Source organism: Columba livia, chromosome 2 (assembly GCF_036013475.1).
Source record: "Columba livia isolate bColLiv1 breed racing homer chromosome 2, bColLiv1.pat.W.v2, whole genome shotgun sequence".
NCBI classification, from domain to species: Eukaryota; Metazoa; Chordata; class Aves; order Columbiformes; family Columbidae; genus Columba; species Columba livia.
The window spans coordinates 89,926,596-90,142,539 of NC_088603.1; the positions used below are offsets into that span (position 1 = coordinate 89,926,596).

At 40.3% G+C, this 215,944-nt stretch overlaps 1 protein-coding gene and 1 long non-coding RNA gene across 16 annotated transcripts; one reads left to right on the forward strand and one right to left on the reverse strand.

Moving 5' to 3' along the window:
• Positions 1 to 6,407: 6,407 nt before the first annotated feature.
• On the reverse strand, positions 6,408 to 182,697 carry COBL (cordon-bleu WH2 repeat protein). Of its 15 annotated transcripts, none has more exons than XM_065052779.1 (17): positions 175,273 to 175,414; positions 174,415 to 174,480; positions 127,710 to 127,916; positions 115,179 to 115,389; positions 114,187 to 114,415; positions 112,079 to 112,123; positions 109,614 to 109,708; positions 105,907 to 105,990; positions 81,680 to 81,877; positions 59,069 to 59,207; positions 55,797 to 55,961; positions 32,447 to 32,723; positions 19,471 to 19,568; positions 16,215 to 18,217; positions 15,498 to 15,617; positions 13,112 to 13,366; positions 6,408 to 7,717 (listed from the first exon to the last, which is right to left on the reverse strand). In XM_065052779.1, the coding sequence occupies exons 2-17, from the start codon at positions 174,456 to 174,458 to the stop codon at positions 7,700 to 7,702; spliced, it is 4,188 nt and encodes a 1,395-aa protein (XP_064908851.1). In that variant the 5' UTR covers positions 174,459 to 174,480; positions 175,273 to 175,414; the 3' UTR covers positions 6,408 to 7,699. The 15 variants fall into 15 exon arrangements, with proteins under 15 accessions (XP_064908851.1, XP_064908865.1, XP_064908854.1 ...); XM_065052793.1 differs by lacking the exon at positions 175,273 to 175,414 and adding an exon at positions 174,760 to 175,088; XM_065052782.1 differs by lacking the exon at positions 175,273 to 175,414 and adding an exon at positions 174,760 to 174,949 and having other exon boundaries at positions 16,215 to 18,214; positions 19,471 to 19,565.
• LOC135578572 (uncharacterized) lies at positions 175,711 to 182,741 on the forward strand. Its single transcript, XR_010470358.1, has 3 exons — positions 175,711 to 179,680; positions 182,194 to 182,312; positions 182,603 to 182,741. It is a non-coding gene; the product is annotated as an uncharacterized LOC135578572 (long non-coding RNA).
• The last annotated feature ends 33,203 nt before the right edge of the window (positions 182,742 to 215,944 follow it).

Genomic DNA, 215,944 nt, shown 5'->3' on the forward strand with positions numbered 1-215,944 from the left:
AGCTTGAACTATGCCATTAAAGGTTCAGCTTGTTTCCTATTTCATCCATACCTACTGTATGTAGTCTACAGAACAGGAAGCTGCATTACTTGGAGAACAGGGCCAAAATATGACACAGGAGTCCCAAGCTCCAGTTCTGCCTCCATCACTAACATCTTGGGTGATCTCAAGCAAGTCGCCCGACTGCTTTGCTCCCATCCTCTTCTTCTTCCGACTTTTCTAGTTTGTAAAGGTCTTCGGGGCAGGGGTGGTCACTTGTATTGTGTTTGCACGGTGTCACATGCAGTAGGGCTCAGGAGCTCAATTAAGGCTTGTAAGTAAATAGTAATATAAATAGAAGACGTTCTGCCTGCTCAGCATACCGTTCCAGAAGTCCAATGTCTTCTTGACCGCTTTGATGCCAGGACAAGATGAATAAAACATGCTACTCATTACTTTTAAAAAGCATTTGCATAAAATATATTGCTATATTTTACTACATTTTCCTGTTATGCAAGCCCACCTTTATGTGGTAAGATTTATTGCAAGCTAAGATTTATTGACTTATTTCAGCATGGAAATGACTATTAAGATTGACCTGTCAGCAGTTTTTAATTTAATTGCTCTTTGATCCTTCAGCCTTGAACATATTTGCATTTTCAACTAAGCATCTCTTGGCAATACTTGGAGAATATGGCAGAAGCAATAGCTGAGATGCAGAGTCCTAAGGAAACCCATGAGCTTCTCCATTTCTGGACGTGTCCTGGTGTTGAATTGCTGCAGCTTTTCAATCTCACTTCAATCCTTACAAGCGTGCTTTTGGGTGGCAATAATATTGCTCTTTGTTTTCATTCTCTAATCTTTTAATCCCCCGCTGAGCACAGAAGAGGTAGAATCTCAAAGGAACAATTTCCAACACGAAACCAAAACAAGAGAGGTCCAAATCTGTCCATATTCTGTGCTCCCTGACCATGTAAGTGCACAGGCTTCAGCCACAGGGTAGGGGGATGCGACCTAGGGTTGTTCTGCATGGAAATGGTGTCATAGTTTGCTCCTTAATATAAAGCAAAGGTCTACGGGGATGGATGATTTCCATGGTGTTTATATCAAAAAATATTACACAGCATCCTTCTCTGTGGAAAAAAACAGCACTGATACATGCAACCTAGTGCAAAACTGACTATTTGGAAAATAAGTGGGATGATCAGGACTATAAATGTGAATGAGGAAGGGGAACAGCCCTCTCCTGGAATGAAAGACCTGCTCTGATTTCCAGTTTAAACCTGGAAAAATTCTCTCTAATGACAGATGCATAGGATAAAACTAGCAAGCTTTAACTTGTATAACTGGGCTTAGAAGAACACTTTGTACGAACACTGGCCCCAGCAGCAGTAAAGCAGTAATTTTACATAACACAGAATTGTTGCTAAATTATTCATCAACACGTAAAAATATAACTCTTTGCACTTCTGCAGCACTAGCTATCTGCAAATTGCCTCTGACAGCTCCTTCCATGAGCTGGAAAGTTTGGAACATTAGCAGCGAGGCTAATGAATGAGGGGACAAGCACTGCACAGGCAGCCAAACCACAGCTCTGTGCTCCATGTGGGCTGGTGAGGGAACGTGTCGGGTACACCCACCACCACGCCTGACTGCGGGACCCAGGGCTGGATTTTATCAGAGAAGTGTCTGTGGTGGGGATGGCTGAGTCTGGTCTTGAGCATGTTAACCAACCGTGTAGCTGTTATTAGCAGAGGTACTTGCAGTCTCAGGATCTCTTTGGCGATTTCTAAAATCCAGATAGAATCATAGAATCATTTCAGTTGGAAGAGACCCTCGGGATCATTGAGTCCAACCATAACCTAACTCTAGCACTAAACCATGGCCCTGAGAACCTCGTCTAAACACGTTTTAAACACCTCCAGGGATGGTGACTCGGCCACTTCCCTGGGCAGCCTGTTCCAATGCCTGACAACACTTTCCCTGAAGAATTTTTTCCTAATATCCACTCTAAACCTTCCCTGGCGCAACTTGAGGCCGTTTCCTCTTGTCCTATCACTTGCTACTTTGGAGAAGAGACCAACACCCTCCATGCTACACCCTCCTTTCACGTAGTTGTAGACAGCGATAAGGTCTCCCCTCATGTATCAGTAGTTTCAGTGTATGTCCTGTACGCCGTTTGCACGGGTGTTGTGGCGGAGGGGAGGGTTGCAGGTCTTTGGGTTACATGTGCCTCACTCCTATGTTTTGTCAGAGGGCAGGCGCACTCATTTCCCTCTCCCTTCACCATTACCTCTGGGTTAAGAAGGAGATGAAGCTGCACGAGCTGTCGGCTACTGGGACCTGGGTACTATAGGTGTGCAAAGGCTGAATCACAAATTGCTTTTCAGCTCAGCTGGCGTTCACCTGCGGAGCCTTTGCTCATCGTTGTAGAGAAAGCACTAGGCTTGATGTCCTGAGTGCTGGCTAAATCAAACCACATTTTGGCTTATTGCAAGGCAAAAAAAAGAGCCAATCAGTGGTGCCACCCAACCCGTACCCTCAAGTTGTGACCCGCTTCCCTGTACCAAGCACCACAGGGACATATCCCAGCGCCTCGGACAGAACCTCCTCTGTTGAATGCATCGAATAAGACAAAGGAAACCCACGTGTATCTGCACTGTGTTTGCCTTGTTCCTCTTGCAGTAAACACAGGTTACAATGTACAAGACAATGATGTTCCACAGCCTTGTTTTTTCAATAAGGTTTCCTATTTCGACTCCTGAATTGTGAACCGCACAGTGGTGTTTGTGTAGGAATAATGTCCCCTTTCAGCCTGATGTTCAACTGCAACACTACGATGCTTTGTTCAGAGGGGAAACCTTCAGGGCTTCGAGCACAATAATGACCTCAGAAAAGAGACACGGCACGTACATTTTTATCAGTCTATAGACAAAAAAAGAAGAAAAAAAAGCAAACGGAAAAGAAATTGTCTGAAGGCAGCGTTATCTGGAGCTGGATTTGACGTTGCTTCCAGCAGTGACTGCGTACAGCTGTTTTGACTATGGCAAAACTTAGTTCTCGACTTTCTGAAAGTTCCTATTTTACAGAACAAAAAAAGCTACTGTTAAAAATGGAAAAGGATCCCATGGTAAAGATCCTTTTTTAACTGTTCCTGACTTCCTGAAATGGTGAAAGAGACTCATGGGTGCATGTTCCCATATATACGGAGTGAGTGACGGGAGAGAACAGACAATCGGAGTGAGCTTGTTCTTGAACTCCTTAACTGTGAAAAACGCAATAGTCCTGCTAAGTATTTCTATTTTATCTCTCTTTTTAGAGTCTTTGCTATTTCAACAAATCAGAAAACTGTTTAAACAAGAACAAAAACATCCTCAAATTAGTAAACAAGCACAAGGGAGCGTGACTTTTATTTTCTCACGCAGTGTCTTGCAGCCTGTTAGGACTTAACCAAATGATATTCGTTTAACAAATACTTAAATAGTATTTAGCAACAGTAACAATAAAAACAAGAGTACCCTTTAGCTCTTAGGAGCTTCCATCTTAGCAGAACAACCCTGGGAATTCAACTACATGGAAACTTTCTGCAGCCAAATGAAGACATCAGCAATGAATCAAACTCCACACCCTCCTCAGACAAAAAAAAAAAAAGAAGAAAGAAAAGAAAGCAGATTGGAACAATGTTGCACCCAATCCAGGTGAATATTACTGAAAAATCAGGATTTAGTTTTTTTTTTCATTTTGTCTTTAACAAAGGAACTCTGCCATTGCAAAAGTAATTCTCTGCAAGGGGGGAAATTCAACCATTATGGTAGTTATGGCAGGACTATAGCATATTTTATTGTGTGTGCTCAACAGCAACAAATGGAGTAGGAACAGGAATAGTCTCATAAATCTTAACATAAGTCTCAGCAGCAAAGCACGTTCGTACACATATTGCACACGTAACTCAACAGAGGATTAGATGAGTAGAGAAAGAGTGCACACAAATAAATACTCCAAATATGTAAAAGTTGCTAATTAGTGGTTGTAGAAGACAGCTATTTTTCATATTGCACCAACAAAGAACTAATTTATGAACACCTCAGACAAACCGACTCAAATCAGGATTTGTGCAGAGTTTTGCATTGAAATTAAACCACCTGTTTAATGCTAAGCAGCACCGAACAACAGAACTGCTTCTTTCTTTTCTGGAGAAGGAAAACATCACAAACTATCTGCAATTTCCATTGTTTCATAAATGTATCTCTCATTCCCTTCCTTTTTCCCGTACACTGATGAAATGCCAATTTTGGCTGTGGTAAATGTAGCATTAATTGCACAAATCACTTGTATGAGCTGGGGAAGTTGAATCCTGCCATGTTCACAACTGTGTGGATTGATGTGCCCGTCAAAAGGTCATCTGGTCCAATAGTTTGCATGACCAGCGCTAGCAGGCTGTCTGTACAAGAAAAAAAGCATCTATAATGAAGTCCTGTAAGTCAAATAGCTCATGCAGACAGCCAATATTATTTAAAATTAAATATCTAATCAGGGCGATTTAATGCTGGCTTTATGGTTTAGTAACACTCTGAGCTCAGTAGAAAAAATAAAGTTACTAAGAACTTGGAAAAAAGGAGAAGGGAGATCTACAAATTTTATTTGAGACATAAGAGTAGATTTCTCTAAGGCCTGAACATTGATTTGTAAGTGTGCAAGGAATAAAGACACCTAACCCAAGCTCTCCACGCAGTTTAGCTGGTGATGCCATTTTTGACCTCATTTGAATATCTTACTTGGACCAGATGAACAGGGCATGTTTCGGACTCCTTCCTCTGGCTGACCTGAGGTAAGAGTACACAGGGAAGATCTAGGCTGGGAGATACGCTGGGGAAAATGGGAGCTCACTGGCCTTCTTTCAGTCCTCCAAAAAAGAAAGCAGCCTGCAAATTGTCCACCCACAAGAATCACGAAAGGTCATGTCAGGGCAGCACGTCTACCTCTAGACACAGGCTGTGTGCGCTAGCAAACAGTCTGGACCAGTAGAAGCAGATGTACAGATGCAAATACTTGGTGCTAAGGACATGATATCTTTACCAGACACATTTCAGGGTTTTTTGTTTTAACTTAGGACGAGCTCCAGTGTGGCTTCACAGACAGAATGCTGATTTGTGCTGGAGCACATCACCCAAATTCTTTTCATCCAGTAGGAATCCAGTTCCCTAGTCCTGAGGTGTGGGAGAAAAGGGGATGATGGGGTGAAGAGCTTTGACAGTGCTTGCCTGATGTGCACTAAACACTGATACATGTTTACTTCCCAAATGAAGACGGCAAAAAGCTTTAATAGGAAGTTATTATATGGATGGTCATAACTATAACTAGACTTCATTAAAAACAGGTTTATATTAAACGTTACCTTAATTCAAGGTTAAATTAAGCTGCTACCAGGAATTCAGCAGCACCTGGATGACAATGTGACAGCACACACGTCTGCCATCAACAAGAGAAGGGAAGGGAATGAACACCCAGTCTCGCTTCCTACTGTAGACAGCTGAACTCCCTCTTCTCCATTTTTAGCTTGAGCTGTGACTGAGCCAGCAGGATTTTTCGTAATATTTTTGCTGTCACAGTGAAGGTGACATCTCATCTTGCAGCTGTTCTTAGTTTTACAGTTTTTCACCCATGGGAATTCGATACTCAGAAGTTTGTCCGCGAATAACTCTTTTATAAACTTTAGTCCTATGCAGTGCCAGCACCCAGACCCAGAACCTTTGCATCGCAAAGCCTGGAGGATCTTATTATCTCAAAATTCAGTTCTGGATCCCTTACATTAAAAAGTATGTACCCATAAAACTTATTACACTAAAGAGGTGTTAGTAAGGAGGGGCCGCAGACCCAGTGCCTTCAGGCAACACGACGAACAAGAAGGAAGAGACCTGCACCGAATACTGTCTTACAGCACCTAATCAAGGAAACCGTATTTGCTGCTGGTGGGACTATCTACAAGCATTGCAGCTTATAAGTGACTGAATCCTTTCCTGAGACTGCATTTTTAAAATGCTATTTTTTAATGCTATTTTTTTCTGATCTAAAGCATACTGAGAAAACTTTTAAGGCAAAAGAAGGCTAACCAGCCAACAAAGGTGATCTTATTTTCTCTACAGTGTGACAGAACACCTTATTTCTGAATATATTAGCTTCCCTATAGAGGAAATGGATCATTAGCAGTACTGCATTATTATCAAAATGTATGTAACTCTGACATTTTGACTCTATTTGGTGATTTCTACTGTGTTCCAGATTATTAGTTGTGACCCCTTTCCTGGCTTGAGACATTTTGGACTAGGCATGAGATAACAAACACAGCATACTGGTTTGTTTAAGTCCACCTCTTGTAACTTCCTTCTGTAAATGGAAAACATTTAGCAAAAAGAGTTTTGCAAGCCGAGTCAGGTTTGGTTTTGTTTTTATTTGTGGCACTAAGAGACATCAATATTTTACAATATATAATATATAGTCACATTAAATGCAGATGGCTAAATATTCTTGTACTTTCAACATTACATAGCTATACATTTTAAGTTTCAGCTCAAAAAAGAATCTGCCACCACTCTGGTCTGTGATTATAAAAATGTAAATGTACAAACTACTTCTTCAATTTCATTACAATATAGGAAATGTGAAAAAGCATTTTCATTTGTCCTTTTTAAGTTAATCAACTGAGCGAAATATTTTCAAAATATGTACAACAACAACTACCGAAGTAGTTAACATTTGAAAAAGTTGCTGCTATAAATACGCATGACACAACATTCGACAGCCACATGGATTGGAAAGAAAGGCCCAACTTATGCATGACCTGAACAAGACGACAAGAGTCCTGGTCACTGATACAAACCAGCTTCACTTCATTCTGCAGTGCGGGAATGAATTCTAAATCCCAGACCTCTATGCACTACTCTGGATCTCATTTATGACCTTCACAGTCTGCTGCAAATAGAGATCCTTTGAGGTGTCTCAATATTTTTAAAGTGCCGTGAATGTTACTAGGGTTCAGTATATCTCTGTGCATTAGCATTCTATACATCATGTCCCATAAGTAACTTTTCAATAGACACTGTCTCACATTCATTATTGATTGCCTGATTTCTCAGAGCTCCACCAGAGATATAAAGTTCATATGATTTTAAAAACCAATGAACCAGCATATGACAATTTAGGTCCTTCATAATGTACCGTAACTTTTTTCTTGTAATAAGATTTTTGCACATCTTTATTCTGGTTTTCACCCTAATCACTTACAGCCCATTTCCAAATCAGATAAGAAGCAAGTAAATAGTTTGAAGTAGTTAAATATTTTTAACAACTTGAAATGGGTATTACTTTTCAGATAGCTAGCAAAGTTTCTTAATTTTGCCCATAAACACAATTAAGTATTAACACAGTACTGCAGTGTTTATATTCTTATTAACCTGCCAACAAGAGTAGTTTATTGGCAACCTTAAATATTCAGAGGCAAAACACAATTCCTTGGCACAGAAGCTTTACAGCAGAGCAACATATTTTCCCCTTACAACCATTATGCAGGAACACACAGAAGATTAACTACAACTTATTTTGGCTTGTAGACAAAAGAATAAACTAAACTTCTTGATGTTTTTTTTGCCACTTCAGACCTTGAATGATGATTATGGGTGCATACAGGGTTAGATTTTCCAATTACCTGTTCTTTATAAATGATTCAAACGAGCAGAGGGACCTAGAGAAAAGAAAAGCACATGATCATTCAAGGTATTTTTAAACCTCCAACTGTTGATATTGTTAACCAAATGTTCTCCTATGGGGCTGTTTTCAAGCTTGGTCTCTTCTTCAGCTCCTAGAGACTACTTACAGGTTATCTGCTTTTTTTCTGGCTGTATCAGTTGGTCTAATGAAAGGTGTTCTCCTTCCCTAAAAAATCCACTCTTCACACTTCTTAGGTATTACAGTTGCAATTACAGGAATACTTGAATATAGGTGAAGTATTTTTCTGTGAACTACCTTCATTTTGTGGAACAAACAGAAACCCTGGCTGTGAGTATGCAACACCTGACAGTCAAAATCTCTTCAGTATCGGTGGTTAGCTGTCACTGGTCATAAAAAAATCAATTGATGCGTACTTTGCTGCTTGATTGAATGAAGGAAACTCCCAAAGGCTTTGATTCAGAAAAGACTTAAACAAATGCACATCTTCCTTCCTAGTCCTCAGGTCATCTAACCATATCCTCAATTTTAAATACATATGCTAGGGTGCTCTTCCAAAATCAAAGTTAATGAGTTTGATTCTATCAGGGAGATATACATTAAGGTCACCACAAAAGCTAAACAGGAATAATGTATTTGATCAAGTCTAATCCTTCTATTTTGGCCTTAGTATCCACGGCAGAAGCTTTATTCTTAGGGAGAAAAATAGGTCACAGTACAAATGATTAACAAGGTGAAGAGTTCAAATTAAATTTTATCTTTCAATTCAAATAGAGTAACAGCATGCAAATGACTGCCTCTCAATGCGCATGGGAACTAGAATCAGTCTATAGGCTCATTTGACTACCTGCATGTCAAGCTCAGCCAAGCTTTCAGTGGGCCTCCTGCCCCAATTCCAGCAGACCGATGCCAACATCAACTGTGGCTTTGAGCCTGTAATCTTTGTCATTGCATCCACAGACACTGATGATCATTCACAATTATGTATCTCTGATTACATGGGAAGAATAGTCCACTGCTTGACATAAAGGTATGGAACTAGGCCATGCTTCCTAGAAGACACTCAGTGTACCATAATCCAGATCGATCCATTACTTGTTGGCAACCGACTTCAAATTAGTCCAGCTTATACCAGGGACTCATTGTAAGGGGTGCAGTAATTGCCTTACCTGGCTCCTTTGATTGCCAACTGAATGATATACTGCACGTAGCAAGAGTTCATGTGACTAAATGTCGATGCTGAACACTGGCACAAACGCTTGTGGATACTGTGATGGAGCCAAATTAATTTTTAAAATCCCAGCAAGTAAACAGAAAAGGCTGTTCTAGGTACAGCTCCAATCTTTATTGGAAAACATGTGAAATCTGTAGAACCTCTCTTGCACGTACCATTAGAAAGCGGTCTGAAGAAATCATTCTATCATGAGCAAAAGCCTGTTCTTCAAATATACAATTTGCCTTCCCCACCTTGTGCAGGCACATTTCCCTGCAATATTTCTAACACATCCCTGAGTATAGCTCTACCTAAAACGAGTAGATGGCATATAAGCTAATGCAACTTTCACAGCTGCTTCTCGTTGTGTAAGATTTTCAATCCTGCATGGGCTTGTGCTGCAACTATACCTACAGCTAGATATCTAATGGGTTATTTGCATGCGTAGTTATGTTTTTTTTCTGCAGATAATCATGGTAAATCCCAAGGCAAGTTACACAGACACAAAAATATACATGCAATGATGTACAGAATTTCAGATATCTAGCTAGCTTAGTTTGCATTTGCTAAGACAGAAAGTTTAAAAACTAAACATAAAGATCTTAAGTATGTGGAATTGTGACAAAACTTACTTGATTCAATTTAAGGAAAGCACTAGTTCACTTTTAACACCAGAAGTTCAAATGGTATAGCTCCTGAGTTTTGCTCACTGGAATTAGCCAAAATTTGGTCTCAGATCAGCTGTTTATTTCCTAGGTTCTCCTTTGCACAGGAGGCAGACTGCAGGGCTGAGTAGAAGGCTCGTCGCTAGTGAGACACGTTCGTTTCTCAAGACAATGAACCACCAAAGGTACTAGGTCAAGCATCCTGGTTGGTGGCCTTGCTTGACGCCATCTCTCTGACTTGCTGTTATACTTTGGTTCTTGAGCAGACCGTTTTGAAAACTGAACAAAAAGGTTACTTCCTGCACATTGTCAGGTCCTTTCTGGTTTGGTAAGTTCATCCCTTTCCAATAACACGTCTGCATCTCTGTTCTCTTTGGGTAGGATCTGTAGTCTAACCACTTTCTGGCAGGTCTCTCAACTGCACTGCACTGGGGATGAACCATTTTAATGAGCAGGCTCAACTGGGCTTGGCACCCACAAGAAATTTCCTTTGGGAGTCTGTGGACAGCAACAGTGTGCAATAAAACAGGAGCCGTTTCTTCAAAACAAAGTATGATTTATTTGCCAAAGCAGGCACAGTACTACAAGAAATGGATTAAAGAACAGCCAGGAGACCTATGTGCATCCTGTCTTCCCTATACTTGGCATTTCCCTCAGGTAACTATTTTTGCTCCGGTTTGTTTTGGGTGACCCAATTACAGCCTGCATGGTGCAGACCCTGACTCTCAGCAAGGCAGGGTCAGCCTGCGGCAATCTCTCTCCTCCCTTCCTGCACAGTGGGTCTTTTAACCTTAAGGTTCGTGACTTTAGCAAACAGCTGTGCAATCAGGGGAGGAGTGGAGGAGTTCCTTTTTCACAGATATTACTAGAGCTCAAATGTTTGTTGGGATGCTCCTTATCTAGGCAATTGGTTGCTTTTCATGTTTGGTTCCCCTGACAGCCCTGTTTGATCTACTTCCATTGCAAATAACCCCTCATAAATAAGCACAAACTGAGTCACACGTAACCAAGCAATGCAGATTCTTCCCAGTTCTCTACAGTATTAGCTAAATAAATGACTTTAGTATCAGAAGCCCTTGTTCCAGCAAACTTCGGGAAGACAATGGAAGAGAAACAGACACAGTTACAGAACTGAACTACCTACTCTGCTGTCCAGTTGCAACCAAAATCTTCTAGAAAGGAAAGCCAAAAATGGCTCACACCTCCAAATCATAACATAACAGATCTTTGACAGAAAAGACAAAACAAAGAAAAAAGTTTGCTTTTGCCCTGGCACAAAATCACTTGCCAGCCACTCTCTACCAAAAATTCAGTGTTCTGTGGAGACATGTTCTTCAGTTGTAAAGGAAGAAAACCCTGATGTGCAGCTATCATATATTCTCTGCTACCAAGTCAACTTTTGCAGTCACAAGTTGTCCAACTGCAGGGAAGGATCAGAATTCATCTCTCATTTGACTCAGCAAGCTAGGAGAGAGATTAATATGCATTGGACAGAAACTCTTTCAGAAATCAGTGATCAAGGGCATGATATCTCGGATGTCTCTGGCATATCCAAGACCTAGCTTGCATATCCAGTATCACAAAGGACAGCACAGTAATAACAAAATCATACTCTGTCTTGGACAAAACACTGCTCTTTTATTTTCATTAAAGACCTATAGAATAAGAGATATACTCTTCTATAATTTCAGTGTCAGAACTATCAAGAATTACTCCATCTTGAAAATGAAAGAAGACAGGCACAGTATTCAGCAGAATGTATCAGTATATTGCAGAACACATCAGTATATCCAACTTAATTTCATGGTCTGCACTGGCTATCCAACTGTTTTGGAACAAATCCCCAAGGATATGATAAAGACTTGTTTTAATGAGTACAGCTATGGATCTCCTCAGAGACTTCTGCAAGAGTAATGCAGTTGAAAGAACAAAGAATTTGGACAGATCTAGAAAACAACTGCATGAAGCATTCTTGAATGTGCAAATCCCTTTTTTCCTGTAAATTGGTGAAGTGGGGAAATAAAGGTCTGATCTGGTGTACTGTTTCTTCACAATTTGTAGTCTTAGAATCATAGAATATTGCAAATTAGAAGGGAACCATAACAATCATCAAGTCCAACCCCTGCTACCCGCAGGACTACCTAAAACTAAACCCCATGACTAAGAGCATTGTCCAGATGCTCCTTGAACTCTTGACAGGTTTGGTGCCATGACCAATTCACTGGAGAGCCTGTTCCAGTGACTGACCACCCTCTCGGTGAACCACCTTTTCCTAATGTCCCATCTGAACTTCCCCTGATGCAGCTTCATTTCATTGCCTCATGTCCTATTGCTGGCTACAGGGGACAGATCAGTACTTCCCTCTCCACTACCGCCCCTTGAGGAAGGTGCAGACTGCAATGAGGTCACCCCTCAGCCTTCTCTTTTCCAAGCTGAACAACACAAGTCACCTCAGCCAGTCCTCATAACACCATGCGTAACACAGATGTAATTTTTCACATGCAAAATAACTGCACATTCAGAGTTCTGATTGCATGCTGATGTGAAGTTCCCTGAAACACTGATTTGCTTGTGTCAGTTGTATGATTCTGTGGAATTTCTGTTTTACCAGAACCAGGATTTTTTGGGCTACTTTTTTTAAGGTTAAAATTTGATTGTATTTTTTGAATTATTTTAAAAAGGACAAGCAAGGTTAAAGCCTATTTACACATTTATGGTTGGCAACAGCTAAATCATGTGTTGGGAAAAGTACATCTGTTTTTGTACATTCCCTAAAGTCCTTGGATTGAAGTCTATTCTTGGATACTGGGATGACTACACTAAGGCCAATTGATCTACTTCTCTTCACCAAGAAATGCAGGCTAACTCGAGGTTTGGAAGAACAAATTTTGATCAAAGAGATAAGTGAACTTACTCCAAAAATCACACCTGGAACTGAGCATTTAGCCATCTGGGAGCTGACTAACCCATAGCTGACCGCAGAAGTGAAACACACACCATCCAATTAATAAAGTTCAGACAGACATTAAAATGACCCCACAGTTGTACTGACAGCTCTCAGCATGTGCAACAAAGGTTTAAGTGTTGGGAATCAAGGTCTAGGACACACTACTGAAATTAGGAGAGAATACTTATCTCTAAATTTGCTTCAGGGTCTCACATCTGATCTTTCTTAGGTTCACCTTGTCTAAAGGACATACAGTATTATCTCAGATTCACAAAAATGAAAAGGGCATGAAAATGCTTTCTGAAATTCTATTCACGCTCTTGACGTTCTCATTAGAAACCCCTATGAATTAACTATTTGTATGCTTGCAGATATGCACAGGCATGTTTTAGTCTTAATATTATGCTTTAATAGCTGTTCAAAGGTTTGAAACACACTCCTGATCTTTGATGCAGTTAGAGGAAACGGTGCATGTACCTTCTGATGGCAGAAAGAAATGTGTCGATAGAATAGATCATAAATGGCTCTCAAAGCACAGCAAGCCTAGGTTGTTTCACCCACAATAAAAAACTATAGTACATTTACCTTTTTTAACTTTGCTGCTCCAGCGCCAGAGCGAATGGCCTCCATTAGGGCTTGCCTTGCCTCCACAGGGTTACCTGTAGCCGTGGCAGAAGATTTAGGAGCTGCTGCTGACATCTGAGTGGGAGGTGGTGGTGGTGGCGGCTGAGCAGGGGCTGGTGGGATACAAATCTGCTCTTCTTGAGTGTCTTTGGCCTTCTGCATGGACAGTTCTGCGTTCCTAAAACTCTGCAGCTCTTCAGAGGCCAATGAGGAGATCTGCTCATGATGCAATTGAAAGGAGGTGATTAATATTGAGCATGACTAAACTGTAATTATTTGACATTTGATGCACTTTCAGTACCCCGTTTTCACTTTGCTTGAATGATGCAAAACACACAGAACTTTTGTTTGCTCATGGGGTTGAACATCTGTTACTACTCTCTTACATCACTCAGCTGGGCTGATTACCAGCATCAAGCATTTGGCATGGACTATGTCTCAGAAACTCAATCTTTTCTACGTGAGCTCAATCATCCTGCAACTCTTCTTGGCATGTAAGGTAAGAAAGAGGGTTGGACTTGGTATTCATGTGGAAACAACCACAAGGGTTTTGGAATCAGGAAGACATATTAGGGCTGCAGTAGCCATGCAGGAATCTTGTTACTTTTTACGGTCTGGGCTGCACAGAAATAATCTCAGATGACAGGGAGGCTCTTCTAGATCTGAGCTCTCAGACATGGCTTCATTGAAAAAAATGTTGTTCAACCTGAAGTCTCCAGCCGTACTAAAAAAATAATAATAAAATAAACAGGGCCACAGAGAACTACGTGAAAGCACTGAGAACAAAATCAACTGATCTCTTTTCCAAGCATGTTTCTGTGGAATTTCTGAAACTAAAATTTTTGTACAAATTACCAACTTGAAAACTCATCCCACTTAAAATGAATGCAGAGGGAAGGGGCAAGCTTTCAGACTAGCTGGCTTTTCCATCAACTGTCTCAACAAATATTTATGCTGTTAACATTACTAGTAAGAATCACAGTAAATTTTTAGTAATTAAAATGATTTGGTGATTATTAGGAAATTCAGTATCATGTGCCAAACAGGAGGTTTTCAAAAGCAGATGCATTAGTGTGCCTTTCTCAGAGAAACTGAGGCACAAAACTTGTCTAGTGAAAAATGAAAGGCTTAATCTGCCATTAACTAATCCACATTCAGAGAGCTCCTATATTCTATTCCTTCGCTGCACACGCACACACAATACATGGGAATAATGTCATATCAGATAACACATGAACATTCAAGATAACGTGAAAGGGACAGACCTTTCATGATAAACGTCTATATCTCACCCTGTACGCATACAAACATGGTGCTTTAACTAGCACAGGTGACATCGTGTGAAAAAGCAGCATACAGTTTCTAGGCAACTTCCTTTAAACGACAGCAAAAGCTTCTCTGCTGCAGGAAAGTATTCCAACAAGTCTCAGTGATAATACACCACCACTTCGTTGTCAGAGCCTCCTTTACACAAATTTACATTTATTCCCAATAAATGCAGAATGCAGGTAAGTATGTGTGAAGACGGATGCTGCTCTCAGGCTGTCCTGCTCTCAGGCTCAGAGGAAGCTGTACTCTACCTGCAGCAAAGGCAGGAAGATATTTGAGGGATGAAGTAATTGCCTAACACAGGCAAAAGATTCTTTCTATCTAATGGCAGCTATCCGGCTCTGTGCTAATGGCCTGAGCCATGAGGGAAATGGGAGCCCCCTTGCCAAATACACATCTTTGGCTGTATCAGAGAACTGAATGAAAACTAAGGCTAGAACAATGCAGCTTTTGGCTATTAGGAGTAAGAGGTGCTCTAATGATGAGGTGAATCTTTCAGACAGAAGGAGTCATCCTGCTGCGGTGAAAGTTGATGTCCCACCAACACCAACTACTTGCATAACAACTTGCATGCACCAGCTTATGTTAACAGATAAACAGCAGGCAGGAAGAAGTCCTAGTGTGTTTTCAGGTAACTGAGACTGGATGCATATGGTAGGTAATGCAAATATATTAATCTAACTGCATACTCCTAAAGTACAAAAAAGCCCCATCGAAATGTGAAAATAATGAACATTTGATGTCTTCTATGTACACTCCCTGTAATTTGCTTGGACTTCTATGTGCTTCTTTCTCAGCTAAATGACATTTGACAGTGTTAAGTTTTATAGCAGAGGATAGGATTGGACCCACCATGCTAGCTGCATATATCAGATCTGGTCTTGTGTGTCATATTATTTCCCCCTCAACTTCTCTCTTTACAGCACAACATTTAGTTTGTGGCATATCTGGGTTTATTCAAAACACCCGGTAGGAACTGACCGTGCTTACAAGTTCACTCATCATCTTGATTTCTCACCTTTTTCAGCTTCGAGGTGCCACTGTGGCCTCTAATTGCTGCTAGTAGAGCTGAGCGCTCATTCTCTGGCTCAGTATATGAGGGTTTCCTGTGATTGCCGTTCAGTGCACTGTCTGACACCTAGAATATGAAAAGAATAAACCTCACATTGTTATTAAATATTTACTTAGAGACAGTTTGGAAACACTATTAAAAATACTTTTGGCACTTCTACCACAATGCAACTTATGGACACTAATGAGTCTGTCTTCTTTCAGGCCTGCTTTTACAGCCCTTACACTGAAGAGGAGACTACGTGTACACAGTAATGCTGTACTTACAGATGCAGTCCCATATCCCCTGAGCATGAGGTCAGTGGCAAACTAGTATCACCCACTAACACAAAATGCGGTTTTCTTTCAGTGTAGGTATTTACAAGTTTTCTCCATGCTGTGTGTTCCTGCTCTTACATAACACACAAAAATGCTCTTAGGCTACCCTAAATTGCCTCTCCTTTTTGCTGTTTCTCTGCACCCTCTGCCTCTTTTAGGTAGCGCAGCAGCAATGGTGTTGCATAACATACAGGATGTGCAGAATAAGCAGTGGCTTGGTCTGTATTTTGCCATTATAAATTTTTCAAATGCCTTGTGTACTCCAGCTCACCAGCAACTGTACCTGTTATAAAAGCTCTGGTGTCTGACAGGGTGAATACAGGCTGAAAAAGAGGCTCCACTTTACCTTTCTGAGTTTCTCCTTTCCCCCTGCTGTTTGAATGGCTTCCATCAGGGCACTGTGCAGTGATGTGTCTTTTGGAATTGGTTTTTGGACAATGGGTTTGAATTTCTTCTTTGGTCCAAAGATATTGGTCTGCACATTAACATCCAGTTCAGTGACAGCATTAGTATCCAAATCATCAGGTTTCTCTTCCTGTTCTGACTCTGCATTTAGTTCAGGTGAAGCTTTAAGGGAACCAACTTGTACATTGTTAGTGGGAGGCCACTTAGTGGCTCGCAAAGATGAGCTGAACGAGGGTGGGACTCCTTGGAGATCAGGAGACTTGAGAGGCGAGGTTGCGTTACTATGGATCAAAGTCTCACATTTCTGGTCCAACAAAAGATGCATCTTTTTCTCTGCTACACTTTGTTTGCTGTTTAAACCATGATCTTCCAGGCTGTTATCCTTTGAAGAGGATTTGGTAAGTGGGACACTAGCATTCTTTTTATAGACACTCACAGGAGTTGCTTGATTTGGCGCCCTGATGTTAACTACTTTGTTTTCCATGCCAGAATTATCACCAGGTATAAACCTATGGGACACATTTTGACTACAAGTAAAAATCCTTGAAAGTGTTTCTCTTGTTTCTGCTGATTCTGTTTCCACAGGGCTATATTTGGCCACAATAATACATCTTTTTGGTGAAACTTCTGCTTCAGTTTTAACCCCTCCGGTCTCTTGCTTATTTTCATCTTTCTCATGATATTCCATAGCGTCAGACTTAAAGTTACTCATGTTGATGTGTCTTGCAATGGCAGAGGCAACATACTGACTTGAAGTTCTCCTGTGTGGCTTTAGAAATGGAAGCTCCGGTTTGTCCTTATTAATGGTGGGGGCCACTGAGACTGTTACCTGAGACTGTGTAACTGGAAGAGGTGGTTTGGTCCTTTCATTCTCAGACTGTCTTTCGGCTACCTGGGTAGTAACAGTTTGTGGTGCTGCAGGTTTTGGAGCAGCAAGACAGACAGGTCTGTGTTCCTGTTTTATAGCAAAGGGCTTTGAGTTTGTGGTGACTGCTGGCTTCTTAGGAAGATGCTCAGCAGAGTCATCGCTTTGCTTTTCCATAGAACTTGACCTCCAGAATGCCTTTACTTTCCCAAGATGAATTTCCTCATTTTCATCAAAAGAGGTACCCGGTATGTGCTTACTGACACATGTGTTTGGGCCTATGAGGTTGCCTAGTTCATCTATCTTAATGGCACCAGTGGAGAGGGAAACTCCTCTGTCAAAATGTTTTAGTTCAGGTTTGGGAGGAACAACTTTAAAGGTTGTCAAACCCATTTTAGGTTCATAGTTTGTTCCCAAATTCTGGGCACGATGACACCATGTGGGTGTTGATGGGACTTCTTCTACTTCAATTTTTTTTGATGGTGGCCATTTGATTTCTAATTCTGATTTACTTTTTTTCAGAGATCTTTCCCTGTTATTACATTCATTAAATGGATTTATCTTCTCTTTTGCTGTACTGATTTCAGCTGTGGTCTTGGAGTGAGGTGGAATCAGCTTAGATTTACATTCCTCAGACTTTACACCATGTTTGGGGGGAGGTTCCAGTCGTAAGTTCTTCTCACTTCTTTTTTCAAAGGAGCATGTGAGAGATTCAAACATATCTCTCCTCTGTTCCACAGGCAAGTGACTGAATTCATTTTCAGATGGTTGCTGATGAACGGGGTCCTTGGATATGCATACAGCCCCACCATCTGTATGTCCCTTATCGAAGGAACCTGCATTGTTGTTTTTATTTGTAAAGTTTCCTATATTAACAGAGTCAGCTGAGATATTCTGTGAAACCCTTGTCTCTGTCTCATGATTTCCATCTGAGACTGAGGTGCCAACTTCTGGAGCATCGTCTATGACTGTTACTGGAACAGAAACGGTAACATCTTGGGCAGCCTCAACTTTTCTTATGTGTGGGCTCAACACTTCATTGATGTACCCGGAGTCGGAGTTACTTATACTATCCACTGCTGCAAAATACACATACAACGTTACATATAGGCAGTATTTAGACAACATGACTTCAAATTACACAAACAGGCAGGACAAGCTTAAGCAGATCAGATATTTCAGTTAAACTAAAACTAACAGGAATATATTTATGCCTGTATTACAAAAAAGGAGAGATCTGGGGCCTTTTTATTGTCTGGTTGCTGATTAGGACCAGCCAAATATTCCTGCAGTCCTCATGCTTCAGCCAGTGGGAAACATACAAATGCAGCTGAAAGCAGAATTTAATCTATTGTTCATACCTTATCTTTGACTAAGTTCTCTCAGTGATAAACATTTCACCACATGACTCCAAAGCAGAAACATTTCTGAGAAACACTGAGTGACTCCAAATTACGTTTCCCAGACCTAGTTAGTAATAACAGCCCATCTGAAGGATTTTCTTGAGCAAGCAAACAAAGAAACAGTACTTGTATTTTTTCTCCATTCTTCTCCCCCTTCATTACCAGTGACTCTAGAAGCCTCATTGTGCAAGAAGCTTAACTCCCCTCTCAAATTTGCTGGTATAAATCAAGGGTTACAACACAGAAAATAAGAAATTGCAGTGTTAGAGGACTCGCAGAATTTAAATCATAATCAAAGTCCACTGCAGAAGTACTGAAATAAAGATGGGAAGCTTTAAACAAGTGTTCAACATCGTTTGGTTACAAACCATTAACAGAGAAACATTTTTATTCACTGTAGAAAAGGAGGAGTACAATATGACATTTTAACTCTTCCCATCATTTCTTTGCATGTTTTTCAAATTTTAACTAATACATCTGCTAATGCAGAGGAAGTATCAGGTACAAAAACATCCTCCTTCCCTCTACTTTTTTTATGATAAAATACAAAACAGAGGCATTGTTCACTAAACACAGAGCTAAATTCACAACTGATTTAGCTTCACTGAAGTCAACAAAAGTATACCAAATTTGGCCCATAAAATGTGGCCATAAACTGCTGTTCATCTCTTTTTGGCAGCAGACACTGAAATACTGTGACAATCTGATAAGCAGCTTGAGAAATATTCAGTGCGAGCCCATAATGAGAAGCTGCACCAGAAGCGAAGGGAGAGCAGCCACTTTGGGTGGACCACATTCTGTCTTAGACCCGTGAGTTGCTCCCAGTGACCTTTGTGACAAATGTGCAGGTGTCTTGGAGCCCAGTTTGACTCTGCATCTCCTGTCTAAGACTCTCTCTTTTGTACGTCAGAGATAACACACTTCCTTACCTTCTAAATGTTCATCCAGGCCAGCCAAAGTCCACTGAAGTTGTGCAGCAATATCCTCATCCTCATGCTTAGCCGAAGCCATTCCTTCATCTCTCCTGCTAAATGAAAGAGGAGAAAAAGTCTGGGTTTCCCCTTTTTTTCGCTTTGCCCTGTTGCTCTGAAATACACTCTGATTTCAGCTCCTTTGGTTCCACTGGGGTTCTGAAACTCATTCCCGAAAGCACGAAAAAATGTGCAGCCTTAGAGGCACAAGCTACCACACTGACACATCCACATCCAGGAAGGATCTCTGTGGTGCCTGTGCACACTCAGAGCGCTGGCCATCAAAAAAATAGGGTTAATAAAACCTGTTGCAAAGAAATATATAACTTCACTGTGAAGTACGCATCTCAGCTGGGCTGCACAAAAGCAGTGTATGCCCAGGCAAAGGTTTTGCATATCCACAGAACTGTAAAGCAGACCACCAGCCATCCTGTGTACACACTGTGCCAATTTATCCGCAAATTAATTAAATAAAAATCGCATGGCAATGAAAAATAAATACAGCAAAGTACTGTTAGACAATCACTCTGCATCCTGAGGGGAGGAAGGGAAGGAGGAAAGAGAAAATAATCCCTTGAGAGCCGTTTCTAATGAAACATATCAAGGGCCCTGGCTTTGCCGTGGTTTTTGATGAATTTTACAATGATCTAAAGCAAGTCTGAAATCAGAATAAGTGCCAAGTCTTGTCTTGGCTTATTAAAAAAAAAAAAAAAAAAGAAAAATAAGAAAAATCCTAGCAAAAAACCACTAAAATTTAAAACAAAATGCATGGCAACCTGTTACACAGCAGACCTGTTTCTTAGGAAGAAAAATCTTGGCCAGGAGAGCTCTTCTATCTAAATAATTGAGGTTAGCATTTCAGATTGGGCAATTCACTTTTTCCAGCTACCTGTTCCTCACCTGAATTTTAGCCACTGTTGTCTGTGACACTGTATCTAACTTTTGCCCTTGTGATTAGCCTATTGAAAAAATAATTTTCCATTCTAGCCACACCTAAACAAACTCTGGTCAGGAAAAACACATTTGCCCTTTTCAAGATCAAACCCTTAATATGACAGATAGAGTAATAGATGATGGGTTTTTTTCTGGCAGTTTGTCAAACAATACCTGAAAAAGGCCATTTTTTCTGCTGTCTTTTGAGATAATCTGAATAAAAATTCAGAGGTGTTTCCTGACATTGATTTAAACAATGTCTAACAGTGTGCTCCCTTTTTTGCTATTTTCTTGTTTGATTCTTCCCTTGCTCACAGCAGGACCAACTGAAAGCACATGTTGAAGCATTTTATTTCACTTTATTTTCTATTTATTTATTTTTGCATTCACCTTTCCTTCCTTTATGTCCTTTGTAACAGTCCTGGAACCCAATTCTTCTACTCGGACCTAAAATGCCTTGCACTTAGAAAGCTGAGTTCCTGTATTTGGGATCAATGAAAACAGCAACACACATCTGCAAAGAAGCCTTCCAAAACGTTTTTCATGTACACATCCTTTTCCTAAACAGAGAACAATTCAAGGTGGCAAAGCTACGTATGTGCCTAAGTGGTTTCCTAAACTGGAATCTAAGACAGAAACCTGTATTGGTTGTTGGAATATGGAGGAAGAGACACCACTCTGTGACTGGAATAAAATTTCTTCCAGCATTTGCCATTGACCTGAGTGTTGACAGGCCCTGAACATCCCCAGAAGCCAATGTGAACTGACAGTACTCCAGCCCAGCACCCACACTGCAAGACTCATGGTAAACTGAGAAGGTTCCATTTGAATATGAGAAGAAACTTCTTTACTTTGAGGGTGCCAGAGCCCTGAACAGGCTGCCCAGAGAGGCTGTGGAGTCTCCTTCTCTGGAGACATTCAAAACCCGCCTGGACACATTCCTGTGTGATCTGCTGTGGGTGAACCTGCTTTAGCAGGTGGGTTGGACTAGATGATCTCCAGAGGCCCCTTTGAACCCCAACCATTCTGTCGTTCTGTGATTCCCCCTGACGGATTAAGAGAAAGGTGGCACAGATCAGACCAAGTCTCCAGTGGAGGCAACTGGCACTGTAAGACCGCAATCCTACTGTACTCTGAAGCACACACACGTAGATACACAAATCAATGAGACCACTCATCTGAGCAATCTAACAAAAAACATATAAGCTTACTGCAGCATTCAGATTAGGACAGAAGTCTGGAAAAGAAAAAGCTCCACTTGAAGTTGGCACAAAGAATGAACCAACTGAATTTCATGTTGTTTATGCAGGGGAAAGTTTTCCAAAATTAATAAGAAGTACTTGTTCTCCTCTGAGTGCATTTTAAACCAATGTGTTTGGAAACTCAGAGCATTTTTGATGGGAGAATCATTCAGACTGCACCAGCTAAGTAACAGGTCTATCTAGCATGGAAGGCAAATATTGCTCTTCTTCTTTACAAAGCTGGTCTTGTGGGATCACTGTCCACAGCTGGAAGCAAATTCCTGTCACACAGTGAGACTCTTTCCCTAAGGTACCGTGAAGGAGCTATTTCCACAACCTTGGAAGAAAAATGTGTAAATCCATATTTATCAGACAATGAGACCTAATTTCATGAAGGCCATGCCTGCTCACCACCTTCTTGGTACCTGATCGTGCCTTTCTATCTATTACCTGACTGCTCTACAATACAGCCAAAATCTGAACTACTAAGGTTGTCTGTGCTAGGCTTTCTCCAGGAAATAATGGAAACTATTGGCTTGAAAATTTTGTGGGCAATTTATCTAGGAAAATGTCTTTGGGATGCAAACAGGATTTCCTGGGCTCCAACCATGCAGTGTCTGGTCCATTGGACTGACCAGATCTTTTCTCACGTCAATCTATTGGAATCTTTCAATGCCTCTTATAGCAAAATTATCTTCTTGATGGACGCAACAATCAGCAGAGGTCTCTTTCATTATCCTCTGTGCACTTACGCAGTGACGCTACATAATTTGCCTCTAAATCTCTTCTTCAATCTCCTTATCTAGACAAGTGGGATAATAATATGCAATTCACAGATTTTTTTCTGAAGGAAAGAGAACAATGCAGTGAAAATGAAAGGATTCTTATTTGCTTTTACAGAGGGAGCTTCAGAAAAAGCAGATGTTTTCTTTTGCATTTCCAGATTCCTAAAAGAGTTATGGTTCAATTCATCTCCAAACTTACCTACAAAGGAAGCCAGAAGGTATACATTGATCACAGGGATCTTCTTAAAGTTCTTAGCATCAAGAATTTTAAATGTGATAGGTGTTTTGTGAGGTGAAAGTTTGGTAGTTTCCAGTAGCTCACAGGATTTACAAATATGCCTACGATGACTCTTTCTTACAACAGTATTCGGGAAAGGAAAACAAAAGGGCTTCTAATGTTTTTCATAGCCTTCTTCCCTTCTAACCCTATTCACTTTTGTTGACAGCTCTGTTTTGGTCAGAATCCAAGAAAAATATGAATTATTCTGATACCATGTTTTACATTCTGGATAAACATTACCAGTGGTATTTTCTCACACACACTTTTTTTGACTTAGGGGAGAACTTGATAACCTTTACGCTGCCATTCTGGTAAAACGTGAGGCACTAAAAATATAGCACTGGTGGGCATTTAGCACAAGTTCGAAATGGCAAACGTGCATGGTCGCTGGAAGCCTGTGCACTTATTACTTATGTAGATTAGCAGAGATTTGTGCAAGAGCACAGAACGGAGCGAAGTGACTACTAAACTACAGCCTTTAGTGTTTCACTGAGCTCGGGCTACAACACATAACTACTCCTCAACAGTCATTTGCACAGCTGGAGACAAAGTGAAACTTACAGCAGCATTTCATCAAATTAGTGCCACGGGACATGGACACTTATGAGAAAGTTTACATTCTAAGAAAGAGAGAAAATTCTCTGATAAACCTAGCTGGAAATGCTGCATTAAAAAGACTAGTGGTAAGACAATGGATTTACAATGACAGAAATTCATTAAATTATTCAATTATTAAAACTGACCCAAGTGTCTTCGGGCACTCCTCAGAAGTTCTGGTGAGCCTCATGTATGGTACCAGACGTATAGACCACAACTCCCACTGTAACTGCTTAAACACAACACAGACCTGTGTAACTGCAGAGAAGGGACTGAGGAAGAGTTTCAGTTGTCTAAACTCAGGCATTTGGTGCCATTTGAAATACTGCAGGATATTCTGTCTGGGGCTGGGAGACATAATGTGGAAGACAGGGAGACCCATGTCCTGCTGGTGTGGCAGCAGGCAAGAAGAAACTGCAGTAGACATCTTTCAGGTTAATTGAACGTGACCTGAAAGTCTCATTCATTTTGCACCCTGTGAGAATATGGCTCCTGCGAATTTTTTACTAGCTGGGGAGAGAAGACAGAGCCATTGCAAATAACAGAGTCGAATCCAGACAGGCACACAGTGCCGAAGCACACAGCGGGACGTAGTGACCGCTACAAGGCTGTTCAATGGACGAGAGCTTCCAGTTTCTTGTGTGTGTCCTAGGCAGCTAACAGAGACTGACCAACAAGGCAAGCTGATGTTATGGTTACTCCAGACTGCGCTTTAGAGTAGTGGGGCTCCTTTCCCAGCTCTGGTAATCTTCTCAGCCTGATACTGAGGAATTACATCAACGCGCCGGTATGTATCCAAATTTGTCCTCTTCAAAATGCATCCACAATATTCTCCTCTTACACAAATGATAGAAAGAGAACTGCTTCTTCCTCGGGTATATATCAAGGTGCTTGTTAAAAAAAGAGAGTAGTGCTGAAGGGTTTTAAGTTGTAGAAAGTATAGCTGAAGCTTTTTGAATACAACTTTCTATTCAACCAGGCCAGAAAAATGTCGCTAAGTAAACTCAAGGTGTTTATATTTCTGTGTTTTTGAGTAATGAAGCGAAGTACTCTTCAAAAGTGGAGGTAACTATTTTCCAGCTTTAATCAACAGTTCACAAAATCTTTTGGACTATTTTTCCATTCTTTGCATTTCTATATGACATTACTAGATGACCTTTTTCTATTTCCTTCCAAGGATGGAATATAACAGCAGGAGAGCGGCTAGTATAAATGGTGGACTTTCTGGAGACCTAAGCTATGACAGTGATATTTTCCATTTCTAAGCACAAAGTTTCAATATTCAAACGACCAAAGCCTGTTAAAATGCAAAATCTGTAGACTGAAGAACCAACTTAGGGCTGGTTAGATAGCAAAGTCATCACTTTTTTTTGATGCAAGATTTCTGAAGGTGGTAGGCAACTAGGAAAAGGAAAAAGCACACGGTCATACTCTCTTGAATGCCAGATAACTGCAAGAGGATAGATTTAGATTAGATATAAGGAAGCAATTACTCCCTGTGAGGGTGATGATGCACTGGAACAGGCTGCCCAGAGAAGCTGTGGATGGCCCATTCCTGGTTCAAGACCATGTTGGATGGAGCTTTGAGCAACCTGGTCTAGTGGAAGGTGACCATGCTCATGGCAGGGCAGTTGGAACTAGATGATCTTTAATGTCCCTCCCAACCGAAACCATTCTACAATTCTATGATAACCTTGCTTTTTATGTTCTTCAATGAGAGACAAAAGAAAAGCTGCACATACTTTTTGAGAGCTATGCACAGATACAATTTCCACTCCAAATTTTTAGTTTGTGTTCTGTTTCTAGTTCTGTGGGACTGCATCACACTTATAAAGGTTTTTAGACTGCATTTATATCTGTGCTGATTAAAAATAAACAGAGACTGAATTAAATTATTTTCCAATCTTAGAACACACAGGTTTAGCGGTGCCTTCAGATATAACACCACCCAATTAAAAAGAAGAACTTGCAAATATAGATGGAGGAGGAAAATGAAGAAATTTTCAGCAGCAGCTGGGTTTATGGTCCTTTTACAGTCCTCCTCCACGGTTACTATCAAAAAATCTAACCAGGAAGCAAAGAAAAATGCTTTTGCCTAGTATCTTTTTGTGTTTTAATGCTAGAAATCCCTAAGCTTGTAACATACCAGGGTGACTTAAGCTTCCAGCGTCCCCTGACGTATGTCAGTTCCAGAGTCCTGCTGCATAAGCAGCAGCTTGCAGTTGCTATACAGCTGGAAGCGTGTCCCCGCTACCCCCTCCTCACATGGGCTGCTGGCAACAGCTTCTCAATGGGGAAGCCTGCAGGTGTACAGCCTTCCCAGAAATAGCCAAGAAAGTGTGGTGATTGAGGTTAAATAACTTCTCTTGGTTCAGACCGAAAAAATAAGAAACAGGGCAAGGACCTGAGCCTTTCTTTCCTGGAGGCCAGCACTACACCTTTAGCAACCTGAGCTGCTTCCTAACATGTAAAATATACCAAAGTACATGGCGTTTTTCCAGTGGATGAGTTGAACAGAAAGGCTAATCTGCATTCTGCCTCTATAACGACTGTGTCTATTACTTAACCATAATATCATTAGCATCTTCCCTCCATGAAGATCTGCCAGCAAAAAAGTGCATGAGGGTATCCAAATCTAAAGAGTTTTCTGGAACAAGGAGAAAGGGAAAGCCAGAGATAAGGAAGGAAATTAGCAAAACTATGTAAGAAGCAGAGGCTTGCAAATCTCTCAGACATCTGGGTCTTAATTAAGTAATTTTTCATCCCTGAAGTTCTCCCTACCGCTTTAACTCTTCCTGTACCTTCCTCCCCCTTCAAACCACATTTCTGTTTTCAAAAAAGTAAACCAAGTGCCTCCCCAGCTAAAATGAAACCTATCCTATAGGGAAATAACAGAATAAAAGTTTCCCATATTTGTCAGAGACAAGTGAAATGTAATTATACAGAACATGTTTGTGCACAAAGAGCTATACATAATACATACATACACTGCTATTTTTTATTACAGTTTTTCGCTTTCCTTCCTGCCTTCTACCATTCACTACTAAATTTTTTCTTCCTCTGACCAGTTTCATTGCTGAATTCTCTACAGCTAATGACTTTTCCTTCCCTCTTACCCTTCCCAAGTCGAACCTTGTAACACTTGCATTTGAATGGGCTGAGAATTAAGCAGAACAAGTTCATGCACCCCTATCCTTTCAAGCTTTTGTTTTATACTAATAACTCATCGAAACCCTTTTGCAGCAAACAGTGAGTATTTCTCAGGTTTGTAACAAAGAGGATTCTTCTCCTTCTACTCCCAACAGCTTCAACTACCCCAACCAGAGCCAAAGGTAACAAATTACCCCCAGAGAAAGGGAGGAAATGGGATTATCTCTGTCTAGACCCACAGCATGAACAGATCTCAGGGGGGTTCCCCCACCCTCACCCTATGCCCTCCACCAGCTGCATGTGAAAGAATATTCCTCTCTCATGGCTACTGAAACAGAAACCCAAGGGAGGGGAAAATCCCTTCAAGATCTTTGGAAGGTATTTTATCTTTTTGTCTCAGACAAGATTGTATTTATTCATCTTTATAACTGCCAAGTTACCTTTACATTTTAAAAATATTTCTATTTTAAAAATATTTTAATACATTTAAAACCTTTTCAAAGTTGAAAAAAAAGTGTTGTATTTTAAAGTGGTTTTCCTACTCTGAGAGAGGCTGGTGGCATCACTCACTCTTAAGAACCCTTTCAAAACTCTCATTTCACTTGCTTGTAACTTAGGGAAATTATCTATCTTTGCTAGGTGGCAGTCCAAATGTGACAATTTCAATTATGTCCATGATCACTCTATTATTTTATTTAAGCCAAAATGGTTAAATGTCTTCCAAGAACAGAGTTTGGATGAAAAGGAGAACTGCATTCTGATACATGAAATGCTACTTAATGCTCAGTCCTCTGAAAGATGAAAAAAGGGTTCCTGTGTGGTCTAACAAGTCACTAGTCTGCCTTGACTCCCTGCACATCAGATCTCCTTCTCTAAAATCAGATAACGCTACATCTTCATCTTAAGTGAGTACTGTGCCGAGAAAGGAATTAAAGTCTGCACAGCACATGGATACTGGTGTGGTGAGCGACATAAAAACAGTAAAAGGAAATTAAGTAGTCCTGTCTCCAGAAGAGAATTTGAACTGAGAGTGAACGGTGGTATACCTGCTTTATTAACTGAGCTCTGAAACTTAGAAAGAAAAGAAAATAAAACAGAGTATGATCACTTTAAACATAGACTTTATCCTACTGTACAAAAGGGGAGAATTAAGGTTAAAGGGAGGAAGCTAAGGTTACACAGACAGCCTTAATATTAATGTTACCTAACCTTGAGCGTGTGACCTAGCATCCCTAATAATATTATTTTAACATAATTTTTAATGTGTAATTATTTATAAAGCTCCAGACAGTAGGTGTGCATGATGCTTTATAGGCATATAAAATGGTCTGATCCCTGCCCCTAGGAGCTTGTGTGATGACACCATAGATGGGATGGGAAAGGAGGGGGTACGGGAGGACAGAGTTGCAACACTGTGAGATCATGAGATGTACTTACTGCTACATAAGCAACATTTCAGCTTCTCTGTGGTTTTCTTGTTACTCATTTAACACTATATATTAAAATTTGGTGAACAGATACATAACACAAAGAAATCAACCGTAAGGAAGGATATGAAGAAAGAGAACTATGTAGTACAGTGTTCAGTCAGCAGTTAATATTAAAACATTCACAGCCAAACTTTGCATGTAGTCAATTATTTATATGGGGTTAGCCCTTGGCACGTCCAGCTGAGGTCTGGATTCTGCTCCACCAGGCGCTGTACAAATATGTTGTGAGATACGACAGCTGTGTTATGGCTTTTTCCATAAAAAAAAACCCATCAGTGGCTGAAAGGGATATCAGAGGTGGAGAAACAAAGACGGTTTAACAGGTTAGAGGCAGAGCCAAGGGTAGAACTAGAGTGTTCTGAGATTTGATTTGATAGTCTACATGTTAATTAATATGTGTATTTGGATTAAGATTACTTGAACAAGAACCCCAAAGGAAAACAAAAGACAGTGCACTTGCAGGTTGCTCACATGTACTGGAAAACAAAACCATGGAGGAAAGACCCCAGCTTGGAAACCTCTGAATCCAGGGATCTTATTTTAGAAATTTCTTTGCTTTGGGAACTGAACAGGATTTGAGCTCTGCTGTGGTGGTCATTTCTGTGTGTGCACAGCCCACAATACGTGCCATTTCTGACCTGGCTATACTATTATGTTGCTATATGCGGACAAACCTATGGCATGATGAACACTGTACCCTTAAATGCTCTCAGCTTTCCTTAACTTCAGTGGTAGATGAGGTGCAGACCCTCCTGTGATGTTCTAATGCTATCAGACATTTCAGCTGTGCACAGACCACCCAGGACACCCAATAAACAATTCCAGAAAACCTAAGAAAAATGGATTTAAAACTAAACATACAATTAACCAAAGTAAGCACTACGGCAAAATCATCTTGACCTCCTGGAGCACAGGCTAAGCCCCTGGACCAAACCAAGGTAAGAACTGTGGAGTTGATTGTACTTTTCCCTGCAGTTCTTCACAGTGCACATGCAAAGAATCACTTGGGCTTTCTCTATAGCCCTAAACGCTCCAAGTATAATTTGCTTCCACTTTAAGGGCACTTTTCACAGCCCACAGAGTACAAAATAATTTTAGTATACAGCATATAAATTCTTAGGAATTAGTTATTTCACTGGGTGAAAAGCCCAAGTTTTAGTCAGATTTACAATTTAAAAGGATGAGCTAAATATTCCCACTATTCTGATTAACCTTTTTTTCCCAAGCCTCAGCCAAATTAGTCACTAAATAAAATTTCAGGCTTCACTGGAGCTCAGACTCAAGGAGGACTTCGACTCACTACTACTAACCACTGCTTCTTTACAGTAGCTACGTGTTCTCCCAATTTTTTTGTCTTCCTTTTAGAATTGAGTTAGATTGCAGTACACAGACTAGAAGACAGAAACGAATTAATAAACTCCATGTAAAATGTTCCTTTAAGTTTTGTAGCTTCTGATATATATTTAACACTCTGTGTAGCTTGGTATCAGTTATTCACATGAATGGCACTTTGACTTGTCTGGGAATTTAGGAGGCTGGTTTTGTCCTGAAAGCAGCCCGTTCATCGTAAGAACTACAAACAATCTCAGAGCTCCCAAAAAAATTTATTAGTGGAGTGGCAGCTGTTTTGACAGTGGAAGTTGAAACTGATGTTCTCCAAATTTGGCTGTACTCAAATTTGTACTCAGAACTGATTTACATTCCACTAAAACAAGAATTTCATACAAATAGGTTTAAAAAAAACTCATTTTTTTCCTTCCCTCTACACTTAGGAAGTGGCTTTTGAAAACTTAGCAAGTTGACCTCAAAAGCAGAATTTTCAAAGCTGGTTTGTTTACAAACATAGGTTAGGAGTGGAATTGGATTTACCTTCAAATATTACTGGCACATTCAGAGCATAAAAGTTTAAAAGATACTACTGTCAGCACTGCTGCTGTGGCAATCTAAGTGGTTGCTAATATAAGATTAAAATAAATCACAAACGTTAAGTTTCTGCTATATCCTAAAACTGATCTGAAGAAATTTTACTGTCCCAGAGCTTAAAAAACAAACAGAATTTATGAAAAATAACTGCACTACCCAGACAACAACTGTCTCCAATAGAACTTATGAAAAATAACCATGCTCCCCCAACAACAATAACTGTCTCCCATTTCAGTCTAAGCCCACTCTTTTTAAATTATGGTTGTATTAGATACAGAATATTCAGCACAATAAAATCACAGAAAATATTAAGCTGGAAGCCTAGCCCAACCTCCTGCTCCAAGCAGGGCTAATTTCAAAGCCAGACCAAGCTGTCCAAGGCTTTGCCTGGCTACGTTCTGGAACCTCCAGGCATGGAGATTCCTTGACCTCTCTGGGCAGCCTCTTCCACTGCTTAACCACTCCTGTTTCGAGGAATTTCCTCCTTACATTCAGTTTTTATTTCCTTTACAGCAGCTGGTGACGGCTGCCTCTTGTCTTTCAACTGCGTATTGATGAGAAGCTTCACAGTCCTCCTTCAGTTTAGGGAGAGACTGCGATCAGGTCCCTCCTTACCCACATTGCTTTTGCAAGGTGAACAACCCAGTTGCCTCCCCTCCACCTCACACCTCGTGTGCTCCAGCACCCGAGCCCTCTCCATGGCTCTCCTCCGGACCCTCTCCAGTTTGCCAATCTCTCTCTTGAACAGGGGGCCCGGTGCTATGGCACTGGCCTCACAGAGGCCGAGCAAGGGGAGCAATCACCTCCCCAGTTGCGACGGGCCGTACACCACGCCACCCTTCAGCTTCCACTTCTTTGGCTCAGCCGGACTCCGGAGCAGCAGTCCTGACAGCGTCTTATGAAATGTCCCACTGCCTCTTCTACATTCACTTTTTCCAGCTACTGAAAACTTTGTGTGGTGAATGTGCAATGTACAGAACATATATCTTTGGCTGAAGTGAAAGATGGAGAGAATACAGACTTCCAAGAGGGAGAGTGTCACTTCACGACCTGTGGTGACATTTTCTTTTACTAAAAAAATAAAGGAAGTCCAAAGTATTTTTCACTGATTATGATTGTTCTTACAGGCTTTTGTTTTGATGTCTTTGCTCAACATTATGGTAACTTCTTCCCCCACCACTGAGCGTGCATGTGTGTTTTCCTAACCAGTTTAGACCCCACATTTTGAGGAAAGTGTGTTCTCACAAGGCCCAATCTAAGTCTACTGAATTAATAGGTTGCTTTTTTGGATCAGGTCTGGAAAGTTAATTGCAGTCACTATACTAGCCTATCTAATCCACCAAATAAAGACTGCTCAGGACCTAAGAAACTGTAAAATGACAATTCAGGAGAAAAACATATTGTCAAGCAAGTATCTAAGCGAGGCTTGACCTTGTCCCTATTGATACTGATGGATAAAGAAAAACCCTGAGATCATTCCAATAGGTTAAATACTGACTTTGGCCTAATTTATCCCTAATTTATCACCCACTGAATGATCCAAGATGAAGTTCTCCCTCAGAAATGTGAGGAAGGAAATAACTAGGTCATGAAACATGCTCTTATGAAGGGGCTACAGATTAGCAGCTGAATGGAGACCAGAAAGCACAGACTTTGTGTCAACTGAGAATTCAGAGGAATTTCTGGCCCCTGTCCCATGACTCCACAGCATCACACAGAGCGGATCCCTGTCAGTATTACCAGGCCACCCTCCTTGCTGGAGGCACAGCTTCCTACTTGGCCAGTTTGTATTTGCAAAGTCCTATAAATTTTGCGTTCCCTTTGCAGCCCCGCCACCAACTATGTGAGTTTTGGCTAACAAACAGTGTCAGAGTCACTTGTGCTTGAAGGCAGTTTCTAGTTAAATTCCAGGTTCTCATATTTTCTTGCAAAAACTGCAGGAAAAAGTTTGTTTATGAAAAAAAAAAAAAAAGAAAAAAGAAAAAAAAAAGGAAATATGCTGAAAAAAAAACCCCAATGTATAATGTCAGTGGAGGTTAGAATTAGGTGAACATACATATGGGTGCACACAGTCATCAACCAATCCCACATTTCACTGAATACAATCCTTTTCCACCTGGTTTTTGGTAGCTTGAATTTTTCCATTTTATGAACTTCCCATTTTATGTACCACGTCATTTTTTAAAATCAATATATAGTAACATTTTAAGCACTTCATATGCTATCAGAACTACAAAGTAAACTAAACTGTAACAGCATTATTTCAGACTTCTTGGAGAAATTGACTCCGGAGGGCAGCGGTCTTTTGCAAGAAAATTAACTACAAGTTCAAACAGAAAAGTGACCTTTGCCTGTTGCTACAAGTATGTCACTGGAGGGGATTTGGCAGTGAGCTCTTTGCTGGGAGGAGTCACTTGGCATTGGTGCTGGTTTTTGAAAGAGCAGAAGAAAGTAGAAGCTGGTTTTCTTAAATGATTCCCTACAAGGAGGACACGGAAGATACTTTCCAAGAGCCGGTTGCAAACCGAGTTTTACCTGTGTGGAGCACTGTCAGATCCCACGCTGTGGCAGCAGGTGTTCCTTACGGGGCACATTTCTGTGCCACACGTCGCGTCTGCCTCGGCTGAGTCCGTGTAGCCATTGACCAGCTTGATGTCTCTCGACTTCACACTGTCATTTTGTGAATCCAAAGAGACTATGTCGGATGGGGAGCTCACCACACCCGAGTCTTCTGTGGTGTCCTCAGATGCAAAACAGCTGCTTTCTGATGCTGTTTCTTCCACCTCTGATAGCTCCAGTACCACGTCATCCACTACATAAACATTAAATGGAATACAGCAAGGAAAGTTAGTTAAAAGTCATCAGTACATAAATCAAGCTATTCCTTTGTAATTGGAAAAAAAGAAATAGTATATAATAGTATTTGTATATAGGGTAAAGATTATTTGAAAAGTGACAAAAAATTCTGCCTTTGCTTTTAGAAAGGTGGCTTTCTACACCTGTCCTGTGGAGTTCGGATTTTTTACCTTTCATATCAAATCAGTTTCCTTACTTCTATGAAGGAACAACTTTCCAGGGACAGTTTCTTGGGGAATTAGACCAAAATTTAAATGATGTGGTACAAGAAATCACTCCTGTTATTGCTTCTGACAACATATTCTCGTTATTCCTCTTCCACGCTGCCAAACAGATCATGACATTTCCAATAAGAAGTCTATACACAGGTAAAAATGGGCAGCATTTCCTTGTCAGGACACTGAGCTGGTAAAGTAGATCTACTGCTGGCCCACTGGATGTCACTTCATTTTACCATGCTTCATTTTTCTATGTGTTAAATGGGAGAATAACAATCATCTCTTTTTTCAAAGCATATAAAATCTACTAGTAAGTGCACAGAAAAGTAGACACTACTATGCTCAAAGAAGAACGTTTTCCATCATTTAGTCATTTACAAAGGAGATCAAGGGATATGCCCTTTGCACATTTAACTCTATTAAAAGATTAGACACAGAACAATTTTTCATACTCTGTTTTAGTTTGGTTCCTATGAGCTACTTGGGGTTTTTTTTTTTTGTTTGTTTGTTTGTTTTTAAATACACTTTTGCTATTTCCCTTCAGAAATGTACAACTTTACATTCCCTCCTGCAATCATGCCATTGAAGAGAAACTCCCAAGAAGGTCAATAATTTCAATGACTGAAATTCTTGAGTGACTTATGACAGAAGCAAGCCCAAACAAACTTATTTTGATCAAAAGAAATCAATAAAGACTAATCTAAATGTTTAATTTGGAATTATAAATGTGCTCCATTCTCTTCTTCAACCTCAGTAAGCAAAAGGAAGATTAAATAATAGTTTATGGTCTGATCCTGAAGACACTTGTGGTAGATGTTAATTATATGAGAAGTTCCAGGTCTACAAGTGTGACTAAGATTAAACATACACCTCACTGTTTTTTAGGGTCAGAATCTACAACTTTTTGAAGCACACATGAAGCTACAGCTCAATAAAAATGATCATCAGAGAGAAATACTTCTATTATGTTGCATACACAAAAGTATTGTCTTTTAGTTAGAGAACTGAAAGCAACTTTGTCAAAAAATGTCATAGAAATAATTTTGAAAGGGTGTAGCTTAGCAATGAAGCTCTGAGTAAAACTAAAATAAAAATCAAACCAACATTCTCCTTGACTGAGGTTACAAGATGCCATTAAGTACTGAAATTGATTTCTGACAGCAGAAGCAATAAAATTCAGAGGGTTACAAATCATTATTAAAGTTGTAAGTGCTGTCAAGAAATGATATTAATAATACAAGATGATCCAAAGACTCTATTGTGACTTTGGAAGTAATGCTACTTGATTTATTCGACCTTATTTTCTATAACATTAGCTCTAGGTTCCAGATTTAAGCCAAGATATCATCCTGTTTAAAAATGGCAATTATAAGAACCAAGTATGTGTCACTGAACGGATTAGAGTATGCTCATGACAAAACTGCAGTTAGGAAAACACCAGCATCAAAGAGAAATACGAATAATTTTGACATTAAACACCAAATCATAAAGGACCATAAAAATTGTCAGTAAACGAACAGGTAAGAGAATATGGCCTGCTTGGCTTTCGAACAAAAAAACCCCAACAGTAACAACCCACCACCAAAGCATTAATAAAAGGCACAATATATTAAGAAGAGAATAAAGTAGGATAGCAAAGAAATAAATTTAAAGAGTGGAAGTTGAAGAGTGGAAGCACACGGGAAGATTGCGAAGCAATGCACAATGCAGTATACCTCAATGCAAAGAGACCTCTATATAACACAGGCCACATCTGTTGTCACCAGGGTGCCATAAATGACCTCCACCCTATAGCTGGCACAGCCATTTATAACAAAGTACTTGCTTCCAGTTCCTGACACCAGGATGGCAGGCTTTTCCTCCCTAGCTGTCTATCTCATTTCCTCATCCTCTTCTTGCCTGCCTGCAACTACTTCCCGCATCTTTCTGCTCATGGATTCAGATCCTTTTGGTCACCCAGCCCCATTTGCCTCCTGTAGTAACAACACCCGAGCCTCTTCCTGATGCAATTCAGAAAGATGCTCTACAGCAGAATCTCCATCCCCCAGCCCATTCTTCCCACATATCAGCAAACAAAGTGAAAACCAAATCTCTTATTAATCAGGTCCCACATGTGAATCGATCCTGATCTGCTACATCTAGATCTCAGCAGCTGAATTACCCAGCCCAGTGTAAGAACCTCCTCATTCAACAGCAGTTTTATCCTGAAGTATGTAACTACAGAAAGACACCTTTCCATTCAACAACTAAATTCCCCGCACTTAAGCAAAACCAAACTTTCTCCCTTTCTTTGAGTCTATCAGTATGGTCAAACTGCTTCCCTAATCTTTTATCTTCATTGAGAAGATCCATGAATTTTTAACAGAGTTAACACATTTGATTGCTACTACTACTCGTCTGAACGTGAAAGCACCCACATAAAACATGACTGCTACAGTTCTGTGTCGTGTTAACAACCTTGTTTCAGCTAAGAGCAGCACTAAAACACCCCTGTTTTAAAGTTGAGCCATCCTTGGATGGATTAAATAAGAATCTATTCCTCCTCCTACATGCTTGATTAAGTCTCCACTGGTGCAAACTGAAGATGTATTGGCACTAATGGGTAATGATACATGACATGAACAAAGCCTCCTCAGCTTCACTGAATGGTCTTGACTTCAGGAGTCAAAAAATACCTTTTAAAACTTTCTAATTCTACACAGAGAACTGGGTAACGTGCAGTAGTAGATGTGATTCTGCTTGTGATTTTTGCCTATTTTTTCTCAGGGGGAATGCACATGCAGGAAACCACCACACAAGAAGCAGTGTGGTCACAACGATGGTGGCCGCTGAGGTTATCTGTTGGTCAAATAAAGAAAAATCTCAACATTTGTGTCTCTCTTCTCTGTCAAGACACTACAAGATTTCGATATGGGCTCTGATCTTCAAGACCTCATGTAGACATACTGAGGTTATGACAGAATGTTCGGCAAGTACTTCAGGATTGGACACACAAATAACAATTGCCACAGATAATATATTACTGAAACACTGAAGTACCTCAGAAGACTCTTTGTGTTTCCAAATATATAGCAATGCCAAGATCTCTTTTTCAGTAACATACAACGCTGTTCACTAGCTTCAAGTGAGGTGCGATATTGAAAGGGGTGTAGAACTTGGCCCGTGGTCTCCAGGTCATACTGAAGTCTCTCCATGGGACATTTCACCCCCAGATGAAATTGGAGAGTGTCCCTCAATGCCCTGCTTTGCCACTTACCTACATCCTGCTCCAGGTTGCAGACTGTTCCATACCAGAGATCTCCCCTGCTCAGCATCAGCGGCACTGCCGCTGCACAATTAGGTCAACCACAATTTACAAAGGCTTTCTTGTGGGGGGGGGCGGATGATGACTGGGATGTCTGTTTGCAAGAATGTTGCCCGTGATCATCAAGAGGGAGAGAGGAGAGTAGCTCACCAGTAAAGAATGTGAGCTTCTTGTTTAACACAAAAGAGATCTTGTCGCTTTAATCTCAATAGGCTGTAAGTAATTAGGAAAACACTGAACTCCGAGTTTTGACGAGTCATATCTGCACTCGCGTAGTTTGATACCGCATATATGTACACATTACTCATACAGAATGCCAGTGATGGGGAGACAGATAAACCTCACCTGGTTTAAACACTAATCAGCACTTTCAGAAATGAAGACTTAATTCAATAGCTGAAGACTGCCATGGGTAAAATAATCTGATTACTACCATGAATATAAACACCACTGACTTTGAATGAAATTAGAATCGGACCTAAGTGTTCAAAAGATGCACATCCTACCCAGACTTAGATCAGTCACCAGAGCCCAAGCCAACACTCCGAGTCCAATGGGCACAGGGTGTAAGTCTTTTCAGGCTGTAACTGTTTGCTAAGTGCTGTGACCTCCTGGTTTTACAGCTCTGCTGGTGTTGTACTGTCACATTCAGTAATGACAGAAACTGTATAACCAAAACAGTAACAGTTGATTTAATCTTACATGGTGAATAATCTGAACTTCGTAATGCTTTTAGAGATGCAGAGTTCCTCTAATTCCTCTGTGTTCTTGCTAAGAGGTTGGTAATTATTTTCCAATTTCTTTCAGCACTTGTTCTACTGCCAAAAAACTTTCTTTTCATGGACTAAAATTGCATTGCTGTAGTTCAAATGGTCTATTACAATGAAGATGTAAAAAATATTAAAAACTTCATGATGTTAAAGAATATTAATTCTTATAATGATTCCCAAATTACAACATAATTATTTCACTGACAGTACTTAAAACTTCTAGCAAGAAACACTGCTCTAATTATTTGTACTAGCAGTAAAAAAAAGACCAGTATTACAAAAGTGTACATTTTTTCATACACTTGGAAGAAGGTCGGTAGAAGAAATGGGAAAAGAAAACATTTATCATGGCAATGATTAACAGAGATTAGGAAAATGGACAACACAGGATTATCATAAGACTTTTCACACAGTTACAATGTGTTCTGTTTCCACTTCACTCATTTTGCTCATTGATAAAAAACTTGTACGTAGAGACAGGTGCTAAAAACCATTCAGTAAGCAGTTAAAGCACAAGACAGAATGAGAGGACTTCTCTCTATTTATCACAATTAAGATTGTTTTAATCCAACATGCTTCTTAGTGTATTTGAGCCTATATGCATACTTCCTTTTGATTTTTAATTAAAAGAAACAAAGAGAAAATAAATTACTACTGTTACACATTAACAATAGCATGGGGGCAGTGGGGGAACAGATGGAGCTCTGAGGAACTCCTCTCCCAATTCCAATAACTGCTTTGCAGAAACTGAAGGTGAGGCCAGGAAATGCTGAGGTGAGGAACCATGCTCTGCAGCTCCAGCCCTCCTCCAGAATGAGGATGTAGAGCAGCTTAATGTTGGCTCAGCTCATTTAGGTCACAGAACCACAGAATCATTTAATTTGGAAAGAACCTCTGGAGGTCACCTAGTTCAATGTCCTCCTTAGCTTAGCCAAGGTTGCCCAAGACCCTGAGCAGCTGAGTTTTGAAAATCTCCAAGCATGGACACTCCACAGCACCTCTGGGAAACCACGAACCAGTCTCTTGGTAATGTTTAATGCTTCTCCCCATAAAGAACATTTTTTTATTCCAAATTGAAATTTTTCTAGCTGCAACTTGTCACTGTTGCAGTTTTAGCGTTTTGCAGTGGATCTCAGAGAAGACTCTGGCTCGCTCTTCCTTTTCTTTCAGATGCAAGACAGCATTCAAATTCTCCTTACCCCTCCCTTCTGCAGGCTGAACAAGCCCTGTTGCCTCAGCACCTCCAGGTACACCTTCAATGCCTTCTGCTTTGGTTTGTCACTGTCTTCTCCTGAACTCAAAACTGAATCAGTTTTTGGACAATGGACACAGATGGGGGGGGCTTCACGGCATCCAAGCAAAGGGGAGCAATCATTTCCCTTGATCTGCTGGCTCTGCTCTTGCTAGCGGCAAGCCAGCCCGTGGTTAGCGCTTCATCACTGTGAGGGCACGTTGCTGACTCACACAGTCCTGCATGTGACTCCCAGCTCTCACATAATGAGACATTTTCGCATCTCCTTCCTAGTCTTATGCCCCATGCTCATGTTTTCCAACAGGTTCTTTAATTGCAAGTCATTCTTACTGCACAAAACCTGCAAACAAAAGTAAATCCATTCCTTTACATGCTAGCAAATAACAAAAATTAGAAGACTCACAAAGCACATGTCTCACCAGACATATAATCAGAAAGCTACAGATGGAGTATTATTAGATACACCCTGTGAATATTCAGCATTTTCAAGCTCATCAGTTAACTTAGCTACCTAGACCTACTGTCCTATGGTTGAAAAATAAATGCAGTGTGGACTGACTTAACCTGCCTTACCAATTTGAGGTACGTAAGCACTTCCCTTGAGGTTAAACCTGTCTGCTGTTGGTTAATATCAGAACACAAAGGTAACTTTTTACAAAAGCATTTTTGGCAATGGTGTTTCCTACACCAAAGGCAATAAAAGATAGGATCAAGCCAGGGAGCAGGAACTGAAGAGTATCCCAGTACCTCCACTGTTTTGTCCAGGTACTAGTGACTGTCAAGGTCTGTGCACTAATGTTTGATTTTCCGTACAAACCTATGCTGAAAATTATCGTGAAGTCTCTCTCTCTCAGAAGAACACTAGCTAAGACTGTCTGCTGGCTCTTCAAAGACTCGGAGGAAACCACCACTTCAAGCAAATGTCTGATACCCTCTCCCATTCCAGACCTTTATTTTTACCACCTGCCAAACAAGGAAAGAAAAATTTCTGAACTAACGCAATACAGATTTTCAGACAGGGGAAAATTAACATTGGACTTCATTATCGCCATTTATTTCCCACAATCTTTTCTTCAATGACTGAAAAAGCCTCTCTGGCCTCTGCAAAGCCCATTTGACATAGAATGCTGTTTGTATTGCTAAACTGCTTTTCACCCTCTCCTTTTTGGCACTCTCTTGAACCTACTAGTTGCTTGCTTTTATAAAAGCCTTGTTTTGAGGTTCTGACGAGTCCACACCGTAGCCAGTAACCAGCCTTCCTTTTCCAAAGAGATCAGATGTCGCAAAAGCGACACGAAGAGCAAAATGCTCTTTGACAGGAAAAGGATTCGTGTGTCAAAGTAGATCCTTCCTTGATTAGCTGGAGAACATTGCCACTTGGCTTGGAGAAGGACAGATTTTAAAAAATGAGTCAGCAGTCTGAGTTATTTCCTTTTACACATGGTGAAGTATAATGGCGAGACCTTCAGAACAGCTCCTGGTGTTCACTATCTGGAGTTAACAGCAAGTTACAACAACTCACAAGGTGCTTTCCTGCCTCTTGTCGCTCCTTAAGTGTGAGGAGGGGGGCAGTTTGGCTGGTCTGTGCACTTCAGACAGACTATGGACAACCAGACAATGTAGGTTAGAGGAGCAGGACAACATGGAAACATATTTAAGAGCATATAATAGACTTGCACTTCTTAAATCACCATGTGTAACACTGGTAACATGCTGTGATCAACGACGGGGCTCTTTGGAGGCCTTTGCAGGAAAGGAAAATCTAGATCTAAAACCAGACTGCCCAATATAAGGAGCCCGGTGAAGAAATAAACCTCTCTCCATGTTTTGCTGCAAATTGCTAGTCTTAAGTGACAGATTTTGGCAATCTGCATCCTTTACAGAGGTGGCCAAGCACACTGCTGAATCTAAACAAATGGACTGTGAAGGTGATTTTCATGAGCCACCTTAGAGAACACACCCTATAAAATTGCATGAAAAGCATACGCAGTGTAACAACTAAAACCAGAAATTACTAGTGCACCTATGCAATAAAACAATGTTTTATTAGGTGATTTTTAAGACCGCAGAAAAATGGCCATTTGCTCAACTTTTCTTTTTAAACTTCACCATCTTTCCCTCTTGTGCACTCTGTTCTATCAATTCATTCTCTTCCTTAGTTTGTCTGTTAACAATTCAACGAAATCTCTACTACAGTTTCATATTTCTAGCATAATCCAGAAGAGAAAAACATAGAACACTTTTGCATTGTAAATATACTTTTCTTCCCCAGAGACTAGCTGCCAGCAAACTCAGCAAAGAGACAAAAAAACCCAACCCAAAACCAAACACACATACAGACACAGACACTTGTGGGATTTAAGAGCTCTTTCTGTAGTACAGAGACACTATTCTACTCATAGTTGTGTATTTATTTCAAGTTAAAAGTGAGTTAAAAGTGAGTTAAAAGTTAGGAGGCGTGGAACAGAATCCGGTCAATCTGTAATAATCTATCTACTACTGAAGACATTAGGTATTACACACATAAACATAAACAAATTTGGAAAGTTGCTTTCTGTTTATGGGGACTTGCCTTGGGCATATTCATACTTCCATTGAGAACTGCTGTATGAATGAGAAAAAATACTTTTAGAACCTTCCTAATAATGGAGACTTACTAGGCAGTAATGGCAACAAATACTGGTTTTGCTTAACACCAAAAGCTAAGAGCGAACTCCAGGCTGGAGTGGCAGTTAACAAAACGGGATTTCATCAATCCTGTAATTTTTTTTCTTATCCATCCTCACGGCACTTCAGTCCATTCAGACCTGTGATAAAGCCCTTCAGCTCCGCCGTCGGCGCATCCATTATTTTCCCTTACATCACCTTCTATCTTTGTAAAGGGTAGTATCTATAGTATCATCTGAAGTAAGACAGAGCCCTGAGAAAATTAAATGTTTCATGTACAAACCACCTAACTTACAATTAGGACAGCACAAAATAACTCTGTTTAATTGGCCAAAACATGCTTCAGCCAAACCACCAATAACCTAAATACTTTCACAGAAGATTTTCAGCAGCTAGCTCCAAATATAAATATGAAAACATTTTCATGCACCTCTCTGCTATGAAGACACAAAGCTTTACTCTGATCTCTTTTGATGTACATAACCGACTCTTCTTGGACCTCCTCAGTGATGGAATACCTGTGTCCTCCAAAGTTCAAAGAACAACAGGCTTTTCAGTATACTTTTGCAATGATATTTTAAAAAATATTTTAACCTAGAAAAGCATGCTTCCATTCTGAGTTTAGTTATCTTTTTACTGCACATTCATGTTTGATTACTCTGCTAACATATTTCTCACAGCTGTGAAGACATCCAATGATGTCAACAGAAGTATCTACCTGGACAGACACTGCTTAGAACATCTGAACACTTCTCATCACTATGGTGTTTTGCCTCTGAAACTGCCCAGTGAAGAAATAATTATTCTTAGAATCACAGAATGTCCTGCGTTGGAAGGGACCCACAAGGGTCATCGAGTCCAACTCCTGTCCTTGCACAGGACAACCCCACAGTTTACACCATGTGTCTGAGGGTGTTGTCCAGTCTCTTCTTGAACACTGTCAGGCTTGGGGCTGTGACACCTCCCTGGGGAGCCTGTTCCAGTGCTCCACCACCCTCTGGGTGAAGAACCTTTTCCTAATGTCCAACCTGAACCTCCCCTGGCACATCTTCCTGTTCTTGCAGAGAACAAAACTAAGCACCAGCGTATGCTAAGTATCTCCCTGAAGATCTTGTGCGATAACCTCCACAGGGGTACATACGATTTTCAAAGGGCAGTTCCTGGGCACTCTGCAGACCAGACTCCTGTGCTGGGACGAGGGCAAATCGAAGGCAGTGAGGGCAGGACAGTGAAAGCCAAGCACACTCACCACCTAAAACACTGCCAGGCAACCTTGGGCTAAGCTGGCAGCAAACACCCATGGCCATGCTGCAGAATCCCAGAAAGGCATCTGGTTGTACAGAAGGATGGCAAGAGACAGTCATCTTTCCTAACCACACAGATGTAGCCAAGAAATCACCGCATGGGGCAAGAATCAAATGCAGGGTTATCATGAACTCCACTTCGGGCTCTAGCCATGAGGTTCTCCTTTTCACTAGCACAAGCTGAAGCTCTCCCTGGGAGCCCAGTAAGGAGGGGAACACTGGACACATGGAGAACAAAGTGCTCATGGAAGAGCTCTCCTGTCATGCCATCATTCCTCTTTGACAGCAGATGGACTAGATCATATTATTTCAGACATAAGCAGAGATGGGAATACTTAAGTGAGAGCTGAATTTGGCCCACTCTTTCACAGTCCTTTTGTGAAGTCAATTATCTCATCAATCCTGCTTTGCCCTGGGGCTCTCTTTCCCTGTTAACTTGAAACACCAGGAGGAAGAAATGCAAACATGCAAGAGTGGTAACTGGATGTTATGCTCTGTGCTGATTTGCTGATAACAAAATGTTAATGGCAGTGTCATCTCTGGTGGTACGGTGAACAGCAGCCTGATGCAAGAAATAGGTCATTATCTGAACACCCACTTGGAATGAATTTTCCCCTTTCATATTTTGCGCTGTCAGCATCAGATCCTGTTTTCAATCCAGCAGTTGGGTTTTGCCACTGACTTCAATGGGCGCAGGATTGGGCCTCTCATTGATTGAAATGCAAAGTTGAAGCGATCTTCTGCATGGGATGGATCCCCACAGGGAAAATTTGTCTGCATTTTTATTCATGTGAAGCATTTTAAGGCTTTCATTTACACAGTTCATTCAATAATAACGTGCATGCTGTATAATGGGGTACCTGATTAAGCATGCTTAAGTGCTCTGCTGGAGCAGGGCCATTTCTAGAATTCGAAGGTTCAATATGATCATACCCTCAAAACAGACAGGCTAGTTTGAGGAATTTTTCACCTGAGTTAATGGGCTTAATTAGGATCAGTGTAGAAGGTCATTTTTCCTCTAGGAAATTTGGAAATGTCTTTGATTTTTTTTCTTTTTAGCCTCAGTTCCTCCAGAAATTAGGTTGAGAAGGTCACAGTGTTGTAGTTTTATAAGTCTGTCTATGAAACTCTCCAGTAACTTTTAAACTGGCTGCCAGCTTCTCCTGAATTAGTCAGGAAGGATAAAAGTCTAAAGTCGGGTTCCAAAAGTCTCATAAAGAGATAGAAGGATAGAGCAAGGTGACTTTCTTCATATATGTGCTGATATAAAAGCTCATTCTCTGTTTCCTACCAGGGATACCTCAGCGAAGGATGCAATGAACAACAGCAAAGCTTCAACCCAGAGTGTGCTGGGGTTTAGACACCAGAGAACCGAGTTAAGGCAGAAGTACAAAAAAAAAAAAATGCTTTGGGAATTACTTGATGGGGTCTGAGGGAAGAGAAGAAGAAAACAAAGAATAAAAAGGAAAAACTCCCAAATCCTAACATCCATTTTGATTTTGAAAACTAGAAGGTGAAGCTTCTGGGGTTTTCTCCTCCATCTATTTTTTCCCTTTTTTATCCATTATTAATCTCTTTATGATCCCTCTTCCTTCCCCTTCTTATCCCTAACTAAAGAAGGAACATTTTAAAAAACCAAACCAACCAAACAAAAGGCACCTCCTCTTCTAGACTCCAAAAAACCAGTTTTGTTTTGTTTTGTTTTTTTCCTTAATAACAGCACACAAAGATTGTGTTTGGAAAATTTTTTAGCAGGTGTGACTGGTCACTTTGTACAGTACAGTTTGTACAGTAATGCCCAAACATTATCTTCATTCTCTTGATTACAAATAATTTCATCATGAGATTATAAAACTCTCCTCTCACCTTAGAGTGGTCCCTATCAGTCCAGCACAGAATCAAACTGGTGGTTTCTTATTACTCTTCGCATCACAGCATCTAAGTTTGAAGACTTCTGTCTCCATTACTTTCAATCTGCTAATTTTCTCACAGGCAGTAATTTCACTCCATGGAAAACCACAAGGAGTTTCCCCGTGCAAGGACTTTTTGTGTGAAAAAAATGCAATCGATACCTTGCCAAAGCCTTGTCCTATGAACAGCGGCATGTATATAATGCATCCTGGAAGTGAAGAAAATTCTTTTTAGTACAATCTGTGTCCTTTGTACAAGCAGACTGAAGACAAATGATTTTATGTGAGGAACATCTGAATCCCATTGATCAGCTTGATGAATACAGAACAGGAAAGCTGCCAGGTACAGAGGAAGCTGGGCATGTCCACAAGGGAGTGGAGCAAACAAGCAAATTACAGTGTACGTGTGCCCTTTTTATTTTACTTTTAATGGAATGTTTTCATTTGGAAAACTTGGACACTGAAACCTCCAAGTTTCTTTAACTGACTGGTCAGTTAATCAACATATTATTCTCATTTTGTGAAGGTAAGCAGAGAAGGGTTTTAAAAATACATTTAAAAAACTTATAAATAATCAATATAATGTTCACATACATTGTGTTTAATCAAAATAAGATTTCTTCTGGAAAAAAAAAGATCTTTCCTCTTTTTGGGGAGAAATCAGGATAAGTTTTACCTGTTAAAAAAGAATGATGTCATTCCTGAGTATTGATTTAACATGTCTGAGAAACTGGTAGTACTCGAAAAAGGTTTCAGAACAAAACTGAAATACCAATGCATTCTTGCAACAGTCCCCAAAGAAGTTTCTACTTCTAGCAACACCAGGAGGTGTTCCACGCTGGTCCTCCTACAGCCCTCAGCAGCTCACCATGAGGCTTTCCATAAAGCAAGTCAAGTATAAGAATCTGTTTAGCTTCCAAAATGTTCCATCTCTTACGAGCCAAAGTCAAGCAAACAACTCCTTACCTGAACTTCAAGGCAGTGGACTAGTTTTTCTTCCAGTCTTTATAATTCTTACATAGTTCTTCATAATTCTTATAATTTAAGAATTATAAGAATCCTTAAGTTCTTACATGGAAATCTCGACTGTTACACCTACAGACACACCTTATCAACAGAGCTGTTGCATGTTTTCACTTAGTTAATAAAAATGTTGAAAATATTTCTCCATTAATTTCCATGTTTTTACAAACTGAAAAAAGTATTTTCCCCTTTAGATTTTAACTCCCTGTGTCAAGTGATAAAAATGAGGAAAGAAACAATCATGGGAGAGAAAAGAAGAAAAATTCTAACCTACATGTTTTAAAAATCAGATATCAATAACAATTTTCATTAGATGCTTGAAGTTAAAACATTAATTGTTTTGTTTACTCTAGCAAGTAAGTAGGTGCTTCCCTACCAGTCCTTCACTGTTTATGGGATGTTACTGTATATTTAGCTACTTCCACCTTCTAATCACAATAATCTTACAAGAAAAAAATATTTGTCTGTCACAGTCCTCCTTTCTCATTCTTTCCTTGGTCTTCTTTTGTTTCAGGTCTTTGTCCTCCATTACACCCCACCTTTGCTTATGGTACAGTAGGTTGGAAAGTAATTCTTTTATCCATGCCAGGAGCCAATTATGGAATCCACAAAAGGAGCTGACAAAAGCGACTCTGTCTCTGGTCTCAGCCTTTTGTTCCTTCAGGCCCTAAAACCCAGAAGTGAATGTGCATGGCCAGAATTCTCAATTTCTTAGAAGAAAGCAGGTAGGCATTTTAGTCAGTGTTTACTGACTTAGAAGTGGTAATACGAAAAGCTGAGTATGAGCATCTCTAAGGATGGACAAACACTTTGGTAGGGATATTATCATCTACCTGGAACAGAGAATACAAACATTTCCAACAGTTTGCTTTCTGTAGCTCTCTGTGCACTGCCTGCATTTGAATCAGTAGGATGCTGCACTACAGATGTCAATGCCATTTCAAATACCAACCCTACAGCTTCGTTTGGCCCATACATAATGCGTAAATCAAGCATACTTTCAAATTCATACCCAGGATTAAAGTCCTCCCACACACACACTCACATCACGTGCATGTATGGCTGGACACTGATGTTCAGTCTGGCTTGTACTGATAAAGCCTGTGTCCTTTTACTTGTATGAGCGTGATGGTTTCTTCATATTCCCATGTTCAAGTACAACGGAGTATGTTTAAGATGCCACTCAGTTATTAAAGGTACAGCTCATGGAGTTACACTGCTCTTATTTTGACTAAGGAACAGGAAAACAGGGAATCTGGTTTCATTTAGAATAAACATTCACAGTTTATCCACAGACCACTTGGATTGCAGAGCTGGGCTGCAAGGGAATTAGAAGAGAAATGTCTTTACATTTAGTCAGGATGGGAAACGTGAAGCTAAGGTTTATTCCACACTGTATGAAATAGGTAAAAAAAAAAACCCAAGCATTTAACTTAAATACGAGGAAATGAAACTAGAAAGACTATCTGATTCACAGGAGTCTAGTCCCATACTTAATATAACCAGGAAATATTTCATTATATTTGAAGGAATTGTGTTCTCTTATAGTAGGACTGACTTCTGGCTCAAAGTCTGCAAAATCACAGGTATTATTTCCAATACCATGTCAGGCAGCAGAGTGAACACGTAAGTGAATACAAAACACCCCCTTTACAACTGGTGTTACCTTTATCCTGGACCGCATGTCCTTCTTCAGAACTTTCTCAAGTCATGAGAAAATGATCTAAATTTACAATTTTCTTATTAGAACTGAATGGGAAAAAAGTCTGCTTCATGTTCAAACAATATTCAAGTGGTATGAAGGACTCATCAGCTGATACCTATTCAGCAGGTTATCAACTTCTAAAGTAGTTCATTCTTGCTACTGGGCTTGATCCTTTCAACAGTCATTTACCACTTGAAGTCAGAGCATCAGAGAAGAACAGACGATAAATAACGAATAAAGCAGCTGATTCTTGCACAGAAAAATACAAGATCACCTTCCCCCTTCTCCACCTCAGCAAAAGTCAGCAGAGTTTATTACGTGTAAGCTCTTCTGGATAAACAAAGTACTAATTACACCACTTTTTGTTCTGTCAGCTTCACATAAATTCTAATGGTGGATTTCTTTAGCCATACAGGTGATATAGAGAAGCCTATCCGCATACAATACGTGAGATATCTGAGTAAGAAGTGTGTAAACAGTGGCAGCAAGTTTGTCTCACTGTTCTCGAGGAGGGAGTTCATAGTTTTGCAATGACATTAGAAAACAACATGGCTGTAATTTTGGAGGGATGGAGTAAGTTACATTCTGTCTTCTAAAATAACATGTATTTTAGTATGGAAAGTTAAATGGTGCCTACTGCATGTGCTAAATATATATTGAGAGTCATGGCAGTGACTGGAAGCCAAGTTCAGAAGACAGAACTGCTGTCTTACATACACACACTTGGCCCAACTCACACAAAGAGACACTTTTATACTGGGATGGAACAATAAAAGGGGCTTAAACTGGCTGTAAACATAAACAATGAGCGTATGAGAATCATGACTACAGAGTTTACCTTACAAATGCAGAATACAGGGACAGATGATGAGCATATGATAGATTACATGGTCACATGTTTAATAAATAAATGCACCACAGGCATTTCCAATTTATCATACAATTTGGACTGGAGGATTTCTCTACCAGTCGCTCTCCCTTGGGCACTCTAGATCCCATGGACAGCTTTAAAGACTTGCAGTTAAAAATTAACAAAAGGAAATATTTCCTTTTGCATTCATCTGTTTGGACTATTCTCTCCATATTTTACTTTTTCAGAATAAGTTTCAGTTCTGGACCAGTAGCATACTTTCTAAAGATAAAAATGGAATGAGTTCAAAGTTTAGTATTCTATAGTCCTGTCACTGGAAAAGAAAAAAATCCAGCTGCTCAGTGAAAAAGCCAACATTCATTTCAATAATCAGAGATTTCAATCTTAATGAAAAAAAAAGGAAGCATTACAGGTAGAAAAGACATTTAAGGATGTTTGGAGAGTCTCTCAATCTTAGATTTTAGTATATGGACGTCTGACTTGTTTGTAATGAAGTCATTTGTCTGTGAAAGAGGGTGAATACCGAAACAATTTACTCATGCTTTTAAAATTCTAAAACTCAAGCTGATAAACTTTTCTAGCACAACACATCTTTCTATATGGGCACTAAATCTGACCTGCTCCTAAGCACTTGTTCTGAAGCACATACACCAGCCATATGCACTAATTTCCACACCTTGGACACACAGCTGCTACAAATACAGAGGCAATATCTATGCAATGTAACAGCCAACCCAACATGCCACCATCCTTTTCAAGAATGCCTGGAGTAAAAACGTGAGCTTGCATCTGGAAGATGCCATCACTGTGGCACCACCTGCAAATATGATTTTATTTTCATTTTATTATTAGTGATGGAACCAATTTAAAAAAAAAAAAAAGTCTAGAAAAATATTTATTTTTCTTTTTAGTTGCTGAAAAAAACAACACAGTAAACTAAGTTTAGTTTAATGCATTCTTAAAGAACTGAAAATCTTTCTATAAGTGTGGTACGTTTTAGCCTAAAACTCACCTTCAGCATTATTCTTACTTGCGTCCTAGTGCAGCTATGTGACAACATCGGCTCCCTCTGGTGGTCAACATAAAAAAAGTTTTACACGGCCATTCAGTAAAATTCACGCATCAGGAAGCTTAATCTAATTCACCGGATTTTGTACCGGTGGACCACATTCACCAGGTATCAGAATGAGTTTAACCATAAATTATACATCTGTTCTTATTTCCTAAGAGCACTGAACGTCATGGACATCGGAGCTGTAATACTGGACCTTGTTTTGATTTATAAGCTATCTATGCATCTACCTGTCCTCCTAAAAGGGCTCAATAACATTTTCCATTTGTTGTTCTTGTTTGTTTGTTTGTTTTTCACCGCAGATATCTTACCATGAAGGACAGTATTTGAGCAATGCTGTTTGGTAGCACAGATAAATCCTGAATACATCAAATGAGTTTCTTACTAATTCTGGTAAGAACATTATGGTAAAAAATTAGAGTATAATGCTCAATTTGTTATCAACCTCTCCATGCCATTCTCGGTTCACTTCTAATGTTTCCATGGTTAAAATAAATGGAGTAAACCCAAGCCAATGTCCTTTCATATCACTGTTAACCTGAAACTCCATCAAACCTACCTAAACTGACATTTCTTCCTCTCACTGAAAACGACAGAAAAACTCTCATTCTCTTCCAGAAGTCAAATGGAGGTGACGTTAGAAATCCCGCGTCAAAGCCTGGACCAAGCAGGGATTCCCCCACTGTCCCTCGGTGCTGAGCTGGCGTTTGCGAACCGAACTTCCAGCGAGTTCATGTTCCCATAATCACACACACTATTAATGAATCAACAGTTGTGAAACAGAGTATCTATGTAATTCCACTGAATAGATTTGGGTTTAATGAGTGTCACTGAAAGTTCTTTCCCACACTGTGTATAGTAATGGGAGGTTTTAAATATGCTAACGCTATAGTATAAGCATTATTTCTTATAATTAATATGATTTCTTGTAAAGATGCAGCAATTTTTTTTTTTAAAAGTTCTTTTTAATACTGCATATATACCTGGTACTTGCAAAATTATAAGAAACAAAGGTTATGAGTTAGCATAAGCAAGGATTTTTCTCTTAAATCTGGAAAGGCAAAGCTGTAAAGCTTAAACTGGTCAGTAAAAGATTTTATGTAGAAATTTCACAGAAAACGTTAATCCTCACAAACATATTTTCAGAGGAAAATTTTGTATTTTAATACAAAACCAAAGTAAATTAAGGATGAGTAATGAACTTTTTGAGCTTTTACCTAGAGCTTTTAAGAGTTTGAGCAGACCGGCTGAAGACAGACAGCTTTTCACAGTGAACTTTTCAGCTATGTGGAGAGGGGTCATAGCTGTACTCCTTCAAAGCAAGGAAACTTTTCATTGAAAATGGAATTCTATTGAAAACTAAAACTTCTTTTAAGCTAAACCAGTGTCAATGCAAAGAACTGCTTTTACAACTGCTTTTACACTGTACTTCTACATCGTACTCAATATAAAAAACTTTGTTTCACTTCATTATTCCCTTCTTATACTAGTCTGAACACTATGGGGCATGTAACTCTGTGAAGTTACAAATAGGATGTAAATAGAGTAATAAGAATGGGAAAATTAGGCTCTTAATCTTCACATTGTGAACATCTACTGTTTTGTTTTGCTTTTTTTTAAAAGACGACTTACAATTAAACCATTGTCCTGTCTTAAGAAGCTATTACAAAGTACCTGGCAGCACAGAGAGTTCAATTCTACTTCACTTTTATTAGAAGACCCTTAGGGTATTACGTACACTTTCTGAAGCATCATTTAAAACTTATTAACTGCATGTCATATTTGTATTAAAAATTGTCAAAACCCTTTTTAGTCATGTCTCACATTATCTGTAGGAATGCTTTGCTTTCTTATTCTCCATTTTGCCTACCTGGAAAGGATCCAAGATGAGCACGATTATTTGCTTGAGGGTAAAACAATAATTTTTCGTCATTTAAATTAGAGTTATGTATTGCAACTCACTCATTTAAATAACATAAATGTCTTAAATCACAGTACATGTAAGGTCAGAATAGTTCTGGGTGTGTGCACCATTGCAACTCATAAAACCTATGTTCATCGTTCAGAATGATTAAAAATATATGCCTTATGGGCCATTCACGTATAGAATTTCTTCAGCGTGAAGAAGTTTTTGCTAAGTACAATCCTATAGCTGATATTTTAATTATAGCTCACTGAACATTCCTAGTGTAACTGTAAAAAGGAGACTTGTGGAATGAGATTTATCTTGAGCAAACAGTGCTTGCATCTTTTGTTACAGAAATAGAACACACACCTTGATTTCCATAGGATCTCTCCAGCATAAAGATAAAATTTCTCATACTAAGCATCAGGATGATAGGCTGAAGTAAAGCCTGTGAATCAGTGCATTTGGTACTTGTTCTTATCATTCCTTTTATGCCCACTTATAGACCCATCAGAACTTTGTTTCTTTTTTTCTCAGCAGCTTGATTGATAGACAAGATATAGAAAGAACCTTCCATTTCAACTTGACTTGCCCATGCCCAGTTCTAGTTTTGTTCCAAAGGAAGAGAACATACGCAATGGAGGAAAAATGTGATATATTAGAGAATGTAAAATGTTATACCTAGGATAACAGGAAAAAAAAAAAAAAGTTTTCAGGAATTTTTGCATTAAATCTTCAGACAGTATTGAAAGAAAGACACCCTGCCCCAAAAACACACTCTTTGAAACACCAAATCAAACTAAGCCATGGATCAAAACAAAGAGAATCTTTTGAAAAAGAACAAACAAATGTATGGATAATCTTTCTGAGGCTGATATATAGATTTATATAACACAGCATTCAGTTCTGGAGCATACATCTCACAAATGAATATGAACCACAGCCAAAAATAATCAATAGTAATTAAAAGAGAATGTGCGAGTTCAAAGAGAAAGGAAGCCAAAATCTCAAACAGAGAAAAAAAGGTTCTTTTCCAGCAGGGGAGGAAGGAAGGCAACAGAAGAATCAGGGCAGCAGAGGCAACAGGAGGTTCAGAGGTATGAAGGTCATAGGAAGAGGCAAAGTCTGTCAGACGCGCTTGGTATATGAAGGGAATGATGCACAACAGTAAACTGTTGAGGGAAAAAAGACAGAATTATAAATATTGTGTAGGTCAGACAGCAGAACGGCTAGCATGCTCAGTGATGTTCAGAATCAGAAGCCCAAAGGAGGTGCAGGTGCGTGGGCACATGTATTAAAATTCAGAACCCCACATGCTCTGAGACTGACCCCCTGGGTTCACGTACAAGATAACTCAATTCCAACAGCACAACACCTACCAATATGCAGCATGTCTATGAATTCTGCTTTATTTGGCCTGAATTTTAATTATTCAGAAGGTGCAAGATAGATTATGTTGGAGATTCAACTTCATTCTTTAGCCTTAGATCAGGCCGGATGAGTAAGGAGTGATGGTGGTATAAGCCTCCTAAGTCACACTTGCAAGTTTTCTTGCTTTGAAGACCATCTTTAAGAAAGAAAAGGCTGGGTCAGTTGGCAGATGCCCTCTGAGGCAGTGCACTACGACAGGTCAGCAAAATCCCCTACTCAGCAGCCTGAAGTTCTCAATTAATTTAGAACCATATATAAGAAAATATAGTTTCCTCTCTGTGAGCGTCTCTACCAATTTTTGCTTCAAGTTAAAGTCCAGCCCTTAGAGACTATTCCTAATGACTGTGAAAGACTAGCTATGTATCTATGTAGACTGAAGAATTATGACCAAATCGCTTGTGAAATTGTCACAGCTTTTGTCAAGTGGCTTATATTACCTTTCACTTTATTAATGATATAATGAAAAACATTAAAAATTTGATATGGAGACAAGGCTCCTTTCTGTTCTCCTTATTCCTTAAAATTAGCCTGGTATTATCCATCAACTAGTAGTTTACATGTCATCTATATAAAATAACCGGGAAATGCTTATACCCACTCTTACGGCCCTTTCAAACTTCCTGGTTAAGTGATGATTGATTTTGATCTATAGTTAAAAACAAAAACAGGTTCAAATAATCATTTCAATCTTTTAAAGACAGAACACTTTCCAAAATTTAAAAATCCATCAGTCGTCAAGCCTTAACCCAGTGCAAACCCTGAGCTCACTAGTGCTTTACCCAGTGTCAAGAGCAAAGAATTCAACTTTAGCATCTGACTCTACAGGAAGGTAAATTGTTTACTCTTTGGCAAACTGCTTTTAATTTCTTACTACATTTCTTAATGATAATTCATAACAAACCAAATAAAGTGCTAACCATGGAGGTTCACAGAAATATTGCAGTTATTCTAAGGAACTACTTGAAAATATTTCCATACAGCATTTAGCTGCTTGTCTAAGTGCAGAAGTTTTTCAATATGTGCATTCTTTACCTGAGGTAAGCAGGACAGAGCTTACTACTGACTCATTTATTAGGAACTTCACAAGCTACATGACACAACCAAACTCCATGCAAAAGAGGTGACAATCTCCATTTCTGCATTTCCAAAGTGCAGTCAATCTCAGAATCAGAGGCCATGAACAACCAGATTAGTAAGATAAGTAAGGAGAAAGTATCTCATAAACGTATCATTTTAGACATGCACACAACATGCAGCTAAGGGTCTACCAGACCAAAAGTTAAGAGAAAAGGTCATGTAATGAGAATAAAAAGATTAAAGAGCAAAACTGTTGGGAACAATTGTACTCGTTTGTGGAAGAGATTCTTACCATTAGAGCCAGAAAAGCCCAAGTATCTTACTAAAGGCCCTATTCATTAATGACTTAAACTCCACATAAGTTTGGAAAACTCCATGAAGAGCAATTACCACCATCCTCGATGAAATGGAAATTCCTCAACATGGGTTTCCCAGGGTACAAAGGGACAACTGCGTGCTTGCTGGGAAGGAATGAGAGGTGAGGCATGGTGTACCACACACAGCAGCAGATCACAAGGAACAAGAACTTCAACTCCACATGATCACAGAGTTTTAATTTCTGAATGGAAATCGCCTATTGTGAAAGACAAACTGCTGCTAACAGTCACCCACTCAGCAAACAAGACCACAATCCTCAGAGAAAGCTGTTTTGAGAGTGATTTCAGAACAAATATGCCTTTCATCAATAACTGGCATCAGTAGCTTATCCTCCTTCCCACCTTGTTCCATGAGAAAACATATTTACTGAGGTTAGAGTGAGGAAGACTGAAAATGTTGTTCTTTGAATCTACCGCTAAGGTCCTATTTGCACTGCTTGAGGCATTCTCAGGCAATAAAAACATTGCAAAACTCTGTTCTTAAACTGCTCAATCGCTACAGTATCTAAGCACCTTTCAGAATGCCATTGGGCAATATAATTAGCATCTGTCATATGTGCTACTTTCTCTCATGGGTACATCTATATACATTTCTCTCGTGTAAGTCTATGCACGTATCTTTAGGCAGAGCACAGCATAATTATAAAGCTAAACTTGTCCCACTCCAACACTGATGCTTTAAGTCTAAAATAAGCACCCACTAAGCACTATTCTTTTGCTCTTGGTAAACTGAGGATAATAAAAGCTCGTGTTATGTTTCCATGTACAAGCTTAATCAAATCCTTTTGGCTGGGATATTATGTTTGTTTAAGAGCAAATGATCAGACTGATAAAATCAGAGTTGCATTGATTAAAGGGTATTTGATCACCAAGGTAGATCAGGAAAGCATTGCAAAATCGTAGTGGTAGAAACTCAAATGAAGCACAAATATTAATGCAAAGAAGGCCACAAGGGATTTTTAATAAAGAAAGCATTGTAGGCAACCTGATGGTATCTAGGGAAAAAAAAAAAAGGGGGGGTGGGGGTAAAGAAAACTCTAAGTATGATATGATTCCTGTGTATATGCTGGTAAAAATGAATTAAGGTTAATTCTCAATAAGATTCAGGATTTACATAGGTAAGGATCTCCTTAATTTCATTCTCTCCCCCCAATAAAATTTGTCAATCTATATTTCCTCAGCACAGATTTGAAAAATAACGCTTTAGATTTAGCGAGTATCCAGGAGCAAACACACCAACTTCAGTGTGTCAGAGCAACAGCTACCTGCAGAATAATGTTGGTAAAGATAAATGTTGGTAAAAATAATGTTGGTCCTGGAAAAGACCTTTTGTCAAATTAGCAGCTAATGAAAACATTTCTCTATCACATGGTTAGGAGACACCCTCCTAACCTCCAAAAGAAGTGTGTCCATGAGGTGCCATAACATGCGGAGCTTTGCTCTCTTTACAGGACCTACATGGGTGTGCAGGGCAAGCCCACAGGCAGCATGATACATGATCAAAGACTTGGCTTGCGTACAAAGGCGATCGATGGATAAGCATGAAAAAGTAGTATGAAGACATGCTTTTCACAAATACACAAGGATGTCGAAAATATTGTGTTTCTTTGCCTGCTGTTATGCCCCAAGGGGAAGAGCACACAAAGGACTATCCAGAGATGGCAAGGAAGATGTGCCCATTAGGACAGGAAGGCCCTCAACAGCACACAGCTCCTGTAAATGGTTTAATTTTCCTCAGGGAGACACCCTGTAGTTTTCAACTGAGGCTGATAGACCTATCGAGTCTCAAAGGAACTCATCTCTGGAGAGACAGAAAAAATGTTACTACAGAAAAACAAACATGGAGAATCAATACCAGACAACAGGTTTTTGCTTCCAGCGGCACAAAGTCACAAGGTTTGATGTTTTTTTTAAAAATGTTTCCATAGAATGGCCAGGTATCATCCACAAAACTGCCTCCACACGAGTGTTTTGTTTACTTCATATTAATTAGTTATACTGCATTGGGCATTTTAAAAGACAACAGGCTGGAAAAAAACAGACGTGTATGTTTAAAGAGCAGAGAGGAAAGTCTGGAAAAGCTAACCCTGGGAGTAGCCATCAGAAGAACGGAAATGTAAATACATGTAGTTTCAAACATACGTTTAGGTACCAGCTCTGTTGGTGGTGTAACATCTGCTTCTCTGTGACAGACTGTTGGATCCACAGTGTCAGGAGGAGGGTAAGGTGGGGGTGGGGGGATCACTAACTGGGGTGGACCACGAGTGGTGCCTCTAGGAGGCTTTTGTGGCACTTGCCGTCCATCACCTACAGGGGGATCAATTGACTTGTTATTTCATTGCAAGAAAATGATCACTCTGCTTACTGTTATTTTTTTTAAACACACATTGATTTCCCCTTACCCACACCCAAAGTCTCTCTGGATCTAATTCTGCCTTTGTTTACCCCGAAATAATTCAAGGAGAAGGAAAATCTAGGTCTCTCCTAAATCAACAGCAACAGGACTAGAACTGGGCCCAGCACAGAAATATATATAAAAACTAACAGTTAAAACCACTATTTTGGCAGATAGAAGGAAGGAAAAAAAAGTTTCATTAAAAAAAAAAATGAAAAAAGCTATGTAAGGAAATGTGAAAAATGTGTTTTATCTTCTTAAGTGCCAAACTGCCTGGATTTGTTGACCTCTAGAATACTTTACGTGACTATTTTCCTGACTCTTTGAGAGAAAGAAAAAGATGCCTCAGGTCAGTATTTTGAAGTAGGTATCTTGACAGGTTTTTATTTTCTGAGTAGGTTTTTTATTATTTTGACATTGTGGAGAAGCAGATGATTAAGTAGTTTTTTTGCAAAACAGCGTTTTAAGCTACCAAAGAAAATGCTCGTAACTTTGGCTGGGGGCTTATTTCAATCCCATGTGCAATAGCGAAATAAATACATGTACCTTTGCACTATATTCTATTAACCATTTGCAATGTTAAAAAGCTGCTGCCAGTTTGTAGTGTACACACCTAGAGCATGGAAAAACCTACAGACCTTGCAATTTGGAACGTCCTTAGAAGCTAGAAGTGCCCTGAGGAACGATGACTACCTGCTGGTTCTGCACTCATACCCTGCCTTAAGCATCTGCTGCGCTCATTGCTGAAGAAGAATGCTGGCAGAGATGATCCCTGGTCTAATCTATTCGGATCATTCCCGTATTCTTTGTCTCATGCTCTGGTGCTGCTAAGAAGTGAAGTAGCACCAAGAGGGAGGAAAAAAAAGATTTGACTGTTATGATTTTCTACTTAGAAGTCACCAGCTTTCAGAGATTCAAGACACAATCTGATGCTGGCAAATGTGCAGACCCTTTGTTACTGTTTTGAGAAAACTGGGCACAATACTTTGGAGTCAGAATAAGTGATTCAGTATTGAATACTGAAATGGATTTACCAGTTTGAGCATCTTCTTGATAGGATCTTTTGCTTTGATTCATGTGGCTAACTTTGGAGATACACAGAACTATACAATAGTTTGGGCTCTAAGGGACCTTCAAAGGTCACCTAGTCCAACACCCCTGCAATGAGCAGGGACGTCTTTGACAAGATCAGGTTGCTCAGAGCCCTGTCCAGCCTGGCCTTGAATGCTTCCAGGGATGGGCATCTACATAGGCGGCTTTAACGCTTTTTCCATCACGTGGCTGCCTACTTCTTGCAGTACCTTTTTCCCCTCACTACAGTCTTGCTTTTTTCACAGCTTTTCTCTCTTGCTCTCAGAGCCATCTGTGCTTTCTCATAATTTTCTTGCAAGGGCCCCGAAGAGAAGCTGTTTTACCAACCTTTCCGTAACATTTTTCTTGTTAATGAACGCATTCATTCAAGAAAGTAGCAGAAAATGAAAAGCACTGAAGACAGGGCTACTGTGAGACGAGTTCTTTCTCAGTGTAAATTAATAAGGCTCCATTACAGTAAACGATACTACAGAATCCTACATCGGTAGGGTCTGGCCAGCAAGCACTTATGTACACAGTACAGAGCGGACTAGAAGTGGCTCTGCTCTGCTTTATATCATCTGTAACATTACGAGCACTGATGCAAATTAAAATGAACACTTACAAAAAGGGAAAGCAACAAATGTCATCAATAAGTGACCAGCAGCAGGGCAAAGTATGAGGAGCAACAGACTGTGACACCTGCAATGGTTAAAAGTAAGCCAATTTGCTGAAAACTCCTGCGTTATATGGCACAGTGATAACATTCCCCTTAGAGGGTTTAAATACGAAATGTCAATGGAGTCGAACATGTCACAAGATAATGGACTCCTGCTGCTACACAAATGCTGAGGCATTAAATGTGAAGCATTACTGAAAATAAATGTTGGAACAAAGCCAAGAGGTTTCTTTCTAAACTGTGAGGCATTTGTAATGTAAGCAATTATGTATGACAGGATGTCATATCTGTGTGTCTTAGGCACTTTATGAAACATGAGGTCAAAGGCACGAACTGAAATGCAACTGCATGCATAATGGCACTTGAAGAATGATTCTCTTAATGTACTGAAAAATGAGTTTCAATATGTGGGGTTATTATCTCATATCTTACCCATCATATTATAAAACCACTTTGTTTGCTAAAAGCATTATTTTGGGGTCCTCACTCAGGCAAAGATCCCACTGATCTGAATAAGTGAGCAGTCAGATAATGACAGAGGTCCAGGAGAACTTTTTTTGCTCTTTCTGTATGAGAGTAGATGGGATGTCACATATAGCTGAACGCTAGAGTTGCTTTTGTTGTGTCCAGCTACATATGGCATTCCTTTGAGAGCACCAGTCCTTTTCTTCTATTGATTAGCTAAATACTCAGCAGAGATTGATTTATAATAAAACTGAGGACTGAATTAAAAAGAAAAGCTTAACTGAAAATGGCCAGTCAATGTCACACTGCTGGAGGACCACAGAAAATGCATTCAGTGTTTAGGAACACAAGGATATACTGAACCAGCTTGACTGTACTTCAGTTCTACCAGAACCCCACAGCTACAGATGCATTCAGTATTGCCTGGCCTATTTCCATTTACTAGCATTTCCATTTACTATTTCTGTACTTACATTTACTAGCAAAACAAGCATGACTTTAAAGGCGCAAAACAGGCCCAGGGCTTGTGCTTTTGGATATCCGCTTTGTACCAAGCATTAAATCATCCGGTAAGTATTATCTACCTTTTACTACCCTATGTTACTCTGAACGGTGTCATTAAAAAAAATGAGGTAGTATACAAACTTTTCTTTCCAGACTTTCATTCTGCAAAGAAATGCATTTTTTTTCTCAGAAGTCAAAAAAGTTTTCAAGCTCACAGCATAATGGAATTAAGGAAACTTCAAACAGTGAGCACTAAAAGCACATGCACGGGATTACATGGAAGAGAAGAACACCTCTCACCCATTGTGCTCTTCCTCTTGTCTTCCCTCTCTTCTGTCCTGTTTGGCATGGCAGGAGTAGGTGGAGCAGATGCAGCTGGTGGAAGAGGGGCACGCCTCTTCTTTTTGTGTAAATCATTCAGGGATGCTCCTTGTGAAATCTAGGTAAGTTGAAAAATAGGCACAGTAAATAGCATGTTTTGTCAATGTTGTAAATTGACAGTAACAAAAAAAAGGCGATTGTTGTATGACCTAATTTCTCAGCACCGTATACTTATAATGAGCATTTATAGTGAGAACAGATTAAAAAGACAGATCAGAAGGGCTACAGTAATGTTGCACTCAGAGAAGGAAAGGGGAAAGAACTGCAGATGAATGTCATGGCAGAAGTACCAGTCTGGTAGACATTTGATGTTTTTGGTAAAAGGGAACTAGAAGGCCCAACACTCAGCAATGCACAGTATGACACTACATGCATTGTTAAGCCATAGTATCATCTTGTTTTTCCATTGGTTTCTTCAGACCTTTTATTATGTTTAAATACTCCCATCTGTATGTGTAGGGAGTAAACTCACTCTCATTTCTTTGATTTTCCTCTCGAATTCTTGCTTAAGGACTTCTGAGAGAAGAGCCAGAGTTAAAAGTTTGCTTGCATGATGATATGAGATTATACCGTACTCTGCTGTAGTTATGTCTACTAGACTTCATAGACATACTTTTGAAGATCTGTAACACCTTGGCTTCCAATAATTGCAACATGCTGGTTGGCAAGCCAAGACTTCATTACAGTTTACACTGCTTTTAAAAATACAAAAAAAAATTATTACAAATGACTTGGGTTTCACTGGGCTGTGTAATATTTTCTGTAGCTTGTTGGAACTTAGCTGTAGTTCCTTTTTCCAGAAAACAAACAAAGAAACAAACAAACCAACCAACAAACAAACCAACCAACCATGTAGGAAAATATACTGATTTTTTATATTTTAAAAGTACTGACAACACTAGACAGAACCAGGCTTAGCCGAGGCAGAGGGTAATGGGAGCTGCCCACACATGGCATGCTGTTGGTATTCTTCAGTATTCACATGCATCACTTCTTTGTCATGCATCAATTCTTTGTCCATCCTCATACTCCCCATAGCTGAAGATATCTAATATACAAAACTGCCTGGTGGTTTTCTAATATTTCAAAGGACTAAACAATAATAATAATCTTTCCTTTAATCCAGAGGATTAATGAACCCTTAAAATACATTTGTTGTGGGAGATTTCATTAAACAAATAGTAGCTTCACACTGCTCAAAGCTATTATCAGAGTTCAGAGGAAAGACACTCATTTAGATGCGTTCTTTCTATGTTGAGTGAAATCTCTGAGAATAAATTAATTTTACAAAGAGTAGGACATGAGTAGAGCCTCCTTTACTTAGTCTTCCTTTTCAAAAGCACTCAGGAGGGTCTTAGGTTATAAAACAAGAACATTCAGTTCCCATCCATCAAGCTAATGCTTTAACCACTGTGCCACATGACAATTGGACACTTTCCACCCCTTCCTGGTGAACCTGCATAGGGAGAAACTTGGTAGTAACTGCACTGGACACAGAGCATGTTAACCAGGATGAGCTGCAGCTTTCATAGCAAACAGCTTCTATAATGTGGAGGGATCAGAGGGTAGGAAAGAAAGATGTTGTGGTCTTGCTTCCTACTACCATGGATTATTTCTGCACTTTGAACTGAATGTCCACTGGCTACAGCGCACAGTTTTTGTCACTAAACTTCACAGCATTTGAGAAATTAGGTTTCTATCAAGAAAAGAGCACCAGGCCAAATGTTCAGGAAAGGATAGAGCAAAATTCTGGAGCTCCTTTGAAACACTTTTGCCCAAGATTATGATGTTACTCCATAATAAGATGAAGCACCTCTCCTGATGAAAAAAACTGCCTGCCAGTGGTTAGGAACTGACTGCAACCATCTGAAGTTGAATCCCACTCCCCTCAGTTCTTATACAAACAGAATACCCAATACTGAGCTGGAAACAGGCAAATGGGTACCTGGAAAAAAATCACATTCTTCTGCACTGCATTTTAAATAACTAAAGTACATGCCAGCACTTAATACTCTATCTTGATTCTTCAGGATACTACCTTACAAAAAGGAGAAAATTATCGAAGTGGAGGCTTCGATTAATCTGACTATGAGTCTCCAAAATTCAGTAGCTATGGAGAAACTGGATCACCCAGGAGACAGGCAGCATCTGAACTTCCCCAACACTTCACAAGCACAAGTCATGACTTTTGAGGTTACTTAATGGCATTTTGCAGCTTCCATACTCACTCCCGTCTCTCCAGACAGAAAGGTCATTTTGCTTGAGGACAAAAAGATGGATGGACTGGTGATTTAAAAGATAAATCTAAGAAATCTTGAGAATCAAGGTAGAAAGTAAATGTGTGTTTCTACTTGAAATAATAAAGATCTCTGATCACCCTTCCCCAAGTGCCAGATGAGTGAAGGTTGTCAGTTTGTTTTTTTCAGATTCCTCAAAGATATGTTACTGCTTTACTAAGAAGAAAGGACCCTCGTTAGAAGCCAGCTTATCTTTTCCAGTTCTATGTATTCTTATTTAGTTGAGTCTTCTGAAAAACGTTAGATAGATGTATGGATGGACATACTGCTGCTGCTAAAGAAAAGGGTAGAAAATAGCTAATACTCAGCTGCAATATATACACACAAAAATGCTTTTATTATACTGTCAGCTAAGTGCAGGATACTTCACAAACACCATAAAGAAGATGAAAAGCTTGTTTAAAGCCAGCCACACTACAATGTATATAAGAAGTGTCTAGTTCAAGAACAGGTCATAAAAATTGTTAAAGTAGTTCTTTAATGCCAACCTCGGTAAACCTATGAGGCTAAACATAAATGGAAAAAACACAAAGAACATTCTGTTTCTTTCTTGCAATTGTGTATACCAAAACAATAGAACTTGAAAATAATTTGTTATGGCTGGCTGCTTCTTTTGTAAAGAAATCAGGCCTTAACAACAGTATCTGAAGTAATTTCCCATACAAACATTGTTATAGGAGCCTCCCTCTGAGCGTAACAGAATATTTCCTAGTCTTAGCATTTGTGCTTCACCTAAGTATAATTTCTAACCAGAAGAAATTATTACGTCAGCTTCTGTTATGCAACTAATACATAACGTTTAAGTACGTTACTAAGCGTTCCCTGACTAGAATTAGTATCAACAACTGAACCAGAGATTAATAATGTGGGCCAAAAGGACCTAAGACTGACAAATAGTGTCACTTCTGTTCCCATGTTGATGAGACCACATACAATGCAAAAAAACAATTTTCCATTAAATTCATGTCATGGCTTATACCCCGTTTGAAAAAATACTTCCAGTATTGCAGACAAAATATCCAAGGAAAGTGCTGAATGGGTTTTCCTTTTGTTGTTTCCTTCAACCTCTTCATTAAATTTGAGGACTTCAGATGAGATTTTAGAATATATTTAGAGTATAACAACGTCATGAGGAGGTTATGTGTCAAAATTGTGTAGAAAAGAATCCCAAAGCTAATGCTTGAAATTTTCAATCAGTAGCATTTGAAAGCCACCTTACTTCCCAAAGGTCTGTCGATACACTAAAAGTGGATGTGTAAATTGAGTTTCCTCATGTGTAAGAGTTCAGTGTTTTCTTTGGGTTATGTTGCAATGAATATGAATTCATAAAAATCATTAATGGAGGCCCAAGGAAACAAAGGCCACCACCACTACAAATCCATCAAGCATTCAAAGACAAGGAGATTCTCAGATAAAGCTCCAACGTGAGCTCCACTCCTTGCCTGTCTTCTGCTTAAGGTCAGGCACTCGTTTTATATTTATCAACCCTTCACTACTAATCTTTCTAACAGAAATGTTTATCTGTGTAAGTACGTGCTAAGTCATCTCGCAAATCCCACCTTTCTTTTATTCACAGACCAAACTAGGCCTAAATTTACTGCAGGTTTACTGCTCCCAAAACTAAGCGTTCTTCTGTAAGCCAGAAACTATATCACTAATTTGTGCTTCTCTGTCCCTCCAGCATCTACTGACATTTGTAACCCACTGGATGACACTGACTATGTACCTCAGTTGCCTGAGTCAATACTTCGAGCAAGAAGGAAACCTCACTCTACTGTCTCCAAAAACAGATTAAAGACTCTACTATAGCATACTTGGAAAGCCACACATACCAAGTCTGCTCCGTTAAGGACAGCCCGCACGCTCTTGCCATAGATGGTAGAGGCAAAGGGTCTGGGCTTAACGCAACCTTGGAAAGTGCACATTGTGCAAACAGCAAAGCACTCTAATGTTGCAATTACTGCAGTTATATCTTGACCAGTAAAGAATCCAGCAACTAGCAAGGTGTTCCAAAATGGTGATAAGGCCAGGTAAAAATCCTTAAGCTAACACTAGAAGCCCTGTTGGATTTTGTGGGCTTGAGGGAAAAATATCGCATAGCTTCTAAAGTGGATGTTGAAGGCCACTTTAGTGCCTTGTGGCAACTACTGCCTTTCAAGCAAGACATTCTGCCCATCTACTGAATAGCCGAGGAGGACTTGATAGTCTTCAATGACTACTGAGTTGGGACACAGAGACCAGGGGAACAAACCATGTCTTCTTCCTTCTCCCAAGACTGATGTCTATGGAGAAGAGTGGACATATGAGAGACACAAACTTTCTGCAGGACTGAGAAAGAACTTGTTTTTTCAAGCTGGGTGATCTCAAGTCAGAAGCACAACTAAGAACACAAGCAGGGAAGAACAACTTAAAAACTACCATGGAAAGACTTCCTTGGACGTGCACACTAAAAGCAAACGGCACCTTCTTGAGTTACCTGGAACAGGCTTTCCCTGAACAACTGAAGGTTTCTGTTGTAGTTGGCATCCACGCCTACTGGAGAAAGCCTGGACAACTGACAGACAGATCTAAGCAGTTTTAAATGCGTCTTAATAGAAAACCCCTCAGTGGATGCAGTCAACATGTGACCAAGATGTTAAAAAAAAACCCAACTGTATAGTTTGTGTTTTGAAATTGAAACCAATCTTCTTCAATATTTTCATAAACATGACAAGAAACATTTGCCTTACAGCAACATCATAGCTACAGGTAATACACACATATCCTACCAGCATTAGGGTTTTTTTTCAGGGATGTCTCATGGTGGTTTAGCATCTACAAATTAAAAAAAATTGTATAGCATTTGATATAAACTGTGTGTAAAAAGCTCATATACTCTTTTGCTGCTTTCTCCTTTTTATGCAACACTACATGTCAGGATGTTTTATTGTTTTATAGAATGATAGTATTGTTGTGACTTCTGTCTAATTTGTATACAAAATGTCTATTTGGAGAAACAGTGAGTGATTGTTTGTACAAATTATTTTTAGAAGTAAATAAAAAGGACTGGAAAAAGAACACATGGATTCAATCACTGGCATGCCCTGACTACAAACTGTTTTCTATCATCCAACACTGACTAGACTAACACTCCGATTTAAACAAGACAGATTCTGATACACCTGCTGGTGATGACATTTTGTGGGGTCAGAATAACTGCCAAATTAGAAGAGTGTTTAAATATGATCCACAGAAAAATTTAGAGCTAGCTCACAACTGAAGAAACAACAGGATCACCCCAAACTATGTGTGTGACCATCTCAAGCCTCTTCCTTTCACAAAGCATTTTGAGCAATCTTGAACTAATTAAGAGTCATTTTACAAGAAGTGCTAGAAGTAAAAAGAAAAGACACATATTTTATTAACACTTGATATAACCAGAACTGCACTGATGCTTCTGTAGCATTGTGTGAAAGACAAGTGGTAGGTTGGCACGTAAGTTTTATTATTTGGGAGTTTTCAAAAATATTTTGCTATGATTTTGTTCATGATTTAAACCAGTTGAGAAGAAAACCTCTGGATCCAAGAGGAGCTGTTCTAGGAAAATCAGAGATAAATCCTTCAGCTGCAGAAGAGAGACATGAATCTGTCCACTAAACTTGATGATATAAAAGCTACTCTATCGAGCTGATTCTGCATTTTCACAGGGCAACAGATGCTTCAACATGCCTAGCACTATAAACCACAAGAAGTCCCAACTGAACATTAATGTGTCTTAAAAAACATTTATTCACATGTCTAATATTCCCTGGACAGGTCATATATCATTAGGTTTTTCCCTGGCATACACTGACAAAGGAAAATTCAGGGAGCTCTCAAAGAAACTGGGTGTATGAACAATTCATGAGGCTGACCACTTTAAGTCACATTCTATTGTCTACTCAGCACTGAACTTCTCTAATTTGTTTCCTTATTAGGTAGCACCCCATTTCATTTGATTAAAAACTGAATGTTTAATCCACAAGTACATTACAAATGACATTCAAAGACAGCAGTCTGATGTCTCCCAAAAACATGTCCTTACGCTGCACAATGCATTTGTGTGGGTTATTTAAAATGCTTACTAGGATCCCATGCAATGCAACAACACATTGCAAAAACAACATACACAGAGATACTAAAAAACTGAGCACATGGAAACAGTTCTGAAGAGGACATTATTTTGAAAACTTGTCATTTAGATAAAATGCAAAGAAATAACTACACTTGAGAAATTAGCAAGCAAGTTTTCTGGGTCGGTCATTTTAGTTCTGCATATCTTGATTTTCCAGTGTGGGATCTTGCAAAGCTGACAGTAAAACAAATAATAATAAACTTAAAGGGAGATTTTAAAATAAGCCATATAAAGTTAAGAAACGCATGCTGCGACAGCAAGACTGACATTTGGACCAACAAGACCCAACAGCTCGCGTTACTCAGAACATGCCGCTCTCACACGGAACAAGTGCAGATGGGAGGTTCCAAAGCTACTGACAACATGAGTTCAAGTCCACAGCATGCCACCAATAGCCTCTACGAGCAGGACAACCACGTTTGTGCCGTGACATGATGTCGCTCTGTACCAGGGTGTTTCCTCCTGATTTGAGGCTCTGCACCAGGCTTCCTTGGCATGGGTTTGGCCCACGTGATGGTTGCACCCAAGCCATGCTCATGGCCTCAGCCTCTGAGCTGCTTTGCTGCTGGAAGTGGTTCAGGTGCCGTGTTAAAGTGGGAAGTCTGGCTTATTACTGGACTGCAAACTGCACTGCTCGCCTGAAAAAACCCTTACCATTAATATTTTAATCAGATGGCAAAAAATATTGTATCGTTTTGCCCACTTCTGTGCTGCTGGATTTCAAATTATTTTTTTCTCATTACATAACTCTGATATTAAACAGGGGTTTGTAATGAAATTTAGTATTCATTACCAAAAATGAAGCTGTGACTGCAGAACCATCTCAGTCTTAGTAACAGAGAAAAAGCTTAGCAATACTGGATTTTACAGAAATTGCTGTGCTCTTGCGCTATTTTATTCATACAATGAAGAAGACGAAAGCCAAGGATGTCCTTGAATATTCAGCTGACTGGTGACAGAAAGCTAAAGCAGTTGACACAAGAAAGCCACCACAAGGTGAAGGGGCAAGCTCATTTTTCCATCTGTTTTTACTGAACACACCCTTTGTGAAATGTCATGGTCAAGGGCAGTTAAAAATTAATGTCATTCTAATCTTCTTTAAACACTTTAACTTGCTCAGTTAAATGTGTCAGACAGGAAACTATCCATAAACAAATTTGAAATGTTAAATTACTAAGATAGCTGTGATTTCCTTCTTTTGCAAAATCTCATTACTAGCTGCAATATTATTTCCACCCAAGGAAGTCACTCTACAACACCAAATATTTTCACATGCATTGAAACATGTAGACTACACAAGTCTGCGGATGTTTGCTTTGGCATGGAATTGAATTTCCTCTGTTTCTCTGAATACAATGTAATCCTCCTCATTGATGTCTTCGTTTAAAGTGGGAAAAAACAAAAACCCTGAAACACTTAAAAATCACATTTTAAACCCACCAGAAACTGATTTTCTGCTAAGATTCATTCTCTAGAAAAGTTAAACCAAAATGAAAAAAGCCACCTCCAAATTTTCATTTCATATTTGTGCTTATCTTTTCAGCTAGAACAATACAATAAGTAGAACAAATGAACATTAGTGTAAGTTTAAAATACATAGTAGGACCTCAGCTCAGTATTTTGTTTGACAGCTTTGTCAATGAGTTTGACAAGATCAATGTATCTCCTTGAGCCATTGTCTTTGGGAAAGGATTCCTCCTCCCTCCTCGTCCAGGATTACAGGCTGGCTGACTTGTTGGTCTGCTTTTCTGTCCTTAAAAATCTGAGAGATGTTGTGAGCCAGCTGAAGATGTGCAAAATTTATTTTGAAACTTCATCCTATTTTCTACCAAAAGGGTGGGCTGTGCCCTCAAATTTATTAGGGCTAGAAAGTGGAAGGCAATCACACAGATGTTTGACCAGTAACAAGGAGAACCATACCTCTTCTACTGCCACTAAGCAACATATCTTCCTGGAGCTTAAGTTTCCCTTTATACTTACAATTTTATTCTGTAGAGACAGCCAAACTGAATTTCTACTGTGTAGTCTTAAGTCCTAGGCAATCACCTCAGAAGGCTTCTCAATTAAGAGAAAAACATACCTGACTTATTTCAGCCTAGTTCATTCCAGCACTCACAAAGGGCTGCCAGAAGCCCCGACTTCCACCGACTTCATAAATCAAGAAGAGGGAGGAATAGCAAAGTGGTACCAGAGTGGCAATTAGATTTATTACCAGGGACTGTAGCATAACATAGATCTACGTGAAGTTACTCCCCACAAGTATATGATTTTTATAATAAAAAATTACTAACAGACTCTGCTGCAAAAATATGTTAGAGAAACCCACCATGGGACTTTGCTTGCTATCCATGCCTCGAAGTTTCAGCAACACATGGCTGAGTAAGACCCAGGGGTGTCTGTTGAGCTGTGATGTTCTGATCAAGGTGAGCACACTGCAAACAAAATCAGGTGCCCCTGGGGACCTGCACCATCCACCCTCTAAAGAGGTGAAAAAGTGAAGTGATGTGCAGTGAGAGGTACTGGATTTGCCCTCTCCTCTCCCCTCTCCCTTCTCCCTCTCTCTCTCCCTCTCCCCCTCCCTCTTCCTCTCCCTCTCCCTCTCCTCTCCCCTATTACTTTTGGGATATAACTGAATTAACTCAAACAAAACATAGCTTTAAGTAGCAGAGGACCATTTTTACTAGATTGTACTTACTTCTGATGCATTTTCTTGCTTTCTTATTTGGCTAAACAATGACCAGAATGCAATGCTATTAAGCTGTTAAATTAAACCTGATCTTCATTGAATGTGTTTACGTAGTTAATGTTTCTATTCTAGAAATTTTTACCTTTTTCATTTGGGATCTAAGAAATGTGGAATTACAAGCAAAATCTGAAAAACAACGCAAATCCCATTTCCAAATTAAGCCCAGTGTTAGGGTCATTTTTCATTGCTTACTGAATGCCAGTTCTTCAGAAGCCTTGCTGCTTAAAATGACCTTTGTCTATTAACTTCCCTTAAATACTTTGCCCAGCAAAGCCTAATAATTACTTGACAAATACTTTCTCTTTAATGAGAGTTAAAGCTTACGATGACATCAGCCTGTCCTATTTGTCTGTGACTTGCAAGCCAGATGAATTTTACTTACTAAATGTTGCAACCCCGCCAAAACTCAAGGCTGCACAGAACAGTATGTTCGGGCCCTGATGTCTTGCCAGTTTTCAATGAAGTGCTTGACAGAGACCACATGTGGAGGTCAAGTGATCTCACCAGATGGCAAGTCGTGGTATTATTCCCAAGACAGGTAGTATAGTCTGTTCAGAAACAGTTGGCAGGTGATCCACGAACTCACAGCCAGAAGCAACTGGATTATTGCAAAAGACCAAGAACATTATTGATGTTAGCAAAAAGACTATTCCAAGAATTTTTCTTGTACTTTATTCAAGTACTCGACTCTGAAGTTGTATGATTTCTTGAAAAAAAAAAAAAAGAAAAAAAAAAAAGGAGGATCTATTTTATTAACTGCTATCTCAAATCAGAAGTTCCCCTGTCAAAGAAATCTCATACTCTTGCATGATTATTATGTGATGTATGTTAAATGGTAAAATAAAGAGACTGCAAGCTCAGCTTACTTGAGTTCTTGTAACGTATTAAGGATCACCAGGTCATTCTGACTTCGGTGTCAAGTCAGAGACCGTATCTACACAGGTTAGAGGGCAGGACTGGACTACTCTGCAGAGAACAACAGGAAATCAGACCACGGAGGGACCTTACAAAAGTAAGAGTACCTTCCTCACCCTTCTACAGTAACAGCTTATCCAAGTCATAGTGTGGAACACTCAGCACCTCACATGGTCCAGCCTTCAGTTAAAGCAGGTAAAGCAATTTAAATCCCTGGGGAACTGACATTGCTACCATTTTGTACACAAAATTGCAAAACATAACTATTTCTCCAATGCAATAAAGCCACACAGTGGACTCCTTTTATGCAGCAACAGGTTTTTCATCAAGCTAAAGCAGCAATAATCTCCTTTCAGAAAAAGACATCATTTTAAAGTAGACTTTAAAATTTCAAGTTCCTCTGGTGCAAAACCTATTAATTGACCGTGAACTTTATCTGAGTAAAGACAGATTCTCAAAGGGCCAGTGTAAAGGCAGTCTGACATCCCCTTGCACTTTTGAGAGCCTGCACCTTCTGGCTAACATCAAAATCTCCAGTGAAATTCTACACTGACATCCTCGTTCATACTTGCCAAACTTCAGAAAAAACATACAATCAACTGCACTTGATCACTTCGTGCCTGAGAAAGCTAAGACTCCTTTTAAATAATTCATCACGCAAGGATACATTATTTAAAATTATGAGACAAGATAGTCAGAAAAGAAGTATATTAATTACAATTTTTTTAAAAAGGGCAGGGACACAAAAAGTCCTGGAAAATAAGTTGGTTGCCTAACAGACATTGTCTAAAGTTATTAAAATGCTTTCTGAAATTTTGTTTTTAAAATGGGACACATGCTGCTAGTAAATAAATGTGTAGCAACACAAATTTGAGCATTAGGAATTCTAAAGAGGATGGGTGGCAATTTGGAGTGAAACTATGAAATTTCTTTAGATATGTAAAAAAGAGAATTCTATAATATAATATAATATTAAAATGTAAAATATCTTTAACTTACACTTTTTGAAGATACTGAGAAAGTAGCCACTACAGTGCCTGTATTTTCTATCTGTCACCTTTGACAAGCATTGTAAAAGAATTAATGTTTGATTAAATGTGTATATACCAGAATTAATTTTTAGAGCTGTTTTTCTCACAAAAAGAGGTACAAATTACTCCCTTTCCCTAGCAGCTTTTTCTGAGCTTTCCTAAATTTGATAATTTACATGACAGCAAGATAAACCTTCAACCATCATTGCACTCTTCTCTCTTTTAATTTAGGCCTGCATCATTTATAAAAACTAAAGTGTACTTGTCTAGATAGATTAAGCATCCAGGCTGCACAGCAAATATTATCTGATGTTCTGTCGACTGTTTTCACGTTTGCCATTTAAGCACTGTTTTGTCAGACATGAAAAGAACAAGTCTGGATACTCCTCAATCAGCTAACTGAATGTCATGTCTAAAAGCTCGTTAGGGAAACATTAACAAGTCACCTTCAAATTGGAAATTATTGTTCTGTGTTCTAATTTCTCAGTCATTTACTGTGGTATAGGGCATTTTAAGGACCACAGACCTCTTTTAGCACTCACTAATTGGTGCCAGTACATCTTGATAATGGACTCTGCAGTAGGATAGCACCAGCCAAGGCCAGCTCCAGTGGAAATACTAAATAGATAAAACTTTTTAGGTTTATGACCAGTTACAAAGACCACTGTTTCTATAAAACTTAATATATGTCACCACAGAATTTCATGTCTGTGAAGGGCAACAGTTTGCACGTCTTTTTCAACACAGGGCAATTAACTGGAAGTCATTAAGAAAAGCTCCGCCCTTATACACTGTTCTTAAAGAGATATTGCCTGATCCTTTGGGCAAAACTGGATAGATCCAGGAAAGCAGCACACCATAAGAGATCATTTTGTCTTGCTGTCTCCTGAAAGGCAGAAATCATAATTTGCTAAGCCTGGTCACTGCACAAGACTTACAATCTAGAGAATATTTGGCACGGACCTGGATCTGATATTGATTCCAAATGGAAGGGGATCAAGTCTTCACAACACCAAGCTGGTTGCTTTAGGGTTCATGCTGGAAAATTCTTATTGCTGATATGATTTACTGGCAAAACTTATGGTCTCATTCTGCAAGTGCAAATTTTTGCACTTATGAGCACAAAACAAAGAGAGCAATGATTTGGAATAGCAATCAAAGACAGCTGTTTCTGTTTCTAATGAGAGACACGTTGTCTGTTCATCTCATCACCAGTGATAAGAAGGCCTAGTGAAGTCACTGAGAATGCTGCCAGTGACTTTCCCAGAGTGTTATCAGATCACATGAGACAAATATTTCAGCGGGAATCTCTTCAATTATTTTCCAAAAAATAGCTACACTGGGTTACATCAAGGGTTCTGCTCAGGCTTCTGTATCAGTGTGGCAAGCACCTAGAGAAGGACAGAAGGGAAGCTATGTTCAATACTACCTCCTAATACTTTTGCAGCTACCAACTATCTTCATGTTGGGGACTTCCTGGTGTGGTTTACATTTAAAAATTTGAAAGGGATTTTTCATCCTTGCAGAATTTATTCAGTCTCCTCTTGAGCCCATGCAAACTTTTAGCATCCACATCAACCCTTGGCATGTAGTTCACACATCTACTGCCTGCATGAAGAACCATACTCTCTGTTTTTGTGTGGTTTGCCTGTTTCCTACTAGCTTAAAATGTTATTGTAATGGCTGGTTGAACCATCAAATCCCTATCCATACTCTTCATGCCACTTTTTTCAAGACGAAGAATCATGGTTTATTGAAATTGCACAGTTGTCCTTGTATTAAGCTACTCCACTCTTGATCATCCTTGATGCCCTCCATTAGTCTCTTCCCCTTCCGAAACAAAGGGAACACTACTGTAGTATTTAAGATGGCATAAGAAAGTTCACAATACAGCGGTGTAATAAAGTTACCTTTTTAACCTCTCTTCCTCTCGTAAATTGTTCTGCATCTGATCTTCTTTTTTGATTGCTGTTGAGCTTTGAGCTGACTTTTTGCAAAGAAGTATGTCTTACAATCCTAAGATCTTCCTCACAGGTTACTGACAGCTGAGAGACCAGTATTTTACAAGGTATTAGGAAAAATGAAGAGTGGTGTTTTCTCATGTACATAATTTGACATTTAGCTACACAGAATGTTACTTGCTTTCACCTGCAAGTGCTTCCAGTGCTCAGTCTCATAAGGTCTTTCAGCAGCTGACCTTCACACTCAGCCTTTCTTCCTTACTATCCAGATAACTCAGGTACCAGCAACAAACTTTGTCACTTTACTGCTTTTTTCCAGATCACTTCGTAATAAGGTGAACATGGATCCTCAAATACTCTACAGCCGTTGCAACATTCCACCACTAGATGAGCAGATCATTTACTCCTAACCTGTGATTTCTCTTTTCTTTTCTGTACTGTCAGTTATTTAAGAGTGAGGTGACCATCCTGCTTATGGAATGGAGACTTGGTTTCCTTAAGAAATCTCTGGTGAGGGACCTCGGTGAAAGCTCTGCAGAAACCCAGACAAACTGCTATCAATTGGATCGCAAAGATCCATCTGTTTGCTGAATGTGTCAAGGGCACTCTAAGAGAGTCATAAGGCAAGGTTTCTGTTTTACTAAAGCTAAATTTACCCTATTCATTACCTTCATAGAGATATAAACTAATTTAATTCTCTATTGTGTTTCTAGTAATTTTCCCTGTACATATGCCACATTAGGAGGCTTATATTTTCTTGATTTCCCTCATACCTTCCAAACATAATTTCCACCTTTTTTCTCCGAATTTCTTTATGAAAATCGAAAGTGTGGCATCAGTAGCATTCAGCTACAGTATTCAGCTATATTTTCTCTCTTTCTTTGCTCCACACAGTAGAAAGAGAATTTATACAGATACAGTTGTTCTACACAATCTTCTCCACTTCAGATAGCACTGCGGCCTCCGGTGCATCATCTTGAAAATACTTTGCACAGCTACTACTCAGACAAAGGAAATGGAGCGCACTCCTTTGACAAAGGAACTAAAGTGCATTTCCTATCTATGTTATTAGACAAGCTTGATGTTCATTACCTGCCTATGTGGGCAACCTTAACCTACACAAAATGTAAACCAAAGCAGATCTGTTTAACCATCCTAGGAGAATAGCAGGCAATTCTCCAGCCAAGGAATAAGGTAGTCTTTATGGCAACATGGCAAAATAAATTATTTTTATATGTCTGTGTGAGCAAGGGAAAAAGACCCCATCTTATCCATAAACTCTCAACATCTTAGTCTCAATGTTTTTCTACAGAAATGCACAAATTAAGTAAATAAGCTTTGAAATAAGATTTCAGACAGAATGGCTGGAATAAAAGCCCCAACGAGAGATGGATACTAAAAGCCTAACTGAAAGTTTCATAATAACTATATGGTATTTACAGCCTTGTACATCCAAAATAAGCCACTGCTGTATGAATTTGATATGAAATACACAATCCCCATTTTAACGAATTTATCTATTAATAATATTTTTGTATTAACAAGCAGAGATAGACTCAGATACTCTTTGACATTATAAAAATGCCACCTCATGCCACTTGAGTAAAAAGTCCTTGGCCTCCTGATCTGGCATTGTACAGCAGGACAGTGTGCACTTCAGCACCTAATATCCAAACTCTAATAAAAAAAACAGGAAGACAGCATGATTTAACAAGTTTTCTTAGCAGCTCTACTACCCCTCTATTGTCTCAGGAACCCTGGAAATTATTCTTAAATCATGAAAGGACATCTCATACATTCTTGACTACCCGCTGACCTTTTTTTTTTTAAAAAAAAGCTTATAAAATAGGTAAATTTTATGCTTATTTTATATAAACATAATTTCTTTTCTTTTGCTTACACAGCTTGGGCAGCTGGAGAGTATTCTGGAGAAGGAGCATCTTTAATAGAGATTCCATAACCCTGCCTTCATCACAAAAATGCTGTCGAGAGAAATCACACAATGCCTGAGAGTTCTAACAAGTCTGCCACCAAAACCAGAGAAGATCATAGCTAACACTCCTCGTATCCTCAGTAAATGAAGAATGACAAAGGAACTTTTAAAAATAGCATGCTCTGTTCATATTTCAGGCCTTCTCAAACAAAAAGAAAACCAAACAAGAACAAACTAAAAAGGTGTACAAGCCCAGTCATTAATTTCCTTTTAATCAACATTTTTAAAAACTTAAGTCAGTCAAGTGTTCTCCCTTCTCCTTCAGTTCAAATCTTGCTTTCATATCCTCAAGGAATTTATAAAACCCCGAGAAATAAGCTAGAAGATGCAATATTTTGCGAAAGCAAAAGACACGTTTAAAAAACCCCATTTTTTTCCTACAGCAGAAACCGATTCATTGCATCCTTCCTCAGAACATGAAAAAAGTATCGGTTATTCTCAAAGGAGGCTTCTGGATGCTCCACAGTGGAAAAAGAAAAAAAGGCAAAACAAAAATATACTCACAGAACACTTGAGAGAAAGGAAATGTGTCATAAGAGAAAGGTTGAGAAGACCTCACCCAGAAGACCTCTGAGTCAAAAGAAACCTCCCTTCCTCTCAGAAAGATGATAAAAAAAACATGCACTCATATCTTGTTGACTTCTACTAGACATTTCTGGCTTAGGTGTAACCTGTGAAAGGGAGATAACTAATCTGAGTCCATCCGCCCTTTTGCTGAATTCTGGGCTCCTTATTAAAGCAGAATACAACTGTCAGGTGTTCTCCACCATAAACTTCTCATTAACTTTCACCTTATGCAGAAGTATAGGAAAAAATATAAGGTACAAAGGAAGAAAACACTAACAGCACAAAGCTGTTCTGCTGCAGTATGAAAAACAGCCAACCTTCCCTCGAGTACAACTATAATAATTTGTACAAAAGTAGCATCAACCAAGTAAGTAAATCTAAAGCAATTGGAAACTCTTCTTCTCAGGACACAGGACTGATCAGAATGGAGTTTTCACAGCAATAAATTGCAGTAGATGCACAAAGGAACAGGTAGAGGACAGTGAGCTGGTAAGAGTACGGTGCTTATAGAGGTGGATCAAGCAGATGTTAATTGAGCAGGTTTTAGACACCTGCCTAAGATAAACCTCAGTTCTATAGGTAATAGCGGTAGACGTTCTCATCCAGTTGCGATACTTTTGCCTGCTGGTATCATGCCTCTCCCACAAAATGATGGTTCTGATAGTCCAAAAAGATCTGTGAGGAAAAAAGTCTGCCATCCACGCAAACACGGGTTCTTTCTAAACACTCAGCTGTTTCTCAGAAGGAAAACCAACTGCAGGAGTATTATTATTTGAGACACCAGATTTATATGTAATCCTCAGGGACAAAGCAGATTCAAGAAACTCCAAATCACAGGGCACAAAGAGCTCTACTGATGGCATCTTTACTGACACACCTGTGCATACAAGGAACGTTCCTTACTCTACACTGTTCTACAGGATCTGTCTTCATTCCTTTAGGGCCTAATTTGCAGCCAGAGGGAATTAAAATGTTGAAAACCTGAGGAATACAGCAGTAACAGTATGATTTCATACCAATCAAGATTATCCTTGCAGTCAGCTAGCCACAAATCTGTGGCATTGGATTATGAAGAAGTAAGGTGGAAGAGTGGTAATGACTTTGTGCAAACATGTAAGAAAGATATCTGTGCAAAAAAATCACTATGCTCAGGGGACATCAGGGGAAGAAATGCTTGCTTTGCTCACATTTATATATTAACAATCTCAGTTTAAAGTCCTTCTGCAACAGAAGGTGGCACAGTGAAGAATAATATGATATTAAAATCACAGTGGCCAGATATTGAGTTGCTGAGCAACCAGACGTAGATTCTGACATCTTAAAAGTTCAGAAAACGTCAAGCTACAAACTCTGCTTCCTAATTACAGACAGCTGAGCTAACAACTTCTAAAAATCTTGGCTACTGTTTTAAAATACATTTTATTTCTAAGGGAGATAATGAGTCACATTTCCAAGTGGCATCCAAGTCCATGTCTGTAACATACACCCATACACATGGGAAATGTGAGAACTGCAAATTCAGGGACTGATTCTGGAAATTTGGGTGAATACGTGGTTTAATAACACTTGGAACAAATGTAGTACGTTAGTTATTATTCAATATAATTTTATTCATACATTTCCTTCACTGCCTGTCCTTTATTTTTCGTACTTCAACATTATTCTGTTGTTCTTGCTAGCAGAAAGAATTCCAGGTATGTTTTCAACATACACTGTGCTCATTTGCAATGTCATTTAAAGTATTTCAGGGTTGCCTGCAGATGGGCACAAATTCAATAGCCTTCAGCAGGACATTTCGCTGGAGTATTTCCTCCTTTTGACATAATCTTAATATGCTCCATCAACCAGAAGGGACCTAAGCTTTTAATCACAAGTGTATTCTGTTCATATTGGTTTCTATATAAAAGGACAGTGAACAGTACTGTAATACAAATTCTGCTGTGAGAAAGGCATCCCTACCAAACGCATGAAAATGCTATTAAATGGCTAGGATGCCTAATACAGTGTCTCGTGAGCTCCACGGAGCACCTATTAATGATGGCCAGCAGAATCATAACTCTTTCAAGTGCAATATGTACTAGAACAGGGGAGCATATGTTGCAGGAGACTGCTATCTCCAACAAGGCCACAGGCACACTTGAAAAGGAGAGAAAGAAGGAAAGAGAGAGAGGAAGGAAGGAAGGAAGGAAGGAAGGAAAGAGAGGAAGGAAGGAAAGAGAGGAAGGAAAGAGAGGAAGGAAAGAGAGGAAGGAAAGAGAGGAAGGAAAGAGAGGAAGGAAGGAAGGCAGGCAGGAAGGAGAAATACCCTACTACAAATCACCAACCAAGATGGCAAAAAAAACATCTCTGCATTTCCACATTTTTTATTTCCTTCCATTTAATAAAACATACAGCAAATACTGAAGGTATCTTCTCTATATAAGCAAGAAATCTGGCAAATTTTTAGTGTGAGTACATTATTTTCTCCGGGAAAGTTATGAAAGTCTAATTTATGTTTGCTCATTTTAAAATGATACTCTTAAAAGCTGAACTTCGCTTTTAGGCATAAAATAGGTCATAATTAAACTGAGGTAGGGAGAAAGACACCTGTCAGCAATGTTCTAGGTAAGCCTGTGACTCTCTTTGGCTGGAATATTCCTTTTTATTAATGTGAGTAAACCTCTCCAATGAATAGGTTATTCTTGGTGAGAAAACATCAGCCTTGATAAAACTGACGGCAAGCTGCCTGCTCTAAAGGTGCAGCTTTGACCATGAACTGGGCATCAACAACTATCCTCAGCAACCCAAGTTTGAGATCCAAATGGAGAGGAATGGAAAATGCAGGTCAAAACCCACCGGACGTCACATATGTTAGTTTGTCAACAGCAACCTCCAGGAAACTATATAAAGAGGGAAATAAACCTGAGAATTGTTTTGGTTTATAATGGAGCCTTCTAAAGTGTGAGGCCAGTTCCCCAACCTGCACCAAAAGCACTGATACAATTTTTATTTAAACCCACTGTGTTGCCATATGACAACTAAGATTAAAATCTATAAAATAAATGTTAGAATATTGTATCTGTTATATCACCTTATTCTTCTATTAGTACAGGAATTTGACTGGCTAATAACAAATCCCAAATGCCTCTTGTCACATCTATATATTACATGAAAGTACTTCTGTTCTGAAAATCACAGCACCTGAAATAGCGTATTGCTGCTTTATCACAATCTACAAATTGCATTTCTTGGTTCTGCAGTTGACATCAGAGCTACTATAGAGATGAAGGCACTGACAAGCCCTCTTCTAATTCTGATGTTGTCTCCAAAAAGTCCCATGATTTTATTCCAAATAAACTACTCCATTTCATAGAAAAGGGTCTTACAGAATGTCCCTGAAGCCTTCTGTATCATCTCCCCTAACTCCAATTTCTGTACTTCCCCATACATGCTAAAAAAATAATATTCCCATGAACTAATTTGCCAGGACACAACACTCCTGACCTCCAAAAGACTCAAATACTCAGTTCTGTAGTTCTTCCCAAGAAATGACCCAAACACACTTCTTTTTCTTTTAAAGAGAGGTCACTAAATAACCCTCTGAGAAGATGTGTTTAATTCTGTCAGACTTCACGTGCCGCTTTTCTCTGTGTGCTCTGCCTACAATGGCATACTCATACAGGTTTTCTCTTGTGATTTTGTCTATATAGTGCATGTTTTTTGAGATGGGGACTAAGTTTACACTATGCCTACTGTAAGGTGTCCCCAAATTGTGCTAGAACATCATCTAAAGTGCTGTGACAGTTTGTAATGGGGGTGCAGTTGTTGTCCAGCCCCTACACTGTTCTGCTCTACTCTCTGAATGGTGTGGGCTTCATGTTGCAACCTAAGAAAGGAGAGGATGTCCTTATTTCCAAAGCATTCAACCTGCTGGATTTCCCACTACAAATGCTACCATATCCTGGTCTTTTGAAGATTATTTTTTTCAAGTGACTTGTCATTATTCGAAATAACATCACTTGGGAGATGTTTAGAAAAAAAACAGAGAGGCAGTCTCCAGGGAAGAGACCTATGGACTCCTTTCTTTGAGTCTGCATTCCTTTGCAAACTATTTAGTGCATGTTCAGCGCACTCAGAAACATTGCTCGATTGTGCTCTGAACAGGAACGAAAAGTTTCTAGAGAAGATTTAAAACAGTTACAAAAGGAACAGTACCTTTAAATAGACATGGAAAACTAATGATGCTGCACTAAAAAGTAATTAAAGTTACTGCAGGGGCCTTACCTTCGAGAGGTAAATTACCATAAGTCCCACAGAAACAAAAGCTGCAATATGGTAAAATTATATTGCAGTAATCCACCTATCATGAAAAGCAAGTACAGAAAATCTAAATCTAACACATAAATTAAAACACCCCAGTTTTTGTACACATGGAAATTTCTGATTGGAACCACTAGGCAGGGAGATGGGACATATATTTCTAAAGAACCATCTGTGCTGTAAAAAAATTTGAATGCCCTGGAGTGTAACAGTGGGTTAAAAATAACAGGCTTATTGGGTTGGAAAGTCAAACTACAGGTATGCATAGGAGCTACAGTATTCGCTTTCCTGAAGAACTTTATGGAACCACACAATTTAAAGAGAAAAAACCTTCTGAAAGTTCAGAACACCACCTTCTTCATTTTCTATTAATGTGCTAGCTTCAGTGGAAATAAACATGTTCCCCTTTTGCAGGATCTTCCTGTTAGTAACAGTTGCACATAAATAAAGTCTTCTAAACAAACATCTTATCTTCTTATGGAAGGAAGTCCATTAATAAGGAATTGACGTCCTTCCCTGAAAAAAAAATATCAGTGCTAATTCTTTCCCATAAACTAAAGAAATAAACTTACACCCTGAGAATTTTTACTCTATTTTCACAGCAAACTGGATAGTCTGCACGTAGATAAAATAGAATTGTTCGGGTTTTCTCATAAACAATAACCCTGTTGCTACCTTGCCACATAATACTGAATAATTAATCTCTTCTCTTGGTTTTTCATCGCTTCATGGAACTTGTGCTTCATTTCAGCTGTGCTCCACACACTCTTGTTTAAACTCCAGGGCAGCCTTGTGAGCTACTTCCAGCCTGGGAGTTTCAGAGGCACATCAGAACTGCTTAATACTTTGACCTATGCAACTGTGCTCATAATCTCCTGTGCTCTTCATTGGCTTTGTCAGCTACACAAGACTTTTCTGTTGCCCCAAATTAACTTTGTCATGGAAAATCCTCTGATGCAACCTTCATCTCTTGCCTTTCTTCGGAGCAGCTTTTTCTTCAGACTAAGAGAATCTAAAGTTGACACTGTAATGTATGCTACTTGCGATAAATAAAATAAATACTTTTCTCCCAATGGCTTCAGAAAGCCAGCACTTCAATCTATTTGCAACAATGCTGAAAATAGAAATGTTAACATGTTTAATGAGAGTTTAGATTTCCAGAGCTTTTGTGCAACACAATTTAAAATCTCAATGCCACATTGCATGGAGATAAGCCTAAGAGAATGGAAGAATAATATACTCTGTGATTACTATACCTGCATAAATTTAAGAGTTATAATGCCATAGTATTTCTGTATTAAAAGATTTACCTTAAACAGATTAAATATTTAACTCTGGGGGACACAAGAAATCTCATCAAAATATTTACAGTAGGAATTTAAAAAAGAAATTTTAAAAAAGAAAGTGCACTAGATGTTGCAAGAAAACCTTCTTTTCTCTTCAGCTGTGTCCGTAATTGAGTGCTATTTCAAAGGCATCCTACTTCAATTTTGAAAGATGAAACATCGCTATGTTCCAGCAATCACATTTTTAGATATCCTAAGAATGGGAAAACAAGGTTCCACAATCCTTTCCCAAAGTATGCATCAACTTTGCTTACACGGTGCTTCACTGGAGAAGGCACTTAATGTTATGTCTTAACGCAGATAAACAAAAGAGTGACAGGGAGCAAGACTGGGCACTAGAGTCCTCCTTGGCTACCCTGAACTCAAAGAGTCGTGACTCCATTTTGCAATAATACAATTCACTTTCCAAAGACCAGTCTGCTGTAGAGGAGCAGATAGACTCAGCGCACGTTACATAACCTTGAAAGTATTGGTTCCTTGAATTCTTATTTAGCATCCATATATAGCTTTACACACTGACTTTTATAGTAATGCCTTTTGTTGATGAGGGAACAAAAGTCTTAATGCACTTGTGCATGTCTAGCAAAACACATACCTGAATGTCACTATAAAAACAAGAACGATTTCCTTTTCCCTTAACTCTATTATTTTCGAAGGGTTGGGTCCTCAGAAAGCTTTGCCCCCATTTCTGTTTAATTCTCGATAACTTTATTGCAGAATGGTGACCTTTTTTAAAGGAAAACCAGAGCAGTGCTTTAAAAGTTCACATGGCTCAATTGTGAAAGCAGAGCAATGGTATCTCACGGCAGCACTGGGAAATAGGATGCAGGCAAGTCTGACACGTGTCTCGGCAAAACAGCAGGCTGAAGATTTTCGTCAGTCATTACAACTGTCACCCGTTTTCCAGGACTGCCCTGGCCAATAAGGATACCTAGTTACCATATAGAATTCCCAGCTTTTCTGACTTTTTCTTCGTCCTCCTTTTAGCGTAATGCCTCGTTACACTTTTCTGATTTAGAAAGATTCTTGACACAGAAGAAAGCTTGAGGCAGTGTCAAATAAATCTCAGTAAATATGTACAAAACTCCAAGACTTTTGACAATTTTAATTTGTAAGATCAATAGTTCTGGTGAGTTGTAGTTAACGGCTTCAGCTCTGATGACTGAACCGATGGCAGCCAGCGCGCCAAGCAAAGAAGCCCATTCTGTGGTGTCACTGTTACCTGCGCTGCTGTCTTGTCCTGTCCACTACTCGTCTCCATGTTCTGCAACGCAGGTGTCGCCACTGGTGGAGGAGGCGCTCTGCGCTTTTTCACTTCTGGATTTGCCGTCATTCCTGAGATGTTACCAAGGGACAGGGATGGACCCAGGCTACCGGAACGAGAATTCACCGAAGGGGAATTTGGTGCTGTGGAAAAACCCTGCAAAAGGATTAACATCTTGAATTAACATAACTTTTTAAAAACAATGGGAAAGAAAGAAGAAAAACAAGACGCATCTGGTTACTGTTTAAACAATGACATAAATAATCATGTATGTTCCTCTGCCAAACTTGGTGAATTGCAAACTTGTAACTTTTGGAAACTTCTAAAGGTCAACTGGAACAAAGCTTACAGGCAATATTAATAAGTCAGGAGGCATGATGAGCACCTGCTGCAGTTTAACAGTACTATTGATGGGAACACTATTGCTGTTTGCTATTTAAAGTATAAGCTTCAACAAGACACATAATTGCTGTTATCCAAATCCATTTGCACCTGTATTTAAATCACAATACACATTTGTGAAAGCAAGATTTACTCTTAAATGACAACACTGCATTAATCACATGCTGCCCATGTCCCAGGCTTGTCTATTTCATTATCAGTCTGATGTACCTGAGTCTTCTCTGCAGATTATTGAAGAGAAACTCCATAACCATCAAACTATTTCCAATTTACATGCACAAACAAGCGTAATCATTCACAGTCTACTGAAAACAACCATTTAACCTGGTCAAAAGAAGTCCTACGGACAGGCACCACTCTGGATTTCAGCAGGCCCGGACGAAAGGAAAAGCAGAAAGTTTTATTTCGGTAATTCCTTGATGTTAAAAATTACTTTGGTTTTCATTGAAAACTTAATGAAATCAATGGAAAAATTTTCAATGATTTCGGATCAAGGCTTTAATACATTTTTGTTTTAATACACAAACAGAAATACATGCTGTCACACAGCAGTAACTCTACAAATACGAAAGACTGGGAAACATGATTGCTTGAAACCGTGCATTTTAAATTTAGTTTTGACACTTAAAATTCAACATAATTAATTTTTGAATCTGCTAATAAAGATCTTGCAAAACCTCTTCCCTCAAAACCTGTGAGTCACCTTTCGCTCTTTTTAATTAAGAGAAGCTTCTATAGTAAATTGAAGATTTTACTTTTTAATTAAGTTATGAGACAGTCGCTTCTGCTACGAAACATCTTCTGTGAAACCATCACTGATATAAATCCACCGTGAGTTGGAGCAGGGTACTTATTCTGGGAGGACAGGGTGATGACCATGGCTGATAAGGCAGTTCTTATCACAGCAGAACATGCTACAACACTTCTAAGCTCACCCATTGAGGATATAAAGCTCTCAAGCAGGAATTTTGCCCAAGACCACAGAATACATAGGCGCAGGAAATTAAAAGACACCATAAATCCCACCATTTTCCAAATAAAGTTCTTCGAATCTAAACTGTCCACTCTGGAAAGTGCTGGAAAATGTTTTGCCTCAAACGTATGGCTGCCTCATCACTGAAGTGGACATCTGGATTTCGTTAGGAGTGTAACAGTTCTCTGAACTCAAGAGCAATAACAGCTTCTTCACCTTTGTAGCAAATGAAGAAAAAAGCTCCAAGTGGAAGGTGGGATTTAAAATACTGGGTCTAATCTCATAAAGAAATATACTCTATTCCTGGCCCTATAGTTTGGGCAGTGGAAAATAAAATTATCTCATCTGTAACCTAAAGGTTTAAGTCACTCTCTGTGCATAATGTACCTGGTCCTACCAAATAAATTTTGTTTGCTCCTAAAGAAATGACAGCATTCACAGGGTGGAACACAAAGTGGTCTCCTCTTTTCACACACTTATAAAATGACTAAACAAAACAATTTTAAAGTATACTGTAGAGTTATGCTTTTGTGACTGTTGTAATTCTTTGATTTTCTCTGCTGGACAAAAAGGTTGAGAAATTTTGTTAAGAGATTTGGAGATATATACAAACAATAAAAAACCCCTAAAACTTCCCTCTCAGAATTACAAATTACAGAGTACCAGCAGGAAGACAGGATATATCGGATTTTAAATTAATATCCTATTCAATTCTACCTCCAGGTCTTGTGGCTGAAGAGCTATCAGAATCCTTTTCAGACCACTATGAAGGAATACAATGATGAACAACTAAACATTTTAAAGCAGCTATTTTTTTTAAAGTTTGGATTTTCTAACAGAAGATACAGAAAAAAAAAAAATGACACTATAAATAGTTTATAATAAAAAGACTTTAATGAAAGGAAAAAAAAACACCTTGGAAATTCATCAATGCTTTCTTTTCCAAGTCCAACTTTTATATCAAGCCTATTATTTACTGAATGAGCAGTTCAAGAATGCTCATGTTAAGACTCTTCCCATAAAATAAAAACTCACTACAGCTTCCAGGAGAATAAAATGAGGAAAACTTCACAGCAGCTTTGAACACCCCATCGTTCAGCAATGAGAGCTCTGTCTAACTGGGGGCAGACCTTCAAGATCTCCCCTGTGTGTAGTCCTTTTCATTAGCTTTAAGAGAAAAACAAACAAACAAAACCAAAACCAAACAAAGCAAAAACAACTTTGGACACAAACCACTGACACAAGTGTTTGTTTGTAGCTGGATTAGTCTTTTTTTGTAAACCTGGTCTACAGAGACAACACCTTACCCAGCTTTTATATTTTATGTTGTGTTAGATGCAGTGCAGCTTCTTTCCAAATCAGTGGATTTGGGAGGTTTGCTTTTCAGGCAGGTTAGCAAGGCAACTATTAAGAGCATACAACATTAATTAAGCGAACTTGCAGGGACCTGATAAGTACATATCATTTACCCAAACCATCTCTCATTTCTTGTTGTTTTAATTTATCAGTGGACCAATTTCAGTGGAATTACTCCAATTACAGCAGTGTAAGTGAGAGGAAAGCCAAGCTTAAGTCTTGAAGCCAATGTAGGTGGCAAAAGAAGTTCCTACAATCCATGTGTTTTGTTTTTTGGGGAAAAAAGAAAGGCAAAAAAGGAAAAAAAAATCATATCAGAAAAAGAAAATTAATGGCAATGACTCAAATAAAGAGCTTTTACAAATGTCTCCCAACTTGTAAAAATATAGTCTTTGATGGACCACTAGTGTTAAAAGAACTTTGCTAGCAGTCCAAACAATAATTAAGTAGTGCAATCTAGCAACATAAAAGTTTCCTTTTTTTTTTTCTTCCCTAAATTAAGACAAAACAAACCCAACACAACTACAGATACACCAACATAGGTTGGCAGGCAAGTCAGGCTCTAGTCGAGCACAGGTCTTGAACGTGTACTGAGCCACAACCATGGCCTGAAGCCCAATTCAATTCCATGAAGTAGAAGTTGGAAGGAGGCAAGAAAGAGCTGAAGCACCTCCATATCTACATCTGACGCCATCTGGTTTCACGGATCCATTGTTTTATGTTATACTTGCCAGCTAGTTTTTTCCCTCTCCTTGAACTTCAAAATCTAAATAACTCTTTTTTTTCCTAACATACAAAATGGTTTCTTTCAGGTTAAGCAGTTTAATTTTAGGACATCTTTCCTACTAGTCCTTCTAGTTGAAATGTAGCTTTCAAAGATTTTTTTGGAAGGGCAGAGGGGCTGTTAAAAACACAGAAGTGTGAAGGCTCTGAGTAACCTGGCGACTTGGGCATTCCAGTCCCCTTTTCAAAAGAGATTGAGAAGTCAGTTTTCTCCAAGACTCCCAAAGTCCACAGCCTGCTGAGCTCAATACAAGCCAGATTATGAGCCTAAAGCAAAGACCACTCTGCGTTTCAAGGTCATAAATCTAGAGTGTAATTATGAAATGTCTTTTGCAAACTATCTCTTTTTAAGGATGAACAGAAGCTCTGATATCTTAGGGATACTTCTGAAAATTTTAATGTTAATATTAATAAAATAATGTAAGATTAATCTATTAAAATGTAACTGTACCACTGCGAAAATTCAGTTTTACAAAAATAGATACGTATAAAAATGGAAGTCAGCTTATGTTTGTTTTCAAAAGGTATCCCTCATACACAACTCTCTTACTCAAAGCCTTGTTATTAGCATTTCCTTGATTTTCTGGTGACACTAAGTGGCATTTAAAGGTCAGCAAGGAAGAGACTGCCGTTTGCCTGTGAGAGTGATTTGACTTCCCGTTCCCTGTCCACACCGGTCAATAAAAATTTTTCAAAATGTCAAGTTCCTTTCCTGCGAGGTTGCTCCAGCCAGGCCTTTCTTCCGCAGCTCTTTGCCAAAACTCACATATTTGAGCTCCTAGTCTTGTTATGCAATTTCCTTCTGAGAAGTTTTTAAATCAAAAGTAATCAATTGAGCTGTTTTTAAGCACTCAAAATACCAGATGTATAAGCAAAAAGAGTTTTTATTTTATCCCAAAACAGAGACAGAAATAAGAATAAAGGAAATATTTTTTTTTTGCAAGTGTACTGTGGGTAAATATGAAAGGTGAGATTTAGAGCAGGCAGACAAATCCATCTACTCAGTGACAGCAAAAATATTTATGCCTGTTGGACATTTAACTCCATTAATGCGAACTTTTATTGATCTGCTGAATGACACCTTAACTGATTATACTTGGCCATTTAAAATGCCAGACAGGTTGGAGGCTGCTTTCCTTCACATGATACTGAAATTCCTTATACCAGCACTAAATGCGACAACACCAGAACTGAATTAATCCAAGCTCCTGTTTCAAAACCAACGCATAATACTGCGGTTGTGATATTACTTGGAGACATCGTTTAAAAATAAACAAACAAAAAACAAACCAACAAACAAACCCAACAACAACAACAAAATTGTTTCAGATTTTCCTTTCTAACCAGCCACACTGAAATGCAGTTTGTGTTTCGTACTCCTCAAAGCTCCTTGTGATTCCAGTACTTGCATTCAGTTTGCAGTCAGATATGACAAAGAAAACAAACAAAAAAACTCCACAACCTTTTCCTACTCTGAACTAAAAATGAAACATATTTTTAAGGCACTTTATGTTGCTTTATTATCTCATTGCATTTTGCTATTGGTAGGAAATGATCTGGTCATCCATCACAATATTAAAAGAGAAGCAGCTACCTAAGTTCCGCAACAGTTACTGTACAGGCAGTACCACGTCATTTTTATATGTCTGGTGAGTAGGCTTTCGAGGTTTTACTGTAAAAGTTTTGAGTTATACTTTGAAGTCTGTAAAACTACAGTGTTCTTGTGCTTGTATGAGTCTATTTTAGTATCTAGCTAGGAACTCCACATTTTGTGGTCAAGCCCCATTTGGTGGAAGCCAGAACTCACACAAACAGAATTAGAAATGCCTGAGAATGCTCCTCTGCTGTGCCCCTGCCAGTTCCCCCTCATCATGGCCAACCATGCTCCTCTCATTTTAGCACAAAGTTTGTTGATCACAAATCCTAGCAGTGCCAGGTACAACGAGGTCATCTCCTTCACAAAGGCATCTGCTTTATCTCCCAGCACTGAAACAGCATGACTGATGTGTCCCTGCAGAGGTTACTAAAACTTTCCTATAGCACAGGTCCCCACTGTCCATAATTACATTATTTTTTTACTTAACTATCCTTCTCATTAGAATTTTCTTCTTTGTACCTTACATTTCCCTTCCTATAAGTTTATCTGATCACTTCTTGTCCTCCTCTCAGGTAAGGCCATGTGATGTAAAGAATCTCTATGTTTCTACAGCTTGGAGCACCACCTTGGTTTCCAGCTCCAAGTGATTTCTGTTCACTTTGCACCTCCTACGGTGTCCAAACTCTTTCCCAGTAGAAAAGCTGAAAGAACAACCACCCAAGGGAAAGAACTAGAGAAGCGAAAGCCTCCAGGAGAGAAAATTTCAGTAACAGATCAAGGGGCTTAGATTCACTGTTCGTGAACTAGGTAGGGAACAAGTGTGGGTATTAACTCCAGCCCTGTGCACTACACTGAGGACAAAGATGGTGCCCAACCAGAAAGAGGTTCCCAGAATCTTGTTTAGTTTTTGCTACACTTCTTGTGTGTGAAGCAATATTCAAAACTCCTTTTCCATCAGACAAATATTGAATGGATATAGCAAAAATCACAAATAAGTTGATTACTTTTTTTTAGGAACAAATATTTTACTTTAATGTTTAGGAATATAAACTTTTTATACAAATTATTAGTAGGTTGGAAAACATGGATTGGGAATACATGAAGTCCAGCTAAACACAAACGTGTGTAAATTCTTGAAAATATAAAGAATCTGATGCAGTAAAACCAAGCCTAACTCTTAATGTTGATATCACCTACTACAACCACCTCCCTCAGTATTCACTCAGCCTGACATCACAAATTTCACCTGAGTTCTCCAAAAGCAAATAAACTACCATGCCACATACAAAGCAGTGGAATACAGATTGATGAGTTCAATAATGTATATTCAATATGCAAGCAACTCAGAGATTGTCAAATCATTCCTACTTTTTCGAGATTTTATAATAGATGTAATTCCTCAATGCTTTGAGAATAGAATCTTTTGAGTCACCTCTGGTGATTTAAAATTCAGTGTGTTTCCTCTAAATAATTTCTCTTGGTTTTGTGTTTCACTCTTCAGATCTTCCCAAGTCACACTACTCTTCATGCTTAACAAAATCTTTGTCTGCTACTGCTACCCAACAACACCCATGTCAATCTGAGGAGGTCTCCCTGGTAGAATGAAGAAGACAGTCGTACTATCAAGGGACTTGAACATAAGACCTATGAGGAGAGGCTGAGGGAGCTGGGGTTGTTTAGTCTAGAGAAGAGGAGGCTTAGAGGTGACCTCATCACTCTCTATAACTACCTGAAGGGAAGTTATAGCCAGGTGGGGATTGGTCTCTTCTCCCAGGCAGTTAGCAATAGGACAAGGGGGCATGGGCTTAAACTCTACCAGGGGAAATTTAGGCTGGATATTAGAAAGAAATTCTTTACAGAGAGAGTGGTCAGGCATTTGAATGGCCTGCCCAGGGAGGTGGTGGACTCGCCGTCCCTAGAGGTTTTTAAACTGAGATTGGACATGGAACTTAGTGCCATGATCTAGTAAACGGACTAGAGTTGGACCAAGGGTTGGACTTGATGATCTCTGAGGTCTTTTCCAACCCAGTCGATTCTGTGATTCTGTGTGAAATGCATGCAATGATTTTTTTCCAACACAGTAATACACATAGAAAAGGGAAGACGAACTAACTTGATTTACATTTGTGTGCTTGTATCATCTCTTCTGTTTAAATGATAGTGTGTTTCAAATAAACCCATTGCTTTTTAAAAAAGTAGAATCCCAACAGAATGAGCAAAAATAACCTCTCGACAGGACAGGGCAGACAACAGCTTTTCTGAATGGTGGGACAGAGGGAAAGCAGGCAGGGCCCTGTCCGAACAACTCAGGAGTTGGGACCAGGCAGCTGCCCGGTGCAAATGAGAAGACTGAAGTGTATAAATCAGTGTTTAGAAGGCTCACATAAATCATTTGTGTCCTCTCTTGTCAACCTGGACGCTGAAGTCATTGTAGTAACCAACAAGCACGTATCCTGTGGACCTCGTTGAGGAACTTGTTAAAGAAGATAAATGTATTTCCTTTGATTCAAAGCTGTTAGCACTAACAAGTCAGCCTCAACTCAATGCAGGGAAAATAGATTTGCTACAAATCTTTCTAATGTATGATTTGTTTAATTTATGACACTGTGTGTCCTCTGAAGGATGACAAATTGTTTTGTTGAAATCTAAAGCTATTTAGCCACAAATAAAAGAAACTCAGGTTGCTAAATCTTCTTTTTCTAAACAAATGTGACCAGCAAAGCAAGTAGATATATGTTCAAGGAAACCAATCTTCAGCTCATAACTATACAAGCTGATACATTCTCCACTTAATATTCTGCTTTCCAGCAGATTCTCACTTTGCAGAAATATGGCTAAAAAGCTGTGAAACATAAAATTATTAGAATATATTTCAACATTGGTATAAATCCAATTACATCCATGAAATAGCCATAAGCTTCAGCTACATAGCCATGTATTTCTGTACATGGATATACTAAAATCACCCAACTTTTAAAACATCCATGCATGTCCAGTCCCTTAAAATGCCACACTAAGGTGACAGACACATGACAAGAGAAATCATAGGCATATATGCACAAGCTTCCAGAACATGCCAACCTGCTCCATGCCTTTGTACTGTGCAACTGATACCATCAGGCTGAAGGACAGCACACAAAGTAAGTGTTGGTTTTTGTTGTTATTGTTGGGGGTTTCTGTTGTTTGTTTGTTTTTTGGGGGTTTGGTGGTGGTGGTGGTTTGGTTTTGGTTGGTTTGGGTTTTTTTGTTTGTTTTAACTTTCTGGGTGACAGATGAGGTTTGAATACCACTAATGTGTAAATATCCTTGGTTTTATTATGGATATGTAAACCCTCATGAGACAGAACGATCATTAACATAGCATAGAAAACATTTCTGCATTGGCTATTTTCTATGCTACTCGGTATTTTAATAGAAACTTGGGTGGGTCCACCACTTGGGTGGGAGGTAGGAGTGCAGGCTGCAGATACAATCTGAAATTAATTCCAAAGTTAAGCTGAACCATGGGTGATAATCTGGGATGCTGGCAGATCCTTAGAATAACGTTTGTTTGCATTTCATACAACTGTAAAATGATTTATCTTGACTTTCAGAAGTGTGTGGACAACTTTGTGTCTCATTTGCTAGAATGCTGGTTTCCTTTTTTTTTTTTTTTTTTAAATATAGTTTTGGGAAAATACCAGAATCAGTTTATACATAAAATGCACCCCCTGAGGGCTGATTTACATCTTTCTGGTTGAACAGCTAAAAAGTTATCTTCCACAAGTACAAGCCTTTTTGTCACAGTGCACTGTCAAAACGTATCAGTCTACAAAAAAAAAAAACAAAAAGACCATATTTTGAAAACAGACTTTTCATAACTGTCAGAAATACAAATATGCAAAGTCAATATGGGGAGAAAGATTTAATTCAAAATATTCCCAGAAGGGAACGGCTAATAAAAAATAGGCAGTCAGCAAACTTGGCTATTCATGTTACTTGTAATTTTTTGATAGCTATGTGCATATACGTTGAATAAGCATTAAATGACTTGATAGTGTGATAGATAACAAAGAAAAACTTTTGTCACATATTATGCCAGACCAAAAAAAAACCCCAACCAACCACCACCAGAACAGCAAATATATAAAGATTTGATATGAGAAGTCTCATAAAATGGGGACAGAAGATGGGCTTGTAACGACAGACATGCAGGGAGTTGTGGGACTACGGTGGGTCCTTGGATTCCCTGGTGGAGGGCATAGGAACAGAAATTAGCCTTGAAGATATGAAGGCCTACCTGTGAGAGAGATGGGAGTAAAGGAGTATCCGGAGATGTTAAGGATGTACCCGTGAGAGAGAAGGGAGTAAAAGAGTAACGTTGATGACAGCAAAAATAGCCAATGAGATGTTACTGCTGTAACTTGTAACCAATAGTGAAGAGACACATGAATTGGTAAAACTGTATAAAAATGCACTTGTGTCAATAAATGGCATCTACTACTTTCATCCTGGAAGAACTTGGTCTATGTCATTTGTCTGTCTCAACCACGACAGGGAGTTTGGTGAATTATAAAAGGAAATGGGACAAAACGTGGAAATTACAAGTCTCTTTTGGATATTTGTCCGAGTGATACAAAAGCAGAGAAAGAAGTAGGAAAGAACATAGGAAGAAGCGAGGAGCGAAACAAAACCACAGCCATTACGGGCCAAAATGAAGTGAGTAAGTTCACCAGATTTGACCAGAGAGTCCTTGCAGAAATTCAAAGACACAAGTCTGGAAAAGGAGCAAAGCAAAAGCAGACGACTTCAGCAAATGCGATGATAGAGCACTGGCTCATATCCTGGGGAAGGAACAATAAACTAAGCAGACTGTGCAGGACAGAAACCATATTCTGCAAGAAAATTTAATGATTGGTCACATGTTAACCAAGAAAGATGGTGATTTAATGCTCGCTTGTTGACATGAAGACAGCGGGAGAAAATTACATGAACAGAACTCAAACTGGTAAAGATTCAGTACTAAAAGGAAAGGGGATTAATACAAAGATTTGTGAATGTGTAATAAATATTTCTGTAGCAGGGATTTAATGAATACAAAACCATGAAATGAGGCAAAATGGAACAAAATAACCTAAGAAACATCTTCAAATCTACCACAAGAGGTCTAAAAGTCAATGACAGACGCTAATGGAAAAATGCATTTTAAAGAAATATGAAGAAGAAAGAATTACAGGGGAAAATTCACATGGACTCCAAAATTCAATTCAGTTGCAGTGTAGAAAGAAGACAGAAAAATATCAAGCCAGAAGGAAAACAAGGAGAAAACATTTGAGAAGAGGCCATGTCCACTTGGCCTTCAACGGCCATTTGTAGATGTAGTGAGAGCAATCTTGAAAGAATGAGGATGGAAAAAGCCACATTTTTGTAGGTCAGAAAAGGCTGGTTTCTCCTTTCACTTACAATTTTGCACTACGTGAAAAGAGATTAGCTCAATCAAATAGTGTTGAATAACCAAGCCAAAAATCAAAATCTGTCTTCATTAATGGTCTGGCAACAGGCTTGCAGTTCAAAAGGTCAAAGACCAACAAGAGCAAAGAAGACATTTTCATAATTTCCACTGGTGTTAAGCATTCATCAATCATAAATAACCACAAAAAGGATCAGAGGTCTTGAGTTAAACGAATTCATCACTGCAATAAGAGTTTATTTTCTCTAGGTTTACTAAGCCTTTTAAATCAGTCAGCCAATGTATTTGGTCCATTGAAGCTGGCAGTTGTTATACTTGCGATATATGTCCTTCCAAAATTGAAAATATTTTGAAAAACTACTGAGAAGAACTTCTGCTGCAATAAATTCTTTTAGCGTATAGGAACTATCAAACCTCTAGTGTTGATCATCTTCAATATATTTTCATTGTAGATATGCCAGTTTATACTGGAGTAGGAGACAGAAACTTCACATAAAACATACCATTTGAAAAATATCTGCTCTAATGTTTGCATAGCAAATTTTTCTGGGGACCAGAATTATGAATGGAATAGTTCCTGGCATGCATTTTTTGGGTGTGTATTTGTTTGGTTTTGAGGAAATAATTTCCGGTTTTTACTGAAAGTATTTTTATTCCAGTTAAATTTAAAAGTGTTTTTTCGCCATTTTAATGACACTGTTGTCCTTACGCAAGTTTTCCAGAGACAAGAAACACTAATGATCAATCCTCATTATCTTTCAGTGTCTGCTGACATTCTGATACATATGACTTTTGGCCTCTCAAAATCTCTACTTATTATAGCTGTTGATGAATGGAAAAAAACAGTATCGAAATTCAACAGCAAATTTTCACCAAGAACTGCAGAACTTCTCTAAATTCAAAGGAGTTACTCTGATTTATTCAAGCTCTGGGAACTGAGTTCTAGCTCCAGTCCCTATAAACCCAATTCCCACACAAATACTTTGTTAATTTAGCAGGAACTTGTGCAGCTACTCTTCCCTTTGAAGTCTATGGTAAATGTAGGTGTTTAGCTAGGAGACAAGTAAGATCATCCAACTGTCAAAGCAAATTTTCAAAAAGTAAGCTTTGCACTTTTTAATGACAAACTGCCAAAAATATTCCTGAAAAACAATGCAACCTCTGAGGTTTTTAAAGCTTAAATTAGAAGAACAAATCAGCTTCTGAACTCTGAAACTAGTGCAAATCTTAACACAAATCCTAATTACAGCATTGCTAAGAGGATTCTGGCAACATGAATCAGAAGTCAACAACCAGAAATTTTACTGTTTCAATTAGTTCTTTCAGATGCTTGGATGCACACGTGTGTGTGTGCGTGTGTACATGTCCTGTGTGTGTGTACATACATGTATCTGCATACCAACCCAGGTACGTATACAAAATGTATTACTTCCATTAGCCCTTTCAGACGTCTACGTGCATGTTTGTGCGTGTGTGTATGTACACTTAAGCAAGTCCCCAAACTGTATCTGCAGCTTCTATGCTGAGAATTTCCAGCATCAAGTCACGGCACTGAAGCAGACCAGTCCTTTAAGGAGGTCTGACAGCTTGCTGCAGAAGACAAAACCAAAAGGCAACCCTCTCCTGCTGGACAATGGATAGAGCACATCCAGGTTTCGTACACATCCATCTTCTGTTTCAGAACACCTATAGATCAATACCTACAGAAATTAAGCTTGTCCCATTAAAGGAGATGAACAATTTGGGTAGAAAATATATATGCTTATATTCAACACAAGTCACAAGCAAATTCATTTCAGGATCTCAGTCTTGCAAGAGGCTGAAATTCATATCCAAGCTGCTTCTCCATCCTGGAGGATTCTCCAAGGCTGTCCTCTCTGGAGAATAATCAATATCCCGAACACACTGGCAAAAATCACAGTTCAATAACTGGGTACAGAAGAACAGGTTAAGAATAAAGACACATACCCCTCTCTGAATTGTCTGAGAATTATATTCAAATATTACTTCAAACATCCATGGCCTTTTATTTTTTTCCTATTGTGAGTACTCATCATTATTATCCTTTGACTTCACCTAAACCAGCTCACTTTTTAAATAAAAGTGAAGTGGTTACTACTGCAAAGCAACTGGAAGTACTGCTGTGCTGAAGTCCAAGCTATTTCAGCCTTTTCCCACTTTTATATATACTCCATATTTTTATCATCCTTTGCAGTATACTACAGCCAAATCAGTTCCTCCAAGTCTAAAAATTCAGCGCTAAACCCTTAGAACACCAGAGCTTGACTTGTGAATGTTTGTTATTCCCCAGAAACAGTTTTTCCCACTGTGTATAGCCCTGCTTCCTTTGTGAATTTAGTGTGAAATACTAAGAAGTCACAGCTCTCCTGTCTATTTACTCCCACTGAGTGGAGTATTCCAACCCACCGGAGTGCACTCCCCACTGAGAAGCTGGGGCTGAAACTTTTCAATTTCAGTCTCAAATTTAACAGACACTGAAGTTAAAAACCACGGAAATAGGTACAACATATACCTACACCTGGACTTTCACTTCCACAATACATCTTAAACTAGGGAAGCAATGCTGAGAATTTTGCTTTCTTCTCTGGGTATACACTTCATATAACAAAGAAAAAACTGCTTTTGCAACAAATTATTGGTCCGTGAAAGCCACTCCTTTTCTTTGCCTCTGTTTGCAATTCATCTTCTACAAGACTTAACATGTTTACTCTGGGGTTTTCTCTTTCCCCAGTGAGAAAACGCTCCATCAATTAAGCAACTTCAATGGGTTTATCTGTGTCAACCACCCCACAAGAAGGAACGAAGGTCTTATATTTTCAAAGATGATTTCAAAATGGCCTAGCGTAGATAATGGCTAACGACTCATCAAGGACATAGTCCAAAGTCTGTTGAAACCAGCAGGAATTTTTCCATTGGCTCTAGTGAGTTTTACATCAAGTCTTTGATGGTCACTCGAACTTTATGATGCCAGGAGACAGTAATGCTCTAAACTATGCTGCCGCTGTCATTTGTCCAGGAAATCTTTTTCAGTATACTTTCAAACTCAATAAAAATCATAACAACGCCAGAAGAGAAAGCATAGCTCTGATTTTTTAAACACAAAATTTGGCTCCAGATACCCATAGTTTAGTCTCTACAGCTAAAGAAATGAAAAACATAAAGCATCTCCCACAAGACACATGTGAATTGGGTCACAACCAAGAGACAAGGAGTTGTTTTAGAAGCGTGATTAAAATGCAAGTTAAAAACCAAAATCCAAAAAACCCAATGCACGATCAGATATCCTGATGTACAGACTAACTGTGTAACTATTTGGCAGGGGTTTAAAAAACCAAAATGTAGCCCCCAAAATGATGTTAAACAGCACATGAATACACATCTACAAAGCTAACAGACCCCACACTACTTTCACCCTCAGCACGATGCTTTCTTTTGACACGATATTCAGTCACAGGAAATTAAAAGTAGAACAATATATTAAAGACAGTTCACAATCCACAGGAAGAACATCAAGAAATCCCAAAGTGCTGCCTTTCCATAGGTAGAGGATAAAGTGTGGTGGTTTTTTTGTTGTTTTGGGTTTTGTTTGTTTTGTTGTTTTTTGTTGTGTTGCTGTTGCTTGTTTTCGTTGTTTTTTGTTTGTTTGTTTTTTTCTTAATGCAAACAGGTTGCATAGAATATTTTGCCTCAAAAACCTTTTTTTCCCCTTTACTTTGTGAGGAGGAGGAAGGTGTCACAACGTTGGAAAGGCAAGTGGCTTTTAATTAAATAGTAGTTAATGACTTTGACTTGTAGAATTGCAAGTGTTTTTAGTTGATATTGTCTTTCTGATCTGTAACCCTTAAACTAGAAGTATCTTGTTTAACGTTTGTTAATTTAAGACAGCCACACTATCCACTATTACCCCCCTCCCACCGCTGCTGCACTAATCTCCCAGGCCAGCTGCCCAAATGTTTACATTTGAAGAGCTTTCTCTGTTTGTGCAGAAATGGTCTCTGCATAGTATCTCTCAACTGTACATTTGCCAGAATCAAGGCAAGAAAAGCCTCACTGCTGGAATTCTTGATTAATAAATAGTCCTAAATATTTCTTCTTCCCTTCCTCCCTCTGTCAAATCCATTGCCATTAGATTTTTAGTAGGCAAACCTCCACAGTGCACTTTACTGGCCTGACTCTCGTCCTATGCAAACAACTGTAAATCAGAACAAGCTCCATTTAGAGTCATTGAAATCAGACCATCTCTGTGTTGAACTGGGAGAGATCAAAATCTCTCCCAGTGTACCTGAGCATTTCCCGGGATGGAAAGAAGAAAATGTTATAATCAAGGAGGGAGGTGTGGGGGGAACTAAACACTAACAATTATAAATCTACTTGTAATCTCTCCATCTCTCTGTGTCAGTAAACTTGAGAGGCTGCCTACACAGCTCACGTCCTTGACATTGGTCGCTTCTGGCTCTTTCATCAGGTCACCGAGGTACTGACCCAGCAAAACACTTAGAGAGGTGCTTGGGATGACACTGAAAAAGTCAATGGGTCCAGCTCCTACAGCTACTCACCTATTTAAGAACTCTATGGGGCTACGTCTTGCTATTTGCCTTGATCTGCTTTCTCTTCTGGCCTTGCAGCTGACTATTTATAAAACCAGAAATATTTTCCTTAGTTTCCCCGAGTATTTTGAGATCTGCTAGAAAGTGTAAATGATATAAAAAAATAACTCAAGAAACTGGATCTCCCTGAAGGTACTATTACTTCATGCTGTTGTGAAAGTCTCTAAGATTGACCGCTATTTGTCACACTCCTTCCTCTCTCCAGCTCCCATCCCAAAATGCTGTTGAGAATTCAAATGAAAAATTAAACACTGCAGAATAAAAGTAGTGCCTGAAATTATTTGTAATAATTTCTGCTAATCTCAAAAGAGAATATCAGTATTGGAGCTGCACATAAGATCAATAAAACCTAACTTAACAGTTGTTTATTAAAAAACAGAAGAAATAATGTGAAACAGCTACAGAGACTACAGGCATAAGAAGGTGTCGTTTTGTAGTGAACACTAAGTGGCACACACAGTACTGAGTGCTATACAGTCTTTGCTTCACACACAGAGCTCCTTTTGGAGTTAAAAGGAGACCTGTAAGGCCTGCTAAGCCTCATGTAGGCTTGACTTTGCATGAGGGAACTAATCCATAGAGTTCACTTAGGAAAACTCCATCAAAGTAAAATGCATTGTGTCCTGTCAGCAAATGCTGTTTTGCAAATCCTCCCTCACCTACCATAAGGTGTTATTGAGACATAAGGTTTCACATGCTACCAAGCAGCTCAGTTTTGCCAGCGAACAATAATACGTAGAACAAATACGTGTGGAAATCATGAGATCATCTAATTAAAAGAAATGTTATTGTTTGCCACTACTTTTAATGAAATTGAGTCTTCACTGTCCACAGAAGAAGCTGGAAATGAATCAAATCCTATTAGCGCTCATGCCTCAGAAATTGTTTGCAAAAGAAAAGAAATTATACCTTAGCCAGTGTTGAAAATCTTCACTGTATCTAAAATCTACATATGCTAACAGAACATTTTAGACTAATGTAATAAATCTACGGTCACATGAGATTCAGACTATGCCACTACAAAAACAGGTGTTACTGTCCGAAAAAAAATTTCTATTGCATATTAGAAATATGGAGTCGATAAATACACACTAATCCTTTCATTACAGTAGCTAAATTTGGAAAGCATTACAAGAAATATTTTGGATATCCATCATTGAATCAAACAGAAATGTACTTTGCAGTGGAATTAATAATTCCCTGACTCAGTCCCAGACCACCCCAAATTTAAACACAAAAAACATTTTATGTTCAGAGAAATAGGTGAAAGATTTTTTAAGGAACTACATCTCTGCTTATCCAACTACAGAAAAGCCTGATCCTGGGATAAACTTTTCTTTAAAGGTGGTATTTTCCACATCACTGTATGCTTGCCAGTTATACCAGGAACAACATGCTGAATAAATTATGACCGAACATGAATTACAAGGCTATTATACCCTATTAAGGGGCTCTGGTAATATTAAATAGCAAAGAAGCAAAGCTTGAGTGGTTGAAATGTCACTAGAAAAATCTCAAATGGAATTTAAGTTTGTCTTTGAGTTTTTTTTTTTTTAATGTCCTTTTATTAATGCAAATTAAAAGCCATTGGTCTTATTAGCTGCCGCTTTATTCTATTTTTTCCAGTGAGTTAACTTCAGAACTTTTCAGTGAAATCAGTAACAGAAGATGAATCAGACATAAAAGGATTTGGGTGGTTAAGGGTGTGTCACCAGGTCTTAATTAAACATCCGAGGGAGATATCTGAGCCAATTTACGCCAGACCGACTGGGTACATCCACAGCATAGAGAACCCTGTCATGCAGCCCACGTCTGGAAGCTGAATTCCCTCACACCAGCCTAACTTAACTGTGCCCCTGTTAGGCTGGGCCTCCCTAACTCAGCTGCTTTGTGCTTTCCCTTCAATATGCCTGACACACACCTTTTTGACGTGCTTACTGTCATTTTGGTGCCCGAATTCTGCTTCTGGGAGAGCTGAGCATGAAAACTGCTGAGAAACTATGCTTCAGTTTTAAGTTAGTCCTGCCTAAACCCCATCAGAATCCATAAACTGGCAGATCTCTCCATCTTCATCAGCCAAAGGGCTTGATTCAACGGGCTCACTTAAAGCACAACTAAGAAACCAGGCTCCACAAAAAACGGTGACTGCTAGAAGAGGCAGATTCGGCATTTCTCTCCTGCCTTGTTCTCCCCTCTGCCCCAAGTTCAGTGATTCAATAAGAATACAGTAAATCCAGATTCAAAACCTTCTTCTAGTTGAGAAAAAACAATCTTCCCCCTCTTGTGAGCAGAGTGAGATTATTCTCTGTTCAAGGACATGAACGTGAGTTTAGCTAGAAAGAGACTGAGGTTGGGACACTCATCTGGGAAAGGAGCAACAAGCATTTGGGCTCTTCCAGCTGTAGTTTCAGCAACTAGTTATTTGCTGGATCTAACATCTGATTAGCATAAAACAGAGAAAAACATCTCTGGCGCTGGCTCTGGAAGCCAGAGCTACCACCGCACTTAAGTTATTTCGTTACTGGTCTGAATAGTTAAGCTTGCTCTTGCTCCCTCTCTGAGTCACTGAGTGTTTGGGTATTTTCACAAAAGGGTGCTTCCCACATCAAGAATACCTCACAGCTTTGTTCCAGGCAGTCTCCAGCCCAACAAGTATTTTGGTTTTCTTTGCAAAGGAGGAAATAATTCTCTCACTAATGGTCCTGAGAGAGATAGAAGATTGGCTGGTATCTCTGAAGGCAGGGAAGAGAACTGAACTTAGCTCTCACGTTTTGGCTAACATTGCTAGGTAGAAAGCTTTTAGAGTAAAAGCTTTAAATCCCTAAATCTAGCAGCTGACTCAAGGTTTCAATCGTGACAAGAGACAGGTAGCAGGCACAGAGGATGGGCAGAGTTTAACGTGCAACCTCTGCTGTGCAGAGTTCAGTGGCTTCAAAACCTGGGAAATCTGATGCTGGGATGCTCAGATGCAGTGTCCACCAGAAACCTGCATTGCCAGGGATTTAAATCAGGCATAGTTGTGCCCAGTTCCTTTTGTAGATATGGCCGTACTCAAGTCCTTTCAATCCTACTTGTTCCATGTCTCTCTGAGCATCTCAGAGCATTTCTTGAGAATATTTCCTTCAAAATGTCCTGGAAAAAACACTGTAGGAACTGAAGTTTCCGAGTTGTCTTTTTAAATGCAACAACTTGAACGTAATGCATTGCAACGATTTTACTCTGAATCATACAGTTTTATCTAAAGATGCAGATTCTGTCAACCAATGACGACATGATATACTTTTGTTTTTAATAAAACCTTCATGATCGCAAAAAAAAAAAAAAGTTTAGAAATGTGGTCCCTACAAACCTAATGCTCAGAAGCCAAACGGAGGGAAGTCCATCCTTAATGATTTGTTTTCATATCTCATGATCTCAAGCCACTTTTGTGTGGTGAGGGCAAGAGCTGACAAGTGATTTTTGAATGCATGAAGCTGGCAATCCTGTGGTAGCACAAGCCAAGCAGCACAGAGAGAACAGGGGTCAGCTGACACGTCTCTTCACCAGATACTGTTTTTAATAGCTTGTAACTTCACCATGCTTTAACCATAGATGCTGAGACCTTCCATTCCAGGTGTCTGCCTCAGGCTATTTTTCCTCTCTCTCTCTCTCTCTTTTTTTTTTTTGAGCCAGAGTAGTTCAGCTGGTTCTGAGATTTTAATTTTCTTCTTTACACTAACTCCAAGGACCTTTTCTTTGAAGAGGACTAGGAACACCATGACTTGGAGCAAGAACTTGGAATCTGGTGGAAGACCACCACCGTTTCAAGCACTTGCCTTCTGCTACCACATACTCTAAGAAAAATCTGAAGATATTATATTACGTAAAAGTATCTATGATTCACATGAACAAAGACAGTTAATAACCTGTGAGTGCACACCACAAAAGGAGGTGGGTACAGCTGCATCTCTTAGGTATGTATAATCTGTCTGAAAGGCACCTCCACGGTCTACCTAATCTATCCCTCTGCTCAAAGACAGAATCAAGTATGTGTAGCTCATCCTCTAAACTTTTTTTTAAGTTTTACAAATTAGGTGATGACAGGGATTTCACAGTCTCTTTAATAACCTGCTCCCTTGTGAAACGTCCGTGAAGTCCGAGATGTCGAACTCATTTTCACCGGGGGCCAGATTTAGGACTGTATAAAGGTAGGAGTAGATACTTTTATACAGTCGTAAAATTACATTCAGCCCTTTGAAGGCAACTGCAGGGCTGGTGTGCACCCAGTGAAAATGAGTTTGACATCCCTGCTCTAAGTTAAATGTTCATTGCTATATATAAAGCACATTACTCCTTGTCCTGCCCTCAACTGACATGGAGAAAGCAAGCTGATCACTGTCATCTTTGATACTTATTGGAATTCTCTGAATGCCAGTCACAAGTCATTTGGCTCTGGCAAACCTCCTTTTCTTACCAAGGGAAGTTAACAAGAACAATTCTTTTTCTGAGAGTACCACAGGAGATCAAAATAAATTTAACCCGACTGTGATGGTGAACCTTATCCAGAGATATCTGGTATTTAATAAATCTATTTTTCTTCTAATCATGTAAACATTGGCACAAATGAAAACATTGACAACCATACTGTGTCTTCCCTAGTGTCATCCTGCGGCATCTAACTACTGGCTTACAGCCACCCTGTAATGTAAGACTGGGGAGAACAGACCAATCTGATGTAGTATTTAGACAACTCTCTATACTGTTCGTTGAGTTTTCTGTTTTGCAAACAAAACCACACTAAGCAAAATTGTTTCAAAGCCAGATCACAAGCTATGCCTTTGACAGTGTACACAGATAGCTCTAACTGCATAAAACGCAACAGAACTATCCCAGGATTTGATTCTGGTAGTACAAATAAACGCACGTAATCAATATCATCCTAAGCACTGCCAGGAGACCAAGGAGCAAGAACATGAAAATAGAAATTTTAAGTGAATGTGATTGTCACACACAGGGGAATATTAAAAGTAGATGGCTGTTAACTTTCATTTAGATGACATGCCTAATTCCCTAAAAAGTACCTGGCCACGTGTGGTGAAATCCTTGACAGCAGATGGTATTAACTGATGACCTGGGACCTGACATGGTTTAAGAGAAATCACATTTCCAATCACTTCTACATCACTGTACTTGATCATTCTTTCAAACCATTTCTAAACTGCAGAAGCATATCATGAACGATCTAACTCCTGCCATCAATGAGGGTATAAAAGTTAGAGTACATTAACAGCAAACAAAGCCCTGAAAAGGTAAATGATATATAGTTTTTAAGGCCTTTATAGGGAAAATAACTGTTCCCGTCATTTAAGAAGTGACTGCCAAGGTTACTAATGCACAAGAAGTCTTGATGACATTTTTCAAAATTAAGTTCCGTAATTTTCTTCTGGAACCTGATCTTGCAATTATACAGATACTATGAAATTAAAAACACCCATACACATATCCTAAATGTATCTGAGAAATGTTTGGAATTCAAAATGACATTGTTTTTTCCCTGATAATTTTGTCCACGAACACATATAATAATAGCTATGACAGATTCATTAAGTAGGGAACTACTGGACTGTCTGCTTCATTTAGGTTCATTGATACTGTTTGAGTAACACATATTCAGACATACACTGAAGACACAATTTTTTAAATATGGTCCCAATGAAACTGCTCTAACACTGCTCTGCTGAAGCCCTGTTTGAACTAGAGAAACCTTGTGTGATAAGACTTTGTGCTGAAGCTTCAAATCCTCTGATAAGTGTCCCTGGCTGTACTTCTAAATATTTTTTCCAAAGCTGATTTATTACATAAACAAATTCCACATCAGAGCTCCACCTCGTTCAGCACTTGGGATGTGTTTTTTTGCTTTTGATTTATGAAAACACGAAGGCCCCCAAAATAAAACCAGCTAATTTTAGCACTGCATTGCAAATATCGGGTTTCATCATGATCAACTGTTTATTTGAGGACAGTGACACCAAGTGGCAGAGATGACTTAATCTCCTTTTTTTTCCCCCAGCAGTTCTAAATTCCAGCTCTGTCTGCCTTTGGCATAGAAAAAGCAGAATTTGTTAACTGTGCTGCAACTTCCAACTGCTTTATTTGTATGTTGTATTTATACACCGGTGTAATTCAATAGCATTTGGGTTGTGAAAAATCAACCCAGATACAAAGCTCATCTGCTTAGCACAAAACTGGAGCAGATTAAGGGCAAAGATTTCTGCTTAATTTACAATATACCATTAGATTTCAGATCCTTTACTGACGTGGTATAATGAACTGCTGCAGTCTGAGGATTGTCATGGCAAATTCCTTTCTTGCATTTTTATGCTCTCTCAGGTTTTAACACGTTCTTCTTTTTCCACCTTTATTTTTGCTGATACTGTGAACAAAAGTCCTTTCACCTCAAGTGTAAGTGTTGACTTTCCCATCTTGACTTTGAAAATCTGCTTCCTCATCAACCATCCAACTATTTTTAGAGGCATTAATAATTCCAGTAATAATTAGATAAATATGACACTGAGAATGGTTTGGTGGTTAAAAAGCGAATATAATTTGTGCTTAAATAAATACTAGGGACCTCTTCTTTCTTACACATTTATTCCATTCCTTCATATTGCACAGTTTGGTTTTGATTTTTTCTTAAATAAATCAATACCCAGAATAGAATTATTGTGTTTTCTACAATTCAGTGCACTTCAACACCACATAATAGAGAAAAGGATTTAAACTCAGCATACCCTTACCTCAGTTGTACCTCATGAGTTGCCTATTTCTTTCTAAGCCAGAAAAATTTTCCCGATCCAGACAATGCATCTCCTGGCACTATGCTGAAGGCAATGGCAAACTACTTTCCTTTCAGAAATAAATCTGCAGTTCTGGCTTTGATTACTGCACAGCACATGCAAAATACTTTCAGATGACCCAAAACAGTAACATAAAGTAGACCTGAGGAAACTGCAAAACAGGAAGCTTTTACGGGGTGACATTTTGCCAAAAGTCCTACCTTAGCTCAGTGAAACTTCTATATAATGAGCTCTAAATGTGTATTTCGTATATATGGTTATGTAAGATACCATGTATTTTGAATAAGGATACTCAGCTCCACCGAAGTAAAAACCTGAGGAAAAATTTTGAGCAAATGGAATAAAGAATTACTCAGAATGATTGAGAGTCTCAAAGTCTAGCCCATAAGGAACCAAGCTGAACTTTTTAAATTATAAAGTGCTGTCATTGTTGTTTTCCTTAAGTTAATACAAATTATCTAAGCCAACTAGTTAAGCCAAATTTAAAGTACTTCAGAAATTTTTCACCTAAGACATCACAATTGTTGACTTCCTTGAAGCCCATCTCAAGCTCATCTGAAGCCCATTTCAAAGGATGGACCTTCTGTACTGCTGAGTGGATCTGTTAGACTTATTTTATACATCTTCTGCAAGCTTTAACAGAATAGTTTCAAATTGAATGGAACTATGTTAATACATTCATTTAAGTACGTGCTTCTGTCTTGGCAGCATGAGTGCTCATATAAATATGAGTGTCAAGCCAGAAGTGAAAGACAAACACTGAAGAATGGCTACATTGTTCTTGAAGATGAAGTGTTTCTCTCTGAGGAAAGCACCACACACTAGCATGAAAGACCATTCAGAGTTATCTGAACCACCTTCATATCCTCACTTGGAATCACTCCTCTTCTTCCTTCTCCTCTTCTAGTATTTGGGTATCAAGATATTGAGATTAATTCATAATGACAATGAATATAAAACAGAAGATTAATTTATTTTAGCAGAGCTTGTGATGTTCTTTCTATATTTTTACCTAGTATATTTCAATTACCCACGTCACCCACTGCTAGTGGAGCTCTCTCACTAAAACATTCATCTTTATAGCATTATCCAAATTTTAGTATCAGAAGCAGCTTTCCCATTTCGGTACCCTTCCATTAAGAAGTCTTCAAGGATTTGTAGAGTTAGGGTTTTTTTAACCTCACAATCACTTCTCCATCTATTTCCCCTTTTTGACTTCTTCTGTATTATCCCTTTTATCTGGGATTTGTTCTCTCACTCCTCAGTTTTTTCCACAATTTTCTGTCACCCTTCTCTGTGGCTGCTGAGCTGTACAGTTTGTGGATCGGCATTCCTTTTCTAAATATTTGTTTGTGAAAGGGGGGTTCAGAGCTGAACTTCACATTTCAGGCTTCTATCACGTCATCAGAGTCTTCTCCAGGCTTTGAAAATATGGTAACAAAAAAACAAGCAATTAAAAAAAGCAACAAAAAGACACGCCATTTATAATGATTCCTAATCCACTGGAACAGCCTAACAAAAATATGTAGGGTTCACACTTCCTAATTAAATTCCTAAATCCTCAAAATTTAGTAACCTGTCAGGCACTTTAAAACATTTCTAAATGTGGTCGATGGGATTCTAGTACCCCAAAACCTACTGAAGTACTTAACAAAAATCCCTTCTGCTATTTCCAGTGTTTAAAACAAAGTGCTCTCCACCCTCAAAGCTACTTATGAAATGAATGGAATGCCACCATGCTGCAGAAGACATGTGAAGGGATAAAAATGAGAGGTGTGGTTTTATAACAAAAAAAGCCCCCTTTAAATGTCATTGATAAGGCAAACATATCCTTGCACCATGCAGTACTGTCACTTTTTTACAGTCACAACACCTATGTCCTTGGTTAAACTGCTTTTTTTTTTCTCACAACTGCTTAGAATTTAACTTCAAAAGAAACTTTATTTCCAGTGAAGCTATCAAATTTTATTTGAAGACAGCATATTGTATTTTAACTTCATCAAGATACACAAACTGTGCACTCACGTAACTAAGTCTGCTAAGAAGGAAGGTATTTCTACTTCTACTTTGCTAGCATCAGGAATAGCAGAGGTTTCTGGTTACTGAAACTGCAGGATCTAACAGGAACGAAGCAGCATCTACAAGCCATGTTAGTACTTACATCCAAGCTTCCTTCACTTGTAGATGCAGAACTAAAAACATCCTCCTCACCCCAATCTCTGTTCATCATCAAGTGTTCTTCTGTCTGCAACACAAACAAGTATCCTACACTGCAGCAGCAAAGGAAAGAAAACAGCAAAAACATGCCCAAGCAAAGCATCAAACCTCACCAAAGAACCAAGACAAACAAACTCAGTAGCGCTGGACCTGACTGCTGAGAAGCTCTGAAGTGTGTATTGCAGTTTCATGTCAGTGCTAAAATGTGGGAATTGTTTTAGGCTTCAGTATTCTAGGTTGAAATAGTACAGGAGTATACTTCAATTATAACTGTGATCTTGTATTATTTGCTAGCTACTGAGTTATTTTTTATATTTGTTGTATTTCCAAGTATTTTCTCCTGACTGCTGTGTGTTGAAGAACATGGTCTTCAAGCATGGGATTAACAGATGAAATGTTTCATGTAGATGAGGTTCTTAGGGATGTGGTTTAGAGGGGGTCGTGGCAGTGTTAGGTTAATGGTCAGACTTGATCTTAAACATCTTTTCCAACCAAAACAATTCCATGACTCTACAAAATTTCACTGATGTAGGCAAGGCTCTAAGAAATCCATAGGCAGAAAGGTTTAATAACAAGAATATAAAGAAACAGAACAATTCCTGGGCAAGGAGTTTAACAGGTAGTAAGCAACTCCTGTAGCACCAGGGACTAGACTGCAAATCTCTGCTATATGCAGACACAGGGAAACAAGCAGAGAACTTCTTCCCTGTCACTTGTCAATGATGGGACTGTTTCTGTGCAGTAGCACATACCCTACCTAAGCCCACGTTCCAATGATTATCTGCACAGGATCTCTGCTCTACTGCTTAGCAGTGCCAGTTTGATCTGGATTTAGCCTCACACACATCACTCATTTCACATCAAAAAGATAAGGAGTTCACAACATCTTTATGTTTTTTTTATGTCAGCTGCAGAAGAACAGAGGGTAACTGATCCAGCACAAAATTAGAATGGAGAGAACAAGATGACACCTGATCTGGCATTAAGCCTGCCAGCACAAGGTTAACCAAAGAAATACCTTCAACAAATTTGTATCAGCCATGAGAACAGGACTCTGCTTTCACTCTATGTCACAGTGTTTTTAATATAGCAGAAAGCTTTTTCGAAAAGTTAGATCTTGTGTATTGTCATACCACAATTATTGCTCTCAGTGACCTATCTGAGAAAGAAAGCACGCGTGTGGGCATGGGAACCTGAGCGTGGGCCTGTGGCGTGCAGTGACACCTGATCCAGGACGGTTTGCAGCACACGCTAATACTCTTCTTCCCTTGCAAAAGTAATCGCCTTCCCCCGTAACTCTGCAGTCCTACTGCTGTGCAAGACTTTGGACAACTCTTGCTATTAAACAGTACTAAAATACAGACTATGCATGGCCACATGTATGTGCATACACACACAACATCAATGCTAATCATAATGCAAACAAGGAAAAAAATAAAAAAACATAAGCAGAACCAACTTAAGTCTTGCGAAGGAGTAAAAATATAAGAACAACTGTAAAGAGCAGAGTTGAGGAACTCTGGCCCTTTGATTCCAGTGCCCTGAAATCACAGGGCATCCCATCATATAATCCGTTCGTAAACCTACCAAATCCTTTCTTAAAATAATTAATTTGCCCTCATTCTGCTAAATCTGTTCAGCAGTTTCACTGTTGTTTTGGCTAGAAATTGTCCACAATACCAAGCCAGATGTATTATAGCTATTTAACACCTGCTTGCTTCCGTGCGCTGCACTATTCTTCAGTTTTCTGTAATTCTTCCATCTATCTGAGTTCAAACTCCTACAGGTTTGTACTGGAAAGGCAACAATGACTTCTTTGCTGTACTAAACTGATTGATTTAGTTTATTTTCCAGCAGAGTATTTGTCATTTAAGGGTCCAATAAAAAAAATGACCAGGTAAATTCACTTGTCAGAATCAACAGCAAGAAAGACATACACCTTTATCTCAGAGTTAGAAACAGTTTCTCATACTTGTTTGCACAGTTCCTTCTTTCTCACATCAACAAGCGCTCCTCAGTATCCTTAGCATCTACCAAAACTCGTTTTTTGAAAACCCTCGCAGTGTCACCTCCTTTGTGTTTGATTAACAAGCATGAGGAAGAGAACAGAAAAAAAGAGTCTGCAGTCTTGGGACACTCATCCCAAACTCAGGTGTGAGAAGCCCACTGCAGTAACCACACAATGGGGATGCAACTTTTTCTAAGGTTGCAAGCGTAAATATTTTACAAGTTAAATCTGAGCTGCTTCAGGAGTTAGAACTCCAAAAGCACCGACTTCATGCCGAAGTTCAGGAAAATGGAATCAGAGGACAAACTATAATGCAGAAACTGTATGCTGGAATATATTTGGTCCTTCCAGAGCAACTACCGCCCTGCAGCGCACTCCAGGGGCTCCGGCTGAGCTCCCCTGTTTACTCTACTATTCCAGGCAGATACCACATCATTTTCCAGTTACGCTTTTGTTCCCTTCTAAATGGGAAATATTTTCTTATCAAGAATAAACACTCTGAAAGTGACTGACTTCCTATCTCATAAAATATAGTCTCCATGTGTCCGTTCTAACACCTTAAGAATAGCTCAACATCAACGACAGATCAACACAGTAATTCCCAATGTCCATAAAGGAAGCTATTCTCCAGCAAAAGCCCTCCAAATTTGATCATAATCAAAAGTGCAGAGAACTAATAAAGATTTTTGAAAGCTTTCACCATTTTAAAAACATGATTGAGAAGACTGGAAGGGTAAGTGAAACACCAGTCCATTAACAAGCATATATTTCTTAGTACTAGTTAACCAGGTGCAGATTTTATTATTTCATTGTAAATGTCTTGGAGGGCTATTTAAACTAGACAAAAGAAAATTCCCTTTTTACTCTGACATCTTAGAGTATTAAATACTTTACAGTCAAAATCAGTCGACACTGATATTTGTAGCAAAGGATGCAAGAAGTATGGAGTTCAAAGCGCAGTATTTTTTTTATGTTCCAGAGTTAGAAAGTTTTTCTGTACAATTTTATCATTAAGGCAACTCAACAGAATAAAACTATCTTATATGAAATTACTTTTAAAAATTTTCCAACTCAAGATTAATAACAAAGTTAAAAATGCCTAACATGCACCCAGCAGATACTGATCCTTCAGTTTAGCACTGCAAATTATTTCTTCTGTACCTGATTAACTGGTTTTTACACACTTGGAGATGGCAATAGCATGACTGTACAGAGATTCCTAAAGATATATATGCTTTAAAAGAGTTTATCACCCATGAACAGAAGATTTAAGAAGATAATCCTACTTGATATCTTAATTGTTCTGTATTTCATAAGTTCTTCCATAAATACAGTTTCTGGTCTGAGTACTACTAAAAAATTAACAGAAGTTGGTTGAAACTACTGGCATTTGTTAACACTTTCTGAACCCATAGCATTTAAAAAAAAAAAAAAAAAGTAATTGGTTAACCTGCCTGACTCAAATCAATAAGCAGCTGATATCTCCATCAGGCTGCACTAATTAAACATAGTTTATGCACCTGCTAATTACTCTTTGGAAGAAAGGACAAAATCCCCCAATCTACTGCCACCACCTACAGACATAATACATCTGGAAAGAAAACAACTGTCTTTAGTAAGATAGTATACAGCTGAACACTTACCTTGCTGCTTCTTCTATCAGCTTTAAACAATCCCAGAAGTCTTGTCTTTTCTTTTTCTATTGCATCATTGCTTACTGAAACTTTCCGACTTGGTTCTGAAACAATTACAATGGAATATTTTTTACATTTCTGAAATAAAGATTCAGAAGATCAGTATTTGAAAACATCATGGACTAATGGTGTATTTTTTATGAGCTGGAGATGTTATGAAATGAATTATCTAAGTAACTGCCAGATCCTGCACTTCTCATCGAATTTTTATTTGCTCTGAGTTTGTTCCAAAATCTAAAGGAGGCAAATAGTATAATTTAATAAACGGCAATATTTTCAATTGTAATTTAGTAATCCTTATTAAAAGGCAAAACATGAGCAAGTTGTTTAGTCTTCAGAACTCCTTCTTAGATATCTCACTAAAAACTTGTGGAGTACTGTAATACTAAAAAAAAAAACTTAAAAAAAAAAAGATGACAGTGACTGGATTTAACAATTCACAGGTCTGACCTAACACAGTGAAGTTAATGGAAAGAATCTCAATGTATTTGGATAAAGCTCCATGAAGACGAAAGAGACTTTTCCCTTGGAAAAGGGAAACTAACTTAAACCCACTGGTTGTGCTCATCTTTTCTCATCTTGGTGTTTTTATTTCAGGAGGGAAAAGAGGCAAGTATATAGGCATTTCAGGCTGTAAGAGCTCAACCATGCATGTCCTCCTTGAACCAGCTAAGGAACTGTATGAATACTCAGATGGTTCAGTCTCCCTCTTACGTCCCCCACATCAGCTAAGCTGGATGAACAAAATGATAAGGTCATGAATTACAGGGAACAACCACTGGTTTAACATTCAATATAAAGAGGATAAAGCTCTCCCACTTTCTTAATAGACACTGCACACTGCTATAAAGATTTCTCCCTGGTTCCAAACACATCAGAGTATCCCACTATCACACAGAAGGTTTAACGCAGAGAGAAAAAATGTTTTATCTTTTAAATATTTGCTATATTTGTTTAATAACAATTAAAAATAACGTGCAAAACTACTCGTTGGTGGACACAAAACAAATGTTTACTTCACAAAACCCTCATCCCAGAACTTCTGTAAACTGCTTTGCACTTCACACAAAGCACATGATTTTCACACAGATGACTTTTGCGTATCAACAATGTTAGGGGTTAGAAGGTGTTAAGAACATACAATATTTCTCGGCACAGTAGAAAAGATTATGAACCCAGAGGAAAACAGGGAGAAACTATCCCCAAGAAACGCTGCAACTCCACTGCAAAAAAACACAGTAATAAATTAATACCTTCCTCAAATACTAAGTGCTGCCCATGCTCATTCATCTGAAACTGCTGTTTTTCTGTTCTGGGCTGGAATGAAATGTGGATCGTGATTCCCTTCCCCACATAGTCTTCAACTATGACAATGAAAGGCTGGCATAAGGTATTTCAGTGACAGCTGATCATCAGCGTTACCACTAAACATTGTACAACACAAATAAATTGGGATTTTAAACGCAGCATATCATCTCAAAAAAACAAGGAGTCTTTATAGAGCTGTAATATTTTTTCTTAAACAAATACAGTACGTATTCACTCTAGTATTACGCTCTGTATGAAAGGAAGTCACAGCAAGTAATGACAGAGGATTAGGGGAAAACGTGCTGGCATTAGTGAAGCTCATGGCCTATTTTCTCTTGGCTAAGATCCGTTCAAATGGCTGTCAGATACCGGAGGTGGACTTTCCTTCCTCCCTCAAAATTTAAAGAAGTTATCCACAGTTTTATTTTGGTTATGTTGTGTTTACTAGTAATGCCCATTAGAAATGAACCATACCTTTCCTGAGGATAATTAATTTAAGAAATGTATCATAACACACTTAGTGGGAGAAAAGGATATACTGAATATACACATTTTCTGTTTAACTAGAAGCAGAAGCATCAATGTAGTCTAATCAAACCCCACCTGTCACAGCAATTCAGAAGTCAGCATCTATCCAGAGTTACCCAATATGTCTGCATAGGTTTGATATTAAAATTCTTTGTTGAATATAAATTGGAATCGGTGGAAGATCTCGTACATTTCAAAATATTATGTCTTTGCTAGTAAATAAATTGTGAACCCAAAAGACCACTGGAATGTTAGTATTTCTGAAATTCAACTAATCATGCTTTAGGTAACCTGAAAAAGCTTGGAATATTGTTAGAAGCACACCACTCTACAGAACAGCAAAATGACAGGATTTGTTAATTACTGGCATTTCAATGGCAATTACTGAAGAAGCAGTATGCACAGACGTGTTTATTCCAACCAAAAGCACAGACATGCTAGCAACACTTTGCAAAAGACAACACAGATAGCTAGTTTCTCTACAGCATTTTACACGACATTCTTAAAGATCCATCTACCAAACCCACATTAAACATAGTGTGATGGGAAAGTTTTCCCTCAGTAGCGTTGTACAGTACCTCTATAGTTCAGAGAAGGTTCAGACTGAGTTTTTGATGGAGGAACTGGAGAAGGCAGGCAATGAAAGGACAAGAGAAGACACATTAAAGTTCTAATATTGCCTCGTAAGTTACAACATCCATTGATTACTCCCAGTAAAGTTTTCCTACGCATCACAGAAAAAAAATATTGACCAACAACAGATATGCAGAGCTGCTACTAGAAGCAGTTGAGCTGTCTTTGTATTAATTCCCGATTCACTCATGAACCTGCTTCAACTGCTAAATCAAGTTAAGCAAGCAGGTGGCAGCAGAGCTTGCCTTTTAATAGTCCTTCAGCACTCGGTATTTCTCTTTCATGCAAGGAGAGAATGACGATCACAAAGTTTTTCTAGAACCTGCTCTTACAAGCACAGCCCACGCTGTCAGCATCTATGATGCCTTACTCATTAGTGAGAATGTGTTTTAAAAATCCATCTGTTCTGATAACTAAAACAGACTGGACATCTACTCAATGCACAATTCATAGACCAACTGCTACTGAAACCAATGGGATTATTCCTCTTGGAGATTACAAATGAGAACACAGGAAGAAAGAATTTGCTGGAACAAAGGAAACCTTTTGCATGTGTATTTACTGGTTTTCTCATCAGACACCATGGTGGAGAGTAAGAGGAAGGCAGAGAAGTCTGAAGTACACTCGGGATCATGGGGATTTTATCATAATGAAAGATACACTGAAAGGTTAAAAAAGAATAAAATATAAAGAAAAATTCAGAATGCAGAGAGCAGCGCATTATGAAGTGTTATATAACTTGCTGCTATAAAGCCAGCCCTGAAGTAAAGTCTTGGTTTTGACTCCCCAGGCTACAACCAGATTCAAGGATGAACATTGCACCAGTATATACACCATCACTTTCATTTTAAAGGAAAAGACTTTAAGTAAGATTTAGGCTAATTGGTCTATAAGTTGTCCCTGAAGTATGCCGAATGAATCCTGTTGAATACTCTGCATGTTCAATATGTTGCTCCAAAATGGTTGGCTTAATTACTGTAAACATGTCTCAAAAAACCAAATATGCAATTGAATTATGGCATGTTGTCAGCCACTTTTTTGAGCATCATAACAATTCAAAGGAAAAGGAGATATTTAGTTTACTTAAAAGTCTAAACTCATTGAAATTTGACTCACACAGAGGTAGAACTGTCACTTACCAAAGCAGTTTGAAAGAAGAGACAGAATGTCAACATAAATAAATAACTATATAAATAAAAAATAAGCCTCCTGCTCAGTGCCTGCAAGACTGACGTTATCTAAACAATATAAAGGAAATTTACCATGCTAGAAGTGATACCGATTGAGACAAACTGTAGGAGACAATTTTAATGAATATCGCTTTCTGACCTCAAAGAAGTAGCACTTGTCAATGTGTATTTTTAAGGTAGGTACTTTAAAGCACATCGCATAATTATGCTATTTGAATACACAATCAGGCTGGAAAAAACTTAAGCCCAAGAAGCTGCCACTTACAATATCGTCTATGAGAACAGAAAGTGAATAAATAAAAGAACAAAATTTTAAATACCAATACCTCTTTGCTGCTCTTCACTAAACCATCAATAACTTCTCTCTTTGGAGGGACTGCCTCTGAACCTATCCACAGTTTGTTTCGCACAAGCCCCAGTCTGTCGCCTCTGCCTCTCTGCTTTCGCAGCTGCCATGTCTATGGCATGTCTTCTTTCTTCCTCTCCAAACCGCAGCACAGGTGTGTGACAGGCTCTGCTCTGATGAGGCCCCCGTGTTACACACACCTGTACTGACAGCAGCTCCAGGAGGTAGCAAAGCTCCTCCTTTGGCCTTGCCCCAGGACAGCCTGCGACCCACCAGGAGCCAGCCCAGCCTGGCACGGCGCCCAAGAGCGGCCAGGGACGGCTGGGCACGCTGCTGTCCTGGCTGCCGCTCTGGGCACAGCTCTCTGAACAAACCCGCACTGCTCTGCAGTCTGAGATGTCACTCTGCTTTTCCAGCTGGGCCCCAAAGGAACGAGAGCACAAGTGCTTTTAAGCTGCCCATAATTTTGTTGGCATGTAATCTAACCGTGCAGCGACCGCCTTCAGTCTCAGCTCACCTCTTTTTCTGTCCCACGCATACAGCTCCTTGATCCCCAGCTCCTCCAAGGACTTGGTAAGCTCCAGCTCCTCCCCAGTGATGCCATCTCGCAGAAGAACAATGTGCTCTTGACTGACTTCACACTTCTCACAAATAGCTGGGATAATGCTGTGGAGAGGCACCTCTGGACTAACTCGAACCACAGCTTTCTGCGTTTTCAGGTAGTTCACAACCAGCCTCACAGATTTCTGCAAAAAACAAACACAAACTCTCAGCCCTCACTCCATGATAGCTAGTCTCTCTTACAATGAGAAAGACACTGCGGACTGCTACATCGTCTATACTCCTCCCAGGCAAACTTACCCAACATGCATACTATTGCAAAAAATATTATTAAAAAAAAATATTATTAAAAACCTCAGAATTCCCTTGTCACTAAGGAGACATTTACAAGAACATGCAAATATGGACAAGGAATCAGAAGCAGATGTAATTTGTGAATGTTTAGAAGTACCAATCTGAAAGGCGTGACAGTATAATTAGCTATAGTGATTAAAAAAAATAATCAGCAAACGCATTTGGAAAATGGTTACTTCTGAATCTTGTCAATACTGTGAAACACTGTTATTAACTATCAGTCTTCTCCCATATCTTCAATAAAGATGGTAAACCAAATACCACCAAAACCCTACCTATCTCCACACAATCCCATGACCCTAATTTCAAGCACTACAGCAAATTTCTGTCACCTTGGCCTTCAACTGAGGGTTCTTTATAAGATCAGATTTCCATCTATCCAACCACATGCAAGGTAACATTTTATCTAAATACTGGAGTCCAGACCGGCACCTGCCAGTCTGCACACAAATCAGTTAAGCTAGTAAAGCAGGTTATAGTCAATCTCAAGCCTTTCCCATCTGGTTTCAAGATGCAAAGGTTGGAAGAACTGCTTGAAATCACAGGAACACAATGATGCTTCACGGCATCATTTTAGCCCTACAGAGCACCAACCTCAGGGGCCCTTGGCAGAGGTCGCTTTATCTTCTCTTCGGGAACCTTCTCTTTCAGAAGTACTGTCTGTACGTCCAGTGCTCCTATTAAAGTGTTTGGCTTGTAACTCAGAGGCTGTTGAGTTCCTGAAGACTTCAGTTCAAGACTGTGTTGGGATGGATTTAAGCGATACTGGCTGCATAAATCAACCAACAGATCCATCACAGCTTTACTGCAAGGAAGAAGACATTCACCATTAGCATGAGAAAAAACAGTCGCTAAAAATTTACCTTGCTGTTAACATGGGGAAAAAAAAAAACAGTACAAGCTGTGGATGTGTCAGTAGTTAGCCATCTTTGGGAGGGAACAGTGCTAATGCTTTGAAATGCCAAACAGATCAGATAAAATGTTAGTAATTAAATATATTCCCACTTCAGTGTGTGTTCATGAGCTGGAAATTAACTGTTCACTATGAGGCAGACAACAGTGCCAATAATCATAGAATCATAGAATCATTTCAGTTGGAAGAGACCCTCAGGATCATTAAGTCCAACCATAACCTGACTTAACTCTGGTACTAAACCATGTCCCTAAGAACACTGTCTAAATGCCTTTTAAACACCTCCAGGGATGGTGACTCAACCACTTCCCTGGGCAGCCTGTTCCAATGCCTGACAACCCTTTATTTGAAGAATTTTTTCCTAATATTCAATTTAAACCTGGCACAACTTGAGGCTATTTCCTCTCATCCTATCACTTGCTACTTGAGATAAGAAACCAACACCCTCCATGCTACAACCTCCTTTCAGGTAGTTGTGGACAGCGATAAGATCTCCCCTCAGCCTCCAGCACCTCAATGTTCTTCTTATGATGAGGGGCCCAAAACTGAACACAGGATTCAAGGTGGGGCCTCACCAGTGTGGAGTACAGTGGCACAATCACTTCTCTAGTCCTGCTGGCCACACTATTCCTGATAAAAGCCAGGATGCTGTTGGCCTTTATGGCCACCTGGGCACACTACTGGCTGATACTCAGCCAGCTGTCAATCAACACCCCCAGATCCAGATAGCACTAAGAAACATAAGCCAAGAACAGAAAAAGTACATCCTGTCTGTTAAATCCATACATTAAATTCTCCAATTCATACTCTGTTTTTCAACACAAAGACAAGATATAAATAAATGATGCACTCATGGTATGATTTAAAACATCACCTAATGCAACTGAAGATGGAACATTTAAATGTGGAACAACAGGCAGATGGGAATATTTTTTCCAGCTTACAGCTTCAAGTTTCCTCCCTTCTATCCATTTGACATCAGCAATATTTCCAAGTACAAGAGATCCCTTGCCCTTTTTTTTTTTTTTTGGTGGGGATACTAACCCTGTATGAAAACATCTGGTTTCAAGTATTCTCTTACTGCAGATGTGATTCTTAAACCATGAGGTTAAAATAATCAGTCACTGCCCCTCTTATTCCATGCCTCTGCATGGACGTATTCTGTTTTGTGTCAATAACTCAACATGTACTAGAGCTTGATTCTGCCAGACACAGCAGATATGAACTGTGTTCCTCCACACTCCAGAAATTCTCTTCAACCAAGGTATTGAAGAGCTCTTTGTTTTCAATGTTCCTCCCTAAAATTCCATCCAGGATCAGAGAAAACAAGTTTATAAAAACTGGTTATGTTTCTGAAAAGTTTTGGGTTTATAAACCAGTATCTACCATCAACAAAACAACATAAGTTGAAAAAAATAACCATCAGTACCTGAAACCTGTAATATACATGGAGTCTTTTTCTTCTAGCAGAAGTGAAAGCAAGTGCATAGAATATGTATTTGCCAAATGAACTGGCATCTCTTCTAGCACGTAAACTGGAAAAACTGTATACAGATTCAAAATGCAAGCAATTTCAAATAAAATAAAATCCTTCAAAGTTTATTAGCTAACAGCATTACATCCATAGCTCAAGAACTTTGGGAACCAACTGTGTGGTTGGATGATCATCTTCTATGTATACACTGTTGTCCAACAAGTGGAAAACATACATAGGTGACAGCTCTTCCTACACAAGAGAGTAGAAAGGACCTTCTTTACAGTAACCTATTTCAAGTTTAACCGAGTTACGCAGCATGAGCTGAAAAAGTGGCAAATGTGGAAAATTTGAAATAGGTGATTGCGTTGAAAAGAGTACACAGTGAGAAGGTGATGATTGGAGATCAAACAAGGAGAACAGATGCCATTAATATGTATTGGAGGCTTCAGCAAAATAGAGCATTGTGGTAATTGCTAACCTAGAGCGAATCTAAATAGAAATGTGTAGTATCTAAAACTGAAACTGTATCAGGTCATTTCATCATGACATATTCTGGCACTGTGTCCAAGTTGCAAAGGTCTGTTTTCCACAACCAGTTCAAATTTACATGTAACATGCCGCAAACCAACAGAAACGTTTACATCTACTAAGTCCAAACTACAGGAGAAGCCCAGCTACAGTGATATTTACATGAATATTCATTATGTTGTGCAGCAGCAAGCATTTAAGGAAGCGTCAGTCTGCCTGATACAGATCTCAGCTTGTCTGTTTACAGACATAGGTCTTTTAAAGGGAAATTTGCATCTGTTTTTTCCCCTCAGCCTTATTACTATTGTTTCAGAGAAAAGCAAATAACCTGGCAGAACCTCAGTAGATGGTGTTCTAGGTGCTAGACATTTCTCTTTGAAGTAGAACACTAACATATTTCCATAGTGCATAATATTGTCATAATTCATTCCAATTTGGACAGTTATCTTACCTCATGTAAACTATTTCATTAAAAACATTTTAAAAAAAAGAACAGCACTTGAAAAAGGACTTTTTAATGACATAGTTCGTCAAAAGAACGGTTTGTGATTCTGTGCACCTTCCCATGAAATTATGAAATATGTCCAGCAAGCAACAGCACCACCATTGCAACAAGAATCCACACCAGCCATCTCAGAAAATAGGTTGCAGACAATTACGCAAGTTAAACGAATTTGTCTGGACAATGAACAACTTAAAAACCCAGGCAGGTTATTGTTGATAACAGAGCAGGTACGTGTTCAATATAACACTTCAGTAAGTCTGTAACATCCTGTCCTGAGTCATGCTGCTCAGAAAACACAATTTTTCCATGAAAAGCATCCCCAGGCCCATCTGTACCATTTACAAGCACAAATTAAGCAGTCTGTCCAAAGTTTTTGAAACAGCTTCAAGCGAATAGTATGCTCTTCCCAAACCTAAAGTTGGGAAAATAATCTCCACAAAACTTCAAAAGGATTAAAAAAAAATAGGAAGAATTCTGCGATGAATTCTACAAACAAAATTCAAAATTCACGTGTTTCCAGAGAAGAAAAAGAGCTGGGAAGTCCGTGCAACGAAGTTACTCTTACATCAGATTTCAATTTCACAAACTTGAAAAGTTTTGCTTCGAAACTGTAATAAAGATCAGCTTTACTTTAAATGGGAGTTTTATTTAAAGTAACTCCACGCATATGCCACACACAGAAGAAAGCCATTAAACACAGCAAGAGAATGGTGCTGAGCCACCTACTAATCCAGACCAACTCTTCTTTCTGACCTTGGCTGAATATGGCTCTAGGATGATAGAGTCAGCCCTTCCTTTGCTTCTATCTCATTCCAGACATATCTGCACTTTATTTTAACCTGATTTAGAGACCTGGCAGAGAGCATAATTTACTTTCAATTCAGGCAGGTTTGATCATAAAGGATTAAATCTAAAGCTAAAAATGAAGTGAAACGTCTCCCGTCTTTCCAACTACTCAGCCAAGAAACACATTGCTTTCTTATTTTACTAAGATGTTGCTGAAATTTTGGGTGGAGAGACCAAACACTATGTGACAGATGCCAAACACAGACAACTGATGAACAAATACTACAGCACAGAAATAAAACTGGAGGATGAACACAATCTAACATTCAGAGAAGACAGTCCAGACAATTATCCTTAGCAAAGGAAAGTACTTAGCTCTGTCCTGATACTCTTATTACTAAGTTGTTTGACATTTAACACCAATTCTGAACAGTAAAAAAATAACTACTTTGTCAGCAATGTTTATCAGGCTGAAGTCCTGGTCAAGTTTATTGTGTCAGACCACTTGAATCCTGCTGTTCACCAGTAAAATGCAGCAAAGATCTATAGTTTAAGAGGCAGAAAACAACTGAGTTGATCTGGGTGTGGCTTGGCCTCATCTTGGATCACACAGAGAAATCCATTTTAAACTATAGCCTTGTACATCTAGGAAATAAATGGGCAGGATAAAGTTGTACTCTATCAAATGGCATTGACTTGACTATTACCTTCTACTTTCATGCTACAAATGCACATAAAAAAAATCTCAAACTGGAGGAAAGAATCTTCTTTATTTAGAGCAATGCCAAACACTCGTTAGGAATCTAAAGACACAACTGATTGGAAAAGAAAAGCAGTAGTGTAAAGAGGGTGACCTCAAGTCTCTGACATGTTGACTATCTGCATTTAAAAACAGAAAACAGCATTATTATTTTCTCATGCTCTGAAGCACAGCATGCATTTTATGAAAGTACTCATTTTCCTACACAACCAGAAAAGTATACACTAAATAGCAAACTGCATCAAAAGAAGTACAGGAAGCATGATAAACAGATATTTATAAATGCTTTCTATTTCTTTCCTTATTTTGCTAACGCATATTTGGCTCTTTATTTCCATAATTGAGCAAGTCCACAGAAGGAACATCAAGATGACACACAAGAAGAGGCAGAGGATTGGGTTTGTTGAACCTTAAGATGAGAAGCGTGAAGGGAAATTTGTTGCTGTCTGTAAGTACCAACCTGCAGGGTTACAGAGCCACACTCTTCTTGGTGGTGAACAGCAAGAGGACAACAGACAAGTGCCAACATAGGAAATTTCAGTTAGGTACTGGGAAACATTTTTTTTTCACCACAAGGATGGTCAAGCCCTGGAACAGAGAGGTTGGAAACCTCCTCCCTGGAGGTATTCAAACTTGCCTGGAGACAGCCCTGAGCAACCTGCTCTTGTGAGACCTGCTCTGAGCAGGGAGTTAAAGCAGGAATTTACAGTGGCCCCTCTCCAACATAAATTATTCTGAAAATTATTCTAGTTTGTTTGTTTTTTTTTAAAGCCTACAATGAGCTACTGTAGTCTTGACCTGACGCCTATTTAGTATTTAGTTAAGCTCATTTTTAACCGTTTCGCTGTATGTGCCCTGTTTATCTTCTTCTAACAACACCTCTCATGTTTTGCCAACCTGGTCTAATTTTACACCTTCAGTCTTTCTTGAGACACAGTTTTGTATGTTGAGCTCACAATTAATATAACTTAAGAGTCTTTTACTGAGAACTATGTGAGAATATTCCTTTTGTGATGACATTAGCTTTATGCTCTGCACTGAGCTCTGTTCGCCAGTATTTGCAAAACATGACTACAGCTTCAGCTAGTTTATTATTTGTTCTAGTATTCTGCTCTCTCTGCATCACCTGGACAAGAGAATTTATGTAACATGTAATTCTTCATGGAAAGGGTTGTTGGGCATTGGAACGGCTGCCCAGGGAAGTGATGGAGTCACTTAGACAAGGTTCTTAGGGACATGGTTTAGTGCTAGAGTCAGGTTATGGTTGGACTCAATGATCCTGAGGGTCTCTTCCAACCGAAATGATTCTATGATTCTATGTAAGATAACAGCAGGAATAACTGCTGTTCAGGCTACTCTTCTGCATTTTGGTCATCCATGTGCTGACTACTCCAAACCAAATATCATTTTAGCTTCAAACATCCCAGTTTTTCTGCAATGTATTTCAAATACTACTGACTTCTCAAGCTGCTCACACTAACTGTCTGTATCTTTGTTAATCAGGAAATCTTCCTCATTGTCACTCGGTGTGAATGGAGACAGATGCATGATCCATTTATTTACAGGTTACGCACTGAAAGTATTACCTGTGAGAATCACAAAAAGAAAAGGTTTCTGGTAACTCCTGAGAGCTTTTCCACTTATTTTCTTTTTAAACGTCTAGCCATTGCCTCTATCAGACCTGCTAACAGTTTGTGTGGATCTGCTACAGATCTATATGAATTAAATAAGAAAGTGGCCAATGCTCTGCCCATCCTTTCAGCACATCAGTTAGTGCTCGTACAACAGTAGAAATATAAATTAGTTGTGGGGTATCCTATAATCCTTTTCAGGGGGAGAAGGCTAACAGTTTTTCCTTAACACTTTTACATGTGTTACAGTAGAGTTGATAGGGACCAATTATTTCAAAAAAGAAAACTGTTTTCTAATACCATTCTATTGCTGCACACACTTCCTAAGGACTCAACTTTGTTCTAAAATCTGCATTACATATTTTCAAAATCTTGAATAAATTGTGTGTTACAAGATGGCAATAAACTCTTTAAGAGTTTGTCACCTTGAGTTAATTTCTATTAATAAATATACTTTAAAATTCCAGATTCCAAGAAAATAATTTAAAATAGCACACACTTTCTTTTTTTCATTGAACTATCTTTCAAGACAATGAGAATTTTTTGCCCTCTTATAGGGCAAATTTTTTTGCCCTCTAATATACTTCTAGGAAGTTTCTATATAGAGAACAAAGTAAAATTAACAACATGCTGTTGTGCTTACATACAACAAACAAATTGAACGAGATAATTTTGACTTTTAACTTGGTTCATTTACAATAACCTTAAGTGATGCTGATTAACTAGAATAGTTACATTTTCAAACATCCTCTAGTGTACTTCACTGCACTGTGAACTGCAGAAATTGCAGAATCAGTTTTCATTATGATGATGTCCCGGGCAAGGTTTTGTAAATTTTTTCTGCAAGAGAAAAGCTACATCACCAGGGTACCCAAAAGCAGATTTTGCAGAACGCAGTTTTAAGATGGCAGCGAAAATACTGAAGATTTATAGCAGTATAAACAACGGCAGAATTTTTCTGAAATGTCTTTCTATTTTATCACCATAGATAAAAAGAGTGAACAGGGAAAATAATTTATTACCTGCACTGGCTCCCATACTTCCTTCAAACTAAAAGAAACACATTTGTTTTAAATCCAGTATCTTCACCATTAAATGTTTACCTCTGTGTATCATTGTACCTCGCAGCTGTCCAGTTTGCAATGTCAAAACAATGCAAAAAGACTAAGCAGCTTGTGCTTTCACCCAAACCTCGAGTCTTAAGGCAGTTCATCCCCTAAAACTTTCCACTGCTCTCAACTTGTTTTTTTAATTCCACATCCTTAAAAATGTAACCAGAAAATTTCACCTTCCAGTGGTCAGAAAGAACAGCAGCACATGCCAAGTCTGTTCAGAGACTGATGCCCTGTAAGGCAGGGCGCATTACAGGGTATTCCTTATTTCATAACTTGTTAGGATTATTTATTCCCCTCAGTTTCCATAATCTTCAATTTCCCACAACTGGCCACCCACAACCTCTGCGCTGACAACTATTCAAGATTTTAAATGTACTTGAGCTAAAGTTCACAGTGGAAGCAAAATAATTGGCAGCACAGAGGTAAGCCTATTTGGGCTGCCTTGTTGTGGAAGGACATTGCTGCTTGACTAGAGAACCCGACTGTAAAAGTTCGTCATGTAGATGCTCATGTGCCTAAAAGTCGAGCCACTGAGGAACATTGAAACAACCAGCAAGCAGATCAGGCTGCTAAGATTAAAGTAGCTGAGGTGGATTTGGACTTGCAACATAAAGGTGAACTTCTAGCTCGGTGGGCCCATGATGCTTCAGGCCATCAAGGACGGGATGCAACAGCTAAATGGGCTCATGACCGAGGGGTGGACCTAACCATGGACACAGTGCCTGACGTTTGTTACTCACTCTCCACCCCAAGTGTTCAAGATAGCCCTGAGGGAGAACACCTACTACCTAGGTTAGGCACTGGTGATACTCAGATTAGCACAAGCAGGAATTTAATTGCTGCCTAAATCAGGGGCCTAGACCTGTCACACAGTCAATAGAGAAAACTGGGCATCTTCACAGAACAGTGACGAGAACTAATTGGTTGGGTAGAGTGCTTAATATAGGTGATATAAATAACCCCACAAAAATGTCTAAGGTTTAATTTTTGACATTTCTTTCAGGTTTTAGTCTACAAACTAAAGTCTCTAATAAAATGCTCAGGCTCCGTGTCTGTGATAGCAATGGTAGTGATAATAAACATCTGTGTGAGAGACAGAATATTTATTGTACAGGGATCTTCCATTTATTCTCTGCTCCTGTAGCTTGTACATTCTTCAAAAGGTCACATTAAACTACCAGTCTTGTAGTACTTTTGGAGTGTTTGGTTTGGTGGGGTTTTTTAAATTTGTTTGTTGTGTTTTGGTTTTTGGGTTTTTGGAGGGTGGGGTTTTTTTGTTGGTTTGTTTGGTTTTGTTTTGTTTTTGGAGGGAAAATATTTTCTAACTATATGGCAATTACGTACCTCTCTATACAAAATGCTACCTGAAGATCAGCCTCTTGTCAGCTCCCAGGTGGATTGTGTTTGCCACTGAAATATCAACTTTCTATGAGATCTAATGACCAATGAGTTTCATGTCCTGTTCTATTTTCCAGGTCTATTCTCTTCTGTCTCTCATTAAGTCCAAATTTCCCCATAAAAACTCGATCACTAAATATGTAACTTGAGAGCTCTGATAAGCACTGCTTTCCTTTAAAATCTTTACCATCAGTTTGGCTCTGGGGTTGACCCACACAAGTTGCACTTGTCTCCTGAGAATGGCTAAGAGAGCACTAATTTCTACAAGAAAAGTAGGGGGAAAAATGAAGCACCAGACACTACACACTGCTGTATACATCCTCCTCAGCCATCAAAATACACAGTCAAAATAGACTAATATATCAGACCAAGAAGAGTAGTTCTACAGGAATGCAGGCTAACTACTGCAAACCCCAAATACAAAATAAACAGAGGCCCTGACTTATCAACAGGCATCTACATAATGTTCCTGATCTGGTATCATCACTTTCTACTGTTTCTTGACCACTACTGACCACAATATTGTTTTCTACAGTTTCATCATACTATTGAATATATTTTAAAACTCTTCCAAATAATTTCTTAAAGTAAAAAGTCTTCCTCTTTCAAAACAGTTCCCACAGAGACAATGAAGACCAGGAAAAGGTCCCATGGTGAAGAATTTCATCTCAAAAATGCCTTTCCAGTATCATTTGCCCTTGATTGTACCTAGTGACAAGGACAACCTCTCCTCTTGTAGAAACAAACAATACACGTTCACATAGAAAAGGCTTCCTAAATACCAGCAGATGCTTTGCTGTCTACACAACAGCAATATATTTATGCAGGCAAGTTCTTAGAATCATAGAATAGTTTCGGTTGGAAGGGACCTTCAAAAGCCATCTAGTCCAACTCCCCTGCAACGAGCAGGGACATCTTCAACTAGATCAGGTTGCTCAGAGTCCTGTCCAGCCTGGCCTTGAACTTTTCTAGGGATGGAGCATCTACCACCTCTCTGGGCAACCTGTTCCAGTATTTTACCACTCTCATTGTAAAAAAATTCTTCCTCTTGTCTAGTCGGAATCTCCGCTCCTTTAGTTTAACACCATCACTCCTTGTCCTGTCACAAGAGGCCCTGCTAAAAAGTCTGACCCCACCTTTCTTACAGGCCACAATAAGGTATCCCCAGAGCCTTCTCCAGGCTGAACAACCCCAACTTTCTCAGCTTTTCCTCACAGGAGAGGTGTTCCAGCCCTCTCATCATTTTTGTGGCCTCCACTGGCACCTCTCCAACAGGTCCATGTCTTTCCTGTACTGAGGGCTCTAGAGCTGGATGCAGGACTCCAGGTGGGGTCTAACCAGAGCAGAGTAGAGGGGCAGAATCACCTCCCTTGACATGCTGGTCACACTTCTTTGATGCAGTCCAAGATACAATTGGCCTTCTGGGCTGCAAACGTACATTGCCAGCTCATATCCAATCCACCAGTATCCCTAAATCCTTCTCCACAGGGCTGCTCTCAATCCCTTCATCTCAATCCCAGCCTGTATTGATACCAGGGGTTGCCCTGACCCAGGTGCAGGACCTTGCATTGGCCTTGTTGAATGAACCTCATAAGGTTTCATAACCTCTCTTCTTGAGCTCGTCCAGGTCCCTCTGGATGGCACCCCATCCCTCAGGCACGTAAACCGTACTACTCAGCTTGGTGCCATCAACAAACTTGTGGCAGGTGTACATGACCCTACTGTCTATTTCACTGATGATACTAAACAGTACTGGTCCCAGCATGGACCCCTGAGAGACACCACTTGTCACCAGTGTCCATCCAGACATTGTGCCATTGACCACCACTCTCTGGGTGCAACCATCCAGCCAGTTCCTCATCCACCAAACAGTGCACCCATCAAACCCATACATGTCCGATTTAGAGAGAAAGATGTTGTGGGGCACCATGTTCAAGGCTACAGAAATCCAGACAGACAACATCCCTAGCCCTTCCTTTGTCCACTGATGTAGCTACTCCATTGTAGAAGGCCACCAGTTTGGTCAGGCAGGACTTGCCCTTGGTGAAGACATGCTGCCTGTTCTCAAATCACCTCTCTGTTCTCCATGTGCCTTAACAGAACTTCTGGGAGGATCTGTTCCATGATCTGCCCAGGCAGAGAGGTGAGGCTGACAGCTCAGTAGTTCCCAGGGTCCTCCCTTCTATCCTTCTTAAAAATGGGTGTGATGTTTCCCTTTTTACAGTCACCAGGGACTTCCCCTGACTGCCATGACTTCTCAAATACCATGGAAAGTGGCTTGGCTACTACATCAGCCTATTACCTTTGGACTCTGGGATGCATCTCATCACATCCCGTGGATTTACAGATGTTCAGGTTTCTTAAGCAGTCATGAACCTGATCCTCATAGTCAGAGGGACTTTGCTCCCCAGTCCCTGTCTTGCAGTTCATTTTCCACTCAAGAGGTGTGGGAAGAGAGCTTGCCAGCAAAGACTGAGGCAAAGAAGTTGTTGAGAACCTCAGCCTTCTCCTCGTCCATTGTTACCGGTTTACCAGTCTTGCTCATCAGAGGGATTATGCTTCCTTTGACCTTCCTTTTCTGGTTTACATACCTGTAGAAGCCCTTCTTGTTATTCTTCGTGTCCCTTGCCAAGTTCAGCTCCAGCTGCACTTCAGCCTTCCTGACTCCGTCTCCGCACAACCGGGCAGCGTCCCTGTGCTCTTCCCAGGACACCTGTCCCTGCTTCCACTGCCTGTGCATCTCCTTCTTGACCTTCAGTTTGATCAGCAGATCTTGACTCTGCCATGCCCATTTCTTGCCTGCCTTACTTGATTTCTTACACCTGGGGATCAACAGCTCCTGTGCTTGATGGAAAGCATCCTTAAAGATCTACCAGCTCTGTTCTGCTCCCTTGTCCCTGAGGGCAGTTTCCCAGTCAGTCCCGTTGATGAACTCCTTGAAGAGCTGGAAATTGGCTTTCCTAAAATTCAGGGTCCTGACTTTACTCTTTGCCTGTCCCCCAACTCTCAGGACTGCAAACTCCACGAGCATGTGATCATTGCAGTCCAGGCTGCCTCCATTAGATGTCACCAATTAGCTCCCTTGCACTGGTGACCATCATATCGAGTATCACTTTTCCCCTGGTAGGGCTGTCTATTACTTGTCTGAGGAAGTTAACCTCAGTGCACTCCAGGAGTCTTCTGGATTGCTTACATCTCACTGTGCTACTTTTCCAGCATATGTTGGGGTGGCTGAAGTCCCCCAGCAGGACAAGAGCCTGTGACGGAGATGCCTCCTGCAGCTGGAGTAAGAAGGCTTCATCAATAGTCTCCCCGTGACTGGGCAGCCTGTAGTAAACATCAACCACAAGGTTTCCTTTGTTGCCTTGGTCTCTGATTCTTACTCATAAGCTTTCAACTGGCTCATGGCTATTCAGAGACAGCTCTTCACACTCTATCCATCTCTTGATGTAGAGGGCAACCCCTCCACCCTCCCTTCCTTGCCTGTTCCCCTCTTAACAGCCTGTAGCCACCAATCGCTGCACTCTAGTCAGAGGATCTGACCCATCAGGTTTCAGTAATGGCCAATAGGTAGTAGCCTTTTAGCAGCAAATGTGATGAATCATTCATCTTCTGAGCTTGCTTCTCAGTATGACCCCGGACAGGCATACTATCAGGATTGTTGCTTGCCAGCAGCACCTACTTCCCTTGCACCAAAACCCCTGTATATTATGAGAGCAGATACAATCTGAGACTAGCCCAGTGGCACTACATGGAAGAGATGGTTCCATACACATGCTGAGGGTGACCTATAGGGAAAAGAGTGACACAATAGCTGCTAAATCCTTCTTGCCCCAGGAGAGAGGGTCCTTTACACATGGCTCTTGGGACTCTCTGGCACAACAGCTCACTAAAATGCAGAGAGAAGCATGGCAGAGGAACCGCATCAGCTCAGAAAGGGAGACATTAATATCAGCAAGCACCCCACTGGGAACAGAGGGCTCCAGAAAGTGGGAGCTAACCAAAGCCTTACCTTCCTTGTACTGTGCAATTCTGCTCCAACCCGCTGGGTAAAATAACTGTGAAGTCCACCGATCTGTTTATCATGTTCTCTTTCATGCTCACAAGGTTCTGATCAGAAATTACAGCTGTCTCTGCAGGTGACTTGTGCTCACTGTGAATTCTACTTGCTGCAGAAGGCTGATTTGGTGGAGGAGGAGCGCGAGCTTTCATTCTTCTCCTTGAGAAATAAAAACAAGAAGAAAATCAATAATTCCTCATAAGCAAAGTATAAACCTGTTAACAAGAAATTATGTTCTTTTAGCCATAATCTCAGACTGTTTTAAAACATTCCCCTAATGCAAGTAATTTTTCTTTATCATGAAACTTTTCAGTGGAGTTGCATTTTATTTTTACCTCCTCTCTCAAAATATGCTACTCTTTTAATGATGCACTCCTACTGTTTGCTTTCCATGCCCCAGGGGATTAATCGGTTCCATGATTAGGAAGTGAAATAATCATTATTCTGTCGAGTATGAAGCATGCTCCTAAGAAGAGAGAAACGGAAATGATGGGTCCAGTCCAGACCTGACTCAAGAAAAGAGTCATATTTACATAAATGAATGTTTCCTCCAAGTCCTAACAGCAGGAGTGGAGGCAGGCTGAGGTTTCATTGAGCTATATTTGGGTTCCACAGTATTATTCTACTTGAAATATTGCCTCTTCCTCTGCTCTGAGTAACTAGTATTAAATTTGGCTCATCGAACTTCATAGGGAAGCACCACGCAAAGGTCAACCATGAATGATATCATTTCTTACCATGCAACACTATGAGACTATAGCTCTTTGAAAGCACCCTGAAGAGATCTCATTCTTCAGTAGCAGGCTACGCTCCATAGCCGACATACAGAAAATCTGCATCAGTGTGCACCAAACAAGCAGTGTACTTTACAGAGACATGAAACCATCACAAACTCAAAGTTTACTTCACTGGCAAACTACCAGACAGATAAGTAACATATGTGCACTGTTCGACTTCTGAATAGCTGGCCTCATACCAAGCACATGTCTAAAAGGATTAATTCTGATGATTAATAACCCGGTGACCTCTTCTGACTAGATTTATGCCTAGCTTAAGTCAGATTTTAGTGTAACAGATGTAAAAAGCAGTAAAATATTTGCAGAGAAATTATTACCCAGGCTTACTGCCTGCAGTTTTTAATCTGACTGTTTTTAGGGTTGAGGAAGAGATTATGATTCTGCACACCATTTTCACCCTGCAAACAACATAAACAGAGGTCCAGAAAAGAAGAGTACAGAAAAAGCACTCTAACTCTTAAAAGCCTGCAAAGCTTAGTGGTTCGCTCAGCCAGGGGCAAAACTGCATTCAGGGGAAAAAGAACAAAATATTTTAAAACTGAACAGGATTAACACCAAACCAAATTCTTCTTTAATTAGAGACAAATTGTATTCTCACAAATGAAAAGACTAAATATACGGTTTGGATTACCAATGTAAGCTCCTAGCAGAGGGGAAAAAAAAAAAAAAAAAGAGTTCAGAAACAATCCAAATGCTCTACACTTTTTAATCAATATTTGCATTTGACCAGCAATTTCTATAACATGTCTCAATGTGCAAAAAATCACTATATCGCCCTGAAAATGCACATTTCAGTGAGAACTCAGCAGGACACTCTAAAATCAGTGGTGATGCAGATACTTCCTTTCATTTTCTCTGTGCATAACAAATGGCATTCTCTACAAATACGCAGTGAGACCTACTGCTGTATTTACCAGTATACAGCAATGTCTCTTCCATGGGAAATTTTCTCTGAACATTCGATTTTTATCCTATATACACCCCATGAGTCAGACAGTCATCAGTCAACTAACTTGCAGCTCCTACGCTCCTCCCCATGGAGGTGATGATAAGGTCAAGGCTTTATTGTTTAACTACCTTGGCTTTCTATATGTCTGTGAACCAAACTCTTAATTTATTTCAGTGTTTATAAAAGAAAAACAAAGAAATTGTGATTAATCTTCTGCTCAGATCCCTTTATGTTTGGCTACAGTTGTTATTTGTAAACAGGTGGTGAGAGATATGGGAGTTTTTAATAAATTCAGATCATGCCAACCTTGCTTTATAATCATGTGGTGCAACACTGAAGGACTTTGGATCAATTTACAAATGATGTAATTCTTGCCCTCCGTAACATCAACTGCATCAATATAAGTAGCTACAGAGATTCACATCAGCTTATTTCTTAATAGAAGCTTTTCTTTTTTGGTTTTAAAGATTGTCCTATAATGTTGGGGACAATTCCAACACAGTGCTCCTGACAAAGTACCAAAGGCAGTGGGAAGGAAAGAAGCAGGTAAGTGTCCTGAGCCTGGCAGAACTAGTTTTTTTTTAACTAAGATTTACCTGGATTTGCAAATCCCCGCTCTCACAGCGAACCGAGAGAAAATAAAGCAATGCTAATAAAATAAGCATGTAACTGAAACCAGTTGAAACTGAACAGACTTGAAACTTCAGGAAAGAAGTGAAGAATGACTAAGTTTTTAAGCTGATGAAGGAGCTGGAAGTAAATTTGGAATATGCTGTAATACATGGGTGTTTGTTCCCTAGCAATACCATAAGCTGCATGAAGGAACAGACAAACAAAATCAGACACCTTAATACCAATTTATAGCTGTGAAACAGGAGTGTGATTTTTATCTGACCACTTTTTAAGTACCCTTTACACCCAATTCTGCAGTTACAGACCTTGTACAACACTGCTTGAGGCTGGGGTGGGGAGCACAGTATTAGGAAATCAGGTATCACGACATCAAAAGCATCAGCTATACATCGACCGGTGATGCCCGCTTTACCTCCATAAAATACATAACAACGCATATACTTTTTTGGCATTACACAATCAGGGGCTTTTAGACACTACAATCACTCCTTTTCTTTTGTGCAGAAAGGACAGTGCAGGTCTGTTTCTTTCAGAAACATCGGAGAAAGTAAAAGGGAAAACATTCCCACTACAGTCTCGCTAACCTAGCAACAGTTCAGGTGACCTCATACGAACTTTTCCACAGTACTGACCACATATTCTCTTGAAACACTGCGACTGCTTTAAATGCCTGGTTTTCAACATTTTCCAAATGACGGATCTCCAACTATTTCAGTGGAAGCAGACCCCTTTTAAGCTCACATTTCCAGAGTGATCCGTGGCACAGATGTGCATTTCCTAGCTAACTTTCTGAAACATCTCAGCAGCAGAAAGTAACTCGATGAGCCGTGCACTGAAACCCACAGCTCGAGCTCTACCTTGGGCCTGCAGGAACAGCTGTTTTCTGACAGGCCCCAGCAACTGCAGCCAGAAGGTGCCGAGAAGCCTGTTAACGCTGTTCAACTCGAGTCAGAAAAGGAATTTAGCTTTCTCTGTCACAGCTGCAATGGTTGTAAAGGACAATATGAAAGCACTCCATAATAAAAGCCATTTTGTTCCTCCACTAAAATAATGCACACAGAAAGTGTGTGACTTCAAAGCTTGTTTTAAGCATGGGTACTTACCACACTATAAACACAACATACTATTAAAAAGTTGTACAGTATTCTTCAGTGTGAGCTATATTCAAACTAAACTTAGCTTAACAGCGATTTTTTCTCCACAAACATCTTTCAGTGTGCTCAGCAATGAGGTACTTGGTAGCCCCCCCCACCTGCTGTCAGTCTGTGGATGAAGCTGCAAGCGGGAACACTTCAAACCTGTGATTCACTCATCGTTACACAAATGCTTCAGTCCTGCCCTTGATAAGGAGACAGAGTCAAAACAAATCGCTGATTCTAATACACAAAGATATAATGCCTTTTACCAAGGTTCAAAATAGTTCATCTCACTTTACTGTAAGATGAAACAATGCATACAGCGATTAAATAATTAGGCAGAATACATAAATAACCTACCAGCGTTGTCCTCAGTAACAGCATCAGGCTTCTCAAAACGGGAAAGGAAAAACAAAAAGCAAACTGACCAACACGACCAGTGTTTCTGTAGTACAGCACATAGAAGAAATGCAACAGAAATGAAGAAAAGCTTCACCAGATTAAGAACTTCAAGACAAAGTTAACACAAGCCCTTTGGACCTACACTTTATTAATATATAACCACCAAGCAATAGGAGGCAGCCTGGACTTTACAATTCCATGCTGAAAAGACATGATCTCTATCTCAAGCAGAAGTGGTCCTGGGACTTCCACCCTCATGGCAATGCTATGCAGAGACTGTCTTTCTTCAGATAAGATTTAACACACATGCACACAAAAAAAAGAGGTGGAGGCAGGGGGGGAATCCTACAAATTTCCACCATATTGGAATCTGGAATCCTCTCTGCCCTGTAAGGCAAAGGCAACTTAACAGGTACAAGGGCAGAATTCATCCCATAGATGTCAGCAGGAGTTTGACAAGAACTCCATACTACACTGACTTGTAGAATCCAGTCCTTTCTATGCCAATTCTCTTTCTAGCCATGCATTTAAAAATTTTTAAAAAATGAGCAACCAAGCAAGACAAACACACCCCCCACAAAAACCCAAACAAACAGATGAAGGAAAAAAACAACAACAAAACCACAACCAACCCTCAACATAGCAGAAATATGGGCAACATTCATTTCTGATATAGTGAATAACTAGCACTGGACCTCCAAAACAGTCAAGTCAGTTCGCAATCTTGTCAACGCACCAGGCTGGAACAGCTGCAGAGGGTTTCCCCGTTACATTCGTGTACACCCCATCTCATAATCAGGAGGAACAAATTAACCTGAGAGTTAACCAGGTCCTGTGATGAGCACAGGACAAAGTGTCACTTGCGTGGAAAAAAGGAAACAGCGAAGTAAACTTTCTCTGCTTTCAAGTGATTGCACTCCTGCAGTCTTTTGAGGGGAAATCTATGCACATTGCTGTTTGAGAAGAAAGAAAAAGCAGAGGAGTGCCTACACTCTCTTTCCCTCTGGCAACTTAAACGGCAAAACTAGAAACCCAGCCCTGAGGCACAGCTCGGAGTCCAAATCAGCAAGACACAGACAGCATGGTAAAAGTCACTCCTGCATAGCGATCTAGCCTGTGAAGCAGATACCCTTCAAAGAACACTTATTTTTTCGCTCTTCGTTGTTTAATAGCAAAGCAAGAAAACCCAGACTACAGGCTGGGAAAAAGACACCCACCACATCAGAATTAACAGTATGCCAAGCTCCCTCTTTGTAAGTAAAATCCTTTCAGTTTCTAGACACGGCAGTTCAGAAAAATTACAAAGCAACACAAATGTAAAGGAAATACAAACGTATTGGCACCAACATAAAGCCACCTCAAAAATTCTGAAAACGGAAAACAGAAGTTAAACAAATCACACGAGGATGGAGAACAGAAACCAGGAGAGTGTGATTGTGTCCACAGCGGCTGAAGAGGCTGGAGTTCAGCCAGACAACCCGACATCATAAACTAGATTTCCATTCCACCTTGCCATCTATAACACTTACATTAACCAGTTACACTGATCTTTTGGGATTCAAGAACATTCTCAAGTTTACTTAGTCTATCACAGGCAAAATACACTGACTCATTACAAGTATGTGCAATACAGGTAACTTATGCCTTTAAATGGCTCAAAGAGTAAGTCAACTACAGGTCTAAAATACTACTATTATAATCACTTCTTTCCAGTATTATTTTACAGCATTTTGTAACATTCATAATTTACAAAAATGTTACACTTTCTAAATACCTAAAATATTCAGCAGACAGCAAGATCTAATGAACTGGATTACTCCCATATTATTATGGTTCAGGAAACAATTAGGGTTCCTTAAGTGACTTTATTTTTTATAATAATATTTTCTTTTTTTTTTTTTTAAACAGATTTTAAATTTCTTAGGTGTTAAGAGTATATAATTATTTTACACTTTTTCCAAACTTTTGTTTGAATATCGTATTACTTTTAAAATATCATTCAGTTTCTAAGGCAAGATCAGACTGACAGACATGATGAAAACTATTCCCTTGCAGGCATGATAAAGTCACCCAAAATAGACAAGAAAAAATAATTTGTTTTTGGCAAAGAAATTAAAGTTATTTAATTATATTTTTGATCTTCTATTTGATTCTACTGATGAGAAACCCTACAGCTTTATGTATTTTAAAAATAAAGTTTAAATGCCAGGGGGAAAAAAAAGAAGACTCGAAGCAAACTGAAAGAGAGCATTTGTAGAAGAGGAAGCAGAGATGGAAGTGCATGACCATGCTTGCCCAAGGGTGAAATTAAAGAAAAATAAACAAAAGTCAAGGTGAGATGATACAGTCTAATGGAATTAGTTCCTAATGATGTATCTCTAATTTCAAACCTTTCACAAACTTAACCAATCAATCATTTAAAAGTGCTGTGCTGCAGTTTCCAGGTCTCAAACGTACGAGTGAATAAACTCATTGTTATAAAAACTCCTACCAGGCACATACCCCCAGAGCCAACCCATTTCAGGACAGGCTGAGATATCCCAACCCACGGCAGAGACCTGGCTGCTCTGTTGGTTGCAAAGCATCGCACAGCTGCCAAACAACAGAAAAACAGCTGCACCTGGCCAGGACTCAGAGTCCTGCACTGACACTAGGCAGCTGAACTATTCAGAGTTCATCCTCTGGTGAGAATGCCAAATGATTTGTGAGCCTATGGCTGGTATCCTCAAATACAGATGTTTTTATATATGTATCCTCAAATACAGTTTTTTTATATATCACCCACACTTTTGTTTGAGAGTATGTTATCTTCCAATAAAAGCCTAATACTCCTTCCAGTCACTGAAGCATTCCCTCAAGATCCAGTTCATAGAATCATAGAATCATTTTGGTCAGAAGAGACCCTCAGGATCATTGAGTCCAACCATAACTTGACTCTAGCACTAAACCATGTCCCTAAGAACCTCGTCTAAACGCCTCTTACACACTTCCAGGGATGGTGACTCCACCACTTTCCTGGGCAGCCTGTTCCAATGCCTGACAACCCTTTCCAAGAAGAATTTTTTCCTAATATCCAATCTAAACATCCCCTGGCGCAACTTGAGGAAAAAGCAGTTCCTATATCAGTTTCGTGACAATCATTTTTTAGGGCCAGAAGAAGCCATAAGCTCGCCAACCCAATCTCCCATAGTCCAATTAACCCCACTGCGACTTTGGAGAGCCCTCACTTGAGAACACAAGCAAGGATGGAGCTGTACATGGGATGGATTTCAACTGATCAAGGAACAACGCTGAAGCCTACAAATGCTTTACATCTGCTAAACACAGTCACACTAGGGAGCCTAACAGATCTACCTGTATCAGTTCCCAAAACAAAATAAAACACAAGCCTTACAGGAAATCTTTTAAAAAGCAGCCAAATCCCAGGATTTGGGTAGACGCCCGCTACAGTTAATGAAAACACAGCCTGATTAAGCACTGCAAGGTCTGGCCTAATAGCTGTATCACAGGACTTTTGAGATACCACCCACACATTCAGTGTGTGGCAGAGACCACACTACAAGCCGGTGCCATCATGTGCAGCTCCATCAGGTGGTACATCAGTAAAGAGGAATGAAACAAGAGAGAGAGCAGCTAACATTATGTAATTATTTGCCTCATCTGCTGAAACAGGTGATAAAGAAAAACAGAAGTCTATCGTGCTTAAAGGCAAGAAAGCACAGATGAGTTGCTCTACAGTGGAACATTAATTTCCTCCATCCTAAACTGCAGTACTACAGCTTCTCTGAGTCAGATATACATCAATAGTTTTAACTCTAGTTCAGGAGATATGATCAAAATAAAACCCCATAACAATTCATACCAGAGGCTGCGTAACAAGCCTTCCGTTCAAAAATATTTGGTCTAGAAAAGCAAAAGTAGAAAATTAGTACACTAGGCAGGGATGATGAAACCTTGCTCTTCTCACAATTACATCTGCCAGAGGAGAAGACTCAGATGAACCAAAACACAGATAAAAACAACAGACAATTACGTTTTAGGACATAAGTATGTTTAGCCACCAGCATCTGAGCTAGAACTACCTGCCAGTTTCACACTGACCAAAATCAAAAGATTGCCAAGCAATGGCTCTTACAGTGACTTGCAAAGGAACCGGCAACGCATTAGTGCAAAGCCTACAGTGACCAGTCATCCAATCCTATTCCCACTAGTATTTTTGAACTTCTTCCTCCATTATCTACACATTCATATTGTTTTTTCTCCATTTATCAAGTACTGAGCTATCAGTCTCATTCCATTCTGAGCAAAAATAATTATGATTATGATAATAATAATTATAATAACACTCTAAGATAAACATCACATTGCTCGTGATCATCTGAAATGTTATCCAGTTCCTTCACCTGTGACTAAATCAGTCTACTTTGCATGGTATGCTTAAATAGGAAAAGAGACTGACATTATTTTTATGTTATTGATGCTTAAGCACAATGGCACTAGTTAGTGGCCAAAAAAATAAGAAAAAAATCTATACTAACATCCCATACATAGAGAAACACCCAGAATATTGCTGCTTGCACTGTACAGTGCCCAAGCCCTGCTGCCATGGAACTCTGTTCTGTTCTCGGTGCTCTCAAATCTCCACTGAACTGTTTTAAGGATGCTCAGTTCAGCATAGAGGAGGCTAAAACCATGCAGACAGCCACCACACACCGAGTTCTCTGCAGATGGCAAATCCTATGGCTAAACTGTGAAAACGACAACTGGTGAGACAAATAGTGAGATTTCTCAGCATTATTCATGAAGTTATAGTCAGGTTCTTGTTGGCTAACTGGATTCTTAGTAAGCATGCTCACCTGTGGAACAACACGGCCATGAAAACAAAGCCAAGAGTATTTCTAAGTAGGCTGGAATCACTGCTGGCACTGCATCCTCTGCATATTGGGGGCAAACAGGCAACCTTCAGATGCACTCACTCTGCTACTCCTCAGCTGTGCTTTTGTGAGGATGCTATAGATCTCACCCCTGCGCCTGGTGCCACAACTCCATGCTGAGCTCTCTAGTAACACTCTTAGGTCTGGAAAGGCAAGTTATCAGTTGGAACAGGTTTTATTAACACCCAATAATTGCATTAGTCTTCATGTTTATTAACAGCAAACCACAAAATCAATGAGAAGACAAGTTGTAGAGGGGTCAGTGACTAAAGGTCTGATTACCCTAGGCTGAGGCTAGCTCAGAAATACTCGCACTGTATGGTACGTCCCCTGAACTTATAGGAGCTGTATAGTCTTAATCTCTTACCAGCAATCACTTTGAATAAGGCTATTTAAATAAACAAATATAACAGTTTACTGCTTAGCACCACTGATTTCTAACCTCTCCTGTGGCGACTTGCACTGTCAATTAAGATTCAACTTCAAGGTGCATTTACACTGTATTACTGAACAAATGTATCCCAGACTGTGCTCAATTTTTGTGCTCAGACTTTTTAAACTCACTACCACCTACTGAGAAACATTCTCTAGAGCAGGGGTGTCAAACACATTTTCACCGGGGGCCACATCAGCCTCGTGATTGCCTTCAAAGAACTGAATGTAATTTTAGGACTGTATAAAATGAGTTTGACACCCCTACTCTAGAGGCTTGAAGACTCTGTAGGGCCCTACTGCAGTAAAGTGCTTTCTTTGTTGTCTGTTTACAAGAGACACAAAGATGGAATCATTTTGAAATAAGCAGAGAAAAACAACATACATAACTAGTGAAATTCTGATGCAATTCACTGTGTTAATTCCTAGTTTTATAATATACTTACAAGCTAGTGGGCACTTCAGTAGAAAAATGCTGACATTACTATAAATTAATATTCACACCAATACCTGTTTCAACTACGAACAGCCTTAAAACAGTGTCCACCTGATATGCAGATAGGGCAGAATTATGTTTAGAATGATTACTTCCTTAAATAAGTACACCTATCACAAACATTAACACATGTAAGTGTGAGCTGACAGATCATCATTTCTCATTTAATGAGAATGCTCTATGAGTATGCTAATCAAGTTCATTTCACCTATTCACCTTACACAACAGATCCCACAAAAACAGGCAGGCAGTGGTACTTGTGGGAGAACTTCCAGAATTAAACCTATGTTATTCCATCTACCTTCATGATGCAGGTTTTAAATCATCTGGTGGCAAGATCACAACTACTTCAAGAAACCTACACACCCTAGAGTACCAAGGAGGAGGGCACGGACAAAAAGTTAAAGGGTGTGGACCAGAATAAAGAGGCATCTTGGCTCAATTCCAGAGCACACCTTAGATCCCAAAGGGCTTCCCAAAATATTAGAAATCGTGTTTCTAGGTGGAATTTAAATTAATCACTAGCAACTAACTCTACGTCTTTCCAGGCTGCATGCCAGAAGGTCTCAGGCAGGAGACCCACAGAGCAGGGCAGACAGGCCTAGTGAAACCATTTATTTTCCAGCAGCGCTGAGCTCTCCTAAAAGGGGGAAGGCCTCTGTGCTTCCTCTCAAGTTTACTTGCCCTTGGAGAAGCGCTCACGATCCTGCCATGGCTGACCTTACATCAAATTTTTCAGGGTGGGGAGGGGAAGGTTGCCTCCAAGTCCAATGCCCACTGTTCTTATGTGTACCTAAGTCCAGATCTGAGGATCCACAAGGAGACACAATTTACTTACTTTGGATTGTTAGTTCTACAATATCAAAGACACTAATCTACCATCTTTTTTAATCTACAGCTACTTTGTAAATTCTGAATCTGTAGAAAATCACGTGTCACAGAGGAAGCCAGCACCAGAGCTACAGGGGTAACAAGCTTCTCTTTAGAGGTAGGGAAAAAATCCCCTAAACGATCTAATGATGTATTTTGTGAGATACAGTCTACATTCACTTTCAGAGAAATAGCAGAGATGCCAGGACATTCCTTACTCTCTTAATCATCTCCTTAATTAGCATTAATTTGGTTTTAATTAATACTCCATCACAAAGTAAGAAATCACATACATCAGCATATTAGAAAGGTTAATGAAGGGAATATGTGGTGTCAATGAGATAAAAAAATACCCAACTTCAACACAAGTCTAAACTGTTGTCAGACCCCCATATTTATGGGATGCCACTGGTGCTTTATCAGGAAATCCCACTGATTGAGCTGATTTTCTGTGTATCTTCCTGATGCTGATTTGCTTAATAAAATTTCTTATGAGAACCACATGTATTTTGCTTTCAATTTTAAGATATTCTCTTCTTTCTAAAGGCCACAGGAATCAAGTACTTGGTAGTTTAAATTTAAATTTGAGTATTTTGATTTATTAAAAACAAACCGTAAACTTAATTGTAAAGTAATAAACCCTGCTCCAGCTCTACACTGGAGTTAAGAGGCCTACATTAACATAAAAACAGAAAGTCTGATGAAAATGAAAGCTGCACGTTAACACAGATAAAAACACTTGAAACACCAAACAGCTGATTAGCAGGACTCTGAAGTTTGATCTTGATTTATCACATAAGAACAGAAATGTTTTACAGATTTTTAAATGGCAGCAAAAAAACATTTGTTTAGTTAGTGTCCATTTAAAATTCTGTTTAATGTATCCTGTAGGCACACGTGGTACTTAACTGATTTTAAATCTTGCCAAACAAAAAAGAATGTGGTACCAACTGAGCACTTAACAGCCCCATGCAATGCAAACTAGAACACACTATGAAGAAAATCTTGATAAATCAGGCATGTCAACACACCCAGACAGTATCAAATGGGAGAGGAAGCAGCCAAATACCCTCCCTCTTTATCACACACATTCAGATCAGGAATGATTATTCTAGGCGTTTTACCACTGTGTGGCACTGGCACAGGGCAAGAGCCTGGGCCACTTTGGACTTTACAGAGTACAACAAAGACCTTGCATCATCCCCACCAGCAGACTGGAAGCCATGGGAATGGTGCTACCTGTTATAAATGAGAAAACATTACCATGAGAGAGAAGGTATCTACTACCTGGGAGGTTTAAATGCTACTCAGAGATAACCCAGTGCAAACATGCTTGAGGCTGCTCTGTAAGTATTGATGGGGTATCACAGCAGGGGCAGCAAGATTGTGTAAACACGCCTGAGCTGGCTGCAAACTGAGCTGAGCCTCCAAAACCCACACAAGAAACAGACTATAGTAGACTGCCTTATAACATGAACTGCCATACTTACACTAGAAATGGCAAAAGGCTCACATACATCAAATGCAAGCACCAAAACACTTTAGAATTTAGAGCCAGTCTTTTAACCAAAAGATTTCAACCTCCTCAACAAAAAAAAAGAAAAAGAAAAAAAGAAAGGGAAAAAAAAAAAAAGAGAGAAAAAAAACCCACAGCAGTATTAATGCCATCTGATTTCCTTCAGCTTCCTTGTCAGGACTGATTTTGATATCAAAAAAGGTTAGAAGTATCACTGAAGCTTTCCTCAGTTCTGCAGCACTTAATGACTGTCTTCAACTCTGGACCTTATCCTGCAGCTGTCACCTGAATGGGGTGGTTACAAGGCCTCTCTATCAACCACCAACTTTCCAGAGACTTGTATCAGGCTTATCTTTCCTTCTGTCAATTACACTGAAATCAAACCAATGGGTGAAAACCAAAAAAAAATACAAGAAAATACGGGCAAAGAACATAATCAAATACACTTCATCTTATAAGAAAATCATGTTCAACTCTGGAATTATATGGCTACACAACCTGTTGGCAGACTTTGCTGAAACAAGGGTGCCTGTCCCATCTGAAAGCTGCCACCTGGGAACACTGAATGAAAATAGAAGAGTTCGTTAGGGTTTAACAATAAAAGTCAAAACAAAGAAATCCTGGACTCAGTGAAGTCAATGGGAGATTTGCCACTGACCTTGCAGAAAGCCAAGTTTTCAGCCTGGCAGAACCTCATCAGAGCTCACTTTCATCTCTGTGTTAACAGCCCCACTTGCTTCCTCTCCCAGCTTGAACACAATTTTCAAGCACCAGGACAAAGCTGATCACCAGAAGCACAGCACCTAGAGAAGCACTGGGATGCTGAGAGCAACTGCGTGGTACTACCCTAGATATCCAACCAGCTGCCTTTTAGATCTGCAAAGGCACAGCTCTCTTATGTTCTTACTGTATCTCATTGAAAACTGAAAGTATCAAATATAACTAACGTATTAAAACATAAATACTGAGATTAAAAAAAAAAAAAACCTAAACATTAAAAAGCAAGTAAGCCTATCTTCATATATTACCACCCTGTATCATTTCCGATTCTAAAATGGGTCAGGGAGGTCAAGGAAACCTGAGGACACAAGATAAAGTCAGAACTGCCACACCACAACATCTTTGGTCACCTCCCCTGAAATAGGAAGTTCGGTGGCATAGTGATAATTGGTGAAATTACCAGCATACAGAGAGCAGTCCCTGAGCCAGGGCCTAACAGTTGCTCACTGGACATGTGCTGACACCATTTTTCCCAAAGAGAGACGAGGACACTCCACCAATAGCAGATCTAGCATCCTCTCCGATATTTATCAGGCTTTCCTGGCCAGGAAAATCCTGGATGCAGATTACAGAGCAAGGTTCTTTCACACACTCCTACTGAGCCCAACACAAACTGCACCCAAGCAAAGCAGCAAGGCAGGAGAAACACGAATGAAATCTACCAAAACAAAAGTGAAAGGGTCTCACTTCCCTATCTGAGTAATGGGTTTTCCACATTGAATACAGAAGCACTGATAGCAAAAAGGCAGCTGATAGATTTAAACAAAAAAGCAAAGGTATATATAAAAGGTTTTTCTCCTCTCGCACCCCCTCTTATAGTACAAATTGCAGCAAAAACGATTACTGGTTTATATAAATTAAACATATTTTTCCCAAAAAAATTCTACTTTCAAAAGGTAGACTACTCAAGAGGTTGGGGGGTTAGTTAAAAACCATGTCATTACAAGAGCTCTATTTCAAGATTCTGGCAGCCTTCTTCATCTTACTACAGGAGACCATGCAAAAGTCTTACACACAGTGGGCTACCACAGGCCCATGACATATCCCAAAACAGTACTGCTGTGCGGTTCATACATTGACAGAACTCAACAAAAGCTTTGGTAACTTTCTTTACTCAAACATAAATTTGGGGTTTTTTTGTTTCTTACCAGCAACAAAAACCAAAACCTCCTCTGCAGGCTACTCAGTTAACTCAGGTGTGCCAGAGTACGTGTGCCTAATCCCACACACATCTGCCTACAATGAAGCATTACCACCCAATCCTGGAGCAGGAAGGTAAGCAGCCACCAGCCTTAGCTCCATGGTCCATTCATCCGTCTGAGCTGCTGAATGAATGCTGAACCCAATAGAAAAGCAGGGTGTAACCAAAACCAGAGCAGGCAGAGGAATCAGCAGGAATACAGGCACTAGTACCACCAAGCTTCTTCCCACAGGCCACCACCCACCACTGAACCTTGTGTTCGAAATCTAATTGTAATCCCAAAGAAATGCAGCAATGCCATTTGAGTTACTCCTGCAAACTCACCCAGCCCCTGCCCTTCAGGATAAATGCTGCCGAATGAGTATGGGCTGCTCACACCAGTGCAGGAAGGGTGTAATGTTTTCTTGCACTCCCCTTTCAGTGAAAAAACATTCCACACTCATGGCTGCTGCATACTGTAACTGATGAGAGCAGAGGTGCCTTCTCACCTTCACAGGACGTAGAGCACATAAATGCTGCTTTCCCCTTACCCAAACAATACCATGCATATGTATTTGATGTAGACAGAATGCTACCAGGCTACATGCCATTCTTTCTGCCAGGGGTGATAGATGAGAAGTAGGACTAAATACTATATAAATTGCATTCCTTATTTATATTCAGCTACTTTTGTGCAGCATCGCTATATTTTCTATGCAACTTCTGATACGATACTCCTCTACAGTTCTTTCAATAAAGAATTATTAGAGACATCTACTGACACAGGCACGGGCAAAGCTGGCTGATTGCTTCTTGTTGCTCTATGGAAGGATGTCACCAAGTGCTACCGGGAAAGCAAGGATGCTTCCAACCCAGATTTCAGCCACCCCAGGCTTTCCAGCAGGCTAAATTCTACCTCACAGCACCAGGGAATGGGATCAGCCAGTGAGGGAGGGACGTGCTCAGGAAACTGCATGAGAGATCCCTAACCATCAGCGTGTCATCACCGCCCACGTTCGGAGCTACGGAAAGAGACACTGGAGGCATTTATGCACCGTGGAGTCATTTGTTGACTATACTGTCAATGTCAAATCCTCACAGGAGCATGAGATGTTTTTGACAGAGCAGTTGGTCTGCAAGGTCCATAAACACAATGAAAGAACACACCGAAGCTTTTATCTGGCCTGTGAGTGTCAAAAGCTGTGTTCCTGCTACCAAACATAGTGTATTCTTGGTCTTTTTAATGAGGCAGCAAATGAAAGCCTGGAAGCAGATGCCTCCTAACATAAGCCTGACAGAAACAGCAACACAGAACAACCACCCCAAGTGAATCAAACACCTGTCTTCATACACACACATACAGAGATTAGCCAAAATACTAGTTAGCAGTTCCATTTGCCTGTCAATATCCAAAGACTTATTAATGCATCCACCTTGTTCCAATTTTCCTGACCGTGCTGCTGTTAAAAGCAAGCTATGCTTTTAATATGCTTTCAATAATCTGTGATACACAGATGTCCTTGACCACAGGATTAGGTCCAAAGAGATGGGGTAGGAAGAGCGAGCATTTCACCACTGCTGCCTCTCTCAAAGTAAATAATAAATTAAAAGTTGAATCTTTCACTGAATACCTGGCATGTTGATAGTCTTGGCAAATGACAACTAAATTAAACATATATGAATGGTGTCACGTAACAAGTCTAACCACTTATTTTTAAACTTGGAAGAGCCTGAACAATTGAAAATATCTGGGTTTGGCTTACAAAGTAATTCTGCACACCCTTTTCAAGCACTCAGTCTGCATAGTTGGTAAAAGTAGATGGCACTGAAAAGAGAGAAGAAATCTGAAACAGAAAGACAAAAAAGGAAATACTTCCTATACTTATATTGTTAATGAGATAATAGTATGTAGCATAACATAGGTTTTAATTTTTGCTGCAGAAAAGAATGGGACAGGTTAAGGACGGGAAAAAAAAAATCTGTGTATGATATTGATATTAAAGAAACACTTTGTAAAAACAAAATAGCCTAACCTTAACCTCACTTGGCAGTCTTTCCCTTGAATCAGCAAATATACACCCAAGAGAAATTGGTGTCTAGTAGAAGAGCAGTGTGCACTTGCAGTTTAATTACGCATATACATACAAAAAAGGAATTTCTGTCAATCCTTAAACATCTTCACTGTTGAAAGAAGAAACAAATAATGTTAACAGGAATCTTAATTCTGGCTTCAATTGGCATTATTTAACAAGCAACGTATACAGCTAATTAATTCAATTTCTTTGCAGTTTTTACTTCAGCCAGTCTGAAGAAAAGACACAGACATACAAAGACCAAACACGGCTACATATTTCCAAGTATTTTCCTAAACTGAAGCGGAAGAGCATTTAAAAAGCACATGTACAGGCCTGTACATCTAACTAGAAAGGCGAATCTTCCTGCCAGCGCCCGACAGCAACCAGCTGGGTTGATGCCGGTCCCACAGGTGAGGCAAGGGCAGTGCAGGGGCCATTTCTTCCCACCATCCCTTCCTCCTCACTCTTGCCTTCCTCCTCACCCACCTCCTCCATGGGCTGCAGTCCCTTCAGGACACTACCAGCTCAGTCATGGTGCCACCTGCAGCACTGGCCTCACTGCTCCCTTATCTCAGCTTTTTCTGCCCTTTCTTACCTACCCAGGATTTCCCTGAGGCGCCCACCTGTAGCTGAGGGGCTCAGCCTGTGGTGGGGCCATTGAAGCCGGCTGGAATTGGCTGTGTCCAGCATGGGGCAGCTCCAGCCACTCCTCACAGGGGCTGCCCTGACAGCCCCCACCTTGCCAGTTATGCATGATACAGTTAACAATTGGCACCACTAGCTAAAATGAAGCAGCAGAGAAGTTTTGCTTTCCATTTGGCTTCTCCAGTCACAGAAACATGCCCAGGAATCGGCAGCTGAGGCACAAGTACAGGCTGCAGGACAGCAAGGTCCCATCCATTTCTCTGCTGCAGGCAGATCCCTCCAGCTCTCCCAGCTCATCCAGTTTCTCCTTCTCTGGCAACACATATATTACAGCAAAGTGCTCAGACACTGGGGAAGTGAAGAGCTAATAGAGATGAAAAAAGTCCAACAGCATCCTGGTGTGCATCAAGAATAGCGTGGCCAGCAAGACCAGGGAACTGATCGTCCCAGCATATTCGGCACTGGTGAGGCTGCAGCCCAAATACTGTGTTCAGTTTTGGGTCCCTCACTACATGAAAGACATTGAGGTGCTGGAGAGAGTGTGGAGGAAGGCGACAGAGCTGGTGAGGGATCTGGAGCACAAGTCTGATGAGAAGCAGCTGAGGGAACTGGGGCTGTTTAGCCTGGAGAAAAGGAGGCTGAGGGGAGACCTTATCACTGTCTACAACTGCCTGAAAGGAGGTTGTAGCATGGAGGGTGTTGGTCACTTCTCCAAAGTAACAAGTAATAGTACAAAAGGAAATAGCCTCAAGTTGCACCAGGGAAGTTCAGGTTGGATATTAGGAAAAATTTCCTCGTGGCAAGGGGTGCCAAGGAACAGGCTACCTGTGAAGTGGTTGAGTCACCATCCCTGAAGGTATTTAAAAGATGTATAGATGAGGTTCTTAGGGACATAGTTTAGTGCTAGAGTTAGATTATGGTTGGACTTGATGATCTTGACGGTCTCTTCCAACTGAAATGATTCTATCAAGAGAGAAATGAAGTTTCCTGATGATACACCCAGTTACCAACTAACAGGCCAGCCTACAGCACCTGGGCTGCCGGAGACCCACAAGAGATTTAAGTGTCAGGCCGAGTACAAGGAGCCTTGTGTGAGAAAGTTTAGTCTCTGGCTCCAGAAGAACGAAAACCAACAGTGGCAGCTGAAGCCGACATCAGCAGATCCCACTAAAACCCAGGTTCATGCTGGACCCAAGAAGGCTATACAGTAAAAGCAAAACTCCCAGGGCCGATTCATCTCTCCCTCTGAGTCACCTAGTTCACCTTCACTGAACATTGAATGTGGTATGTACTTTATGAAACTACAGAAGAAAACTATGAAGGCCAACAAGAAGCTTCACCTGTGACACAGGGATGGCAGAATTCCTTGTTCTAGGCTGCCACCAGGGGATCACACACTGCCTCAGGATTTTGTCAAGAGGAATTCAGTCTTACCTGTGTCCTGCATCTTTGCCTGGCGGTACACCAACACAGGCACTATCAACACAGAACCTCCAATTATTTCAAGAAAAATGAAGTTACATTTAACTTTTGCCCCCATTTTTCCCCCACTCATTCAAATCTAGCTAGTGATACAGAAATGTATTACTCACACACAGAATTACACAGAATCACACAGAATGTCAGGGAATGGAAGGGACCTCAAAGATCATCTAGTCCAGTCCCCCTGTTGGAGCAGCAACACCTAGATGAGGTTACACAGGAAGGCATCCAGGCAGGTTTTGAATGTCCACAACCCTCCTGGGCAGCCTGTTCCAGTGTTCTGTCACCCTCACTGAGAAGAAGTTTCTTCTCAAGTTTAAGTGGAACCTCGCGTGTTCCAGTTTGAACCCATTACCCCTTGTCCTATCATTGGTTGTCACCGAGAAGAGCCTGGCTCCATCCTCGTGACACTCACCCTTTATATATCTGTAAACATTAATGAGGTCACCCCTCAGTCTCCTCTTCTCCAAGCTAAAGAGACCCAGCTCCCTCAGCCTTTCCTCGTAAGGGAGATGCTCCACTCCCTTAATCATCTTTGTTGCCCTGCGCTGGACTCTCTCCAGCAGTTCCCTGTCCTTCTGGAACTGAGGGGCCCAGAACTGGACACAGTATTCCAGATGTGGCCTCACCAGGGCGGAGCAGAGGGGAAGGAGAACCTCTCTTGACCTACTAACCACCCCCCTTCTAATACACCCGAGGATGCCATTGGCCTTCCTGGTCACAAGGGCACAGTGCTGACTCATGGTCATCCTGCTGTCCACCAGGACCCCCAGGTCCCTTTCCCCTACACTGCTCTCTAATAGGTCGTTCCCCAATTTATACTGGAACCTGGGGTTGTTCCTACCCAGATGTAAGACTCTACACTTCCCCTTGTTAGATTTCATTAAATTTTTCCATGCCCAACTCTCCAGCCTGTCCAGGTCTCATTGGATGGCAGCACAGCCTTCTGGCGTGTCAGCCACTCCTCCCAGCTTGGTGTCATCAGCCATCTTGCTGATAGTACACTCTATTCCCTCATCCAAATCATTGATGAATATATTGAATAATACCGGCCCCAGTACTGACCCTTGAGGCACTCCACTAGATATAGGCCTCCAACTAGACTCCACCCCGCTAACCACGATTCTCTGTCTTCTTCCCTTCAGCCAGTTCGCAGTCTACCTCACTACTCAATCATCCAGACCACACTCCCTCAGTTTAGCTATAAGGATGCTGTGGGAGACCGTGTCAAATGCCTTACTCAAGTCAAGGTAGATCACGTCCACCGCTCTGCCATCATCCATCCATCTTGTTATGTCCTCATAAAAGTCAATGAGGTTGGTCAAGCATGACTTCCCCTTGGTGAAGCCATGTTGACTGCCCCTAATGACCCTCTTATCCCTGATATGCCTTGAGATGGCACCAAGGATAAGTCGTTCCATCAGTTTCACAGGGATGGAGGTGACTCTGACCGGTCTGTAGTTACCTGGGCCCTCCTTCTTGCCCTTTTTGAAGACTGGAGTGACATTTGCTTTCCTCCAGTCCTCAGGACACTTCTCCCATTTCCCAAGACTCGGCAAAGATGATGGAGAGAGGTCCAGCAATGACCTCAGCTAGCTCCCTCAGCACCCGTGGGTGCAACCCATCCAGACCCATGGATTTATGGATGTCCAGATTGCCTAACTGCTCCCTAACCCAGTCCTCATCAACCGAGGCAAACTCCTCCATTGTCCTGCCTTCCTCTGGGGCCTCAGGGGTACAGGGCTCCTCAGGACAGCTTCCATCAGAGTAGACAGAGACAAAGAAGGCATTCAGTAACTCTGCCTTCTCTGCATCTTCTGTCGCCAGGGCACCCACGTTGTTCATCAGTGAGCCTACATTGCCTCTGGTGTTAGTTTTATCTGCCATGTATTTGAAAAAGCTCTTCCTATTGTCCTTGACCCCTCTCGCCAGGTTTAATTCTAAGGAGGCCTTAGCTTTCCTAGTTGCCTCACTACACGCTCTGACAACAGCCTTATATTCTTCCCAAGTGGCCAGCCCCTCCTTCCGTGATCTGTAAACTCTCCCCTTCCACTTGAGCTTACCCAGCAGCTCCCTGTTTAACCACACAGGTCTCCTGGCTCCCTTCCTTGACTTCCTATGTGTCGGGATGCTCTGATCTTGTGCCAGGTAGAAACAGTCCCTGAACACTAACCAACTATCTTGGGCCCCTTTACCATCAAGCAGCCTTGCCCATGGCATTTCCCCTAGCAATTGCCTGAAAAGGCCAAAGTTTGCCTTGCTGAAATCCAGAGTTGCAATTCTGCTTGCTATCCTGCTCCTGCCACAAGAGATCCTGAACTCCACCATCTCATGGTCGCTGCAATCAAGGCAGCCCTCGACCTTTACGGCTTCAACCGCTTCGTAAGTGATCAGTTATGAATACTTTTAGACAAACTTTTATCAAATTTACAAGGTCTACCATTCAAACAAGCTAGACCCATCTTTAATTAAAATGAACTTACAAAACTTTATTGAATACAGAGGTAAAATAAACCACCCAAGCATCCAGTAAAATCAAATACATTAAGACACGTATAAACAGCAGTTTCTTAAAGCCAACTCAGGGAATTCTCCTTCAATGCCAAACACTGCAGAAAGGCAACTGCAGCTTCCTCTCACAGTAACACAGCACAGGGATGCTGCAACACATCTGGATGGTGGACACATGCTCTGCAAACTGTCCAAACTACAAAACCCCATCCCTGCGTTTTTACTTCAGGTTTTCAATTACCTTGTTACTGAACACATGCCAATGAACGAAGGATTGCAAGCATTAGAATGCTAATTTCTCACACAGTTTAGGTTGGCAGCAGTGGCTGTAAAAACAGAGCCAAATTCTGATATTCGTAGTAAACTCAGGATCTTCAAAAACATGACACTGTTTAAAAAAAAGCAACTCCTGACATAAAGGTACCTGTCACTGTTAGTAAGGCATCTGTACTCCTGCAGACATTCTTCTGCTCACACCCCTGTTCTCAGTCAAAAGAGAACTACAGCGGCTCCAACACAGCTTTCTAAATTCAAGAGAGTTTCCTGATCATCTGCTGTGGCCATCTATTGGTAAAAATCCTCATCAAAGAGTATGAATCTATTTAAATGCCTCGCATTTATAGCAACACTTCAATTTTCAGAGCTTTAAAACCTGTTATGCTTTTCTTGGGAGGGGACAAAAGGTGGGGAGGGGGAGGAAAGTATTTATTTATTTTGATACTGAATACTTGTCTCTCAATGCTGGTGAGTATTTTTAAGGACTCAACAATTTGGCCAGGTGTCTGACCACAGCCTGAAGCGCGCAGGGGCACAGGTGCCACCCGGGGGAGCTCTGTCACCCCAGCCCAGGCCTGGGAGCAGCGGGGCCTCCCTCGGCCTGAATTTAAACTCCAGCTTTGCCAGCCTGGCAGCAGCTGCTCATACTCTGCGCTATTCCAGCATTTCGGAGGGGACGCTAAAAGTCCCGTTCTTTTAAATGCTTTTTTTAGCTACTGCGTTCTTATTGTTCAGGATGGAAAACAAATGCAAGAGCCAAAAGAGAAATCCCCTTTCCTTTGGCAAAACTATGCTAATCACACCATCATTAGGGAATGAATTTACTCGAATCACAAAAGGCAAATAGGCATCACAGCTAACTACACTGGCTGGAGGCGAGGGAGGAACAACAGTCTGGCTGATTTTGTAACAACCCTTACAGAAATAAAATTGATAAATGGTTAATTCCCTTGGTGTGTGCATTAGCACAGCCCATTACATTAATAAAACAACCCTAACTTCACCAATGCAACAATCTGCTCCTGGGTCTCTTTAGCACACACACACTTCCTATTATTAAGCAAAATGTCTCTGTGTCAAATTAACAGTGAAATTGAGAGTTTTCATTTTTTCATATTCAAATAAAAAGAATCACACAGAATTTATTAAACAATGCACAAGGCATGAAGATTTTAAGCTGTTTCCAGCTGTCATTACACCAACAGAACTAAAAATGTATATGATCAAAAACATGTAAGCGAATATGTATGAAACACATCTATAATATTTTATTATTCCTTAGAGAATGGGATACCAGTGGTTGAATTTTAAAGATCATTTCCTGATTGTACAGCAAGCCCAAGATACAGTAACAGCATTACGCTTCTAAAATCTAGTGGGACAAAATAGTAGCACATGAATCATGTTTGGGATGCAACACATCAGGAGAAAAAGAAAGACTATGAAAGCTGTATTTATACAAACTGGAAAAAGAAGAAAAAATAGCTTGCAGGAACACAGACAATAAAAATTAAAGAAAGACGCAGACAGAAATAGAAGGAAGAGACAGACATATGGCCTGCCAGATCAATCCTCTCATCAACTGCTGCTTAAAAAGAATGGTAGAGTACTACAAAGCTGAAAAACTGATAAAAGGATGAAAAAGCCCAACTTCAGCTGGGAAACAAGGAAGAGGAAATATGTCCCTTTTGAAAATGTTCATTATTTTATATTATACGTTACTATTGAACCACTCACTCTCATCACACGCTACTACTATTAATTACCTGTGTTGCAATAAGGAGTAACATTTCACATTTTCAGCAAGATCTGTAGCCATTAATAACTGGTAGGCAAGCTACACATTTCTGTAAGATGGAAATTGAGAAAAAGAATGGGGAGTAAGGCGCCCCCTCACTCTAAAAATCAACAGCAGGGGTGCCAGAATAATTTGATGCATGAAAGCCTAGATTTTGCTGCTTTGCACACACAGAGGGATTAAGAGTTGAGGTTTTTCTGAACCTAACCTCCTACAAATGTTTTCACTAGCTAATGCTAAGAAATCTGTTGGTCTGCAACTTGGCCATCAGTTTAAAACATGCACTTTTATGTTTTAAATTATTAAAATTTTAAGAATGGAAGTGACACTCTATACAGACTTAACCAAAGGCCATTTAAAGTGCCATGCTTTCCAGCTGAAAAGAGTCTGCAGAGAAACCTTGCACTGCCAGATACCCAGTGTATCTGTTCTTTTTTTTTTCAGTAATCTGCTGAAAGCTGATCTTCAGTATCACAAGTAAGGCATTGTGTGCAAAAAAAAAAAGACCACTGTCTCTACTCCTGTTGCATATACAATAACTATTCTACAGCACCCCATTTTGGAGCGAGAAAGAAAAGCGGAAGCGGGTTTTTTTTACAGTCAATATAATGGGATTGTGCATCATGAGGCACATCCATTTCACGTTGCTGAGGATAAGAAATGGATGAATTTTTAAAAAAAAAGATTCTTTAAGCATATTCAACTTCAGGACTGTTTATTGGTGGTTTTGTGGAAAGTGCTCACCAAAACAAAATGCTTAATATTGCATCAGTCATACTTATTCTACAGTTAGATCCAGATCCTGAATCAGTGGTTGTCCATTTTTCCTCACATCAATTTATTCCTCTCTGGTTTAATTCTTGACTAGATATCATTAACTCATTTTCTATTCTGTTCCAGATACTGGGACATCCTGGCAGTGCCAGTGGTTAAAATGAAGTAAATCAACATCATAATTCATGATTTCTCATGATCTCTGCCAACTACTATCACAGGAAACTAACAGAATACTCAACTTTAAACATGAACTTCGAAAGAGAGGAAAAAACCGATGCAGATTAATACTTTCTGCACTTAGGGACACCCTAAACCAAACTGTTCTTCCCCAGTCTACTGTTAGATCTCACATGTAAGAAAACTTTAAGAATTGTACTAGCAGACAAACTGAAAGATGGACATGCAGAAGGAAAGACATCTGACATCTGTCCAAGATTAGAAATGTTGCCAGCTACAGCAGCAGTGCAGGTCAGTTTCTGATATAGTCAAATGCAAAATTAATTCAGTCTGAGTCGGATCCACAGCTTGAAAACTGAAGAACCCTGTTGGCATGTTGCAGTACTAGTTCAAAAAGGCGGGAATTGTTTTCTAACAGTAACAGCCAGATTTCTTGTGGCTATTGGATTGCAAGTTCACCGAGAAAGCACATAGCAGGTGAAGAACATGCAAGTCCCCAAGAACAACATCTGCTCAAACAAGGATTCCCAGATCACAATGAGGTAATGAGTGAACTATCACTGAGAGACAAAAAGGAATCCCACTAATATGCTTCTATTATATTTTATGTCACTATAAATTTATTCTAGAAAAGCCACAGATATTTTGCTATAGGCAGAGCAACCTTGGTCCTATTAGTCTGATTTAATTCCTGGAAGTGATCTCCACATTCCCTCCCATTACCAGTCTGGTCTCAGACTAAATACAGAACACTAGTGCTTTAGAAATGTTCCCAAAGTTTGTGTCTCTATATGAAGTTTATACTCCCCAGCTGTCATAACCTCCAAGATAATCTGCACTGCTTCTGTATTTTATGATGAAAAGTTGACATTAAGAAAGGACAGACAAGTCAATATCATACATTATTAAACAGCTGCCACACAAAACACATGTATTTTGTTTTCTCAAACTGAAAAAAACCCACATGCCTAAAAATGTTAATGAAATGGTATTTTTTTATGTTCATAGAAGATTCAACATCAAAAAATAAAATCCCTGTCTTCTCATAGCAGTGTCACCAAGAGACACTGGACAAAAATTATCCCCTCTGTTTCATGGTAGCGGATGGTCTCCTGTGGTAACTATCCATGTGCTTTCACCTCTGCTCAAATCAAGACTGGCAAATGACACCTGTAAAGTCTCTGCTTTCAACTGCCCTTTCCAGCCAAATGCAAACCCTTCCTACTTTGAGGATCTAAAATGTACAAAACACATGAGTAATTATTGTATTATTATAAACAGCAGCTTGTTGCTCTCAAACGCCTTTGTGCCTTCACCACTGTATTTCAGCACAAACCTACAAACTGGCATCTGCACCTTCCTGCCTGCTAGAGGAACTCCTACATTAAGTGGTACGAATCTCATAGTTGAAAATCACAACTGAATTGTGGGTGGAATAGTAGGACAGACTTCCTTCTCATGTTATCTCAGGCGTATCGCTGCACATCTTTCTTCAAATATAAAAACCAGATAGTTAACGTCACCTTTCTTTTCTAAAATGACCCATATGAGATCATATCTTTATGCCACCTTCTCTATCATGGTATTTTTATTTTCAGGTACATACAGTACGCCATGTGATCTACCTAGGGAGAGTTTTGCCTGAAATCACTCCAAACAGCAGCTTAATTCAAACTGCTGAAGTATCACGCCTCCTTCATTCATCCTCCCGAGGCAATGAAAGAGAAAACATTTCCTCAGCAGGACTGGAGCCCCGCTTTGTTTTTCTTGATCTTGGATTTATATTCGTAGCCGATCATCACTGAGTCTTTGGTAGCTAAATCACAACAGCTTCTCTGTCTGCAGTCAGCAAGGATATGAAAGGGAAATAACCACCCTCCTTTCTCCCGCCCCCCGCCCCCCAAAAAGGAATTAAAAAAAAAAAAGAAAGAAAAAAAGGAACCCTCTCTCAGGGCCAAATCTCAGTTTACACAGCATGAAGTAATCTCTCCACAAGCTGGCTTCTCTTCTGGGCAGGTTTCATGGGATCGCAGTGCCACAGAAATGCACAGGATCTGCCTTGTTCATGCCCTGTTCTTTTCGAAGCCTGCTCGCACCCTGCCCTCTGAAGTGGGTTTATACATGGCAGCACCTGTGTTGTCTTAGAAACACTTTGGCCAAGAATAATCGTGCACACAGGAGCAGGCTCTTTTTACACCTGCCTGCTCAGCACAGAGGGGCACGCAACCTGGCTGAGTGGTTTGCAGTCAGCATCAATGAGTTTTCCTATAAAGCAATTGAGTCAAAGCAGTAACCTGGCAGCATGTGATGTGCCTCTGCCCAGCAAAAAAGCAAGATGGAGGCTTGAGAGGTCGGTGTAGCCAGCAGGAGAAACACGATGCACACGGCAGACTTGAAAGGGTACAAAATGTGTTGGGGGGAGCAGGAACGGAGGAGAAACGCTGTTATACATCATACTGAATCTGTGTTAAAACACGCAGTGAAATGGGTACACCACTGCAATGCCTTCGGGGAGAGGCTCTCATACTAATCAGAGGCTTAAGACACCTTTTAATGAGCATTTCTTAACACCTCTCCTCCTCACCAAAGGCCGCCAGGCCTCCTTGCTCTTTGACCTATGCCACAGAAACCCAAAAAGAACTCAAACAACTTAGAAGTGGCATAAAACCTCAAATTTTACTTCAGTCTTCAACACCTCCATTCACACAAGTTGAAAAACCACACAGATTTTGTCCGAATGCTTAAATGTTATTTCCCAACAGCTGGATCTGTTGGAAGAAGCCACTGCAATTTCCAACAGCAAAAAACATCACCTTTGCTCATCTGTCACAGATGCCAACTGCATGCTCAGGGTCCAGCACAATACTATAACCAAGAGACAGGCAGTGTGAACAACTGTTCCTCCTTTCTGATGGCAGTGGCGGACTGAAATGAATTCTGCTCATTATCCTTGTATTCAAAGTTAACCTTGCAGTCCCAGAGTTGTGCAATAAAACCGAACCATCCACGCCCCATCCACAACCAACAAGATGCCACATGGGTGCAGGAACATGTTCTCTGTGCAGGACCTGGGTTCACACAGTCAGTGTGAACAGTTCAACAGTGCCTGTGTTTGTAGAGTTTGCCTGTTCTGAGGACGCCAACCGACTCCATTTCTGAGTCCAACCTTTGTGTGGCAATTCTAAATAGCAAAGAAGTTTCACAAAAATATGGTAGGCTGTGCACTACAGGAAAATATTTCTCACTGCAAACCCAACACACAGGGTTTGCTGAAAAAAAAATGATTGGTTTATACAACATTTGGATGTACAAATACGGTTTTTCAAGAGGCTGCTCTAATTTGTACCTGAGGTATTTTAGCTTCTGCAGTAGCTCAGGAATTAGAATAAGGATAAAGGAGGCATCAAACCGCACATTCGCTGTGATTTTTGTGCTGTTTCTCTCCCCAAAGACGCAGCACTGAAGCACCCCCTGGGTCTTTACTTAAAACTCCACAGAGAGACTTGACTTCAGTCAGCCATTTCCAAGGAGGAGTTTGTTTTAACCACAGTTTCAAAGGATATAACATTTGACAGAATGTGGATGCATACACCTGGGTAAACAGTTTAATCCCAAATGCTGTTTGAGCTCTTTCTTGCCTGTGTGATCTTAAAAGGCCTGTTCAGCAGACTCCCTAACTGACCTCACTGGCTCTTGTACACAACCCAAGCTCAGGGGGGAAGACTAAAGCATCAGACTGCAGAGTTAAACCTTCCAGGCTAGCTCCCACAATTCCCAGAGATGTTTAATTACAGTAAATGATAAATATTTTCTCTGCATAACTAGTGCTTTTTTCAATTACTATATAACTTATATTTAAATGTTGTATTAATAGTAAAGGTTCATATCACTTAAAAAAACGTGACTACCATCTATGAAATCACCAATTTAGACGGAAACAATCCTCATTTACACTTATATAAATTAGGAAAGAGAGAAACTTATGGCTGGTTCCTTCTCTATACGTGCAACGGACAGCACTCTGCTGCAAAATTACATGGGGGTCATCTGGAGCTTCACAGATCACTCATAATGCTGTTATCACAGATCACCCACAAAAACAGGAAGCACCAGAAAATGACACACACTGATACAAACAAGTTGAGGAGAATTTGGCCAAGTAGGTCCTGAATATCTAAGTCCTGTTTACAAAGAAAACATAATTGTTCAAGAAGTGTTAAGGTACATTGTAGATGAGCTGCCTTCATAAAAGTGAGCAGAATCAAATGTAATACAGAGGGTCTCACATGCAGAGACCACGCAGTGCGCCCTCATATTTAGACTTGACATTAAGCACTGAAATGAAGAAAACCAGACACTATCCAAAGCTTCAAAATTAACATGCCAGGTATAAGACAGCTGACACAAATCAATGCAGCAAATGAGTATTCAGGTAACTACATGATTTTACAGACAGTACTGCAAAGGCTAATTTTTTATTTGGTTTAAAGCATTGAAGTGTATATATAAGAAAATTTTATGGAACTGTCCTTTAGAAAAATACTGTAAGATGAAAGTATCCAGAGTGCAGTGGCTAACCTGCACAACTGTACACAGAAGAGGCCCAGCTGTTCTCCAAGTGTTAATGTCACCCTGAAGAATCTTCTTTGCTAGTGACAAAGGCTCACAAGTAAACTGCTGTATGGAAGAGAGACACATTTCTTTTTACAAAAAAGTATTATATTTCTAAAAACCAAAAATCCCAAACACCAAACTTGTAGCTGCTCTTAGCCTGGTGATCACAAAGAACTGCCTGACTCTCTCCATTCTCCATCCCACCTGCTTCACAACAGAGAGCAGCCCCATCCAGCACATCAGCTGTGCAACAGAACATTTCCAGTCCCCACTAGAATGGGGTGAATTGTCTAGAGGCTTTACCCCAAGCTACTCTGTTTTTCCATTAACACTAAATTACAGTCACGCGTACAAAGATGGAAAAGCAATTCCTTGCCAAAAGGCAACTGAAGAATTATGCTCCTTAATTTCCCTTACAAAAGCTACCAGAGAGTAACCTTTTTTTCCTCCCCTCCCAAGATAAAACCGCCCCCATGCGTGTACTTGGAACTGTGTAACACTATATGGTCTTCACTCATACGCCCTATTCTAACATAGACAGTAACATGTTAATTAAAACTTGATAATGTTACGTGTATCCACAAAAAAAAAAAAAAAAACAACAAGCAGTATCTCCACCTTTTCCTGTCAAGTTATATTAACTCAACATTTTTCTATATTTAGGCTAATATAAATAGCCACTACACAATCGAAAACTGGTTACACTTTTTTTTTTTCTTTTTTTTTTTCCTTGGGCTTCTGTACTCCCACAGAAACCCACTGACTTCAACTCGTTCATTCTCTTTCACACAGATGCTTAATTCTTCAGGCAAGGGGAGGGAAGACCTCGTCTATTTGCTGGGTTGTTTAGCAGGAAAAGATTCTCAAAAAAATACGGTTGTTCGAAAATTTCTTCTTCATCTTCTCCAGAACAGGAAAGTATTGAGCTGGGGATCCAGCTTGTGCATCTCTCACTGAAACAGCCGAGAGACTTGCATCTAAAGAGGGCTCCTATCAGAATCATCTTTACAACCTGTGGAGTCTTTCCTGACATCTTAAACCGAAAACTTCACTGCCAGCCCCAAAGCCTTAACTTTCGCTTGACCTTCAGTCGGCTCCTGGCACCGGGGAGGAAATACCAGGGGAGGGGAACTGAACAGGACGCAGCACCTTTAAATGTTAAATCACTGTTGTGTGGGTGCCCTGACACGAGTTTGGAGTGGGTTCATTTTGGGTTTTTTTTTGTTCCCTTTCAGAGGTTTTAAATCACTGTAACTGTCTCAGAACACCACAAACTGACTTTGTTGAGTATAACGCTGCTGACAACAAGGCTGTCACTGGTGGAGTCACACTAGTCAGCTGAAAAGCTTTTTCCCCCCTCCACAGCAAGGCCTTTTTCTCCGATTAAGAAAGAAATCACAAAACCTTTTTGAACAGTAGGTGAACACTTAGGGTCATGGTTTGCATGTAACATTTTTCTATCTGTCTGTATCATTTTTGTACCTGTTTATACCAGAAAATTAAATCATTTTCACCAAGTTGGTAAGCTCAACAAAAACCCAAAAACCTTCTTCAATGTGCAATAACGGCGACTTGTAGATGCACACACCTACATACATAATCATTGGTTTAAGGAATAAAGAAATATATTAGCTTTCAATGTAAAGCCAGACAGATACTCCTTGTCGTAGCTGAGTCAACAGTATTGCAGTGGGAAAGGTGTGCTGGGGCTGGAGGGCACGAAAGAGCAGACTGCAGGCAAACTGCACTGAATATTTGCATAGATTTCAAAGCACGTTATTAGCCAGAGACTTAGACAAACTAAAGTTTTGTCTCCCAGATAAATAGCACTTTTCTGACAACTATCCTAAGTTTGTTGTTTGGTTTTGTTTTGTTTTCCCTGGTGATAGTTCATTTATTCGTATTCTCCTGCTTTGCTACGACTTAATACACTTACAAGCCATCGTTATTCAGTCACAATGCAGGGTCTCATCCAGTCACGATCTCATCTATTTCTGGCTGCGGTCAATGGTCGATACCTATTTATGTTAAAGGTGGAAAGAGAACATAACCCTACGATTACTAATGATGCCCTTATGATATTATTGGCTTTTCCACATTTTTTTAAAGTGTTTTTTATTTAAGTCTGTAACTAAAATACTTCCAGTAATATCCTTGCACTTGCCGTCACTTTCCAGCTTCACGTCTTAATAAAAAATACTGCACAAAAATAACAATTTATAAATCCAGCCTGTACTTTCAATGAAAACAAGTCGCCAATCACTCCACAAATAAAGCTCCTCGTGGCTCCATGACTTGCCTTTGAGTCATGAGTAAAGAGCAACTAGATGCTAGAAACTCTGAATAACCCACACACCCACGCTACATGCGCCCAAAGAAGATCATTTCCCAGCAGACATTTGTGGGCTCGTTACTAACGATCCAGCTGCTAATTTAGCATCTGCTCTTGTTCTCGGGTTACCAGCAGGTCCCTCCCTACCCCACAACCCTGCTCTGAATGGGTCGTACTCACGCACGGCTTTGCTTCTTTAAAATACACGGGTATATTTAGCAACAGTAAGCGACTTTACACGATAAGGAGGAGGCATGGTTCAGATTAAGTAGGTAAATCAAACTCTATCAAATTAACCAAAAGCAGGCTTCAGAGAACAAAAGTCTCTTTGATTTGGTCATTTCAGGAAATATTTGAAAGAGGAAAAAAATGTTAAAACTTAATCTAGAAGAAAAAAAAAAGAAAAAGTAATGTTTCCCCTCCTCTTTCTCTAAAAGGCAACTTGCTGCAGGTTATTTAAACCAGAATTTTTTCACTACTAAACCAAAACATGCAAGATATGCCATGTATTTTTATTGTATGAAATGAAAAATCTCATATTTTTCACAAGTGTATTTTTTTTTAAATGGGATTCAGACATTAAAACATTACTTTCTGATGTGCTAGAAAATGAAACTGCCACCAGTAAAGTTCTGAACTTTCAGTAAGTTGGCTCTGTAGATGAAAAGGTCTCTGCTCTTTATATATTACGTTTAATTTCATTACTAAAACAGAAGGTCATGACTTATATAATGGTATCACAAAGTTACACAACATTCACTTGTTTTGACTATTAAGAAGTTTTTAGATGGGGTGAAAAAAGTAATGTACTGAAGTACTAAATCAATATAACTCCATCTACTGAACACATACATGCAAACTGAGCCACTTCATGACAAAAATAATTTAAGGGAATGAGTATTAAATGCTATTTAAAAGGGAAAACTTTTATGTGTAAAAAAATAAGTGTATTATCAGTTCTCTCATTTAAGTGTTCATTGAAATACTGATCTATTAGAATACATTTACTTATGCAAACTGTAATAAAGATGGCTCATTATGAACTACAGGCTGACTTAAGCACAGAGACGCACTCAGACATAATAAGTGATTTGATGCCAATATTTAGATCTGTAACCAGAGGTCATATGGCTTGCTAGCAATTTTACTTAATTACAAATGTATGCATTAGAATACAGTCATATTGTCTAAGTTTGAAAAGAGCTGGAATCAGACAAAGCGAGAAAAAGAAGCAGTTCTACTCGCACCTAAGCCTAAACCAAAGGTTTTAAAGTGTTTGTAAACACACTCATTGTAAAATTTGCATCTAATAGTGTAAAACTTTATGATTATTACCATACCTACGCAGGTTAACTTGTTATTTCGTCAACACATTGTTCCCCTCTGCTTTCTGCAGCACAGGAACCTCCAGTGAGAGAAGACAGCAGAGAACCAAAAGGTGCCAGGGGGGAAAGAAAAAAAGAGACAAGCGGCTTAAGGAAAGCGATTTACATCGCTGTGCCCTTCTAAACCTTCCCTTTATCATATGCCCAGCTGTGTCTTTACACACACTGCCTGGAGCTGCTGGGTTCGGGTCTTTATGGGCCAGTACTGGCATTCAGGACACCATTAGAGACACCAAAGCGCTGCTGAAGCCACCTGGGCAGTCACAGCTCTGCCAAGACCAGACCTGGAAGGACCAAAGAGCAGCAGACCGAGCAGAGCATGGCCGTCAGACACCAACCCTGGCAGAGGGAGCTCCTTCCAACACTTCTATAACGCAGCCCCCGAGCAGCGATAACTTTACTCCAGATACAAATTCAAGTGTGCGATTCTCCTGTCATGTCACAAAATTAGAAGCTTGTGAGAGAGAATTAAAATAAGGCCAGGAGAAATAAACTTCATCATCAAGGGACAACTTCATTTTTTTCCAGTGTTTTCTCTATTTACTCTGAGCTCCCAGGGACATACATGTACTTTCAGAGAATTTTAATAAAACCACGAAGATCCGAATGCCATCACTTGTGAAATCGGCAGGCACCACTGCCAAACCACAGAAGCACTCTGACCGTGTCTCGTAAGCACCAAGCTGTAAAGCCAATACAGAATTTCAGGTAATTTTGAGTCTGCGTCAGATGTCAACATGGCCGCACCCTACCGCGCAGCAATAAAAACTGATATCCCTCACTCCTCATCTTCCACATGCTTTTTGAGGAACACAAGCCACCTCCCAAATTCTGTTTCAACTCACAGTACCACCCCCATAAATAAGGAATGTTTCATCGAGGCGCGCTTAGTTTCCCTGTGTACAGCAAATTTTATAAGCTATAAGCTTGCATGGTCTGTCAGATCATTATCCTCATAAATCCATCCATGACTGCAACATTTGCTCGATGTAAATAGATTGCAGAACAATTCTGGAAGGAACAGCACAGCTGTATGACACAGTGGACACGCTGGCTCCAAAAGCAAGGTCCCAAGTGGTAGCTCTTATTTTCAATATTACTCAACACATGTTGCCCAAAGCACTGCTTTTAATCTTCCATCTGCAACTCCGTGTGAAACACGAAGACATTAATTCAGACCTAGGCTGCAATTTTCAAAGAATCCTAAAATAGTCACACGTTTGCTTTTAAATGCCGAGAGAGACAAGCAAACCAGTAGGATCGAAGAAAAATCTACTTCATTCTACGGGCAGTAAATGGATCAGCGCCACACGCTCATTCTCCCTTGTGCTACCCATTGGTACTGAGACTACCTGCAGGCGAGGGCTAAAGCCCTGCGTGAAGCATCTGTGTCCTAAACCTCCCCTGAACAGCTCCCAAGCAGCTGCACTCAGCAACATCACACAAAGCAGCATCCCAAACAGCTCCTGTGTGGACCTCTCTATGCCTACACAATTTAATTCTGAAGAACTGAGGTGTTTTCTGTGATAAGCACCCCAGGAACAAATCACAGGCACCTCAGAAGGCACAAAAAGAACATGAAGTCTCCAATCCATTTAGTTCTCCGAATTTCACAAGAAAATTTGCCTGGTTGCTTGAAGATAAGACAATACTATTTTCAGTCTCTTAACTGCATCACTATAGTACACTTAAATGCCACCGAACTTACCGCTTTTATTTCTGTACATGGTGACGGTATCCTCGGTAAAAGAAAAAAAAGCAGCACAGAAAATTGAGAAAAGCCCTTCCAGGGAGTTTTAAGGTTTTAACCTTAAATAATGCTTGGTGAAAGCAATTTAATGCAGGAAAACCCCTGCTGCTGATTTGGGGTTTTGTCTTCAAATAAACAATGCTTATGAAAGATTTATAAATACTCGAATGCTCTTGGCCAGGAATAGCCAGGTGCTCAACAGGGCATGAGGGGTTTCTTTGCAATCTGAGCTTTCCCATCACGTTTTCCCAAGTAAACCTGCCTACCCCATTTCTTGGCCAATCCAGGAAGAGAAAATTCAGTCTCCATGCTAATGATATGTTCATTACCATCTGCTCGGGGAAAAAAAGAAACAGCATAGGCTAGATTATTTTTCCGAGACTCATCAAAAGCCCGAAGAACAAAAGATAACCTACAAAAGAGAAGCAAGAAAATATATTTCCCTTTTCGGCTATTGTGACCATTGACTTGAAGGGGTGATCTGTACCAGAGGATGACATGCACATCCTCCCAAGCGATGGCAGAGCAGAGCTCTGCCCCCAGTCATTGTACGTGGCCTCCTACTCAAATTTGGCTTTGCACACAGAGACTACTTACATGAAGACAGCTTAATATTTTACATATTGTCCTGTAACAATACAAGGTAAAGTGGGAATTTACATTAAGAAACAATGACTGAGAACTGTTTATACATACACCACTTTTTTTTAAAAGGTTAATTCTCACTGATCCCCATAACCCCCCCCCCAAAAATAAAAAATTCAGTGTTGTCAGGTTTTTTCCAGGTCAATTTAAGCTAAACTGTAAAATATGAAGTAGTTTAAGACCTTTTTCCCCCCCTATCACTTCAATACTAAACTGAATATTAAAATCTGAAATTATTCTCAGGTAGCAAATTAGTATATAAATAATTGGCAATGCACCGCAAGCAATATTTCTTTCCAAGTAACTACATATGAAAATGAAGCAGCATGGGGAATTTACGGTGCTTTTCATGGCAAGAAACCCACGGTATCTGTATAAACAGGTTTTATACTTTAGGCACTTTTATATTTGTAAAATATTTTCCAGTAGACCTGGATCTTGACTTTAATAGGAGAAAGTATGACATTTAACCACTTGAATGCGAAGAGATTACATTCCAAAATAACTACGGCTAATTTGAGAATACACAATAATAAACAATAAACAATTCTATACATGAGCAGTATTCTTAAATAAGGCAGGCATAACAGCAGGAGAAGTTGTGGGCTTTTCAAAAAAATATTAGGACTATCTTGCAAAAAGAACAAGTGAGAACAGAAACAAGTGACCACCTTAACCAGTATGAACAATACATTGTTAGTGTCCAAGAAGTCTTTAGCTGTAAAGTACTAGTAGAAAGATGGCACTTTGAAGTTTACCATCATGTAAATAAAGAAAAGCAACTGGAGGTGGAGAATACGGAGAATCCAGGCATTAAACTCACCTATCTTTACCTAAACACACAAACCCACCGTTGTCTTTTATAACGGGATACACAACTTTTGTTACTTCAAGATAAAATATAAACCAGAACCCCAGTAAAGAGACAAGGGCAGGGTGCACCCACAACTATTTCACTGTTCTGCCCAAGTGAAGCCCATGCTGGTCCCTCTCCCACCTGTTCCATGCAGGAGCAGACCCGGAGATTTCAGCCAAGCTGCTCGGGATCGGCACACCTTGACCAGCAAGTGAAGCAGAGCAGAACTCAACTCCACAGGCCCTTCGGCTCCAAAACAGAATGTTAAGGCAATGGGAGTACAGCCATGCCTGCTCTCCTCCATGCTAAACGGGTCATATAAATTCAAGCTGCTTCGGAGCAGCTGAACAAAGCGTCGTTTCTGATACCGTGTTAAACAATGAACCAGTGATTTTGCTGCTCTTCACTCTCTGGCAAGTGCAAGCAGACTTTCCCTCTCCGTCCCAACAGAGTCCAATAAACCATGGGAACAGACAGACACTGAGTCTGCCCAGCCCCTAACAGTCATTTTATACAATACTATGCTAATACCCTTAATTTTTTTTTTATTTTTTTTTTTAAAAAAGGATGCTTCTCAGGAAAAAAAATATAAATAAATAAATCCCTGGCTTGTCTTATATGACACTGAAGGAAAATAAACCTTAAAAAGAATTTGAAAGAAACAACGCGGCTGAGTCAAGAAAGGGATGACCCTGTATTGTGATCCTGGCATCAAGTGCTAAAACCCACCGAGACACTGTTTTCTAATTGCAAAATAGAACTACTAAAAGCAAAGAAATAAAATAACAGCTCGCACCTATTGATATTTGATTATCTCCAAAATTCACAATTTGTTTTATTCAGAAAGAAGAAGAATTCACCAAAAGTATAATCCATGTTCTTTAGAAAACTGCTTCCTGATACCTGTGAGGTTGAAAACTGGGTTAATACTAGTTGCAGGATAACTAACTGCTCTTTCAGGAAGGTATTCTGTTCTTACGAATCCATGCAGGAGTTGGAATGCGAATTTCATGATCCTGTATTTGCTTAGAAGTTAGGAAGAAAAGCAACCTTACTTTTGTAATGAAATGGTTTAATCATCAACACATAGTTCTAGGAATATGCTTAGATAGTTTTACAAAGTTGGTACAACCTACAAGACTTGAAATGAAGAGACAAATTTATTACTTAAAACTATAGTATAACTTTTTATCCTTGTACTAAATACACAGTAACTTGAAAAATCCAGAAATCTCTGATTTTAAGATAAAATACTTTTCTGTAACTAGCCACATAAAAGGTGAGACATAGCTGTTGTCCTTTTTTTATTTCTTAAGCTTGATCCTGGAGACTCTGTCCATCACACACGGGTACATCTGTGTCTGTCTCACAATGGAAGAGCCAGGTTTAGTAAGAAGAAAGTAATTTACACATATTCAGGAATAACAGATCTGATCTGAAGACAGCAATCCTCAACTTACTAAAGTAGGTCAGACAGAGCTATCTTTTGGTTTATAAAAGCCCCAATGGATTTTGGGGAGGATGCCCTGGCACACTCTGGTTTCTCCCCAGCACCTCTGTGCCGGGCTCACCTCAGGCACATCCACTACAGCCCACAGCCCAGAGCTGGAGGACCCGCAGCTTTGCTGGGCACACAAAGGGTCTGGGACCCACTGAGGACAGAAACTGCTCCCAGTTTGTCCCCCTCTGGACAAGGCACTACCCAGGGAATGAAGCTGCACAACAGACCTTAAGGAGTCAGAAAACAAGACAGTAAAAAGACTGCGTGTCTTGAAAAGCACAAGTTTATGCCCACCTGATGTTGTAACATTATTTGAGCATGTGATGCTCCTCTGAGTTGCTATGAGATGACCAAGTGACTCTTGAGTTCAGCACAGGCAGAGAAACACAGGTAATTAAAAGCAAGCAAAATAAATAATCGTGTTAATTACAACACTGGCAGTTCAGCAACATGATCTGACCTATTTGTTGCTGTGTTTAATGAATCGGTGGAGTCAGTCTTACGAGCACCTGAAGGTGTCACAATACCAAGATTTTAATCATGGCAGGAGCCGAAGGCTGGTCTGCTTCCCAAGGAGAAAGCCCTGTCCCCGCAGGGACAGACCAGAGCGTTCAGCTGAGCGACCGCGAGCAACACCGTGAACCCCGTCAGGGCAGAGAGAGCTGTGCTGACACTGAAACATGAAACGTGAGCCGTTCCCCCAAGGAACCCAGGAGTAATTTATTCGGTATCCATGAAAAGTACCATGAGAAGTTACTCAAAGGACACAAAAAAATAAAAAGGCAGCAATATGGACTCACATCAAGATATCCATTCCCGCATCAACACCCAGAACCATTGCTGCACCATTCAGAAATAAAGCACTGCCAGAGGAGGAGAGATCGAACAAAAGCACAGAAAACAGTTTTTTCTTCCAATCTGGCTGAAATTGTTTACTGATTTCAGAAATGCCCCTTGTGGCACTCTCAGACAAAAACAGAAGGGAAGACACATATCCCATGCACATTAAGATCAGACATGGTGCCCTTGTTGTATTTACATAGGGGCTTAATTTTGCTGCACATGCAAAATACTCACCTCAAACAGCAAAGAAAAATACAGAAAGAAAAGCCATCAAGGCACCAAATTAAGAATAAAAATTAAATATGTTATATTATAAAACAACTTAGAGCTTTTATTATATTTTTGGAACCTACTAAAGCAGGAAAAAATAATGCTTATTATTCTACACAATTCTCTCTATATATTCTATATATTCTACACAATTCTCTCTATATATATTCTATTCTATAATTCTATACCATTTTTTATATATATTCTATTCTGTAATTCTACACAATAGAAAAAAAAAGAAATATTGCTATTTAAAGGGTCTTGAAAAGAATTCACTACTGTATTTTCTCTTACACCAGAAAGCCACTGCTATAGCTCCTATCAGACCTGTGGGGTGAGCACTGGATAATGCCCACTGTGGGATGTGTGGGGTGGGAAGGAAGGCACACGCTTTTAAATCAAATGTCATCTAGATAATCTACAACAGAGCTCTTTGCAGCTTTCCTCTTATGTCCCTGGAGAAGTCGGCTTTGACTGAGCTGATTCTGCATCTGGTGGCTCTTACATACCGCACAGCACGAAGACTTCCACAGAGCCTTGGAGGACAAACTCCTCCTGCCACCATCACACCATCTTCTGACACCATGTAACTCAAATACCAAGGAGAAGCCCAGCAGTCTCACCCCAAGAAGACAAACTGCCTTTTCAGAGGAGAGGCAGACTAACAGCAGTGACCTGGGAGGTGGCAGCAACTGATCATCAATAGTGCACTCATATGCAGGCCCTTGAATTTTGTTCTTCTCTAGTTGAATTAAACCACAAAAAATTATTAATGAAAAAGTACTAATACGAAGATGGTTTATATTATCTTACTATGAATGGTAACACACATGTTTATTAAAACGATGTTTGCAAATTCAGAAAGCATCTCATCAACCATTGATGTCACCCATCTTGAACCTCTATGCATTTGTGTGGTCTTCAAAAAATAAGAAGTGATTAACCCTTGATAGCCTAAAACCTAGAGCTCTACCCTTCTGGCTCAACTTCACAATAAAACATCAGTAACAGCTGACTGGCGCAACATGCATTAATATAAATTAAACCCAACACACAGTGAAGGAAAACAGATACGGCAAACAGAATCATACTGCTTGTTAGTCACTCTTGCTGAAAACATAAAGTAACACCTATGTGATTAAGTACTTCTGGATTGGTACTTCCTGTTGAACCTTACAATATGACTATATTTAGAACACTGATAACATAAAATGTAATTATCTTCCTCAAGCTCCACTTCTGTGGTATGAGTTTGTGTCTTATCTGCTTATGTTATTGAGTTTATTGAGGAAGTTTTTGGTGTTAGCACCACAAAACGCAGATGGCTCAGAAAGTCCATATTTTCTTCTAGCCTCTGGGTGACTGCGAGAGCTCACTACGGAAACATTGACTGCAACGCAACAGCTTCAGGAATAGCGAGATTTGCATTTATCTGGCTTCTTCCTTGAAAAAAAAGTGAGGATGGCAGGCTGTTGGGTGGTCCTGGCAATTTGAGGTAGTAAAAGCTACTTCAGGTTTAATCTTCAGCCCTTTCTGTGCCAAGCAGGTCTTTGAAAGTGGGTTTTCTGTAAGCAAGCTCCCTAATCACCTGGCTGCTTATTACTTAGGTGAGGGACTCTCTGTCACACCTTCCTGAGCCACTTCTCTTTGCATACGCCACAGTAACATGGAAACAGAGGCAGAGCAATGCACAGACCAGCCGTCTACCTACTGCACAGGCCAACCACCGTTAATAAAAATAAGACACTGAAGGCTGCAGAACCAAACCTGAAAATGCAGTCTGTCTACTGCCACCTCTGCAAGTACCTCAGACCTAGCCCACACCATGTTGTCACTTCATTTACACCTCTCTCCTACCTGTTTCAATGATGCTCACAGCCTTAAAAAAAAAAAAATGAAGAGTATACCAGGGTTGCATCTGTTTTTGATTACCAGAGAAAACTTAGTACCTTCCACTTCATCACTGAAACTGCCAAAGGAGACCCAAGACTCACAACTCTCTTCCATACAACACATCCGAAGGAACACATAAAACATAGCTTAACATGCAAATATCGCGTTTAATTTACAGCATCAGCAGTAATAAATTAAATGTTTTGTTCCATGGGCACTCTCTATCTGGAAGCTAGAGTAAGAACAAAGGAACATAAACAGAAAAAGAACCATTCTCAATCCATTTTGTTTCCCATTTCTCTGATTGCAGTGACTACTCTGCACAAATGCACAGCGTCTTAGTCCACTCAATAGCTGGAGGAACAACAAAACTGAAAAGACATTTCTGGTGTGAGGGGACTAAAGGGGGTACGAAATGCTGTGTGTTAGTGCCACTGTAGTGCGGCCCTGCCACGCAATCCTTGTGACTCACTCCTTGGCATGGGTTAAGTCCCTGGCTCATCGCTGACACTCTCATGCTGAAACTATGACAACAATATACTATTCCCAGCATCACTTATTGAATGATAAGCAGCCTGGCTCACTGGTTGACTAACAGCTCTGGAAAACACTCTATACATTAAGAAGATTAATATGTTAATAAAGGTTTTAAATTCCATTAGCTGGAAATGCAGCTGCTTTTAAAATATCTTTAAAGCACAGTTTTAGCTGAAAACAGATTTTATGTCTTTCCCATTCTCAAATTCTAACGCAGGAACTGGCTTAAGCTGCTACAGAAAAATAAATTTGTACAGACCCCTTCATCTCTTAGAAGCAGCATTAAAGTGTGAAAGCTGTCAATTTTCATGGAAATCACAATGCCAGGGCAACACAAAAAGCTGCAGTATACTGAACATAGTCGTTGCCAGAAAATCAAGTGCTTGCTAATGCTAACAGAGTAGTAGCTAAAGGCCAGACACAGGGGAACACTTGTTAAGGCTCTGAATTGTGATTCAGGGGAAGCGAGGTATTTCCCTAACTCTGCCACAGTCTGCTTTTGGAGCTGGTCAAGTAAATGTGCTCACACTTTTACCTATATAAATAAAATGGTGTCTCCTACATATATTTCTTTAACCCAAAATAATATTGTTAGGAAGCCTTCATAAACGTTTGCAAGATAACTCAAGTCTGTGACAACAGGAGTCTTAACAAATATTTATAACACCACAGATGTTTAAGAATATATACACATGTACAAGAAACTCTCATTCCCTTGAAGACAAAAAAAATCCCTTCATTCTCACCCTAATCAGTTGTACTGTGATCCAAATTACTCAGCAAAAAACGATAAATAACTTCTCTAGCAAGATTAACTATGCACAAAGCAGCCAGGTATTTACTGAACTGACTTCAAAATGAATATTTAAGAAGTTGCTTTCCTCAATGGTTAGCATCATCTAAAACTGCGCCCATGTGAATGCTCTAAACTGTAGCTAACCCTCCCTTTCCTCAACTTTATCTAGTGCAGCATCCTGGAAAATTCACTGTAATTGGTGCGGCTTGCCCAGATGGGCTGGCAAGTGAAATCTGTCCCATCAAAATGTAGCACTACCTCCTGCTGAGCAGTAAAGCGCTTTCATAACGACAAGCAATTTGACTAAGATGTGAACTTACAGGAGCAAAACCTGCAGAAAAAATGAAGCAGGAATCACAAGGGAAAGATATGAAGAACAAATGAGACAGGCAACAACACGAAAGAGAAGGCTCAATTTCATCTACCAGTGGCAGCAGCGGCATAAAAAAAAAGACTAAAAAAAACATTGAAGGTATCTATGGGAAAGAAAATAATGAGAGATGATTAGGAGAGTGAAAACAAATCCTGAACCTTCTAGACAGCCAAGAAATAGAAGAGACTTCAAGATGCTATCTATTTCATCCTCTACTCTGGTACAAGACTAACAGATTTCTGCAAGAAAGGAAAGAGAAAAAAAAGGGCGAAAGTAAGATAGGAGAAATAGGAAACTGGAATTCAGAAAGAACAGCTGTCAGGACTGGATTGCATTGCGTTTATCTCACAATTTAGCTTATTGTTACAATTAATTGTCTTCAGCAATCCTGAGATATTAGCCATGACTGAAAACACAAAAGTCTTCCTGTATATTAGGTCAACGGTTATATTCAAATAGAGATGCAAAACACGGTAAAAATTGCCTTGTTTTGTTTTACGCAATAGCAAGCATAGTTCTTTCACCATTACCAGAGCTTTATTTAAGGTGACACACCTCTACTGCCACAAAAATAAATACTTTGGACCCACTCTAGCTGTGACAGGACGACAGGGCTAATGTTGCTTGTGATACCAGTAGAATGTATTACAGAGAAGTCCCTTGTCTCAGTTGTGCACATAAGAAGCACCATCTGAACTCTGCGGGAGCAGTGCATGTACAAACTGAGCCACAACACGAAGGATAAAGCCAAAAGCACAAATGTCACTCTTGCAGCAGGCCCAGGCAACAACCTTCAAAGCAGGTACCACGTGGCTGTTCCACATTTCTAATTACAGTCACCATTCTTTCCCGTTCAGTACTCTGCACAATACACTGAAATCTCATATAAATACAAAGCAAGGGAAACATACGCAAATTGCCCAGTTTTCCAATTTTGATTTACAGATTACTTATTTAGCTTTTCCTGTATACCCTAAATCTTGTAACATCTGAAGGTGAGACAGAGTATAGTGCAAGCAGTGGCACACAGACATTCACCTAGATGTTCTGCAGACAACAGATCCCTTCAGGCTTTTCAGGACAAGTTTTACAAATAATATGATAAACATAAGCATGATAACAACTTTTTTCTCCCCACCCCCTTTTTTTTTAAGCTGGATGTGCAGTTTCACAAAGGAACCCACTTAACTAGGTGGTATAAAATAAAAGGAAAGAGTTTTAAGAAGTTGAGATCCACAACTTGCCCCGTACCTGGGGGTTTGCTTTTCCAGGTTCTGCATGTAAGCGTTATTGATGTTTCACAGCCTTTATCTGACTTACAGGGTCACTTCAACCCAGCACATGAGTCCCTCCAAAGTCAGTGTGTCAGGTGTACCTGTATGTGTTAGTACTAGAAAGCCCTGTTAGGGAAGGAAGCTGCAGCACAGAAAATAAAGATCCTACTTAAAGAAAGCATTCATATATCTTGTTTAACACAGAGGCTTTCCCTGTGTTAGCCCTGTCGTCCTCTCACAGCTAGAGTGGGTCCAAAGTATTTATTTTTGTGGCAGTAGAGGTATGTCACCTTAAATAAAGCTCTGGTAATGGTGAAAGAACTATGCTTGCTATTGCGTAAAACAAAACAAGGCAATTTTTACTGTTATGATTCCAGAGGAAGCTTTTCTGTGCTCAGATGTAAAGGCATGAAGAAGAACCCAGGAACCACTGGTTTCCTTGGGAGGTGGAGATGCTTTCAGTGACAGGGGAAGATGCTCTGCACTCTATGCAGCTCCTAACGGAGCGGAAAAGAACCGATCCTGCAAGTCTCATTTTTGACTTGAGCCTCCTATGCCACTTACAACCAATGTAGGTCAATGACACTACTCTACAGTCAAAAAAGTCAGCAACCAAGACACCCACAGAGGCCTATTGCTGCTTTCCCTAATGAAGAGCACATGCAGCCACCAAAGCAGTAGCTTTTAAACTAGCGTATTTCTCTCTTTTAGCACCTGTTGCATGATCACAGAATAATAAATCCTAATTTCTGCTGCTGCTACTGATTGTCTTAAGTTCATCTTCATAAACTAAATTAAATGTTAATTAAATAAAGCATTATGGACCTGGTAAAGCTTTACAAAACTTGTGCCTAGCAGTGAGTAATAATAAAATTCTTCGTACTGAAGTGTACAATTATTTTTGAAACTGAGAAATGTGAAAAACCTTGCAACACCAGCACAAACTGCATTTTTTCTTTGCCAAACAAAATGAAAACAGTATCCCGCTTTTAAATGTGCGGTTCTTAAGTGGCTGTGCCATGAAACACATGCGGTTAATTTATCTGTGTAAAGCACACAGCAGAGCTGCTCTACCCTGTACCAAACGATACATTTTTTCACTGTTTAACAAGGGAAACTCGTAAAGTTGCATTAATGATTTACATAGAGACAAAACAACTCTGTCCAAATTTTCTTAAAAACTGTGAAGCTGCAGTTATTTTAACCTCTTGCTTTCGTACCTGCAAGTTTTGAAACTCAATTAGCTGGAAATGCACACAGCATTTCTGCCATGAAAGGAAAGTATTTCTGCCACAGTGGCCTTAAAAGCCAGCGTTCCCTGGGCACGCTCCATAGACGCAGCTCACCTCTGGATTCGCACAGGAACCAAGAACAGATGAAGCTGTCTTCTTGCTGCATTTTCCTGGCCCTACTGGACTTCCTCACTGAACGAGTAAAACCTGATTATGGACCAAATATCCACCAGTTGCCAGTACAGACATTAGCAACTTGGGAATTACTAACTGTTCTGTGAAACCCACTGCTGACAGCACAGGCACATGGAATCACAGAATGGTTTGGGTCAGAAAGGACCTTTAAGATCAGATCACCTAGTTCCAACCTCATTGCCACAGGCAGCGACACTTTCCACTAGACCAGGCTGCTCAGGGGTTCCAGGCTGGGAACCTCTGACTTGCAAGAAAAGACAATGAGCAGTATTTTGAGGCTGAAATCAGCTCAGAGGAAACAGAAAGGCAGTCTCCATGAGTGCACACAGTGTTGCCACCAGCTTCCACAGGAGCGGATTAGCACCTACGCGCTTTGCTATACAATATCGCAAACACATCTTCACCTTACAAGTGGATTAGCCTCTTAGAGCCGTATCAGGAGCGATGTGACTGAAGTTAATGCAGTTTCTGTAATTCCTGCTCATACATGTGATATCTAAGTTTACACAGATGAAAATGGCTACGTAGGATTGAGGAGGTTTGTTCAGAAATTCCCTCAGATTCCAGTGCTCATCTTTGAGATGCACTGACTTTACACTTTCTCGTTCCAAATTCAAACTCTTTAATGAATCTTTGGATACCTAGCAATCAAGACAAATTTTTAATCAGCACTGCATCTGAGAAATGCTAGTTCAAAGCACACGTGTAAATTGGCATCCTAGATCTTCTCTTCATCAGAATTTTAGAAAGCAGCTATGCTATTACTCTCTAAACAGAGAGGGGAGGCACATTATTTCCACTGTTTTTATAAAGGCTTAAAAGGTCACGATCAAACAGGCTCATTTTCAACTCAAAATAAGCATTTTATTTACAGAGTAGCAAGCTATGTTATGCTCTGCAAGTCAAAGCAACATTGCAGCATACGGTTTCATTACTATGGCTCTATAATGGCATCTTCACTCATACCTCCCTGTTCTACTTTCTGAGTTAGGCACTACAAGACCTCCTATCAAACACAGAAACTGAGGAAATAAAACCTAACAAAACTACAGTAGCCCACTAGCACCTACTTAGAGCTGTCATCTATTTAGTTGAAAATTAATTTAGGACATAAACGTTAGAACTAAAATCGCTGCTGAAGCAATCACAGTCTTTTTCAGCCCGTGCAGACGGTGTGAAGTAGAGCAGTAAATTGCACCAAGCACAGCTCTTAAAACTTGCCCAGCTTCTGCTCTGACAAAAGAGATCACTTAGGACTTCCTCTTGCTGCTGCTCTCATCGTTTAATTAATGGACTAATGAATTCACTGGTGGCATATTCTGTATTTACTTCTTCTCTTGAAAAAACCCGAATCCACCTGTGTTTTACGCTAGGGCTGATCGCTGTTTACCATTACTGCTGCCAGAGCGGTGCCTGTCACCAAAGGCAGGAGGCACTGGGAGCTGCAGCCGGCAGCCGCCCAGCGCCCGCCCGGGGCCCGGCCGGCACCGCGGTCACCGACCCACACCTGGCAATTTTCGGCATTTTTAATCCCAGACTGGCAACGCTTTTCTTTCCTGTGCTGCGGCCGTGCGGTAAGGCCGAGGGACCCACGGCTGGGACAGCTCAATAAACCTTTCAAAGGCTTCTGGCAGCTATTCACACACACGCAGACGGGCGCACAGGGCGAGAAGCGACGCCTGCGGCCGCGGGCTTCCCCGGACCCGTCCGCCGGCCCGATCCACCCCAAGACCCGCAGCCCCCCGCCTCCCCCGACCGCTCCGAACTGCGGTGGCCCGGGACGGGAGCGGCAAGTGGCGGCTGCCTGCCGCCCCGCAGGGCCGGAGCGCGCCTGGCCGGCCCGAACAACCCTCTGCAAGAAACCAACCCCAAACGCAAACCCCGCTCTCCAACTTCCCCGGTCTTGCAGACAGAGCAACAGCGACGGCAGCGGGGTCCGGACGCCCCTACCAAAGCGGAAAGGCGAAGCAGACACCTTTTCACGCTCTTGACCTTTCCTCATCCCAGCTCACCCCGCCGCTCCCTGCCTCCGCCGCCCCGCTCCCCGGCCGTGCCCCCTCACTCCACCCGTCGCCAGCCCAGCGTCTCCAGGGCGGGCTGCCCCCGGCACGGCGGGCGCGGACACCTGTGCGCCGGATCCGACCTCGGCAGCTCGCAGCCCCGAGAGGGGGAAGGAGAGAGGGACGGAAGGCAATGAGGCCGGCCGGCCGGCGGCTGCTGCCGCTGCCCGGAGTCGCTCCTGCCCGCGGAAGCGAGCGACGGCCAGCCCGTCCCGGGTCGCGGCGGGTGGCTTACCCGCTGGGAGGCTTGCTGGCCCCGGGGCGTACAAGAGTCTCCATGGCCGGGCCTCCCTCGCCGCTTCTTAAGGGACAGGCCGGTGCGGACGCGGTCCCGCAGAGGGGCAGCAGCGAAGGTCGGCGGCGGGGGGGATCGAGAGGGAGGGAAGAGAGGAGTGAGAGCCGGCCTCGCCCCCTCCCTCACCCCCACCTCTCCCGCCCGGCCCCGCTCCCCGCCCTGCACCGCCGCCGGGTGGCACTGCCCAGGGGCGCCGCCGCCTCCCGCTCCCCAGCCCGGCCGCGGGCGGGGATGCCCCGCCGAGGCGGCACACGGCGGCCCTTCGCTGCCCCCCGCCCGCCTTACCGGGCCGGCAGGGAATCAACGCCGCGCCGCGGGTACTGACAGCTCGGCTGTGCCTGACGAGGAAGGGGCACAGCGGGGCGGCGGGGCGGGCTGCGCCCGGGGTCGAGCGGCGCGGCGCGGCTCGGCTCGGCTTGGCCGCTGCCCGCTCGGCGGCTCGGACAGCCCGGGAGTGCGGGCGGGGGCGGGGGCGCTGCAAAGCCGTTTCCATGTGACTGGCCGGGACAAATGCAAACACGGCGGCTGCCCCCGCGGGCACTGCCGGGGCGGCCGCCCACGCCGCGGAGGGGGACAGGAGCGGATGGGAAAACCCGTGGGAGAGAGAAGCGACAAACCCCCCGGCCAGCACCAGCTCAGCAAACCCTCCTGCACCTCTCTTGCCATAAACTTGGAGAAGCCAAAGCTTGGCGGGCGGCTGTCCCCCGAGGCTGAGTCCCGCGGGGAACTAAGGCTTTTCGTGAGCCGCACACCCGGCCCAGCACCTAGCGTTGCCACGTATGCCTTGCTTCTTGTTACCTTTATTTTTATTTTCTTCGAGGCGACGCAGACAACTCTCTTAAAATTAGTAGCTTCTTTGGTCAGAGAGGGGCTGAAGGGCCGTGATGGGGCAGGCACGGCGAGGCAGGCTTCTGCGGGATGTTTCAAGCCAGCGGTGCGAGCCCATCACTGGGGCAGGCAGCGCGGGGCCCCCTGCACCCTGGGCCATGCACCCCGAATAGTGCGACGGGCCTGGCGGCAGAGCCTTGGCGGCGATGCAGGTGGCACGTTAAAATCTCAGCATGCTGCTTCGGAAACATTCCCCTCGCGCCGTTTCCCCCAGGAGAGCAACTGTTAGGCTTGCGTGTGAAAGGAGAACCAAGCTGGAGGCGGGGGGCCTGGCTTATGTTACTGCAGTGTGTGCGTGCTCTGCATTGGCCACCTTGGCCTCTCTTGGACCTTTCAGGAGTTTCTCTGCTCCCCGCCAGCCCTCTCCGTTTGGTTCACCTTGCTTTTCTGGTCATGGTTTGGAGGATGCAAACACTGCAGACAGGTCAAGCCACCAGCTAAGGCAGGGACAGGGAGACAGGAGCAATCGGGCTAAGCAAAGTGACAGTGAGAAACTCCAACAAGAGACTGCAAGGGGAAAGGGAGATGCTGCCAGACTCGCCTGTCGCCTGTCTGCCTCAGCAACAGTTCCCCAGGTTCCAGTTAATGGTCATCTCTTTCCCCAAACCCTTCCCTCCTGTCAGGCTTGCGCTCATATCTTGGCATATTCTGCCCGTCAGAAAGTGTCTCGCCCAGCTCAGTGACCAGGGTAAATACAATCAGATTCTCTGGCCCCAAAAGTGAGAGTTTCTTCCTCAGCAAGCAAGACTTAGCAAATCTGGGTCAGAAGCTTCATGCAAGCGATGACATTGCTATCTGCAAGAAACTCCCATCCCAGGCAAATTGTAAATATTTGGGAACATTCAAACATTGGATTAATTTGCCAGTAACAGAAAGGAAAAGGACACATTCATCTTTTCTGTATGACATGAATGAAATATTACTGTAAACATCCACCTTTGTTTTGTACTGAGGCTTTTGCATTATGATCAAAATACCTGTTTTGATGCATTTACCCCAATGTATAACAGAACATTTATTGTAGTATAGTCATCTTTAATTTTGTCTTCTCTCACTTTGACAGCTTGAAGTCTCCCCTTAATTCCCATCTCCTCAGCACATGCTTCTTTCTGGTCCTCCGTCCCTGATGTATACAGATGGCCTAAGGGCAAGTGAGGCAGCTGAGTGTCATAACCATAGGTACAGAAACAAAAATACTAATTTGCAGAAACAAAACATTGGTCTGTAATGTCCCTGTTACCATGGGTAGAAGTTGACTGAATTGCCGCAGTTCAATAATTACCCCGGTCATCTGAGCCACACACCACAGTAATGAGCCATATGCATGTTCCTAATTTGCACCTTTATGAAAATAAATAGGCTAGCTTACGTACTTTATTTTTTAAGTGGATTGGTTCAGAGTCTGCACGCTGTCAGTTACCATAACTCCAGAAATGAATGGTGATCTTTTAAATCACAGGAACTTGATTTCATAGCTCTATTCGTCATCTATTCCATCATTTTTCATCTTGCTTTCTTGCTCCTAGATCTAAATGAACTCTTCCCTATCTTCCAATAGATGCTAAAGCTGCACAAGCACAAAACCTAATATTCCCCTGTCTGCATCATTAGCAAACTACACAGCTCTGGTTTCTTCAAGAACCTGAGTGAACTTCCTTGCTTCAGCTGTAACTTCTGCCCTGCTGTGAAGCACCTGAGCAGGGATGTGCTCAGCCTGCATCCCTCCTGCTCCTGCCTCTCCCACCCCTGCCTCTCACACCCACTGGTGGGCCCTGTGACGCTCTCACTGCTACTGACCCCTTCCTTCAGCTCTTCTTTCATGAAGAAAACACCTCAGTATCTTGTCTGCACATTTGTGGTCCTGCTGCTGTTCCAGTTTCACTCATCTTCTCCTAGTGACTTCACTACTTCATGTTAGCTTGCTCTCTAGCAGCATCGCATACATGTTTGCTGTTTGATAGCATCTTCCTTTCTAAGTCCTACAAAACACCATTCTGGGGGTATATAAAGGCTGTCATAACGAAGCATGAAACAACAAAGTCGCATTTGCTTTTTATGTTCACTTCTTTTTATATAGCACAGCAAAAGAGCAAAAGCCTATTAATCACCAAAATCGTCATCCTAATGCATCTCCAGAGCGCTAGGAGTGGCACCACTTGTTGCCCACGGCCCCAGTTCTTCAGTCCCATTTAGCGGACGGAAAAGCCGAGTGGAATGCGGGGAAAACACTCCGCGATATGGCATGGGAATCTGCCTTTCTCCAACATCCTTGGCACTGGGCCCAGCTCTCAAAAAAAGGGCAAAGGGGGCATTTCTAGTGTGCATTGTAATCCCCACAATCAGGGTGCTATGCTCGTTTTTTAGGCAAAGGGCATTAGTTCAGAGAGGGGCTGCATGTATTGGCCAATCTCATAAAATGTCTGCGAGACTGAGCATGTTCAGTCCCCCACAGGACAGGTTTTTAACCCTTTCCTGTCTGTATAGCTATATCTCCATTTAGATGTGCCTCCTCAATAGATTTCCTAATATTAAGTCATTTAGATGACAAAATCCTTGCTGCAGAATAGTTTAGGCCTTCAAAAATAAAATTAAAAAAACCCACTAATCACCAGTGTGATTTCAAATTTCAGTCTTCAAAACATTATTCCTGCTTTTCCTCACCTTCACTGCTAGCAGTATTACTGAATCAAACCTTTAAGACTACATTCTTCTGCTAGAACTGGCCTGAGATGTTTCAGGAATTTGAATGTATAGTATAAACTTAACTGAACATGTAAGGAATCTAGTAAGACAAGTCTAATACCAAAGAATTTGTTTCTAATTTAGCAAAAAGACGTTAAAATTAGCTCAGCATTAGCTAACATGCACTGGTTAACTGCGCCTTTTTTCTAGTCTAGCACGTATCTCTTCCTATGATTTAGCTGTTTAAGAACCATCCTGGAACTGGAAAACAGGTTTGAGCTTAAAATAAGGCAAAAATACAAGAACCCTGAATTTATAGCAGGAAAAGATTGTGAATGGAAGTTAGTTAATGTGGTGTAGGTTTAGTTAATAGCAAACACATTTGTAACCACATAAATCCTTTTCCCATTCTAAGCAACCTAGAAATTGCGATTTAAGCATTAGTCCCCGAAAGAAAGTTGATTTAATGTACAATTGCAAAATTCCTGGCTATGCAATTATAACAATTAGAGCTGTGTAGCCCCAAGCTCACAAATGCTTTTATTTTGCTATCCACAGGCAAAAAAAAAGGAAATGAGATTTTCGGGGCTTGATAGATCATCCCATTGAGTCCCAGAGCCACCCTTCTTCAGAAAGTTGTTTTGGGATTTAGCCCTACAGGTCCTATTTTTATTAGGAACCTGAAACAATTGTGATCAAACAACATCAATTTTAGAGGAACATGTCAAAATAAGGAATAAAAATGATGAGTAGTTTTGAACAAATACGAAGTCGTCGCTGGTCTATATGTGACTAACATAACATTATCAAATGCCACTGAAGAGGCTGAATTTGCTTTAGAAGGGCACCGGGGAAACAAGGATATTGTGCTTGGCTCTGTCCATAGTCAGACAGTAAATCAGTGAGATGATTCTAGTTCATCTGTTGTTCGTCTTACTTATCTTGTGTCACGCAGGGAGCCGCCTTTGTGATTCGGTACCAGACTATACTTGTTCAGCATCTAGAAGGCAGCAAGGACAGTTTCTGCCCTGGACAACCTGGGGTTTTGGAACATAGATTTTAGTTTTCTTCACGGTTTTAGAGACTCAGTGAAAGACATCTGGGATGTCAATTGAGGCTCCCATGGAAAGAACCAAAAAAGATAATAAATTTCGGAAAACATGACAAAGAAGCCATCTGAAAGTACGCGTGGATACAGATAAAGGTTTATGTAGCTTCAGCTGGGATAGTTAATATTATTTCTGAGCTATAAGGTAATTAGCTCCTGCATATGCAGAAATACTGAAACTTGCCCTTTGTCTTTTTATCTCACAACCTGTTCTGTTCTGAAAGATAGATCCCTTCAGAGATTTTTTTCCTTTTATCTCCCAAAACTTACTGAAGTCCATGAAGAGTTTGGAGGGTATTTGGCCTTATTATACCTAGAAAAAGGAATGGGAGCGTGATGGAGAAATCTGGAGACTCTTTCCCAGCTTCTGCATGGAAAAGGCTGTTGAGGAAACCCCTGCTTGACCTCAGCGTGGTCTGGAAAGCAGCACGGTGAAGAGAGGGACGGCGCAGCACGGCAGACGAGCAGGCGCGTGATGCAGCGCCAGCCCGATGCTGCTGCAGGGCAGGTTGAGCACTGTCACGCCAGGTAAAAATATTCTGGAAAGGGAGGTTCCTTTTGCCTTGGAGAGTATTTCAGAGCACGCACGCAGGGCGGGGAACGTGGTGCATATGAACAGAGATGGGGAAATGGTTTTAAACCACGATGTAAATAGAATGAGAGGAATTTCTGTGAATGACGCAGCCACGAGGAAATTAAAAACAGGTTATTTTAAATGTGGCTAAAAGTGGACATGGCAGACATCAGCATAACCCAGACTGAAGCTGATATGTCTCTAATACGCTGACACAGTCTTGAATCTAAGAAGTGTAGACCTTTGGGGATTTTATTTTAAAAGTTGGGTGTTGATTACATGCTTATTCTTCCATTCTCCTTTTTTTTTCCCCAATAGTTTTATAGTCTGTTGCTTTCCCCTAACATTTCATTCTATATACTTTGGACAAATAGCCTTTTATATCCTCTCTTTTCCACCATTCATTTTACAAGAACTTTTTTGAGGAGTTGAAACCCCAGGCCTAGTCTGCAATTAAACTGACATTAATGAAAGGATATTTACCCGAACAGACTACTGACCTCACCAGCTGGGTCAGAGCTCATGTTCTTGGGCTCAGCTGCAGTAAGAACCTTCCTAGGCAAGATGGTAATGTAAGATATTTCCCTAAATCAAAGAGCTTCATGACTCATACTCACCTGAGAACAGTGTCAGAGAAGACAATACTGTTATCCAGGGAAAATATAAAATTAGTCTTTAAGACCATGTCATAACATATGACAGGAAAAAGCATCTGGGCAGTCTCGACCAGCTTGCAAACCAAATCAGAATCAAAACATTAACAAATTTATGTAAATGTTATCTTCACTGTATGGGGCTGGGCAATCCCGCTCAGCGTGCTGGTCAGGGTGACCCAGCTACAGCCTTTCCTCACTGTGAGGTTTTTGCTCTTTGTTTGCCTTGCCAAGGAGAGTATGAGGTTGTCAAAGCGGCATTTCAGAGAAGTGACTCACAGCCTCCTAAATACTGGTGCCACTGAAAGTCTCTTCATCTTTACTGCTTTCTGTCATTAAACCACGTTGTTCTATGCTTAGGGTTACCTTCTGTCTCAGTGTTTTTGTGGCAGAGAAGCAGAGCCCTTGGACTTCTCAGCCTAGCAGAAATGGTGGAAAGGGAAACTTAATGAGGCTGCTGCCTGAATAACTTTCCAGAGGTCTGAAAACAGTTCATTTAGAAGCGACATAAAGTCACAGCAGAGCACTTTACTTTGGCATGACACTCTTCCAGTCATTCAGGTATAGGCAGGTCAGGCTTTCATAAAGCCGGGCAGGACTGACAAGGAGATGGCAGAATGGACATTCCATGCATGGTCTATGGCAGCAATGAAGAAAAGAGAAAGCTCTTGCTCTCTCTGTAAGGTATGGACACGGCACGTTACCAGTTTTGCTGACGGTGTGCACGGCCTATGCAGCATCCTGGGGCTCCACCGCCGCAGCCAGGCCGCGCCTCTCCCCGCATGGCGCCCAGCTCTCCTCCCAGCCACACAACTGGAGCTGTGGGCAGTGGCAGCAAGGAGAGCCCGCCGCCTTCAAAACACGGGCTTTCGTCTGGGGCTGCAGCTACTAACTGCTGAGGTCACTCTCGAGATAAATTGGTCACCAAATGCCCTTAGAAAACAATCCGCAAGTGAGCTGTGTCTGTACTGAATACTCAATACCAGGGTTTCGATTTCAAGAAGGCTATTTCTATTTTCCTTTATATAATGTAGCCAAACTATAATCAGAATTATATCCACTCACAGTCCTCTCTATAAATATTTAACACTGTCTCAGATAAGCTTTTTTTAACAACGTTCACAACTATATTTAGCTCACAGACTGGGTTAAAACTTCTACCACTTTAAAACAGATTTTTTCAGTACAGTCTTTCTCTGAAATTTAGAAAGTTCCCATGGTTTGGAGGCACTGGTATCTCAAGGTTTCATTTTCAAGTTTCGGGATGGATAAATATCAACATACATTTTGTAGTATTTCATAGTTACCTATGTAATTCTAATTTCACACTTGCATCACCCGATGCACCTTTCATTTAAAGCAGTTACTGCTGATTGATAGCAACATAAATAAAAAGAGGACTTGGTTCTGTACTTAAATAAAAATTAATATGCTATAGATAGAGACAGATGCAAGTGTACTCATGCAAAACCAGAAAAGTAGCAGACTTGGTGCTGCTGCTGCTGTTTCTATTGAGTTACTTAATTTGTGATTGCCTTAGTTAAATAACATCTTAAAGCACAGAAAGTATTACATGCATGTGAAAACTTGCCAATATTACACTTAAGTCATATTCTTCGGTTGTTTAGAAAAAAATGAGATTCTTTGACATATAATCTCTGGAATTCTTCATGAACTGAACATAGCTGCATGCTGTTAAATTACTACCTGCACCCCCAAAGGCATACATTTTATTCATTCCCATCCGAAATGCAGACTTCATGAACCTGCTGAAACCACTGAATTATATTAATTTGAGACTTATACCCCTGAAGGATAAAGCATCAATGAATGCTGTTGTCAGGAAAGCATCTGAAGAAGGCAGATGAAGTCTGAAGACCGATGTACATGAAGTCTTATAAACAATTCAGACCAAGGCTACAAATGTGAACAGGTAAATAAATAAATGACTTACCATGAGGAATTCTCTCTGGGTATACTTGCATTGGCATCATGTACAATGCATTTTTTCCTAGCCATCAGCATGTCATGACACAATCACTGATGTGGAGAGTGGTTTCCCCACCACCTGCCCTTCTGACGCCAGCAAAGATTTCTTACCTCTCCCTTCATACATTTCAGAAATTTTACACCTTGATATCAATAAGTTATGAGACAGTAATAATTTTCTCTCTGTTTGCTAACATACCTTAAGACCAATCCTTCTGCTTATCTTCTTTCCAGAAAATATGGGTTAACTGCGTACGGCAAAGGAAGAGGAATGGAGGTCTTCCAGAGATGTCCTGTGGTACTAATCCAGGAGAACTTGTGCTGAGACGAAGTTCATTGTTGGTGTCATTGGACAGACATGGTAATGCAGGGACAAGATTGGGTAACGCTCCTCTCTTTAGAAAGGGTTGCAGTTGCCTTCCTCACCCTGCGCCTGTAAGCAAGACATAATTAGAAACAAGAAAAACTCTCCTTGAATTAACAAGGAAGGGATTGGATAAACTGGCCAGCAAAGAGGGGTGGAGGAACTATGGATTATCTGGAGAACATCACTGGCCTGATCCAAAGCCTACCGATATTAATGAGAGGTTTTCTACTGGCTCCAACTGGTTTTTCCGAGTCTTTCACATCACTTACAAACATGGGTAGTAATGACTGGGTGTTTTAGACAACCCTTCTTCTCTCATTTCCTCCCTTCTTCTTATTGAACATGTGGCTAATTGCATCTTAATCCTATATCTAGCCACTTGTACTGGTGCTACATGAAGCTTCACAGGAACCTGCTGTTTACTGGCCCCTAAAAGCATGAAGGAAGAAGTCCGTCACGTGTTTTAAATACCCTGTGCCTAACATGAGGTGGTTGATTAACCTTTGGAACCTTTTTATCTCTCAGTCTTCTCCTGGCTTGCCAGATCTCCTCACCCTGATATCTCAGTCAAGGGGAGTGGTATAAATTATGATATAATTAAAATGAAACAACACTCCCTTTCTTCAGGTGAGTCATCTGCAGGTATCCAGAAAATGCACAGTGTTAAAATTACCTCCGGTTCAGGGCGTTAAGAATACAAAGTAGTTCTTTAGAGTTCCTTCAGAAAAATAAATATGGAGCACCTCTAATTTATAAATAAAGAAAACTGATTTCCTAGTGTTTGCAGTCGCAGACTAGAATAACCAGATTGCAAAGCTTCCTGAGAATTTGCTACGTGGTGTGGCGTGCTGCTGCCTTGCCTCAGGGACAGCCCAGAAAGCAAACTCTGATGCAAAGGGCAGCATGTGGTTCCTTCTCTGTCCCCCATGGCAAGAGCCCTCCTGGCAGCAGCTGGCACCTGGCACTGCGCTGGTGTCCCAGCCGCTTGGCACAACGCTGATTCCCAGCAGAGCTGGCGGCCAGCCAGACCCACACTGCATCTCCACCTTCTCCACTTTCGACACACAGGTGGCTGACAAGGTAGGAAAACAATAGTCCTGCAGACACCCGTCTTTTCACACGATACAGGTATCACAGAAATGCCTTCCTGGCTGTGAAGCGGACCACAATCTCTTTAGTAAACAGGCAGGTGTCTGCAGAGATTTAAAGCAATACATTGGTTTGTTTCATTTTTATATTAATAACCTGATGAAATATTAGAGAAACTCACAAATTCACCTTTTTTCTTTTTTTTTTTTCTTTTAATGGAAGGTGACAAGTGAAAGTGTAAATCATCCTGAAATGCATTAGATTAATGCCTGCGATAACTGTGGAGGTGCTTTCAAAGTACTGGTTGGTGTTTTAAATCTAAGTGCCACAAAAGCCACATTGACTTAAGTGAGCACTAGCGAACCAAAATGCACACGGAAATCTTTGGAGACTTTCACTCAAAACATGTTTTGAAAACTGTCTACAGCTCCCTTGTAGTCCCCAAGAGAAAATGAAAGGCCAGAGAACATTTCAGTTGTTCACGTGTACTTTGCATATGACATGCCACAACACCCCAATGGTTATGAAGCAAGGGCCTGCTGGAGCACACCCCATAGGTGTGCACAAGAGTAACCAGCTGTGGGTCTTGCAGCAACCTATATGCCCGAAATCATCACTTCTGCAGAGTTTTCTCAGGGTGCTCAGTGCAAACAGCCTTCTGCTTGTCCTCCATCTTGCACTCGCAAGATGACCTTGGGTCCTGCCCAGATGCAGGAGCATGGTGGGTTCCCACCTGCAGATGTTCATGCACACTGCAAACTCAAAGATTTCTGTGCCTTCCCCCAGCACAGCTTTGGCTCGCTGCTATCGAAATCCTTCTCTGTTTGGTTGCCCAATCCCTGCTGGAGCATTGCCAAGATCACAGCGTACCTCAGACAACAGGTAGGCCTCCAGTGCACCGTCACACCAGTGCAGGTATAACCTTCCACTTGTGTGAGATTTTAATGCCATAGCACAGGAGAATATTTGTGCAACTAACATCGTAGCATGAGAGGATATTTGTGCAACTTGAGGTGTGGCATTTTTAACCCTTTGGAAAAGAAAGATATTTGCAAGAGTGTCACTGCAAATTCACAATACCTTGCTCCCTTATTTTCAGTTTTAAGGTGGTTCCCTAGAAAATGACAAAATGCAGTTCATTTAAACATCACAATTGCATTTCCAAACTGTTGTCTAATACTGATCTTGAAAATTATATTTGTTACCTTACTGCTTTATGAATGCCTCATTCCTTCCTAATGAATAAAGACTAAGCATGGGTAAACTAGAATGTAACAGACTATAAAATGCGTATATTTATGTGTGCATATATAATTTTATGATTCTAGAATTTTGTTTTCTTTGGGGTGTTGTTTTTTTTCTTTTTCATACTGACTTACTTGGAAAACCTAAATGCCTGTGGCTTCTCACAAAACCCCACCTGGAGTACTGCATCCAGCTCTGAGGCCCCAAACCTAAGACGGACATGGGCCTGTTGGAGCAGGTCCAGAGGAGGCCACAAAAATGATCAGAGAGCTGGAGCACCTCCCCTATGAAGACAAGCTGAGAGCTGGGGTTGTTCAGCTTGGAGAAGAGGAGAGACCTCATAGCAGCCTTCCAGTAGCTAAAGGAGGCTTATAAAAAATGGAGAGAGACTTCTTAACAGGACCTATAGTAATAGGTCAAGGGGTAATGGTTTTAAACTACAAGAGGGTAGATTTAGATTAAATGTAAGAGACAAATTCTTTATGATGAGGGGGGTGAGACACTGGAACAGGTTGCCCAGAGAAGTTGTGGATGCCTCATCCCTGGAAACATTCAAGGCCAGGCTGGGCAGGGCTTTGAGCAACCTGGCCTGGTGAAGGCTGTGCCTGCCCATGGCATGGGGATTGGACTAAGATGACCTTTAAAGGCCCCTTCCAGCCCAAACCGTTCTGTGATTCTTGAGTGCCCAAGTGAGCATTTGGGTATCCATGTTAGTGCACCCAAGTCAGAATATCAGATTCATCATTGGCAAACTGAGGATATTTGAGGCCAACTCATAACTGAACCCCTAGGTTCAGATCCCGTATTCCTAAACTGAGGTTTTTCAAGGGAAACATAATAAAGTCCAGCAGCTGAAACAACAAAATAGTTAGGAACTCATCCCTTGTTTAAATTTTATCGTGGAAGCTCAAAATGAAATCAGTGGTTCTGCAGTGGTATCGTAAGCAAGAGTATGATCAGAAAACAGGCTGTGGAGAACTCAGGGAAGTAAATTTTAATGAGCATGATTTCTTCAACAGTCTTGTGACAATCTGTAACAGGAAGACGGCCAATGAAAGTCTTAATAACGTTTCAACTATTGGATTAAAGCTTGGAAAGGACTAGTGATTGAGAAAGGGAACAGAGAAATCAGCAGGAAAACAAAACCAAAACAAAGCCAAACCAAAGCAACAACAATTCCCCACGGTCTTATTACACAATTAGGCTTTAAAATGTTTGTATCCAGCACCCCTCCACTGGGAGGCCTCTGTCACTGCTCCCTGGGGACGTGGGGCCGATGGTCCCCATCAGCAGCTCTGGGAGGAGGGGTAAACTCCTTTCCCAAGGTGGCGAAGTAGAATGTCACTGCCTCCTGGAAAAGAGAACAGCCTGGTTTTATTTTAATCATGCTACCTGCATTTGCAATCCGCAGCTAGACTCTAAGCAAAGCTGAACAGCTTTTAGATTTTACTTCAAATGGGAACAAAATTCATGGGCATGAAGAGGATGCCCTGGGGAGGCAAATGATGAAAGGTCCTGGTAACAGCACCATAAAAGCAAAGCTCCAGCAGGAAACTGAAAGGACACCCTGGGTAGATTTGTTATTGGAGCTTCCAGTTTTGATAAGAGAGCGGTGCAAAAATAAGCCAGAGATATTTTTTTATTTCCTGATCTCATGGCTGCTTTGATGAACTGAAGTTGCCAGGCTGAGCCCACCAGGAGTCAGAGGTTTCGCCTGTATCATCAGCAGGACAATGATTTCAGCTGCTTGTGAAAGACTTGTATTTTTGTGTCTTGTATGCCCAGGCACCCTATGTTAAAAAAAAAAAAAAAAAAAAGGCAAACACTTAAATCTTTAATTCAGTTCCTTTGAGTCCTGAACCTGATGACTGGGCTCAAAAAGAAAAGACACACCGCCCTCAGACATCTCTGAACCCCAGAGGGGAGGGAAGCCCTAACAGAGAAGGGCTCTTTTGCTATCCGGTGGGGTCAGGGAGAGGCAAACAGAAAGCCCCAGTAGACGTGTCCTAAATATTTCTTTTGTACGTTGTGTTACTACACTTGAGAGGCATTGCTGAGAAATAGTTTACAAACTGGGGAAAAGTTTGCAGCTATAACCATATTATTTATAGTTTTGTAATTTATTTGTAGCTTTGTGAAATGTATCTGGGTAAATGGCTATCCCAGCCTAAAGCAATAACTAATGTCCAGCAGCGGGTGCAAGGTTAGCAGTTACGCTTGGAGAGGGTCACGAGATTTTTGTGCTGCAGGCTATATAAGCATAGGAGGCAGAAAAAAAAACCCCAATTTCCCCACCTCCTGGAAAGTTTATGTCCAGTTCCCCATTCAGTTCAGTTCAGCTGGTGGCTGTGGGTAGTTCTCAGCATGAAAACACTGTAAGAGAAGTCCCGAAGCCTGTTAGCCACACTGCAGGAGTCATACACGTGGCTGTGCTGGGTTGGGAGCAGCTGGCCAGGAGCTGAGGTGCTGGTGGCAGAGCTGCTGGGACCCGTGGAGATGGAGCAGCTGGAGGCAGGACCAAGCAGCTAGCAGAGCATCGCTTTACCTGGCAGTTTATCACCCAACAAATCTTAGCTTTCACATACTGCACATCATGGGAAAAGCTCTAGCCTAGAAATTACTTCCTTAGAGAAAAAGACTATAAGCTGTTATAGTTAGAGAATAACTATAACAGTCAGTTACTATCACTCTGTTTATCTATCTGGTCAGATTTTGGTTCTCTCTTAGAAGAAAAAAAAAAAACAACACAACAACACAAACAAAAAAATCCCCAACCAACCAACCAACAAAAAACCCCACCTTTGTTAGCTGTTTGATTCACATTTGCCAACAGGAAAAATTAGGTAGTTCAGTATGATTTTCCGAGTTGTCCAGGTGTGGCCTCAAACTCACTGCTTTCGGAGCAACTCCTTTTGATTTGAACCCAGACCTTGTTGCTGCCAGTCATGTCCTGGCCAGAGAACTACCTCTGAAGAACAGGAGCAGTGTTTCAATGTAGTGACTGCACTCTTTCCAGAGGATCCCTGCTACCACTGGTATGTGGGATGGAGGAGATGTAGTCTGAGGATATACTAAGGCAATGTAGCCTATCTCATTAGTTAGGAAAGGAAGTGAACAAAGACATTGTAGGAAGAAAAAAGGGCAATGTATTAAAATAACTAAATACCATCCCAGAATCCAGCAGACTTCTCAGCTCTGAGCGATTATGAATAATGCTGGGTAGACAGGATGAAACTTAATTTAGACTGCAGTTTCATAGACAGTTCAGGCTAATCTAAGTTGGCATCATTTAGGAAAGAAGCACCTGCCTGTCTGTCCCCAGCAAAACTATTCCCTGCTTTTCCTCCCCCTTCCCTACACACAGAGCAGCTTTATTTGTCTCTGCATGGCACGCAGTGGGGGCAGGCAGTTCACCCAGAGGGGACAACCTTGCTGCTCCCAAATGCACTTTACAGCCTCCCTGTGCCCCCTGCCAGGTTACAGCCCTTCTGATAACAACAGGGAAAAAAACTGTAAGTAGCAGAGAAGGGCTTTGCTAACCCAGGTAGGTTTTCTGATTTGGAAGGTGGTGCAGTGACATCTTCAAGCAGTGATGGCAGTACCACAACATACCCCAAGTACTGGGAAAGAGGGGAGCAGTTGTGACACTTGGACTTGGAACACCCTGGAGCTGGCAGTAATTCCAGCATCTGCTAGCTGAACGCTGGTTTATATTATTGCTGTGTAACATATTAACTTCTAGAGGTCACAGCCCATTAGCCCTGATCCAGTGATGAATTGTCCGAATACAGGCAAGCAAAATACTATTTATTGCAGCTGTGGAAAAACAAACAAACAAACAAGGTGCTTTTGGTTTCATATATATATATATATACACTATTTTTTTTCTTTTGATTGTTTGGCCCACTAAGATACTGACACCCTTCCACCCCTGTGCTCATCTTTGAACTCAATATTATACTGTGACATTGGCCTCAGTGTTTTGAAGTTGTTAATCCTGTGTCAGGGAGCCCAAGCTGAACTCAAAAAACACAGGCAAAGTATGTGTCCATGTGCATACACCTAAGTCTGCTTTTCCTGAAGTTTATATGCACTTTCATGTGTGCAAGCTCAGTCTCACAGCTGAGCATCTATGCTTGTTTTAAGGTAATCGTACGAGAATAAATATGACTAAAATGCAGCAGCCTCATTTAGGATACTTAAAAATAAATTATAAATGAAAGAGTGGTGAACGAAAAGTCCCCAAGATAATTTCTGTGATCACATGCTCATTTTGTAGGAAGCCAGCTTTCTCTTGCATTAGAAGAACTGCAGGCATAACTCAGGTGTAAATTTTATTGAGATATGCACTTCACTGCCAGAAATATGCAAAGGGTTCCCATATAAACAAGCACTGTTACAGATACCTTCCCAGTAGTGGCACTCCATTGTTAAACATTAATTCTTAGGAATGTGTATGTTGTGCAACCTTTTTACGTGCTATTTGGATCTGTTTGCAATTTGGAAGAACGCTTTTGATAATTTAGGATCAAAGCACAGGTTTGGGAGAAAGTTTCCTACACAATGTATAGGAATGCACATATTAAAGAGCACACTTTTTTTTTTTTTCAGTTACAGTGTCCTGAAGTTTGTGTTACAACCATTGAATGATTAGGAGAGAAAGAAAAGCCTTGATAATTGGTCCCATCTGATATATTTGCATTCTACCAATGGAGGAGAACATACACACAAGTGGTAAAAGCAGGTTGGCAAAAAAGGCTAGGGAAATAATGTAAAGATTTAGGATCATTTCTGGGGAGACAAGCAAGTGTACTATTTTTAATGCAAGTTTCCTGTTGAGAGCAGCACAGGCGAGAGGCCTCTGCTCCACCTGTTGGTGAGAGGAATAAGGGAATTTCTCCATAGAGAACCAAAGAGGGTGAACACTCATGTTTGCTTATGTCTCCCAGGGAGTGTCTAAGAATAGTAGTGCATGAGCTGAGGTTTTTAGTCTCTTTGGAGAAGATTAGATGAATCAGAAACTCCCTAAGAGACTTGAGGAGGAAAAAAGGAGGAGTTACCTTCTGGCCAGCAAGCAACCCCACCTGGCCTATGGTTAGAAGTTGAGAGGGATGCTCAGACAAATGCACTTCACTGTCAAAACCCCACACAGTTTGGTGTTTTGTTTTGGCTTTTTTTTTGGGGGGGGTCTTTGTTTTGCTTGATTTTTTTGTTTTGTTTTGGGGGTTTTTTGGTTGTTGTTATTTGTTGTTTGGGGTTTTTCTTGTTGTTGTTTTGGGGGGGGTTGCGATTTTGTGGGTTTTTTTTCAGGTCTGTAACTTTGGAGTGCTTTGGCCATTGGCTATGAAGCGAGCCAATGAGACCGTCAGCAGGGTACCTCATGCTTTAGCAACTGTGGGGATTTACTGTTCACTGTGTTAGGGTGTGTTGTGCTTTTTGTTTAACCCCAGGTTGGTAGATACTAAGAGAAACTTCCAGTTTACAGAGTCTTCAGCTGTATCAGTGTTTTCCTGGGTTGATCTGCTCCATATCTAGAGGCTTCCAGAAAAAGAAGCTGGTAGAGTTGCCCATCAATAAATATTATATCTGGTATTCATATGAGGACAGGCTGAGAGAGTTGGGATTGTCCTGCTGCAATACGACAAGGGGTAATGGTTCAAAGGAGGGGAGATTCAGGCTAGACATGAGGAAGACATTTTTTACAATGAGGGTGGTGAAACACTGGAACAGGTTGCCCAGAGAGGTGGTAGATGCCCCATCCCTGGAGACATTCAAGGCCAGGCTGGACGGGGCTCTGAGCAACCTGGTCTAGTTGAAGATGTCCCTGCTCATTGCAGGGGTTTGGACTAGATGACCTTTGAAGGTCTCTTTCAACCAAAACTATTCTATGATTATTACTTCTTGGCAAAAGACTTAGTTTGTCCTGGAACAGTGGGGATACACTTAGATCTTGTCTGTGGGAAATCAGTGACCATGAGAAAAAACACACACACACTGCATAAATGGCAACATGTGTTAAAACACTTGTAAGGATATTCAGACTGACCCTTGCAGGCAGAGGTATCTAGAATATGCACTTAGAGCGAGTATCTCATTCAGTGAAGCACAACTGCATCCCAGTGTCAGAGCTGGCCTGTATTTTTAGACTCTATAACCTCAGAGAGTGCCTGAGCAACGATGCCCTTTTAGTATCTCTGAGAGCCTGATTCTCACTGGGGACATTTTTCAAAATGCCCATAGCAGGGAGAACTTTGCTCACCTACATCTGAAGTCAGGAAAAATTCCTCCAGGAATCGCAGTGACTCAGGAGCAGCCAAGGTCTGCCAAACTGGAAGAAGTTCAGAGGCAGCACTGCCTATGATCAATTCATTACATAAACCTCAGATAAGGGAGTGGCAAGAAACTTTCCTGCCACCAACCATGAAAAACAGTTAAGGGGAAACACAACAGCCCCTGCCTAGGCTTTTAACAATCTGTTCAATCTCAGTAGCACAAGGGTCCCAAAGGGCCTGGTGGTAAATACAGAAGAAATCAAAACCAGAGACTAAGCTGCTGTGCTGAGACATAATGTCATTTCTTTTGGTATCTCCAGGCACAGACAGCAGCTGCAGTTAAGTAGATAGCCTTAGGAAATAACTTCTTAGTACAAGAAAGAAGGAGAAAAGTAATTTTCTTTCCTCACATTCTTTTTACAGCACGTGTTGATCAAGTTACAAAACTGCTATGAAATGTAAGAATAAGAGACAACCCTGTGTAGTGAGGACCAACAGAAGCTAAAATACTATAACTGCATCCAAAGCAATGTCCTGCATAGTCCTCCCTGAACTGACGAGTTTCTTTGAACATCGAACCACTGGTGACACATGTAGGATCCTACTGCCTCAGGGCTGGTAAAGTCTCTGAGCACAGGTGGCAGCAGAAACTAAATGCAAAGCAAAGTTTGAAGCTGTGTTTTATACTAAATCTGTCACACTTCAGTACTTGGTCTCATCTAAGTGGCCAGGCCCTGTGCAACAGAAATTCTACATTCTGTGCAAGAAAAAAAGCTGTCAAAATCCAAGAGGGAGAAGAAAACAGCTTATGGTCACAGTTTAAGCACAGTTTCTGCAACACTTCAACCTGTCATGGAGAATGCCTGGTTGGAGGAATTAGCCAGAAGTGTTATTTGTTCAAATGAGTTCACATTTGGGAAAGCTATACTACATACCAAAAGGATCCTAAAAAAATTATGAACAGCCGGGGACATGAGAAATCATAAAAAATGAGAAAACATAAAAAATGTGACACCTGTCCTGATGAACGAGGGAAGCAGGGGGCAAATAACAAAATCACAAAAATGCCCAAGCAGGTGCCTTAACTTATGCCTCTGCTTTTGAAATACTAGAGTCTGAAAATTCCTGAGGATCTAGTGGGAACTTCGGGGATTTCTCCAGAATTAAGCTATAGTTGCAAAGCTAATGAAAAGTAATTTAAGAACAACCCCAAAGTCTTAAACCTTCCAAGGAGAAACTTTAACCTCTCTTAGGAATTAATAGAAGAGGTTGGACAGGAGCCATTTCTCTCTCTGAGATTGTTCTGGGTATGAAAAATGACAAGTACACCTTGCTCCTTTTTCTCTAGGGGCTGTGTTACATGGAGCAATACACCCAGCTCTGGGCAGGAGAGCTTTCTAGGAAAGCTGCACCCAGCAGCTTCCCAAGAGGCCAGAGTGGCACCACATGAAATCCAGGGCTATCCTGTTTAGCAACTCAGTAAAAGGAGAATGAAAGCTTTTGTAACAATTTGAGTAAAACTTAAACCTTATGGGTACTCTTCTCTGGTGTGAAAATGCCTTTTATGACTTGATTTCAAGTCTTTCTCACATGTCTCATGAGATGCACTTCTTGCTAAGCTACCTAAGAAGCCTCACCATGAGCCAGACCCACTTGCACAGTGGAAACGGACATTCATTCAGTGACTGCGGTGAGATAAATGTATTGATCTCACTGTCCTAGCTCATCCTGAGGGAAAGTTTCTGTGCAAACAGAAGCTAAAGAGGATCTTCCTAAAGAGGCTGGGTGAGAAATCTGAATAACCAGCAAAACATTTCTTCATGGACAAAACATATTACATGCAGGAGAAATGAACCCCAAACTATTTCCCATGTTATCCTGGTAGTTTTCCTTCATGTATGACAACATGTCTGTGCAATTTTTTATCATCATCCTCTTAGAGGTCAAACTTGGCACTCAAAGATTGCAAAACATACTGAAGCTTCATCATAAGTCTCAATTAGGTACAAAATACCTTAAAAAGCAAATTCCTTAATCACAGTTCCTCTCTGCAGTTAGAGTGGAACACTCTCACATGCCCTAGAAATGATCAATCTGGCAATGTCTTTATTCTGTCTTTGAGCTTCCCTCACAGCCAGGTTCAGGCCAGGACAACAGACAGGGCTTAACCTGACACAGAGTTCTCCAGCTAAGTGCCCTGAGTCAGAGCCGAACACCAACAAATATACATATATACATATTATATATATATTTATTAAAAAACAACCCAAAGACCCAAGCAAACAAAAAACCCCAAACATACTACAAAAAGGAAACAAAAACCCAAACACCACAACTTTTTAGACACAGCCAGATTAGCTCAAACTAAAAATCCACCTTTTTCATTGTCCTCCCCCTGAAAGAGGCCTCCAGCAGTGAGCATCTGGGGAAAGGAGTAAGATCAGGACAAAAGTAAAATGATAATTTCAGGTGCTTTAATAATCGTTCAGCTAGATAATGTTTCATTTGTTTTTAATTGAAGTCTACAGTCTTTATAGTTGCATGATTTTTCTTAAAGTGAAGGAATAAGGAGAGAGGAGGAAGTTTAGCAACACGATAATTAACTACTTAGGGTAAATCCTCCCATCAGATTCATGAGACAGATTTCAGATAAGCAGCTCAAATGAAGGATTATCTTGCTAGCAATGCGGAAATGTTGATCAGCTTGATATTTCCATTCTGCAGACGAGTTCATGCTGGCTGCTCCCTATTTTCTGCAAGGAGGTAAATCACCACAAAGGTAGCAGGTCTGATCCAGAGGGGATTTTTTTTTTTAAACCCCTGCACATGACCGTCTTGTACTTGTCTGTTTTCAGGCAGAAATGAGATCTGAATATAAATGATGCTCAGCTACCACATTTGAGAAGGGTTACTAGACAGATGGATGCCCTGATGGTATGATGGATGGGATGGAGCACATCACATATGTGCTAATATGGTGTCTTAACACAAACATTAGCACTTTAGAACATCAGGGAGTACTCAAGAATTCTGCAAATATTAAGTTTAATTAAAAAAATAATCTATAACTGATAACACCCTCAGCATATGTTTCATGGCATTTAAAGACAAATGGAAGCCATCTAGCCAGTACATTTAAATTTCAAGGAAAAAAGTCCTGTCCATCATCAGGAGTACACTGGAAAAAGTATACAAAATATACAAAACTGGAGCCTTCTCACATGCATAACAGTCTTGCATACACCAGTCTTGTCTGGTGTCTGGACAACCAATGTGCCTGAACAAATGAGATACTCCATTTCCAATGGAAAAGAGTGTGGATGGGTTTCTGTTAGATGGAGATTTGTTACTGAACTAGCCAGGCCCAAAGGAATTTCAAGGCCACCTCGGAAAGCTGAAAACGGGACCTGCTGTGGGAGTGAAGCAGTTCTACAACAACAACGCCTCAACATGACATAAATCAACAGACCTATCAGCAGTGAGACTCGGGTGCGTTGACAGCTCGTGAACATAGATGATATCCTATTAGTGAATGCATGCTTGGAGCACGGACGCATGAGCAAAGAATAGTTGCATATATAAGGAGGCTTGTTTGTGTAATAAGTGGCTTTACGTGATTCACATTAAATCGGAATGCTGAGTCCTTTATTTGCTCCAACAAAGGAGGAATAGCATTTTGTGGTATCTCCTGCCAATCTCTTAGCCCACTTGGTTTTACTGTGCCCCTTTCAGTCCTTGTGGCTCATTCAGAAGTTGCAGGGGTGGCTTGAACAAAATCCCAATTTCAGTTTCAGGACCTAAAAGCAGTTTGCTGGATGGAGCTCAAGGGTCTCTATCTCTTTATTCCCTGCAGAGTAGAAAAACACATACACACACTTTAGGTACTTATGTTTTTAATAAGAAAGAGAGGATCGAGAAGCATTTTGGGAAAAAAAAAATATAAAAGAGTTGCTATTACTGCATACACAGAAGTACTACCACTCTTTTTAGATTTTGTTACTTGAATATGGACTGTGTATTCGACCAGAGCAGATACAAGATATTCTGTATCTCCAGGGAATGTATTTCCTACAAACAGGTTACACATCTTGCCTGTGGGTAAAATAAAATGTTTTCCATCATGAGAAAAGGTGCTGTAGTCATGCCACACAAATTCCTTGTGTCTTAGGTGTCCATAAGATAAGTCTCAATGTTTTCTAATGGGCATCGTATTTCTTCAGAGATGCATGTGTTCATTTAAAGTACATTTTTTTAGCTGCATTTATCTGTATTTTGTAGTAAGTAGAATGAATCTGTTACAACATTAAAAAGTCTGTTTGAAGCTTGGAACCTAGCCATCTCCCATCCTTAGTCAGATAAAATCCCCCCCAAACAAAAATAATTTTTGCCGAATGCATGCCTAAGCAGATGAACCTCAAAGTAAGATTTCCAACAAGTACTCAGGAAACCTAGGTATCAAATTCCCACCAACTGAAAAAAATCCCCCTTTCTCTCCAAGAGCATTGAGATAAGATCATGTGCAGACATCACATCACACTCATGCTCATGTCTGCAAGTTTAGCTCTGAAGTGCTCTTATCGTTTCTGAAGATATTCATCCTTGGGCTTCCAGGCATATTAGCTGAGTTGGAGAGTCACGCGCTCTTGTCAATGGATTTTTTTCTACACAGGCAAGCACTTAAGGTGCCATGACTGATCTCAAGAATATCAGTGGAGCACCTCACTAGTAAGTGGGGAGGATGCCCATACTGTCCAGACAAAATCTCTTGGAGCCCTACAAAGCAAACCCAGCACTGTCATCTCCACACAGGCAGCGGCTGCCTGTCAGGGAAAACCACCATGTATTTCACAGAGAACAAGACAGATTTTTCCTTTCCTTTCCTTTCCTTTCCTTTCCTTTCCTTTCCTTTCCTTTCCTTTCCTTTCCTTTCCTTTCCTTTCCTTTCCTTTCCTTTCCTTTCCTTTCCTTTCCTTTCCTTTCCTTTCCTTTCCTTTCCTTTCCTTTCCTTTCCTCTCCTCTCCTCTCCTCTCCTCTCCTCTCCTCTCCTCTCCTCTCCTCTCCTCTCCTCTCCTCTCCTCTCCTCTCCCTCTCCTCTCCCTCTCCTCTCCCTCTCCTCTCCCTCTCCTCTCCCTCTCCTCTCCCTCTCCTCTCCCTCTCCTCTCCCTCTCCTCTCCCTCTCCTCTCCCTCTCCTCTCCCTCTCCTCTCCCTCTCCTCTCCCTCTCCTCTCTTCCATCTTTCTTCTTACAGTCTTTCCAGCATGCATATGCAGTTGCTGAAAGGTGGGAGCAGCTGTGCACAAAAGCCAGCGCGCATAAATCCCACAGGCACCCTCTGGATTGCCCAAGCAAGGGCATCAGGAACAGCCTTGCCTGCAGGAGAGGACCGCAGCCCCCATGACCAAAATGGCAATAGCTGAAAAGGATTTTTGGTAAGCACCCAATGGCATAATAAAGCCCAGCACATCACTTTTAGACAAGAGTTATTCTTAAAGAAAACGCTTTTCTCATGGGAATAAGTCTCATTTAAGGTTCACTACAGCTATAAAATACTGTTTTCATTTACCTACACTACCTCTGCTCTTTCAGGCAGCCTGCAAGTCTCAGCTTTTTAGCAGTAACAGCATTGCATACGATCCCAGTTTAACCCCGTTCCTCCTACAGACAGCTCTTAAGCTGTAAGAAAATTATCCTCTAGATGCTTATGTGTAAGGTGAAATTTATGGTGGACATTCAGAACACTTTTAAACACTGTGGTCTGTAGCTCACTTTAAATTCACTAGGCTGTGGAGGGTCCTTGCAAAAAGTCTTTCCACAGCTACTGCCTACGAGAGAGAAGGGAGCAGCAGAGGAAAGCGATGCCCTCACTGACCTTGCCCTATAGCAGAGCTTGTGGCTTGACAGTGGCTGCAAAGCTGATATTCAGTTGCATTGGTCTTTGCAGTAAGTCTAGTTCAGGTTGTTCTTGTGAGATAAGTTGTAAAACCCACAGGAAAAAGAAAATACCTGTAAAGTGCAAGTGATCTGAAAGTAATCTTGTTTGCTGTAGGGTAGTTGCTGGTTATCTCAGTTATTCAATAGCAGATGGAGCTCTTAAAGACCCAAGTACTACTTACATGCTAATTAACAGTCTCAGCTCTTACTGAAGTTAGGGGTATCATGGATTGCAACCTTCAGGCATTTAACTCAGGTAAGGAAGCTCACCCTCTCTTACTTCAGACGTTGCCTTCAGGAGATAGAATTGAGTTCAGAACACTCCAGTTTCTTCATTTGTAGAGAAAGATGAATCCCTCTTTCTTTCTTCATTAAGTATAAAGGGAGATTATAAATCTGATAGCTGAGGAAGTATATGTTAAACAGGGTGGAAATCTGCATCAGGACCTCTTTGTAGCTGATAAATAAGATTTAGTCCAGATAATACTGATGTAGACTCGCAACAGCAGAGAGAAGATCTTGGCAAGTCACTTGTCTAAAAACCAGCAATGCCTTTTCTAATGTCCTTGGACTTTCAGTCATATCAAATGGCAAGGAGGATATTCCAAATAAGGTGCAAAATAAATGAAAGCCAAAAGACTTTTTTTAGGGCATAAAAAGGGAAAGAAGTTCATTTAAGCCTACAGCTTGAATGCTGCAGCACTTTACCTCAGCTTCTCATCTTTCAACTCATTCTATTCCTTGTTGTTATATTGTGCTTTTCCCTTGGCAAAAGACAGTCTTTGTCAGCTTACCTGATTTGCAAATAAATCACATTTATGAACATGAAAATCATATTCGAAAAGACCCCAAAATAACTGAAGCCATTTATTAACCAAATCCACTGTTTAGCAATCACCAGTTTTCCAACAAATTCAAGTGCTAATTGAAGAATGTCTATCAGAAGTGATGGTATAAAAAAATAAAAATGTCACAACATAAATTTGTACCTCTCCACAAAGTGATCCAGTTACTGATGAATGTTAGGATCCATGAAACATCAGACCTATCTCATTGGGCACCTATTCAAATAATACGAAAGGGGAAAATTCTGTAGAGCAACTATTGAGTGTGTAAACAAACAAGGAAAAAAAAAACATCTAATCTTAATAAAAACAGCTTCCCAATGTGGGTAGAGCTTCTAGCCAAAAGATATTCCCTAACCATATCCCAGATACATATTTCAGGAAATGGCACCAAACTCCCAAAACTTTGTGCTACTTTCAAGCCAATTCTTACAGTTTGAATATTAAATACGTACATAGGGTTCATTGTTACTTACATACTGAAGTGGATTAATTTTCAGCCAGCTGTCATAACACAGCAGCTAGGAGATGGACACCTGCCCTACAGGTCTAAGACCCTCAGTTCTAAGGAATGATGGGCGTATAATGTATGTGTTACACATTAATGCTGTTCAAATTTTACCTATGGCATATATGAAATGAGATGGATATTTCCAGCTGCATATCTTTCTGATAAACTGTGACACTTCAGATCAAAAGCTAATGGGCATTACAGAATTCATGATATTTGAATGGAATTGTTGCCCTAGCCCCTCCTGCTCAGAATCACAATGGACTTGATTTCAGTGCAGTGCTGGTTTGACTGAAAATGAGTTCATTTTCTTCATGCAGTTAGAAACCTTTCTTTTTTGTAGCTAGCATGGTCATTATTTGGACTTAGTTTGAGAACAAGAAGATAGCACCCTGGGACAAAGTTAATGTTTTTAATTGCTCTGGTCTGAGAGCCAAGGATGTTCTGAGTGCTCTGCCCACAGGTGTGAGGCAGCTGGGAAGGGGGGCATGGATGGGGCTGAGCTTGACTGACATCCAGACTGATCAACAAGAGTATTCCACACCATTAGCGTCATGTTTCGTGTTTACGAGGAATCAGGATATTCCGCTCTCTCTCACTTCTTTGTTTTCTTCACTCTCTTTGTTGGAGCCACGAAATTTCTGTTTGGGACATTTAACTCAGCCTTTTTGCCATCCTGCTGTTTTGCAGAGGCCTCTGGGCCTTTCTGCCTTTTTCTCTCTTCTCTCTATGGGATCAGCTGTTGGGGATCAGGTTCTGCTGCCTGGCTGCTCAATATGAACAGAGTTGAACTGATTTGAATATCTTTTATTTTATATGCTATTTCTATTTTATAGATATATTTACTAGTAGTGTATTAGTATTTTGTTATTTTATTAAACTGTGTTTATCTCAATCCAAGTTTCTCTCTTCCCTTTTGATTGTCTCCCCTGTTGGGAGGGTGGGCAGCAAGGGGAATGAGTGAGCAGCTATTGTGTTTGTATTGCTAGCTCAAGTTAAACCACAACAAGTGCGCATGACTGCAGATTGTTTGGACATTTGCAAGACTATGGCAAACAATTATTTGGTCCTCAACATACAGTTAGAAATTAAATACTTCTACCATATTCAAACTCATATATCAAAGGTGTTTACATTCTACATTAGTTAGCAACTTAACCTCTTTCAACTTTGGAGGGAAAACCGCACAGTGGAATATATTTCACCACACACTATTAACCAGTGCTTTGCATTAGAACTGCAGTGGTGATGTAGGAAACATTGATCGTAAGCCCCATTCTGCCTAAATCGAGTGTACTTATTCACTCCCAAATCACTGGAGGATTTTTTTTAAAACATTCTTCTGGACATTTTTTGTGTATTCTTTCGTGGCAGGTTTTGTTCATGTAATTCATTCTATAGTCAAGCTTCCTTTCATTTTAGTTTATAAAAAAGCACAACGTTTCCACAAAATTTCATTCCCAGGTAACATTTTCCAGCAGCAGCAACTGATTTCCAAACAGCTCAAGGACAGATGTTGTGGATAACATTGCTTTCCTCTGTAACACAGTTACCAGATTCCACAGCTAATGTCATTTCTGTAATAGATGAAGTCAGCATGGTGCATCTTGCTTAAGTTATTTCCCACTAGGCATTGTGTGAATAAAAACATTTGAACTCAAACCCAGGGTGGAATTTCTTAATAGCTCTATGATATCCAGTTTTCCTGAAACTCACAATCTTTCCTTTGCTTCCTTCACATTCTTAAAGCACACTACTCTTCCTATTAACACGTGCAATTCCATTTCCTTTGTAGAATTCTCTGAGATGTTAGAGATGTTTACATGTTACATTATTTGTCCAGACTTCATGTATTATTACTGTCAAGTGACAAGGAGTTTACAGATGTCCTAGGAAGTATCTTCTCATTCTTATCTCTTTTGTTGATATTTCAGGCTTCATATATATCTGTAGTTGCTAAATTAGTCCAGTAGATTGTTTGTTTGTTTTCAAAACAAAGGCACTATTTCCATCAGCCCTACTCACATTGTGCAGGATCTCAATGATTAAGGATGTTATTGGGCCTGATGTCAATACCTCTTTATTCACATTTGATATGAAAAAAGATGGGGTTACACTTGCAAAGTATCATCCCACTTGATGAATAACCATGGTGTCCTCAAGGACCTCAATGAGCAGGTTTCTATTCAGACTAAATGCAATTTATGACTTGAACATTTTTTTCCTTCAGGAAAATATTTAAACCGCCGAGTCCTGTTAGTCATCAGTATGAAAAGAAAGCAGTTCCCAGCAAAAAAAACAGAGAACCCAAGTTTCCTGGCTGTCCTCAAAGCCTGAAAAAAGAGCTTTGATACTGATTGCTGCCAAGTGTGTGTGAGGGGGGGAAAAAAGCAGTTTGGATTAAAATCTCTAGTAAAGCCAATGTATTTAAAATTCTGGTATAGGATGTAATGATGAAGCTGTCTATCAGCCACACTGCAGATATGTCACCATCCAGTGCATTCAGGTTCATCTTTTAAAATGTCAGTTACATCACTGTTTCTAGTACATTTGCTTAATGTAGCCCATGGGAATTTTGGTGCTCCCTTAGTTTCATATCAAAGAATGAAGCCGAAGAACTACACTATACAGAGTAAGTTAAACTGCCCATTTACTAATTACAACATGAACATACCCTCTTCTCACAGCAGGAGAGGAACTCACCAGCAGCATGCAGGAAAGAATTTTTCTTCCCATTTTCATGGCAAATTAATTCAACGGCAAGAAAGGCTTCAACCGGATCATGAGGCTTTTTCATAGAACTGGGTTTTCTGCCAAAGTGGCTCTTAAGAGAAAGTCACACAAGTTCTTTCCCTGTTACTGTCAGTAAAACACAGTGACATGAGGCATTTTTCCAGGTAATTTCACATGTTATGCTGTATCAAACTTTGCAAAAGCAGATGTGTATGAAATTATTTCTCTTCAGCTTCACAAGAGCTTTCCAAAAGCCATGTTCTTTACACTGATTTTGCACTTTCCTCACTCACATTGATAACAATGCAAATTAAATTACACATAGCAGGAGAAGCCATCTTCTTACGCAGCAAGACTTCAGTTTCCAATACAGGAAGAGTATTTGCAAGTCAAAGCCTTTCAGAACAGGCTTGAGATTTCAGAGAGAAAAGGTCTGATACCACCACAAGTAAGATCACCTCTCCATCAGTTTAAGATTCAATGTGAATTCTCTGCAGGTCACTAGAGAATTTGAGAGCACAAATGTCAGGAATTCAGCAACGCTGAGGCAGTGCAGTATTTCCACACAGTTCAGATAAGAGTCTATTCAAGGCTCAAGGTCAACCAAAATTAGTCTGAGATTAATCAAAGGGTGAAACTAAGAGGCCTTGTTTCCTTGGAGAAGAAACACCACTGCTGCTTCATGCTACCTGAAGTAACTCCCAGTTTCAAGGCTCCATAACCAACTATTTGTAGTATATGGGCTACACTGCTAAAATCAGGGAAAGCTTTGGGTTGGAAGCGACCTTAAAGATCACTTAGTTCCAACCCACCTGCCATGGGTGGGGACACCTTCCACTAGACCAGGTTGCTCAAAGCCCAGTCCAACCTGGCCTTGAACACTTCCAGGGATAGGGCACCCACTTCTCTATGCAACCTGTCCCAGTGCCTCATGGTGAAGAATTTCTTCATTATATTTAAGGAAGAAATTCTACCCTCTTTCTGTTTAAACCCATTAAAATGGATTCATCTTAGTAAAAAAGGTAATGCACATTGTTTGGGGGCACATAAAGGAAACAAACAAACAAACAAACAAACAAACAAAATACCCCAAAACCAAACAGCAGCACTTGCAAAGTCGTCTCTAAAGTTATCTCCCTCCATAAACATACTTAGCAGCATAGCATACTTAACATTGTCTTTAGGCAGTCTGGTATAATAATCATAAGTAAAGATGACATTTGATGAGAACTATTTTTACAGAATAAGTAGGGAAGCTGGCTGGAAAAAACATTAATTTCTCTTTTAAAAAGAAGTGATTGAATTGTTTGTGTGAAACAGGGAAAGCATGCCTACAGAAACCTAAAATTATACTAATCTAAGGTCAGCTCTGCAACAGTGTAAGATTCAGTGTAGACATCATATTGCCATAAATTTATACATTTATTTATCACATAGGTTAGCACTTAAATATATTTTTTACATGCTTCTGTAATGTTTTTATTTAGCTAGAATTTATTCCTAGGAAGGGTTTCATGCCAATTCATGACATCAGGTTATATCAGGTGTATGAAACACTCAGCATATGTGCAAGCCAATATTTTGCAGTCATCCAGGCAAATATTTAAGATGAGGCTTTGCTTTGCTCCTGCTGATACAGAAATCACAGCTTCACATCCAAACTTAGTGGCAGGCCAGAAGTACAGGGCCAAGCCAGCAGGGTTGTTCATTATCAGCTGTGCAGGCCATGGTTGTGTGCTAATATTTTCCCTGACCTTTCACTAGACAAATTATTAGCTGGATACATTTCTTCCTCTGCTGCTTCCATTCATCAAGGATTAATTAATTAGATGGCTTTAATTGGGGACTGCAGCACACAGGGCTGTACTTCTACTGACAGGAGGAGAAGGAAGATGCAGGTGAGTATCAAAAGGCCAGATGAAAAAAAAAAGCTTTCCTATCACCCTCAGTAGTAGTTGCACTGGATTTTCAAATGCGACAAGACCATGATTTACCTGATTTAGGACATCCATTTTTGCAGCCATAGAAGAAAAAGAGCTTGCTGCTGTTAACAGCTGAAATAGTAATCTGTAATCTCACTCTTCTTTTCATTCACTTTGAGTCAGTCCCCAAGCGGCATGTCGGGACAAAGAAGGGGAAAAAGAATGTAACACACAGCTGCATATGTACCTCACGAGCTGCCAGCCAGTTCACAAAAAGCCTTTTGTCTGCGTGGGCTGTTTGAAGATGACAGTGCCTGTGGCCCAAAAGATTGCTACAGCAATGCCACTTGCACCCCAGAATCAGATTCTGGTTAACACCATATCAGATTAAGGTTTTATCAGTCCTCAGCTGCACAGCAAATTTACTGAGCTTGGTGAAGTGTTATGGACCTTCCCTAGCTGAAGATGTGGGTTTTATTTAACTACATGGAATGTGGGCATAACATTAGATTGTGAGCAAGATGCCACAGCCATTAAAAAGCTGTCTGGTGCGCTGAACGCCTAAGGGCATGCGGATGACTCACTGAAACTTTGTTAAAACACAAGACATCTGCTTAAATATGTTTCCTGTCAGTCCATTTGCATGGGTGGAAATAACGGGCTGGAGATTCTCTCCTACTCCTTCCAGCCCTGGCACCAAAGGACTGGAAAACTCCTGTAAGCCACGCTCTGGGATTCCCCTTTGAGTGATGGGAGCTGAAGCTTTGCTTCGGGCAGCAAAAGGACCCTCTCTCTCTCTCACAGCCCTGAAAGAGAAGCCAGAGCTGAGCGAGCCCCAGCTGCCATGGTGGTTCATCCCTGCAGTGCTCCAGCCACGCTGGAGCCCGCACTGACTCCCCAGCAGCTATAAACTACAGCAAAGCCATTTTTATTGCCTCCCCCAGCCTCCCAGGCACTCAGTCATCACATCTTCTGTCATCATGCGTACCCTTGTGGTATCCTGGGGTGCATGAAGAAGGTCAAGGGAGGTCACCCTCCCCCTCTACTCTGCCCTGGTGAGGTTGCATCTGGAGTACTGCATCCAGTTCTGGGCTCCCCAGTTTAAGAAGGACAAGGGATTACTGGAGGGAGTCTAGTGGCAGTTTACAAAGATGATCAGGGGCCTAGAGAACCTTTCTTATGAGGAAAGACTGAGAGAGCTGGGTCTGTTCAGCCTGGAGAAGAGAAGGCTGAGAGGGGGTCTCATCAATGTTTATAAATATCTCGAGGGTGGGTGTCAAGAGGATGGGACCAGACACCTTTCAGTGGTGCCCAATGACAGGATGAGGGACAACGGGCACAGACTGAAGCACAGGAGGTTCCATCTTAAACGTGAGGAGAAACTTCTTTACTTTGAGGGTGCCAGAGCACTGAACAGGCTGCCCAGAGAGGTTGTGGAGTCTCCTTCTCTGGAGACATTCCAACCCCACCTGGACACATTCCTGTGTGACCTGCTCTGGGTGAACCTGCTTTAGCAGCTGGGTTGGACTAGATGATCTACAGAGGTCCCTTCCAACACCAACCATTTTGTGATTCCGTGACATCACAGTTTTGTGCACAGCAACAGTAGCAACAATTCTGATGGACTGTGATGACACAGTAAAATTAAAACGGAGACAACTTCTTATTAAATGCACCTAATTTCCTTCAACAAGGAGACTGTAAACTAGAATAAGAAACACCTTCCAAAAAGAAAACAAGCAAACAACCCCCACTGTTTTCCAAAGCTTTTGATAGTTTGGGTTCTGAAGATGCAGCCCTCATGACACAGCCTGACTTCAAAGAAAGTGTTAGCATATAAGATACATAGATATGCACGGCTGCACAAATATGTGAATGAATAACAAAACAAAGTCACCAGCTTGCCTGTAACAGCTCTACCTCAAAAATGCATGTTATTATTTTTTTTCCCCCTCCTGTTGAAGGGTCAGACCTAATTGCATTGCTTTGAGAAGACAGAATTTCAGCTACAAATGAAGCTCACAACTATTTCATGTTAAAAATAAACTTTAAAGCGAAGCACCAGATGCTGCCATGGAACATTCCTTGGAGCTTTCATGCGACGCTTGCATCTGTTCAGCTGGAAGAGTGACTCTTTCAAACAAACTAATGGCTTTTAAGTGGTGAGAAAAAAAAGAGCAAAAAGGCAAAATACTTTAGAAGGCACAGGGAAAAATAAGTTAACAAGGTCTGTATTGGAACGATGGCACTCAGATAGTTTTGGATCATGACTTGGGTCACAAACAGAAACAATTTAAAACTGCCAGAAATGCAATCCATTTTTTCCTGGTAAAGCAGCAGAAGGAAACCATTTTTCACAGGCATAAAAAATGCAAAGTTTCAGAGGTAAAGATCCATCTCATCTTACAATAACTTATTTGTTCATTCAAGCTCTAGGAACATTACAATTTTTGCTGAAATGTTAGTCTTACAGAAGCTTTAAGTAGATCTCAATATCGGGGGAAACACTAGGGAATGAGAAATTTGGTTTTTATTTAAGTGTAGTTGTTCTGTTCCTTCCCACTGGTTTTTAGACAAATGCATGCCAATGGGACCTCTGTACTGATTTTTTTTAATCTTCAACTCACTGGCTCGCTTTCTTAACAACCATATTTAGTCTTCAAAAGTTAATATGTTTAGTGTGAATATAACACTTTGCACCAGTAAATCTTCATATGCTTTACAAATCATTTCAATTAACAGTTTACCCAAGTTTTAGAACTTGCTTAGGAAATAGTACAGGTATTGAGAATTATGTCCACTTTACAGAAGAGGAAAGTAAGCCAACGAAAACAGGTTAATTATCCCAGACCACAAAAAAATACCAGTAAAAACAGGATCAAGTAACGTTAATTCTTAGTTCTTTCTGGTTTATGACCAAAACTGCATTTAATTGATATGTGATAGTTAAGCATCCAAAATCCCCAGATATTCAGCTATTTAGTCACTGATGCATAAGTTATGTGGAACATACACTACACGTGCCTGTAATGAGTTTCTTCACAAGACAAAGAACATCCCTACTTGACACATTATCATCTCAGGTCTTACTGGCTCCACTGGGTGAAAAAGACATGTTCTAGCCCTGAAGGAAGCTCTTTGCACCTTGTAAAATGATCCAGAAGGTCACACTTGCCAACAGAACATCCCTAGCACACAACTCTGAAGGAGGCAATTAGTGTATTTCTCCAAAGGAAACTGCAGAAAAAAGGAAAATGTTACAACTTTTGAGAGTTTGATATCAGAGGTAACATATTTCCTGTAACTGAAGTAGAACAACAGAAGTAGTATATGAACTTTCAGCGAGATGGAAATGGAAAGAAGAAAGCCCAAACATGCTGCCTGCTCTGCCTTTCTTATAATCAATCCTGCAATTTTACTTAAACATCTCTGATGTAGCGGCCAGACATGGTTTGCACAGAACCAGTTTTGACTGGAACAGGCTCCCCAGGGAGGTGTCACGGCCTCAAGCCTGACAGTGTTCAAGAAGAGACTGCACAACACCCTCAGACACATGGTGTGAACTGTGGGGTTGTCCTGTGCAGGGACAGGAGTTGGACTCAATGATCCTTGTGGGTCCCTTCCAACTCAGGACATTCTATGACTGCCTACAACATCCATATTTAACTATCTCTGAAAAAGAGTCCCCTATTTGGATTTTCTGAGCCAGCAGCTCTCAATTAATGCAACTGGTCTTAAATAATTAGGGTTTAATTTAGTCTAGTTTCTAAACCACTGGGACGTTGGTAAGCTTGACAAGTATTGATCCTAAAGACTTGTGCCTGGAAAAAGCTGACTGAGTGTTCTGTGGTCTTCTCTCAACATTAGTGTCTGAAAACAAACAAGCAAGGGTTTTCTTTTCTTTTCTCTATTGCTTTAATTGTTATGGTGAGTTACACTGCCAGGAGAGGACTCAGGTTCTCAAGCTTACAGGACAAGACGTTCATGGGTTTTTTTTGAGTTTGTTTGGGTTTTTGTGCTTGTTTGTTTGTTTATTGCTCTTGTTTTGTGTGTGTGTTCTTTGTTTTTTGTTGTTTTGGTTTGTTTTGTTTTTAACAGTGTACAGATACTAAATATTTTTTTTATTTTCTTCAATTATGAAGAAAATATCACCTGGTGAAGGTGATGGCTTTTACAAAGCTCGTTATAATGAAATACTATTAGCTACATTACAAACAAGGAGTAAAGATGCTAAAAGCACTTGGCATTAAGTTTCTTCTGCATTCACCAAATAAAAAAAAAAAGCTACATCCTCTCAAACACTTCACCATTGCTATTGCACACTTACAAAAGCTCTTCACCTCAGCTGCAAACAAGAAACGTCAAAAAGAGACTAAAACACCTCTGGGTCTCAAGAAATGTTTTTGGGTGCATTTGTAACTAGTCAGAAGTGCATAGAAAAACATTCTTGTCTCTGCAATACGCTCTTATGTAATTTGGCATAGGGCATAAGTAAATCAGCTGGCGAGCAGTGCTTGAATGAGACACTGAAACAGTAGCTTCAGTCTTTATGTAATATCTTCCAGCTTTCTCTTTATAATTTAATACCTAGTCACAGCAGGAGATAAATCTTTAATGGCACTATACAATTTGGGTAGGATAGAGGAGGAGTTTATTTCATCGGAAGACTGTCATGCCAGGAGTTTTTAATGTTCAGTTTTTATTGCAGACTACTCTGTTATTCATTGGCAGAATTTATTATATTAGTGTTCTATTAACCCAACACATACTTTAAGAAAAATCTCACTGTAGTAGATCCTAGGACTTCTGATCAACTCTCTTTTTGGGGTTGAATTTGTCATGAAAGTTAAACTAAAAATAAATAGAGGGTTTCTGAGCTCTGCATCTCAAGGTAACTGATAAATCAAGAACGAAAAGGCAACAGTCATACTTCTCAAAACAACTGAGGAATGCTTAAACAGTACTTTTTCCTTATTTTGCCAAGAGTTTTCCTTTTTGAAACAAACCTCTTACCACCAGTAATTGGCAAGAAGTTTTGGCCAACATTAGGAAATCTTTTATTCTTTGGTCTTTCATGCACACTGGAATTTATTTTTCTGAGAAAAGGAGACAGTTCAGTCTTTTCCATTGTTATCATTTTCACCCTAAACCTTTCTTATCACAAAATCACAGGCTTGGAAAGGACCTCTGGAGATCATCTAGTCCAACCCACCTGCTAAAGCAGGTTCACCCAGAGCAGATCACACAGGAATGTGTCCAGATGGGTTTGAATGTTTCCAGAGAAGGAGACTCCACAGCCTCTCTGAGCAGCCTGTTCAGGGCTCTGACACCCTCAAAGTAAAGAAGTTTCTCCTCGTGTTTAAGATGGAACCTCCTGTGCTTCAGCCTGTGCCCGTTGCCCCTCATCCTGTCACTGGGCACCACTGAAAAGAGTCTGGTCCCACCCTCTTGGCACCCACCCTTGAGATATTTATAAGCATTGACGAGATCCCCTCTCAGCCTTCTCTTCTCCATGCTGAAGAGACCCGTCTCTCCCAGTTTTTCATTGTAAGATGCTTCAGTTTCCTAATCATCTTTGTAGCCCACTGCTGAACTCCCTCCAGTAATTCCTTGTCTTAAACTGGGGAGCCCAGAACTGGACACAGTCCTCCAGCTGTGGCCTCACCAGAGCAGAGTAGAGGGGGAGGAGAACCTCTCTCAACCTACTGGTCACACTTTTCTTAATGCAACCCAGGATACTGCTGGCCTTCTTGGCCACAAGATCACATTGCTGGCTCATGGTCAACCTGTTGTGCACCAGAAGAGGTTCTTCTCTGCAGTGCTGCTTTCCAGCAGGTCAACTCCCAACCTGTACTGGTGCCTGGGGTTATTTCTCCCCAGGTGTAGGACCCTACACTTGCCCTTGTTGAATTTCATCACGTTCTTCTACTGCCCAGTCCTCCAGCCCGTCCAGATCTCACTGGATGTCAGCACAGCTTCTGGTGTGTCAACCACTCCTCCCAGTTTAGTATCATCAGCAAACTTGCTGAGGGTGCACTCAGTCTCTTTATCCAGGTCACTGATGAACAGATTGAACAAGATGGGACCCAGTACTGACCCCTGGAGAACACCACTAGCTACAGGCCTCCAACTAGACTCTGCAGCATTGATCACAACCCTCTGGGCTCTGCTATCCAGCCAGTTCTCAATCCATCCCACTGTCCACTCATCCAGCCCACACTTCCCAAGTTTGTCTATGGGGATGTTATGGGAAACAGTGTCAAAAGACTTGCTGAGGTCAAGGTAGACAACATCCACTGCTCTCCCCTCATCTACTCATCCAGTCATACCAATATAGAAAGCTATCAGATTTGCTAAGGAAGGTTGTAGCTTTGCTAAAATAAGATGACCTTTTGAGAATAGGTACTGCCTAGAAGCAGGCTGCTTCTGGGAAGATTTGTTTAGAGTTTATGTGCAGAGTCCACCCATCAGACAACTGCAGCATTCATTTTCAGTAGATGCTCTCATATGCTGGCAGGAGCTCTATGTACTAGAAGATTATTTCAAGGTAGGGATGAATTCATGTGCTGTGATGAAGTGTCTAATTCAGACAGAAAGTTCTCATTTTTCTGTCTATATTGAAGAAACAAGCAGAAGAATTTTTTTCTAAAGTTTACAGAGAGTTAAATGTACATATTCATTTTTTCCAATAAAACAGCTCTTCTAACAGATGTTCTTTCATTTCTCCTTGATCCATCAGTATGGATTACAAAGATACAGAGTAGTTTGGACTAGAAATAACCTCTCCGCTAATCTATTAAGTGTTGTTAAAAAGACACCCCCTGAATAAGAACAGTTCATCCTTTTACAAAGAAGTGTCCTCTACCTGAGAAGTGGCAGAAGTTCAATAATTTGTTATTGTACTCTGCCTTGATATTCACTCCGAGTGATAATACCTAACAGGAGCTATATCAAGGTTGATAATGCACAACTCATTCTTTCCATCATACGCTTATCACAAGATTTAAATACTAATCAGCTAATAGGAACCAGGTAGGTTCAGATAAGAATAGACCACTTTTGAGATGGGAATATCATATGGAGATTTTTTTTTTCCATTCAGCACCCTTGCGCTAACATACAATACAAATTGTTTTTCCTGTGTAAACATCAGGAGACATTCAGTGAGCATACAGCTGGAATAATTGTGAAACCTTCACTTCTACTTAAAATAAATATTCTCCCCAGGTATTTTTTTTTCCAGGCATACCTGATTCAGTGCTGGGCAGGTACGTACAAAAATACGGTGCTTAGTGAGTGAGAACTACTCCACACTTTTGGAAAAAGCTGGGAGTGATTGAAAGCTAAGGCTGGAGGTGGATCAGTGTCACCTAGATCTCAGTCCTCAAGGCTCGGGGCTTTTTCTCAAAGGTGTTTTTATCATGATGGTCACAACTGCTATTTTACTTTGTTTGCTCAGTGGACAATGACTCACTTTCTAGGTTTAAGAGCAATTGACAATTCCAGGGGATTTCTTGTTGAAATAAAGGGCATCTCTACATTTAACCTGCCCAACTGGCTTAAACAAACCATTTTGGCTCTTGCAGATTGCACAAAGAGTCTTTGTTCCACACAGTTTTGGTGTGGTTTTTTTTTTGTTTTTTTTTTTTTCCATTTTACTTCTTGCAGTTTGCAATTACTTGTTTTGCTGCATGTAAATCATTCAACTACTAGAAAGTTTAAACTGGTACCTTTTCATACAGCTCAAAATTTTTGCCCCCCTCTACCCCCCATCATGTTTACAAAGGTAATACCAATTCTGATTTTAAAAGTGACTTTTTGCCTGAGTTCCAAGTTCTTTCCAAGAACTGAAAAGCCATCATGGGTGGCGGGTTTTTTTGTTTGTTTGTTTGCTTTCGGTGTTTTGTTTTGTTTTTTGGTTGGTTGTTGGTTTTTGTTTGTTTTTGTGGGATTTTGTTTGGTTGGGTTTTTTTGGGGGTTGTTTTTTGCAATCTACTCTAGAGATAATGAGCCTCAACTGCCAGGATTAAGAAATAAAAAAGAAAATATCAGCCTTTTTTATTCCTTATAGATAGATACACGTTCCACATCCTCTTTAATAAGAAGTATTCCTCTTGATCCAAGAGGGTCTGGTCAAGAGCCACACTGTTGCCAGCACTGAGAGATTTCTCCAGAGCATTGTCCCTATGGGGCACGAGTCAAAGCACTTGTAGCAGCATCAGTGTGGGGTGGCACAGCACCTCTGTTGTCCCAGATGCAGTGGGCATCTCACTATTCATCAGTGGGAGCAGGGAGGAAGAAGACAAGAAGGGAGCTAGCTACCTTTTACCTGCCCTGGGATACCCAACTCTGTAAGCTGCTTGACATTTCTCAGATTAAACATATTGTTTCTGCTGAAAATTTGGAAACTGTCGATTTCAAAAGGAGCATAACGGAACCATCAAGAGAGATATCTGTAGGAAATCAGAGGGGAAAAAACAACCAGCCTCTTTTCATTCAGAAAATTTTTGTTAGATTATTTCTGGAGAATTATTCTGGAGAAATGGAGCCAGGCTCCTCACCTACAGATTTCTAGAAGAAGACAAAAATTATGAACACCTGTAATAAGAATGGGAAGTCAGGAATTCTTTTGCGATCTAAGGTGATTTTCTAACAGTTTTTTGTTCAAAATAGTTCAACCAAATGACACGCAGACAAAGTATAAGACGAACTTCTAAATTCTTTGAAAAGAGGACATCCTTTCAGCAAAGTCACTGATTTGGAATTCAAATAACTTTTCAGACAAAAAGAAGTCAGAGGTCTAAAGTAGTGTTTAAAGCAGAAAATTAGCCAAAATCTGGAGCAATCTGGACTGCAAAGCCACCTTTAATTATATATTCATTTCTGTGCCAAGACTGCTCACATGCTGGGAGGGTGAATAGAATACACTGTTCATTTGGACTCTTCACTAAAATGCCCCACTTGAATTAAAACATAATTGAATATTCCTCTAATTAGACATTTCTGTCAGTAGGTTCACTGGTTGCTACTGGGACTGCAGGTGGTTCTGTAGTGTACATAGGCAGTCTGTGAAACACTCATTTTAGGTGCACTGGTAATGGAGAAAGAGATGAATGTCTTCCCAAAAAAGCTGCACTGCCCCATAGATTTTGGAATGGAGACTAAGGAAAGCCATCCCAACCACAGCTCCCTGGACAGACTATGGAAGTGTTGCCCTCTCGTGGCTCTTGTGTTGATGGCTATGAATCATATTAAAACTATATAAACCCAAGACTAACAGCTAAGAACAGGTCCTTCGATTCAGTAGAAAGTAGCTTTGCTCACATGAAGAAAATGGCACTGGTGTTTCAAGACATTAGTTTATTAAGCAGTGGGTTTCAGAACTATGTGGTTAATTTAAAATCAGTATATGAAACAAGAGCAGCAATATCCTCTTGTGAATTTCTTCTTAGATTTTTTACACGTTAAGTATTTTTTTTAAACAAAAAAACATACAGTAAGTATTATAATAATTATTTAGCAGATAATTCAGGAACGATACTTAAAGTATTTTGAAAATGCACATAAGTGAATGTTGATTTTTCTATTCAGATGATTAACCAACTTTTTTTTTTTTTTACTTTGTAAATGTTGCATTTCTGAAACAAAGTCCTGCTCACTGTGAACTCTTTCCAATCACTGCTTAAAAACGAAAAGTTCCCAAGTATACTCCTGCAAGTAATACTGCTTGCTTGGGTGCTTGTTGAAAGGAAACACAAACAGGACTTAAGTACAAACAAAGTGCATGTAAGTATTCAGCTAAATATTTGTAGGAAGATGTGTTTGACAGGCCATGGTTCCCACCATCAGTAAGTGTTCAAGTCACATCATAAGGCATAAGGAAGAGGTATTTCTGCATCAACATGGGTGTTTAGGTGTTCAAAGGCAGCACCTTCTTCATGTCTGCTGGATACTCAGAACAGGATCTCAGTCTTCAAATATTAAACTGCATTAAGTGTGGGGAACCCCCTCCCCCCCAGGAAATAAACAAAACAAAACAACACAACAAAAATCACAACCTTCCAAACAGAGAACTTCCTTTGTTGACCCTCGGAGACAAGGTCCATCAGAACAGGGAAGACAGGGGCAGTGGCGAGGGATGCAGGAGTCACCTCTTTCCCGGCTGTCCACAACACCCTGGCTTGCTCAGGAGTAGCAGCAGCAGCCATGAAGGACTTCTCTGAGCAATTCTGAGGGCTTATCTCACAACTGTGATATGTGCTAGGCAACAGAGGTTTTCTCTTTAATTGGAACCCTACTAATTTGGCTGGTAGCATAAATCTTGGAGGGCTGTCAAAGGTAGTCTGCATTTTCTATCCAGGAGGCACATTAATTATTGTTAGTTCCTCACCTACATACGTTACCATATTTCTTCTGAATATCTCTTGCCAAGAAAAAACAAACAACGACAAAGCGAGATAGTATAACCCACACAGAAGCATGATGTTTCTTTATTTCCCTGACCCTACTTGAGTGGTGCTTTACACAAAACCTCCAAATAGACAAGATGTTAAAATAAATAAATAATAAATAAATAAATAAAATTAATGCCATACTCAAATATTTGAGTTTGTAGAACACGCATTCTTAATATATGGTACCACCAGCTTCCTATGTCCCTTCAGAAGGGCTGACTGACCCTAAATAACTAACTGTCCCTAAATAGCTGTTCTCAATAACTGTCTACTGTGATGTTCCTGTATCCTGTGAAGACAAGGCATGACAACACCCCATAGCACACAGTATCACTGGTGATGGGTTATTCAGAAGATCGTGCAAAAAGGAGCCTGACTCACCCCAGCTAATTCACCATCCACAGCGCTCTGCTGAGTTATAAGTAAAACAGTTTTTTCTTTTGTTTAATTTGAGTTCTATTTCAGTCTCATCATGTCCATACAATTTCATGCATGACATTCTTAGTTTTGCTTTTTATTCTGATATGGATCACATCTTCCCCACTGCTATGCAAACATTCACCTCTCCAGGTTATTCCAAACCCTCTTCACCCATTATATGCACAGACATGATTTGGCGAATTCCTATATTTACTTAAACATGGAGATGCAGACAGTTCAACATTCCTAGGGTATTTTCATTACAGTACAGATGTCCTTGGACTCTTGATCTGGGATCAAAATCGAGGCACCTCAGGCAGAAAGTTACCCTTTGAAATCTTGACTGCTGTTTCAATTTTATTTGTTGCTTCTCCTTCCTAGAAGTCACCTTCAGAGGAGCTGCCCTCATAGCTCTATGACTAGTAAAATCTAAAAGTCAGATTTTGTTGTTTTTCTTTTAAATTTGAAAGTTTTAATGAAATAGTATATTCCCTTGTTATTCTGGTGGGTACTTACTTCAAGGCTCTCGGCAAAATTGTTCTAAATAACAAGACTTATTGAGATGACAGTCTGTATTTATGATTTAACAGCTGGTTATTTAAGTCTTGTCAGAATAGAAGTTGGTTAAATAGCGGGAAAAAAATAAGGAACACCAAAGTTAAAGGTCAAAGCCCCGTTAAACTGCAAACTGGGAGTTTGCCCAGATTGTTAACTCAGCGTGTTTCTGAACGGCTACAGTGCTGTCAACATGACACTTTAACAGCTAATACAGGTACATGCTGCCTTCCCTAAATTTCACTTCTGATATTATCACACTTGTTGACAAGAGTTGTCCATCCACATTTTCAGTGACGCTTCTGAAGAGAAGCTGCCAAATTAATGTATACTGTGATTAAGTTACAAAAGATGTCCCCATAATTAACCACTTGACATGATAAATGCTTTCTGACCACCTGCAAAATGCGGGGATATTTTTCAAGCTTTAGATCGTTCCGCATGACAAGAGAGAGACAGAAGATTAAGTGATACATTGTTTAGAAGCAGAGTGCTTAGTTTATATTTAACTAATAATTAATAGACGTATCGTAAGAAACTAAACAATTATAACTAACATCATCAATTATTTCTTAGTATAGATGCATTGCATGTCAAGATTTTCAAAATTTGTAATGCATATGTAATAACTATGTGAATATAAGCAAAGCAAGAGCATCCAGTCTTTGGAGCACTTATGGAGGATGAGCCCCAGCACTGATAAAATTAAGAATACCACTTAACAGTATAATTGACTCTGCTGTTAAGTTTATTTCTTCATGTCACTCCTTGCAGACAAGTTCCAGGCTGCTCAGCACTGCCGGCACACTGCAGGGGCAGGCAGGGACCCAAGCGGGGCACAGCGGGGATCTCTGGTGCACTCAGCTCCAGACTGGGAAAATCTGGAGTCCAATCTTATCACAGCTTTGACCTTCTCCTCAAACATATATTAAGGTAAGTAGACCACAGCAATACCCCAAAGCAGTATTTTTTTCTTCTGTTTTTAAAGGATATTTGCCTTGGTGTCTATTACATGTCCATTTCTGCCTGACTTTAATATATATATATTTTTTTTTTTTTTCTTTTTTTTTTTTTTTACAACTTGTTTCTGAATCTTTTCTCTGTTTCCTTTTACACTTTGCAGTCAACATGAAGTGGCAAATGAGTTCATAGTCTTTTGTTTTCTCTGCTTATAACTACAGATATCTAAAGACTAACTGGCAGCCAGCATGCTTGGACAAGGATATTGAAAA

Coding starts and splice junctions, on each gene's coding strand:
- COBL (XM_065052779.1), bottom strand. CDS start 174,458: ATGGAGACTCTTGTACGCCCCGGGGCCAGCAAGCCTCCCAGCGG. Junction 81,878..105,906: donor CAAGTGAAGGAAGCTTGGAT/GTAAGTACTAAC, acceptor ATCCTTTTGCAG/GGTTTTTCCACAGCACCAAA. Junction 18,218..19,470: donor CCTGGATGAACATTTAGAAG/GTAAGGAAGTGT, acceptor TGTATTTTGCAG/CAGTGGATAGTATAAGTAAC.